The sequence below is a fragment of the Alligator mississippiensis genome, chromosome 4 (genome assembly GCF_030867095.1).
Source record: "Alligator mississippiensis isolate rAllMis1 chromosome 4, rAllMis1, whole genome shotgun sequence".
NCBI lineage: Eukaryota > Metazoa > Chordata > Crocodylia > Alligatoridae > Alligator > Alligator mississippiensis.
Genome location: NC_081827.1, coordinates 164,578,176 through 164,814,374, shown reverse-complemented (window position 1 = coordinate 164,814,374; position 236,199 = coordinate 164,578,176). Strand labels below are relative to the sequence as shown.

Below are 236,199 nucleotides of genomic sequence, written 5' to 3'. Positions count from 1 at the left end.
TAATGAAGTTCAAGCCAAGGCAAGAGCCACTGCAAACCAAGGCCCCACCTACCAGATAGGAGGTGCTGCCTTAGAAAGCAGGGACTCAGAAGAAGGGCCTAGGCATCATCATAGATCATCACCTCAACACAAGCTCTCAAAACAGTGTTACAGCCAATGTGATACTTGGGTACATAAAAAGGGAAGCATCGTGAAGATGGGAAGTGATTCTCCCTCCCTGCACAAGTACTAGGATGCTGTGCACCCTTCCAGTGTCCACAGGTCAAGAAGGAGATAGGGATACTGGAACAAGTTGCAAGGAAGGTCACAAAAATGACTTGACAATGTGAGACTTAAGGTGTGAAACTTATTCATCTTATTGAAGGGAAAGTTGAGAAGTGACTGACTCCCTGAGCACAGCCCCTTCTACATGGAAAAGAGTTCTGAGTGGTGACTTTTCAATGTTGCTGACAAGACATAAAACACATGCTACCAATGGCTGGAATTTAAACTTAGGCAAAGCCAATCTTGAAATATGATGCAGTTTCCTAGCTGAGAGGGTTATTACATTCTAGAACAGCTTACTAGGGAAGATGGTAGCACTCCTTATCACCTGGAGTCTTTAAACGAAATGAGATCTCTCTTTAAAAGATACTGGGAGAAATTCTTCAGCTGGTGGGGGAATGCAGGTGTAGGCTGGAAGGTCCTTCCTGTCCCTAGAGTCTCTAAATCAGAGTGAAATGCTTTGATCTAAGGCAGTTCTTTCAGGTTGATGCAAGGGCCTTAACTGAGAGTTATGACTAGTGGTATGCAGGAAGTCAGGTAAAAAGATCTGCTGTTCCCTCCTGCCTTTGCACTTATGAAACTCATGGAAGGGAAAAAGCAGGAGGCTTGGTCTTGCGCTAGTTCTCCTAGGCATCCAGCCACATCCTAGCTCCATAACCACTCCCTCATCAACTTAGTTTCCCTTGTCTAAAGCTGTGTGGGGGAAAGAGGGGCTCAATTCCTGTAAAAGCTAGTAGGAACAGAGGGTGTTCAGCTCTTCTGTCCCTGAATAGCCATCTTCAGCTCAGGGCTTTCAGACCTTCTGCAAAGCCCACTGCAATCACTCAGGGTTATTGACTCCATCAAAGACTTTAAGTTCATTGCCATACTTAAGAATATCCCCTATGGGGACTGACTCAATGCTGGCTAAACCTAAATTTTATATTACTATTACTGTCTAGGATCTCATCATCATGGTCCAGACCCTATGGCATTAGATACTGTACAAGCGGAACAAAGAGTTTGGTACAGACCCTATGGTATTAGTTATTGTACAAGCAAAACAAAGAGTGCTGTCCAAAAGATAACAGATTGGCTCAGCTGGAGGCAGACATAGAAACAGTGAGCCAATCCTAGTCTGGGGCTGGGCAGGGGTCACTCAAGGACCAACATTTTTGTAGGCATCTCAGCAAAGGTGCATTTCCAGGAGGGTTTTGGAAGAGGAGGATCAGACAGTTTATGGAAGTTTACAGGGATCGATAGATGCTGGCAGGGTGGGGACAAGCTGGGAAGAGCCTTGAAAATGAAGGCAAGGAGATTATGCTGGATGCAGTAGGGAAGGGGAAGCCCACAGAAGGAGGCAAAGAGCAGGATGAGCTGGGTAAAGCAAAAAGTTAGTAAAATCTTAGCAGCGGCACTGGCAAGACACTGGACCAGGCCAGAGAAAAGGACATTGCAGTAATGAAGTCAGATGATCCATCTTCAGCAGAGAGTTGTGGCTGTCACATGACTGCTTTCCTAACAGAGAGACTCCCAGGGCTGCCAGCTAAATCCCCAGAGACACAAGACTTCCTATCACCTCTTGCTTTCCCTGAGTAGATGGAGGTAGGGAGGAAACAAATTGGCAACTCACCAGCTGCAGTGAGCTGGTAGCGTGGGACTCTTTCCAATTTGTCCTGTTCCAACCTAAGCTCCATCAAAGTGAAACAAGAACAGGAACCCTGCCCACTCTGCCAGGGCTAATTTCTGACTCAACTTCCCATGCCACCGGGTAGTGTAGTGAAGTGCTACACCATCCACAACCATTAAATTCAGTCAATCAAACAGAAGGATATCTGAATTTGGACGTAGCAAAACATTTAAGATGCTGAACAGGAAGCAGGTCTGTGTGTCCAACAGGGTCTGGTTCCCCCAGACAAATGCAGGCACTGTATGCAGACACCACAAGTGATTTTGTGCTCTACTCTACTGCACCCCGACAACAAGGTGATACCCAAAACAGTTGCTTGCTAAGGACCAAAGCAAGCCCCTGTAACAGGTTAAATCCTGCACTGAGGTCTCTGGAATTAAAACAGGACTCTCATGCATTTGCCTTGTCTAGAATGATAGCTCTGCAGCCTCAGTCAGAGATCACATATGGAATCAGTATCTCCAAACCCAACATTCAGCCCCTGCCTGAGTCATGGCTCAGGCATCATGAGTAGGCCCTGATTGAAATCACAGACCCAGCTCATGGCATGGCGGCTCCTTCAGTTTTGGTGTTCTCCTCACGCCCCCGCCTTCCCCCTCCCCGTTGATTGGCAGAGGGCCCCATCAGCCCAGCTGCTTGCTCCTGATGGCCAGGAGGTGAAAACCACAGTTTTAAATAAGGCACGGTTTTTGCCTCCCATCCCATCAGCAGCAAGCACCAGGAGCTGGGCCCATGATTTAAACCAGGCCCTAATTACAAAATTCGTTTTGAAAATGAAATCAATCATGGTTTCTTTTGGATTTGACATCTGATTTTGACCCTTCAGCCTGCCCACAGGGTGCAGTTTCAAGCCTCTCTCCCCATCCTGAAAGGGCCACAGGTTCTGGTCTGGGGTGGCTGCTTCATTTTATGTTTTTTAAATGAGACAGGATTTTTCCTCTGTTCATTTGCAGCTGGAACTAAACCTTTAAGAAAAGCGGCAAAATCTTAAGGACTCCTACCATGACAGTTGAACCCTCAACCCCTCTATGACCACTTTCCTCCTGGGGTATTCCAGTGTTTTCATGCGTGTAGAGTCAGGATTGTTAAGCACATTTTTACAGATGGGGAAACTGAGGCACATGACTGCAATGAGTATTTTAACCTGTGGGCTCTTCGAGGCAAGCCCTACCCATGCTTTCATCCCGTAACCCAGAGGTTCTCAACCTTTCAAGAGTCCAAGTGTTCCTTGGAAAATGCCAGCTCTTCATTCATTTTTGACTATAGAAAAAGAAATGGAGTGATTTTTCTGTTGGAAAGAACTCAGAAGGAACACATCAGGTCAGAATGGTTTTGACATTATGGATTCCTATTGGAAATCTCTGGATTTATCTTGGGAATGATGGTGGCACACCTAACAGTGCTAACCTTGCATGGCACCCTGTGGCACCCTTGAAAGTATTTCAAGGCACCCCAGACCAACCAATGGAACTCATTGCTGCCAATGCCTGGCATGACTGACAGCCCCTTAGGTTCCCCACTCTAGGTTTGGGATCTGATGCTTTTCGAAAAGCTAAAAGCACCTGTGAGAAAAGACACTCCAGCAGCATCTCCACCACAACTGATCCTGGCTTCAAAGGACAACTAGCGAGCAAGGCTGAGGCAGTGGAGAGGCTCACCCCTCCACAGGCTGGAAAAGTTAGCAGATGTAACAACACCAAACAGAAGCTGATGGCAACCAGATGACAGACAGAAGAGCTGGAAGATGCCTGGAACAGTATGCAAGCCTAAATCCCACTCAAAATTTCAAGAGAAGCTTGCCTTGACGTATATTCAACAAAAGGAAAGAAGGTTTCCCCCCTCACCCTGGGAAGCCAGAGAGCTTTCCCATATTGCTAAATCCTTGCATAAAACTTCCTGTCCACTGGCTTCACAGAAAGGGGTGGTGGGGGGGACCTCCCCTGTCATTTATCTCTGGAATTATTCAACAACTCTCAGCTGAGTCAAGAGCTTAGCTAAGCCCAGCCCCAACTGATTTCTAAACAAACTCAACACAGATCCCATTCACAATCTCTATTTCACTGCCCCAAGGCCCACCTGTGGACATAGGCCCACCATAGGACATAGGCCTCTGTGTAGATAATTACAAATTCCAAGCGGGCATTGTCAGATAAGAGCTTGCAAACCTTTTTGTTTGTAGCTTCACCTACATTAAGACAGAGAGGGTTGTTTGATCACTTAATCACAAGCCAGACAATTTCTCTCATCTTCCTATACTCAGCCTCATACTTCCTAGAGCCTGTCCTCCCATCTGGATCCGAAGGACTGTCCATCTCTGGTAGTCACCACTTCCCTCAGGAGCTGGCTTCAAGTCATTTGTCAAATTCACTGTTTAAAACCAGTGCACTCGTTCTAAAAATCCGACTATGCCTGGCTTCAGCTCCCAGCCACTTGTTCCTGGTTTGGCTCCTCCACTAGCTTAAAGAACCCAACATACCTAAGGCTTCCTTTCCATGATGTCACTTGAACACTAATTGAGTCCTCATGTCTGGTTTTTGCAAGGAGCTCTCTCTATTCGGGTTAAGTCTCCTGCTGTTAAAGCATTTTTTCATGCCCTGAAAGCATGACATCCCATGAGTGCAGACTGGTTCCAATACTACTTAGGTAGGGTCTCTGTTAAAACCCAACACACTCTTTCTCCCTGTCCTCCCCAAAACACAGGGCTCCAGACAAAAGAGCAAGGAGATTTTAGGGGAAGTATGATCACAAGGTGAGGGTACAGGTATATGGAACAAGACTTCTGGGTTCTGTTCCTGCATCTGCCAATGAGCAGAGAAGTCTTCTTGCCTCTGATGCACCTTGGAAGATCTCTAGCTTCTGCTGTCAGGGGGGTGATGACCATTGTGCTTACCATGTGTAAATTTAGGCAGGGTGCTGCTTCATCATAAGCAGCTGGGGAGATGGGAAAATGGAGGTACAGATAAGTGCAACTTGTCTGAGGTTAGACAAGGAACAGACATCTGTGCTGATATGAGCACTTGGGGCTCCCAGCAGCATGGGCTGAATTCTGGCTGCAGTACAGAAGTCATAGGGCAAGCATCTTGGAAAATGGCAACCTAGTCTAAGTCCTGTTACTTCCCAGTCCGCTGTTGCCACACCTGGATTTGGCCTCCCATCTAAGCAGCTGTGATCTACTCCTCTGTTCCACTGAATGTCTGAGCTTCTTGGCTAACCAGGCTCCCAGGGCTGCAGAGTACCTCTCATACCCAGGAAATAGAAAGAGAAGACTCCAGAAACCCAGCAGGCAGCGCCTGACTTCAGGGTGGTGTCCAGCCCTGCCCTGCCTCATGATCCCACAGCATTGGGATGGCAGCTTCCTCTCTCACATCCTTTGCCATGATATACCAACTTCAGTTTCTAGAAAGCATCTGGGGGTTTCCCTTCTGTTTGCAGCAGCTGAAGAAAAAAAAGGGCACTGAACAGAAGCAGCAGGCTTTCCACCGATGCCAAAGCAGTGCCTGGCTTGTAGCCAGACAGAGTTGTAAAACATCTTCTATTCGTGGCTGGCTTCCTGTCCAGACCTCACCCTACAGCTGGCTGTCTCAAGTGCCACCACTAATTCTCTCCCAAAGCAGCAGGGTCCCAGATGGAGGACAAGGGTCACAATATAATGCTCCCAGCTGACACAAGGAAAGCGTCCCTCTCCTCCTCAAGGCAGCATCAATGCATTGCCTTCAGCTGGAGCATGAATGAGAGCCCCTCATGGATTATTCCTGACTATGGGCTTCAATACTACAATGCCCTGAGCTGGTATAAGCAGAAGGGGCCCCATGGGATGCTCCTGCATTTGATCCAACCATGCCATCCTTGGCTGATGCTAAGTCTTGGGACTACAACATGCTAGTGTCCCCCAGCATAGCTGCAAAAGATTCCTTTGGTGCAACTCTGAAGTCAGGGATTGGGGGTAGAATGGGCAGTGCCTCACTAAGACTCCTCTTCCTTTGGCAGTGGGTCATTGTTGAATATGGGCATCAGCATAGTGACCCTAGCTGTCTACCAAGTCCCCCCCATCCTGCAAGCTGGTACTTTGCCAGGTGATCATGATGGAGTCACTTATCTGTATCTCAGCTTTGCCTTGCGAGTGACCCAAATTGTATTTCTCAGACACACAAATCAGGCTGTCACTCAGCTGCTTTAATTAAACCCTGACACTGAGGAATGCTGATTTGGGCAACGTGGAAGGCAGAAATAATTCTGTGGGGAAAAAAAAAATCACCCCTTGCTGCATTCAGTTTCACACATTGCAGTTTTCCCACCCGATTGCAACATTTACACTGTCAGCCTCCCACAAAGTCCATTCAGTGTGGGTCAGTACATAAAGGGCGTGGACAGATGAAACAATTATATCACTTTGAAGTGGAAGTAGGATTTACTAAAGTTCATGTGAACCCATTAACTAATCCATCTGCCCACACTGTCCTGAGGTATAGGACAGGGAAAGCTAAACCACAATAATTAACCCACCACTTCATCTGGGGTAAATCATGGTGGTCTAGCATCATATCCTGAAGAACAGAAGCAGATACACAATACAGTTATAGTGGATTAGCTGGTGCATGCTTATAAGCAGCGATTTCCCCTCACCCTAATATTTAAAGTGGTGTAACAGCTGCAAGACTGGCTAATGTGCAAGAGGAAGTGCTTGTCTCGATTTCATTTAATGAAACTTACAAAATAAACCTTCAGTCTTCCTTAACCAAAGCAAGCTGGAGTTCAAGAAAGGCATCCTGCTTGCCCAGCTGATATCACTGTCACTGACACTTTTAGTTTCCATTATGCCATGTCATGAGACAGACTGGCAAGTGGGAGACTCCAGCCCAATGCAAATTCCTCTTTCACTGCTGCTTTTGGACATGGCAGGCTTACAATGACAACCACACTGGTCATCTCAAAGCACTTTCTGAAGGAGGCACATCTTAGTATCCCACCTGTGCCAATGGGGAAACAAGGATCCGTGACTTGTCCAAGGTCACCTAGCAGGCCATTGTCAGAGTCAGGAATACAACCCAGCTCTCCTTAATGCCACTCCACTGCTCCTGCCATTAGAAAAATCCCTGATGTGACGCAAGGGACTGTGCAGCAGACACCTACCAACACAAGGGAGGCTCTTCAGGCATTGGACACAGGCCACATAGCAGATGTTTGTGAGCCACTTGCCCCACCCAGATTTCCAAAGGTTAGCACAGACCATGACTGGTGACAGCCCCAGGAAATCCTCTGAGATACAGCAGGACCACAGGATTGTTGGCCATAAGCCCTAGAAAATACCCTGTTCATGGCAGGTAGCACCAGGTGCCCTGCCTGGCTCTCAGAACCTCAGAGAGAGCAGGAGGCTGGAAAGCCAGGAGTCCTAGGGATGGTGGACATGTGAATTCCCCACTTGTAGCTCGACTTAATCTCCATAAAAAGAAGACGTGTTACACCTAGCAATCAGCAGTTGTCATGGGAGGGCTCTGGGTCTGATCCCATGTTACTTGGTGTGTTGCCTGCCACCTCATGAGGACATGCCCTGCAATATGTGATACCAAAACTGGCATCACTGGTATAATGCCAGGAACTCTTGCATCCAATTCAGCAATACTACATGGTACTTTTTTCCCCCAAGTTTGGCTGTGATCTTTTACTAGAGAAAAACCACTCTCGTCCCACTTGGGGCAATTAATCTGGGCAGAAATAACTCCAACCCCAGACTGGCAAAAAGCTAGTCACTGGACCCAGGGGACAACACCCTGCTTTACCATTAGCCTGAGCATGGGAAGAAGGCTCCTTCAAGGAATGCAAATGGCCCTCAGTTCCAAAACCACTGCAACCCCCAATGCCAGCATTAGAGCAGACTCTGTTCTCTTCCCTATTCCCACTATTGGGGTATTTTCAGCAATGGTTCATTCTTATGATTCCCAGAATGACAAAAGTTTTCCACTTCCCCAAATACATGTTGGACTCACATCCTGTGACACTACTGCAACCCTCCCAGCCCCAACTCTTAGCACTAGGTGGAGGAAGAGCATCCCAAGAAGGAAATCAAGAGATTCTCCATCTTTTATGGCATCATGAGAAAGGGGTTTCCCTTTTACATGTGCCTCTGTCCTCCTAACTTTCCAATGGACTCTCCAACCCCACAGCAAACATGAGAAAAGTTTAGAGAATAGAAAGACATCTTATTAATACATCCAAACACACCCCAGCCCCACAGATGTGGCAAGTGTGTTTTCTCTTCCTGTAAACCTTTTCTAGCGTTATGGCCTGAGTAGTTTCAAATCCCTAAGTGATGGTCCCACATCCAATGGAAAGATGATCCCAGGCCATTGATCTCATTGTTTGGAAGCAACGGATGATGCGTCTTTGATTGTGTTTATGCTGGCAGCTCAGGAAAGGAAGTCTTATATGCATAAACAGAAGAGGTGATGAAGAGTTAACCAAGTCACTCATTCCCCCTTTCTCCCTCCCTCTCCTTCCCCTTATCAGAGTTTACAGGAATCCTTTTCTCCAAATCCAGCCCCTTCCTGTAAGGCAAATCCTGCTGCCTATTAGGAAAAAGCTAATGGCATGGCCTCGACTGCTGGCCTGCACACCTCAGCAGAGTGCTGACACAGCAAAGCTAGAATCTCTTCCAAAGCGGGGCAAATATTTACTAAAATAGCTGCAGGGCTGGAAGCAGGAGCAGTCACAAATGTATTTCTCCTGTGTCCTATTTGCTTTGCAGTTAAGGATGGGTCAAAAGGAGGATGCCAAGCAGGGTAACCCAGGAAGCTACCAGCCTTAGGGGAGCAGTCACTGCCAATGGCCAAGACCAGAGACTTCCTTCCAGGGAAGTCATAAAAGCCCATAATGCACCTGCCTCATGACAGGAGAGTTGCTTATTCATGCCAGGCCCCAGACGGGAAGGCAAGACCCTCAAAAAATGTTCCTCTGACACTCAGAATGCTTTACTGAGTCAGTCACCTCTAATTGCCTCCAGCAGAGCGCCACGTTGGTCACACATTGCCCAAGAGGAGTGCTCTGTTACTCTTGTGCCCTAAATTAACAGCTCCTCCAGGGCCGTTCCCTTAGCATTCCTAACGCCCCCATCACCATAGGCCCCATGCATGAGCGCATCCTTATTGCGCGCACGTCACATGTCAATGATCTCAATCATCCTTCTATTGCACAGCTCATTTCTCCCCTCTTCCTCAGAAACGTCAGCTGGCTGCAATCTTGCCTAACAAGCCAGATTGTCCCAAGCCACTTGAAAGCAGCCACTCATGATTTATGGCCCTCACCAAATGCCCCTTCCTTTCCAAAAATGACTCTGGGGTGAGCCACTGCAAGTTCCAGAATGATGTTCCATCAGGGCTGGGCCTGTTATCGCTGCTATTTTTATCAGCTTGGCAAAGTTGAAGCACAACAGTCTTCCCTTGTTGCTATACACAGTGCAGCTGGCTTAGCTGGACACAGCACCCCTCAGTTTTTTTCTTATCTTGCTTTGTCAGTCACATACCCTTCTACCTGGATGCAATACCTTTTTTCCCTTGCCCCCCCCTCCCCAAATCTGCACAGTGACTCTTGGGTGGAGAAAGAACCCCAACACAGCCAAGCTGGAAGGAAATGCTAAGCTAAGAGGACATTGTGCTTTCTTGCTTAGTCCCACAGGAAGCCAGAGAACACCTCCAGGAAGTTCTCGGCCAACCCTGCCAAGAGGTCAAATCATAATCCTACTAAGTGGATGGCAAGATGCCTGCTGACTTCAAGGGGAGCATGATCGCAAGAACAGCCACGTTGTTTCCCATGCACAGCCCACCCCTCATGTTCAAAGCGGGAGAGCCTCTTGCAAATTGGAAAAGACTCTGGGCAAGCTGCCTGCTCATTAGGATGTGCTGGAACAGCTTGATAATGAAAGCCAGGAAACAGCGCAGATTGATTAGAAGCCCCTTGATTTCCACTTCCTTGAGGTACCAATTCCAGGTTGAGGATTTTAACTTCCCATTCAGGATTCAAGTCAGGGGAATGCAATGTTTCAGGGTGCACTGGGCTCAACCACAGCTCACTACCCGAGTCAGATCAATGCGTGATTCACATGAAATGTCCAACTAGGAATCCCAATGGAGGTTTCCAGGCAGGAACCCTCCATACATTATCTTGAACGGCATCACTAGGAAATGAGTCTGCCATCTAGGGACACTGCCTGCTCACAGCCAAAAAACCCCAGAGATGACTATAAACAGAAAAGGGGCTCTAACGCAAGGGCTAAGGTAGGAAGTTGTTTTCTTTTGCAGCTTAACCAGAAACCCACAGCTGCTGGGAACAATTCAACCATTGTGGTAGATCCAAGCAGAGATCAGTGAGGATTCCCTAGTAGCAGTGCCACTGCCTCTGTGCTAAAAGGCAAAGCCTGGTCTACTTCACTTTAAAGCAGAGCCATACAACTGGCAGCCTATACGCTGCAGAGGTTTAATCTATGACACCCCCCCACCCCGGCTCTTGTTCTGAATACTGTTCATTACTCCTGCTGCTGCCACCAGGATCTCTGGGCTTCCCCTCCCTCTTCCAAGGTCTGCTTCCTGCCCCCACTACTGTATCAGGAAAGGTGAGAAAAGCAAGGTGTTGAAAGGAGAAAGAAATAGCAATTGAAAGTTGTGGATATTGTTCTTTTGTTTTTCTCCTGGGCCTACCAGCTCCTTCATCTAGTGAGACAGAAGAGAAATATTATAGAAAGAGACCTGCTCCCAAGGATTTATTTTAGGTTTATTCTCAAAGAAAATAATTCCACCCTGGAAAAGGATCAATAAACAAGTACAAAAAGTCATAGTCCATGAGGGACATCAAATGTTGTCAAAAATACAGCTGCAGGAAGGGAAGTGGAAGTGAATGAACTTCAACCTTGGAAGATGCATGGTCAGCTTTTGTACTAAAATAACCCCCCTCGCTGTCACAGGCATTGCATGGGATACATCACCGTGAAGCACGGGCATGGATTCAAACTCCGCTTGCGTCACATGACAAAAACAACTTTTTCATCTCTGCCCAGGCTTTCATGAGGGCCTGTCCACTGCAGGGATACCCAACCTGGTCAATAGTGCCTGCTCAAAAGAGGAGTAGGACAGGAATTAGCATGAACTGCAGCAGGTCTGGCTTGAAGGGTGCCAGTAGAACTGGGTGGGGAAAGCTGATACAGCAACTACCTGACTTCAAAGCATTTGCAGTGTACCTCAAGCACTAAAACCTCATCTCAGTCCTCTCATGACAAAAAGTACCCCACTGCCTTTGGCACATTCCTTGTGCATTTTTCTTCCCTCTGGGCTGTTCCTGCTTCTTTGATCAAAAAAAGAGAGATAGAATCAAGTTAACAAGATGGCTCCATCCAGAATTGTATCCTCCTCCTCTTTGTGCAATTCTTGCCCCTCTGAGAGATGCAAGGCTGGACAACAATAAAAGAGGGGAGCACAGATTACAGTCACTGGAATGTTGTGCCAGCCCAACACTGGCAGCTGTAGCATCCGACTCTAGAAATCCCTGGAAACTCCCAAGCCAGACAAGGACAACCCCAGATAAAGATGTAAGAGGTCACATTTCTCACCCCTTATTGTTTCCTAGTAAAAAAATAGTTAAACTACTATATCAATTTAACAATACAATTTTAGAAACTCCTTGCACTCTGCTCTGTAGACTGTGGCACACAGTGCCTTCATGAAAGCAGAAGATGTATGGTTGCTCTTTAGATGAGATTTAAGTGATTACAGCAAGTTGTCTGTTTCAGAGCACCAGCTTGTGGACAAAGCTGACAGAGATGCACCTGCAGGACGGTACAGAGCCATTCTTTACATCTGTTTACCATATACAGGCCATTTTGCTTATCAGGCATCCAAAGGACTTCAGCCACCAATAGCAAGTGCTGAAACGTACTAGCTACTGGAACCCCAGGGAAAGCACTATTCTTTTGAGATGCTATCTTGGCACAAATACTATTAAGAAACAAATCCTGTTAAAAAGTTCACAACCGTCCATGCTTCATGGTAAAAAACAGCAACTGGATTATAAAAAAAGTATTAGAAATTATCCAAGCAGCAAGATCAGATAAGATTGTCTCAGTCTTGCAGTGTTTGGTGTCAGGAGACGATAGAGAACAGCAAACCAGCCCATGCTGTATATAATGGCATCTCTAACATGCCCAGTGCTGAAGGAAGTAGCCGCCAGAGACACCACAGCTTCTCTTGGGAACCAAGGCACTTCTGGGAGTCCACCGGTGATGGAGCGTCTGCACCCACTGCAAATGACTCCCCCCACACCCAGCATGGAGAATCAATGGGATCCACGTTGCCAGGGGTAATCCAGGAGCAGCTTTCACTGGATCTCCCGTGGCTTCTGTCCCGCCTTCTCATCCCCAGCACTGCAGAAGGGAAAGCTGTGTTCACAAGGCAGCAATGGCCTTTGCAGCAACACGGCGGCCGAGGGGCAAGCTGAGATCTGTGATAGCCAGGACAATTTTGGGACTGGACATGGTGGACACTTTCACCAGCTCTGATACCTGCCCAGAGAAAGAGAGGGGGACGAGAATAATTGATGACCAAAGGTGGTGGCAGAGGTGCCTAAACCAGGCACTCCAAGTAGTCCCCATGCAAGAGGTACCACCCATGTAGGCCAACTGAGCTAGGTTTAATGGGGGGCGGGGGGGCAGTAGTTCTGTCACTCTAGATTGAAATACAGGAATCTGGGCTAGCATATAAGCTTGCTGCAACTCCTGTAGCAGAAGGCAACTCATGGGGCTGTCCCCATACAAAGATGTGGGTCCCCTGGGTGCTGGTAGATCACACAACTGAGGTGCTTGTAAATATCGTCACTACCAGTTCGCCCCTCTCTTGAGACCTCCATCAGAGGATCTCAAAACACTTGGTCACCTTTGATGTACTGAGTGCCCAACCGCCTGCAAGGCTAATATTAACTACACTGCACAAGGGAGAAAGCAGGGCATGGGCACCTAGTGAAACTGCTCTAAGATCACACAGCGAGGCAGCAGCAGAGCTGGGAACAGATCTCCAGATGTAGCCCCAACTTTAATCCACTCAGTCATTTTCACCTTTGGGAAACCCAGTTGTTAGGATAAGTGATGCTCCAGCACTGTGACCTTCTGGGTACAGGCTGTGAACCATGGTAATGGACAGAGAACTGGCCCCACTGCATTAAATAAAATGAAGAGTCCCCAAACACTCAAGTCACTTGCCAGTACTGCCCCTTCTCCTGCCTTGTGAGCCCTTCCTTAATCTTAGTAATTAATTATAGGCCTGATTCAACTTCACAGGGTGTCCTGCAGACCACCAAACTGGGACCATGAGAGAGAACACCTTCCAGAGCTAAGAGGCCTCCTCCAACACCAACCTTGGCACCAACCCTTGGGAGTCCCCCACTGGCCCATTTCTGGGCACACATGCATGCACGTCTTGCATGTGGGATCTGGAAGAGAGACTTCACCACAGGTACAGAGACTCACCATTGTGAAGGGCATGAACTGAAGAATGCTCCCTCGACTGCCCTGCTCCAGGCAGTCCACACACTCCTCCATGAACCACTGGACAAATTGGGTGTGCGTGCCAGCTGTCTTTGCTCCCAGGATGGAGGAGATCAGGAGGAAGAGGTTTGCTATTGAGGAAGGAGGATAAATGTGGATGTTTGTAGCCACAGGATGGCACCTAAACAGCATGAGCTTTGTACAAAGGAAATTCTCAGTTCATTAGGCCTCTTCCCAGGGACATGCCCACTGTTCCCAAGCCAGGGGGTCCCTGAAGGCCGAGGTCTGCTCCCAGTGGGCTCATGGCAAGTGAGGCAGGGAGGATCTGAGCAAGCCAGCCACATCCTTTTATAGGAGTTGAGCTGAACAATGCAACAAGGCACAGAACCAGGACCAATAAGTTCCAGTCTTATGCTGCTGTATAATCCCACTTGGAGGGGGAACAGCTCTCCCTTGCAATTACCTAGGACTCTGTTGAGAGGGTCCCTCATGCTGACAGTGTGAAGCTGGGAGGCAGATAGTGAGCTGCTCATGGAACGATCTGCTGGGGAAGAGAAGAAAGACAAGCTCCTGGTCAGGACAACGCCTGGAGCCAAATCAGTCCCATCCACAGTTGCTCTCTGCTCTGACATTTGAACAGTATCACCCCACTCAGGAGGATGAAGAAACAAGGACATCCTTCCAGAGCTATACATCTTCTCTAACATGATCCAAGCTAAAACATTCCTATTACTTTTGGAGATATGGTCCATTGGACAAAACAGGGAAGGGATGTTTACAGCAAGAGCCACAGCTGTCCCTACATGCAAGCTGTTCAGGGAACCTCTGAACCGGATGTCCATGTGAATTGGATTTGCCACTTGAATCCTTTTCAGCACTGCCGTAGGATAGAAATTGCTTTTGCCACTGCCTTTGCAATTCAGAGTCTCAGGCCCACCCAAGCATGTGTATGTTGGCGAATAGCCTCTGCATCTATCACTCTAATTTTAATGCTGGCGGGTACATAACTGCTCACTATTTTTTGCAGTTAAATATTACTGTGCATCACAGAGATTTAGGCATTCTATAATTGGACTGACAATACCCCTGCTGGTCTCTGGATGCATCATTGTGCCTTCCTGTTGTACAAGGCAGTCTCTTCTCGTGCCTTCTGCAACAGGTAAGGCTTAGCGATGTTTGTTACAGACCAATCTATCCATCCCCATTTTCCCAAGAAAGCCATGTTTGGCATTAATTTTACTAACAGTCCTAAAGTGACACTTGGCAAAACCATGGGCAGGGTAATGCACATTCAAGATTTAACAGAGCCCTTTGCATCAGAGCACTTCATACAACTGAAGTCATAGACATGATATTCTTATGCTTCACATTGCCAGCCACTAAAACATAGCCAGCTGAGATAGAGCGCAGCAAATGTTAAACAGCTGCACAGCAATACTGCAGCAGCACTGCAAGGAATAAAGTTATATTGTTTCAGTGTTGTTATCAGGGTAGAAGAGATGTTTTTTAGGGAAGGTGAAGCCAGAATTAAAATGTGACAGACTTCATTGTTAACACTGCAACTTAGAAGAAACGGAGCAGTAAATCTTTACAGCCAGAGGTGAGGACCTCAGGTTTCTCTCTCAGTAAAGGTAAGCAGTACTGACTTGGGTCAGTACTGGACCAGTAGCAAGGCATCATCTCCTGGGTCATTAACTTCCATTTCCACAGCCACTTTAGTTTCTTTGGCTGCCCCCATTTGTATGCTGAGCGCATTTAGCTCCTGAAACAAGACAGGAACCCCCTTCCACTGTAGTGAGAATGTCAGTAAAGATTATTTTCACATGCATATTGCTCAGGCAGGATTTCCCAGCTGTTGTTCCACCACCACAAACAAAACACAAAAAAAATCCTATATTTCATTACAAAAGGAAGATAAAGGTGAAACTGTCATGTTTCAAAAAAAAAAAAAAAAAAAAAAAGAGATAAAGAAATAAGGGGAAAACCATAAGCAAGGCTACACATGCTTCACGAGCAACACAGTCAACAAAAACCACAGGTTTAAAGACATGTCGGAAACAAGCTAGCCAAGAAATTGATGGGCTGAGGAGTTAGAAAAGAATGTGCATGGGACATCTCTGATTCATTTCAGATGGATCCGAAATAACATATTTTTGAACTGCAACATCTTGTTGCTACATTTCATGCCCACCAATCGGAAGAAAGCCAAGGACCTAGCGTCGTATTTCCTGTTGGAGCTGTCGCAACCATTATTCATCCATATACTAGAAGCACTGAAGTGTTACATTAGAGATGACCTAAAAAGGGTCCCTGGAAATTAATTTAGTTTTGCTTCGGTCTTATACAAAATGGTAAATCTGAAATTCCACATTGATTTTTTTTCCTCCTAAGTCATTCCCAGAATGTAGACTCTTGTCTACCCTACTCTTGCTGAAGGATTCACAGGAGTTCTCAGATGCACACTGAAAGCTCACCTGTCCTTTACAGCAGGATGGCCAACCTGCAACACGAATGCCATAAGTGACATGGGCAGCCTCTGTGTGTGGCCCACAGCAGACCAGGAGGCAGCATGGAAAACAAAGTGGCAGGTAGGGCAGGGAGCAGAAAGGAAATCAGCAAATTGGGCAGACAGCACAGGGCAGGAATCAAAAACCAGAGTAGCAGATCAGCCAGGGGAAGGGGACCAGACTGGCATTCAGGCAGAATGTGGGGCTAATTTGTGGCAAACTTGCCAAAAACATTGGTCCTCACTACCTTACATAAAGGGCAAAATGGATAATGCTTTACCTTGCTTTTGAGTGTCTGCTGAATATTGGCGTAAAAAGAGGTTTAAAACAAACAGAATGACTTTATTAGAGATCTCTTTCCCCTCAGGTATTTCATGCACTGTAGAGAAACACACAAATGCCCCACCTTCTGGGCTTTGAGTAAAAGAGGCAAAATGCATTCTCAGGAGATCTATAAAGCTGTCCTAAATGCTGTATCACTGTGCAACTCCCAAGCAGGTGATGCAGTTTATCCAAATAGTGAGTTTGGGTTTCCTTCAATTCACTTCCTAAAACATTGTGCTATATTTACTGCATACTGTTAAATAACTATGTTCTACCCTAGATAGAGGTGGCTGCATTTCAGTGCTGGGCACAGCACCTGCTATATATAAACAAAGAAACCCAATGGATTTTGGCTACTTACAGTATTTTCTCACATAGAATATGCATTTTTTTCCAACGTTCAGCTGCTAGAATTGGGGTGCATATTATCAGAAACAGAACACAGTAATAACAGTATAGGCTCTGCTGGGTGAGGGGTGGGAGAAAAGCCAAAGCAACACTGCAGTGCTGAACCTGGACCTACCTACTGCTAGCTGGTTAATGAAAGATTTTTTTTTTTTTCCAATTCTGACTTTCAAAAACAAGGTGCATATCTTATTGTTGGAGGGGGTATGGTATGTGGGAAGATGGTAATTCTATGCAATATCAGTGAACCTTTACAGCTGTAAAGATTAGGGATAAGACTAGCACTGTGCATTGATGTAGCAATTTGCATATGTGCTTAATAAATATGACGTTATTAACGTTATTGTAATGAGGTAAGTCAGTATTAATATCCTCAGACTAGAGTTGTAGGAGGACTGCTAAGCAGAAGCAGAAGCAAAGGGCTGTGGCTTTGGCCAGGCCACATCAGAACCCAGTCCTCCAATTTCCTGCACTTCTATATTAGCTGTGAGACCCTGCCTCCAGAAAGCCATGTCCATGATCATACTTACTAGGACTGGACAGAATGTTGGCATCTTCCTCGTTGGAACTCAGCAGGCGCATGAGTTTGGATGGCTGTGTATCATCCAACGGGAAAAGGCTAATGTAATCCTGAAGGGGCAGAAACACAAGGAGTCATCCTCAACCGCATCATTTTGCATGGAGGAGTGGAGTGCAGAGTAGCACCAGGAAATACAAGGTAAGTTTCAGATATCAGCCCTGCCAGCCCCTGGGGGTCAGTGCAGCAAAACTGAATGGTATAAAGCATGTGGTGTGTGTTCAGGTAGAAGCTGAACATGCAGCTCACAGGGGACAGGTGGGTTCTGAGTCTGCCCAGCACAGGTTCTTCACAGCTGTTATTTTATAATCCCCACAGAAGGAAAATGAGATCAAGGAAAGACAAATAAGGTCAAGAGATCAAGCCCCACCCAGCACTAGCTTCTGGTGGCAGAGGTCCCAGGAACCCCAAATGGCTGATTCTCATGAGAAAGCTCTTTGAAGCCACTGGTTTTTCAACCCACCCCAAGCAGCTGCTTAATATTGGTTTTACCTTATGCATATTATGCATGTGATACATGATATATACCCACAACCCAGGGCCCAGTTACACACACACACGCACACACACACAGCCTCCTACCTCAATATCCTCACGGTGCCTCTTTTTCTGCCTGGCTGATGCCTGCCCCCTGTTGTGGGAGGAATATGAGCTCAGGGCACACCAGACAGAGAGCCTAGAATTGGAATTATAGGAAAGGAAAGCAGGGTGAGCTTTTGGAGTGCTGGCTCCCTGGATTCAGTACCCTTCCCCATCTGACTTTCACTGCAGAAGGCCAGTAGAGGGTGTTCAAGATGACATGGGCTATGTCAACAGGCGATTAATTATACAGGGGGAGGCAGCACATACTTCCTAACCAGAAACAGAAGCTTATCACTCCCTCCACCTGTGTCTCTACCTGCCAAGCTTCAAGTGCACAAGATTCAGGACACTTCTCCTGCCTGTTCTAGCATCTAGAACGTGGGATTGGGAGTCCAGACTCCTCGTTCTCCTTGCTTTAGGAGAGTGGTCTAGTGGCCAAGGCAAGGTTGATGGACAAGAGTCAGAACACTTGGGCTTTATTACTGTGTACAGGGGAGTGATCCAGTGTTTAGAGCACAGGTATGGACAACAGTACTTTTGAGTCCCATTCCCAGGCATGCTACTGATTTGCTTGGAGAGTCCGGATCGCTTTCGCTCCCATCTCTACAGACAGCTCACAATGCACACTTCCCTTCTGAATGGCAACAGGACAAGCCTTTCAAGATTCACCCTGCATGATTACCACCAGCTGGGGATCTCTTACTTGGCAAGAGCCTTGCCGGGCGGGTCCATCAGCATGTGCCACTTGGAGGAGTCTGTAAGCAGGTTGGGCAGGATGTGGCCCAGCAGAGTTAATGTCAGCTGCTGCATGTCCAGGCAGAAGACGGAGTACAGCAGTTCCACAGCCCGCAGCGTGTGCTCCTTACGGGTTTCCTTCAGCAGCTCCTAAGAAAGGTGGTGGCAAGGGCAAGTCAAGGACTGGCAGCCCCTATTGCTATCCCCAGACACCTTTGGCCCCCAAAATGCTGGCACTCCTGTACATTACATCAGCTGCTACATACACTTAAGAGAAAGCCAGGACTCCTGGATACTATTCCCAGGTCAGTGAGGGAGTGTGACCTAACAGCATCACCAAGAGCAGTGAGTCTCAACCAAAGTGCTGCAAGATCCTTAAGGATACCACAGAATGCTGCATATTATTAGCACTGTTAGGTGTGCAAACACCTCCACACAATTCAAAGGATAGACCCAGAGATTTCCAATAGGAATCCATAGTGTCACAGCCATTCTGAGCTGGTGTAGTCTCTCTCAGTTCTTTGCAACAGAAGAATTGCTCTATTCTTCTTCTGTAGTCAAAAAATCAGTGAAAGCATAGAGCTGACATTTTTCAAGAGTGCCCCAAGTCCCCCAAAAGTGGGGAACCACTGAAATAAGAGCCTCGGGAGTCCTGGGTTCTATTCCCAGCTTTACTTTTGACTGGGCATGTGGCTCAAGGCAAATCCTTTCACACACATCCGCTCTCTATCCATGCCTCAGTTTCCCCACTTGTAAGCATGTCACCATTCTATACACCCCAGCCCTGGCACAATGAGCCTACTCCCTATCCCCCTGCCCAGACTTCATCCCATACCTTGACTAGGTTGTTGCAGAACCAGTAGACTCCCCCCATATGCAGCAGTGTGTCAAATATGTGAATGGAGCTGCTGTCCACCCAGCCCTTCTCCAGCACCTTGGTAAAGACACCTGTCAGGACCTCCTTGATGGGCTTCTTAGGGGGCAGAAGGTTCCAGTAGGGAATGGTGTCCATGCCCGTGGAGGGGAATTTGATCTGTGTGGCGGTCTGCTGCAGGACGTCTGCACACATGTGCTCCAGAATAGAGCTCATTATCACCACACTGCAAGGCAGAGACAGAGAGGAGCTGAGCAATGACAGACAGAGAGAATGGGGCTGAGATTTAAAAGCCACAGGAGTTAGAGAAGAACACAAGGGTCTAACTCCCACACCATGAACTGCACTGCAATGGAGAGACCGGCTCAGAGTCACCTCCCTTTCCATATCCCCTCCTGTTCACCCTTCATGGACCCACGCCCACTCATCTTCTGCTTCAGGTGTCCATGCAACACTTCTGTAGCAACTACAGTCTTTACATGCATGGAAACAATGACACCTCTCTGGTTGCAGCAGCTGCAAGTAAGAAGCAGCAGCCAGTCATATGAGAGCTAGCAGTGCTCTGAAATCCATTTAGAGAACAGGCAACACAGAGGAGGCAGGGGCATGTGCTTTCAGAAGTTTTTTCTAACATTTTAGAACTAGTTGGGAAACTTCACAGAGCCAGCACAGCAGAAGCTCACCATGCTCCCATCCCCACTCAGCACATGATCACTCCCTAAAGTTTACTCAGCAGAGCTTTGTCTAGGCAGGTGTTAAATGTCCTGAAGCCTGAGCGCTTCCTCCCCGAGTGATGACACCATTGCCCAACAACACATCACCCTGCCATGCTGTGCCCTGGCCCCCGCCCTGCTCACCGCTCATTGTAAAACTGAAGTGTGTTCTCGCTGTACAGGGGTGTAGCAAGCTGTCGGATCATCTGCAGTGACTTCTCCCTCTCATCCAAGCCCAGCATCCGAACATGGGCCACCAGCCAAGCCACTGCACACACGGCCATGCTGCACACCTTCCCCTTGATGTTATCAGTGATCTTCTAAGAGCAGGACACATGGAGATTCAGCACCGGACACGAGTACAGTGCCATCCCCATCTCATTTCAGACAAGCCATGTCCCTTCATGCTGCTGAGGAGTCCTGCCATTATGGAACCACAACCACCCCTAGTGTGGCTCAGTGTAACTCCACTGAAATGGATGGGAGTCAATCTGGCCCTCAAGGTCTGATCCAAACCAAACTGACATCCATGAAGAGATGTCTATTGGCATCACTGGCTTTATGCCAACCTCTGGGGCCAATTGCTGGGAGGAAGCAGTCACTCTGAGCACTGTTACAGTGCCCTCCCTCCACAAGCCTCAGAGCACTTTGAAGGCGGGGGTCATTATTCAGGCTCTATAGATGAGGAACCTGAGGAATGAAGATAGGCAGCAGCTACCCAAAGTCTTGAGACAAATCACAGAGGCAAATCGCAAAGAAGGGCTTCCAAGTGTCTTAACTTGACCCCTTCTATGCATCTCCCAAAAGCGTGGATGTTGGTTAGTTTCCACTGCAAGCCTCAAAGGACTCCTTATGCTCAGGCAACTTTCACAAGGAAAGGCTGGAGGTGACTGAGTGGAATGTAAAAGATACCTCTAACCATGAGATGCTTGGGGAGATTTTATAAAACCACAGAGCTGGTAACATGAACCTGGACCCAACCAGACAGGATGAGAGAGGTCATCTAGACTCTGTCCTAACCAGGAGAGTTCACAACCACCTCCTACCTGGCTGGCACTAGAGAGAGAAGCTCCTGTGGAAGACTGATACAAGCTGTGACACACAGATTGTGCCTCCAGTGAGCTATTAACACTCCCAACATGAGTGCTGTATTCTAGGTTATTTTAGCCTTGATAAGAGATGCTGGATTAACAACTCTTGAAGCAGACTTGCTTGTCTAACAGACAGGCAACCTGTGACCACCACCATGCCCCCACCCTAACCTGGAGGCAGCAGTAAGGAGGGAATTTGGCTCCTGGGGCTGATTTGTGTCCCAGTCTCTCTACTGAGGCTGCCATGGAAGGTAAGAGAGATCAGAGATACAAATACCTCTAATCTACTCCAGCTAGGGAAGAGGTCTGCTGAACACACAAGGGAAAGTATCAAAGCAACACTTACCTGAATCGACTCAAAAGTGAGGACTCCATTCTCCCAGGCATTGAGGATCTCCAGGATGGCAGCCGAGATGCTCAAACAGGCCTCATGCCATTTCATCTGCCTGCCCAGGAGAGAAAGAAACTTGGCTTAATGTCAAAGTCAAGACCTAATACTAGCTCAAAACAATCCTTCTATCTAAGTCCTCAGGCCCGCACTGTTCAATCTCTTTATTAGCGACTTGGACGAGGGGGTGAAAAACATCCTGTTCAAATTTGCTGACGACACCAAGAGTTGGGGCGAGGTGGGCATGCTAGAAGGGAGGGACAGGATACAGCTGGACCTGGACAGGTTACAGGGGTGGACAAATGAGAATAGGATGGGATTCAATACTGACAAGTGCAGGGTACTACACTTGGGCAGTAAGAACCAGCAGCATACCAATAGGCTGGGGAACTCCCTTCTCGAAAGCACAGTGGCAGAAAGAGATCTTGGAGTCATTATTGATTCCAAAATGAACATGGAACGCCAACGTGAGGATGCAGTCAGTAAGGCCAACCGCACCTTGTGATGCATCCGCAGATGCATCACAAGCAGGGCCAAGGAGGTGATCCTCCCCCTCTATGCGACAGTGGTCAGGCCACAGTTGCGGTACTGTGTCCAGTTCTGGGCACCACACTTTAGGAGATATGTGCCCAGCATCAAGAGGGTCCAGAGGAGGGTCACTTGCATAGTCAGGGGGCAGCAGGGCAGACCCTATGAGGAGAGGCTACGGGACCTGAACCTGTTCAGCCTTGACAAGAGAAGGCTGAGGGGGGACCTGGTGGCTGTCTATAAACTTACCGGGGGGACCAGAGGGGAATGGGAGAGAGCCTGTTCACCCAAGCAGCTCCCAGAGTAACAAGGAATAACAGCCATAAGTTGTTTGAGAGTAGGTTCGGGCTGGACATTAGAAGGCACTACTTCACAGTCAGGGTGGCTAGGATCTGGAACCAACTTCCAAGGGAAGTGGTGCTGGCTCCTACCTTGGGGGTCTTTAAGAGGAGGCTTGACAATTACCTATCTGGGGTCATACGAGCCCAGTATTCTATCCTACCCAGGGCAGGGGGTCGAACTTGATGATCTACTTAGGTCCCTTCTGACCCTACACCTACCTACCTACCGCAAGTCAAGTGCTCATAGCACAATGGTCCATCTGGGACGTAGCTGAGCTGATGCATGTGCCCCCTGCTGGCTACCAGCTCTGGATTCTAGTAGCTGTCTGACAGCGGAAGGGATTAAAGGCATGGTAGGTTTGTGCCTGACAGGCTAGCCAAAGTAGATATACAGTAAAAATTATCTGGCATTTTACTAACCAGAATACTCTATTAACCAGAATTTCCAGTGCTGGGATTGAATCTCCAAAGAGGCGGTAAATTATGTACAGTACAGTAGTGTAAATAATTTTAGTTATAAGCGTTACAAGTTTAGTTATAAGTGTAGTGTGAAGTGTACTGTACTTTAAAGTTACATGTAGTACACTAGTGACAGCGCATGGCATACACCTATACCACTTAAGTGTACTGTACATCACTGTCTCAGGTTTTCTCTTCACTCCAGTGCTGCTTTACTACTACTTCATTAGTGAGTACCTGTATACTATTTGATTCTTTATACAGTATGTTATACTGTAATGTACTGCATACTAATTCTTTGAAAATTTACACTACAAGTATGGCACTGTATTCCTTGATAGTATAAAACTCTCAGATAACCAGAATTTTTAGATACCCCCCCCCCCCCCCATATGCCGGATAACAGAGCTTTTACTGTATACAGATATCTATCTATATTACACACACGCATGCATACATGGAGAGAGAGAAAACACATGCAAGTAAGCAAGTTAACCTGTTCTGTTGGCAAGGTAGCCAAGTCCTGGCTGGCTTGCACTACAGGCACAAGTGGTACTGTGTTCATTTCATGGAATCATTAAAAATTAGGATTGGAAGGGACCTCAGGAGGTCATCTAGTCCAGTCCCGTGCTCAAAGTAGGACCATCCCCAACAAGATCATTCCAGCCTGGTCTTTGTAGAACTGGGCCTTAGATACCTCCAAGACTTGGAGACTCCACCATCTCTAGGTAACCCATTCCAGTGCTTCACCACCTCCCTAATGAGAAATTTTTTCCTAATATCCAATCTAAACCTCCGTTGCTGCAACTTGAACTTCCATTTCAATGGAATAAAGTTGTCTAGAGAGCCAACCATGCAGTGACACCACAATTAATCGCATCGTTCAGGGCTTAAACCTAAGCCTAAACCTTTGCCTACTCAGTCCCAGTCATGAGCCATACTTTTACTAAAATAATTAATAACTTCCTATTAAAGACCGAGAAACTAAAGGACTTTTTCCATTCTCAGTTGAAGCATTTGAACTGTAAAGGACTAGGGCAGGTTCTTATTCCAACAGTATCCCTAAGCCGACCCTTCCCTTTAGCTGTACAGGTTTATTTTGCTGGGGAAAAGTCTCTGACAACCATCTATGGTATTCAGGAGAGTATTAACTGTTTTGCTGGAGGAAGTAGTTAGTCAAGATCCTCTGGGGTTGCTTGTCATTGAAATGGTTGTTGAAGTCCAAGCCCCATTTTCTTGAAGATACAAGAGGACAAACACATCCTCAGAGGAAAAGTGGCAGGGCAAAGATGGAAAATGCAGGTTCTGCCTCAGATGCCAACTCTCACTTGCAACCTCACTGCTCCAGGCCCATGGGTCCAGCACCCCTGAGATATGGCAAACTCAAACCAACATTGGATTACTGAGGGGATTGTTTCTCACCACCTCACAGGCCAGGGCTCCCAGCAGTGTTGTTTAAGTGATGGTCCTGGCCAAGCCCAATTTTTGAAGAGTCAGTGAGAGAGGAAATGAAGCAGGGAAGGAAAATAGCAGCAGAAATCTGAGCCTCATGTTCCAGCTGGTATTCAGAATCCAGTAAAAGCTGGTGGATGCGGGGATGCCACGTGAACGCTTCAACAGAACCTGGTGTGCTCAGAGTATCTCCCAGAACAGGATGATAAAGGCCTGGCAGCGCCATGGTGACCCCCAGGATGGAGCATGGGCAGCAGGAATAGCAGGAAAGTCTCTGGCCCATCTGAACCTCCCCTGGGTATTCTCTCACTTTATTTTTAATGCCCCCAAAAGGCAATGCTGGGTGGAACAGTCTGTCCCCTCGTTATTTCATTCACTGATTAGGGCTAGAATCCAAGACACCACTCTGGTCCATTCATTTCTTAAGATTACAGGAAAGCAAGACCAGAAGGGACCACATGGGGACATCTTGTCCAACCCCCTTGCTCAGTGCAGAATCATCACAGCCAGGTGTTTGTCTAACCTTCTCCTGAAAATTTCCAGGGATGCAGATTCCACCACTTCTCCAGGTAGCCTGTTCCAATACTTGACATCCTCCTAGTCAGAGTTCTTCCTGCTCTCCAACCTAAAATTTCCTCTCCTGCAGTTGGAAGCCACTGCTCCCAAGTCCTGTCCCTTACAGCCACAGTGGGGGTGGTGGGGAGGGTGGAAATCGGTCTCCACCCTCTTTATAACCACCCTTTAGGTATCTGACGACTTATCAAATCTTCCTTCAGTTGTCTTTTCTCCAGTCTCCTTTGTTTACAAGCCATAATCTTGACACAGCCCTTGGCTGGTATTCAGGGCTCTTCTATTTGGGTTCACTCAACCTCTCACTCTCTTGAGCAATTTTTCCTACCAGCAACCTGGACCTTCGTTACCCCAATAGTCTGTACTACACAGCAGAGCTGCTATGTCACCACCCCCCACCCAGCAGAGCTACTTACACCAGCTTCATTTCTGAGGAGTTGTTCAGCAGAGCAACTAGAGACTCCACTTTTGTTGAGTCAGGCCGGAAGCAAGGATGATCTGGGTTGAGGATCTTGCCCTCCTCAGGCATGCACGTCTGCATCCAGGTCTCGAAGAATGGCACCTCACCAGTGGGGCTGGACTCTGAGAGGATCACCTAGCAACAAATACAAGCCAGCAGACTCTTCAGAAACCTGCCCCACGGAGCAGATAGCCTGACACCCAACCCAAGCACCCCCCAACACACGCACCACCTAACAGCCAGAGGAGGCTCACAACTGAGACAAGAGCAGCCCCTAGTGGCCAAAGTGGCTAACACCAGGGGACTATTCCAGATGGAAAGGCTATTCCAAGTAGGTCATTATGCTCTCCCCAAAACGGGACTCAGAAAAGGCAGAAGATTCCCATGCCAACAGCATAGTAAACAGATGATATGCTCCACCCTGGAGTTATCTATATTTCAGCAGCAGGGTGGAACTATAGCTCAGAGGTTTCTAAAAATCACATGGGGCTCTCTATGGATGAAGAAGGCTATCATCACCATGATCCAGTACATCTACGCTGAACCGGGGTTCTCAACCTGTAAGTTTTCCAGGGTGAGCACTAAGTACTCATGGGCTCAGCGCTCACCAAGACCTCTCTAGGGGGCATGACTCCCCTGCAATCCACACACTCAAGAATCACAGGTATGGGTGGTGGTGGCCCCGGTAGTTTTTCACCTGAGGTTCTTCTCCCAAAGCACTCCTAAGCACAGGACTTCTTGGCCCCACGAAAGGGATTACGCTTGGGCTCGCAGGAGCTGAGATGCTGTGTCATGCCAGACTCCTGGCGTGGGTGAGCCAGTGTGTGGAATTTCCACATGGTCATACCTAGCTGCAAACATGCAGCCTCTACACTCCTTTCTGTGCAGTCATCAGGATTCAACCTGGTGTGCTGGGGCAGCGCCCTACAAACTCACCAGTGAGTTAGCAAATTGAGGGAAGAGAGAAGTGCATGACCACAAATCACATCATAGGTCAATGAGCAATGAAAATACAGTTGGGTATAGCTGGTCCTGCCTTTGGGCAGGGAGCTGGACCAGATCTGGGCACCCCACTTCAAGAGGGATGTGGACAACATTGAGAGGGTCCAGAGGAGGGCCACCTGCATGATCCAGGGACAGCAGGGCAGACCCTACAATGAGAGGCTACAGGACCTGAACCTGTTCAGCCTTCACAAGAGAAGGCTGAGGGGGGACTTGGTGACCGTCTATAAACTCACTAGGGGGGACCAGAAGGGTTTGGGGGAAACTTTGTTTCCCCTAGCGCCCCCCGGGATAACAAGGAATAACAGCCACAAGTTGTTGGAGAGTAGGTTTAGATTGGACATCCATAAGAACTACTTCACAGTTAGGGCGGCTAGGATCTGGAACCAACTTCCAAGGGAAGTGGTGCTGGCTCCTACCCTGGGGGTCTTTAAGAAGCAGCTTGATGCCTACCTGGCTGGGGTCATTTGAGCCCAGTTTTCCTCCTGCCCAGGCAGGGGGTCGACCCTGAAGATCTACAAGGTCCCTTCCGACCCTACTTCTATGATTCTATGATAAGTGCTTGAGGCCCCTTCCCACCCTGTTTTCTATGATTCTGCCCAAAACGCACAGTTGGTTGCAACATAGCTCAGAGATCTCCAAGCACTGCACAGAAGTGAATTAATCAGAGCTGCAAGGATGAGTCATGCTACACCAAAGATGTATTTCACTTGCCAATCCATATGCCCCTTTCAATATTCCCTTGGCACACGTCTGGGCACGTGTGATGAGGTGAGTGGTTTGTGAAAGGAAGCTGAACCCTTCAGGTGTGCACACTGAATCCCTCAGGTATGGATGCAGGGAGACATTTACGAGGCATCAGTGGCACCAGCTTCTTAGTGATTTTCTTGGTACCTGTGCTCCGTTTGTTAGCTGTCCTGAGCTCAAGGGAGCTGGGGTCACCCTCACACATCATCAGGATTCATGACTGAATTCTAAGAGGGTTGGTTTATTTCCTGTTCAAACCCTGAGCAATCTGAAAATGCCTCCCTTAAAACTGTTTTTCTCATTGACCGAGTTCTGTCCAAGGTGAAATGTTTTCAGACTGTTTAAAAAAAAAAAAGTTTGTCAGGAAGTTCCTTCAGGTCTACAATACAACTATGGTGGGTGAGTAACAAAGACACCCAAACCCAACCAGCCAATAGCCAATGCACAGCTCAGAGACCAGGTCCTGGCTAATACCTTAACCCCTGAGCTGTTCTGGGGTCTGGGGTGGCTGACCTCTCTCCCATTTTATCTGAACTTTTTCCAAAGGTCTCAGGTTCATTCTGCATCTGAATGAGAACAAATTTCAAAGCCTCAGAAATATCTCCCAAAATGGAATTGATCTCCAACCAATCCTATGAGTTGCATGAGTGTGGACATGTTACACCAGGGGTGGGCAAAATGTGGCCCGCCAGGCCATTCTATCCAGCCTATGAGGCCCCTAAAAAATTTATATTTAGCTGCCCCCGGCTGCCTGTCATGCAGCCCTTGATGGCTTGCCAAAACTCAGTAAGCGGCCCTCCGCCCAAAATAATTGCCTGCCCCTGTGTTACACACTAGTGCTCCCAGACAGGCAACTTTAAGCATCAATCCCTGCTTATGTAGTATTGCAGGAGCCAGAGAGATAAGAAAAGATTTAGCAGATTATTCGGCCCGTCTCACTGAAAGGTATGCATGCCGAGCATAGCATGAGGAAGGCCACTGCAAGGGTCAGCTTTGCATGGAGTAGGAGGGAATCGTCCTTCCCATCTGTAATATCTGTGATTCTACACGGAGTTGTACCCAATGACCAAAGTCCAGTGTGGAAGGCTAAGACATGCAACTGGAAAGGGAACTAACAGCTTAAACCACAGCTGCTGATTTTTGTAGGTTGATAGATTTTAAAGCCAAAAGAAACAGCTCTGAATGCCTACCTCATTCCTGTGTTCCACAGGCCCTGGGTGTTCACTCAGATTTCTGGAGTAGAAGGAAGTACTCTGTCCAACCAAATATTTAGGTAACCTTACACTTGGGATGACCCACCTACAGACTTGACACCACAGCCTAATTGTCAAAGGGTACAAAACCCTGAGAGCTGAAATCCAGGTTTTCATCACTTGTAGGAGAGGAATCAGTGTCAGTTGCCACACAAAAGGGAGTCCCCATAGTCCCTCACACTTCTTGGCCTTTTGGCTTGGAAATGAAAAAGTGGGTTTTTAAAACTAACCAGATAAAATTCCACGCACAAGATATTCCAATCACAGGGAAGCATTACATGAAATTCTCAAGAGCGAGTTAGACAGATATTGCTTAGTCAGGGATGATCCTGCCCTGAGCAGGAAGCTGGAGTAGATGACCCTCAGGTCCCTTCGAGTCCTACTCTCCTATGATACAAATGAAGAAGGATGGGCATCAAACCCACACCTCCAGAGCACAAACTTCTGTTGCCAGAGTGAAGACATGCCCCCTTCCTTAACTCAAAGCTGTAGCATACTCAATAGCATCTCTGTGATCTGGCCACTAGAGGAGGGCAGAGAGCCAGCATAATAGCCTGGATCATGGTCTGAGCTCATGTTCCCTCAGTCAGGATCTCTATCTAGATTCCACAGGATCAGGCTTCCTGGTAATCTGACATGTCCCCTCCCATCTTCTACCCCCACAGCGCACTCAAGAGATAAGAACGGAACAGCAATCTACCTCAGAGCCGTAGGTCTGCGCGACATGGCACAGCATGAGGAAGGAGATGTCGAACAGCAGGGCCCGGACTGAGGCCGCCTTGGCTGGGGAAGGAGAAGCACAGCCATTACCCTGGCACCAAGGCAAGTTTTTAGAAGAGAGGGAGGCATCTGTGATCACTGCTGGAGCTAGAACATCCCGTTTTGTTACAAGAGGTGCTTTCTAACCCTGGCTCACGCAGTGCCTTCTCCCTCAAGGGCTATTGTTCAGGACTCAGAACCCAATGGAATGCTATCAAGTGACCGTTCCTCAATCCCACCACATCAGAACATGCTGTCATGCTCAAGGCAGTGCCAACACAGCTCAGCTCCCCTACATGTCAGACCCACCCAAGTGACCAAGATATCAATAGCCTGATGGCCACAAAACCCTTCCTTAAGTCACACACCCTCCTCAAAAACTCTTACCCCAACACCTCCCCATGGCACTACTATGCTACCAGGCAGATAAAACTTCCTTTCCTCCAATGGAAGGTCAGCGCATTGAACATATTTAATCATATGCAAATACATTCAGAATCCTTATCTTGGTTTCTGTACTCAGACATCATCCCTTCCAAAGTAGGAGGCACTATAGGGCATTGACAGCAAGCTAATCTCCCTTCTGGAGCCCCAGGGATTTGGGGTAGGGGAAAGAAGGGGTCATTCTTTCCCCCAAAGCACACCCACCCCCTGAACAGTGTAAATCAGTTGGGGGGCAAAGGTGGGGGCTGCACCAGAGCATGCACGTGCTCAGTGAGAGGATAAAGAGCCCTAGTGAGCACTGCAACCTGCTGCCTTGAATCAATGCCCCCTTGTGCAGGGATCCTATGCTGGCAGTGCCTGGTACAGTGCTCCCTATTGTTATGGTACAGTAGACAGAGTTCTGTGTTAACTCCATCATAGCCAGTACATTCAATCTAAGGGCCTGGGCACAGGGCCCAACACCTGGTATGAAGAGACTGTATGGTTCATACTGTAACTTAACACACAGGCAGACTTACAGCCTTCTCCGCTTATGTGCTTCGTGAATTCATTCAGCCTAAAGAGAAGCAGGGAAAGAAGCAATAAAGCATTAGATGCAGCAGATTTGGCCTCTGCTGCTAATGAAACTGAAGCCCCTTTTCATTCCCATAGCAGGGAGACAGGCAGGGCAAACTACCCAGGAACAGTGCCCCATACCAAAAATCTCAACTCCTGCTTGCCAGGGCAGCTGGGTGCCAGGAAGCTAGTCAGACCTTTGATCCACTTTCCAAACAGGGCTAGTATCTAACTTGCCAGTTCTGACCAACTCCTTTCTCTCAGCTGTCTCGATGGGCATGCCCCCTTCTGAAGACAGAAGGAGCAGGGGAAGCTTGTTGCTAAGGCACTGGGCTATGACTCAAGTGATCTGGGTTTGGTGCCCAGCTCTGCTAACACCCCCTCTGTACAACCTTGGGAAAGGCACTTCTCTCCAGATCTCCTTTCTCCACTGCAGAAACAGAGATGGCAACATTTGCCTTTGTCTCATCCATTTAGATACATGGGATAAGAGTGGGCACACAGACAATTACCATGAGCATCTGATAAGCAGCAAGTCCCCGCCTACTGTTAGCTCATGCTAGTTAGTCTTTGTCCACCCCCTAAATAGGCAGAGGGTGAGAGGGGAAAATGAAGGCTCAGAAAGGGGAGACTGTCTCAAGGATACACAGTAAGTTAACAACAAAGCTGGGAATGGAACCCAGCAGCTCAGGTTCCCTAATCTCCCACCCCCCTGGACCACCCTGTCCCTTGACCCGGCTTAGTAAGAGCTACTACATCAACTAGCTTCTTAAACAGAACCACCACCACCACCAATGCCCAGCACCACCCTGCAGTTCTAACCAGCTGTAGCTATCCTTAATGCACAGATCAGAACAGTGCTCCTGTACTGCATCAACCACCTTGCTGGTCATGCTCTCCTCTTGTGGCACATGAAGGCTTTTTAATCACGTCTTCTGGGGCTGTGATGTGTGAAAGTGAGAGTGGACACCCCTTCTGGCCAACAGTTTGCCTAAGAAAGTAGGGGGCAGGACTTGATGGCCAAAACGCCCTGCCCAGTCCTGTGTTCCTATATCTTAGAATTGCTCCCCATCCTGCCACCTAGGGAGAGCATGTTACTGACCCAGTGCCTGCATTCATTTATGCTACAGTGGCAGGGCAGGTTGATTCTGTGCCTGGGTGGTATGTTTCCATCCCAAGATGAAAATGAAAGCTCCATAAAGGGATCTGAGCTTTCTGCAATGCCATCCATTTCCAGAGGCTGATGAAAAGCAGCAATTAAAAGCGTGTTCCCAAAGCCCTGTGGGGGGCTGCATTCCCACTGCCAGCTGAGGCAGATGTGCAGTCAGAGCCTACTGTGCCACTCTTCCCCAGAGCATACAAGGAACATACAGAAAACTGATCCAGCTCTGAAAACATCTCCTGGATGTCTAAAGCCACCTGCTTCCCCCTTCCTTTGGCTCACAGAGAAGTGAAGTCAATGGAACACACATGCCACACCGCTTGCCTGGGCAAACCTGCTTCCATCAATGACCCCTAGAGGACATCATCTCTGCAGACTCACTTGATGAATTTTCGAGCAAAAGATTTCAGTTTCCCTGTTGCTGCTGCCGCAGCCAACAACAGATCCAGGCTCTTCCCAGACAGCATGTGGCCCAAGACCCCTAGCAACCCCTCAGGAGATTTGGAGTGATCTGCATCCATGGTCTAGCAAATAAAAAAGAAAGTAGGGAGAAAGCAAATCAATGTAACATAGCATGATCAAGTAGCTTTGAACCTCTAGACACAAATGGAGCTTCCTGAATGGCTGGTGATGATGTCACAAGGAGGTCTGTCATGATCCAAACAGGCCTAGCCCTGATCTACATAAAAAATAGAGAATGGTTACAGTAGCTCAGCCACCACCCAAGAACAGCTGTAATTACCCATAAGCCACCACTTGCAGAGGCTTAAGTGAGACTGATGGAACAAAATGTACTACTGCTTCAGAAGCACAGGTAAAGCTGCTGCCATAACAATGCATCTACTTGAAGGAACTTGGAGAAAGGCAAGCAAAATGCTCCCTAGATACAGGGCTGATTCATACAGCTAATCCAGATCTGGATGTTTTAATATGCTGCACAGGGGCAGCAATTCCAGGTGCAGTTAATGGGATGGCTCAATCTGTGGAAAAGCCGCTCAAGTCTTTCAGCTGAATAGAAACAAACAGGGTGGCAGTCAATAACAGAACATGGGGCTGGATACTGACTGCGGCTGCTGCTCAGCCCATCCCCAAGACTAACTAGAAGCAGTTCCCTTCCCACAACAGCCAGGGAGAACCTGGAGTGTTAACAACCACTGACTGGGTTGCAAGATCTGACAGCAGAAGGTGATCAGATGATGACAGGGTCTCAGAGAGCTGGGAACACTGAACAGCAGGTCATTTACCTTCAGGATGTTGGTGACAGTGGGCTCGGCTCTGAGGATGAGCCCTGGGTTGGGCTGGATGTTGGCGTTCTCTGCTGATTTCAAACGGGGGGCATGCTCCCGGTCAGCCGTCCTGACATTTCACATCCAAGTAAGAGCGGGAGTCAGAGAGTGGAAACCTCCACACCTTCCCCCCCTCCTCAGAGGACTGAGCAGCACCTGCTCTTTACACAACCCCCCATTAGCCTGCAATCACCCATACCCTAAAGAAAGTGTGCCTTTATCCTAAGAAGGTCAGGATGTAAACACAGCCCTCCACCCCACCGCCTCACAGAGGGCAGTCAAACCAGCCATGCTTCCTATGCAGAGGTTCCAGTAGATTGGAACAGAAGACTGTGCGCAAGATACCAAGAAGACCCTGTCCCATACCCATGACCCCCTCAGTGCCCTCTTCACATATCAGCAAAGGCCTGCCTACTCAGCCTAGACTGCTTGGCTCTCCAGGGATGTCTACAGCGTGTCCCGAGTGAGACTAGGCACACTGCTGAGAAATAAGGTTCACCGACTGTATGCAAGTTCGGTCTCAATTTGTAAACTACAGGCTGGTGTGGCTCTAGTAGTATGCCCCAGCAACATGCTCAGCCTTCCTGACTTGAGGACCCAAGCACAGTGGTGGGGTGCAATCAGGGGTCATGTCAATCTCTGCAAATTTGTAAGCCAGGGTGCAGGCAGAGTGGACATGGTTTATCTGGACCATGGTGTAGACATGGTGAACATGGTGTAGACATCCCCCACCTTGCTCCTCCTCCATCATCAGCACCTTCTTCAGGGTTCTGTTGACTAGGCAGATCATACCTGGCTCTTTAGCTCAGAGCTGACAGGACACAGTCCTTTACCTCGGGAAATGAATGATAACAAGGGCAGGCTGCTATCAACATTCCCTGGGCTACCAAGAATTTTATATGGGGATTCCAAGACCAGCAAAGCTGAGGACCTACCTCTTGGCAGTCAGATTGGTCATGTTGGTCTCTGACAGCAGTCCCTGTTTGCTACATTCTTGAAGGAGCAGACTGGTACAGTCACAGCTGGAATTGGGAGAGAAAGAAATGGGGATAAGAGGGATAAAAGCAGGAGTGTTAACACCACAGATAAGCATGCGCACACACGCACACACTCCCCCAGCACTGCAATTACCCCTTGAGCTGTCAACAGGGCAGGAGGGGGTAGTAATTAAACCAGAAAATGAAGTCAGGACTCCTGGGTTCACTTTCTGATTTCATAAGGCCCTCTCTGTGATTCTGGGCAAGTTACTTCTGTTGAATGGAATTGACAATATCTACCTATGTACTTTCGAAAGAGGCTACAAGGTTGTTTGTAAAGGGTTGGGGAAGTAACTACAGAAACGAAGAGCATCATTAGCATGTGACTCAACCAAAGCTTGGTATTAAACACTTGCTGCTGACCTGAAGAGCAAGAGGAAATGAGGCATGCAAAATTTGGGGCGAGAAAAGCTATCATCCCCAGCTCATCAACCATGAGCAAGAACTATGTCAGAAGGTACCAAACACCTGTTTGAGAGGGAAGAACAAAACCAAACACCTGTTACCATGCACATACAGCTGTGTTAGTTGTTCTGCCATAGATCCAGGCGTGTAGAACCCAGTGATTGAAAATACACCAGGATCCAATTTTTAATATAAAATGTTATGAAGGGAAGAAAAAACAAATCTTCAGGCTGGTTTATTCATTATGAGCTGTTTGTGTCTTCCAGCATGTGGAACATGGTGTTATGACCACACCACAGCAGCACAACAGTTCTCAAGGGAGTCCATTCATTCCCCGCAACAGGTAGGAGAATGGATGGTACTGTACAAGGAGTGGAACAGTTGTGGCTTTCCACAGGTCCTGGTGCCTACCCTGTAATCAGGCCTGAACACCACAACGGGCACAGTGCAGGAAAGAAATCTTACTTGCATCGCTGATCCGCTTTGTCTAGCAGAGGGGTGAGTTTCAACAGGAACTCAAAGGCACAGTTCACGTCCTCTGTGAAATCCTGAAACCACACAAGAGGCAGGTGCTCAATCAAACTTTATTTCACTAGGCACAAGAAGTTCTTTCAAAGCCACTCAGAAACCGGGACTCAAGCCTTCCCACTCAGCTACACAATGGCAAGGGATTTCATGCTGCCAAGTCAAAGTCATACTAGCCAGGCAGTACCAACAGTAGCAAAGGAACCAATTATCTTCCAAGCACCTGGGGAAGGCTGTGCAGAGAAAACCTGATAGTCAAAGATGCCAGCCTCCAAATGACATCCCAGCACAGTATGAAAGTGCCCCCCAACACCATCAGGAGCTAAAGGGGGCCTGGCCTTGACCTCCATGCATTTAAAAGTGCATTACAAGCAGAAAGTCACTGCTGGGTTTGAATTCTGCTGCGGATATCGCTGTCGTTCTCTCCCCAGCAAAGAGAAAAAACACACCATAATAATAAAAAAGTGCTGTCATAAATAATAATTCATGGGAGCAACCTGCTACATGCCATGCACAGAGGCTGCCCATGCCACTTGTGGCACAAGTGCTGCATGTCAGCCACCCTGTCTTAGCCTGAGCCAACTAGAGCTTGGGGACACGTTGGGGAGGATCAGGGACCACAGGTCCCTTCTCTGTGTCAGTTACCTGCTACATTTCATAGATTCATAGATGCTAGGATCAGGAGGGACCTTAATGGATCATAGAGTCCGACCCCCTGCCAGTGGCAGGAAAAGGTGCTAGGGTCATGTGACCCCAGCCAGGTGCTTGTCCAGTTTCCTTTCGAAGACCCCCCAAGGTAGGAGAGAGCACCACCTTCCTTAGAAGCTCATTACAGATTCTGACAACCCTAACTGTGAAGAAGTTCATTCTGATGTCCAACCAAATCTACTCTCTATCAGCTTGTGGCTGTTGTTACCAGAGCACCCCTTGGAATAAGCAAAAACAACGGCTACAATCTGATAGAGAGTAGATTTAGGTTGGACATCAGAAAGAACTTCTTCATGGTTAGGGTTGCCAGAATCTGGAATGGGCTTCCAAGGGAGATGGTGCTCTCTACCACCACCTTGCTTGGGACAGGCCCTGATCCTGTCCAGATTTACACCTCTTTCAGGTTACGCATGCCCACAGACCCTAATGAGAGTACTTGTGTGTGCAAAGTGAGGCAGGCATCAACATATCTGCAGGATCAAGGCCTATATTTGCAAAATGTCCAGTAGGCTAAAGCCCCAAACTGGCTGACCTCTCAGGGCTTCACCCTTCCCTGACCAAGCACCTACACTGTAAGCTCTTTGGGACAGTGATCGTCTGCTCCATGGTGCTTGTACAGCACCAACCACAATGGGGCCCAATCTCAACTAGCCCCTAGGCACTACCATAATAAACAGCTGCCACAGCACACCGCAGGTCATACCAACCATGATCTCCACTTACCTTCTCTCCTTGGGGATATTTCTTTAGTTTAACCAGAACTTGAGGGATCTGGAGGGAACAGAAAAGTTTTCTAAATTTACACCTAGCCAGGAGGAAAGGATCCCAGGTACCACAACTCCAATTTGTGCAACACAACAGGGGCCCACACAAGTCAAGGGAGAAAGCACCTGCATTGAAAAGGCTGCCACACATGTTCACAGCTATGATCTATCCACCCCAGGATCCTGCCTCTGACAATGCCCTACTGTCAGCTGGTCCAGAGGAAGGTGCAAGGAAACCCTCTAGAGGGCACTTACAGCACTGCACTTCAGAAGTTTCTTCCTAGCCCATCTCTTCTTAGAAGCTGGCATAGGTCCTGAAGCAGGAGGGCCTGTTCACTGACATCAGGACACAGATTCACTCCATATCTTTCAGTTGTGATGGAGATGGCCAGGGATGAAGCATGCAGGGGGTGAATGCGAAGCCTAATTTGTTCAACCTGTTCTGGGAAAGCTAGCTGGCCTCACAAGTGTTTACCAAGAACTGGACATGAGCTGGGGGGAGGGAACTCAGGGCCATCTGCTACCAGTCACAGTGGTGAGGAGGAAAGACAGATATGACCATGTAACCTTTTGGGCAGGACACGTCAGATGCAAAAAAGGACAAACCTGAGTGCTTGATATGATACTTAACTCTCCAGGACTCAGGGGCCTTTGAGGTCCCTCCAAACCCTGTAAGTCTCAACAGCAAAATTACTTAGCCTGCAGACAACACACAGCAAGCATTTTTCCCCTCACAGGGAGACAACATTCAGCCCATTTTACAGATGGGTAAACTGAAGCACTGAGAGGGGGAGGCTATCCAGCTCACTTGGCAATTTTGGTGGAAGCACTGAGAACAGAATCAAGATCTTCGGACCCTCAGGCCTGCACTTGAACCCCTTCACCCATCCTTTTCCCATACCAGTACAAGGAACACAAAGACCCAGGGAAAAAAACATGAGGCATAGGGAAAGTGCAACATGACCCCTAGGATCACTTCCTGCCTGCACTGCTGAACCACTCCTTGGCTGGGTAATTAAACAAGGTCCTCCCTGCCCAGACCTATATGAAGTCAAGCCAGTGTCATATGACACAAAGATATTCTTCACTAGGCCAGAACCAATCGCTCTTCCATCCCACCATAACCCCCCACAGCAAAAAACAAAGTAAGATGAAAGCTGTTCTGCAAAACAAAGTGGGGCTGGACTTAAAAGCAGCCCCAGACAGCAAAATTGATGTTCAGCTGGTTGTGTCAAGGGAGGCTGCCTGTGGGCTCAGCCTGAGACTGCCATCTAACACACTCTGTACAGATGGGGCATGAAAAGCACCTCGAGGGATGCACAGTGGGAGAGGAAAAATAATTGCTCTGCCAAGCTTAGGCACACAGCAGGGTCCTGGAGGAAGCAGGCGATGACAGACTCCGGGTTTTAACCTGAACCTGCGCCTGGCTGACAGCTCTCAGCAAGGGTGTTGGGATAGAGGGTTACCTTAAGGAAGGTGAAAGCTGTCCATTTCAGCTCTTCTGTCCCCTCAGGGGACTCTATCAGGCCCACAAAGCAGGCTTTCCAGATCTCCAGCACAAAGAGAGGTGAGGGAATACGCTACAAAGGAAAAAATCTCAGTCATGGAGTGTCTAGTGCATGTGACCCACACCTAATAAATGTACTACAACATGGGTCATCATCAGCAAGGAACGCATCAACCTCTCAATTTAAAATACAGTTACAGAAGTAAACCCATTTACTGAAAGTAAGGGTAGAAACATATCGTATTTGTGCTGCTACAATTTTTACAGAAGTAGCAATGTCAAGCAAATAGACATCCCTACTTTTGTCATGCCTTTTGTCATGCCACAAAAGGTACTAATAAATTGTCAGACAAGGTTCCTTGGGTGAATTTGATATCTTTTATTAGACCAACCCAAATAGTTGGAGAAAAGTTATTAAGCAACCTTTCAGGTTCAAAAACCCTTTGTCAGGCTAAGGAAGTGTCAGCAGTTGGAGTGTGCTCTTCCTTCCATCCAGGAAGTCCTGCACTGGTCCATGCCTCACACAGAGACACGAGTCAAGCTGAGTCCCAGGGTGAGAGAAACAGGTGGGAGCGAGGTGATCCACGACACCCCATGCTTCCATGCGGAGATCCGCACTGACTGCCCCAGCTTAAAGTACAGAACAGCATAGATCTCAGTGCAGGATTGCATGGGAGTTGGGGAATCCTTGGCACCTCATGCCTCCTAGCCAGGACCCACATTGCTCGAGGCAGAGGCACGGGTCAGCATGTGAAGGATCCTCATGTGAAGGCACAGGGCACTGGGGGTTCCCCAGCTCCAGTGCCAGGACTCACGCTGACCCATGCCTCATGCAGAGGCATGGGTCAGCACAGGACCTGATTCAGGGCAGCAAGAAACCCAGGGAATCCCCAGGCAAGAGGAACACAATGCCCCTTGTCCCACATCAGGCAGGGGATCCAATGCAGGACAAGAGGTGATGTGCATGTCATCTAATAAAGCAGATCAGTGGAGACAGGACATGTCCCACTACAACTGATCCATTTCAGTTAATCTGTTTCTACCCTAAGAGCAAACCCCCAAAACCTTTCTGGACCTGATGCAGCCCCAGTGGGAATTCCCAGGTCTATGGGAAAGTTGTGCAAGGACGTAATTTCCCTGCATTTCTGAGCATAGTTATGAGGCAGCATTGGCCTTGCTACCTCTTCATGGAAGCTGGCCACAGAAGGAAAGTGACTTGCCCAAAGTTACACTCAGGCTCAGTGCCAGAAGCTCTTGGTTTACCAAGCCATGCCAAGCAGCACAGCAAGGTCACAGGCTGCTGTCTACTGTACCTGCATCCTCTTCACCATCATCAGCTGCTCCACCAGAGGCTGAGTCTCTCCTGTGAGGTTCATGGTCCCCTCAAGCAGCACCACAGCATGGATGGTGGGGAAGCCAGTTTTGTTCAGCTGGTCTGAGTGGGCTGAGAGCATGGTGGGGATGCTGCACAAGAATAATGGGGGCACAGGATCAGAGGATTGGAAGGACAAGGAGAGATGTTGAGGCATTACAGGAAAGTATCTGCCACCCTTGACCTGAGTCATTAGACTCTAACTAACCCCAACACCACTGCAGTGTCTGAGTCAGGATGGCCTAGGACACTGGCAATAGCCTTTGGCTTGTGAGGTTCTGGCTGAGCCACAGAACTATAACCTCCTGGGCACTAGTCTGTTTCCAAGGGTTTGCTGCCATGGAGGATATTATTGCAGAATATGAAAAGATTTGGATTCATAGCATTATTGCTCCTGCTCTCAACTTTCCCATGCAGACAAGACCCATGAGAGAGGGCAGGTGCTGCTATGGGGTAGCAGAAGTCTATAGCTGCCAGCCACTGGAAGGGGTAGTGGCTACTTGGGACACCCCTAGAACAAGCCCCACCTAGCACTGTATATTTTGCCCTCCAAAGCCAAGAGCCTTTCTTTCTCCCCTCAACCTACCAGCTCCCAAACACTACATCAAGTCATCAACCAAATGTAGGGTGGGGCAGAGCTAGGCCAGGAAGCCAGTGGGCACAGAAGATGCCTGGAACTGTTCAGAAGGCTTTCTGGCCATCAGTGCAGGCAGGAAGGCAATCTGGAAGAGTTAGAGCAGAATACCCCTGTAGGAGCAGGGAGCTGTTCTGGGGTGCACCAATGCCAACATCTCATTGGTGCAAGGGTATTCTCAGAGCTAACTCCTGCTGTCTCAGCCAACAGGAAGATCACAGAAAAGGAAGCTCTAATGGAGAAGGGACATGGACAGACACCAGTTTTTATCTCCCCATGCACATGGAAAACGAAACCATTGGGCTACCTCTTGATTAGGGAGATGCATTCATCTGCCTGGCTCTGGAGCTGGGGGCTGCTGAGGTTGTTCAGATTCTCCCCCAGTTTGACTAGGGATTGCTCCACCGTGCTCCATGATGCTGGATAGAGAAAGAGAGGAGACCTTTCAATGTTAAGATACCAAAGGAGAATCCCTGAAGGTTTGCATTAGGGCAAGGTCAAAGAGGTATCTGTTGGGACATCCTAACTCAAGACACGATTCTTCCAGGAGCTCCAGAGAGGTAGTCAAGTCCACCTGGGTTTCAGCAGGAACTGAGCACCTTAGCAAATCCCAGTCAAAATCTGCATTGCGACAAAGCAGTTAAAGAGCTGTTTGGCCATGCACAGCCCCCTGCTGAGGTGCCTCAAGGAGGGCTGCAAAGGAAGGGAGCTCTTAGTCAGTGTTGTCACCAGTCTGCAGGAGTCATTTTGCAAGGAACAGCTCACCCAGCCTTAATGCCAACACCATTCATCTTCCAAGGGCAGTGCAGACAGGAGGGGAGCTGTACAGCGTGGGCAGCAGGAAGCCAGGGAGTAGGTGGTTACAGTGATTGAGATGGAAAGCGAATGGGTGTTTGAGCTACAGGGACAGAGAAGGCAAGATCATGCCAGCAGGGAGGAAGCAGAGACAGGAGGGTTTGGGCAGGCAAGCGAAAGCAGAGGGGCTGGGGAGGGAAAGATCCCCTAATCGCAGGCTTCAGTGACAGAGAACAGTGAAGTCAGAAAGCAGTGATGAAGGAAAGAGAAGCAGAGGAGGCCACGAGCATAGCACAAGTTGAAACAAGGGGCAGGACCAATGGGGGTCACAGCCACATGACATACATGTCTCCTCAAGCTTGGCAATGTGGATCAGGGCCCGGTTCTTCATGCTGTCCAGGATCTTCTCCAGCCGCTCCAGGCACATCTTAAGCTGGTTCTCAGCAGCTGCTTGGTCCAACATCTCTTTGAACTTCTCCGTGTAGAAGGCTGCACAGCGCAGCAGCCAGTTGAGAGCACTCATGAGGGCCCGGCATAAGCCAATGCACTCCTCTGCTTTGCCGTGACAGCTAAGAAAAAAACACAAGAAACAAAATAGGCTTTGTATGTCTCATTATCAGGCCTCCCTCTTTATCCACCTGGCCAGGCCTTAGAGGGTCCTCATCACTCCTTATCAGTGCATTTATCCTTAAAGTTCGCATATGAGGCAGGGAGGGCTGAACCACAGGTCACAAGGGAACTCGTGACAGGCTGGGAAATTGAACCAGGACCCCTAATCCCAGCCCTAAGGACCATCCTCTCTTCCAGGCTCCTCCTATTCACTTCAACTGAAACATGGCTGAAATTGATCAGATTTTTTTTTTTTTTTTATCATTTCTTTCACCCTTCAGCTTGTTTGCTGCTCCATCATGCTTAGAACATCCAGCACATCTGAAAAATCTCACCCCGCAGGCTCCTCCCAGCCCTTCTGGTTTCTTAATTAAAAGAGAAACTTTTCAAGCCCCCAATCAAATTATCTTGCTAAAAGTGATCAGCACTGATCACCACCCTGTCAAGAAGTGAACATGCTCTCCCACTGCAGTACAAATCTTTTGGTCCCAGAAGTTTAGATCAAATTAAAGAGAAAATCAAATTCACCAGGGATTGGATTAAGTGGCAGGCTTTGTATTTGGCCGGTGGTAGCTGCTTGTCAACATCTGTGACAAATTAATATTCACTGCTCCAATTCTATTTGATTAAACAGAAGGGCTTCCATACTCTCCTTCCTACCTCCCAGCTCACTCCCCTGTAGGCTTTATACTCAACAATTGTGCCTGCTACTTTAAAAGGGGTTCTTCTGTGCTTTAAGGTGAGATGCAGGACATTGGGGTATTTTACAAACTGTTTAGCGCCCAACACACCATCAGCCCTTCCCCCCTTATTGCACCCAGCATCCTAATAAACACCTCCTGAATAGCAATAAAACATAATGACTCCAGGCTACGTGGCTCTGGTCTAAGACAAGAATAGCATGGAGTGCTGTAGGCCAGGGCTGTAAAATACAGAGCAGGGTGTGCCCACTCCTGGACCAGCAAAGCAAAGGATACTGCAGGTAAAGGACTGAGGCCCTCAGGCTTCCAGGCTTATGCCCAACTCTTGCTATTGAATTCAAGAAGAAATCTTTCCTTGATGACAGGTTATCCCATTACTATAAACTGCTTGGTTTCCCACATACTCTTATAAAGCGGGCATTGGTCCCAGTCACGGCTGGGATACTAAGCTCCACAGACCACTAATTTGATTCAATCTGGCACCATCTATGTGCCCTGTATGTTCAGCCCTTTTTGGGGGAGTCCATTAAGGGGCACAGGCACAGCTGAGGGAGATAACCTCCTGATTCTCCTGTACTCAATACTTCCAACTCAGCAGCACCATTGATCTTTCCCAATGAAGCCAACCCTACCAGCTCCTAGCCATCAAGAACCAAGTGAGGTACAATAGAACACTGTACCTGAGCCGATCACAGAACATGTCCATAATCTCCAGCAGTGACTGCACACAGAGATCTCGGGAGAAGTCATCGAACTATGACACAGGGACAAAGAGTGATTTTAAAATCAAGTGCAGTGAACACAAATATCAGGTGTTTTTTAAAAACAGACCCATATGAAACCTGTGTAAACTGCTGTGGGCTAGGGAGGCCACTGCTTACATGACTTGTACAGGCAGCTAGTTCAACAACACAGGTATGGAACAGGTCAGCGTTTCTCAATGGATGGGTCAGGACCTCCAGCAGGGTCACAAAAGACCAGGGTCACAAGAGGGTTGCAACATACTGGAAACTTTATGACAATCAAAGCCAAAACAATCCTCTTTGTGTATCCCTCCCTTTAAAGGCCAAGTGTTCCCAGTCAGCTTCTCAAAACCCAAGACTACTGACTATTGGATATATATTTTACTCTTATATTCAGGATAAATGGATGAGGGATGTAAGACTGACTGACTGAGCAAGAGGCTGCAAACCTACAGTGTGGACACACTGACCAAGTCTATCCCCACAGCTACCTCCAGTCTTTCATAATTGCCACATCTCTGGTCCCCACACCTCAGAAAGGATATAAAAGAACTAGAAAAGGTACAGAGAAGGGCAAAAAAGATAATTAGTGATAGTATGGGGCTTCCACATGAGGACAAATTAAAGAGGTTAAGCCTATTCAGTTTAGAAAAGGGATGCTTGAAGTAGGACATGATAAGGGTTTACAAAATACCAAGTGGTGAAAAGAAAATAAATAGGGGATTTATTATTTACTCTCTTAGAATACAAGAACTAGGGGTCACAAAAAGAAACTACTAGGTATTAAGTTTGAAACAAACAAAAGGAAGTACTTTTTCACACAGCATGTCATTTAAGTGTGGAACTTATTGCCACCAGAGGTCGTGGAAGCTGACCATTTAGCCAGATTCAAAAACGGATTGGACACATTCCTGGAGGAAGAGGGGCATCAGTAGCTATTGAGCATGGGAGTTAGGGGTATAGCCTTAAAATCAGAACTTCCTGGACCTTCTATGCTGGAGGATGCAAGACAGAGGAACAATGGAAAAAACTCTGGTCATACCCAGTTCACTCTCCCTTTCAGCATCTGCTCTCTGCCACAAAGTGACAAAGTATACTGGGCAAGACGGACCTACAGTCTGACCCATTACATGGCAGTTCTTATGTTCTCGTGCCACGGCTCACACACATCACCCCAGCACTGCAACATTCTTCCCAGCATAAACAAATAAAAACAACCCTAGCCAGATTGACAGCCAGGCTTTTTGCTCAGCAGCTCCAGTGGTTCAGTGGGAGGTGCTGGGTGTCTACTGTTCGTAAAAATCTGTTCCTTCAAGTGGGACACTCCATTTCAATTACACCAACTAAGATACAAGCCTTGGTTTCTATCTATGACACTGTGTTTATGTGGAGGGTTGCCCGCATCCCTAGGAGCTCTGTAGACCATGAGAGACATGAGTTAGCATGTGGCCTTAAGTCCTAACACATGAGTAACAGGCCTGCTAGGCTTTTAAATCTGTCACAGCAGAATACAGAGAGAAAATTTCTTTAAGAGTATGCAAGGAGGTCTCTTTCCATTGGTGGCAAAAAGCTCATTCTCCATAAACGAGAAGGGAAATGCAAGCCCACTTGATCACTGCTGACTCAGCAAACAATGTCATTTTCCACTTGGCCTATATCTGGCAGGAGTCACAGGGACAGAAATAGTTACACAGATTGTGAGTAAAATGAAAGACAGCATCTGTCAAGACGTACCTTGCTGATGGCTGTCAGGACAGTAGAGTAAGACACCATCTAAAAATGACACAAAAACCAGAATAAAAACATTAGCAAAAAACATTTTTCACTGCAATTCATGTTGCCAAGGAACAGCAAGGTCATTTAATGGCCAAGTTAGTTGTCATTTAAAATGGGTCTCAGGCACTGACCTGGCACAAATTTAAACAGACATTTTTAGGTGATCGCTGATTTGTTTTACACCAACTTTACATCAAACATCATTGAGTAACAAGCTAAAGAAATGAAGGATTGATAGCGGCTGAGGATTTCTCTAGAGGGCAAGGGCTCTCTAACCTCTCCTGTATATGCACCTCAGCTTCAATTACACATTTTTTAAAGGAACTTTTTGGCTTTGGGCATAAACAATACAAAGGAACCCTCTGCTGTCATCCCCTCACAGAGGAGAGAGGTGTGACAGGACAATCAGAGGAGCTGCAGACAGAAAATCCTGAGTTCTGATCCTGCAGTTCTGGAAATGTCACTTAACCTTTGAGTCTTGGTTTCCTTAGGGTAAGACCCTTAATTTGGGGTTAGGAGAATTAATTCAGTAGTGCCTAAAATCTGCTCTGGAGACAAACTCTGAAGCTAAGCAGTATTGTTACCTGGGAACTGATGGCATATTTCAGGTAAGACAAGATCAGTGGGTTGGGTGATGGGCCGATCATGGCCTGTTCGAGAAGAGCTTCTGCAATGAAATAACAAGGACTGTGAGCTTCCAGTTCAGCAAACACACACTTGCTTGCTTTCAATATCCTCCCACAGGCCGAAAAAGGCAAGGAAAATCTTGTTGATGGTGAAAATTTAGCATGAAACCTCCTTGAAATTAACCAAATCCCAAATTTTTCCATTCCCAGTAGCGTATGGTAGTAAATAATTTAGGTGTAAAGCATCCTGCTGCTAACTCAGTTCTCACAGAGACTCATTGGCTAAAATGGACCCTAGTATGTTAAAGTTGCTTTTGTCTTCCCAGTCCCTAGCCCAAGACAGAAAGCCAGTGATTCCAGGGACAATCAGGCTGCTTTACCTGAGTGACTTCAACTACAGGTACTTTGGGGTTGAACTCTGCAGGACAGGCAAGCATCCCTGACACTGAAAAAGTTCATGCACTTTTGGCGCACACTCTCCCTTGGCTGTCCGCCAGAGCCTTGCTTTGGCAAGCTTGAGGGCACAGCGTGCAGTATATGTCCTATCTGCTCAGTCAAGCCGTTAATTGACCGTTAGAACCACAGCAACGGAGCACGGGAACAGCCTCATGAAGGCAGCCCCCTATGCCGCAGCATGTCCTTTAATTAGTTTAAGGCACCCGAACACCAGAGGTGGACACTGCCATTAGGGACTCAGTAAATAAGCACAGCCACCACTTCCTCAGAAGGAAGCCACTTCAAGGGACGGCACCAGCTCCAATCTCCAGACAGCAATAAGTGACAAGGCCGCGAACTACAATGGCTCCTGACTCAAAGCATTGTGGTTTTTGCTCAGCTATGCCTGGTACCAGGAGCTGGAGGAATTTTTTAGCTCACCCCAAAAAAGAAGTGCCAGCAATAACTTTTCTCCTTCCTGTCCCAATCTCACTGAGGAGATGCTCCTTCCAGTCCAGCCTAGCACTGGTACCCAGTGGCACACACTGCTACAGCTCTGCTAGGCAGTGGAACTAGGCTGACACCTGGCTGCCAATCTTTATTTTTCCCCTTTATTGTTTGGTTTTAAAAGCCATATCTGAACTTAAAGGGACCGTGTCTAAGACTAATATAAGTGATAGCTTGTAAAGGAAATCTGCATTAAAACAAGGGTGATTATTGTGGCTATTCCAAATGACAAGCAAGCCCTCTCTATGCTCCCCCAATCCCAGAATTACTTCCATTAGGGCAGCCTGTTCAGACTTTCCTATCAAGACCAACCCCCCACTCTACTAACACAGAGAAGGAAACGGTCCTTACCCTGTTCAGACTAAATAGACAAGCAATTGCGGAGGCAGGGAGGAAAGAGGCACAGAGAAGGGAAGGGGCTTCCCAAAAAATCACACAGCAGGTCAGTGGCAGAGCTGGGATTAGACTCAGTCTTTTGAGTGCCTTCGCCACTGCTTTTTTTCCTTTCACTTTAAAAAAATCACACTCCCCTATCTCCTTGCTAGTCATGCCATTCAGTTTGGTCCTCTCAATTCATGATAGGCAACTGCTGTTTCTTCAACACCATCCAACTTCTATAGACTGGTAGTTCTTAACCTTTTAAGGTTCAAGGCTACAAGACATCCCTCAGAAAATGCCAGCTCTTTGTTTTCACTCATTTCTTGACTATGGTAAAAATAATAGAGCATTTTTTGTGTTTGCAAAGAACTCAGAAATACCACAACAGGTCAGAATAGTGTTAACCCTGTCGATTCCTATTTCAAATCTCTGGTTTTATATTGTGGATCATGTTTGTACACTAACATTGCTAAAATAGTGTGGCAACCTGCGGCACCCTTAAAATGATCTCAAGTACTCCAGGGTGCTGTGGCACGCTGGTTGAGAATCATGACTATACGGAAACCAGGACTACACAGATCAGTTATGATGACAAGGGACCAGAAGCTGCAAATCCAAGTACCTAAAGTTTAAGCTGTTACATCCAAACTTTGCCAACTAAACACAAATGGCCTGATCTCCAAAGGCTTCAATACTCACAGCTCCCTCTGAAAGCAAAGGGAGCAGGCAGCTTCTCTGTCAATGCCTCAGTTTGGATACGAAAGCCTAAATTTAGGCAACTGGATTTGAAAATATTAACCATCGTGCCCAATCTGTGTTGAATGCTTTACAGAGAAATGGGGGCCTGCATAATATTAATAAAAGCTTATCTAAGAGGCTAAAATGCAGACAAAGGAGTGGAGGCAGGAAACAAGCCCGCAAAGAGGAGTAGAAGCCTGGAATGAGGAATGTACAATGTGTGGGAGTGGCAAGGAGATAAAGCATATATCACAGTACAACTTGGCATAGAAACGAATTGTAGCACAATTATATCTAAAGGGATCCCATCACAGCAGCTGTTACTCTGGGTTATGGACGTGTAACCTGTGTATTCTTTTGTATAGCAAGATCCAGTTCACACACAACTTGAAAGGTCTGTTACCCACAGCTGAGCAGAAGCATTCAATAGTGACCCTGGACTTGGTGGAAGCACTAAATGACATATTTCTGCACCTTTGTTTATAAACATCCCATTTCAAGTCACTAGGATTGTGAAGAAAACTTTCGAAAAAGTAGTTGATGCTGTTTATTTGCTAAAGCCTGCAGTCTGTGCCAGTGCCTCTCAGAAAAACAGGACTCTGGTCAGTTTTGATTGCAAAAATTTGTCCCCTAAGAAAGATTTTAGCAAACCAAGAAAAGGAATTATACCTAAGAGAGACAGGGAGATATTGTAGCAAAGGAACACATTCTCCACGTCAGGGAAGGGATGGAATAGCAGATGTATTACTTCCCAACTGGGTCTTGCATCTGCTGTGGAAATCCAAGGAAAAAAGAGTGGAAATGGCTTTCCATCCCAGCAAGCAAGCCAGGTGAGGCTTCAAATTTAACAGCACACACCCTCTAAATAGAAGCTGATATTACAGAAGTGTCACACTTCAGAAACACCCAAGCATGGCACCACAGTAAAAATCCTAGGACCCTCACACTTCCCAGCAGGGGCAAACTGGACTTCTCATTGATGCATTGCCCTCAGGACCTGGCTGTTGCTTTCAAAATCCTGATTTTATTCTAGCCTCTGATGAGAAGGAATAATCCTCCCACTGTTAAGTGTCCAATCAGTTCCAGGGGTCCTATATTAATGCATCAATAAAGAATTTTTGAAAGCAAGTGAAAACAGGTATCAAGTGAAAAAGAACCCCCACCCCCTCCACTGGAGAAAGAAAAGACCAAGGCGATTAAATTGGTATGGAGGGAAGATAGGATTTCAGGATACAGGAGATCATGATACAGGAGATCCAACCATCAGAACAACAAGGATGCTCTATTTCAGTCTTAATGTCGGTTTAAATAGGGATTTTTACCCTTTAAAAACCTCCCCTTCAAATCAGTCCAGGACCAAGTGCTTTATATTTATTTATATAAATCTTCCCAATGCATGCTTATAGGAGAAAACCTAGCAACAAGTTACTATAATTGGCATAAGAGCCTGGCAAATCTTTAGCTATGTATACTCAAGTAGGCAACAACATTTGGCAGGATTTGTGGCAGCCCCCTTTCTTGAATAGAGATGCAGAAAATAAATGCTAATAACATCTGTGGGTTAGAAGATGCTCCCATTAAAAAAAACCCCAAAAATGTCATTTTTATATAGCACTTTTCATCCTTGGGTGTGTTATCCCATTGTATAGCTAGGCATCAGATGGGGAAGCAACAGGCCAAAGTCACGTAGGTAACCAAGAGCTGGTTACTTAGAACTACAGTGCTCCATCCACTAACCTACCCCGACTCCCTTGACATCTGTAATAGCTCAGGTGTTATTGCAGTGAGTAATCACGAGACAGCTCTCCCATCCTACAAAGATTTAAACGCTTAATTTTTAGCATATCACTGAATTCAGCAGGGCTTAGCACATGTATAAGTCTTTTCAGGACTAGAGCTTTAAGATATACCTACGTTTCAACTGAATGCCAGCTATATACCCAGGCTAAAATGAAAGCTATTTAGTTTGGGCAACAGTAGCAAAGATTTGGCAGCCTGCGTTTGTAGCAACAGAAACATACCCCTGGCATCTCTGGCGGGGTTATATCTGAGCAGCTTTCTTGCCTGTGTATCCACATCCTCACAGCTACCCAAGGGAGCATAGGTATGCCTACACCTGCTGCAACCCCACCTTTGCTGGGAAAAGCAAGCACATCCTCCATTTCCAAAGGATGCTGCCGGACAGTTTTGCAGTTCTGATAAAGCTGTGGGAGAGATAACTAGGAATATGTTACAACTGCGTAATTTGCTTTCCTTCACCATGCATCCACCTCGCTTGGAAGCGCGCAAGTACCACAGACAAACATTTGTACCTACACACAAGCTAAATCCTGACCTGCCAGGTTAAGTATGTCCCACGTGGCTCCTTTAGGGAAAAATTTCTTCATATTGATAGCCCACTGGTAATCGCTCCACCGTTCCTTCCAGGCCTGAAGAATGGCCTGCTTCAGATTGACAACCTTCATCCTTCAGGTCTGAAAGCAAGAGGGGGAAAGGTTTGGCAGCATCATCAGAGCAGGCATTTTTCACCATCCCACTTGGGGCCCCCCAGGGAAAGACATCACCCCTGCACCTCTCCCAGGGCGCATGCATGAGCTCCTACATTATTATTCATGCCACCAGCACCACTTACAAGGGGGCAGCGCTGGCTGGTCCAAGTGCTGAGCTGAGAGGCTTGAGTCCCACTCCCAAGCTGAGGGAGGAAGGACAGGCTCCAGGGGTGAGAATTGGGAGTGGGGGAGACTCGGAGCTGTGAAGCCAGGGTCCCTAGGAACTACTTCCAGCCACCGGGAACAGGCAGGGCCTGGCGCTCAAGGCAGTGACCGGCCCGAACTCCTGGGTCTCTTCACCCCCCGGGGAGGAAGCAGGCTCCTGCCAGGCGATATCTCTTCCCAGCCCGAGGCGGGGGGAGGAAAGGGGGCCACCCTCCTCCCTCCGCAGTCGGATGCCAGGAGGACCCCTCACCTGCGAGCCCCCCAGCAGCGCAGCACAGAGAAAACACCTCCTGCGGGCCCTGGACTACGCCATCTTAGCACCTACCAACAAGACCTCCCCTGATTGGCCGGAAGAACGCTCGAGCGCCGCTGAGCCTCCTTGGAGTTGTGGTTCTTGGGGGGTCGGAGCCTGGCAGACCCCAATGCAGGCAGCCGGGCTGTCTCTGCCAGCGGGGGAAGTGGGCGGTGCGGACGTTGGCTGGGGAAAACTCGGCAGGGATTTAATTTTTTCGCCAAAATCCCCGCAGAGTTAGAAATCCGTGGCATGAGTGACTGGTGCCTCCTGAATCTGAGGGGGCACCCGCAGAAGCCACCAACCCTGTCGGGGGGCACCAGCCCTACCGACAGTATCAGTGTTGGCCGTCAGGGGGGCACCGGCCCCATCAGAGGGGGGGCACGTGCACCCCTGACCAGCCGCCTATGATGTGTGGCACCAGAAAGCTTGCCCCTCCTTCCTGGCTGGGCAGCGGGGCCTAGGAAAGCTCCCTGCTGTCACCCAGCTCTGCCACCACCCCCTGCAGTGCTGCCAGAGGTATGGTAATTATCATATTTGTACCATAATTTCAACCCTTGTAGGGATGTGTGACTGATAACAGTGAAGCATTCCAAACGTACTATAATTTTTGAGGCAGCTCATTGATGCAGCACATGTAAAACCCAACTCAACATCAGAGAGTCCAAGCCAACTTCTGGACTTGCTGTCAGCACCTCCTAATGACTGCTTGCTTTGAAATAAAGAAATGCTCCAACTTCAACAACCCAGTGCTTCCTCACTCACTGGCAAGTTATAGTGAGCAATATGAAGTAAATAAGTTTTATTTGCATTTTTTTTCAGTGTAAAATCATTTTTCTGCAAAGACAATAGTTTTGAGCTTCCAATACAATCATTTCATATTTAAGACCTGGCAACGCTGACCTTCAGACACAAATGTTGCCAGGTGGAAGGATGGGTTGATGCAGCTTGTAGAGGGGGTATAGCTCAGTGGTAGAGTATCTGACTGCAGAACAAGATGCCTTGGCTCAAACCCAGGTGCCCTCTTTGGGTTCAGTACTCAGGCCAGTGCTTTTTTTTCAACACATTCATTTGGATTCAGGTATTAAAAGCAAACTGACAAAGTTCACTGATGACACCAAACTATGGGGGAGTGTGGTCACTATGGGGGAGTGCTCACTACAGGCTGACTTGTACAGGCTTGTGAGGTGGGTGGACCTCAACCTGATGATGTTTAATACAGAAAAATGTTAAGTGCTCCAGCTGGGGAGAAATAATCCACAACACACTTACAAGCAGTGCTACGCTTGCCAGCACCACAACTGAACGAGACCTAGGTGTCGTGATAGACAACAAAATGAACATGAGCCACCAATGCAGTGCTGTAGCTGGCAGAGCCAATCAAACACTGGCATGCCTCTACCAAAGCATCTCGAGTAAAGCTAAGGATGTCATCCTCCTGCTCTACTTGGCCTTGGTGAGACCACAGCTGGAGTACTGCAACCAGTTCTGGGCACCACACTTCAGGAAGGATGTGGAGAAGCTTGAGAGAGTCCAAAGGAGGGCCACATGCATGATTAGAGGCCTAGAGGGCAGGTCATATGAGGAGAGGCTGAAAGACTTGGGACTGTTCAGCCTGGAAAAGAGAAGACTCAGAGGGGACTTGGTGGCAGCCTATAAATATATTAGGGGTACATCAGGGCCTGAGGGAGCATCTGTTCACCAAGGCATTTCAGGGGAGGACAAGAAACAATGGGCATAAACTGATTGAAGACCACTTCAGGCAGTATGTAAGGAAGAACTTCTTTATAAGTTGAGTGCCAAGGGTTTGGAACAGGCTCCCCGCCAAAGGTGGTACAGTCACCCACCCTGGCAATCTTCAAAAAGCACCTTGACACCCATCTTGCTGGGTCATCTGACCCCAGCAGTCTTTCCTGCCCAAGTGCAGGGGGATTGGACCCAGTGATCTGTAAGTTCCCTTCTGGTCCCTAACATCTATGAAACTATGAAACCAGGGGTGCTTGAGCCCCAGCTCACAGGCCAAATCCAGGGTACAGAGCTGTGCCACCTGGCTTCACCATGGGTCAGAGAATTTGGTGGTGAGAGAATGGTGCCAGATCCAGCACTGCCCAGGCCATTGCCATGCCGTGGGATCCATGCTAGGCCTGCCCGCCACCAGTCTGGAATAGGTCAAGCTGCTTCCAGTCCCTGTGTCCCCGCCCTCGTGCATGTCCAGATTGGAGCCAGCTTGGAGCCTGGCCCTGATCCACGTGTCTGGATCACGGCCAGGCTGCTCCCTGCCAGCCTGTACATCCAGATTTGGGCCAAATCATTCATTCCCCACCCCCTTGGGTGATCAGATCAGGGTCAGGCTGCACACCATACTTGGCCAGCCCTGCATGCAGGATCTAGCCCACCATCCGAATGTGGCCCACAGACAGACCTGGCACTGACCATCTGGCTTGCAGAGCAAAAAAGTTGGCCACCACTGTTATAGACTAATGATTCTCACCCAAGGTGCTGGGGTACCCTGAGGTGTCACAAGATCTTTTGAGGGGTGCTGCAAGGTGTTAAGAGACAAGACAGGTGTGAGGAGACATGTGCAGGTTCAGGCTGGTCCCTGCCTGACCACTGCCCTGCCTCCACTGCCTGTCGCCTCAGCAAGGAAGTAGTGCCACCATTGAGACATTCATTTTTGAAACAGGGTGCTGCTCAGCTCACAAAAGTTATGGAGAGGGCCTTGAGTAAAGCTAGGGTGCCTTAGGAAAAATGAGGGGTGCCACACATCTAAAAAGGTTAAGAGCCACTGTTCTAGACTAACCAAAGTAGATATAGATATAATACATGCTTTTGAGGGCTGCTGCTCACTTCATCAGCTGCTGATGAAACTTCAGCTCACAAAGGTTTGTGCAATAGATAAATAGATTGATTGATGGATGAGTCTACTTTAGTTAGTCTAGAACAGTGATTTGTAACCAGAGTCCTGGGGCACCCTGGAGTGCCATCAGATCCTTTGAAGAGTGCCAGAGGAAATGTAAGGCGATTAGGGAAGTGTGAAGAGATAAGCAGATCAGGGCAGGCTCAGGCTTTTCCTGATTGGTGGCCCCCCTGTCCCCACTGCAAGGAGGTAAGCCCTGTAATAAATAAATTAGCTTTTGAAATGGGGCACCCCTCAATTCACAGAAGTTATGGAGGGTGCCTTGAGTCTAAAAGGGTGAGAACTACTGGTCTATACGATTTTTTTTTTAAGAATTTTTTTGTGTTCCAAGCCAAATCAGCCAAATCAAGTCCAAATCCGTGAGTCAGTTCAGAACTATAAGTGGCCCTACAACCAGCAAACATCCTTCACCCCCACCAGGGGCTTTAGCTACTACTGGTATATAAGGTACAAATATACCCTGCCTTCAACTTACAAGAGAACAGGGCTGAATCCTGAGATGGGTGGGTGTGGGATGGGGAGGGGTCACAGCCAGAGAGGCTGGGACTCTGCTTCTTCTAAGAAACAGTCAGCTTCTATGGCTCAGTAATATCTTCTTTATTGATTCATGGTTCTGCCAGCCACACACCAAGCTCTTTCCAAATGTCCAGGAAGCTGTTCCTGTTCTCAGGAGCTCACCGCTAGAAGAGCCTGTGAGCTTCCCAATTGATCTTCCAATCAGCAATTGTCAGAGCATGGCCCACTGGGAGCTGGCCAGATACTGGTAACAGCTTTGCATGTTGTAGTATGTGGCTACATGTTTCTAAGTGTGATGTGGGCTGAGCATATAGTCCTGACTCCCTCAACTCCTTCTCCTTTCCTTTCCAATTGTTAGGCCCCTTTAAAAGATGCTTAAATATGTGTAATAAGTCCCTAGATGTAGCTTTCCCCCAGCAAACAATCACTATAGCAACCACAGGGATGAGATATCATTGGGGTATAGGAGGGAAGGTGAGGGGCAGGACAAGGGGTAGCAAAAAGGTGGGGTGGGGGGAAGGCAGGGAAGGGTGGGAAGGAATGTTTGTGAGCCTTTTTTGTGAGATAAATTGGAAAAGGTTAATTGCAGTGTTCTCTTGTATAGTCACTGTATTTGCAGTAGGACTTACAGCACACAGAGAGGTAGAAATCTTTAGTTCTCAAGGACAAGTGGCAGGCTTTTCAAAGAAGAGCACCGCCTTCTCAACCTGGTGCACAGATCTCTGTGCCAAGCCCTCTGGCTGGAGGAGGCCATCAGAAGGGGGGAGACCTGGCAGATGTTTGGGGATTGTCTTGGTTCCCTTCCCTGTCTCAAGGGAATGCAGACGTGCTGAGCGGGGCGTGCTCTGCCACCAAGAAAAGCAGGAGACGAATATTTGTGCAAAACTCCATATTGACTCAGTCACATGCTGGAACCTGCTGTCTCTGTGGGTCTCACCAACCGATCATGACACAGCACTGCATTCTGGGACCCCTTCTTCTGTAGCTCTATGCTAAAGGCAGGGTTGCATTTGGCAACCTCTGCAGTGAAGACCTAGCCCAAGCCACTCTCTTAGTGAGCTACTCACAACTCTGAGTGCCTTACAGTCTGACCATTCCCAGCTTCTGGATTCCCTTTACTCTGCATAACTGATTCTCCTATGAAGGTGCTACCCACAGTGATTCTAGGTGGGAGAGGTATTTCAGTGCAAGGGTGGCGGATCAGTCAGGAGAGTGAACTGGGAGTTGAGAGAGCTTCCCAGCTCTGCTTGTGGGCAAATCAGCATCCTCTGTGTTCCTGTGCAGTAACTTTGTCATTGGTGCTCAAAGTGCAGCCCCCAGGCCAAATCCAGCTCTCAGAGATGAGCCATCCAGCCCACAGGGGCTCCTAGATATTTGGAGGTAGGGGAGCAGTGGCAGCATTAATTGCCACAGCTCTGGGAGCTCCGTGGCAATTAATGCTGCCAACGCTCCCCTTCCACTGAATGTCTGGACCTGTGGGGAGCCTCATAGGCTGGCTGATGTGGTCCTACGTGCAAGATCAGACAAGTGCATGGAGCCAGTCCACGGCTGGACCCAGTGCATAGGGTCTGACCAGGTGCATGTCCCCGGACCTGGCACATGAAGTTAATTTGCCCACTGGATCCAGTTTGTGAAGTCAGCCCGTACATTGGATTTCACCCAGGAATTGGTTGCACCCTAGTCATATAACCTATGTGGTGGAAAATGTGACCACTGCTGGGTTAGACTATAAGCTCTTTGGGGCAGGGACTGCCTCTTGCAACATGTATGTGCAGCACCTACCAATAACAAGTTATACTTCGTAAATAATAACAGTGACTAAGCCAGGAGCCCTGGGCTCCTGGTTTCTAGCCTGTGATTGTCTCATGGCCACAACTAACTTGTGTTGTCTCAGTTTCCTAGTGTTTAGACATGGAGAACAATACCTCTCATGTGGGGTGGGGTTTGTCCCATGGCATGGCCACAGGTCCCAGAAAACCCTTTATTAAAGGAGCTGGAAGGAGGCCAGGAGCCAGACACATGCCTTCCATGTGTTGTGGCCACTCAGGATTCCATGGTAGATCCCAACCCTGCCCATGGACAAAGCCCCAGGACAGCATGCTCCATCTAGAAGATACTCAGCTCTGGTTATTAACAATGTAGGGGGGCATGACACACACCTGGGTCACTCTGATGTAGTCCAAGAGAGGGCAGCAGTCTTGCTCTCCCTCAGATATGCAGAGACACATAGACAAGTATGTCGCAGTGCAATTATTAGTCTTCCAAAGGCAAAGACTCCATGCTAGTGTAAGAGTGCAGCCATACCTGCAAGATTCAGGACCCCTCTAGACATCCCTGGAGCAAGCAGGCCAGAACTCCACACTGGTGCCACACTCATTGCAGTGACCTTGTCCATTCTCAACACAGTGATGGGCATGTCCACTCTGGCATGCTCCCAAGTGGTGCAGCTGAGTGTCTGTGCATCTGAAGCTGCTGGCAGGGTGGATGCTCTGGGCTTGCAGCAAGAAGCTGTTCCTGCCATCCATCTTTCCTCATATGAGTCCCCCTCTCCTCCCCCGCCTAAGCCAGTTTTGCTGTTGTGTCACCATCTTCCCCCATGGAAGCATGCAGTTCCCCACCATAAACCCAGTGTCTCCTCGTCACATGTCCACTGCTCGCAGCGGATAACTGCACCGTTCGCCATCTGCCTGGAAAATTGGGAAGTGACTCGGAAGCAATCCTGAAGGAGGAGCTGAGTCCCTGACAGCATTAACCCAGCAAGCTTCCAGCTTCACGCAGGGACTCCACACTTCCTGTGCTACAGACATGTTCTGGACCAAACCGAGCTCCTGGTGACCTGTGTATGGCCCCCCACTGGCTGCTAGGGTGTCACTGCCAGTGCAGAGTTCTGGCCACCTGCTCTGGGATTCTCAAGATGGTCCCTGCATTCAAAGTCACCAAATAGTCTGTGCTTCCCTCATGGTCTGGGCAACTTGCCCAGGGTTTCAAGATGAAGCCAAAAAGCAGATTGGGCCCAGCTCAAAATCAGGCCCAAGCTGTGGGCACAAGGCCTTTGCACCTGAGTTGACAGCAAAGAGGTGCTGGATATCCAGGGCCCCTGTTGGCACCAGTGCAGTTTGTGGGCAGCATCAGGCTACGCCAGTTGGTAATGACTGCTGAAGCCAACCACGTCTGACCTCGCTCCAAGTTTTGCAGTAGGGCCAGTGGACTTCACCGCAGGCTGGGAGCCAGGAATCCTGGATTCTACCCTTGGTTATGCTAATGACTTGCTATGTGACCTTGGGCAAATCTTCCATCTTCTGTGACCTGCAGTTTCTCCATCTGTATGAGGATAGTAACAATGTGGAGCCATCATGCCCCTCTCTACAATGCTAGCAGTCCAGGGTGAAAGGCAGTGTGGGCAATACCACGCATTGCACTGAACTGAGTGGTGCAATCTGTGTCACCGCTGCCCCCTGCTGGATGGAATCACACACAGATCAGCTGTGTGTCAGAAGTCTTTTACTCCTGGTGGAGAATCCTCTTTAATTCAAGTGCAAGGGGCCTGGGTTTTTCAGTGCAGAAGAAGCTGAGCTCTATTGCCTCCTCTTCCAGCATCCCAGTGGTGGTACAATAGAGAGCCACCCCGGTAGCATTTCGCTGTCTGAAAGCTGCCGTCTGCCTCTCTGCTTGGTCCTTTCTCTCTGTTGTGGCTGTGGAATCTGTTGTTCTTTTCATTTTCAGCTGTAGGGAACAGATGGCAGCAGCTTAGAGTGAGGATCAGCCCCAGCCTAGTGCAGAAACCCAGTGTGTTACCAAGTCTCTCTCTTCCCCTCCAGGCCCTCAACTTGCTGCCTGTGGGCTCCTCTCTCTAGCTGCTGGGCCAGTCAGAGCTAGAGCGGTGCTGCCCATCTTACAGACCCTATTTCAGCTTTGAATAATCTTACTATTTATGTGGTGCCAGAACTCAAAAACCTGATCAGCTCCATGCTGGGCCATGGACTGCACAGACAGTTGTGTCCTGCGGATACGGGAAGGGGGAACCAGAGCACAGAGGGATGAGGAGACTTGCCCATGGTCATTCAGAGTGTCTGTGGTATGACTGGAAGTGGGACCTCATTATCCTGATCCTAGCTGCTCCTGTTGTTAACTACCCCAGTAGAAGCCAGTGCCTACCTCAATGCAGGACACTGAGAGACATTCCTGTACCTTTGAAAGAAAACTGTGATTCTTTGGGATGCCTCCTTCATGGCACCCACCACACACAGGCCTTTCCTAGGGCCTGATTGGTCCAGCCTGCTCCCAGTACCCCTCACCATCTCCCTGCTCATCTTATATGCAGGAAAACTGAGGCCCAGAGTGGGAGAAAGACTCATTCAATCTCCCATTTTGATTTTACCAACAGAGCTATGCATAGAACCCAGGAGTCCTGGCCCCCCATTCAGCATCCTAGTGCTTGACCATGGTGTTGTACTAGTACAGCTCATACTAGGACTCCATTTCTCATCAAAGTGCTAGCAGGGACACGGTGAATCTGAGGCTCAGACCTCTGCCAGGGGGTGGAGCCTTCCCCAGCAGCCTCCCCAGGGAGACTTGGTGCGACTGACCTTGGGGCCATGGTGGCAGGGCTGGTGCAGGGGGAAGCACTCTCTGTCCCTGCAACAAGAAGAAGGTGCCAGTCTCTAGGGCTGTTGGTTTCCCCTCTACACCTTCCCCCCAAAGGAAAAGACTAAGCAACAGTGGAAAATAGGGGGCTCCTATGGGCTCAGGGCCTGATCCTTGTTTTGGTGACAAGTGAAGGCCACCTTCCTCCATGGCCTCTGACTGGGTCTTCAGCTCACCTGGAGGAGCAGCTGCAGCCTCCAAGGTGGCTGAAGAGCAGAAAGGACTCAGGGCTGAGCTCTGCAGCCCCCTAGTCAGTACTCCACAGCAACAGGCCCCTGCCCTGGATCAGCTCCCAGCCAGTGGGCTGGGGAGCCATCACAGACTGGTGGGGAGGGGAGAAGGGCCAGGAGCTGGCTGGATTATAAACAAGCCCCCTCTGCAGGATGTAAAGTGCTCTGGTGAGAGTCACAGCCCTGCAGGATCCAGGCCACCGGAGCCGCTGTGCAGATGTTGCACATGCAGGAGGCTGAGGAAGTATGTGCAACCATTTCCAGCACTGGAAGGAAGACATGGGGGGCCGGGGCGGGAGGGCAATGCTACCCATGCCATTGTCCACCCTGCCAACAATATGGGGCTGTTTGTAGCCAGGGCATTCCCTGCTGTGGCCAGCAGGGGGTGCTGTGTACTGGGCTCAGGCCTGGCAGGGTATGGTGGCATGGGCCCCTGGCACCCCATCCCTTCCCATCCTCCACCTCCTCCCTCCTGCCAAGGGCTCTGCTCTGAGGCAGGCACTTGTTTATTGTTCCCCCCTTCTTGTTCCTGAAGAGGCAGTTGAAGGCTTGGGGAGGTGGGGGAGGAATGGGGGCTCTGGAGCGGCAGCAGCTGTCAGCTGAGCTGGCGCCAGTCCAGCAGCACTCTGTGGGGGCCATTCAACAGGCCGGGAAGCTGCTTTGGCTTCCTACCCTCGTGCCACGGCACCGACGGCCCCGCTCTGCCCGGAAGGTGCTGGTTGCTCCTGGTGATGCTGCAACCCACAGGCCCTGCATTCCAGGGTGCCACTCACTTACCGCGGGCTTGCTCCATGAGTCCACACACATCCCCATCCTGGGCACACAAGAGGAACCCTTTCCTCTCAAGCAGCCCCCAAGTCAACTTGTTGCTCATGCAAAGGAGTATTCATGTCTTCTTAGCACAGATCCCTGCCCCAAAATCCTCCACAGCTCTTCTTGTGCATCTTAGGCAAGCCCAGCCAAATGCAGCAGAGACAGCCATCCCCTGTGCATGGCTAGAAGGCAACTGCTCCACTCTCAGAAGCAGAAGTGCTCAGGTGCCCCTGGGGCCAGCCCCCTGCCATCTTCTCTGCCTGGACAGGAAGGTTGTGGGGGTGAAAGGGCATTCCCCTCCCAGTGACACCAGCTGCTTGGCTCTCTGTAGCACAGCTTCAGTTTTGCCTTTAGGACCTGTGGGATAAGTGAGAGGCACCACAGGAAACTTGCCCAGGCTTTGCCAACATCCCAGCAGCAGGAAGCTAGAGGCAAGAGAGGGAGGAGGTTGTCTTGGCTGCATGGGGGAGACCCTTAACAATGGCATGAGAAGCTGAAGTAAAACGGGAGGAAGGTCAGAATAAATGCCAGGGGTTTGTGAGGTGATCCCTTTCCCCCACTCAGACCCTAGCTCCCTTCTGGCTTCAAGCATAGCTAGAGTGAGGATCCAATAGAGGGAATCTGGATGCCTTGCCCTTTGTGTGGATAGGAACAAGAGAAGATCTCCAAGCACTATGCAGAGCAGGGAGTGGTGCTACAGTGCTTCTGGTGAGCAAACAGAGACATGAAGCCAGCCTGGGACTCACCCAAAGCCTCAGAGTAACGCTCCAAACATCCCTTAGCATCATGCCAGAACACTAAAGAACCTGGAATTCTGTCCTGGCCAACCACGCTCAGAGCTGGGAAATCCACTGGGGAGACAGCCAGCAATGCTATCACCCAGGAAGGATAGGGGCCGAGCCGCAGTGATCCGGCCGTCTGTCTGACCCATCAGCGCATTGGCTCAGAGCCAGGCCAGAGCATTTGCAGCCTGTGAAACAGCCCCAGCTCCAAACCACAGGAGACGGTGGGGTCAGCAACTTGGGAACAGCTGGCTAACGTCAAGAGTGTTCCGCAGAGTCAGCAAACAAACAGCTGGACACGGGGGAGCCCTGCCAGCCCGGGCCATGCAACAGGGGTGTTGAATATTTGGTTAGTTACAACATCGGCATCAGATACAAGTACAGAGGCACTGAATGCACCCAGGGGCCCTTGGCTCTGCACTGGGAACAGCCTGGAGCCTTCTGGTCCTCAGGTGGGAAGCAGAAGGCAACCTCCATCATGCCCAAAGGTTTGCCAGGCTGCAGAGGAACAAGCTGGATTCTCTGTGGGGCCCTTCCAGGGAGAGGGACCCAATCTGATCTGCCTTGGGGAGGAAAAGGGTAGTATCCCACCTATGAACTCCCTCCTAAGAGCTGGCTGCAGCCTAGGGACAGCTTTGACTGGACCCTACTGCTGCCAGTGAGGGGAAAACCCAGGGACCCCAGGCTGAAGCACACAGCCCTTCCTGCCTGGGTTCAAATTCCCCAAAAGCTGAGTCCCCCTTCTCAGCCTGACTGACCCCTTGTGACCCCTTAGCAGCTGGACTCTGAACAGGCCTCTCTTTGCTGAGGCCCTGTTATCTGTGGGCAGCAAGGTCCCCGTGAGATCCTGTCAGTGAGAGGAAGGATTCAGTCAGACCCAGGCTATTTCCACCCAGCCCTGAGGAGGCTGCAGAGCAGAGGGGCTCCTGCAGACATGTCCAGGCTCAGAGCCAGGCCCCGGATTTAATCAGAAGTATCTCTGCCTCCACCCCCATGCTGCAGCTCGCTGCAGTGGCCTGTCACTTGCAGGGCACTCTGGGGCCCTGCGAGATGGAATCTGACCCAGGAAGGGACACTGTTATGTAGCTCAGTAGTACAGACTCTGCCAGTACCTTCTCATTCTGCCCAGATTGAGTGCCTGCCAGGGCCCAGGTCCCAGTTATACCCCAGTTTATTCCCCAGGCCACTGTGGCTTCTCACACCCCCTAACTTAGCTCTGCTCTGTGGGGCTGTTGCACAGTATTGAATGGTCTCCTCCAGCAGCTGAGAAATTGCACTGTGCTCCCAGATCATGGCATCCCAGCCTTTCCCAGAGGACACTCCCACAGGGGCCTGATGACAGATTCCTGATGCTGCAGGGCTGCCCTGGTCAGTGGTGTGTAGGGGTGCTGGAGATCCCTCCCTCTCTGGTCCCTTTGCAATGACCCTGCCCCTGGGGCATATGAACCAGCCCTGGTTCCATGAGGGGGACCCCACCCTGCTCCCTTCCCTTGTCCCCATGGGAAGCACTGAGAGCCCTTCTGCTTTTTGCCTATGTAGCCTGATGGGGTCTCCCACCAGGCCCCAAGCTAGAGTGGGCAGCCTCAGAGTGCCCAACCAGGTCAGCTGAGGAGAAGCAGGGAGAGTCTGGGAGCACACTCCTCCTGCAGCCTACGTGCAGAGAAGGGACGGCACATCCGCTATGGCCAACTGCAGAGTGTTAAATATTTAGCATCTCTGCTTCAGCAGAGTGGGGAGACCTGGGCTTTTGCTAGGAGGCAGAGGGATCAGGCCCTGGCTGAGCCAGGAAGAAGATGGAGCTGGGCAGGGGACAGCCAAGCTTGGTAGGAAGAAGCAGCATTGGACTAACAAACCCATAGCGAGTTCTGGGAACCTGTGAGTCTCACTGGGCCCATCCCACTGCAGGCAGACAGAATGAGGGAGGAGGTTGGTGGGTCTACCTCCTTCCCCAGGGTCAGCATGTCGGAGCCCATTCCCTAGAGGGGACATTGCCCAACACACAAAATGACTTCCCTGCCAGCTTCCAGTGAGTACCCCAGAGCTCCAGAAAGGGGCCTAGATTGGGAGAGAAGGGCAGTGGCAGAGCTGAAGGGAGTGCACCAGGGTTAGGGTAGCAAGGGAGTGAGGTGGGTAGCAGAGGAGCCCAGGACTGGGCTAGTGGGGGATGCAGGTCTGGATTCAGTCTCAGCAGAACTGTGTCCAGTGTCCCTCAGTCCCAGTTATGGCCTTCCCCCTCTCTACCCCCATGTAGCTCTGCTGTCCTTCTGTGAAAGGTGAACACACTGCTTGGCTGCAGTGCCAGCCTCACCCAGGCTGTTTGTACCACAACTTATGTCCCCAGGACTGGGGGACAGTGAAGGCTGCTTCACTCTTCACTTAGGTAGCCATGGCACTGAATGTCATGGGGCACAGTGATGTGGACTCCACAGACCATGCTCACCACACACAGGGATGGGCACTCAGGACTTCTGGCTTCTACTCCTGGCACTGGCGGGGAAGCAGGGGGAGGAAGAAATGACTGGGACTCAGACAATGTGGGTTCCAAGCCTGGCTCTGACACTGACCTTGGTATGATCATGCATGAGCCCTCACTTTCCCCTTCTGAAGGGTGTTGGCTGACCCTGCCTGCCCCCCTGAGGTGTCACAGGGTGGGTGAACAGGCCCTTGCCATTGTGCTTTGCTCAGTGTACCACCCTGCTTTACCCATTTCTGACTCTGGGGGAGGAAAAAGCCCTGATGTTTCCCCAATGGAGATAAGAAAACTGAGGCAGAAAGCCCCACCCCCAGCAGCAGATTTGGAAATAGAACCCAGGAGTCCTGGCTCCTAGCCACCCACCCTCGCTCCTCTGACTTTAACCCACTTAGACTCACTCCCCTTCAAGAACAAGGGCCAGTCCTGAGCACATCCCCTTCTATCCAAATCTGGGGGAAGCCTCTGGTTGGTGTCTGGGGGTGGTTCAGGGTAGCACATGAATGGATTCAGCAGGAGGGCAGGCACCAGCCTAGCTCTTTGGGACTTCTGGTTCACATGAGCTCAGCCATCAAGTCCTCCAGTCCCCTAGCAAGTAGGAGATGCACCCCGCAGCCCTTTGGCAAGAAGAGGCTCCCCTCTGGCAGGGAAGGGCTCAGAGAGTAGATGGTCCTAGGCAGCGTAGGGGGCGGGGAGGCCTGAGCCCACCGCAGGTTGGGAAGGGCCGGTGATGCCTGCGCTATCCAGGGTGCTGAAAGGTGTGTCGCCAGCAGGAGGCACCTCCCTCCCAGTCATGCCCAGAGCAGGCCACAGAGCCCATCCCTGCCCCTCTATGCTGCCCAGAGCCTCAAAGCCTGCTCACCCCCTGGACCTGGGCCTGCCTGGTTGGGGGCATGACTGGCTATGAGAGCAGTGAGGTCTGGGGACCTGGTACCCAAGGATGGGGCTGCCCATGCACTCTAGAGGAAAGGTGTCACTCCAGTGTCAGTCCCTAGCATTGATCCCCACCTCTGTCCTCATCTCTCAGCCACAGAGGGGCTCCTTTGCCCCCACCCTGCAGCCTCAGAGGGCTCTGGGGAGTGGAGCCAGGCTGCACTGGGATGAGAGAGCATCATGGGGCAACCAGAAGGGGGCACTGCCCATAGACTAAACAGGGCACTTGGCCACTGCTGTGGATAGGAAGTGTAGAACTGGGTGTCCATTATGTGCTCTAGGCCAGCAGGGGCCAAGGTTTCTTGGCAGCCATACCACAAGTCAAACCCTGCGCACTCCCTAAGGGTCACTCTGGTCCTCTTTCCTGACAGATCTGCTGCTCTGCTTTCTGTTCCCTGCCCTATTTGCCACTGTGCTCCCTGACCCCATCCCAATCTGCTGCCTGCCACACACAGAGGCTGCCTTGCCACTTGTGGCATACGTGCCACCAGCTGGCCACCAGTGATCTAGGCCTTTCAGTTCCTCTCCCCATACAGGGGGATATTGGCCCTGGTCTCCTGGCCAGATCCCACTATTGAACACCTTCTTCCCAGCCTCCATGGGGCATCACTGGAGACAGGTGTCTCCTTTAGTTCCTGATGTTTGAGGCAGCTGTTAATGGCTGCCATGTTCCACCCCAAAGCTGCCCCAAATGCCCACTCAGCAGTGGATGCAGCAGCCTCCAGAGCACCCCAACTGCGCTCCTGGCCCCACATGGCCATGGCAGAGAGGAGGCTAAGGGTGCTGGGGGCTGGTGTGTCACAGCCCACCCTGGCTTAATTGCAGGAACACAGTCACATCCTCCTGAAGAAGGAGGTCACACAGTGTCTCGTCTCCCAGGATGCTGAGGTGCTAGCCCTGCTGAGACACTGCTCAGTTTGGGTTCTCATTCTGCTGCCAAGAGATGGGGCTATACTCTCCAGAACTTGATCAGAGTCATAGGCACATGGAAGCTTCCAGCTGCAGGGGGGCTTGTGGCACTGCCAGCCCCTGGTGCCCACCCTCCCCAGGCTTGTGCTCTGCCATGCTCTGCAGAGACCATTCAGGCCTGATCCACCTCACCCCAGTACAGCCAGAGTTCTCCCAACACACCCAGCTCTGCCAGTGACCCACAGCCCCCTGCTGTCCCAGTTCTGAGCTCCACCACACCTCACAGCTCTGCTAGTTCCCATCTGTCCCAACCCCCAGCCCTCCTGTTTTTCCCACCTTGCACACATGCACGCACATGTGCAGAATCATACACAGGTGCCAAACTGTGAGCCATTTCAGCTTCACAACACAATCATGCACCCCTATGTGTGGCTCATCCTTCCCTTGGAGCTGGCGCTGGGAGCTAGGCTGAGCCATAGGTAATGAGTGGCCTGGCCCTCCACTGCTCCCTGCTGACATGCTGTGGGAGGCCATTAATGTGCTGACCCAGGGAAGTCCTCACCAGCTCACAGAACCTGTTTCTTCCTGCATCATGAGGAGATGGGATTAATGGGACCTGATCCATCTCCCTGTCACAGGGTGTAGGACCCGGGGAGCATGGGAAGTTAAAACACATGGGTGGATGGGGCAGAGGGCAGGAGAATGAGCCCTTCAGGGGGAATTTAAATCCATAGACCCCTTGCAAATGGCTCCAGGAGCTGCTGGGATGTAAAGTAGAGAGCAGGGACTCCATCCTACTGCTGAGAGCTTAGGATCCATGTGTGGGCAACAGGGCAAAGGGAAGCCTTTGATGCAGTTGGGAGCATAGAAGTCCCAGGGCAGGGTGACCCAGCGGCACTGCCTGTCTGCATCCTGCTATGAGCTCAACTCATTCCAAGACCACTAAGACCTTATCCAGCAAGAAGACAGCCCCAGCCCCCTTGAGGCAGGAGGAAGGGGACCAATCCTCTCACCAGACTTAGACATGGAAGCACAGAGAAGGGCAGGGCCCTGTCCAAGGTCACCCAGGCAGCAGCCAGGGTCTTTGTCTATCCCAGCCAAGCTGGGATACATAGGCCTTGGAAGGAGCTGACAGGCCAGGTGCAGGGAAGGAGAGCAGGTATGAGTATGCACATGGACAAGCATGTGTGGCATAAGCACAGGGCTTTGCACAGGGGCATAGCAGCGCTGAGCCAAGGCAGCCAGTTGTGCTCCAGGCCCATGTCTGGCTCTTCCTGCCCAGCCTTCAGGGGCGGTGGGGCTGCAGTCCTGGTGCCTGACCCTGGGTGTTGATTTCAGAACATGGCCCTGCAGGAAGTTCTTTAGAGGCAGCTTCAGCCTGGCATCCCTGGGTCTGTGCAGTGGTGCACTGGATGGAGGGAGGGTGGTATGTGCAGGGCTACCAGGGTTCAAGCTTATGCCCAACATCTCTGTCCCAGAGAGGGAGCTGGTGCTGCGCTCCCCAGCACAGGGCCTGTCTCTGCCACTCACTCATGCCTGGCTGCTCAGGTGGAAGGACTTGCTGCACTGGGCACACAGCAGCATGGAGCATCACAGGGGCTGCCCACCTGCTTGGTACCAAAGCCCAACCTCACTTTGGCAACCATCTGCCCAGGCACCTGATGGGGATAAGGAAGGGATCATGGGAGGACAATCTGGATGGTGTGTTTTGGGAGTCCACAAGCCTGTGGGCTAACAATCAGCCCCTGCCCATCACAAAGAAAGCAGAGAAATAGTGGCAGACCTGATCCCTGCTTCACAGACCCCGGGATGGCTCCTCAGCCCTCCCAGGCCATGGTTATGCCCTTCCACATGCCAGAAACCCCTGCCTCAGACTATTGAAGGGGCTTCTGCTTTTGGGGACCAGACAGCTACCCATCTTCTAGACCAGGATGCATGTTCTAGAGCTGAGTTCATATTCTAGATGGGGGAGCATATAGGATTCCCCCAGGATCCAGAGCATGGTCATATTATAGATCAGGGAAAGAAGTGAGTCTTCTGGAGCAGGAGGTCCCCATGCAGTCAAACCTGCACAGAGCAACAGAGTCTCTGAGAAATGGAGGGCAGGACTGAGGTCAAATCTGGGATCTGGGGGGAGGTGGCAGTGTGCAGGGGAGTCCCCATAGTGCTGCAGGCAGTGGGGTGCAGGTGGAGGTGGTGGCCCCATGGAGCATCCCATAGGGTGGCAGAGAACCAGCTGGTAGCAAGCAGGGAACTGCCAGGCCAGAGGTAGCAGGCCAGGTGTCCTCTGGGCACAGTTGGGTGGGTGCCCTCTGCGGGGAAGACTAGGGATCCCAGAGCATGGCTGCAGGGCTGGCATGGCAGGAAGGTGTGCTCAAAGCCAGCCCAGGGTCCCAGGCCAGGCCAGGCTGGGTCACTCTGCCCCAGCACAGCACCCAGGCCAAGTTACTGGAATCCTAGCTGGATGGATGAAGACCAGCTGGAGCATGACCAGCCTGGGAAAAGCCAAGGAGTCAAAGCTGCTCTTTGCTGCTTCCTGGGCCCTGACAGATACTGGTGTCACCTGCTCTGGCCAGGCAGCAGCTTTGTCCATGTGTCCATCCCACCCCTGACTGCCATTTTAAAGGGGGAGATGCACATTTGGAGGCAATGCTCCCTTTGGGGATCCCATCTTTGCTTTCAGAGCCCTAAAGGGCCCCCAGAAGCCATTTCTATCCCCTGACCTGAATTCATGGCCAAATCGTCCTTCTTGCTAGCTGTCTGCTGTGTTCAGAAGGAATGGATAAAAGACCAGCAAGGGGCCTGTGGGGCAGAAATGAGAGTCACTGGCAGAGCTGGGGACATAGGGCTAGCCTGGGCTAGGAGGGGGGGTTGGGTCAAAATTGAAGGACACCAGCAGAACTGTGTAAGGAGGACTCCCATCTCCCTAAAATTCTCAGATGCCCCTTGCCTCCTCCTCTCAGTACCAACCTGTGGGGGACCCTGGCCCCCAACAGACAGTCAGTGACAACTTCCTGTGCTGAGACGGGCTAAGGTTAGCCAGAGGGCTTGAGATTATTCAAGACCAGAGAAACCAGAAACAGGAGCAAGCAGTGACCCAAAAATCACCTTGGACTCAGGCCGCATTGACTCTCCAGGTCCCTGTGACTCAGAAGGACAACATCTCAACCACCCCATCATTGCTGCATGATCACCAGGAACCCAACAGGGCCAGCTGGCAATTAAACCCCAGTCCCTTTCCGTGGGAAGGGGAAACACGCATGCAATTGGCTTTCCAATGGGGCCTCAACCCCATCCCAGCACTGAGGAGAAATAACAAAGGCCACTTAATTCCCAGTGTTAATTATTCATCTAGGCCATGCAGGCAGCCACAAATCCCCCGATTACAGCACCGGGATTAAGTGGATTTGGGTGCTGCCAGTCAGGGGCGTGGAAGTGTCTCTGGGAGTGGGGAATCGGCAGCAAGTGAGAAGCCTGCCTGAGGTTGGGGAGGGGGAGCCAGTGGTTATTAATGAGGAAGGATTTCCTGTGACCAGGCCATGCACGGAGCACTTGTCATGTCTGGCAGCTGCTGGCTTGTGGGGCTGGGGGAGCTGTAATCAGACACTCAGCCCTTCCTGACACTGGGTTGTGGGTTCAAATCCAGCCTGAAGGGGGTGGAAAGGGGGCTTGCCAGTGGCTGTAAGTGGTGGTCAAGGCCTGGTACTTAGGCCCGTACCATGGCTGTGGATAGCAAGCTTCTCTCCACACTGTGTAAGCTGAAGCCCTACTGCCTCAGTAACTTGGCCCATCAAGGTGGGACTGAGCCTGTGGCATGGATGGAGGCAGCTAGCAAGTCTTAGCCTGGCTTGCAAGGAGGGGAGTGGGCTACTTGCAGCAGGGCACTGCAGAGGACTCTCAGGAGCTTGGAGCCCATTCCCTGGCAGTGTTGCACGGGGAAGCTATGAGTGTAAAGTACTTTGCAAAGGGCAGCAAGAGCAGTCACTTCTGGGAGCTCAACTCCCAGCACGCAACCCAAGCAGCCCATGCCACATGCTCCTGCCCCACTTTGTGCCCATGTATGTTTTCAACTCAGTGCCCAGCCTGCCAGAATGAATCATGCTCAGGCTGCCACTGCAGGAGAGGGCCGCATCTTCCTTACCACTGCATAATGGCAAAGGCTGCCCTGAGACTGTGCTTCCCAAATGGGCCTGGGATGGAAGCAAGCTAGGTTGGTCTAAGCCAGGCTCAGAGAAATGCACAAGGCAGCACAGTTCACTGAGGGGAGCCAGGCACTGGCAGAGCTGTGGGGGGAGCCCAGGGCTGGGTTAGCAGGGGGCTGTGAGTTGGGACTGAGGGGAAAAGCTGGGGAAAGGATGTTCAGGAGTTGCTGGAAGAGCTGCAGGTAAGACCCTAGGACTGGGATAACATGGGTCAGGACTGACAGGAATTAGCAGAACTGTGGGAGGCAGCCTAGAGTTCTGCATGTCAGGACTGAGGGGTGCTGGAACAGGGGCACAGACTACAGCAGAAACAGTTCCTTGTGGGTTGTTGGGGGTGGGAGAGGCTGGTCCTCTCTCCAAGTGCCCCGCCTCTTGCCTGGGAATGGAGCTGGCTGAGCCATGGCTGCAGAAACCGTGGCGTGGGGGCTGCTTCATACTCGGGGAAGCCGGACGGAGCTGCAGCCAACTTCCCCACTCTAGGGATAAGCCTTGGCAGAGAGCCCTGGCCCAGCTGCATCCCGGTCCCCCATGGCAGGCAGAACAGAGGACTCAAAGGGGGGGGCTCTTCCCAGCCTCCTAAAGCCATAGGTCATCTGGTCCCACACACTTCATGGAAGCTGGAGTTGGTAGGTGCAGCAGTACTGCAGGGGTTAATGATCTTGCCAAGGGAGGGATGCTGGGATTGGGCCTGGGGGTCTGGGCATGGGAACTATGACTTCAGGGGAGGGGCAGAGATACCCAGTATTGGGTTTTCCCCGTGCTGGCCCTGAGCAGCAGGTGGCATGAGCTCTCTTTCCCCAGGTTGCTGGTGGCTGCTGGCAGCTCTGGGATGTTCCCCTTGGCACAAGGGCACTGAATGTCAGTGCCAAGCCTGGCAGAACTTCCCCCATCAGATCTCCAACTAGCTGAGCGGGAGAGTGATCCTGTGCACCCAGGCTATGTGGGGGAGCTCCCGCACTGGGAGGCTTCTCGAGGGACCAGCAGCAATGAGGAAGGCTGCCTGTTCCCAGAGGTGGGGGCTCCAATGTTGTTAAAAGACAGTAGGGCATCTACATCACTACCATTCATCACCACAGACCAGCAGGCCCTGCTCCCTGTGGGTAGAACCCAGGAGTCCTGGCTTTCATAACCCCCACACACTCCCATTCCCTGACCCTACTGTAAACTATCCTGTCCCTGGATGTGCTGGTTCCTGTTCAGAGGAGACTTGGGGGGAAGGGGTCCTTACAGCTGGTGGGGGCAGGGGAGAGTATATAAGCTGTTCCCACCAGCCTGTCTCTCCAGGGACTGCCGGGAAGTGCTGGCTGTGGGTATTTTATTGGGTGTGAATGATTTTATTCCCATGATGAGTTCCCAGAAGGAAGCCAGAGGCACAGGAGGTCCTGCCCCCGAGATGGGGGGGCTGCTCACCCCCACAGCCACAGCCCATTTCTGTGGGGTTGCCCTGTGCCCCTGGCTCAATGCCAACATCTCAATACTGTCCTGGGGCACCTTCTGGTCCCCAGGTGGGCAAACAGATGCACAGGAATGGGTTCGCAGCAAGTCAGTCACAGCCAGGAGAAAACCCTGGAGTCCTGGCTCCCAGACTGCTAGACCTTTCCTGTTCCTCACACACAGGATGTTGTATGGTCCCAGCCATACTCCAGCAGCTTCAGCCTTTGGCAGCCCATGTCCCAACCATTGCACAATGTCCAGAGCACACCAGGACAGAGGAGCTGCTTCCCCCAGGCAGGCACCCTGAGCCGGGGCCATTAGAACCACTGTCCCAAGTACAGCACCCCCACCCCATGCATCCAGCCACTCCATGCTGCCATACACAGCATTGCTGCCCCAGGGAGGAGCTGCAGGGCTCAGGGGCAAGAGGCCACTGGGGTGAAGCTGAAGGAAGGGACCAGCTGGGCACCCATTCCCCCACACAGAAGGAAACCCCTCACCTCTGCTACTGCTATACCCCCAGTCTCTAACCCAGATGCACTATTAGCTAAGCCTATCCCTGCCCCAGAACAACCAGGGGGACTGAGGTCCAGGGAGGGCATGTGCCAGGGACTGCAGGGCAGGAATTGAACCCAAGAGTCCTGTCACTGAGAGGCAACAGCATTGCCTTACCAGGAGACTGATCCCTGCCAGCACTGCTCTGCAGCCTGTCGGACAGCTGCTCTGCCTCACCCTAGGCATGGCTGCATTTCACCCCTGGGAGAATGTCCCCAGGGTGTTTGGTCCTGGTTGGTCATAGAGGGCACTACAGAAAGTCCACATTTTTACTCCAGCAAGGCTCCTTGCTCTTCCCAGGTGTTGGGGGGGGGGCAGGAATAGGTGGGGGGGGGCATTCACCAGCCAGGCTTCTGCCTGGGCTGTGACAGCTTCTCCTTGCAGTGGAGGAGAATGCCGGAGGGACTTGGTGGCGACACATCTCTCTCCAAGATGCACTCGCCCGGAACAAGCTCATTAAAATTCATCCTGCGACTCGGCATCCACGGGGCTGGCTATATATAGTCCAGGCCCCACTGGAGCGGACGGCAAGGCTGGGGCGGATGGTGCTGCAGGAAGCTGGGAAGGCAAGGCTAGGGCTTAGGATCTCAGTCACTGGCTTCATATCCCTCTGTGGGATCTATGGCCGGAGGGGGGGCTGTCCCATCTCACACCTGACCACAGCCTCATGCTTTCTCAGCTCCAGGCTCCCTACCCCCAGCTCTGCTGGTGCCCCTCAGTCCCGACCCCTGGTCTCCGTGCTTTCCACTGCTATTCCCCTGGAGAGTGGTCCATCAGGGTCAGATGCAAGGTCAGCCTAGGGCCTGCCCAACCAGATAAAATGTGGGGTCTGTAGGCCCAAAGGGCCCCAGAAGTAGCCTTAGGTGGGATTCAGCTGTGGCCTTGAGTGTCAGCCCTCAGGCTTCAGGGCAGGCACTGCAGGGCATAACTGAGGTCAGGAAAGAACTCATGCTGCCACCCCAGCCCTTGTTTTCTCCTTCCTCAGAAGCAGTTGGTGTTGGTGAGGAATGAGAGGTGACAGAGGAGTGATGGTGGGGAGCTGGGAGCCAGGACTCCTGGGTTCCATTCTAAGCTCTGGGAGGAGAGTGAGGCGGGGAGGGAAACCCAGTGGGTTAGAGCCCGGAGAAGAGGCACCAAGTGTCACAGGCTCCATCTCTATTTCTGCACCCTCAACCCTGTGCCCCTGCAGTCAAATTTTCCTCTCTCACCCTGGGGGTCATGATCTTGTCCCACCTCTGAGTTAGGGGTGAAGCCCACCAGTGTATGTAAACCCCTTGGGGACCCTTGGCTGTTGGGGCTGGGGCTCTGCTGACTGAGCCATGGAAGCAAAGCAGGACAGGGCAGGGCAGGGCAGGATGGACTGAGGAGCCCTGGGGACACTGCAACACTCAACTCCCCTGCCTTTTGCTGAGCAGGCCCCTGGTGGGAGGTGGGGGAGGGGGTTAACCAGGATGAGCTCAGCCCTGGCGGGTCCCTTATCATGGCCAGACGGGGTTTGCAGTGGGAAGGGCTGCCTCAGACGCTGCTTATTTGCAGAGGATAAAGTGTACAGTACAGAGAGGGCTCCTGGGGCAGGGGGGCTGCCGGGGGGAAGAGGGGGGGGGCAGCTTCTCAGCCTCACACCCACCCGCCACGCTGGCTCTTTGCATGCAGTGCAAGGAAAGGGCCTGGGGGCGGGGCAGCCAGGGCCCCTGATCAGGGGGAAGAGGCTACGTGGCCAAAGGGGAGTAAGCTCATCCTTACTGCCCCTGGGTAGCACCCCTTGATACTCCCCTCCACCAATCTGTGCCCTGATCCGGGTGGGGACTTCTCAGACCAGCCAGTAGGGGGCAGCACTCTCTGTCCAGAGCCAGACAAGAGTGAGGACTAGGCATCCACCCCTTAGGGAGCACAGTACCCAAGTCCCCACCCCATCCCTCCCTCCTCCTTCTGTGGGGTGGGCACTGTAGGTGGGGATGCCCAGGCCAGACTGGTCTGGTCCAGAGAGCAGGCAGGGACAGGGCTGTTAGGCACTCGTTGCCCTCCCCATCATGTAATGGGGACCCCAGAGCTGCATTGCTGCATGCAGAGCACTGCCTTCATGAAAACCAATGCCATGGGCAGCTGCACCAGTGCATGCTTGCCCTTTAAGGGGAGGCATTCTGGGCTTGCAGTCCCCAGGGGCCAAAGGGAGAACAAGGTTTGTTGGGAGGGAAGAGCAGGTGCAAAAGCCATGCTCCTGTAGTGCTGGAGGGGAGCGTGTGTTATGGCTGCTGATTGGGTGCTGCATGGGCTGGGGGGGTCTTAGGTCTCTATGATGGGTGCTACAGGAGAGGCTGTGTCCCAGCACAACCTCCGTGTCACCCCAACACCAGACCTTCCTCCTCCTACCCCCTCATGCTTGAGAGCTGATGTCTCAGTAGGCCTGCAGGTGCCTGGCACTGCTGTAAGGTGGGGCTGGAGGGTCAATTCCTGTTAGTGATTTTAAGCTCAATTTCCCCCAGACAGAGTTGAGTGACTGTGGTTCCCACATCCCCTGCTCAGTGTCTCCCCAGCCAGGCATGTGGAAGAGGGCTTTGCAGAATAGGAGCAGGGGTGCTGATCCTGACTTAGACCCCATACTACTTCAGCCCCGGACTCACCCCAACACAGCTCTGTCAGTATCACTCCAACCTGAGCTGCAGGTCACTCTTCCAGCCCTAGCCATCAGCCTGGCTTTTATTTTTAACCATTGGCCAAGTAGTCATTGGAGACAAAATAAAAGAAATTTCTGGAGACCCAGCAAACTTGTTGCATGGCACATGTGGCACTGGCCAAGCCTGGAGCACCATAGTATACTTCCCCTCACACTCAGACCCCTTCTTCCCTCTCCTTTCTGGGTACAACTCTTCCCCTCCCCCAGTGCTTGCAGGAAGGATTGTGCAGATCAGCTTTTCTCATCTGCATGACCCTGCCATGCCTCTCTGCCCGCAGACAGCAGGGCCTATCTTTCCCTGGCCTGAGAGGCTTTGAACACCTTTCCTGTCTGACCCTCGCCACCCCAAACAGATCAGAGCCACGTGTAACAGTCCAATGCAGCAAGGGAAGGGATAGGGGGGCCTGTGTTTGGCAGAAGCCACAGTGGTAGTTTTGGAAAGGAAAAATAGAATTGGCTGGGATTTAGCCAGAAAGCCTAGATTCCCATCCCATGTGATCTCACATGGAAGAAGTACAGAACCCCTCTAGTGCCAGTGGGTTAGGAGCAAAGCACTGCAACTCAGCTGAGCCCTAACCCTGTAACAGACTCAGCCTGGCATGAGGCAGCTGCCTGTCCAGAATGGACCCATCTACCAGCCAGCCCCAAAGCAGAGCAGCTGGCAGGCAGGAGGCACCCCGATACCTCTGACTCTGTGCAGTCGCCCCCACCCTCACAGAGCCTGTGCACAACCCTGTAGGCGGGGAGGGAATCCATGTCTCCACTAGAACCTGGGGATTGTCATTGCTCCCCTGTGAGATCACTGCGCTCCCTGGAGCAGCCTCAAAGTGCTCGGCTCTAATCCCGGCCTCTCCTCCTGGCGCACGGTATCACTGACTGATTTATGTGCGGGCGTGTTTGTGTGCGAGTGCGTGGGCACATCTGTGCGTGTGAAAACAGAGATGCGCCCCTGTGCAGCTCTCACAGTGTGGGCGTGTCGGCACACATGCCTGCCTTCTGCTTGTGTGCAACTTGGACTCTGCATGTGTACTCCATGCCTCTATCCCTCTGTCATGCCTCTGTGTGTGTGTGTGTGTGTATTCATACACATGTATGAGCTGTGTGTCAAACACTCCTGTCAGTCCCTGTCCAGTTCCAACCTGTTCCTCATTTCTGATCCACCCTTGGATTTTCTCTGTTCAAACATAGGCCAAAGCCTTCTGTGTTACCCCACCATAGATCTAGCATGGATCCAAAAAGACTCTGGATTTACTGTGAGGTGACTGCAAGCAGATTCTGGCCGTCTCTTTCTCTGCACTCATTGTGGGCACCTCTGGCCACCTTGCCCTTGCTATCTCCACGAAGCCCTCTATGCCTTTCCATTTCACCAACAAACCTGAGGGCAGCAGAAGGAGAAGCTCTTAGCCAGTGTGAGGGAGCTCAGTGGTGGTTAAGGATAACAAGGCTCTGGGCCTGCCTATATGAGAAAATCCTGTGGAATCTCACAGGGAGGAAGCAGCCTGGGCTAGACAGCCACGTCAGAGGGTCCTACAGAAGCAAGCCTGACAACCCATACAACAAAATCCTTTCTGTGACATTTATTGATCCCTTTACTTTGCACCACTCTTGCTCTGCATGGCAGGGCTAGAAAATATTGGGAGGCTGACAGAAAGCGACCCCCTTTGCATTCAGCTCCTTAAATGTGTCTCTGGAATGGAAACGACAGCTAGAGATGATTAGGAAGAAACAGACTCCTGCCTACCTTGCCCCTGGGCCCTTACGGCTGAGGGCAAGTGAAACTTGGGGGCACCTGAACCCCAAGCCTCTGGGCTTGGGCCTGCACATAGGATGCCTGCCAAAGGATATGGAAACATCTGAAGCCCCAGGTGGGGTGGAGGATGTTTGCCGGTAGCAGGGCCACTTACGGTTCTTGACTGACTCATGGATTTGGAATTGATATAGCTGATTTGGATTGAAACACAAAAAAATTCTCTTAAAAAAAAAGAATAGGAAGAAACATACCTGAACTGGAGCATGGATGGGGCTGTCCAGAGCAATGGGCCAGCTCTGTCCTTCTCTTCCCTGGGGACAATGACTGAGACCTTCCTGTAAAGAGGTTTCTGCCATAGAAGGTGCTACTGAGGATTAATAATGATTAACCCCTAACTTCCGATTTTCAGAGAGCTTTGCAAATATTAGCTGGTCCTGGCCAGGCCCTGGGAAGTGTAATAAACCTGGGTTCAAGCAGCATCTGCACTCTGGAGGTGATAGAGCATCTGGCCTCACCACTGGGGCCTCTTACTTTCTAAGAGGCCAGGCATTCACTGGGGAGTCAACAGACAACTTCCTCCCAACCACAAAGCAGGATGGGGCCTTCTCACTAGTAAAAACAATTTGGTCTTCAGTAGTGCACAAGGTGACCCATATAAGGCTGGCTTCCAAGGAGAACTGTTTACCCACTCCAGTCCCCGTGCTGGGGCTAAGGTGGCTGAATGGACCTCACAGAAAGTCTTGGCATGGCAACGACCGTGCATTGGTGGCCAATTCCAGGAGAGGTCACCAGCTCATGGAAGAGCTTCTCTCTCTCTGCCTTTCTAGCTTTGGGCTGACCATCAGTTAGAGGGAAACTAAGGTTATGTGCCAACCAGCCCCGGAAGGGAGCACAACGCACTTCTTCCCTGTCTTCTAAACCTTGGTGGATGTATTTGAGATGATGGTGCCAGTGTCAAGGGGGAGCTGGTCTCTCCCCTCCAGAAAGCCAGCGTGGCCTTTGTCAGGTATGCAAGTGGAAGAAAGCAACAGAGTGGGGTCAAGCTCCCCACCCAAGTACAGCCATCTGAGGCTGCTTTGCTGGCTACCCTCCTATGCAGGTGTGAGACTCAGATGGCTGTGCAGGGGCCACATCTAGCAGCTGGAGAGGTTCAGGTTGTGACAAGGCATGAGGGAGACCTGCAGGTCCAAGGAGGCTTGAAACAATGAAGGCTCGGCATATGGTTCAACCAGACAATACACTGGTATCAAAGGTGCTCTTAGGTGGCACCCTGGAGGAGGGGAAGGGAGACAGTGTGGTTGCATAAGCAAGGGCACCCTACAGGCGTGTTTGGAGGGGAGGTACAGCAACAGCATGCCCTCCAGCAGGGAAAATCCCTCTGGCGGATGCTGCATCAGCCACACTCCCATGCACAGGGCACAGGCGTGGGCGAACTGGGAGGCCACCTTGGGCCCGGACAGAAAGGGGACCTGAAAATGGTAATTTTATTCTTATTATGATCATCATTATCTCTGGCGAAGGGGGACCGACACTAAAAGTTGGCCCTGGGGCCACCAGGAGTCAAGGCAGGGTGCTGCCCATGCACAAGGGGCAGCGGGATATTTGGGCCAAGATGCTTGCAGCGCCTAGGCCCACCCGAGCTCTGCCGCAGCCCACTGGCCCCCCTCCCCAGCCACCACTTGCCCCGCCACGAGGGCCTTCCTGGCAAAGCAGCAGGGCAGGGGAGGGGGCAAGGCCACGCAGCGGAGCAGCTCGCCCAGACAGCCGCCAGAGGGCGGCTAGAGCAGCTTTGGGGAAACTGAGGCAGAGGTGGAATGGGAGTGGGGGGGAGTCGGGGAGGCGAGGCAGAGCCCGGGCGTCCCGAGGGCAGGCGAGGGGGAGGCAGGCGCGCGCGGGCCGGAGGGCAGCGGCAGCGAGGCGGCCGGCCTGCAGGGAGCAGGCTTTAGCCGGCGAAGGGGCTGGTGCTCTCACGGCAGGAACCCGGCGGGCGGGAGGAGGAGCCTGGCTGGGCTGCTCTCCCTGCGCTGCGCCCCGAGCCCATTCCCCGCTCCAGTGACACGCAGGGAAGAGCCCAGCCCGGCTCGGCCCGGCCCAGGATTTACAAGCCCGGCCCGACCCCCGCCGCCCCGGGCCCCGTCCAGCCCGCGGGGGCTGCCCGGCCACACGGAGGGCGCAGCCCGGCCAAGGTAGGGCCCGGCCCGGCCGCGCGCGTGGAGGGGCAGCGGGGGTGTCCGCGGGGCCGTGCCGTGCCGTGCACGGGGCAGGGTGCGTGCCCCCCGGGGTCGCACTGCAGCTCCCGGCGCCCCCCAGCTGTAGCCCGGGGCTGCCCCCCGCCCCCAGCTGCTGCCCCGCAGCCCCTCTCCCCACCCCCTGGCGGAGGGGCCCGTCTCGCCCGGCCTGGAGTGCCAGCCGCCCCTGCCTCCGCACAGCTGGCCCTGTCAGCGCCAGGCTGCAGCCTGGGAGGGGAAAAGAGAGGCGATTTATTTTCCCTTTCCCCCTCCCAACCCCCCCAGCTGGATTGTGTTCCTCTGCCCCACACGGGGTGTCCCCCCCACCCCCCTCCCTCCCTCCCTCCCTCCCTCTCCAGCCACCCCCTGGTCTCTCCAGCTCCAGGCATTTTCCCATCCCAACCCCCCTCCTTACACTGGCATTAACCTATATTTTTTCCTCCCTCTCCTGCAAATGGAGAGAGCGAGGGAGAGCACGAAGGCGAGCTGGCCTGCAGGCGAGGCACAGACAGACCCCCCCCCCCCCCCCCCCCCCCCCCCCCAGCCAGACAGCCTGCTCCTTTTAAAGCCTCAGTTTGTTTACTGTGCTTCCAGCTCGCCTGGCCAAAGTGCCAACCTTGGCCTGGGCTACCACCGCCAAGGGGGATCGGAGCAGCACTCCTGGGCTATTTCGGATTGTTTTCCCACCCCCAACACACACACAGAGCAAATCTCCTTTAATCTGCGCTGGAATTATGGCAACACTTACTCTAATTGCAAGCTGGGGAAGGAGCTGTGTGTAGCGCTGCAGTGGCTCTGCGTGGCAGATTGGGGGGTCTGGGGCCTGCCAGCCCTTGAGATTCTTCCTTGCAATCCCTCCTGTCTGTGTAATCCCGGGCAGGGGGCTGGGGTTTGGGGTTCTTTTGGAGAGGAGCTGCAAGGCACTGGGAGTCTGTGGGGTGCTGCTCCGGGGGCGGGGGGTGGTTCCAAAAGCGGGGTGGGAAGGGTTAGCTGAGTGGGGAGGAGGGGGAAATATGGGTAAATATTTTCTTAAAAAATAGGGACATTTGGCATGTGGCTGGCTGATCACAAGTCAGGGGGGCTCTAGGGGGTGCCGCGCGGCGCTTAGCTGTGTTGGCACAGCCCTTTTCCGGTTGGGCTGGACAGCTTTAACTTCCAGCATGCAGCTTTGGTGGCAGAAAGGGGTGGGGGCTTGCAGAGCTCTTTATCCTTCCTCCCGTCCATCCCCACTCCGTCCCCTCCTGGCATGGTAGGGCACGGACCCTGATGTGGGAGGAAGGGGAACAGGGAGTAGGCTGGGTTGGAAGGACCCCTTCCAATGGGGTTCCCCTCCCCAAGAGAGGGAGGCTCCAGACGGGCGGCGTGGGCGCAGCAGCGACTGCCATGGTGTCCGTGGCTGAGGCTGTGTGAACGAGAGTGACAGGAGTGACAGCCATGGGCAGCCCGCTCCAAAGGCAAAGGGGCAGGGAGGGAGCAGGCTGGGAGCATGATTCTGCTGGGGGTGCCTGAATGCTAAGGGCCAGGTAGAAAGTCGGGCTTTTGCATTTGTTACATCCCCCCAGCCTGGCGTTGTGAAATGTCACTCACTCAAAATGCCTGGCCACATTGGACTGACATTCCCCTGCGGCTGTGGCTGTCCTGTGCGTCCTGGATGTGTTAGCCTTGGTAGGGGGGATTCTGGAGACGACTGGGTGGGACATGCTGGGGCCAGAGCTGCGCACTCGGCCTGTCCCCACCCCTCTCTGCACACTTGGCAGACAGCAGCAGGAGTGCATGTCATTTCTGTGCAGGGAGGTTTTGTTGTTGTGGGTGTTTGGAGGGGGGGGGAGTGACCTCTGACCTCGCACTGTCCCTCCAGCTTGCAAATCGTTCCCATGTGGTTCAGTGCAAGAAGAGGGGTGTGGCACTGCCACCTTCCGACCTGGCAACTCCAGGCTGTCTGGCAGCTTTTTCAGGGCATCTGAGTGCCTGGTGGTTGGAGGGGGCTTGTAGCAGGGTGAGTGGGTGAGGTAAGGACAGGTATGTAGCTAGGAAGAATCAGCCTTGCGTGTGGCCTGGGGCAGGGTCAGAGCACTGGCTGCTGGGGTCACCAGGACAGCGGTTTGTGCCTGTCACTCCATGGGCCGTTCTGTGAGCTCTCTGCTCTGTGGCCTGTGTCCCCTGCCATGGGTTTCTCGGCTTTCCCATCACCGCATACAAAATTAATGGTCACGTTAGATCTGATCTATTTCCGAAACGGAGCCAGCTTTCCCGTCTGGCTGAGGCTGCCTCCCGCCGTGGGGGGGGGGACTTGGCAGGGGGCGTGTTTCTGCCTTGTTCTGTTGCTGGGAGGAGGCCATGGTAAAGGAGTGCTGCTTGTTTATAGCAGCACGTAAGTGCCCTGTCGTGCTGGGCGTTGCATGGACCCTGACAGCGCCTGCCCCAGAGAGGTTGCATTGCACCTAGATGGAGTCAACAGGCCTGTTTCAGAAATGGGAAGGCAGTGGCATGCAGATGAAGTGACTTGCTCAAGGTCAGGCAAGGCATCTGTGGCAATGCTGGGGGTTGAATTCAGATCTCCTGGGTCCCGGCCCCAGGAGTTAGCCACAGTGTGGCAGGGCTCCTGTTAACCCTGGGCTCTGTTGGGTGGGGTAGGGGGCGGGGAGGCTGTGCATATCACAGCTCTGGTACTTAGAGACCATGAAAGGCCCTGCCAGGACTCAGCCTCCAGCCCCTTGCATCAGGACTGACAGCTGCTGTTCAAATGGGCCCTCAAGCTAGGCCAGGGGCCATCCAGCTTTACCGCAAGAGGCCCCATGTTGGAAGCTCCCCTCGTGTGTGAAGCCTAAGCATGAGCAGTGTGTGAGAGCCGGGATTTCCAAGTGCACATTGGTGTTTGTATCCTGCCTGCCTACAATAGGCATACGCAAGAGCACCTGCACGCCTGTCAGTGCTTGTGGACATGTGTACCCCCTGCATGCTCCTAGAAAGGGTTTTTTGAGGGATCCTGCGCAGAGCTTTTCTTAGATACCCAAAATGAAACAGAGTCACCATGCAGCAAGCGCTCATGGTGATGGCCCCATGCAGTAGCACAGTTTGCGCTGCCTGGGGTGCCCCTGGCAGCAATGTTGCTGGCCCTCAGATGCTGTTGTTGCCAGGCCCCCCCATATGACACTGAGCCCTGCAGTTGCGCAAGCAGAGCCCCACATGGCAGTCCTGGGCCATGGGGTGCAGAGCAGTGTGGTGGGACAGCCACTTGGCAAACCTTGCATTGACTTTTCTGACCTACCCGCTATGACCTTGGGCTGTGCCCACACCAGAAGTTGCCCTCTCTAGGGCTGGCAGCCACTCCACAGCTCCTCCCCTGCCTTACACCCTTGTGTAGGCCTGAGGCAGGCAATGGGAAATGGGCTTTCCCTACCACCTTCCCTGAGGCCAGCTGGGAGAGGAGGGGGTGGTACCCCTGCCTGAGGCCTTGGGGAGCTGTAGGGGGAGGAGATCGGTGGACTCCCTGCTCTGTCACATTGCATCATGGGGTGGGGGCAGCACTGGGCCAGGGGAGCTGCTGGGATTTTGCTTCCTTCCCTTCTGGGAAGCTGAGCACAGACATGCCCCTGCACTAGGCCCTGGTTGAACCAGTTTGGAGGAGCTGGGGAGCGGTTCCTTGGATTTTTAATATTTCCTCTGCCCGGGGGTCCATGCAGGGTGGGGAGCTCATCAGGAGCTGGCAGCTGGCTTAATGGCTTATTTTTTTCCCCTTGGCAAAAGTCCCTGCCCTCAACAAATGGACGGCATGTGGCTGCATGTGCCCAATCCATGCAAACCCATACCCCTTCCCATGCAGCCAGCGACTCCTGCCCCCTGCATTCATGCCCCCACACTTGTGCACTGGAGAGACCATGCCCCTCTGTGCACAGGTGTGGGTGTACAACATGTATGTTCCCAGCCATGCACCCACACACTCAGTGTCCTTCCAGCACATGCACCCGGTGCCCCAGACAGCTGTCTGTGCATGCACCCACAAACATGGCGAGCTGCAGAGGAGCACACAGCAAAAAGCCGCCGAGTCAGGCAGGAGCAGAGTTGCAAGCTCAGTTCCACAGCTTGACTTCCCCCCCCCCAACCTCTCCCCCACCCTCTGTGCAGCAGTGTGTGACCTTTACACAGGATAATCGTCTCAGCCCCATACGTGGAGCTGCAGAGCAGGGGGCCCCCTGAGGGCACACAGGCAGCGAGGCACCCATCCCAGGCTGGCACCGCCCTCTGACACCTTTGTGTGGAGGTGGGGGGAGCTCCAGAGGAAGGATCACATTTAGGCAGGCATGTAAGAGCAGGAGGGCTGGGTGGGCCCCAAAGCCAAGGGCCAGGGGTGCCCCAGTTCCCAGCCTCCCTCCCCCACACCTTGCATGCATATGCATGGGATGGGCAGGCTAGGCCCCTCCACCTGGGTTGGGCGCTTGCTGCCAGAAGCTGGTAGGAGCTGCTTGAATGTGGGTCGCCACCCTCTTGGGAAGTGTTTGGTCTGAAAAAACCCATGCGAGCCTGAGGCTGTCTCAGCAGCTGGGGGGTGGAGCCTTAGCATACATATATTTTAAAGACACCCCCTCATAGTACTGGAGAAATACCCTCCCCCCCCCCACACACACACCCCACCATGCCTTTTCCTGGAGTCTGGGCTTGCTTTGCACTAGCTGCAAGGAGAGTCTAGGAGCAGAGCTCAGGCCCCCACAAGGAAAGCAGGAGCAGCATGGCTCTGTACTGCTCCATTCCACTCCCACCATGAAGGACCGTGAGCTGGGATCCCTCCAGAGCCTTTTGAATCTTGTCTAGCCCAAGCTTCTGCATGTTGCTCTGGAGCAGCAGGATGTAGGTAGGAGGGGAGCATTGGCTAATGGCTAGAGCAGGGGAGGCGGAGCCCGGATGCCTGGGTTTTCTCTGTCTGGCTCTGGGGAAGGTTGTGGTTCGGGCACAGGGCTGAGCCCGGACTCCTAGGTTCCAAGAAGTGTTTCCTAGTCCGGCAGACAGCTGGGAGCTGAGAGACCTGGGTTCACTTCCCAGCCCTGCTGGCCAAGTCCCTTCCCAGCCCCGTAATGGGCATGACATTGGCAGGCTGCTGAGCAGCTGTTTGTCGAGCGCATGTTGCTCTGGAAGGAAGGTGCTGGCCAAGGGCAGAGCCTTATTGTGACCAAGGGAGTTCCAGGGAGGAGCAAAGCTGGGAACCTGTTGAATTAGATGTCCTGCCCCCCCCTGCAGTCCCCCCTCCTTTGCAGTGCTCCGGTGCAGTACACAGTGTGCAGCCGGCACGTATGCAGACACCCCAGGCTCCTTCGCTCCTCCTGTGTCTTGCGACTTCCTGCCAGGGCCCTGCCGCCAGCTGCGTGCATGTATGCTTGTGAGCGCCTCCTGGGTGTGCTCCCTGCCTCCAGCCAGGGCAGCCTGACCCTTGCCCCCTTCCCAAATCAGCGGCAGAGGGTCCCAAGGAAGCAAGGAGAAGTGGGGCAGAGTTCATGCTGGCTGAGCTGAAGGAGCTGAGTAGCATTCACAGGCAAGCTTGCACCACCCTTTCCCCCCCAAACCCCATCCTCTGATCCTGGAGGGAGCAGGAATGGGGGGAAAGGCCCCAGCCCATGCATGAGTTCTTTAGGAGACATCAGCTGAAGCGCACGCGGGGAGCTTGGCTGGCTGGCCAGGGCATAAAGGCTTGATTCAGGCGGGAGCGAGAGGTAAAGCTCCCAGCTCCCTGCAGTTTGAATTTAGAGGAACTGCCTTCTGCCACTAGGGCAGGACCTATAGGGCATCCTCAGGGAGCCAGCCCATGCCAGGTGCTCCTTCAAAGGGGTACAGGAACACACTCTCCAGGGAAAGTTGCAGGGAAGGATTAATGCAGTGCCCCGATAGTGACCCTCCAGGCTTGCTCCACAGACAGCTGCCCCTCTTCCCATAACCTCTGGCTGCCTGGGAGTGCAGGGGTCTTGGCTGCATTTGACAAATGAGAGAGGCCTGATGCCATGGTGGTGGGCACAGTTGGAAAGCCAAAGCTAGCGCCTTGGTGGTTTGCCCAGCAAGGTGGGGGCAAAGTTAGAAACAGCCCTCCCCCACCCCCCCAAACCACAGTGAGACCAGAACCCAGGCATCCGCCCACATAGACACGACCCCTCTAGCCTAGTGGGTGACTGCAGTCCTTTTGGAGACTGTTAGGGTATTGGGGATGGAACAAATGCTGGCATTTTGGTGCAAGGTGGCATTTTTCTGCCCCATATCTTTCCACAGCTGAGGAGGAAAAAAGTCCCCTTCAGGGTCACAGTTGGCACAGGTGAAAATATTTAATGAAGTATTTTGGGTGTGAATTGGAAGCAGGCCCCAACTCAGCTGTCAGGAGAGGAAGGCTGGTGCGTCTGTCCCTGCCCCACCACGCTCCTTGGGGCAGTGTCTGGGTAAGGCTCCTGCACGCACATGCGCACACACATATGCACATGTGCATGCGCGCACACACATACACACACTTCCTGAGGAGGTTTAGCAAGTTTATTTGGGCTCTGTGGCTCACTCGACACATGGCATTCCCAACTGGGGCAAGGGGGTGCCAGCAAGACTGAGCCTCAGGTGCCTCAGTATACCTTAGCTATCAAAGCTGAGGGGGACAGGCTGGCAGCCAGTACAACAGGTGTTAGGTAAGGGGAATGAGACACTGTCACAGCAGAGTAGGGGGCACAGCGGCTCTGGAGCCCTTGATGTTAGGCCTCAAACTGCTCCAGGCCCAAGCCTGAGTGCTGGGCTGCGGCATGCTGGGGCTTTGGGACCCCCTGCCTTGGCTGGGCAGAGGACAGAAGCCATGGGGCTGCTTGGGCAGGCAGTTGCTGCACCAGCCTGGCAGCAGGCCAGGGAGCCCCAGGGATTCCCCAGGAGAGCCTCAATTGGAAGCACCTGCTGTGTTGCGGCCCCAAATTGGGAGGCCACCTTCCCGTCAGCCCTCAGGGGATATGCTGCCCACGCTCCCCTGGGCACAGTGCCCACATGTTGCTCCCCATCCACCCACCCTTGCTGCAACTCTGGGATTCCCCTTCTCATACTCTGCCACAGGGAGGCAGAGAACTACTGTCCCTAGATGGGGCAAGAGGTGAGAGGAGCCCCATCTGCCCCCTTTACACAGCAGCCAGGCTGGCATAAAGGCTTGCATTGGCTTCATTCTTTCAGAGCTGGTGCCTGCTCTACAAAGTTGGGGGCACTCTGAGCATCTCCTGGTTCCCGAAGTTGTGGGGTGAGGTTGGGCCAAGGCCCTGTGTGATGGCAGCTATTGAGTCCCTGCTAGTTGGGGCTGCTTTGGGCAGGGTTGCTTAGCATGGGGGCTGAGGAGAGGGGGCCTCATCCCAGCCAATAAGGATTCTGGCAGGATCTGGAAGCCACTTGAGGTGGGAATCCTAGATGCCCATTGGTTAGATGCCTTCTCAGCCAATTAGTCAGGGAGGCATCTGAGAACCATGGAAGGATCCCAGCCTCCAGGCACTAGGAGCCCCTGCAGCTGGGATGAGCCCAGGCAGCTGAGTTTAGACTCGAATGGGAGTGTTCCCAGGGCTGGTGCTGAGCTCTGGGTTTTGCTTTGGTTGCGCTGCATCGTATCTAAAGGCCCTGCCGCCCCCAACACCCTGCCAACATGGCACCCTTGTAAGCACCCCTGAGCTCCTTCCTCAAAAGTTTTGCATAGTTTTGGTTATTAAAGCCATTTCCCCTCCACTACAGTCACACTCCCAGCCTCTTTAGATCTCTTGCCTGCCCATCTGTCCAGTTATTGGGAAATGGTAGCGATCAGCTTTGCTTCTCCTGCTGCTGTCTCTTTGTCGAATAGAAACCGCAAGCTGGCACTGGGAGCTACCTCCCCCGAAGTACCTTTTTTTTTCCTCCTCTCCTTACCTTGCACACTGAGTGGTGGAGCAGAGGTCCTGGCTGCATTTAACCTCCAGGCCATGGCAGCCTGAGATGCAGGTTTCCTTTCCTTTACACAGGTGGGTAAATGTCCCTGCCCTTGCCTGGCTTTAATGCACACCATGCTCCTGAGGTGCTGCATGGAGACTGCCCAAGCTCCCTCACTTTCAAGGCTTACAAGAGCAGCCCAGAAGCTATCAGAAACCTAGAAAATAGCCTGTGCTGGTCATTTTCAGGGGTGTTAATAGCTGCACTGTGTACTTGGAGGAGGGCTGTCCAACTGAGGGCTTGTCAGGACCCAGTTTGTGGCCTGCAGGCCATATACAACCCATGGGCCCCAATGTTGGTGTCTCCTGCTGTTTGGTGACAGAGGGGGAGATGGACCCAGGGGTCCACGTGCTGCAAGTGCAGCCCAATAGTTGGGGAGGGGAGAGGTCATGGGGGGCTACACCTGCAGTGTACAGCCTGTGCGATGCACAGCTCAAGGACCACATGCCATTGCCACCTGCAGCCCCCAGCCACACCAAAGTTGGACTGCCCTCCCTTAGAGCACTGTTTAATGTTGTGCGTTTAGTGGCCCTGACACTTGACTAGCTCCTCTCATAGCTCAAGGCTTGCAGTGGTCAGTTTTGGGGCCTGCTGTTAGCAGCTTTGGAAGTAAGGGCATGTGGCAGCTGCAGCACTGACTGGCTGTCACTTTCAAGGCTTCTAATAGCAGTCCTTTGACAGCTGCTGGCCCTCTGCCGTTTCTGGGGCAGTTCAAGGGAGCACAGTTAAGTCACAGAGTGGGCAGTGATTGACACAGAGCTAAAGCAGTTGACCACCTGATAGGCAGGTGACTGGGGTTTGTGACAGTGGGGGTGAGAGGTGCCCAGCTGGGTTGGGTAGCACCCAGTGATGCACTTAAGTCCAGTTCTGTGTTTCTCCAGCATATATAGAAGTGGGGCACACCACATTAGGCAGGCTGTTCTTAGAAACACTTTGGGTGTTGAGCCCAAAGTCTGCCCTCATCTGCATGCACGAGGGTTAGACATGCCGCTAGGGGAAGGTGCGTTTCACAACAGTGGTGCAAGGCAGGGGGGCTTGCGGCTCATCTGTTGTTGTGAAATTCAAGGTGGGGGAGTTCACGTGACTGTTCTCCCCCACCCACCCCAGATGAAACTGGCAGCCTGTCGCCATCCACATGAATGTTAAAACTCCCCGTAGCATGTTTTCGTAAAGCTGGGGTTTGCTCCCAGTCAGAGTTTCTCCTCTCGCTGGTGACAGCACTTGGTGCTTCCTGTCTGAGCTTGGACATGTTTTGCAACTCCCCGGTGAGGTGGGGAAACTGAGGCAATGAGACAGGAAAGGGCCTCCAGGCAGTAAAGCAAACTACTCTCAGAGTTTGGAATAGAAGCCTGGAACCCAGCACCCCCTAACAACCACCAGATCATGTTGCCCCTCCCCAGGTTTGCCTTCTGTGGTTCTTGGTCACTGGATGCAACCCAGCATGTTGCGTGTGGCTGTCATTCCTCACCCTGGAAATGGCTGCATCACAGCAGCACTGTGTGCATGTTTAGCACAGTGAGAGATGCCTGTGCATGAGGCTTGGTTTATGGTACATGAAATATTAAGGTTTTAATAATCATTATAGATTGAAATGAAAAAATCACTCCCCGTGCACACTTTTCCAGCTGTCCTCCTGGGGCTTCCCGAACCAGCCGGCTCCCGGCTGATTAGCAGAGTTCCCTTTGACTCCACACGCCCAACAATGAGCTGTTTATAACTGTCTCAAAATCAAAGTCCCAGAGCAGGAAAAAAAAAAAGGTTTGTAGAAAAGTTATTTTTCCTGTTTTTCTGGGCGTGGGAAGGAGGTTTGTGTCCGAAGCTGAATCTCACCAGCTACAAGGAAGCAGGAGACCTGTGCAGCTGGAGTGTGTTGGTGGAGGGGGGGTGTATGTTTGATGGTATTCATGTTGCCTATTCTATCCCCACCACCTGCCTTCATGTTGCATTTGATGTCATGGTTGCTGGGGGGGGGGTCCTCTTGGTAGATTTTAATGCCCTGTTTGCTTGTTGAAACTCTGCACTGAGGTGCAGGGTTTGAAAGCAGGTGTTCAAGCTGAGGGGTTTGCTACCCAAACTGAAAGGAGCCTGGCAGCCCATCCTAACCCATCCCCTCCACACCCACACCTCCCCCCCACCTCCCCACCCCCACCCCTGCCACCCCCCCCATCTAGGTCAGCCATTCTGTTGACCCAGCAGCCCACCAGCTAAGTCTGCAGCTGGTCTTGCTTGTACCATGAGATCCTTGGAACAAGAGGAAAACCCCCAGCACAGCCCTTGAGTGTCAGACCCTACCAGGGGAAGCCCCCCGCCTGGCCCGGCAGGCTGGTCTGTCTTGCAGTGGGATGTGTTCCCAGCATGTTGAGTTGATTGCACAATCGTTTGTCCTGTTGCCATGTGAATCCAGCCCTGATGTTGTGCATGGATCCCCTGGCTTCCTGAGGAATGGTGGGCTGCAGCTCTTCACCCACTATGGCAGGGCAACCCCAGCCCAGGTTCACACAGGCTGCAGCAGGGTGGGGTGAATGTTTCCATGACCTGGTGTCTTTTCTGTGCCATTGGGCCAGGCTGGTTCCCTGGTCTCTATTATGTCATACACATGGCATCCTCTTTCCAAACCAGAGCAGCTCACAGGCAGCACAGCTGCTGTCCTCAAATGCTTAGGATTCCAGCTGCATTCAGTAATGCTGGCTTTGCAGGGCCATACACTCGTGCACACCTAAGGGGCCACTCGTGCATGTCCAGATGGTGCACATGAGTGTGTACATGTGCCTGCAGCTTGGGGTCATGCCCACCCAAAGGGATGAATAGCTTTTCCTTATAGGCTTGCTCAGAGCCACGCCCACTTATGCTCTTGCTGACTGCCCAGGCACAACTAGTCGCAGACACGTGTGCAGGTCCATGAACATGCACATGGCTACATACTTGCAGGCATGTCTGCAAGATGCACAGGTGAATGCATCTGCCACCCACAGGTCACACATCTGCCCAGGCTCCCACATAGTGCTCATCCCCAGTCCCACATTCTGTCCTGCCCCTCCTTGCCAGATGTTGACAGTGTTGCTTAATCAGCTTGCAAGGTCCCTGCCAGCTGCAAGCATCCGCCAGGCTGTGGCTCCCACCTCTCCTGATTAAATCATCCCTAAACAGGAATGAGTTCCAAGGCAGCCAGCTGGCACTGCTTCCCATCCATCTCCCTCTGGTGCCTCTGTGCTGGACCTTGGAGTCATGGTATGGCCAATCTGTGCCATCTGTGGCAGCACCATCCTCTCCTGTGGATGATACAAAGCCCTGCTGTGGGGAGGGAAGTTTCTGGTGCTTTGGCATCATTACCTGTCAGGATCCCGCTCAGAGATGCTGTGCTTGAGGGATGGTACCATTGCCTCACCACCCCCAGCCTCCCACCTTGCAGGATATGTGCGTCTTCCTGTCCATGCCTCTGGGTGCCCATTGCCAAACACAGCATGGGAGTTGGCAGGAGCAAGTCTGAGCTGCCCCTGGTACAGCCAGTTTGCCTCTTGTAATCACCCCAGTTGTTCACCTGCACTGAAGCACCTTATGGCCGCACCTGGGCTCAGCTGCCCTGTTTGACCCAGTTACTGCCTCTCAGCTGGGAGCCTCTGAGGATCTGGCAAAGGCAGTGCTGCCCAGCCTTTGGCCCTGCAGGCTGGATGAATGGCACAGGGCTGGTGTGCAGACTGGATCCCATGTGACATCTGTGTATAGATAGGGTTGGTGTCTGCATGCTGGGATGTGGCCATGCACTGGCTGGCCCCATGTGCCTAGATCTGGCCCTATGCACATGCTAGACAGGCCCCACATGCCAGTGTAATCTAGCACTCAGGACCATTTTATCTGGCTTGCTGATCTCCCCACAGGTCCAGAAGTATGGCAGCAGGGGAGTGGTAATTAATGCTGCCTCCGCTTCCCCACCACCAAATTTTCAGACCCTTTGGGGAATCATGCCAGCTGGATGACATGGCTCTGTGGTCTGGATCTGGCTCTGGTGCTGGCGGTTGAGCTTCCATGGGGTAAGGGGTTCCCAACCCACTGGCAGGCTGGTAGGGGGCAGCCTCTTTCCTCCAGCAGGATGGGGGTCCATAGGGTACAGTGACTCCCTTCCCCACAGGTTTCAGGGTCTGAACACTGCACAGCTGGGTCTCAGAACTGCTGAGGGGGGTGAGCTGGAACTGCAGAGTGCTTAGCACAGAGGAACTATGGATTGGTTCACTTCTGGCCTTCCTATGTCCTGCCTGGCCCCAGTGCCCTGCCCGAATCTCCTGGGGAGCCTGCCCACCCACAATGTGCTGTCCTCTGCTCCCCCAAAACTCCTTTTGCAGTGGATACTGTGGGTCCCTCCTCTGTGAAGCAGACAGTGGGGGGCCCCCCTGTTCAGCCTGGCCTGGGAGCTGTATGTACCCTTGGCACCTCGTAGCCTCTGCATCAGGAGAGCTCATTTTCCAGCCTGTTAACTGCACCGGGTGGGCTCCTGTGCTGACACGGCGCTAGCCAGAGCCCTGGCCCTGCAGCTCAGCTCCCCAGGGGCCTCCTGCTTGTAGCTAGCTGCAGAGAAGCCAGGAGAGCTACAAGCGTGGGGGGGGGGAGGGGAGGTGGTCACAAGGCAGATGTCCTGACCCTGCTAGGCACAGAGCCTGGAGCCTATGCCCTTGGCTTTGGAGACAGCTCCAGTGCCAGGCTGGGAAGGGTGCCCATTGCTTGCAGGTGGGTGTGGCCTCTGGGTAGGCGGGACATAATTGCCCGCCTCTGTATGTGCATGGTGTGTGCCTGATGCTAGGCCAGCAGAATGAGGCTGAAGAGGATGCAGTTTCCATGTAGGATGGCACTGCCAGTTTCCCCTCTACTGATGGGGCAACAAGGCGGATCCCAGTAGGTTCTGTGTGTCTGGACAGGCCCCAGGCCTGTGCCAGCTGCTTGCTGAATACATGGCTGTGCTATTGCAGCATTCTGGGGCTCTGTGTACCCAGGGCTATTGCCTGCTACAGGCTTAGAGCCCAGCACCCAGGGAAGGGGATATGTCCTGGGTGGACTAAACCACTTGAAAGGCAGTAATGGCCACACACCCACTCTGGGTGGGGAGGCAGCTGGGCTCACCTGAGAGGAGGCTGGAGAGTGATATGGGGTGAAGGAACTGGCTGTGGTAGGAGAGGGCTGGGTCTCGCACCACAGTAGCTGGAGCTGTAAGAGGTCCATCACAGCCTGCATGTGCCCACAACCAGCCATCCCAATCTGTAACCAGGCCTTCCCCCATCCCTAAACCCTGGCCATGGACTCCCTCTCCCCTTCCACCGCTTATCTCTACTAATGCCCCTCAGGCCCTTGTGCTATTAATATCTCCAGTTTACTGCTAGCAGAAACAGATGCATGTACTTACATGCATACATGGCTGCTGGGGTGATGCTCTCCTGTCCCCCTAAATCCACTACACCCCCCCCCTCCAGTAGCTGCTCTTTAGCTTCTGTCTTCAGCACATAGTCTCCTGCCCCAATGGTGAGTCTAGAAGTGCTCTCTGCCCCATGTGACATCCCCAAGGGTGACCCCACTCTAGCACATGCCCCAATGGGCTCCTGCCTGGCCCTGGACTTTGCTCACAGGTTATTTTGCAAATCCCATCTTGTTCTGCCCAACTCAGCAGTAAACCCTCACCTGCCTTCAGGGATGGGGCAGTGAGGGGAAGGCAGCTGGAGGAGTGGCTGAGGGGCTGGCTGGCAGAGAGAGATGAAAAAAGACTTAGCATTTCCCTTCTGCTGGGGCTACTGTGAGTCCAAGCCAGATCTTATCCTTGCTGAGCTTATGCAAAGAAACGAGTTCATCAGATTTCAGCACCTAGCTGCAGACAGGGTGGCCAGCACAAAAATGCCCCCATGATGGGCACCAACGTCCCCCTCCCCTCCCACTGGCAGAGCAGCCTGGCATAGAGTTGGGCCACAGAGTGCAACTGGGGCACAGAGACAGTGTGAGGGGGGTGGCAGCCCTGCTCTGTCCATGCTTCCCCTGCTCATGGGAGCCAGCTGCTGTGTCCCACTTGCCACCTCAGAGCCCCTCTGGAGTCCCAGCTGGCGCAAGCCAAGCAGGCTGTCAATGGGAATCTGCATATGTATTTGAGGCGGGGGGCATTGGGCACGTGCAGCTGTGTCTCAGCCTATGTGCAGGCAGCTGCCAGGGAAATGGGGCTCCCAAGAGGACTTAGCCCCAAGTGGGAAAATGCAGCAAGGAGGAGGTTGCAGCCACTCCCCCCTTGGCTGCTGGCAGCATGTGCGCATGGACCCTGGCTATGACCTGTGGTGCTGTAAGGTAGCCAGGCCTGAAGGGGTGCTCCATTCCCCAAGCAGCTGGCAGCAGTGCGTGTGTTGGAACCCACTCTCTTACTGGGCCTGGGAGGTAGGCAGCTTGCAGAGCTCCCCTTCCTTGCTGCCTGCCTGCCTTGGGAATCACCTTGGCTTCATAGACCATCCCCAGCCTGTGCCTTTGGGCACCTCCAGGGCCAGCTTACCAGTGGGAGGGGGTAGTGGACATGCCTGAGGGCTGAGGTGGTAGAGTTTGGGGCAGGACAAATGCTGCTGCTTTATATTCTGTGGTTCCTTATCCTCCAGCCCTGCCACTGCTCTTCCTTCCTGACCCACAGCCCCCTGCTGTCCCAGCCCTAGGCTCCCATCAGCTAGACTGGTACTTCTCATGCCTGTCTTGCAGCCTCCCTTTCCCATGGACCTGCCTCTGCCTGGCTTTACCAGGGTGAGGAGATACATGGGGTTGTTAAGCTGAGACTTGACCAATTCGTTTCACTTGTGGCCTAATTTAGGATTGGAATCCAGGCCTCTGCAGGGGACAAGCTGGGATGGCATTCTTGTTTCCCCGGCTCTGCGGGCTTGGACCCACGCACCTGAGCACAAGTGGGAGCTGTGGACGGCTGTGCCAGTCCACAGGCCATAGCGGGTGTCTGAGTCACTGAGAAGAGGCAGCCTGATGGGGCCATAGGGGACACGGGCAGGGGCTGCTGTAGTTTGCCATCCTTCAGTCACCTGCAGGGACTGCCTCAAAGGAGCAGGGTGGGCTCCACTTCATGAGGAGCCTGGTATGAGCCCCTGTGGGTCAGGTCTTGAGGCACATGGAGCTTCTGCTGTCCCTCAGCCCCAGCCCTGGGAGAGTTTGGGCTGGGCCCCTTCCTGAACTACAGCATCCAGACTGGAGTCCCAGACTGAGACACTCCCCCCTGGGCTCAGAGCTGCCCTCAGCTTGGGTCCCTCCCTGGCCTGAAGCTGGGTCCATGTCCCTGTGAAGCTGAGTCCTGCCCAGACCAAGCTCCCTGTTCTTCCCCATGGTTGTCTTCAGCATTTTAATGCAGCAGTTGCAGGCTTCATTCTGCGCCTCTAGAGAGAAGAGCCCCTGTCCTTCTGTTTGGGCTGGGTAGAGAGGGGAGTCCCCATCCATCTGTCTGTCTGGGCCAGTAAGGAGAGGGGAACCCCTCCCTGCCCCTCTTTCTGGGCCAGTGGGGAACCCCTGTCCATCCATCTGTCTAGGTTGGGAGGGCTCAGTGGTCACCCATGGCCCTCTGATGCCACATCAGCACCAAACAAACCTGGCTGGCATTGGAGCCCTGTGCGGAAATGACACTGAGCCAGTGCCCTGGAGGCCCCGGTCCTGGCCCCCTGAGCCTGCTGTGCCCCCTCCCCACACAGCCCCATGGCCATCTCTGGGCTGGTCAGATGAGAGGATACAGATGCCCACTTGTGTAGATGTTCACATGCGTATTCATGCACCCAGGACAGGCCCTGCTCTTGCTTCAGTGTGCTGCTGGCCAGCTCCCCTCTCCTGCTGCCTGTGAGCATGTGCTGAGGTGTGGGAGGGGGTTGCCCCCCAGGAGGCTCAGAGTTGGTGTACATATGTCCTGGTGAGGTATGGTGTGGGTGAGTGTGTGCACCCTGGGGGCAGGGTGATGGGGAGGAGGGTGGGGTCTGCATGCCCCTGTCCCTGCATGTCAGCTGGTGTATATGTTCTGAGGGCTGTCTGAACTGGGTGAGGAATGGGGTTCACCATCCATCCATCTGTGTAGGTTGGAAGGGGTGAAAGGAACCCTGGTCTATCTGTCCATCTGTGCTGGTGGGGACAGGGGAGCCCCCACCCATCTGCCTGGGCTTGTGGAAGGAGAGGGGAGCCCCTGTCTGTCTGGGCTGGGTGGAGGGGGGTCCCCAGTGTTGCATGGGCCCTAACTGGCCAGTTTACCCAGTGCAGCCAGCATGGGCTAAGTGGTGTCTGCACTGCCAAGCCTGGGAGCATGTAGGCCCAACAAGGGAGAGATGGTTGGGGGAGGGGGGTGGCCCTTTGAACAAGGTCAGGGGTAAGGGGGCTGAGGCAGAGGGGGGTGTATGGGAGGCCAGTGGCTCTTGCACCAGCTGCTGGTTGAGATAGTCACGGTGGGGCTGTGGTACAGGCATTGCCCCTTGGTGCATGCGTGCACTGGCTGTGTACTCCCCCTCCCTGCGCCAGGCAGCCTGCAGACCTTATCTCAGCTCCACTGTGATGCTGGAGCCGCCACCCGCCGCCCGGCTGGTTTTTCCTGCTTGGGCAGCTTCTCAGAAGCCTAATGGGCGGGTGGGAGGCAGGGAGGGGGCTGGTGTGTATGTCTGGGGGGGGCAGCAAGAGAGACGGGCTGTGCCTGGGCAGGGTGCCAGCTGCAGTGGGAGATGAACCCAGGCAGCCAGATGACCTGGATGGAAGGAGGGGGATTTACTCATTGGTGCAGATTGGCATAGCAGGGCCAGGGCTGGATGCAAGTGTGGTTCCCCCACCACTGCCACCCAAGCTGGGCTAAGACTCCCTGGCACATGGCACCTCCCTGCCCCCTCCTGCGGACACTCTGCCATCATCAATATTGCAGCAAGATCCCGGGGGAGTTTAATAGGCCGTTAATTAGCTGTGGATCTTAGCGGGGCTTAGGGCTGGCTTCAGCCCTTAAGCTCTCCTAATTTGTGATGATTCATGGACAGGGTGGCTCCAGGAACCTGGCAGGGCCCTTTGCACCCATATCACTGCTCCCAAGGCTGGACCAGCCACATCCTCCACCTGGTGCCAAGGCACTGGTCCCATGGAGCTGTGGTTCTGCTGGGGCACTCCCCCCCTCCCCTCCCCCACCCCCGCATGCTGGAGCTGTACTCTAGGGCACTCTGGGCACTTTTCACAGAGCAGGCTGGCATTGGGCTAATGGAGTAAGAGGGGCAAGTCACACCAAACTAGGAGTGGAACCCAGAAGTCCTGACATTCCCTTCCTGCTCCTTCATGCTAATCACTTACCTTGCTTGCCTCCTAGGGCTGGGAATTAAAACCTGGTGCCCCCACCCTGGGCTCCGCTCTCTTCATGCACAAGTGAAACGTGTCCTCTCCCAACCCCAGCTCTTCTCTTCCCAGTGCCCAGACTCACAGGGTTTCCCCAGCCTGGCTTGGCCTGACAGCTTGCTCTCCAGGGAATTGGGGGGGGGGGGGGGGGGGGCGTCAGCTTCCCAGCCTGTTAGCCTCTAGCAGGCATGCTACAGCAAACATGCAAGTGATGGCTGTGCCGGAGAATGGGGGCCTGGCAGCCCCCAACCCAGACGCAGGGGTGCTTGAAGTAGTGCCTTCCTGAGCAGACTTTGCTGTGTGCCCTTGAGTTACATCCATGCTTTGAACCCACATGGGGGAAAGAGCCATGGGGTAGTTTCCATGGTGCCAGCTTCAGCAGTGGGTGCGTGGCTCCGCCGGCAACCCAGGGTACACGATTAGGCAGGGGGCTGGGTGATTCTGTTCAGGGGAGCATGTAGGAGGCATGGGGGGTCTGGGTATCATGGAGAGTGGCACTGGAGGAGATGGGGGGCTAGGTGGGGCATGAGGCTCAACAGGGAGTTGATGCTGGGAGAGGTAGCTGGGGGTTCTCATCTCCCTTCCTTAGCTCATCTGCCTAGGTTTGTGCCCTCTTTGGGGCTGCCCACAGGGCCAGCAGGGAGCAGGGGTTACCTAGGCTCCATCCATGACAGCCCCACTGGCTTGCCAGCTACCTTTGCTCATGTCACACAGGCCTGGGAATCCCAAGTCCTTGGTGTCCAGCTGGAGACACCCATGGCTTCAAGCTGGTACAGGCAGCTCTGGGCAGCCCCTGCTGATGCCTACCCTGGAGCTCCAGATGGGCATTCATTGTAACACTCTGCCTGGGCTGTATCTGGCTTTGAACTGTGGAACAGGCCCCAGCTGTATCCTGAGAGTGCATGTCCACAGCATGGCTAGAACCTGTTGGGTAGGCGACACAAAGGCCTGCAGGAGGGAACGGGTTAGAACAAGCCCTGCTTTCCACTGCCTCTACCTGCTTCTGCCTCGGTTTCCCTGCAGCATAAGATGAATGCTGTGAAGGGGCAAGGAGTCCTGTCTAAGGGTGATTCCTCCCTCTGCACTCCAGCACATAAAGACAGAGGAACCAAAGCCCTGAGGAGCACACCAGAGCCCAGTGATCTGAGCACAGACCTGGGAGCCAGGACTCCTGGATTCCTTTTGCTGCTGTTCATGTGTAGGAGAGGGTCTGTGTCCTGACCCCTGCTTATCACTGAACCTGTGATTTGGGACCTTCCCAACCTGAGCCTGCCAACCTGATGGCCAGCGTGTTCTGTGCCATGCTCCACAGCTGCAGAGGAGCAGCCCGTACACAGCTGGGGGTCCCCTGTTCCTGGGCTCCTCAAACAAGCAGCTCGCATGAGACTCCCCATGTGCTGGCTGGAATCTACCCCCTTCTCGCCCTGTGAAGGACACAGATCCTGTGTGTGTCCTTGGCTTTCTGCCAGTGCCTATACTTGGAAGTGTTCGTGTGTGCCGTTCCCATATGGAACAAACATTTGCTGCAGCCCCCTGCCGTATTTACACTGGGAAGTATATAGGGGCTGGAGCACAGCAAAGACCCGGCCTGGAGCGGAGAGCGGTTGGCTGGTGTGCAGCTGGAAAGGAGACTGGTTCCAGCTCGGGGACTGAGCTGAGAGGTGCCTTTAGGGGCCGCTGTGCTGGGCCCCATAGGCTGCCATGTGAGCAGGGGGGCTGCATGACCCCCAGTTACTGAGTTCTGCAGGGACTCATAATTGGGTCTTCCTTGCTGCCCTTGAGTCATGGAAGCAATGTTAGGTCCTCACAGAGTGGGGGGAGCCAGGACAATAGCCTGCCCCCAAGATCTTACAGAACAGTAGCAGAGGCAGGAATAAATCTCAGGAGTCCAGACTTCCAGGTGCCGCCCCCCCGCCCCCCCCCCCCCCGGCGCTATACTTTAGTGCTAGAGTCCTAGCTCCCTTACTCGAACCACTAGGTGCACAGCCAGGCCCTATAGACAGCACCTTGTCTTAGTGGACATCTGTGTTGAGGTGAACCCACTCTCCTGGCCTTGAGGAGCCAGTCACTGCCATCTGCATTACACACCCACCTCAGCTCACGCTGCTGCGCATGCAGAAACTTGCACACTGCCTCCCTTGTGTGCTGCTGCCAGCCTTGTTCACCATTCTACACTTGTGCACTCGCTGTCATGCCCTCACACTCCTGGACCCGTTCTTGTGCTCTCACACCCATCCTCTCACACATGCTGTCCTGCCGAGCCCTAGGAGGGCCCCTGAGGTGTGTGGGGGCTGTGAGGACACTGGAGTGGCAATGCAGAGGTCGGGGTGGCCAAGTGTTCCTCCATAGACCTACCCCAGGGTAGGGGTGAGAGCTCTGGCAGAGCAGCTACAAGCTGGGGCAGGGAATAGTTGGGTATCACAGCCCCACTGTGGTTAGGACACCCTGGCTTTCACGCTGGTCAGGGGCCTAGTTACACAGATCTGTACTGGCGCAGAAGGAAAGAGCACCAGGGGTGGGGAGTGCCAGGCTGGCAGCCTCTAGGGCACCGGGAGGAGAGTTAGGTCAGGAGGGAGCCCAGGCCAGGGGATTGAATCCATTTCTAGGAGGTAGTGGTGCAAGGTGGGGATGTAGGGCTGGTGTGGGGGAGCTGAAGTGGCTTCTGGGCACCGGGGAGTATGGGCTGAGTGGGGAGGAGGCCCCAGCGCAGGTCTGCGTGCAAAGAGTTAACGGGCCCCCTGTGCATGAGCAGCTCTGCTCAGGATCTGCCTGGGGCAGGGCCGTGCCAGCAACTGACTCAGCCTGATTGAGCAATGCTGTTGGGAGCCGTTGCATTGCATTGGGGGGGTGGGGGCAGTGCTGGGCTGGGGGTCTGTGGCCCAGGGGCTCTTCCAGGCATGGGGCATGGGCTGAGCCATGTGGCTCCACTCACCCTCTTCTCCAGCCAGGTTGAGGGGCTCCTTAAGGGGCTGTCTTGTTCCCTATGCGCCCACAGACGTTCAGGAGGGAACCTGCAGTGCTGGCATGTCTGAGGGGGGCGGGGAAACCATGGCAAAGCCCCAGCTGGGTTACTGCAAGCTGCAGAGCAGGAGGGCTGGGGGGTTACAGCTTAGTGCGGGGTTGTTAAACACATGGCCCACAGGCTGGATCTGCCCCATGTAGCCACAGGATTTGGCATGTGGGTCTCTGGATAGACCCCACAGGCCCTACGTGGGCTGGATCATGTGGCAGAGGGTGCTGGTCCTGATTGGCCCTGTGACCCTTGTCTGGTCCTATGAGGCTGGATGAGTTTGACCCCCAAGTCTGGTGGATTGCGTCAGGGCAGAGACTGAGGGTCAGGACACCTGGGTTCTATTCTTGGCTCTACCGCTGGGTAAAAAGCCTTTTCCCACTGTGCCTTGGTTTCCCCACACTTAGCACAGAGCTGGTCGTCCCCACCCCCACCAACTCTCTTAGGAAGCAAGGAACATCCCTGTCTTCATGGAGCCCAGGAGTTCCAGCCTCCCCTGCTCCAACCACTAGACACCACTCCCCTTCCAGAAGCAGAAAGAGAACCCAGGAGTCCTGTCAGTCAGTCCTTCCCCAGCCCACGGGACCCCCATGCTTTGAGCTGGGGGTGCTGTGGGACTCTGGGGAGCCAATGGGACCCCCAACCCAGGGGTTCCTGGTGTTCTGCCCCTCCCCCTACGCCCCTGCCTGGCGGTAGCGCAGCCAACACAGGGCCCTGCTGCCAGGGAATGGATTTTTCCAGCTCCTAAACAAGCCGTGGCAGAGCTCCAGGAGCCAGGGCCGTGGGCGGGACCTGCACCGCAGCTCCGACTGCACCACCAGCATCAGGGCCTTGGGAGGGGTGGCGGGGTGGGAGTGCATGCAACCAGCCCAGGCTGGGACTCCATGTCCAGCCCAGTGTCCCCTGACCCCAGCCCCACTTCCCCAGCTGCTAGGACCCTGGCCCCAGCCAAGTCCCCTTACACCCAGCCAGTGCCCTGGCATTCTGTGCCTGAGCCAGGCAGTGATCATCCTGCCCCCATCCCTGGGCCTGGTAACCCCCATCTCCAGGCAGTCCAGCCAGCTGCTTGCTCCTCCATCACCTAGCACACCCTACTGGCAGGACCTGTACTGAGCCTTCCTACCCCCACCATGATCCTGCACTCAAGCTAACAAGAGCCCTACTGATGACCTTCAAGCCCGTGTCCTCAACTCCACCCAGACCCCTGTCCCCAACCCGTGGGGCTCCCTGCTATCCTTTTTGTGGATTAGCCAGGGTCAGTCCTGCCTTGAGCAGGGGACAGAACTAGATGACCTCACGGGGTCCCTTCCAGCCCTACTTCCCTATGATCCTATGATCTTTAGCACAATTCCCTTATGCACCTGGGGGCCAGCCCACACAGCCCCACAGCTGCCCCTCAGCCCCTCTCTGCAGGGACTTCATGCACTGTCAGTCAGAGCACCACAGCCCTGTCCCATGGCACATCTGGGACTTCACATACAGCTCTGGTGACACACAGTGCCCTTGAACTAGCCATCTGGCTGCCATGCCAGCTCCTAGCCTGTGCCCGAGCCCTAAAATTCACCCTGCAGCACTCGTTGCTGTTACAGAGCTAAGTGTTGCATCCCCCAGCCCTGCAGGGCTCTGCTGACATCCCCCCCATCCCAGCCTGCACCCCCACCATCCCAGCCCTGGGCTCCCTCCATGGTCTGCTGATGCCCTGCCATCCTCAGCCACAGCCCTACTTCTGCCAGCCCCGCTCTGGTCTTCCCCCAGTTCCTCCCATTCCCTTCCCACCCCCAAGCTCCCACATTCCTGCTTTTTCATTAGCTCCTCTCCATAAGTCACTTTCAGTCCCCACCTCTTTCCTCTGGGCTACATAACAGGAGCAGCCTCTGTGCCCTTAGTGGAGTGGGGAAGGCAGCAGATGCTGGCTCAAGAGCAGCAGGGCCCAGGCCTGGGGCTGTGCAGGATACTGCTAGTAGGTGGCACTAATGGACACCGGCACATGGGAAGGAGATTGAGTGGGGGCTGGGGGCTCCAGTTGGCATCAGCTTAGCACTTGCCCCATGGAAAGGTGGAGTTGTTGCATCCGGTGGGCTGTATGTGATGGGAGCTCATACATTTGGGCCTAGAACAGGGGTCAGAAACATTTTTGGGCAGAGTGCCAAAAACACCTGCACCTTCAACTTGTAAGATGTTGGCATGCCAGGGCGGATGGCAGGGGAACCACAAGGGGCCAAGTTGTTGTTGCTGTGTAGGCCCGGCCCCTCCCCTGCCATCCACCCAGAGTCACATATGCCAAGCAAAATGCCGTTGAGTGCCACACTGGCACCTATGTTGGGTTTGCCTACCCCTGGCCTAGAGCCTGTTGTCTGGGCCAGAAGCGCTCAAAATGGAGTAGATGCTACAAACTGCCCACCCCTTCCAAGAGCTGTAGCCTCTGCCCAAGTCCCTGGCACCTGGGGTGGGCTCCCCTTGACCCTGTTGTTCTGGTTCCCCGCTGTGCTGAGGAAGTGAGGGAAGCAGCTGGGTTGGCATGAAACCCGTTTCTACCTGCTGCTGCCTGAGGAAAAAAGGGTTAAAAGCCACCCCCCCACACCTGCAATGGAGGGGCATGGGAAGGGCATAACTTTAGGGTGCTGTCCTGGAGCCCACTGGGGAACAGGCATGGACCCTGGCATCAGGACACTTGGGTTCCCTCGCAGTTTCCCACAAGTTTGGTGACCTGGACTCTGCTTTGTGCTAGGAGGGGCTGGGGCCAAATTTGCTGGATGCCCTGAGACCCACTTTGTTGAAGGGCAAAGCATGTGTGTTTTGGACTGCAGGTGCCCTTGAGAGCACAATGGGGACTGAGCCCTCTTCTGTGGGTTTAGCCTCAGTCACCCTCTCTTGACTTTTCTAGGGACTCTCTGCTTTCTGTAGGGATTTCTTGGTTTCACTCCCTTATGCCTTATAAGTTCTCCTTGAGGATTATACTGTCTCTCACCACCCACCCATTAACTCATGGCCCTGCCCGCTAGAGGGGCAGGGGGTAAAGAAGTCCCTGACCCCTGAGCAGGTGGGGGGGAGGGCATTGCTGTGGGTTGGGCAGGGGGTGGTATGGGAGGAGCCTTCCCTCTCACCCCCACCAGTAGCCCATGTGCCATGGCAGGGCCTTGCAGAGCTTGCAGTAACAAGCCCATCTCCCTGCATCGTGTCCTTCACTCCCATGGCTCTGTACCAGCAAGCCGTGGGCACCTCAGAGTGCTCGGGGTACAGCCTCCCTGGCTGTGGCCTGCTCTGGGGCAGGGCCCACAGGATCACACCAGTGGACTAGCACCAGAGTGGGGGCATGGAACAGGATAATGGGAATCCCCTTGGCTGGAGCCTGTTCAGGATGCCAGAGTTTGTGCCCTGGTTCCCAGGGAAGAGATCATGGAAGCTTTCAGCATGAGCTGGGGGGGGGCACCTCTGTGTTAGAGATTTGGCCTGTTCAGCCCTGACCAGAGAGCTAAGCACCACATCTTGCCCCATGCAGCACAGCGCCCCCTAGCACAGTGCTAGGGACCCCACCATAAGCAGAGAGCACATGAGCGTGCTGAGATCCTAGGGGCCAGCCCTTGCCCCCAGCAGCGAGACACTGACACTCCCAGCAGCACTTGGGGCACCCCAGCAGCTTCCTCCTTCAGTTCTGTCACCCCCAGGCATCCCCACCGTCACTGGCTCCTTTGAGAACAGGGGCCCCACTGGGATGCTGAAGTTGGGAAGTGGGGACCCCCTCGCCCTGCTTCCCTGCTGCCTCCCCTCTGTGCTTCACTGCGTGGTTGTTGCCGTGCTATAAATCTGTACAAGGAATCTCTCCTTCGGCCAAGACAAACTTGACCTACTTTCCCATTTGTCCCTGCACTTAGATGGCAGCTTTCGGCAGAGGCCGCTGGCGAGCCGACCCAGCCCGGTGCCCAGAGCCCCGCTGTGCGTCTAGGGTGGGAGATAGCTGCATGACTGCTCCTGGGACCACAGGCCCTGCCTGGCAGGGAACAGTGCCTGGTCCCTCTAGGCTGATGGGCCGTTTAGCTCTGCCCCAGCCAGACACCAGCAAGGGAAGCACAGTTCTTCCCACAATCTGGTGACCTACAGGATGAACCCAGTGATGCCAGCCACTGCCTGGGCAGCCGTGCAGTGTGTATGCATGCAGTGTCCTGGGGCGAGGCAAGGTGTACAGCCCAGCACACCCTTCATGGATGCCCCTGCCTATGCCCACTGTGTGGCCTAGCTGATCATGGCAGGGCTGACCTGCTCTGGATGATGCCTCTGTCACCTCCAGCATCCATGTCATGGTCTCTCAGGGTCTGGGTGCCCTGAGCAGGGGCCTGGCACGGAGTAGAATAGTCCTGGAGCTGTGTCCTGCGTGGTAGGGCAGGGCATTTATTTGTAGCATTGTTCCTGGGTAGGATTATCTGGGTATGCTGGCACATTTTGTGAGGCAGGAGACAGGAAAGAGCCTGCAAAGAACATGGGTGAGGGCAGGGGTCTTGCATGGAGTGGGGGAGGTGTGACAGGGGCCTGGAGGAGGGAAGGCCTGCTGGGTTCCTTCCTGCTCAGGTTGGCGTGAGGGTCTCTGTGGGAGAGGATGGTCGTGGGAGGAAGCTCTGTGCTGGTCCACTGCTGCTCTAATCACTTGTAAAGAACCCTGCACATGCAGTCCATGGTACAGAGCACTGCCCCTTCTGCCATGGCATGAGCACAGGGTGCATCAGGCAGGTTGGGGCAGGATGGCAGGGGACTGTGAGGCAGATCCAGCTCCCAGCTCTGTGGGTGAGTAGCTAGTGACCCACCTGGAAGCTGGGCAGGGGTTGGGTGTGGAGGGGTTTCAGCCTCCAGCAGCCCTTGGCACCGTTGGGGTGCACTGCTGGGACCTGCATATCATGGGCATTTTGGCCCTGGCCATGTCCCTCTCCTGGCAGACTAACCTGGGGCCCTGGGACCAGGACACCCTTTGACATCCCCCCCATCCTTTAGGAGGGCTTTGTGGGGCTGGAACAGAACACAGTGCACCCTGGAAGCATCATCTGGAGCAGTGGGCCTCAACTTCTTTTGCACCAGGACCATGTAAACATAGATGGCCAGTCCCGACCCAGTAAATAGTTTAAGTAGAAACAACTGCCTGGCCCTGTCAATGCCCTTCACTCCAAACCTGGTGCCCCCTGCCCCAAGCCCCCCAGCCCCCCCAGTGTGTGGGGCAGAGGGGTCCCAAACAGCCCCTTGCAGTCTAGGACTCTGATAGCCTGCAACAGAAAATCCACCATTTCCCATGATTTTCTCTTTTAAAGGAGAATCCACTTTTAAAGTTTGTTTGTAACCCTTTTATATATTCTTGCGACCCACTTTTGGATTGCGACCCATGGGTTGGGAAACATTGATCTAGAGCCTCTTGGCCTGATCCCAGAGTGGCAGGCCTGTGGGGGGAGAGCAGGGAGGGGAGCCACCTTCCTGATATGTCTGGCCAGGACCTTGCCAGCTATCATGGACAGCTGTGGCCACCATGCCAAAGCAGGGCACTCACAGAAGGGCCTATGTGCCATCTAGGCACAGCTCCAGCCCCCTCTGTCTGGAGCTTAGCCACACTCCTGCTGGGGATCCTCCACAGGGATCTCAGGTCATCCCCAGTGGGTGGAGGCCACTTCCCAGACCACCCACCTGCACCCTGCCCTGGGCTGGTGTCCCTGTTGCACTCAGAAGTCTCTCAGACAGCCCATTAGGTGGGAGCAGTGGTGGGTAGGGATCCTAGGGGTGCCTCTTTTGTGGGGGGAGCTCCTGGGCAGGAGAATCCAGCATTCATACCCAGGCCAGCCTGGTGAGCTTGTGGTGGGCAGCAGGAAGGCCTGGGCAGCTGAGCTCCTGCTCCTGGGAGGCTCAGAGGCTCCAGCTAGTGGCATCCAGCCCTGCGGAGATGAGCCCAGGCCACAGCCGACGGGAGGAGGGGCAAGCTGTCCTGTTAGTGTCTGAATGCTCCCAGCGTCCTTCGGCTGGTTTGGCACAGGCCACCACCTCCTCCGCTAATAAAATGCCTGTCCAGCACCCTGCCTCCCCACCTCAGCCTCCCCCCACCTTGGCCTGACTGTGGAGCGATTGAAGCAGGGATTAGTGCCCTGGCACCGGCGCCCGGAGCTGTTTGCTCAGCACCACGCCCGCTGCCAAGAGCTCATTCATTAACGAGCAAACAAATCTTTGTGCTGCACAAATCACTTTCCTATGGACTTCTTCATTCACAGCACATCCCATGCTGCCCAGTACCCAGCGCGGCTCAGCCAGGAGGGGGCACCAGACAACCAACTACCCTGGCACGGCCTGGGCATGGGGCCCTGACCTCCTGACCTCTCCTCACCCTGCACACCAGACACCTGGGTTCTAGGTGCAGCTTTACTTCCACATCTCTGTGCCTCAGTTTCCTCCTGTTTGCTTAGCACATCTGGGCATTACAAGGCTGGAGGAGGTCAGGAGATAGACAGCATCTGGGTTTTTGCCCTGGCAGGCAATGATGTGAGTTGGGCCTATAGGTGGTACTGAGCAGCCTGGTTAGCTATCTGGACCTCACTCACACCTCTTATCTATGAAGTGCCTCCCCCCGCTGGGCATTATTGACTGATTTTGCTGTTGATCTATTTTACAGGCAGGATCTTCAGGGTGGAAGAGTGAGACACAGCTGTTTCCAACCCAGTCTCAGCATCTTCTGCCACGGTGAGTTACTCTCTCTAGACTTTCCAAAAAGCCTGTGTGCTGCTAGGGTGTCCCCACAGGGCAGCACTAGGGGGCATCAGGGTGGCTTAATGTCTCCCTCTAGTGGTTGGTTCACAACCAGGGTTAAAAGCCTCCTGTTGTCACCAGCCCATTCAGCTGCTCCTTCAGCCCCAGTGCCAGAGAGGCCTGTTTCAGGAGTGGGAGGGGCTGGGATCCCATCCTTGCTGGCAGCCAATGTGTCCTTGAGCTCTTTACACAGGTGCCAGCGCTGCTAGCAACTGCCATGGCACAGGTTGTCCAGTTGTTGGGTAGCTCTTGGGAATAGGCCTTGGGGCCTTTTATCCCCTGGTCAGTGGATGAGTAGTTTATTTCCAGTCCTTACATGCAAGGTGAGTTTGGGCTTGGTCTCCACTCAGTTCCTGTTGTAAAGCCTGCCTCTGTGCCAACCTCCAAGCTTAGCACCTGGCTGGTGAATGCCCTGCACCATCCCTGCAGCCAGCCAGGGTGGCCATGTCAGCAAGGGAGCTTGCCCGGTCCTGCTAGGAGGACACGGACCCCCTCCTTCACTGAGGCAGTCAATCCAGTGCCAAGACCATCCCCCACTTCCAGGAGCCAGGCAGCTAGAGACTGGTGGAGGAGGGGGCAGAGACTCCATGATGGCAGCAGGTGAGGGGCAAGGGGATGATGCCCCCAGGTGTGGGCAGTGTTGTTCTGACTGGAACCATCTGAGCCCAGGAAAGATCAGGGTAACAGCTGTTGTGGGGGGATGTGCCAGTGGGAAGGGTCTCACTGCTTAGGACTGACTCCCAATCCCTCCCATGAGAGAAAGGGGCACTGAGGCCCATGCTGGCAGGAGTGAAGCATGGAGCAGAAATGAACCCTTGGCCCTCAGAGCAGGGGCACTCTCCCAGTGTGCTTTTTTCAAGCCATCTGGGATCAGGTCCAGCAAGGGGTGTAGACAACAGTGTGAGGGGTTCCTCTCTAGTGTGTGGCCCTGGGATCCTGGTAAAGAGCTCTAGCCAGGCATGGGGTGCCTGGCTCCTTCAGCTCCCCTGCCCCCTTGCTCCCCACCCTCAGAAGCCTATAGGATGTGGCTGAGCCCATGGTGCATGGCAGGACAGACTGGGGGGGGCTTGGTGGAGGTTAGTGTGGGGTGCTGGATCAGACTGGCCTGTGCCCAGAGTGGGCTGGCTGCAGCATGCACCCCTGGACCTGTGACCCCCTGCCCACTTCACAGTTTGACCCATGGAGGATCTCCAGCTGTGGGGCACCCTCTGCCTCAGCCTGCCCAGGGATCACCCCATAGGTCAGGGCCAGCCTGGACATAGTGCACCTGGCTGTGGCACCTCTTCCCCCTGCCACCCATCACACAGAGGCCCCTGCTGTCCAGGGGTTAACACAGCAGTCACACTAATGGAGGGGCTTTCACAACCTTCAGTGCTGGCTTGCATAATCTCCTCATGGCAACTGCTTTGGCCTCCCAGCTCCCTTCACACCACAGCTAGGGCCCTCTTGTTCCCTTGGGGACCCAAGTCTCTTTACAACCAGCTCCTCAGGCACTTGTGAAGCCTGTCACAGAGGGCACTGCACCAGGCTGGCCTTGCACTGGCATGTTCCCTTGCCAGCATAGGGTGATGCAGGCCTGGGCAGGCCAATGGCAACGCCACTGGCCCCTGTGCATGGAGCAAGGCCTTAAGCACATAGCTGCGGCAGGGGTCCTTCTCTGCTTATATGCCAGATATCTGTCCCCACCTGCCTTTTGCCCTGCAGCAGGGATGCCCCAAGAGCATCTGAGCTGAGAACCTGCACCAAACACCAAACTTGTCTCGACCAGAGCCCCCAGGCTGGCCTTGAACCTGTGCCCCTGAGAGTGGAGGGTGGGGCGATACTTTGAGCATGAGGTCACCAGCCTTCCCTAGCTGTGTTTCTCCCATGCTGCATGGAGTGACTCAGGTGCATGTGCCTGTGAGAGGAAGGGGGCAACAAGGACTCTCCCCCACTGTTAGCCAGGGGTGGGATTAGGGCCATTTTCCCCATAGGGGCTGCAGCTGGGCTTCCAGAAGAGGCAGGAAACTGGGCACAAAGAGGGTAAGAAGGGTCAGCTCTGGGACAGCAGGGACCTGTGGAGGGCTGTGGGGATGAAGGGTTCTACAAGTTGGCTGGACCCATTGGTCCTGATGTGGGGACAGGCCTGGCTGATAGGTGTGATGGAGAAGCATCCCAATGTCTCTCTGTTTCCATACTCTCCTGGCCGCTTCTCTCTCCCCAGCTCCTCAGAAGGTTTCTCTCCCTTTTAGCTTCAATAGACAAATTCTGCCCTTCCCAGTATACATTTCCATCGGACTCAGTGTGGCACAAGGCCTGCCCTGCATAATGTCCCAGCCTCCCCCTGTCCCCTTTCTCTCCAGCCTTGGGGCCACTAGTGTCCCTAGAGCCAGCTCTGCCCCCTGGCCTCGTGGGGCAGGATGTGGGGCTGGAAAGCCACCCCATGGCCCATCACCAGAGGCCAGGATGCCCCTCAGGCCTGGCCACAGGTGCGGGGATTAATTGTCCTGGGAGATGCATCAACAAAGCAGAGCCCTGCTATTTCAGCTGCTCCACCAGCCACGCCTGGAAGGGGAGGAGGGGGCAGATAGGACCTTCTGTCCCCCAGACCCTCTTGTGACCCTAGCATTGGTCTAGGGTCTAGCCCCCATGTCCTCTCCTACACCATTCGGGGTTTCCTGCCCCGAGCTCTGGCTTTCAGGAGGGACATGGGCAGTGTAGGGCTGTGCGCCCCACCCCACCCCACCCTACTGGAGCAGACCAGGCTAATCCTGTGCAGAGCCCCTCAATCGAGTTAGGGCTTCTCCTGCCAGGTGTTTGGGGTGGGGGGCAGTGTTTGCAGCCACCACTCCCTCCCTGCAGAGCTGGCGGGAGCTGGTTTTGCAAGACTAGTGTGGGGTTCCATCCTCTCTCTCCCTACCATGCAGCTCCCAGCGCAGTAAATCATGCTGCGTCTCCAGGCTGGGGCCTGCATTCCTCATGCCCTGCCCCAGGCAGCCACCCTTCTGTGTTGCTGTGGGCTTGGGAGATGGATGCCGTGCCCCACCCCAGAAGTGGTTGCATTTGGGTCCCAGGTGAGCGAACCCTCTGCAGCGTTGCTGTGTGGCTACCATGCCCCACCCCAGAGCTGGTCACATTTGGGTACTGGATGAGCAAACTCTGCCCATCGTGGCTGTGTGGCTGTTGTCCAGCTGCCATGTTCCACACCAGAGGTGGCTGCATGTCAATGCTGGGGTGAGTTCATCGTGGTATATTTACAGAGCCAGCCCTGGTTTCCTCAGTTCCCCTACTCTGTCACCAGCGTTGCCCCCTTGCCTTTTGAGTTCACTAGTGATTCCCCTCCTCTGACAGTCCCCCCCAGCTCCCTTGCTCTCTCTCTGTCTCTCTCTCCCTCTCACAAGGAATGGTGGGGGGTGGGAGCAACTTCTGTTTCAGCCTGGCACCCAGCCAGCCTCCAGGGATGCCTCTGGGATCCGTGCTGGCTCAGGGAGCGAGTCGGCTTTCCCCATCGACACTGGATAGCACTGATCAAATAGCTTTTCTCCAGGGGCCCATGTGCCCAGTGCCCAGCCCAGGTCCCAGGCTGCAGTGGGAGATTTCTATTTATGGGAGGGCTGTGGAGCCTAACCGTTAGAGTGGGATTGGAGGAGGTGGGAGGGAGGGACAGGGAGTCAGGTCTCTCCGGGGTTTTGTTCCCAGCTCTGCTGCCGACCTGTACACGACCTTGGTAAGCCCTGTCTGTCTCTGCCTCGCTTTTCCATCCCTGTCTTTAGTCTTGGGAGACCAGGGCTGCCTCTTCCTCAGTGTCTGTGCAGTGTCTGGTGCTATGGGTTCCCAGCCAACACCACTACTGTAATACACCTAGTAGCAATCCAAGCTTTGTAGGCCCAAAGGGATGCAGCCAGGCATTCCCACCCACTTGCCCACTGCCTGTTCTGGGGCACAAAGGGTTACACGGCACATCGGGCTCCATCAAAGAAAGCATTCCTTGTCCAGGGGAGGTTGTTCTCCTCTTTGCCCAGTCCCACGGCTTCTAAAATTAAACCCTCATTGGTCACTGTGGGGCCTGGCTCTACCCAGGTGCTTGGTGCCAGGGGGCCCTGCCAGCTCCTCCACCTGGCTCCCACACAGTAACTCAATACAAAGCAACCAGGGCCGCCCAGTCCCACTCGTCGGTGGGCTGGCTGCCCCTGCTGCCAGGCGGATCTGTGCCTTCGCAGCCAGCATCCAAGGCAGGCCCTATCTGCTTAAACCCTGCCTGGCCCTGCTCAAGGCCTGGGCCCTGGCAGCGGGTGGCTGGACACATTGGACTGGGTTATAGCTGCCTCAGTCAGAGATTGCTGTGTTAGGCAGAGGGAGCAGAGCTGCCAGCAGGGAGACCCATCACTGGAAGGGGGCAGAGTTCAGAGAGGTGGTGGTGCCCAAGGTGATGGTAGCATCTAGCAAGGTCCACAGCCTCCTGGGTGTTGTACACAGCACACACACACAGAGGCTGCACACGTGTGTGTGTATCCAGAGCCATGGACCATCCAAGCCCCTGTGAGCTTAGAATTAAACGTGGGTCGTCAGACTTCTGGGTTCTGTCCTCCACTCTCCATGTTCAATGCTGGATAGGCCGTAGTCTCTCTTGGTTTCCTGGCCTGCATGACCAGACTGGGCCTCCCCATCTCAATCAGGGAATAATTGTGCTGTGCACTGTGCTCAGTGGAGGGCACTAAGGACAGGCAGAGGGATCCAGACAGGACCTGCAGACTTACATGCTCCCTGGCCTGTGGCTGTGCCAACATGATAGGGAGGGGGCTGCCAGTGCATTATGAGTGGCCCTCAACAACTGGCTGTCATTAACTAGCCAGGGGATGCTCAACTCCTGGCCTGCAGACCAGATCTAGCCCCCAGCACCGTGTCATCCAGCCCGAGGCTGTGGCTCTGCATGCTATTGAGTGCAGAGCTCAATCCCAGCACGCAGGGCTGGGCAGAGGCAATGCAGCATCCTGTGGTCTCAATCCCCACCTGTGAGGCAGGACAGGCAGTGCAGGGCCCCACAGCCCCGATCATAGCACATGGGGCCAAGCAGAGGGTACATGGGGCTCCAAGGCCCTGATCCTGGCACACGGGGCCAGACAGAGGCTGCGTAGGTCCCCTATCCTGACACCCAAGGTCCAATCCAGCCTGCAGACTGGCCCCTCACCACTCATTTTGCCCATGTGGCCAAAAGTTTGAGCACCACCAAAGTATCCTTGCTGGCTGTGGAGTCTGGCTCCTCACCTTCCCGCCCCGCCCTGCCCCTCCACAAGCAGAGGGACCTTTGAGGTTTTTCTCCTCACTGCCTGCCCTATGCTGCTGTTGTGTGACTCCTGCCCAGCTGCTGTGCTCCCCCCTGCCCCATAGCAATGCTGCATGGCTGCTACCTAGCCACGCCACACTCCACCTCAGGTGGCTGCAGCAGTTCAGGGAGTGAAGCAATCCCTATGCTCAGGAACAATCCTTCAGGGTGAGGTCGCATTGGCATGACATGGAGGGATCTTCTCCACGTGGATTCTGGGGGAGAGGGGAGGGGCTGTGCCCTGCAGCCCACCCACCCGCCACAGGGTGATGGTGATCAGGCAGGGGTCTGGCTTGTGCAAGCTGGCAAGCCAAGGCACAGTGTGTCTCCAAGTGATGGCACCATTCATTCCTGCTGAGTCACTGCTCCAAAACCGGGGAGACCAGTAGCAAGACACGTCAGCATCCCAGTGAGAGTGAGTTTGCAGAGCACCCTCACCCTGCAGAGTTTGCAGGGCCTGTCTCAGAAGGCCTATTACTCACCAGGGCAGCGATGTCTGCTGGGTTCATTTGGAGTTCCTGGAGCTTCTCAATACCTGGCCCTCCTCCAAGGGGAACAAGGAATGGGGAAAAAGGAAGAGACAGGCTGCATTTCCCATCCCCTTGCATGATTTTCAGCCCTGGGGTTGGGGAAAGTGCAGGGGCTGTAAGTCTCACCTGAAGTCCATTAGGAAAAGCAGAGTCATCCTATGCTGCAGTCCCTGGCAGGGGTGCCAGCCCCCACCCTCTTGCTGGGCTCTTATGACAAGCAAGGAACACCACTGAGTTCAGCCAAGCTGCCAGTACTGCTCTGGATTTCCCTAAGGACCCCTGGGACAAAGGTGCGCCCATTGCAGGGGTGAAATTTGCAGGGGCTGCAGGAGGCTGTGGCAGTACTGGTTCGGGGGAGACCAGAGCAGATGCCCAGCTGATCCCAGGGCTTTGGGCAGCTCTTAGTCCAACATGTTTCAGGGAGAGGGGCTGAGAGTCAGAACTCCTGGGTTCTTTTCCCATCTCTGACACCATGTGACCACAAGCCAGTCACCACCACCCTACGCCTCTGGTTCCCCATCTGAATGATGGCTTGTGAGGTCCAGTGAACTCTTTCCAGCCAGCTGCTTTAAGATCCTTGGGCCACTTCGCAGATTCCTGCCTACCCTCTGCCTGGACCTGTCAGCTTCCACAGGCCCCGTCCAGCCACTGGCTACTCCTGTGCCACGTCCCCTCAGTGACACTGCCTCTATAGCCTAGTCCCTAACACTGCCAGCTCCAGCTGTGGTGCCCCAGTCTGCTCCCTGCAGTTAACTGTGGTGCCCATGCTGCTCCCTGGCTTAGCTGCTGCTCTGTGGGCATATGGGTTTAAATGCAGGAATTTGTGGGTTTCCCTGAAAAGCGTTAGAGGAGTCTCTTCAAGGGGGATTCAGGTCCCCATGCTGCATTTGCCCCCATGGGTAGCTGATGCCTGCCATTCCTGCATCATGTGTCATGTCCACACCTATTTGATCTCTCACCCCCTCTGCTCAATCTGGAGCATGTGCAAGGGTTGTTGTGTAGATGGCCATGCTGTTACGTGTCTCCAGCACAGCAGGCCAGTCTCAGGAGTGCACCTCATGTTCAGGGTTAGGGAGGTCTCTGGAGGGCCCAAGGGAATTGACTCCAGTGTCTGGGACCAGCCAGGCTCCACCTTCCATGGGAGCGAGCTTGGTCCTTGCTGTGGAGAAGGCTTCTGAGCCAATGGATTGAACAGAGTTAAGCCCAGACCATTGCTGCTGTCCTGGCCTCAGTGTTCACCTCAGCTGCATCCGAACATGGGTGTGGGGATGCCCTAGGTGCACACTCAGCCTGGGCTGCAAGGTGCCCCAGGGTGGGCAGAGCAAGGCTGTCTGAATACACTAACCCCCTCAGCACCTGCTGGGATTGGCAGGAAGGAAGAGAGGGGGTGGGCTGGCATCTGTGTTTGGCAAACAGACATGTGTCCACACCTGCTAACCTGCTTGTGTGCATACAAATACACTTCCCTGCTGGAGTGGCACAGATGCACACCCATGCATGCTTTCTCTATGTCAAGGGTGCTCAACCCCCAGCCTATGGATCTCCCCACAAGTCAGGAAATTTGGTGGCAATTAACACTACCATCTCTCCCCCGTTGCCAAACTTCCAAGCCCTGCACAGTAGGGCTGTGCGAGGCTTCGGACCGTCTTCAGATCCAGAGAGGCTTTGGACACTTCGGCGTCTGAAGCAGCATGTCCGGATCGAAGCACTGGCTTCGTTAGCCTTTCTGAAGCGGTCCGGAGCTTCTGAACTGCTTCGGAAAAGCTTCAAAGCTGCTTTGGAGATCTGGCCATAGGGTATAATGGGGAATCAATGAAATAGCTATAACTTTGTTGTTTTTTGTCTGATTTGGATGAAACTTTCAGGGGTGGTAGCCTTTGCTAAGAGCATGAAGCCTGCCCAGTTTAAAGAAGATCAGTGCAGGGGTTTGGGGGGAACTGCACCCCAAATTCTTAAAAGCAAAACTCATGTTATGTCTATGTGTTACATCACAGGAGAGTGAAACTGCAGGGATGGTAGCCCCTGATGAGGCCACAAAGCCTGCCATGTTTCAGGAAGATAGGTGCAGAGGTTTGTGGGGAACTGCACCTCAAGCTGCTGACAGGCAAAACTCATGACATAGATGACCCTGTGTGCGTTAAGGTGCAGCGGGCTGAAAACTGCAGGGGTGCTGGGCCCTGCTGTGGCCACAAAGCCTGCCAGCTGTCAAGGAGATAGGTGCAGGGGGAGTCTGGCTTCTAGAGCCCTGCACTTCTGGCTGCTGACAGGCAAAACTCGTGACATGGGTGACCGTGTGTGTGTTAAGGCGCAGTGGGGTGAAAGCTGCAGGCCTTCTAGCCCCTGCTGAGGCCACAAAGCCTGCCAGCTATCAAGCAGATTGGTGCAGGGGGGTTCTGGGGCCCTGTACCCCTAGCTGCTGACAGACAAAACTCGTGACATGGGTACTTGTGCAACTGACTGTGTCTGTCTTGGGGCAGTTGATTGTCTGTATTGATTCTTTCCTCTCCTTAGTCTGTGGTTTTGTAGGCGTTAATCCATGCTCGTTATGTAGTAGCTAGGTACTGTGTATGAGCTGGTCCCTGAGTGAATCATGATTAGGGTTATTGATATACACTCAAGAGATCCCAGGTAGCGGGTCATGCCCCACTGCTACAGAGGAAGGCAAAAACCCTCAGTCTGTACTCATCTGATTGTGGGGTAAAATTCCTTCCTGACCCCAAATATGGCAATTGGTGTGACCCGGGGTGGAAGGGGAAGACCCTCTAGCCAGGAACCTCTGGCTTTAAGTCCCAACAGCAGCAGCAGCACACTCCACTCAAAATCCCCAGGCTTGGCTGCAGCCAACACCCAATGGCTCTGAGGAAGGCTTAAAAACACAGGCTGATTGGGCAGTACCAGGTCCATCTATGGGCATTGGCTGCCGTGGTTCCCCTGATTTACACAGGTTAGGGTGTTATGTCTTGTGTTGTCAGGGTTGCATTTGACACGAGGGTGTTAGTTAACCCTTGCATGCACAGAACCCCTGGAGTCAGCATTGTTGCCTTAGTTGTCCAGATAGGGAGACTGAGGCATGGGGAAAGATTTGATTGAATTCACTCACCAGGCCAGTGGCCACACGGGGAACAGAACCCAGGTGTCCTGACTTCCAGCCATGTCTTCCCTAACCAAGTTCTCATTTCACTCCCAGAGCCGGGGATGGCACCCAGGAGGCCTGGCTTTCTCACAGCCCCTGGGCAGCTGCCAACAGTTGGAGAACTGGGAAGCTATTGGCCTCAGGATTGAGTGGGCCATGCCCTATCCTCTTTGCTCATTTCCAGCTTATTGGGCTGCCCCTGTCCTCCTGGCAGAGTTCACTGTGGGGCATCCATCGGCACCCTTCCTCTCAGGCTATAGAGATACGTCATCTTCCTCTGGGGGGGTGGGGGTGCTGAGAAGCTGCCCAGCCCTGGCTGCTTCCCAGGGAATTCCCCTGGGCAAGGCCATGTCCTTAGGCCACCCCATCCTGCCTGGGCCCTGGGGAGCATACAGCACAGGAGAGGCCAGGAGAGGTCAGCCTTGCAGGGAGGCACTGTGCCACGGGGTGCCCTAGCCACAGCAGATGCTTCCCCTGCCGTGGCTGCTTCATTCCTCTTTGAATGATCGTGCTCATCTGGGAAGCTGTGCTATGCTCCTGGGAGCAAGGGTGGCCCAGATTGACCGGGGTCCAGCAGCAGAGACAGAACATGCTGGGATCTGCTTGCCCAAGGAGGTGTATACCCTGGGGTGCCTGGATCATGCCAGCCCCAAACTCTCCTCAACCTGTCAGTCCTCCAGGCTGCACTGCAAGTCACCTATGTTCTGTGCTGCCTCTGGTAGGCCCAGTGACGGAGCTGCCCCCCTGCTCCAGACCAACAAGGATGAGTCCTCAGGGAGGATTTGTTATGTAGCAAGGAAGAGCAGAATGTTCCCTTTCCCTCGGGGCTCCTGGCTGACATTTCCTGGGCTGGTGACTACAGCAGGGGCCTGGGATCCAGGACTTCTGAGTTCTCTTCCTGGCTTGATGGGCAAGTCCCTTCCCCACTCTGTGCCTTGCTTTCCCATCTGGCCAGGGTGGGAGGCAAGCCCTGGCCATGACCCTGAGGCAGTGCTACTTTCTCTTCCTTCCTGCCTGCCCTGGTTTCCTGTTCCTTCAGCCCAGAGCCAGGTGACCCACTGGTGGGTGCTTCTCTTTCCCAGTGTTGGCTCTCTTGCTTCTGTCTTTTTGTTAGAGTGAGAGGTTTGGACACGAGGTCCCTGTATGTCCCAGAAACTCCCCCACACACCTCTCCTTTTCCTTTGGGCTCCAGGCCACCAGCTTTATGGCCTGTTCTGCTCTGGGTCTCTGCCAGGGCTTCCAATGGTAGGGGGTGTCTGGGGCATAGTTGGGGGTGCAGGCACCTGCAAACTGAGCTGAGACTTGCCAGGCTTATCACACACATGGGACTGGAGAGGCAGGCAAGGGAACTGGGCAGGGCCTGATCAGACCTGGAAGCCTAAAGTGTCCATGCCCCAGCCCCTGTAGCCCCCTGGTTGTGCTGTGCTGCTGGATGTGGGAGCCCAGGGGCTGGGGATTTACCAGGACTCTGCGAATTAGCACAGTGTTTCCCCCGGCTCTGGACAGATCATGCTTCCTTGCACACGCCCCCTCTGTCCCACTTACCCACAGAACCTCCTGTCCCCTGACTTTCCAAGGGAAAGGCTGCCCCTTACCCCATTTGAATGGTGAAGCCCATCCCAGCTGTTCCCAGTGTCCCTGCCATGCTCCTGCATTTTAGTATTGGTGGGCCAGTCAGAGGCACATTGCATGCAGCAGTCACGTGGAACACCCCCCCACCCATGTGTGCACACACCCGCACTCTTGCTAACATGCACACATGTGCATCCTCTCACCTAAGTGTGCCCAGGTACCCTATACCTTGCTGCAGAGAGCCTTGTGCTGTGTGGGGAGAGCCTCCCAGCGGATCTCTGCCCAGTCTGGCACATGGCCCCGCTCCTTCTTGCGAACAAACCCACTCTGGGTCTTACACCAGCTCCTTGCACCCTCATGCAAACTCCCACATGCCTCTGCCTGCTCACACTCATCCATGTACCTACGTGTGCTTGTGCAAGTCTTGCAATCAGCAGTACAAGCTGAGCCAGAGATGAACCTACTGATCACATGCTGTCTCCCCTGCCCAGTAGTTCTACCCAGGCCCCGCTGCCTATCGCCCTGGGGGTGGGGGCACAAATCTGGGGTGCTCCATCTCAAACCCCCTCCAACCAGACATCCCACTTTGTCCCAGCAGGGCTGGCAGGCACAGAGCAGAGTGACTTGTGTCCTGGCCACTTCTCCATTGTGCCATCGCAAGGCAGGGAACACTTCTGAGCCTCTTGTCCTCAGCTCACCCCTGGAGCGCGCGATTGTTCCCACACGTGTGGTATGTGCAGAGCCATCACGCACCGTGCAGAGACCCCTGCCATGCCTAAGCCCCGCCAGGGGTCACCCGAGGACACAGCCCATTCTCTCTCCCCACCCCCACCCCCCGCATCCCCTATACTTCCTGCCTCTGGGGGGCCCCGCGGGGACCCCGCGTCGCCACAACCCTTTGATGCGCTCGCTTAGCTTGGCCCTGTGCCAGGGCTTTTGCAGAAATCCTTAAGTTTGAGGGGGGGCCTGGACAGGGAGGGAGAGGGGGGTGCACAGGGAAGGGGGAGGAGCCGTGCCCTGCGCCAGGCTATGAGGAGGGAGCCCAGCTGCTTCCTAACCTCGAGGTAACCTCAGTTGCTTTCCAGCACACCAAGGAGAAGGGAAAGGAGAGGCACCCGGCTCAGACCCACCAGCCCCAGCAAAGGGCGGAGGCAGCAGTTTGGGGGGCAGTTGGTTCTGCCCTGTCCTATTTATATGTTAAATGGGGTCGTGTCAGTCCAAGGGGAAGAGGGTTGGATGGACTTGTTGGAGCTCCCGTCCTTAACATTGTGGCTCTGTGGCTGCTTCCTGCCCCAAGGGTGACCCACAGCCCCACTTCCCCCCCACCTCTTTAATGAAGGGACTTGGCCTCATGCAGGCCAGAGGGGAGTCAGTGGGCCTGCATGTGGCACAAATGCCTCTCTCCGGGAGTTGTCCACAGCTCTCTGCTCACAGGAGGACATGGGCTGAGGGCCTGTAGAGCCTGCCCTGCTGTCCCTACAGAGCAGGACAGGGGCCCTGGTAGGGGTTGGGAGTGGGGGGCAGCCCTGAGAGGCAAGAGCCCCAACACAGCTCAGTGCCTGGGAGCCTTCCACCACTTCTGAGCAGGAAAATGGTCCCCTCCTGAGGTGGAGGGGTCTTCCTCTGTCCCTACAGCCCCCATTTCAAGGCTGTGCCTGCTCTGTTTGTTTCCATAGGGCTTGTTGCGCAGGCTGGGCCCAGAGGGATCGGTGCCCCTTTCCATCGGCTGCTCCTGCCCCCCGGGATGCTCTGTGCCAGCTGGCGCTGAGGCGGGCACCATGGGGAGTGCATTGTAACTCCTCCCCATCCCACCGTCCCCCCAAATCCCAGACCCGCGTCTGCCGTGGCGACCGCGGCGCGAAGCAGCTGGGGGCGGAGCCCACCTCGGTCTCTCCTGATTGGTCCTGGATGGAATTGCGGTGAATGGAACAGAAGCCCAGCACCCTGGACTCGCAGTCGGAGCCAGAGGACACCCGGTAAGAGCTGTGGGGAGCCCCTGCCCAGCCCGTCAGAAACCCCCTTCCTGTGCCTTCTGCACCCTTACGGCCCAGGGCAGCCCTGCAATCATGATTTGGCCTGGTCTAAGATGTCAGTCTTTGGAAGAGATAACAACCTACTATTGCTGCTTGTCCAGTTTGCATGGAAGAAACCCTGTGCTGTGGGTGGGTTGGTTCCAGGTTTGAATGTTACTGGTGCCTCGTGGCAGAGTTGAGCTCACCTGTCTTTCATGATGATTTCCATCTGGGAGATTTCCATGACCAATGTTGAATTTGCATCTGGGGGAGCTGGTAGCTTCGGGTTGGGGTGTGTTGAAAGTGTGATCTCTTGGGGGTGTGGCTGACTCAGCTCACAGTGGGGAGAGAGGCAGTCTGTTCCATGCCCATTGCTCTGGGGGTACCATACTGGCTACTTGCTGTGCCTTGTTTTTTTGGGCTTGGGGGACTCTAAATGGAGGGCTGTTAATGTGTTCTGTGTGCAGTTCAGCAGTGGCTGTCACTCCTAGGCAGGGCTGCCTCAGGGAGAGTGGGTTGTGTGAGCACATGCCAGAGCTTGAGTGTGCATGGACCATGAGCATATACGATCATGAACACATGTACAAGGGAGCATGAACACATGTGTGAGAAGGCTCATGTGAAAGATTTCTCCAGTTCTGTGTGGTGGCAGGCTAGAATTGGGTCTGGAGAGATGTGAGATGCCAGTCCTGCCCATTGCCAATGTGCCAACCAGACCTATTTCCCACTCTGTCCATCCAGGCAGGGCTGGGGTGAACAGGAGGGAGAGCAGGATGATAATGACCCCATTCTTTGACCCTGGCAGGGCCTGAGCCCTACTGGGTTGAGGGGTATGGCAGGTGTCCCTTGCAGGCAGACAGGCAGTCGGCCCCCACTGCTGCTCCTGCCGTGGCCGTGTGTTTGCACAGCCTCTCACTCCCAGAGTTTCCTGGCATCAGGCTGTGGCACAGGTGCCTGCCCCATGCCTGGCACCGGAATTTAGCCAGCCATGCCTGGGGTGGCATCCAGGCAGCCAGAGGGAAGGGTGGGATAGAAAGCCCCTCCTGTGAGATCATGGTGCCTTGAAGGAAAATCCATACACCATGGGTACATGTGGAGGGCAGGGGGGTGTCTGCCTTGGGGTCCTTTCTCTACCTCACTCCCTAAGCAGCCCAGCCGGGCATCTCCCACACCTCTGGCACTGCAGTGGGTCCGGGGTACTGAGCCCAGGCCATCAGGGGGGCAGAATAGGGAGACAGCTCCCAGGGGCTGGGCCATAGCAAGGTCAGCCCTAGGTACAGCATACCTCAGCCAAAGGCAGTGGCATGTTGGTGCCTGTTGCCCTGCTGGGGAACCCAGTAGAGGGTGCTGGTGGGGGTACTCAGTAAGGGTGTCAAGTTGTGTGGGATTAACATGCTGCAGAGAACTAGGTGAGGGGCCCTGTTGGGGGCACCAGGGTGCAGGAAGCAGGATAGGTGGGTGCAGGGGGGCACTGTGCCACAGGGAGTGACAGCAGGGAGCTCAGTAGGGGGCACTGTGCTTCAAGAGCAGCGCATTGTGCTAGCAGAGGGTGTTTGGTAGGGGGCACTGCTATGGAGTGCTCTGGAAGGGGAGGACTTTGGTTCAGTGGGAAAGGCAGGGGCTTTATAGGGGTGCTGTAGGGCAGAGGCAGGGCACAGGGGCTGCATGGGGCACTGCTCTGCAGGGCTGTGCCAGCTGTGAGCAGGGCTGCAAACCTGAGGTGCTCTGCCCCCTTGTGGTCAGTCAAGACCTCTGAGAAATCTCCCCAGGAGTCGGGCATTAAAACCCCATCCCCTGGGCAGATTCCCTGAATGCCTCCCTTTTCTACAGTTTCCACTGGAGACGGGCTCCTCCATCCCCTCCCATCCTAAAGTGACTGCTCAAGGGTGTTACTGTGTGACCCCAGAACAGCCACTGTGCCCCACCCCAGGGCCTGCTGTATCAGTGGGGTGTTGGAGAAGGCAATTCCTGGGCCCAAAGATCTTTGGAGCAGTAACTGCTTCAAACCCCCTCTGCCTCAGCCTAAAGGCCACAGGTTCAAATCCTCCTTAGTCCCTATGAATGGGCAGATAGTGTGCCATAGAGCCCAGGGCATGGAGTGGGCTTGGGGTGCAGGAGAGGGGAGTGACAACCCTGTACCCCAGTCCTTGGGCAATTTCCCCCAGCCCCTGCCCCTGTTAGCCAGCAGCTGAACCCTCCCAAGATGGAGCAAATGGCAGCAGGGTCCCCCCACCCCCATATACCCTGGTTTGGTTCCCCAACCACCTTGTAGTACCTGAAGGTGGAATCACTTGTGTGTGTTATCATTTCACTTGTGTGTGTTATCATCTTGTGTGTGTCCTATCATCAGTAGGACTTTCCTGGGGTACAGGGTTCAGGAACATTTGCTATGTCTTTTGATCAGTACCCCCTGGGAGCCCATGTGTGGGGTGTACTCCCAAGGGGCCCAGCAATTTGCCTGGGGGAAGGATGCATTTGTGCAAGGGGGTGTGTTTGCAAGCATGCCATGGTGTGTGGGCGGGTAAGGGCGTGCAAGCTGGCTCACGTGCCCCATGTTGTTCAGGTTGTACTTTCAATTTTGCTGCTCAGTGGCCCACTTGCTCTCATCAGGCTGCTCTTTGAAGTCTTGGCTCTGAAGGGCTGGCAGGAAGGCCTGAAAAAACAGACGTGTGTGTGTGTGTGTGTGTGTGTGTGTGTGTGTGTGTGTGTGCGCGCACACACATATGTACATCCAGCCTCCTCAGCATCACGTGAATTCACAGTGCAGAACTGCAGCAACCCGCCCTTCCTTAACCGCTGAAGGAAAGAAAGATGCACACACCACACCTGCAGGTGTGCACCAGAGACATGCATGGACACCCACAGACATATATATGCTTGCCCCCATAATCACAGCCTTGTGCACAGACACGCATATGCATGAACTGTAGCTCGTGGTCTCTGCTCATGGCTGTCATCAAGTGCCTCCATATCCTCCAGCCTGAGGCACTGTCCTCCTCTCTACCCCCATCACCTCTTGTGCCACTGTGGCAGGGTCCCTGCAGTGTGGGGAGGGACCCTCTGGTTCAAGAGGCCTGTCGGAAAGGAAGTTCCCAGCTTTGCTGGTGCCATAACGCTCCCCACTCCCAGTGTTCCCTGCCATGGGAAACAGCAGTGGCCAGGGTCATCCTACAGAGGGGAAGCTGAGGCAGGGAGGAGGGAGGGCCTCACTGCCGGCCCATGCTAGGTTGCAGAAGCTGAGAGCTGAACCCAGGTGTCCTGGTTCCAGCTTGCAGGCAGGAGACACGCACCTGTGATTTGTGCACCTGGCCACCAGGTGGCAGTGCTGCTTCATGGAAACCCAGCACAGGGGCACTCACCTGGGGGAGGAAAGGGAGTCCTTATGTGGAGGAGGGGGGCATGCAGCAGGTGCATGCCCCCCTGGGTCACCCTTAGGCTGGCAGGGGACCCAGGCCACTCCCAAAGGGCTGGGAGAGCAAGGCTGGGGCAGTCTAGGAGGTGAGGAATGGGGGCAGGAGGTCCTGGGATTTCCTTACACCTGTATTGCTCCAAGTTTTTTCCTGTGAGAGCCAGCGTGGAGTGGGGAATCTACTAACCATCCCACAAGGCTTGGGCCCTGGGAGCAGAGAGGATGTGGCAGCAAAGGATCTTGGTGTGTAGGGCATGAGCTGTGCTGGCCCCCTGCTGCCAGGGCACAGCTAGGACACAGCCTGAGGACACACAGCGTGGGAGTCCCTTCCCCACTGCACCTCAGTCACAAGCCTGCCAGACAGGCACATGAAGAGGACTGCACGCAGGGTGCACAGTGCATGGATCCACATGCACCACAGACACCTTCACAGCCCTCACACTGATGCATGCAGAGCACAGACACACACGTGTGGACACACGTATCACAGACACACACACACAGCCCTTATGCAGAGGTACCTAGATGGATCCACACACACACCACAGACAGGCACAGAAACCCATGCACCCCAAACACACACACAGCCCTTGTGCAGACATGCATACAGACACGTGCGCATGACGGACACACAGCTGTCATGCAGATATGCTCACACACGTGTATACACTCAGCCCTTGTGCAGGCACTCGCACACCACAGCACACTCTTATACACACGCACGCACACATACACCTCTCACACAGAGGCACACACACACACACAGAGCCCTTACACAGATGCACACGTGCATACTCCAGAGTTCTTACCTTGACACACCCCACACTCCTGTGCACATACTGGTACATCTTACAGACCCACCACACATGGCACCTCACATAGCCCACCTCACTAAATACTGTCTGGAGAGCTGCCTTCACCTGAGAGCAGAACATACCCATGGCAGCCACCACAGTTCAAGGCCCCCTCACATACAGTGCCTTAACTTCCTCAGCACAGCCTCGTGGCCCAGATGACCCTAAACTCAACCATAGACTGCAGACGTGCCAGCCTGACTCCCCATCCACCCCTCCCTGGCTCACCCAGCCCCTGGGGTGAAGCAATAGGAGAAGATTTTCCAGTTTGGGGCTGGCTGGGTAACGGCTGACGTGCCGACTGTGGCTTGGGGTAGGGGCTGGGTCTGGGGTGCTGACGTCCCAAGAAGTGCCCCAGCTTTGACCTTTTGTTCCCACTGTTTTGCCGGCAGGATGGTTCCTGCTGCGTGCACTGTTTCCGTCAGCTCCCCGCCAGCCCCGGGGCTGGGGGGTGGGGCTGGGGACTCGATGGCACTGGAATAGGAGGGTCCTGTGTCCAGGAGGGTAGGACCAGCTTCCCACATGGTCTCCCTGGCTCCTGCAGCCATGGGTCTCTCTGCTAAGGCTGCAGACCAGGGGCTGTTCATGCTGTGGGGCTCTGGCTCCTGTTAGCCAGGCCTCCTGGCAGCCCGAGGCAGGGTAGGCTAGATTGGGTCCAGCTTCACCCAGCCAGGCTGTTCCCAGCTGGGGGCCTCTCTGCTCCCACCTCTGGGCCCTGACACTGGTCCCAGCTGAGCCTGCTCTGTCCTGGGTGTCTCTGACCTAGTCATGCCAGGTTGGGGTTCCATGCCGGGAATCTCTGCCCTGCGCCATCCCAGGAGCTCTGAGCTGGGCACTCCAGCCTCACAGCCGCGGCCCCTTCCCCATGCTCCTGCTTACCTCACTGTTAAGCTCATGCAATTGCATGTTCACACTCACACTTGTTCACTTGCACATTTGCATCCTCTTGCACGCGCTCAGTGCTCATGCTGTCATGCTTGTCTGCATATGCCCTTGCCATACGTTTTTGCACCGGGGTGCCTCATGCTCATTTGAATACTCACTTCTGGCATACTCACGCTCTTTCATGCTCACTTGGGGATCAGCTCCACAGACTTGTCACTGTCCATCTCTCCCTGTGGCCTGCATGTCTGGGCTGTGTGTCTTGCTTGCCCATGGGACTGGCATATGGGAAGGGTGCCCTCCTGGCTGGGCAGGTGCCAGTGTGTCTGACTGGCAGTGGCACCTGACAGTTGCTTCCTCGTGCTGCCCAGCCTGAAGAGGCTCAGGCACCTCTCACTGTGGCTTTGTCTGGAGGAGAAGCAGTGGACCCTGTGGCTTATTGCTGCCCTGAGCGCTCACTGGGGACAAGGAAAGAAGCACGGACTTAGGAGGGCCCTACAGAGGCCAGGCCCCTGCCCTCACCAACACCCAGGGCTCCTGGGTTTTGTCAGCTGCTCTGGGAGGGGTGTGGTGTCTAGTGGGTTGAGAAAGAGTTGGACACCCGGACTTCTGGGTTCTTTCAGCACCTCTGGGAGGGGTGTGGTATCTAGTGCATTGGACTCCTGGGTTTTCTCCTGGCTCTTGCCCTGCCTTGCTGGGTGACCTTGAGTGATCTCCATATGCTCAGATGCCCTGGGATCAAGCTGTTTCTCTCTCTGGTAGCAATATGCCCTGTTTAGAAACCCCCTCCCCCCAGTATGACCTCTGGAGCTCCCCACAAGGGCCCCGTGCCCCTGTCCACCCCGGCCCAGCTGGTAAACAGCCTGCATAAACACAGCCAGCCTCTATTTTGGGCAGATTCCCCAGGGGCTCACGTGCCCACAGGGAGGGACCCGGGGTTGGCAGGGCCCTGGTGGTGGGGGTGACCCTGGGGTCTGGACCCTGCCTCAGGGAGCTCCTCTGGGGTGGATATAGGTCCAGGCAGGGCATAGGCTGCCCAGGCTGCTCTCCCCGCAGGAGGGTGCTCAATACTGTCTGTGCCCATCGCTCCATGCTGCTCTCCCCAGGCTTGGGGGCTCTGTGCTGTGCAGAGGGCTGGTGGGCTGGGGAGCCCCTCCACACCACACGTACTCTGCGCTGGGCACAGCCTGTCCCCGCACTGCGGCGCTGGCTGAGCAGCCAAGGTTCAGGTGGAGTCGGCCCTGCTGGCAGGCAGCCAGGCTGTGTGGAGCCTCAGCGCCCCTTGGCCTTGTGCCCAGGAGCTGTCTGGGACAGCAAGTGCTGTCAGCACCAGACATGGTGGGGGAGGAAGGCGGGGGGCTCCCCTGCTCCCACATCATCTCCAGGATGACAACAGACTGCTCAGGTCAGGAGCCCCTGGCTGGGCATCTGTGCAGGCCCCCAGAGCCCTGGAAAGGGGTGGGGGGGCTGCTGGGCCTGGCATGACTGGGTTTCTGTAGGGTCCATAGGGAAGGCTGGTGGGATTGTGAGGGTTTGGGGGAAGTTTCCACTGTAGCCGTTGGTGTGTTATTGTAGGGTCTCCTGGAATGGCTGGTTTGCTGTTGGCGGTTCTCTGGGAGGGGCTGCCCCATTGGAAAAATGAGGATGTTTACTGGATTGGTTCTGATATGGACGATGCCAGAAATGACTGGAAACATCTGGCTAGAGGCTGAGGCCCTCCTCCTCCTTTCCCCCAGCCCTGGCAGTGTTCGCCCAGCCTGGCAGGTGCAGGCAGCAGTGGGCAGGACAAGGAGCGAAGAGAGCTGTACTGGCTCGGCCCCCACATGAGGCAGTGGGCAGGAGGAAGCCATAAGTTGCAGGCAGATGAGCTGAGGTGTGGTAGCTGGGGCCTGGCTTCTGTCAGGGGGCAGACAGCTGCCTCTTCCCCAGCCCTCCCCTCCCTGAGCTGCTCCAGCTTCGCACTTGTCTCTGACTCTGGCCAGGCCTTGGGGTTTCCCAGCACAGCATCCCACCTGCTGAGACTCTTCCTGGGGATGCCAGGGCCATTGAGCTAGTGTTGCATCCATCACAGCTATCACCAAGCCAAGGCCAGCTGCCAACGCAGGGCCTGTACCAAGAGGCCAGGGAGGTACTTTGCAAGCAGGGCCCTAATGGAGGTGGATTTGATATGCAGCACCTGCTGGACCCCTTGGTCCTGACACAGCAGGACCCACTGCCCCCATCACCCTCCACAATGTGTCTGTCCTGCCATGGCTCTTGTGTAAGCACAGCTGAGCTGGTGTCTTCAGTCTGGATCCTGCCAGCCCTAGGCTTCTGGCACCCCCTCCTCCTAACTCTGCCTTCCCTCCTTCCCAGCTCTTCCAGTGCCCCTGGATCCCGCCCCGCCTAGCTCCGCTCTGCAGCGCCCTGGCTCCCCAGCTCCCTGCACTAAATTCCCTTGCATGAAGACCATGGAGTGGCAGACAAACCAGCTGACCGTTTCCAGCCAGCCTCACCAATAGGGTCTTGCTGTGCAAATGAGGTGCAGATCTCGGTGCGCTGATTGGGCCGAGCTCCTCTGATGTCATGTTCCAGCCAAAGCCAAAAGGACATTTTGTCTTTGAGAGTTATTGAGCACAGCCTCTGCACGGCGCCCGGGGCTCCCCTCCCTTCTGTTGCACAGAAAGGGGGATCCCCCTGGCCAACCAGCCAACCATTGCGGATGGCACTGCCATTCTGCGTAGCCCACAACTGGCAAGGGGCTTCCCAGTTCAGGGCTGGGAGTTGTCTGGTGCCTGTTCTGATCTGTGGTCATGACACAAGCAGCCTTGCTGCAGCAGAATCCCTCCAGGCAGAGCGGGTTTGTGTCCCTGGGTGCAGCCAGGACACTGCTGTTTCCCATTGTGCTGCAGTAATGAGCTGCCACACGCACCAGACCCAGGGTCAGGGGTTACGCATGTGTGCACAGACACAGGCACACTTATGTATGCATACGGCATGGTGTGGCCGGACAGAGGTCAGGAACTGGTCTAGTTTGCAAATGTACATGTGTGTGCACACACAAACTGCCCTGCCAGCCCTAAGGTCAGGGATAGGTACATCACACACATGCACATGCATACACATGTCTGCCAGCTCCAAGGTCAGGAGTTATGCATGTTTGCACATGGACAGACACACAAACCCATGGCTCTACTGACCCAGAGGTCAAGGATCTCTCTCTCTCTCTCTCCTCTCACTCTCCACCTCAACACATCTTTTCCACCAATGAGGTCAAGGATCTCTCTCTCTCTCTCTCACACACACGCGCGCACACACACACACACACACACACACACACACTTACATGCTCACGCACATATACTGTCTCTGCCAGCCAGAGCTCAGGCTGTGGATCCAGCTGGGGGATGTTCTTGTTGCTTCGTATCACAGTGCCACCTTGTGGGTTGCTCAGTGCTCTTCCCGCTCCCCTGGGAACTCCTTGTGGCATGTGTTGGCACGTGTGGCTGTGCCTTCTGAGTTGTCCAGGCCCCCAGGACCAGGAGCAGCACCGTCCCCCAAACAGATGAGGAATCTCCCACCCGCACCCAGCTGCTGTGACCCAGGACTCAGCGAGTTCTGTGCTGATATGGCGGTAGGGCCCAGGGATCCTCAGCCTCAGGGTTGCCACCCCCGTGCTGCTGCCCACAACATGTACCCATCCATCCATCCATCCATCCATCTGTCTAGCTTCTTTCTGTCCTTCACTCTGCTGCTTTATGTCTGTCATGCGAGTGCTTTGTGTCACTGTCAAGTGATGATCACCTAAGAACATAAGAACCTGGTGTCTGCATGTCCTACCTTATCCATCTACCCCTGCATTGTCTGTCCTGCCTTATCCATCCACCCCTGCAGACATCTGTCCATACATGCCTGTCTGTCCCCCTACATGTCTGTCTGTCTGGGAGCCAGCATCTCCATCCATCTCCTCATCTACCCATCTTCATCTCCATGTCTGTCTGTTCTCATGGGCCTTGTCTGGATCTCACTAGGGGTCAGGCTCACTCTGAGATGGTGCTCTGGGGTCCTGTCACTGGCTCAATCTATCTCTGGTTGTGTGTTCTCATGGCAGGGAGTGGTAGCTGGGGAAGTAGCCACTAAGCCAAGCAGCACATGGCCTGGCAGTGGCATTAGGGGGATAGCCACAGGACTGAGAATGGGGCAGCAGGGAGATGGAGGCCCAAGCTGTGTGGGGGGACTGGGTGTGTGCATCGGGACCTGCTCCCAACCCAGCTGCCCCAGCCCTCCAAACCCCCTTATCTCCCCTGTTCCTTCCAGATAACAGGTCACAGGACAGCTCCCTCCTCACTCCCAGCCTCTTAAAAGGAGCCTGGCGGGCTGGACCCAGCAGCTAGGGGAGCTGGAGAGCACAAAACATGTGGCCTCCTCAGGGCCTCTGTCTCCCCATCTGTCGAGCAGGGATAAGGAGACCAGCCCGCCTGCCCAGGCACGGTGCTCCCTGGGCCAGGGCGCCTGTGGGGAGCTCTTCCAGGTGGAGCAGGTGGGGGGAAGGCAAGGGTTTCTCTTGGGTGGATGGGGTGGGGGTGTGGAGGGAGGCTTGGGAGCTGTGGGTCATGGCAGGGTGGGTGGAGGCACAGAGACCATCACTGCAGTCGATAACCAGTGCCCCCCATTGTCTCCCCTGCAGGTGGCCGGATGGGAAACGCAAAAGAAAGAGCAGCCAATGTTCGGTGAAGAGCAGCATGTCAGGTACTGACCCCTCTGGACCACCCCTAGGGCAGCCTGTCCCTACTCCCCCACCCCAGCCTAGGCAGCTGGAGCCCCCTGCAGCCTCTACCTTGTGTGCCCATCTGGTGGGTCAAACAGCTGCTTCCTAGGCTTCAGGGCCAGCCCCAGAGGTGGGGGGCAGCAGGATCCTACCAAGGCTCAGCACCCAGTCCTCAAGCTAGTGGGAGCAACAGACTGGTTCCCCCAGGGGCAGGGGAGGGGCTGGATCCCATCCTCATCCCCCCGCCAGCCCCTCCCTGCAAGTCCTGGGACTCTCAGCAGGAGGTTGAGCAGGGTCAGCTGAGGGTATCGGCTCTGGCAAGAGGGAGCATGGAACTCTGCAAGCCCTAGATAATGGTGGAAAGTGTTGTTCCCCAAGGCTGGGGCAGAGCCTGCTCCCAGTGCTGGTGCTGACAGCGCTCCCTGCTGCTGTAGTGGGGGTGACAAGGGGCACATTGTGGGGGTACGGAGGCTTGTCCAGAGCTAGAGTGAGGGCTCCAGGAACCATCCTCTGCTGGGTCCCTCCATTGGGGATGCCAGGAGAAGCCAACATAGACCATCTCCCTCATGGAGTCCTGGCCTCCCTGAACCAGCACATGTGTAGTTGGGGCTGGACCCTGGGGTAACACTGGGTGGGGCAGATAAGCAACGCAGTGTCCCAGCTGGCCTGACATCTGCTTCCAGTTGCCACAGCCCCCATCCCCCACCAACACTGTCCCCATGTGCAGGCCAGTGCTTGAGTCCACAGCACCTTGCGTGCACACACACACATACAGGCTCCTGAGAACACCCACCTGGACACGCATGCATGCGTGGGTACCTGCTATAGTCATGCTCCCAGGAGATGCAGGCAGGGCAGGTGTCCATTACATACCCCCTTAGGGCAGAAGTGGCTGCCCTGGGGGTCTCACATGGGCAGGTTTATGGGGATAGGGGAGGTAGGTTCTGTCTTGTTCCCTGATATCCACGGTACAGATGAGAGTAGAACCCAGGAGTCCTGGCTCCCAGGCCTCCTGCTTTAACCAGGAGCACTCCCCCGCTCCCCTCCCTGGCCAGAGGCAGAGCCCAGAGCCTGTGCTGGCTGAAAGCAGGGTTTCTGGTTCACAGGAGGTTTAGTTTTTTTTTAATGGCTCCAATCCAAATTGGACCAAAATCAACATTTTTTTAGAATTTCCAGCAAACCGGAAGCTCTCTGGACCCTGCAGCTGTTTGCTGAAATTACCCTTCTCCTCAGTTTTGCTGCTAACAGCAGCAGCAAGGCTGACAAGAATGCCTGGGCTGGCAAGGGAGGGGAGACTGCTGGCTTAAAGCAGGGAGGGGGGGCTGGGTGCCAGGACGCCTGGGTTGTCTCCCCAGCTCTGGGAGGCAGGTGGAGCCTGCTGGATTAGAGATGCAGAGGCGGGGTAGGATTCCTGGGTTCTCTCCCCAGCTCCGTCACTGGCTTTCTCTGCCTCTTCAGTGGCTGCCTCAGTTTCCCCAATGAGGGGCACAAGGGACAGGCACAGCCTTTCTGGGACTCCCCTTGGGCTGAGCAGCACCAACTCGCCCTCCCCCACCAGCGAGGTCACCCCAAGGCCATGGGGGTGGGTGGGGCCAGCTCTTCCCAAACCCAGACAAAAGCAGTGACAGTGGGGCATTGTCAGGAGGCCCTGGCCTGGTGAGCAAGGGGACAGGCCCCCCTGCCACCAACAGAGCCGGGAAGGCAGGTCACGTGAGCTGAGCAGACAAAGGCGGCACTGGGTAGGGGTGGGCTCATCTGCGCCCCCCTCCCAGTATAATGAGGCCTTTCTTTATTGGGAAGGAGGGAGGGGAAACATTCAGGGCTGGGGCCCTTCTGCACCAACAGCCCTGACCTCCCTCTCTAAATTGCCTTTCAGAAAAAACAGTGGGCCTGGCTGCGGGGTGGGGGGAGAGGACAGACCTGGTCCCCTCCCCCCCCCGCCCCCCTAGCTCTGAAGGGTCTGGGGCTGAAGAAACCTATTTACATCCCCCCAACCCCCCTTTCCTTTAACCCCTTCAGTGTCTAGCTTCTCCCACTGTGTCTAGCATGTGGGAGGGGCGTAGCTCCCCCCCACACACACACAGATGGGGCAGTGTCAGGGCCAACCCCAGGATTTTGGGGCCTCCTGTGGATCCAGGAAGCCCTGCGGGGCACTGTGGAGTGATCCCTTGGGGGTACAGAGGGGCCAGGGCCTCCGCAGGACAGTAGGCACAGCCCATCTCCTCTCTGTACCTCAGTTTCTCCTCTTCCCTGCAGGCCTGGGAGCTCTCCAGTGTGTCCTGCTCTCTGACTGTGCACCTACCGCCAACCCACCAGCCTAGCTGGCTCTCTTTACAATGGCTGTCCTGACACCTTCTGCAGCCCCATTCCTTCCAGGTCAACCAGGTCCAGCTGCAAAGGGCTTGGTTTCTTGGGAGGCACAGCCCCACTGCAAAGCCCTCTGAGTCTGGCATGGGCCATGGGTGCCTGAGTCAGCTTTAAACCTCTCCCAAGTGACGTTTACCAAGTAGAAGGCAGGCTATCTTTGCACTGGCTTTAAGGCCTCCACCCATGGGGCAGCCAGTGCTGGGAGACAAGGTGGGGGTCAAGTCTCTGCCCTGCCACAGACTCCCTGGTGCCCTGAGTCAAGTCCCTTTGCCTCCTGGGCTCACAGCTACATGACTGCAGGGTGAGGGCAGGAAGGAAGCGGCCCTGGCACCAGCCCAGCCTGGCTGTGCATCAGGCCTCTCCCCTCCTTGGAGCCATGAGGAGCCTCTCTCAATGCACATGGTACAGAGCTGCTTTGCCTGTTGCCCAGGGAACCGTGCGTGGTTGGATTTCATGCAGTTGTGCGTTTGCGGTGACGCCTGTCGGCAGCTCCTCGTTCTTGCTGCTGTCATTCATGAAGGCCTCCTGCAGTGCAGGCCGGTGGGTCTCTGTCCCTGTTTCTGCCTCTTCATCCTGTTGTGCAGAGTCCAAGCAGGGGGGATATGTGCACTGTGGGGTGTTCACACAGAGCTGGCCCTGGCTTTCATCTGCCCCGTGAAGGAATCAACCTTTCAGTAGTGACTCTGGAGGGAGGAGTGTCACCCTGACTTGCCTGCAACTAGCGCAAGGCCTCTGTACCTTTTGGGGTAGTGGGGGATTGGGATAATGGCAGGGCACAGAGTGGGGCTCCTGCTACTGGCTGGCTGTACTGTTATGTGGGCATAGGCAGCACTCAGCAGCCAGCTCTGGGTGTCGGGAACAAGGCTTCTAACCCTAACCCTAATCCTAAAGTGGGCCTAAAGTTTGTGCTCCAGTTGCGTCTCTTACAGTGTATACGCTGGGCCCATCCTGCCCCTGAGACCCCCCTGCCCTGTCTTGTCTGGGCAAAGCAGGATCACTGTCCCCTGTTCCCACCAGTAACTCATGCGTACACATGTGCATAGCGGTGTGCATATTGACATGTTTGGAAAAGTGCCTTAATGCGTATTTGCATAGACCCGATGATCTGCAAGGTCCCTTCCAGCCCCTAACAATCTACGAATCTGTGAATGCTCCCACATGCATGTGCTTGCACCCACATGCATATATGCATGCTTGGGTGCCCAGCTGGCCATGTGCCCTCCAGGTGGTGGTGCCTCCCCATTCCTCTGGGGCTGGGCCTGGCTGTTGTGGCCCCAGTGTTCTGACCTCCAGACTCTGTCTCCTCCCCAGGGTACATCCCTAGTTACCTGGACAAAGATGAACAATGTGTTGTGTGCGGTGACAAAGCTACAGGGTACCACTACCGCTGTATCACCTGTGAAGGCTGCAAGGTAAGGCATGGGCACAACCTGGCAAAAGGTGCAGCCTCTCATAGACCCATGGGGCATAGGGCTTGCAGAGCAAGAGAGGAGGGAGGTGCCTTTTTAGTGAGAATACAGCCAGGCTCAGCAGCCTTCAGCCTGGTCAGTGCATGAAGGGGTCTCCAGGTAGCACCTATAGTGGAAGGATGCTGTGCCCTTAGTGCTGTTTGCAATCCGCCAGTGCAGTGCTAGGGGTGCTGTACTGCATAGAACAGGAGCTCTGTAGGGGCCCCTGCCCCCTCTTAGTCACTGCTGACTCCAGTGCCACAGCATGGTGCAGAAGGGAGGTGTGCCATCATCACTCAAGGCAGACCAGGGATCTCTCTTCACTTCTGCCCTAAATCATTAGGTAGGCATTGCTCTGCAGCCCTCAAGCAGCCTCTATGCTGCATCCCAAAAGCAGCTGCATGTCATTGCTGGAAGAGCAATTGCCCCCTAGTTTTAGCCCAGGGCTATATGTGGGGCTTTTTTGCCATGAGGCCTGATCAGGGACCATGCTGGAGGCCTCCTCCAGGCCTGCTTTTAGCACTGGCTTCTCTATTCAAGCTACTGACAGCACCAGGTGTGAGATGCCTGGCGTGACCCCACCATGGGGCACAAGGGCAGGGGCTTCCCAACTGGAATGAAAGATGGCCAGGACACCTGGGTTCCATTCCCAATTTGCTGCATGACCTTGGTTGCTAGGGATTGTGGGATGGGTTTTCTTGTCTCAGTCAAGCAGGAGGTGCCCTGTAGATGGGCACTGAGGTCTCCATGTGCCTCTTGCTCTTAGCCTGCCATTAGGACTCACCTAGCATTAGGCTAGGTCACAGGGAGCTCCTGCATCAAGGAGGTAAGATCAGGGCAAGAGCCTGGTCAGAGATGGAGCCTTTCCAGCTTCTGAGGATTTTCCACCCTGAGCCTAGTCCTGGGGGCAGGGGGCAGCTTGTGTCTCTTGTGCAGCACTCATCTGCAGCCCCATCTCCTGGGAGTGACTGAAGAAAATTCTTCTCCCTCCCTGCTCCCCTTCCCTAAAAGCCATCATTCAGGTTCAGGAGCAGCAGTGAGGGAAGTGGGGGAGGCAGGGGGTGGGAAACAGAAAGCCTCCTTCCCTCCCTCACAAACAGCTGGGGAATTCACCAGGTGCCCCGCAAGGGGCGTCTGTGTCCAAAGTCGGGATGGGGAGCAGGAGTCGCACAGCTTGGCCAGGGTGTCTGTCTGTGCATACATGCCAAAACCAAGACAGATGGATTTTGTCAGGGATGCTGATGCCTGATGAGTGACCAGGACCTGCACAGCTACTTCCAGCACTAGATCTCAATAGACACTGGTGCATGAGTTTGGCTGACAGCTAGGGCAGTGTTTGGCTCCTTGCATATGTACAGGAGGCACTTGATCAATCCATGTAGGCACAAACCAGGGCTGGGTGGGGGCAGGTAGGTGCGAGGGTTGGTTGGAAAATCATTGGCAAAACTTAGGGCAACTTGGTAAAGCTGTTTTCAGCAACCAAAGACATTCACCCAAACCTCCAAACAGCTCCTAACCAGTCCTGACAAACGCACAGACCTCCATGTCTTTTCCTCTCTCTCCCCCTTTTCCTATCATGCTATTCCCACTCTGTCAGTAGGCTCCTAGTCTAGAGAGATCTGGATGGTTTAGTTAGAGCAGTATGCTGTGACGTAGCGATTCTGTGTTCTGCCCCTAGCCCTGGCAGCACTGTGTGTCAGTTAACAAGAAGTCACCAGCCCTTTGCATCCCCCTTCCTTCCTTGCCAGGTCTGGATGCTGGGCAAGGTTCCTCAGGGATTCTAGAGGTCATTGGTATTTGCCCCAAAGGTCAGAACATTGCTCCTCACCCTGAGCACAGGATCTGTCTCCCTCGGCCAGAGCTGGGCAGTGGTGACCCTTGTTTACTTGCCCTCCCAAGGAGGCAGCGGAGGATGTGGCTGGGCGCAAACACATACAGTACAGCCCTCTCCCACCCAGCACTGCCTCTGTCTGGAACAGGATTGCCAGAGCTCAGAGTCCAGCAGCTCTCACAATACATGGATGCCTCCTCCCCCCCCACTCCCCACCCTCCCCCCAGAACAAGGGGTGGACAGTGGTGTGGCCAAGGACAGCATGCTCTGCAGAGGACTCTGCCTGAGTGTTGGGCCAACCGAGCAGGAGGCTCACTGGGACCTGTCTCGCTTCCCACAGGGCTTTTTCCGACGGACCATCCAGAAGAACCTGCACCCCACCTACTCCTGCAAATATGATGGCTGCTGCATCATCGACAAGATCACCCGCAACCAGTGCCAGCTGTGCCGCTTCAAGAAGTGCATCTCTGTGGGCATGGCCATGGACTGTAAGGGCCTCAGGGTGGCTTCAACACCTACTCACTGGATCCTGTCATATCTCAGTCTGCCGCACTCTAGAGACCTCTAGGATCATGCCTCTGTTACCTGTGTGGGCATGGGCATATGAATGAATGGGGAAGGAGGGAGTGGGCATGGGTGGAGAGGGCTGTATGGGGCAACAAGGATTGAATGCATGGAGGACACTTATGGAGAAGGGTGGGGGGATGAGGGGAGGGCAGTGTCAGAGGCTGCAGGGGTTATGTTCTGTGACTTCTACAGCACAGGAAGGAGCAGAGCTCCCCACACCTGATGGCACCATCTCCAGTCTCTAGCATGGATGTTCTCAGGCCCCCTTGCTGCTCCCACCTAGCAGTATTCCACTTAGAACTAGGCCCCATAGGTGACACCAGCTCCTGGAGGGGCTAACCCAGCCTGAGATACCTTGTCCTGGTGGGTTGGAACCTGTCCTGTCCACAGGTCACATGCTGTGGTGCCTTGTCCAATCACTGATGCTTCTGTGTGCTGCCAAATTCTGGGTGCAGGGAGCCACAGCCACCACATGTATTCATGCCCCTTCTCTGCCTCTGCCATCCCCAGTGGTGTTGGATGACTCCAAGAGGGTAGCCAAGAGGAAGCTGATTGAGGAGAACCGGGAGCGGCGGCGCAAGGAGGAGATGATCAAGTCCCTGCAGCACCGCCCGGAGCCCAGTGCCGAGGAGTGGGAGCTGATCCACGTAGTGACTGAGGCGCATCGCAGCACCAATGCCCAGGGCAGCCACTGGAAACAGAAACGGAAATTCCTGGTGAGGGCACAACTCCCACTCACCTGATGCGGACCCACACCCAGGCCACAAGCTGCACTTCTTCATTGCACACGTGTGCAGGGTTGCTCATGTACATACCTTCACCCACTCTGCAAACCCCTTCCCCTGTCACACGTGCATGCCCTTGCCCATCGTGCAAGGCCTGCTAATACACCTGTTGTTACGTGTGTGCAAGTGTACTTGGCTCTCCCTGCAGTGTGGAGCCATTGCTGGCAGTAGCTGAGGGTTACTTTTGTCCTTTTCCTTTGCTCTGTCACTGGGGCAAATCTGTGAGTTCATTCAGGTGTCAAATGCGTGTGGATTAGCATCTGCAGCTGTTGCATTCAACTCCCCTTCCACTGAGGCAGTGCTGTCCTGCTCCCATGGGGTGTCAGAGCCACAATACCAGGGTGATAGAAATTTGGGGTCCTCATCCATGGACAGTAGACTGTAGACCTCACGACTCCTCCCTGCTTCTGTGACCCTTTCCCATGCCCCACCATCACAGGGATGGGACTGCTTAGGGATTCAGGGCACCCTTGGTCCACCTTGCATTCAGGCCAGTGAGGAGGGAGGGGCTTTATGACAGCTGCTACAAACTGGACCAAGTCCCAGAAACTGTATTTCATTCATGGGCCACCAAAGCACTCCTGGGCTGTGGCTGCCTTCTGGCCCTGCTGTCCCATTCTGGATTCGAACCCATGACTTTAAGGCTAAAGACATGGAGTCCCAGTCCCAGCTCATGGGTGTCTTGGAGAATCTTAGGGGTGGAAGAGAACACCTCCTTGTGGCAGGAAGTGGGAAAGGACCCAGGCACACAAACACTGCAGTCCTACCAGACGTGTACACTGCGCCAGCCATTAGCCTGGGGTTCAGGACCTGGGGAGAAGATGCAGCATGGTCACAGGAGTGGAAGCCAGGTCTCCCGGATTCTCTTCCCAGTAATGGAAGGGACATGGAATCTAGTGGTTAGAGCAGGGGACGGAGCTGGGACTCCTGGGTTCCATTCCCAGCTCTGTTGCTGTGCTCAGTGAGGATTTAGCTGGGGATCACAGCATGAGGGTCTGCACTGAACCCTGATGTACTGGGAATAGTGGGAGAAGACACAAATCCCCACCCCCCCACCACTGAAAGGAAGAAGCCTCCAGCCCCATGCCATCACCCCAGGGAAGGACTTGCCACTGTTGCAGCTAACAACCCCTGCCCCACCCTGCTGCTGCCTTGAAGCTTGTGAAGGGTTAAATCTCCTAGTGCCTGGTGAATGAATGGGACAGCTGCACTGTGTCCCCCCCATCCCTCCCCCCAGCAGATGGGCCGGAAGGGAAGGAAGTCTCCCCTGGTCTCCCTCATGTGGCTGGGGCTTGGCTAGGGAAGGAGCTCCCCCTCCTGGTTGCAGCTCTTGGGTGTCCCTGGAGCCCAAGGGAAGCCTGTGAATTGAGCTTCACTGTTGGCAAGGTGGAGCAGGGGGATGCAGGAAAGGGATACCAGGACTACTGAGTTCTTTTCCCAGCTCTGCAAGGGGAAAAGGGTCTAGTGGTTGCACCAGGGGACTGGGAGTCAGGATGCTTGGCTTTCTCCCTGGCTCTGGAAGGGGAAAGGGGTAGAGTCAGGACACCTGGGTTCTCTTCCCAGATCAGCTGCTTATTGGGTGTATGACAGATGAATTCTCCCCAACTCAGCCTCTACTCAGGGGTGTAATCAAAGTCTCCTCCTGTGTCTCTTTCACCTCCCCTCTCCCTAATCCTGGCATACACCCACCACAAGGGAGGTTTCTCTTGGATAGATGGAGCTGGGGGTGTGGAGATGGCCTTATCCCCCTCAGTCCTCTCCCAGGGACTGTTGAGGCCTGTTTCTCTTCCCTAAAAGGCTTGGAGGGGGGACAGGCTGGGAAGAGGGTCCCAGCCAGCAGTCAGGTGCGTGGCTGGCAGGCCGCTAACATGCAGTGCTATCCTTCCCTGCAGCCTGAAGACATTGGCCAGTCTCCCATGGCTTCAATGCCTGATGGGGACAAGGTCGACCTGGAAGCATTCAGCGAGTTTACAAAAATCATCACCCCGGCCATCACCCGCGTGGTGGACTTTGCCAAAAAACTGCCCATGTTTGCGGAGGTAGGAGAGGGGTGGAGAGCACAGTTGGGGATGGGGGGTTGGAAGAGGGGCTTGTGGGAAGGTGAGAAGGGTCTTGATAGAAGGGATAGAGTGAGGGGTTGGGAAGAGGGTTGGAAGGAGCGGACAAATGGAAGGAGACAGCGGGGGAGAGGCAGGGCCTTGGGTCAGGAAAAGAGGATGTCTGCCCCCCCCACATCTGACCCTCCTATGTGCCTTGTGCGCAGCTGCCTTGTGAAGACCAGATCATCCTGCTGAAGGGCTGCTGTATGGAGATCATGTCCCTGAGAGCAGCAGTGCGCTACGACCCTGAAAGCGAGACTCTGACGCTGAGCGGCGAGATGGCCGTCAAGCGGGAGCAGCTGAAGAATGGTGGGCTGGGTGTGGTGTCAGACGCCATCTTTGACCTGGGCAAGTCGCTCTCTGCCTTCAACCTGGACGACACTGAAGTTGCGCTTCTCCAGGCAGTGTTGCTCATGTCCTCAGGTAACAGCCGGCCCTTTACCACCTCCCCCACCGCACCCAACCTGCGCCCACCTGCACCCTGCTGCTGCAGGGTAGGGGCAGATATTCTCAACATGCACCTGGCCAGACACTAGTGTGGCTCCTGCAGCTGGGTGGTTCCTCCCTATCCTTTATAATGGTTCAGCTGAAGCTTGAGATGGCAGCCTGGACCTCAGCTCTGGCCCCTGGCTCCCCCCAGTGCCCTCTGTGAAAGATGCATCAACTCAGTGCCTAAAAGGAGGGTAAAGCACCTACTATTGGTACCATAAGAACATAGAACATTTACTGAGTCAGACCATAGATCCATTTTGCCCAGGATCCTGTGTCACTCAGTGGCAGAGAGCAGATGCTGAAAGGGAGAGTGACCAGGGTTTTTTCTACTGTTCCTCTCTCAGTTGCAGCCTCTAGGGTTTAAGGTCTAGGAAATTCTGATTCAGAGGCTATATCCCTAGCTCCCATGCTCAATAGCTACTGATGCCCCTTTCCTCCCAAAATTTATCCAATCCCTTTCAAAATCTGGCTAAACTATCAGCTTCCACAATCTCTTGTGACAATGGGTTCCACACTTGAATGACACACAGTGTGAAAAACAATTTCTTTTTGTTAGTTTTAAACTTACTACCTACTTGTTTCATTTTGGCACCCTTAGTTCTTGTCTTGTGAGAGAGAGTAAATAATAAATTCCCAATTACTTTCTCTTCGCTATTGACTATTTTGTAAATCACTGTCATGTCCCTCCCTCAAGCATCTCTTTTCTAAACTGAACAGGCCTGGCCTCTGTAGTCTCTCCTCATATGGAAGCTCCTCCATACCACTAATCATTCTTTTTGCCCTTCTGTGGACATTCTCTAGTTCTTTTGTATCCTTTTTGAGGTGTGGGGACTAGAAATGGGCAGAGTATTCAAGGGGTGGATGCACTATGGTTTAATAAAGGGGCATGATGATACTTTCAATTTTGTTTGCAGTTCCCTTCATAACAACTCCTAACATTTTTTTTTTGCCTTTTTGATGGCTGCTGAGCACTAAGCTGATGTTTTTAGCAAACTGTCCATAATGGCTCCTAGATCTCTTCCCCATTATAGTGCCAGCCAAGGGAGTGCTCCCTTTGCTCTAGAGTCAGGGTCTGGGTTATGGGGGAAAAAGCCCCTGGGTGCAACATGCATGAGGCTCTGCCAGTGGCCACGTATAAGCATGTGCCACACTGGGAGCCTACCCAGTGCTTGGGCCCACAGCACAACCCAAGCAAGAGACAGATGGACATAGATACTGGTGGGAGGGAGCAGCGTGGGTGTTCATAGGGAATGAGGGGCTGCTGGGAGTCCAGACGCCCATTACATGTTGCCACATGGCCCACACCTGATGCCTGTCCATCCCTCCTCAGACCGCACCGGGCTGCTCTGCATCGACAAGATTGAGAAAAGCCAAGAGACATACCTGCTGGCGTTTGAACACTACATCAACTATCGCAAACACAACATTCCCCACTTCTGGCCCAAGCTGCTGATGAAGGTGACCGACTTGCGCATGATTGGTGCCTGCCACGCCAGCCGCTTCCTGCACATGAAGGTGGAGTGCCCCACTGAGCTTTTCCCACCCCTCTTCCTCGAGGTCTTCGAGGATCAGGAAGTCTAGGGCAGACGGGGAGGGGGAAGGGTGAGAGCAGGGGGCGGGGCTAGGACTTGGGCAAGAGCCCCGCCCTGGCACCTCCTGGACACATTTTAATTTGTTCATTTGTTTTGTTGGGTTTTTTTTTTTCCTAATATCGCGCGTGGGCGTCAGCGAGCAGCGCAACAGGCACCCTGCCGGGGGGCAGGGCCGCTGCCGTTTCTCAATGGGGGTGGGGGGGTGGGATTGGGGGAGGAGAGGGGCTAAAACTTGTATCACACGTGGCTTTAGACCACACAAAACTTGGGCTGGGGGGTGGGGGGAGGGTGTAGGCATTGGATCGGAGGAGAAGGGGAAAGAAATCGCAACCTGGATGCCACTTCCTGTCAACCCCTCTATTCTGGGGGGGATGGCAGGGGTGGAAAAATAGCCCCGATTTCAACCCAATTGCAGGAAAAATATGTCCCTGCCCCCCCCTCCCTCCACACATGTGGCATTCTCCGTCCTGTCGTCTCCCTGGCACTGGGCTCAGCTGATACCTCGTGGCTTCCCCTGAAGGAACCTCTCTCGTTGCAAGGACTTTGTTCATTGTTTTTGTTTGCACAGGACAGTCCCAGACGACAGAGGGTTTCCTTTGATTATTTTCTCTTAGCATTTTTTTCTTCTTCTTTTGTTCCTTATTTTTTTTAGCATTTATTCCCTCCCTGAGAGGCTAAAATATGAACTAACTGCACTTTGAAAAGAGAAAAGCTATTAAATTATTAGTGGGGGATGTTCCTGGACGCGGGGGGGTCACAGAGCCGAGTGTGAACGCCAAATGCACTTTTTTTAGGAAAAGAGGGAGCGTCCAGTGGGCAGTGGATAGGGTCATTTCAGGGGGGCGCCTTGATGGCCCATGGGGGCGGGGGGTTTCATCGCACTGCAGGGCTTGGAGCCAGAGTGCCAGCCAACCCCAGTGCTAGGGCTGCAAGGTCTGACTGCTGGAGAATGCCCATCCTTTCCCCGTTCCTCACCCCCCCACCACACCGGAGAATCAGGACTCTGAGGTGGGGCTGGCAGTTTCCTTGGGGGACTTCTCCCCACAAACTCTCCGCTTTGGCCCATCTACCTCTTGGGCTAGATGGGGTGGGCAGGGCTGCCCTGAAACCCCAGTGCCCCCCCTCTGCATCCCATGCACCTGTGTCTCCCCTTGCAATGTCTCTCCTCCGCCAAAGGCCGTGGTTCTGAGATGGTTTCCCAAAGGTGAATCAACCATGGGGGAGGGGTGGGGGGCTCTGGAGCAGGTGCCCTTGAGGTTGGTAATTATCAATTGAAACCATTTTGCAGCAGATAACTGGGTTCTCAGCTAAGCAAAGCAAAATGCAGGGAGTTTCAATATTTTGTCAAGGCATCAAACACCCAGCAAACATGGTCTGTTGATTTAAGGGGCAGTGTCCTGGTGCCACCTTGGGGTTGTAGTTTGGGCACCTAAGCTCCCATTCTCTATAGGATGGGCCTCCTGCCCTGACTACATCTCCCATGATGCACCACAGGCAGAGACTCCTCTGATGGAGAGAGGATGATACATCCTGGGAGTTGTAGTCTGGCAAGAGAGCCAAGCCCATAGAGAATGGGATCTGTAGGCCCCTGGACTCCCACTCCCATGAACCACAGCAGCACCCTTCAGAGTTGAACTGCTTCTGTTTTTAAAACGGTGCCGAAATGTTGGACTTCTCCCAAACCGAACACAGCATGGCCCAACCAGAGGAGTGTGCCAAGCTCCACCCTGCCAGAGTTTCTGTCCCACTGCCTGCTGCTCCTTGTCTCTGAGGACAGGGCCCATCATCCCTAGACCAATCCACGAGTGTGCCCCATGGCATTTGCCTCAGAGAAGTCCTCACTTCTACAGCCCACCCGGGAGGGGCCAGGTGCTGAGCCCCACCTACGCCACTCCCCATGGGGGCTGCAGTTTTCCACAGAGCAGACCCCTTTTCTCACCCCCCACTGCACTTATACTGCCACCCAGTCTGTTCTGTATATACCTATAGGGCACTATATACCATCCCCCAGCTATATCATGCCAGTGTGTAGCTCACAGTCTCTGCTCAGCTGGCCACCTTAACGCCTTGATTCTCTGCAACTCAGGGGAGCAGTGGAGAGAGGAACGTGGGGGCAGGAGTGGGGGGTGAAAAGCCCTCCCAAATGGCACTTACTAGACACAGGGAGTTGGGCTGGGAGGGGTTTACAGAGCCCTTTGGGGCAGTGAGGAGGGGACAGATTGAGCAGGGCTGCAGGAGGGAGCACCATTGTAACCAGTGAGGTGTGGAGGGGTTCATGGTCTGCCCCTGACATCCTGACCCTATGTGCTGTCCTAGCCCCCTGCAGCATCCTGCCCACTGGGCAGCCATTCCCCAGGAAGGGCTGTGTGCTCTCATTGCCCTTGGCCTGCCCTGGGGCTCCCCTGCACCCCAGCCCTGATCTCCCCCACCCCTGTGCCTTCCATGCTGGGAGATGCATGGCTACAGGAGAAACATCACCAAACGCAGCTCCCACAGCCCAGCTGGGGTCTGTCCGTCTGTCTGTCCTCAGCCACCCCACAGGCTGCTTTCCCATCTGTCTTTTGTTTTCTTGTTTGCCTCGTCTTACCTGAGAAGGGAGGATCAGGGTGGGGGTGTGAGGGAGCAAGGGAGGGGAAAGGAGGATTTCAAAGGATTTAAAAACAAACAAGCAGATCCCGCATCTCTGTTAGGATTTCCCAGTGTGTCAGGCTCCTTGACTTTTCACACTAGCCATGTTCACATGTGTAAAGCCACTGCCGTCACTTTCCTTGCTTGTGGTCATGGGCACTGACTGGTAGCAATGCTTCAAGTTCCCTCCACCCCAGCCTTCCTTTGCAGGATGCCCTGTCTCTTTTTCTGTCCATTGATCCATTAGCAAAGCCCCAGCCAATACCTACATACATACATATATGTGCACATGCATGTGTGTGTGTACATACATGTGTCTGTGTATATGGAAATATCCATGGGGGGGTTAGCTCTTAATCCCCCCTCCCCCCCGAGATGGCATAGGAAGGGGAGTGAGGGCTTTTGGTTATGAATTTTTGTTTTCTTACCTCAGTCAAGAGGCTGGCAGTGGGAGGAGGGTGGGGAGACACACGGCTGCAGGGATTGGCTTCTGAATGTACCATTTAAAGCTCAAGATCAGGCAAGCCAAGCCAGACAAGGGATTAGAAAGCCGTGATGATTTTATATAAGTTATTAAAAACATTTTTTACGGGTCAGTTAAAAACAGTGCTTTTCTTGGCTTGGACTGGAGCTTTCAATTCACTGTCTCCCCAAGAGCACTGGTTGGGAACACAGCTGAGGTGGGAAAGATAGACTGTGGATAGCTTAGTGGCAATCAGAGCCATGACTGTAGCTGGATACTGGCTGAAGCCTTGCCTGTATCATGGTAGTCGGCTGACTGAAGTGAGCAGCAGCAGCTAAGGAGACATTGATGGCACAGAAAGGGGAGTGAGGGCTTTTGAAAGCTCTCCAGTGTTAGCCTGCATCAGTATTCATGCAACCTAGACCCGTGAAGTAATGTTACTGCAAGCTGGTGGGTACAGAGCTGCACTCACAAGAAATTCCCACCCAGTGTCATCACCCAGAACTCAAATGATCTGTGTCCTCTGGAAAATGAAGCCCCAAACACGGAAACCTGACCATTCCTCAGCATTGCCAGCTCCTGCATTACCTAGCAGTTCAGGGAAAGTCCCAGCTCCCAGAGTCACCTAAAGAAGATGGAATCATTTCCAAAAGGAAGGGGCTTTCTTGATCTTCTTGCTGCAGAGAAAAGCTTGCCAGCAGGATGGGAGAATCCCCTTGAGGGGCTCAAAACAGAAAGCCAATGAAATTGGATGCTAATTCGATTATTAAACATGAAAACAAAAAAAGCCCTCCTGATTGCTGGAGGCCTGGGCTGGCAGTGCTGCAGCAAATGCTGTCGTGTTTCCCTCCTCTCCAGTGCTTTCATCTGTGCTGCAGTATCATCAGGGGCTGGATCCTGGGAGTGTCACTAGTGCCTGCTGTCATACTTTCAGCTGTTATCAGCCAATACTGGAGGATTTTCTTTAAATAAGGGAAGGGGCAAAAAATGGGAATAGCTGTGGCTCTTTGTGGTGTCAAAAGCCCAAGCTCAAGGGCAGTTTGGAAATGAAGCCTTGTGTCCTAGCTCCCACTTCTGGCACTAGGGGTGATTAGGAAAGCCAAGACCACTTTTGCTACCCCAACCCACCCACATCCCCCAGGTTAAAACAGGCATCAGACAGTCCTGCTTTGAAGCAACACTATAGGTATTCACCAGCATCAGCTGCAGCAATGCTGTGGCCAATTAACTGGGCAAGGGGAAAGATCAGTTCTGAGAAATGGGATGTCTAATGCACTTACACCCCACCTCTTTGCAAACACATGCACCCTCCTCACCCACACACACACATACATGCACAGTGCAGGCTAGAAGGCGGGGTACTGCTCCAAGTTCCTGGCCAACCCATGCTTCTTTGGGTGTGATGCTTTGCAGCTGCTGGGTCTAGGCAGGAGCCAGGCTCCTGGAAGAAAATGCAGGTAGGGGGTGGGTGATGGGGGTGGGGGTGGGAGAAGGGAGTGCACTTCATCTGCTTTGCAATATTGGTGCAAAAATGTCTTAAGCTCTTAGAGAACCCGTGCAAGCTCTGATGAGATCCCAACTTAATGCTCCCGTCTTCAGCATGTTTTTGAGACTCCACTGAGCAGCTTTTCTTAGAAATGCGGTAACTCGAGCAGGGTTTGGGGTGGTCTTTCCCTGCTTCCCCCCCTCAGCCCTTTGCTCTTGCCCCCTTGTTGGTTTGGGCTCTGGGAAGGCATGGAGGGGACCCGGAGCTGAGCATGTGTGTATGTCATGCATTAGAGCTAGGTCACCAGGTAATGTCAGTGCCAGCCAGGTGAATGGGTAAGTGGCACGGCCTTCAGCTGAATCCAATGCATAACACTAATGACCGGAGCTGGACAGGCTAGTGGTTGCCCAGGCAGGGGGTCTGAGGCAGGCTGTACATTTCACCCTCTGGCATGAGTCATTCCATCCTGCCCCGACTTCTCCCCCCACCCCCCTAGCAGGAGGACGGGGCTCCCTGTGTGAAGCCATCTGCACAGTCCAGGCCTGCCTGCCCCTGTCCAACACCGTGCCTGAAGCCTATGCTGTGGAGTGTCTGCAGCCTGGTTCTCTGGGGCAGGGGTGGGGGAGCCCTTGTCACCAATGCTCAGGGAAGTAGTATCCACACCCTGATAGATTCCCATGGGAGTCCAGGGAGAGAGCAGGGTCCCAGCCAGGCTTGGCTCCCACAGCCATTCCACTGCATACTTGTGTGCATATGTGGAAGTGGTTCTTGCATTATTTTGTATTTGTGTGTGTCTGTGTACACGTGTGAGTGCAGTAGTCTGGCTTCATATGTGTGTGCATGTTGGTGTGTGCATTTTGTGAATGCATACAAGTGTGAGTGCATGTGTTTGGCTTTGTGTGTGTGCGTTCACTGCATACATGTATGAATGTACATGTGTGCCTGTGTGCACCCAAGTGTGTTATGATGTCTGCATACATATGCAAATGCCTTAAGTTTGGCTTTGCTTGTGGGCATAAACCTGTGGGTGTGTGAGAGAAAGAGAAAAAAAGAGAGAGTGATTGCATTAATTTAGTTATGTGCAAATGTGCCTGTGACTAGGTGTGTCTGCATGCATTCGTACACATGCATATGTACATGTATGGGCCCATATATATGATGATGTGCACATACGTGTGAGTGCATTAGTTTGGCTTGCATATGTGGGTGTATATGTATATGCAGGTATTAGTCTGCATTGTGTGTCTGTGAGTACATTTGTGTGTGTATGCCCCTGTGCATCACTCTGTCTGCCTCTATGACCTGATTTGCCCTTGCTGCCCAGACATTTCCTCCCTTCTCCCCAAAGCTTTCCTGGCTGCTGACTTGGTTCTGTGACCCAAACACTCCACACTCAGCTAGCCCCCTCCAGTTGCTGTCCAGGGCCCACTCCCTCACCCTGCTTCTTGGGGTTTCCCTGCACAAGGCCTTAACACTGTTCCTGAACCAGCCAACAGGGGTGCCACTGAGCTATGAACCCTGGGCCAACCCTTCTGTATATTGTACCTGTATAATTAGCCATGTACGTAGTTGTATCACCTAGGCTGAGGTGAACCTGCCCCAAGAGAAAGCAGGGACCCAGACTGTGAACAACCATAGAGTGGTGGCCAGCAGCCAACCCCAGAGCCAGGGGCCCTTCTATCCTCCCCATTGCTATTGGACACTAGAATAGAGTACACTGGGCCGATCCCAGTAAAAGTCCATTGCTGGTATCCCGGGTCTCCCACCCAGCACTACTTGCTCTCTCTGGGCTGTGGCAGAGTCCCCTGAGTAAAGGAGCAGTGGGGTGGGGGGGGGGGGGGAGGGGGGTGATCTATCTGTATTGAAGTGGGGAGCCTTGGCTGTGGAAGTATTAAGAGCACGCGTGTCTGAATGTGTAGACAGGAGTGCCTGAGGATAGTGTGCGTGTATGTCTGTGTCTGTCTAGGATGTGTGTGTGTTTATGCACAACCCCCTATGCACACACAGCCAGGCCCTTTGCCCTGTCAGGGATTGCAGTATGGCTGCACCAGGGTCTCAGGGTCCCCCAGCCCACACACACATACACAGGCTTGCTCTCTCTCTCGCTTTCTCTCTCTATATATCTCTTTCTTGCACTTCCTCTCTCCCTCATCCCTGCTCCCTGGGTAGCTGGTAGAGCCCCCCCCTTCCCCAGGGCCTGAGGTTAATGCTGGCCTTGTACACTGCTTGTGCCCTGCCTGGCTGGCTAGGATGGCTCCATGCCCGTGGGCCAGAACATCTGGCTTTGGAGGCCCAACTGGGACCCAACACAGGCGGCACGGCCATGGCAACAGCTGGGTCCACCCCACCCACTCAGAAAGGGACCCGTCCCCAAGGGCTGCCCGGTGCCCAGGTGGCCCATGGCAGAGGCAGGAGCAGTGCTGTAGGAGAAGGGCCCCATTGCCAGGCCCAAAGGGGTTAAACAAGTGCTTTGGGCATGAAGTATCTTAGCATGGGCATGAGAGCTGGGCCACGCGGGGGTGCAGGTTGTGGCTGTGAGGCCTTGATGAGGGGTTGCTTGGGAGATGAGGGACAGCAGACCAAGGGGCAGATGGCACATGTGTGGGGAGGAAGGGGACAGCCAGGTGGGGAAAGGGGAGCTACACTGAGGTGGGCCCCAAGGCCTAAGAAACACCAGACCCCTCATTCCCCACAGCCCCCATTATAAAGCGGGCAGTCTGCAGGCATCTTCTGACAACTCACTCACCTCCCCCTGACAGTGTCCCCATGTGTGACCTCCCACATTGGTCTCTGGCTTGAGGGAGGGGGGTCTGTACACAGTAGGTAAAGAGGCAGCATTTGTGTTGCTGAAATGTGCCCCATGGGAGCTTGTTTGTATGTAACTTGCTTCCCTGCTCTCCCCCCCCCACCCCCCCCCACCCCTGGGCTGACTAGGTTGACTCATGGTGGGGATGCAGTGCCAGCCGCCATACACACACATTCACACACACCTGCCACCTAGCACCCAGCCCTGCAGCGCATGCTCATGGCAGAGGGAGCCGTGCCACCCCAACCCCTGCCCTGGACAGCCGCAGCTGTGGGGGGGCAGCTCTATGTCTTATCCGTTGGTCTCTCCGTTGGTGTCGCACGTCCAGTGTTGCTCTCCCTGGCCCCAGCCCACTGAAGAGGGCCCATCCCTCCCCCAACTGCCCCCCGCCCCCATGCTGCCAGCCTGGAATGGGTGCACTGTGCCCTCCTGCAGCTTTGCCCAGCAGGGAGGGAGCAGGCAGGATGCAGCACTAAACCCCCCAGGTCATCAGTGCTTGGGTGCCCCATGGGAGGGTGGGGTAACCCCACTGAGTGCCCTTTCTGTGGCTTCTGGCTCCCCTGCCTGAGACCCCCCACCCCTACCCCAACTCCTCCGTCTCAGTATTCAGTCGCCAAGCACATACCTCATAGCTCCTGGAGATGGTACCTATCCTCCCTCCCTTCTCCCCCACTGCTTCCTCCCCCTCCCAGCCTGGCACATGGGGCAGGTAGGGGGGGGCGTAGTTTGTCCCTCAGGTGCAGCTTCAAACCCAGCCAGTCTCTAGAGAATGCAATCTCGCTTGGATTAGAGGGGAGGGGACACAGCGGGGGGTAGGGGGGAGAGACCCATTCCTCCCATACCCCATGTACTATGCATCGTGGCCCCTGCCCCAGCGTTGGGGATGTGGGGGGGAAGGGCGGGGCATGGCAGGGAGTTACTGAATGTATGTCGGTGTTTGGGTCTCCGTGCATTTCGGAGGTGGGGGAGGTGGAGGGGCAATGGAAGGGGGGGCACCCACCAGAGCCTCGGGTGGTAAGACCACCCTCTCCCCCCTTGCCCTTCCCCCCACCCACCTGCCCTCCCCTACCCCGTGGGAGGGAGGGGGGCCAGGAGGCCGAGAGCTGCTGATGTACATGACAATCACAGTGTCTGTGACGTGCGATTTTAAACCCTTTGTGTTTTTGGTCAGGATTTTAAAGAAAGATATTTTTATGGTAATTGTTGCTGGTCTATTTTACTATATATTTATGTAATAAATATATGATGAAAAAAACAAACCCACCCACACAGCCCAGCTGGCACCTGGCCTCTGCTTTCTGTCTGTCTGTCTGGTCACCAGGTTCTGTGTGTACCCCTTGTGGGTGGCACGTGGCTGGGGGAGTAAGGGGGGGCACGACAGAGGGTCCTTGTGCCCTGGCTTTTGTGGCACTGCCCAAGTCAAATTTGGGCATGGATGCTTGAGGGTGGAAAGGTCCACACCTGGTAAGGAGCCGAGGTCCGTGGTGCATCCTGGGAGTAGCAGAGCTGGCCTTGTGCTGCTGGAACAGCTTTGGTAGTCCTTGGCTGCACTGGGGGCAGCCGCAGGAAGCAGGGGGTGCCAGGGTGGACTGTGTGTCCTACAGGGCACAGGCAGCGCTAGGGAAATCGAGCAGCCCTTCCTCCTTTCTGCAGGAAGCAGTGATGGATTGGCAGCTGGGGGGCAGCAAGCCCTTCCCAATCCACTCCCCTCCAGCATCAATTTACCACACACTGGTGATGGGAGGCCAGGCTGAGTCCATGGACACTCTCGCCCTCTGAGTTGGAGCAGGAGATGCTGCTTGGACAACCCCTTGCCCCCCCGTCACTCCTGGCAACATGCCACTTGCAGAGGCTGAGCCAGTATTGAGGGTATGAGTGACTCCTGCCTGGGGATGGCAGGGTGACCATCGCCCACACCTCTGCAGCTGCTGGAGCAACATGTGGGCTTTGTGCCACTGGAGACTGGAACACACTAGGGTCCTCTTTGGGCTGAAGGTGCCAGAGCTCTGCAAAGTGAGTCCTGGCTCAGCATGATGGGGAGATAGGCAGGATTAGCAAAGCAGCTGGGGACAGAGCCCCACAGTCCACCCAGCTCTGAATGTCAGCACCCCCACCCCCATGACTTCATAGTGCCACCCTGCTCCCCTCCAACAACAGACATGAGAACCCAGGTGTCCAGACTGTCAGCCCCTCTGCTTCAACAGACCAGGTGAGCATTGCGTGCAATGGCAGATGGCCAAATCCTCAAGGGACTGCGGCACAGGGGAGGGCCAGAGGTGATCTTTGATCCCTGGATGTGGGGCTGGAAGTAGGGTGGCCACGGTTGCTCAGGAAGGAGCTGTCCAGGCAGAGGCATTGCTTTAAATATATTATTCCCTGCGGGGCTCCAGGCCTCCACAGGGCAGCGGCGTGAGATCCACAACTCCCATATACACAGGTCATATTTACAGAAGGACCCTCGGCCCAGGGAGGGAGGGTGGGGAGGGGGCGCGGGGGTCCGTGTCCTCGAGGAGTAGTCAGTTTAGTTGTGGTATAAATAGTCTGGCTGGTGTCCCTCAGGGGCTGGGGGGAGGGCAGGGGCCCTACTGGGCATCAATGCGAAAGGAGAGCAACTTCTCAGAGTGCAGGTTGTTGAGGGTGCGCAGGTCAGGCAGCTTGAGCAGCAGCTTGGTGAAACGCGATGTCTCTGTGGGGCGGTTCTTCAGAATCAGGGCACGCAGGGCACGGATCAGTGTCTCCTGCAGCTGCTCCACCAGCGCCGTGTCCTCCATGCCGGAGCGGTCTATGGGGAGGGGGATGGACAGGCCGTGAGTTGGGCAGAGAGCACAAGCAGCCCACAGCCCAACCGTGCCACGCTGGACCCCTGCGCTGTCCCCACCTCCTTGATCTCATGGCAGATCCCTGCAACAGACTCCCAACTCCTTGGTCTCACAGCACATCCCTGAACTGGATCCCGAACTTTCCATTCCACTCAGAGCTGTTTTAATATCCCCGTGCCTCCCTACTCCTTTCCCCACCATTGGATCCCTAGCAGTCGTGATCCCCCTCTGCCAGTTTTCCCTACTCCACCAGACCCAGGAAGCTGCTTCCTCACAGGGCACTTGCTACCCACCAGCAGAGACAAGCACAACAGCAGTGAAGAGGCCCAGCTCCTCATCGGTGAGCTCCAGGGCGCTGAGCTTCTCGCTGAACTCAAACATGGAGTTGAGCAGGTCACCCATGCCCATGCCCCACAGCTCCTCCAGGCTGTACTTTGTCCGGCTCATGAAGGTCACCGTTTGCTCCTTCACGTTGAACAGCGAGGCAAAACGCACCATCAGCACCTGGTACCAGGAACATGACAGTTGTGATGCTCTGGGGCAGCCTCTGGGCCCACCTGCCCCCCTGCCTCTCTGCAGCCAAGGGGTTCCCTGCCAGAAGAGGCAGCCAGCCCAAGGGGGTGTGGAGTGGCAGATCCACAAACCAGCCCTCTTGAAAGGGTGAGCACCAGCTGCTGGTGGATGGACCCACACATCTGGTGAGCCTGGGTAGAAAGCGGGGACCCGACTAAGTGACTGCTCCCAACAGAAAAAGCAAGTCCTGGGCACAGCTGCTGGCCAGGTGAGCAGGAGGGGGAGCCATGAGGGCCTCTATTAGGGGACCTGTGGGGCTGCCCCGTCCTCCAAAAGGGCTAGATCCCATAGGTCTCTATAAAGAGGGGCTTGTGCAGGGGAAGGGAGGCTGTGCCTATCCCCCACATCTGTAGGTGTATCTGTCCCCCACTCTCCATCAGTACCCAGAATATCTACTTTAAAAGAGGCTCTAAGACCAGTTCCTTCACTATGAACTCCTCCCACAGCTGCCCCACTAACGACCCCAGAGGCCACAAAGTCAAGGGCAGTTCTTGCAGCCTCTGCCAGGGGAGCCTACCTCGAAGGTGCCGGCTTTGAGGAGGGCGACTTGGTCATGCTGCGACAGATCCTGGAAGCCTGGGATGTGCTTGGCAAACTCCACCACCTCCCGGACGGCGGGTGTGAAGCTGAGGGAGAAATCTTCCCAGATCTCCTGCACTGTGCGGCCACTCCGGCCAGGTGGGTGCATGTTCATGGGGCAAGCCTGCAGTAAGAAGGGAGAGGGGGAGACCAGGACAGGAGTGTCAGTTACAGGCCAAAGTGCAATGAGATGAGTCACCCACTACAGCCAGTGCCAGGGGAGGGTGGCAGCTGCCCTGTCCCCCACAGCTCTTAAACTGATCCTGGCAAAAGGCTGCTCCCATTCAGCATGGGCAAGGTTGGGCTTTGCACAGAGAAATCAGAATGTCACCCAGACCCTTGGGACATGATGGGGTGGGGGCCAAAAGACCCATCTCTATCCCTGCCTTCATGGCCCCTTGGGTTATCCAAACCCAGGAGAAATGTGACCCCAATCAGATCTAACCTACAACCTCCTATGGTGACCAGCCTGCTCACTTTCACTTTCTGGCTGTTGGTTTCGCTCCAGGCCACTGGCTGGGAACCAACTAGGCTTGGGAACCTTTGGGGACCATCAGAGGAATCTCGCCATCAGATCTTTCAGTTTCCAACACTGTTAAAAGGCCCCTGATCTTGGCTGAACCCCTACTCCCCTGCCTGCCAGCCCCCACCTTGTGGAGATCAGCACTGCAGAGCCACAGACAGGACTGTCCGTGCCCGCCTGGCGTCAGAGACAAGGCGATTACTGGGGATTAGAGAAGCTAAATATACTCCTGGGGTCAGCGGCTCAGGGGCACTTGTCCCAGTTGGGCTCCCCACTGTGGGGCACTGGGACTCACCGGCAGGATGTCCTTGGTGCCTCTCTGCCACCGGCTGCCCTGGCCGGCCAGCGTCTCGGCCTCCTGGGCAGAGGAGGGGTAGGCGGAAGGGCAGAGGCGATGCCCATTCATGTTGTTCTGGTGGCAAGCACTGGGGGTGCTGGCATGCCAGGTGGAGAAACGAGGGGTGTCGGGGTGGGGTAGGTTGTTGTTGTCGTGGCGATAGAGACCACTGGCGTGGTACCCATTGGAGCAACGGTCGTTCTCCCGGTTGAGGGCATCATTGTCCCAGGCAGGGACCGGAGCTGTCCCCAGCTTGTCATGAGCGTAAACGAAGATTTCCTTGTGTGCCTTAGCCACCTGCGATATGACGTCCTCCATTGCGTCCCCGGGGCTGGGGGAGCGTGGGGGCGTCAGCTGCTGTGGGAACTGGGAGAAGCAGGGCTGCGGCGGCAGCAGCTGCTGCTGCTGGGGGGAGGCGGGGAGCTGCGGCTGGGGCTGATGGCAGGGCAGGGGGTTGGTGGGCTGGGGGTGCCCTGCAGGGGAGCCATCGGGCAGGCACTGCCCGCTCAGTTGGTTGTTGGCCATGTTGTTCATGGCACTCTGCATCTCTGCCAGCATTCGCTGCTTCTCGCGCTTGGGGATGCGCCCAAAGCGCACAGCTGCAGAGAGAAAATGGCAGGCATTAGCATCAGACATGAGGCAGAGCACAGATAGGGAGCCCCAATTCTCCCCTCAACACAAGCAGGCACCCCCATCCTGCAGAAGCTCTGCTCAGCAACCCAGAAGCCTCCCTGTAAGTCCTTTGATTTCCTCTCCCCTGAACTGACTTGCTGCCATCAAGGCACGGCCCAGCCTACAGGTCAGATCACAGGGCAGGGAGCCATGACCTCTAACCCCAGCTCTGAAACCAATTCCCCATAGTGGCCACTTGGCCCTTCCTCACCCCTGCCAGGTAGAATGGAGGGAACTATACAGACCTCCTCCCTTTCACCCTGGGTCCTTTGGCAGCACCCAGCTCCAAGGGCCCAGACCCTGACTGCCACCTCCAGACACTACCCTACCAATAAATGAAGTGGGAAAAACTTGGCATCCCAGGCAGGGTCTCCCCTTCACCTGCCCCCCCTCCCTCCACATGCCAGACTGGGCCTCACCGTCACGGGACATGCCGACCAGGAGACACTTCTTGAAGCGGCACTGCTGACACCGGTTCCGGTTGATCCGGACAATGGAGCAGTTCTCATTCTTCAGGCACTTCTTGTACTGGATGTTCTGCTGGATGCTGCGGCGGAAGAAACCCTGGAATGGAGAGCACAGGGCAGAGGAGGGGTGAGTTGCAGGGGCCAATGCTGTGATCTCTAACAGTGATGGAGGCCACAAGTGGGAACAGGCTGGGAGGCACAGCTCCAACCCCACACTGGAGCCCTAGGCTTCTAGTGTCTCGTGCCCCCAGTGCTGCCCCCCAGATCCATCACAGGGTGGCCACCCAACTTTACTCTTGGGAACCCCTCAATCCACCTCCCCTAGCCCACCAGGAACAAACTTATGACAAACAAGCTATGCAAGAAAGCAGGTGGCCTACAGTTCTCCATCAGTAACAGGTTCTAGCCACATCCTCATCCTCCCCTTGACTCAGGAAAAATAACCAGCTGAGGCTGAACATCTTTCAGGTCTGGCCCCTGCCTCAACAGTGAAGTTCCCCAGAACAGTGCAGCTGTTTGCAAGCAACACAGGAGCCTGGAGGGGAGAGAATCCTCCCTCCACTGTTGTAATATGAGGCCCAAATCATTCTGGGATAAAGCAGCCACTTGATCCTGGCAGTCAAACTTGGCTTGTTTTTGCAATCCCTGCCCAAGACGGTGGGAGGGATGAACCAACGTGACAGGAAATTTTGAAGAGAAAGATTTTCCCAGAGTCCAGCTGGAAGGGCTTTGGGTGCATCCCTGCTACTTCTCCAGTGCTCCTGCAGGGGGTGCTCTCACACCCACTGGCAGGGGATCGTGCCTAACCAAGATGCTAGAAGGATCCTGATTCTCGTCCATATGAAGCTGAGCTGAACCCCAGAAGTGCCCCTCTTTGCTCCCAACTGCACTCAGAGCTTTGCAGGTGCTGCCTACGCCATGTCTCCCTCTCTGCCCTGCCCTGTCCTTTACCTTGCAGCCCTCACAGGCATGGACCCCATAGTGGAACCCGGAGGCAACATCTCCGCACACTTTGCAAAGCAGGACCATCCCGTTCAGCTCTGCCAAGGGAGAGAGACACCCAGGTTAGATCCCATCTCCGTGCACCAGCCCCTGGGAAGGGTGGTAAGCCAATCTGTGGGTTGGGGGGTGGAGCTCCTTCCCTGAAAGTGCCCACAGGGGTTGCCTGGCCATCTGTGTCCCCACCCCACCTTGTAGGAAGGAGGAAGTTGTGGGCTTTAGGATCCCCCACAGGCAGCTCCATACTGGGCAGGCCACCAAAGCCATGGGGCAAGAGCAGAAACCTGGCTGATCTGATGGAAAGGAGCTGAGTTCTGGCCCTGGGTGAAGAGCACCAAAGCACCCCAGTGCCCACCCCAGGAAGACCCCTCTGTACTTCCAGCCCTGCACTCACTTGTGATGCTGCTGGTGGTCTTGCTAGGAGAGATGCGCCTGCCATCATCCATGGCAACCTGCAGGCCCCCAGGGGAGGTCCCAGAAGAGCCATACGAGGAAGAGGAGGACGAGGAGGATGAGGAAGGGGAACCATCCTCCCGGGAGCCCAGCACTCCCCCGCCATACGGCCTTGTGTCCTGGATCAGGGAGCCAGTCGGCGAGGGTGGGAAGTAGGAGGGGAAAGCCTGCGAGCCACACTGGAAGCTGCCGTTGGAGCTGTCACTGCACAGGGAGACAGGACTGGTACGGCTGGGAGAGGAGCCACTGGAGCCCACATAGCTGATCACACCACCTGTGAGAGAATCAGAGAGGGTCTGGGTTAGAGACCAGGGAACGGTGCCCCATCACAGTACAGAGCCCTCCAACCCCCCCAGTCACAGAGCATGAAAGGAAGACCACATGGTTCGGGATGAGTGGGGAATGGGACACAAGGTGCTGCCCTGTAGGGGGCACTGGCTCTAGTAAGGCCAAACAGCAGGAGGCAGGTGGGCTGGGCGGGTATGGGAAGCACCCAGGCAGACCTCCCCTCTACTGGGTCCCAAGGTGGGGGCACTGGCTGGTTCCGGGGTCAGGGGACAGGCATGCAAGGCCCTTCCCCTCTAGGGGGCGCCAACTCCAATCTAACACAGCCATAACCAAACCCCTTCCCACCAACAGCTGTTTGGTGAGCCACCTAGGGCATGAGTTGGGGGTCTCAATCCAGCCCCACAGGACAGGTAACTGCATCCCAATATCCCTTCTTGTACACATGGGTGGGTCCCCCCTGGTTCACTGGATGCAAGGAGTGAAAGGCTCAACACTCGTCCTGTCTCTCATGCCCCCCCATACATACATGCACATGCATGTAGTAAGCCTATGCATGCACCCCTGCCCATTCCTCTGTGAACACATGCACACACCCCTGGCATATATGCGTGCTAATCCCATGCATGCACACACACATGCCCTGCACACGCTTGCCCCCCCGGTTCACTGGGTGCAAGGAGTGAAAGGCTCCCAGCCATTAGACCCAAGAGGGGCTCCCAGTGGGCAGTGCTCAGGCTCCCTGGCACATTGGGAGCCATTTCCACTGCCCCCCTCCACCCTGGATCTCAGCTCCTCAGGGCTGTGCTCCCACCAGGAGTACAATCCCTCAGGGCAGCAATTCACCCAACCCAGCCCTTGACAGATCTCAGCACCAGGCACAGGCATGAGTGAATTCAACCTCACAACCCCTGCCAGGTTGGCATCACCCCTCCATCCTCTCAGAGAGAGGGGCTCAGCCCCATGAGGGCACCTACAGCAGGGAGCTGTGGATAAACCCAGTGGCCATGCCCCCTCTCCCTCACTGCCCTGCTTGGCACTCAGGTGGCTGGGAGTAAACTCTGTAGCCCCAGAGCTGGGTAAGCTGAGAGCTAACTTAACTGGGGGGGGGGGGAAATGACCAGCCCTATCCATTAGGTCTGAGCTCCGGTGCTCAGATAAGGGGCATGACAGGACTCGAGGGACCCTACTCTGCTGCAGCTCCTTCCTAGGCTGTGGCTCACCAGCCAGTCAAGAGTTAAAATCCAACCTCAGTGACATTCCCCCCAGCCCAAGGCTGGCACTCCGTGTGCTGATCCTTGGTGCAAGGAACAACTCCCCTGAGGTTCAGCCTGAAACATCCTTGGGCTACATCTCCCCCTCCCTGCCCCCCTCTGCACTGCAGTGCAGTGGCAGCTGCTGCTGCTGCGGAGCACCGCACAGGTACAGCAAACCCAGCGTTAGCATTCCAGCCGCGCCAAGGACAGGCAGGACGCGGTGGAGGGCGGGGGTGGTATGGGGAAGGCATCTCCTCTCCATTTCCCTCACCCCTGCCACAGGCAGACACACCGGGAGGGGTACGGTCATAATGAACTTCTACAACCAGTGAAATTAGACAGCAGTACGGAGAGGGCTGGGGAGTGGGTGTGTGGGCAAGGGGGTCGGGGCACACACACATATAGGGACATGTGCTCTGTGTGTGAACAGAAGGGTGCACGTGTGTCTCATGAGCTGGGTGCAAGCATGTGCATGCAAAGCTCCACACAGGGGGTCAACAGATGTGCACACACATGCCTGCACGCAGTAGGGGCCAAGCATGTGCACGGCATGTCTGTGTGCATGCATGGGATTAGCACGCATATATGCCAGGGGGATGTGCATGTGTTCACAAAGGAATGGACAGAGGTGCATGCATAGGCTTGCTGCATATATGTGCACGTATGTATGGGGGGGGGCATGAGAGACAGGACGAGTGTGCTGTGTGTGAAAGCTGTGCATGTGAGTGCCAGGGGGTGCATGTGTTCCTCAGATTACCCATGTTCCCCAGCACCATATTCCTACACAGACTGCAAAGATCTGCAGAGTTCCCCCAGTCCCTTCAAGGGAATGGGGTTTGCAAGCCCCAATGGGGATGTGCAATCTCATGCATTTACAAAAGCTCTAACGCCCCTCTCTTTCCCCCTTGGGGTTTGAAAGGCAGACATCCCACAGTCCCAGGTGCCCCCAGAGGTAGCCAGCCCTGGAGAGCATCCCACAGCCCCATCTGCTTCTGGCTCTGAGGAACAGAGCTCACCAAGGATCTGGAGGCCAATACACAGGATGGGAGCCAGGAGCCCCATCCTGGAAAGCTGGTGCTTGACCAAAGCACCTTTGTTTATCCAAGGGATGGGAGCGGCTGTCATGCTCAGCAGCACTGCAGGGGGAAGGTAGACTCCTAGGGGGATCTGGGGTCACTCAGGCCACTGCAGAGGGAAAACAAGAACCAGAAGGCAGTTGGGACTTCCATTGCCTTGCGCATGGCAAGTAGCAAGGGCGGTGGAGAGCCAGGAGCCTAGAGCACAAACACCAGCCGCATCCCAAAGTGGATGACAAAACGCAGCGGAGAGCACATGTGCGGGCTCTGCTGACACAGGGGCCAGTTGCTACTAATTGCTCCAACACGCCTAGGGCTTGGCACACCCTGATCACAGCCGCTGGTGACCCAGAAACATGGCCAGGCCTTGTGACTGGGTCAGTGACCGATGCTGGCGACTCATCCATGCTAGGTCACCAGCCGCCTGCACGTGCCGCGGCAGAGCCAGGAATGATAATACAGGGAGGTCACTAAGAAACTGCTCACGGGGACTGGTTACAGCCATGCTCAGGAAATGCCTCCCTCCCTCACTGCTGTTGCACGTTGGGGAGAGGAATGTGTGTAGATTTCAGTGTAGCATCAGGGCCAGATCCAAAGCTGGGCTGGTGCAAATCAGTGTGAAAGCTGCACTGATTCACTAGTCAGGGACCCAGCCCAGCTCTAGGGAGCAAAGCCAGCTTTGGCAGTGGGCTTACAAGAAAACACAGCCCCTGTCCCAACAATGTAAATGGAGGGGGTGCCCCTACACCTTTCAGCTCAGAGAAGTTTTTTTGGAAGCAGCTCAAGGGGGAAATCAAGCAGCTGCTCTGATTGATTCAGTGAGAACAGCAATGCAGCACTGAACAGGGAATGCAGGAGAATGACAAGAAGCCAGCTCTTAACTGGGCTGAAAGTCATTGGCACAGGGCTAGGGGCTGGCAGGGGGTTGGGTTAGTGGAAGGAAATGGCAAGAGAAAACAAAGTTTTATTTTTTAAACACAGAGTTTTCAGGAGGGGTTGAATGAGTCAGAGGGCAGGGCAGGGCAGGGCGGGTGTGGGGCTCCAGGAAGGGAATCCCAGCAAAGCCAGAGGCTCTAGCAAATATGTAAGGAAATAGGATGCAAACTCAGCTCCTCCAGCCTCTGTCCCTGCCCACACGCCCTCAGCGCAGGCTGCTCTCAACTGCAGCGTCAGCTTTGGTGCATTTGTTTCCTTGTCTTTAAATAGCCCAGGCTGGGAAGCAGATCTCAGCAAACAGGCCACAGGAACTGTGCCCCTCCAGCCCACTCCCCTTCAGCCTGTGGGGAGGGGGGAGCTGTGAAGGCTGGTGCCTTCCCCAGGAAGTGCCTCTGAGGCACAAGGGTGTGTACGAGGACCTGAACAGGGACCCTCAAAATCTCCACACCCAGCTGGCAGACAAGGAACAGACATGACTTCCCACGACACCCATCTCCCCGAGATGAGTCAGGAGCATCTGGACACGTGGCCAGAACAGCTATAGCACACGAGCTCTGAGCCAGGCCATGTGTCACTCGGCCCACAGGGCATGTCTAGCAGATGCCCCTGACACAAGCCAGCCTACAATGGGGCAACACTGGGGGCGGGGGAGCCTGCTTGGTCACTCCACTACGTGTCCCATGACAGTCGGGGTGGACAAGGGTTATTAAGCCACTGGGGCATCCACTTGGGGGCATAACTTCCATCCATCTGTATCACAGGGAGACACTGCCGCCTTGGACCAGTTCCAGGGAGCATACAATACTGGAACACGATGTGGGGTCCTGGCCCGAGCTCTGCCCCTGTGACCTTGGGCAAAACACAGAGGGCCGCACACTTGTGTGGGTGTCTCTGGGCCAAGCTCTCATTGAGGGTAAAGGGAGATGGGTGCCTAAACCCCTTGGCCACCCAGCCCCCTGGGAGCCTGAAGACTTTGGTCACCAAGCCTCTGGGAGCCTAAACCCCTTGGCCACCAAGCCCCCCTCGAAGGCTTAAACCCCTTGGGTGTCCATTCTTCTCCAGGTGCCTAAACCTCTTGACCTTCCAGCCCCCTTTGTACCTAACCCCCCTGCCGCCACCCCTAGGTGCCTAAACCCGTTGGGCACCCAGCAGCTAGTCCCCGTCCCCCCCCCCCCCCCGCCCTGGGGATCAGGCCAGTTACTGCCCGAGGCAGAGGGTCTGCGGGCGCACTGAAGCACCTTACAGGCCCCCAGCTCCGAAACACGCACCCCCGTGGGGATCCCGCAGGCGCCCCAAGCCCCGGGGCAGCCCCGGCCCCGTGCTTGCCGGAGCCCCGCGCCGTGCGATTGTCCCCGAGGGGAATCCCGGCCACGGCGCCCGCACCCGCCCAGCTCAGGCGGCCGCACGTCCCACCTCCACGTGTTCCGGCCGCACGTGGCTACTCCTCCCGGGGCCGCCCATCACGCTTTGCCCCGCCCCCGGCTCCCCATTGGCTGCACAGCCCCCCCCGCGTCACCTGCGCCCCACCCCTCCAACGGCCCCGTTATGCAGTCACCGCCCTCTTTCAGCCCCCTGCCCATTGGGGGCGAGGGGAGCGCGGCGGCGTCCCCGCTTCCGGGTGGAACGTCACTGGAGCCCGGCGGGGCGGGGCCTGAGGGGGAGCGATGATGTAATGGGGGGCCGGCGACCAATGGGAGGGGGTGGGGCGGGGCCGCGAGGAAAACAAACCCTGCACGTGGCAGCGCCAGGGAGGGGGACACGTGAGCCAGGAAGGAGCCCGGGGCAGGAAGCAGGGGCGGGGAGAGGGGGGCGGAGGGCGCCCCCGGGGGGACCTGGAGTCCCTGCGGCAGCGTGACAAGGGGTGGCGCGGGCGACCCCGGGGGAGCACAGTCCCCGTCCCCCACCGGGGCTCCCTTCCCTCCAGCCTGTCTCCCTGCAGGGAGGGGGCGGCAGTGAGTACAGCCCCCCGGTCCCCAAGGTGCAGCCAAGGGCAGCGCGGAGCACCCGGGGGCGGCAGGCAGAGCTGCAGCCCGCATTGGAGGGGGCACGCGGCGGAGATCGGGGGGTCCCGGGTGGGCACGGGGGTGCCAGCCGCCCCGCTCGGCAGTTACCTGTGTTGTTGTTAGTGTCCGTGGCTGCCATCCTTCAGCGGCCCGCTCGCATTCAAGCCCAGCTGGCGGAGGGGGGCAGCGGAGGCTGCGGCGAGCTCCCGCTCGGAGCACCTGGCCGGGGGCAGGTAGAGCCCGGCGCTGCTGTGCAACCCTTGCACTGGCGGGGAGGATGCCCGCGATCCTCGCTTGGCACCTAATCAGAGCCCGGCGGGGGGCGGTGGCTGCTGGCAGGGGCTGAGCCGGTGCATGCAGCAGACGGGAGCCCTGTGCGGCGCTGCCTCTCTCCGCTCTGCAATCCTGGACTGTGCCAGGGCTCTCCAGCGGCAGCCTCTTTGCTTGGGTCTTGCTGCAGCTGCGCAGTCTCCAGCACGCGGCTCGGGAGCATCCACCATGTGATTCCCAGGGAGAGCCTCGTGCCCCAGTGACACACTTTCTGCAAGCACCCGGCTCACGGACAGGCGAGCCAAGGCGCTTGCCCAGCCCGCTGCCTGGTGGGACTTGTAGTTCCCTGGGCATTGCCCTCAATCCCTTGTCTGTGTGGCTGGAGCATGTGAATTCCTGCTGAGTGACTTTGCTTCTGCTGCTGCTTCCCGTGAGGGATCAAAAGAGACTGAGGCTTAAAACAAAAAAACAACCCCCCCCCCCAAAAAAGAAAACAAAAAACCGACCCAAGCCCTGGAAAACGTGATGGCTTAACGTGATGTTAGAGCCCTGTGTTTGCAAAGCTCCAGCAGGCTGCAAAGCAGTGTTTGCAAAGGGCAAGGTGCTTTCAAGAACGAGGTGTGTTTGTGCAGGAGGGAGAACAGTCACATGCTGGGGTGGAAAGCACCCCTCCCCGCCCCCCTTTTGTAGCTGCATCTCCCTTGTTGAAATATAGGACAGCTCTCTATTGCAATCCGAAGCCCCCTCTGCTGTAGGAAATTCAGAAGCAGGGGGAGGGGGTGGGGGGAAACCAGAGACTCTGAAACTGGAGCAGTCGGGTGTCACAAAAGGAAACCGCAAAGGAAAGGTGGCAGGTCGGGTGGCGGTTGCCCCCTTTTGCCATCACAGGGCTTGCTCACGAGGCCACTGGAACGGCAGCTGCTTTTTGCCTTGTTCAGTACAACATTTGCCAAACAAGGGTGCCCCAGTTTTGTAATCTGTCCGCTGCTGGAGTGAGGGGGTGAGCTGCGCAGCAGTTACGCTGGGTGCCAGGTAGCAGTGCCAAGCCAGAGCTGCTGCAATCCATATTATTCAGGTCAAACGGTAGTAGCAGCTCTGCCGCTGCTTCTCTCCCGCTCCTTGGGGGCGGGGTGGAGTTTGCAAGGGAATGAGTTTGGGGAACAAGGTGCTGGTGCGGTGGTGATGGAAGATGCCTATTTTGGACCTTGGCAATCATGAGCAAACCAGCTCTTTTGATAGATTCCTTTGGGTCACTAGCAGAGAGGTAGCTGCTCCTCTATCCCCTCGTCTAAGGGGGGGATGTCCCTAGCAGGTCTAGGGGGTATATGTGAGCACATGCCACCTACCCACGCCTGCACCAAATGAGCTCACAGTGAGGAGGCCAATCCAGGGATGCCTGCAGCAGCCCCACTCGCAGATCCAGGAGAGGGATTCATTTGCTAGTTTGTTGTGTGCAAGCATGAGCAGGCAGGAGTGGTGTGCAGTGCTCTGAGTGCGCTGCCCTGCATGCTTCAGTCTGTCCCAGGCTGGAGTTCCACAGTTCTCCTTAGAGTACACCCTATAGTACCATAACCTGAGCATGATGAAGGTCAATTCATCCCACCCAGAAGCAATTTGGAAAGGGTTAATGAAAAGCCTCATTATCCTTCCTCCCCCCCCCCCCACCTCTTCCAGCTGGAGTCAAGCTGCCAGCTGCTATAAAAGACTTGCAGTCCAGGTAGAATAGTGATGGGGAGGGTGGTTAATGCTGGTAATTTACTGTAGTGGAAGGAGTAGTAGGGAGACAGATTGCTAAGTAGGACAGGTAAGGTGCAGCTTAGGGAGCTGGGGAAGGACTTGGCAGAAACAAGCCTTTGCTGCTGAATCTTAGATCCCTGGGCAGGAGCCTAGAGGATGGGATGAGCCTGGGTTCCTCCACCTTTTCTTCCTAACAGTGATGGTCTTAGAGGTAAATGTCCTGGGGACCTGTGAGCCCCAAACTGGGCATGTGGCCTTTGGGACTTTGGGCTATGTGTCTAAGTTTCCTTTCTGATGAGAGGGTGAGACCTTGAGTTGTATACCTGGCAAGGGGCATGGGTAACATGGGCTTCAGGGGTGGTGTCTTGGGGGCTGTGAGAGCCTTTGGCACTAAGTTTCTGCTGTTCTTACTCTGAAGGTTAGACTGTAGTACTTTCTCAGGGGGTTGCTGACCAGCTATGGCCAGTTGGGAGGCAGCCTTTGTCAAAGCAAAAGCTCCTCTCCTAGGCAATGGAAGCCAATTGCTTAAAGTAGATGGTGTTAAACCCTTCTCTTTATGTGCATGTTGGGCTTCCCAAGAGTATTCTGTTCTCTACTGTCAATTATAGGGATGTAACTTGAAATGGGCCCTGTCCCTCAAATGTGTATGGTTCTTGGGTTGTTTCTTTGTCTGGGAGCTCTGTTAGGTTCCTGAGCTGTGGGCCTATAGGTACTGGAAGCAGCAACCTCAACCAATATGTTGAGTACTGTCCTTTTAGCCAGGACTTCACAGATGCTTAGTGTGACATCCTCTGCCCTCCTTGCCTGTTTTCCTGGACAGGTGTGTTGATCTAATATGCTCTAGGGAAGTGGAGGCCAGCCTTCTGGGCAGGTGTACCCCAAGTTAAACCCCACACCCACCCTGACTACTGTGTCCTTATCTTCTATGTTCCAGACAGAAGCTTCTCTTGCCACCTGTGGTACACAATGCTACTTGTTGACCACCCTGATCTACTGTTTAAAGTCTACTTTAGCTGCAAAGCAACCCTAGTGTCCTACCCCAATGACCAGGCCACCATGCAGTATTCTAGCCATTACTGAGCTGCTCCAAATGCAGCATCCCTTAAGACTGAGTGAGGGAGTTCTGATGGACTCCATTCACCCACAGCTTGACTAGCAAATGTCTTCCTCAAGAATGGAGGAAGGCTATTGTTCCAGTTAGGGAATTGGAATACTAGAAAAAAATACCTTGTTTCACTCTTCAGCATGCCTGTGGCCCCAGTATGGGCTGTGAGTACCCCGTGCTTTTAATGCATTTATCTTTGCAAGCCCCTGGGACAAGGCTGTGCTATTGTTTCCATTTTACAGATGAGAAAACTGAGGCACAGGTGGATAACTTGCCTAGGAAGTGTGGTAGGGAACAGAGGTATCTGAGCTTCTTAAGTTCTAAGGTTGTGGCATAACTGGTACTATACTGCTGCCTCTTGTGGATTCTGAACCATTAAAAGTGCTCTAGTGACCATAATGGTACGTGCAGGAGCAGAACTAACCTTTTTTGCAAGCTGAGGCTCCTTCTAGAGTTGCTGAACCTTCTAGGACGCATCCCAGATGCAGCCAGCCATGCCCTGCACATGCTGGATCAGCTCAGCTAGCCCTGTAAAGGAGCCTGATCTGCAAGGGTAGCTCTTCCAAATTAATACTTGGGAACTGGATGGCAGCCATTAGCACAGGAAAGGTTTCAATCACATCTCTTAGCTGAAGATCACCTGTACTGGCTTTCTGGGAATGCTGGCAGGGAGGGGCCATGTTTCCCAAATCAGCACGTGAGATGCATTTTTGGGGCGTAGCAAACTCATGTCTCATTGGATCTAGCTTGTCACGTCCTCCAGGAGCTTGGCTGCGGAGTCAGGAGTTTTCACCTGCAGCCCAGTTCCTGCCAAGATATAGATGGTGATTCACAGCAATGCATCATAGAGGTGAGAGGGTTCAGGTTCAGAGGAGCAGGCAAGGGTTGCATCAGCTCTGGAGCTGGGACTCTTTAAGGACAGTTGACTTTACTATGTTTGCTCCCATCCTGGAATTCATCTAATGCTAAACTTGGCTAGAAAACCCAAAATAAGAGCTGGCATTAGTTGGGCAATGTTAACACCTCATCCATCCCCCCACCTCCCCTTGTGTATCATCGTTCTGTAATTTTCACAGTATAAGGAATACCAGTACTCAGTGGAGTATTTTGAACTCTTTGGTTAGGAAACTGTACATCTTAAAACTTGATATTGTGCCCTCCCCTCCACCCCCTTTTTATTTTAATTGGAAACTCTAGCCAGCTTGAAGAACAGTGCAGAGCTGGCATCCATGCTTGCATCAAAATCTTCCCCACCCTCCTCCTGCCTGCACTATATTTTCTTGGCATATTGCCTACCTGCTGGTGAGTTTGTGGGTTTTTTTTCAAGCACTCCTAAGGCACTGAACAGACTTCCCTGGGAGTTTAGAGACAAGGTCATGAGTAGACAAGGTCATGAGTGACTGGCAACCTAACTTGCTCCAAATGCCAACCTCTGCTGTGCCCTTCAGAATAGGTAGCAGGGGCCTATGGAATGCCTCTACCTCCCCCCCCCCCCCCCCCCCCCCCCCCCATCCTGGGCTTGTTTTTGTCTGGCACCAGCCCCCTCCCCTTTGCTGATGGGGAAGCCTCGCCTATGCCCCTTTTTTGACCAGGCAACATAGTGCCATACTGCAATTGGTGTGACATGTAGAGGCAGGAATTCTAAATATCTAATCCGTAATGAAAGCCAGTCTATCCCTGAGAAACTAAACATATAAATGCCACTGTTTGTGTAGGTCCTTTGTAAGCTATGCAGTGGACTGCAGCACACCCTTAGCTAGTGCTGGGAGGGGGAGCATGGGATAGCATTCCTTTGGGTCTTCCTGAGTTGCCTGCTAGCTGCTGCTTTACCCGTTGCAGTCCACAGAGCACAAGATAATGGGTCTGGCAGAGCCCAGCTTACTTGACCTCCTCCAGCCAATCCTGCATCCAGCCAACTTAGGACATGCCTGCGCTTTGAAATTCAGGACGCACAAATTTGAGATTCCTAATGGCTCTCAATTAGCTCCCTTTCTCCTCTACACACACGTTCCAGAGCCACTATAATTAGTCATGACTAAGCTAGTCATTTTCAATTCAGAAAACAAAACCGCACGCACAACTGCAGCAATTCATTCTAACTGGGGATCCCTGCTTGGAATCTGACCTGGTGAAATGCAACAGTGTCTGCATTCTAGGGCCTGATTGGGTATCTCTGAGTCACTCATATCTGTCTTTTTTTTTTTTTTTCCATCCCCCCAGGGGGTTTACTGGTGTAAGATTTACACATGAGTAAGGGTTAGCATGACCTGAAGCTACGGTTAGATTAATGCTGCAAACCTTGTTGAACTGACTCGGAGAGAAGTAAGGCTGGAAGGGACCTCCAAAAGTCATCTAGTGAAGTCCAACCTTAGTCTACAACTTCCCCAGGCAGTTATTCTACTGCCTCACTTCTAACAATGAAGAAGTTTTTCCTGATATCCATAAGTCAGTTCATGGCTTGGCATCTTGGTTTCTCTCATCAATGTGATCAGCTCCTGCTGACTTCAGGAGGTTTCCCAGGGCTCCACACCTATATGATGGACTTGAGAAATGACCTCCAGCCAACAGTAGGTTAATACAGCAAAACTGGACCATCATGGCTACAAAATTACTCCAACACTGCCTTAATAAGGCAAAATAAGAGAAACATGAATGAGTCAAATTCATCCTAGCAGTCACCCCAGGGATGAACTGGGTCTGGGATAGGAGTTGTTTAAGTGCTTATCAAGAAGGTCTTCCCCTGAAACATCTGGTTCTGACCAGGTAGGATGCTGGGCTAGCTGACTTCTGGTCTGATTCATTCTGGTAATGACCCTGTTCCATGTTTCTCCTGATGTAAAGGAGCAGAGTCATGCCAGTTCACCAATTCACCCCAACTGAGGATGTGCCCTGTTGTATTCTCAAGATCCTGCCCCAGGAAAGTGTATCTTAGACTGTGTATTCTAAGCCTACTGCTTCTCTCTCTCTCTCTCACGTTGGTCAATTCATTAATTTTTTTTTATGTAGGACCTCAACAAAAGCCAGGTTTTGTTTTCTGGAGCCTGAGACTGCTGCAGAACCAATTTAGCAAACTTCATCTGGGCACATGTTGAATCATAAGACCTGGTTATGATTCCCAGGGCACAGGCAACTCATCAGAGCTCTTATTTGAAAAATAATTCTAGTGAGTAGCAATTTCTACTGCTTTTGTGTTATTATCTAAAAACATTTGACAGGTGCTTTCTACTCTGGAATGGGGATAAGGAGAGAGATGTGTTGGAGCAAAAGCATTTGCTCCCTTTAATTATTTGGATGGAAGCCACCATAAGGATTCAAACTATCACAAAGCACATGGGTATTTTGGAGCAGGAAATGTACTATAATTCTACTCCATAGTTATACAGCACCTAGTACTGTGGAGTCCTGGTTCACCATTGTGGCTCCTGTACTGCATGTAATAAAAAGGCAGTAAGTAGCATGATGCTCTGGAGTGCTCCAGAGCAGAGGAATAGATATAGAGGATCTCTTCTCCAGTCCTGCTTTTACCTTCTAGAGAAACAGCTATTTCCTGCCCTGGTCTGAGTTGAGTCTCAGCATTCCCAAGAAAAGCTCTGGAAATGACCCAGATCAACCCATAGAGCTGTCCACTGCCCTTTGAGTCTCAGCAACGCTACTGGTCAGCTGCGAAGCCCACAGAAGTCTCTGAGATTCTTGCTACTGATTCCAGAAAGTACTCGCCATCAAGACTGACTTAGGCAAGTGTCTTTTTTTCTTCAGCATCATAACACAGTGAGGTAGCTACTGGCATCCCAAGCCAACCCCATACTGCTTCTGGACTCAAATGTGTTCAAGGAGTACACCACTTGTTCACTCTCGGAGTCTTCTACACGTGCCCAGACTCATTCCTGAGAGAGAGTTTGTGAAGCTGGTTCTGCAGAAGCTGTCTCAGACTCTAGGAAGCTAAACATGGCTTTTGCTGCCTCCATCCACCCCAAAGCTGCTCCCTGATTTCTGTGCCATGCACCAACATGATCAGATCTGCATATCAGTGCTGTTTCCCTTCTTATGCGGGAACAGCAGAAGCCTGCTGGGCCCTGATCCTTAACCAAGGTATCCAGGCAGCACAGCAAGCAAATAAAATATGTCCTATAGAACTGTGTGTGGCCTGTCTCTTATGGACTTGAAGTGTTGTTTTTTTTCTAGTACACAATTACCCACCACATAGCAGGAAGTAGGTTTCTGTTCAGGGCATGCACAAACATCTAGCTCTTAGTGAAAATGAAACTATGAGATATCAGAAAAGCCTTCACAAAGTTTAGAGGCCAAGGAGTCTAGTTTTACCTGGAACTGATCCCTCTGTTTCATTTTACCCTCTGAGTCTTCCAAAAAAAGCACTTGGATGCACTAAAAACCTCTCCCCATCTGTTGTTCCCACAGCCACAATATTCAGCCTGGCAGAGCAACTGAAAATCACACGGATCCAAACATGCAGCTTAAAAATAGACCTGAAAGTCCTTCTGCATTTACTGATTGAAGGGGAGGCTCTGGTCACTGCTGCTCATCAGAGAGTGTGGCAGTAAGTCTCCACGCCCTCTTTGTCCCAGTTCATCTACATGTGCCATGCTGCAGTGCCACGTGACTTGGCACTCGCATTCCCAGCTAATGCCTGTGTGTGAGCAAGTATTTATTTTTGCTTCCAGGCAAGCCAGATTCTTTACCTTATTATACCTTTTCCAGGAAAGAGCTGCATTTTCATTGAGGCTCGGCTGTTACCCAAGCTGTATCATGTCTGGAGGTTCAGTCAGTTGATGTTGCAGGACAAACAGCATTTGCCCTATTCCAGTTTTGTCCTTAGTCCTGCAGAAACTTCATGTATGTAAGTAACCCCCTGATACCAGCTAGGCTGCTTGCAAGGAGCTCTTGCACACAACAGAGGTTACAAGCTTGTTCCAAAAAACAGTGTAGAGTTTACATGATTAATTAGGGGGCCTGACTCCCCCAAGGTCTTCCCATGGCAGTCACCCCACTAGATCCAAGGGGCTGACTCTTGAGAGTAATTCTTCATCACGTGAGCAAGGGTTTAGAATACGAGCCTGGGAGGCAGGACAGATGGGCTCTACTCATGGTCTGTCACTTGCCTGGGGCAAGTAATCTCACTGCCCTGCTTCCATTTCCCCATCTGTATGGTGGGACTGGTGCAGCCCTGCTTTGTAAAGCACCTCAAGATGTGCAGAGGAAAGATTGAGGTTCTTAATATGACTTTTAAATTATATTAAGGTTTCATTCTTATTTGTAGCACAGGTCTGCAGGGTCAGCCTGTGAGAACATTGCACTTCATAAATTAAATCCATGATATAAATAGTCACCATCCCCACCCCCTACTTTTATACTGTATGAAAAAAATAAAAGTGTTTTTTTTCCCCCCCCTCAAAGCCTGAAGCTGTCTGGTAAGGGGAACTTTAACTACGAAACTTCCCCAGTGCTGAAGTGGCTGTAAGAAACAACAATACGGAGGACTTGCTGTTGAATGTGTTAAACCACATGTGTTAAACCACCTGGTATGTAGCATTATCCCCTGGTGAAACTGAGATCCAGAAAAGGGTTGTGTCAAAACCATATACCAATGGTTCTCAATCTTGTTAGGTTCATGGTACCCCTCAGAAAATGCCAGCATTTAGTATTTTGTTTTTTGACTACAGAAAAACAATAGGTTCTTCTGTAGCAAAGAATGCAGAAAGGCCACAACAGGTCAGAATGTTTTAAACGCAATGGATTCCTATTTGAAATCTCTGGAAATACGATCTTGTGATCTCATGAAGGCATGAGAGCTCATGTTGATCATGAAACTCAATCTCATGAAAACATGTTCTTGTGAATCGTGTCTGCACGCCTAACAGTGCTAACATTGTGTGGTACCTTGTGGCACCCTTGAAAGGATTTCAAGGCACCCTAAGATGGCATGGCACCTGGTTGAGAATCAGTGCCATACACCTTCATTGCCATAAATGTGGGAACAGAACCCAGGAGTCCTGGTTCCCAGCTCTGAGCACAAATCCAAGTTGGTCTGCTGTCCCCAACGGAGCCAGGATCATTAGATCAGGATGGGAAGATGGCCTCAGGCCTCTATTACACCATCATTCCAAGGCAGGGGTGGGCAAAATGCAGCCCGCAGGCCAGATCTGTCCCACCAGGCCATTCTATCTGGCCTGAGGGACCCCTAAAAAATTAAGAAAATTAATATTTATCTACCTCCGGCTGCCTGTCATGCAGCCCTTGATGGCTTGCCAAAACTCAGTAAGCAGCCCTCCGTCCGAAATAATTGCCCATCCCTGTTCCAAGGGAATGCCCAACAAGGGAAAGTCCTGTGGTTTTTCCATCAGTGAATTGCTTTCTACCTTAACTGTCCCCTGATGTTTGATCTATCCTCTCCTTGAACCCCTGTGGTGCCCTGCTTTGAATGGGCAGGTTGGAAGAGGCAGAACATAGCCTCTTCTAAGTCATAGCATTCTTCTTTATGGAGGAAATAGCATTTCACTGCAAGTCCACCTGAGATCCCAGCTGTGGGTTTCCTTCTGTCCAGATGCTCCCTGTGGATTGGTAATTTCCAAAGTCACTGGGATCTCCTAAGGAACAAGAATCAGACAGTGGCATTTGCTTGACACAGAAGCAGATGTCCAGCCATGACCTCTGCTACCTGCTGAGAGTTTTTATCTGAAAGGGGAGTGCCACTAATACTGCAGGGGGAATGAAGCATTCATGATACCAGGTATGCTGCTCCCATCCCACTGACTGTTTGCCTCTTTCTCTTTGTCAGGAGAACATGGCAGGGCAGAGCCAGTGAACTGATCCCTCCTGCACAGCCTGCAGAAAGGGGAAATCCAAGCCTGCCAGCTCTAGAGCAAGGCTGTCACAGCAAGGAGAGGCTGGCTCTGGGCTCTTTCTGCTATGCAGCATCCAGAGCCATGGCAAATAGGGCTGGATTGCTGGAGCCGCCCTTCCCCTATCAGGTAAACACAATGTTGGCATACGGATGCACAAGTGTCTGACTTGCCAGCTTTTCATTGCAGCAGTGGTTTGCATTAAGACTCAGGGCACCTCTTGGAAAATGCCAGCTCTTAGCTTTCACTCTGTTTTCTTCAACCAGGGAAAATACTAGAGCAGTTCTTGCATTGCAGGGAACTTGGAGCACAGAGGCCAGAATGTTTGTGAGACAGCTTTCCGACAGGAGTCCACGGTTCATCTTGTGAACCCTGTGCTGGTGTTTGCACACCTCACTGCGGTAATATTGCACGGCACCCCAGGGTGAGATGGCGTCCTAGTTGAGAATCACAAAGTACAGCATGCAGAGTGGGGAACGCTAGAACAATCTTGCTGCAAAAAACTCAGAAAGCCCATGGCAGGCAGGAATGTGGGTTCCTATTTGACACCTCTGGGTTTGTCTCCTGAATTCTGTAGGGCGTGCATGCCCCAATTGAGAATCACGGACATGTCTCAGTTACTAACAGAGGACTGGTTTACCCTGGGGTCCAGCATCTGGGGCTTGCATCAAAATGGATGTCGGGGGAGAAGGGCAGGTGTTTAAGGGTGGGGAGAAGGGCAGGTGTTTACGGGTGGGGGGGACGGCAGGTGTTTAAAAGGGCAGGTGTTTGCAGGTGGGGGGAGGGCAGGTGTTTGCAGATGTGGGGGAGAGGGCAGCTGTTTACAGTGGCAGCTTGAACAGTCGTTAAGTCCCGGATTTCTGGGGGAGGGGGCGTTGCACGGGTGCCTGGCCGGTGCCGGGCAGTCCCTCCAGCCTGCCTGTGCCCGCGGCCAGCGCCGGGTCCTGAGGTGACCGCGAGGGTCCCCGCTCTAGCCGCAGAGGGCGGGGCCGCCGGCGGGGAGGGGGCGCCCCGTGCTGCTCCGCAGCTCCCGCCCGGCCCTGGCCGCGCTGCTGGGCGGGCGCCAGCCTCCCCCTCGCTCCCTCCCTCCGCTGCGCCCACGCCGCCCGCAGCTCATGGCAGCCCCTCGTGACGGGGAGCAGCCCGGGCCGCGTGCAGCCCCTTACATAAGAGCGGGGCTGGACTGGGGGGGGGGCAGCGCGGCCGGAGTCACCTTGGCCGGGCAGCGGCTGTGCGGCGCGGGCAGCCCCTCGTCCGCGGCTGCCCCCCATACCCTGCCCACGCCGCATTGCGGGAGCTGCGGGGCCCGGAGGGGGGTGTGGGTCGGCCGCCTGCTCCTCCTAACCTACTGTCCGCCTGCCGTGGGAGCCGGCCCGCCTTTCTCCCGCACCCGGACCTGGCACAGGGGCTGCTCCCAGCGCGCTGCGGGGGGTCGGGACCTGGCTGGGAATCACCCCCCCCCCCCTTGCCTCAGGGGGCCTGGGATGGGGGGGAAGGGAGGTTGGGGGCCCCCACCCCCAAGGGGTCTCCTCCCTGTCTCAGGCTGTGAGCAGGGAGAGGGCTGAGCTGTGGGATCATAGGAAATAAAGGTCGGGAGGGCATCTAGCCCCTCCCTCCTCAAAACAGTCCAAGCCCCAACTAGATCATCCCAGGCAAGGCTTTGTCTGCTCGGGTCCTAGAGAAGCAAGGCCCCAAGGGACCTCCAGAGGTCATCTAGTCCCATCTGCTGCCTGAGGCAGGACCAGCCATATCCAAACCATTCCTTACAAACCAGAATCACAGAAAATGAGGGTTGGAGGGGACTTCAGGAGGGCATCCGGTCCAGCCCCCTGCTCAAAGCAGGACCATCCCCAACTAGATCATCCCAGCCAAGGCTTTGTGTAGCCTAGTCTTAAAAACCTCCAAGGATGGAGGTTCCACAACCTCTCTGGGTAACTTATGTTCTACCACCCCCCTCATGAGAATTTTTTTTCCTAATATCTAACCTAAACCTCCCTTTCTGCAACTTGAGACCATTGCTCCTTGTTCTGTCATCTGCCACCACCGAGAACATCTGCTCCATCCTCATTTGAACCCCCCTTCAGGTAGTTGAAGGCTGCTATCAAATCCCCCCTCAGTCTTTTCTTCTCTTAGCATCAACCCTGACAGCCTCCACGGATGAAGACTCCACAACCTCTCTAGGTAGCCTGTTCCAGTGTTTCACTACCCTCCGACCATGAGAGTTTTTCCTCATCTTGAACCTCAACTCCCTTGCTGCAGCTTGAGACCACTGCACCTTGTTCTGCTTTCTGCCACCACCGAGAACAGCCTGACTCCATCTTCTTTGTAGCCATGCTTCCAGTAGTTGAAGGCTGTTCCTGGGTATCGCTCCCCAGTAGGTTGCTGTGTTAGTTAGGCTGAAGTAAGGGAAGATTTGCACCTTCTAGGTAAACTGAATCAAGAGGTGCGTAGGAAGCTTTTGTGAGCCCTGGCATGCTTCATGGGGAGGCAGCGAGATCAGATCTGTGCAGATCCCTTCGCAGTACCCAGCAACATATGTGAGTTCGTACTACACAGTTTGTGCTCTACAGCTCTGATGTAGTTAGTCTAGAAGGTGCAAGCCTGCCCTGCCTTCTGTCTCTATCCACCCAGTTTATTCCCTCCCTTGATCTGTTTCTAACTTCTCCCTGCAAGAACTGATGTGGTTTGGCTACTAGGTTAGACAATGGATTTGTATAGGATAATTTGCATAGGGCTTATCCTGCCTCAGGCAGGGAATTGGACTGTAGATGACCTCTGGAGGTCCCTTCTAGCCCTACTTCTGTGATTCTGAGACAGGATCTAGGCAGTGACTTTGAGGAGGGAAAGAAGCCAGGCTTCTCTTCCCGCTTTGCAGGTTACTAGACCCATGGGTTTGGTTCTGCAACATTCCCTCCCTCATATTTGTATGGGCTTGGCTCTGCTGGGAGATTTGAACCATAGTAAGTATTGGCAAGCTACTAGTGGACGGTTGCTACAAAAGCAAGGTGCCTCAAGGACAAGGCATATCAGGGTGAGGTAGTTTGGGGGCTGGAGAAGGGTGCTCGCACGAGGAGCTGGCAGTGGGAAGCCTCACCTGGTGTTACCACACAGGTGTAGAAGAACAGGCCCTTATCTGCTGTCATCATGCACCTTCTGCAGGTATTCACATGAGTGCACAGGAGCTACAAAAAGTTACCAGATTGGAGCAATGCTAGTGTCCTGCACCCACCCACTTGTGCTGACTAGACTAGAGCAAATGTTTGCACCACATGCTGGTCAAGTTGACACATTATGGAGTTTTTCAAGCTGTACTTAAGATACATTAGGGCTTATCTGTTTTAGGAGGGGGAAATGGTAAATATTAGTCATATTTGTCTCCTTGAATCCTGTTTGTAAGTGCCCCCTTGGGAAGCTCAAGACGTGTGGGGTGAGTGCCCAGGGCCTGCATGGGGATCTTGGCCATCTCATGGACAGGCTCATGTCCAGCATTAGGGCTCTCAAGGACAAGGTCCCAGGCACTGCTGTGGAAGGGGGCTCAGTTGCAGCTCCTGGCTTCCCATGGGTATTAAAAATGGCACATTTAGGGGATGTCATTCTATACATTTCTATTCTCTTGATTCTCTTTTGGTTCTGCTTGGGGATTTACCCATAATGCTATTTGTTCTGTGAATGGTTCTGATCTGTGCTGTCGACAATCTGTACAGTTGTAGGCATTTGTTTGTAAAGCCCTGAGCCCCTGGAGTCATGAGAATGCAGGAAGATCTTGACTTTCAGTTAAAAAAAAGACACAAAAGGTAAGTTTCTAACCCTTGCAGCTGTGGCAAAAAGTTTGCCTTCCCCCCTTGCCCCCACACCCACACCATGCCCCCAAACCATCAGGCAAATAAGCAGAACTTCCCCATTCATTACTTCAAGGGCATCTCATGTTTCCATTCTGTACGCAAGCAACTGCCTCCCTAAGCTGGTGTGTGGAGCCCTGGTTCCCTTCAGATCCCTGCTATGAATGGGCCTGTGCCCTGGGGCCAACAGATGGTTGCTGGGGTGGGAGACCTGGCTATTTCTCCAACCCACAGCTATGCATGTTTCTCTGGTTTCCCTCCCCTGCACTGGATTATTCCAGTTTGCAGACTCTCGGGGACAGATGGTATCTTTTGCATTGCTGCAGTGGGACTCCGACTCTCTATGGGGCTTTTGCTGCTATCAGAGCATGTGCTATGCGTTTGGTAGCTGGAGCCTGGAAAGGAAGGTGATGGGCATGATGCAGGCCTGGCTTTCCACAGTGCTTGGTCCTCTGTGTATCCCTGACCTGCTGGGCATTTCTGAGACCCTCTGTCAGCGCCCTAGATGTTACACTAGGTTGAATTTGGACCCATGTTTATCCCCCTTGAAGCCCTCGGTGTGGTTCTAGCTGGTGACTGATCCTTCTCTTCTTCTTGCACTTGATCTGTTTGGCTGGGATTGGGCCCTGCCTCACACGTGCAGGGAATTTACATGGGGCTACAGGGAGCCAGCACACTTCCCACACGCCCCCTCCCTGATGGCTGTTTTGTTGTTGTCCTAACTTTTCTCTCCTCAAGCTTATGGATCGGATAAGGTCAGAGCAGCCCCGTCCGTGCTGGCCAGGATGCCTGCATGGGCTTGTGGGAGCTGCCTCTGCTGCGCCAGCCCAGCCTAAGGCTTGCTTTTGCCTTGCCAGCCCATGTGAGGCTGTGCCCAGCCCTCCCTTGCTCCCTCCGCCTGGTGTTTTCAGCCTTCTTCCTCCCAGAGAGCTGTTTGTAGCGTCTGCATCACGTGGGCCCTGCATGTGAGCACTGCTCCATTTTTAGCCACCACCACTTCCCTGAAAAACATCCCTGCTGCACAGACATGTGCCGGCTGGGAGTGGAGGCTGGGCACGTGGGTTTGCAGAGCTGGGCGCTGTGTGTGTACTTGCTGGCCACAGGAAATTCCTGTTACAGAGCAAAACATTTTTGTGTGTGCGTGGAGGGGGGAGGAAGGAGGTCTTTAAATAAGGCTTGACTCGGTGAACCGTGTTGGAGAAGGAGCCCTGCCGCTTGCTGCAATGGCAAGGTCTCTTGGCCGACACAGCAGCGTAGGCTCCAAGGGAAAGGGGGGAGCGAAGGGGGAACTTGGCAAGGGCAGTTGGGATGCAGAGGGATTGCGGTACAGCCGAGCTGGGAGCTCTCCTGCTGCAGCATAAGATAAATACCTCCATGGCACCCTATGAGGCTGTGGGCTACTACCTCGTGAAGAGCATAAAAGCCACCCTGATCGCTGGAGTCAGGGGGGCTGTGGGTCACCCCCCCCCCCCCCCCGAAAGTGGTTCCAGGACCTTGTGCTTGTTCTGTTAATATTCAATCTACTGCATGTGGCTACTGTCATGTGTTTACCAGGGTTATGTTGTGCTCTGTGAGTGTGTGTGCGCGCCCATGCTCATGTGCACTTCCAGACCCAGTAAAAGTCAGTCCCTGCCCCAAAGGTCTCACAGTCCAGATAGACCAGCAGAAACAAACAGCTAATTGCTCCTTTATTACTCTCCTAATTACCTGTTGTTGTTACTGGGAATAGCCCCCATCTACATCTGGCTTGCTCCTAACCCAGCAGGCCAGCAAGTACATTATGCGCTCCATCCCCAGCCCCTGATCCAGGTTTCCCAAAGTGTCCTGGTCAGTGGGGGAGCAGTACGAAAATCTGGGTCATCATCTCAGTATGTAAGAATCTGGGCCCCAAATGAGTCTGGCCTTGGAGTCTCCCAGGGAGGACTTCCTTTGCTTGTGCTGCTCTTATTCAGATGTTATTTTTTTTTCCTTCTTTGCATTTTCCAGTGTAAAAACAGTGAATTTTGTGCTGGTTTGACTTGGTTATCTTGGAAACTGAAGGCTATATAGTCCCTGGAGCAGGTATGGCACAGGGACTGCAGGGCAGGCAGCTTCTGTGTGCCCCTCCCTGCCTGTTCCTAGAACTCTGATGTAGAGGCTGTTGGGCTGTGGAGGCTGCTGCTTACTGGTCTGGGGCTTGAGAGGGGTTGTGCAAGGTGGGCACAGCTCTACCAGGCTGTGAGACCAACAAACCCACCGCAGCTATGACCAGACACCCTGTAGCCATAGTACCTGGACACAATGGCTGTGGCCTTGACTTGAACTAGCTGCCAAGAGGTGAGGCATATCTGTCTCATAGCACTCAGGCAGGTATCTAGGTATACCCTCTTCTACTCAATTCCTTCCCTAAGCATTAACCAGAAGTCAGGAGTCCTGGCTCCCAGCCCTGTGCTTTAACTACCCTCCCCCATACTGTGTTTCCACTACAGCATCCTTTCCATGACCACAGCTGAACACAACCAGCTTCTTGTTCTGCTGTAGCCCACCGAGAACTCACCTAATTCTGCACGTTGGTTGTACCAAGCCCTGCTTCATCCCCTTGCCTGCTCCCTGGCCCTGCATGGATGGAGCATGCAGGGCGCAGAGCTCTGCAGACAGTATGTTGAGGAGACACCAGCAACTGAGAACTCAGCAGCCTAAAAGCCCTTCTGGGGTTGGCAGTGGATGGCCAACACGTGAGTTTTACTGAGAGACTCCCCAGGGCAGGAATTGATTATTTAATAACATTATTTCCCCATCTGCTCAAGCAGGGCCTGTCCTGACAAGCCGGCTTCCTTAGCACAGCTGGAAGCTTTTACAAGCCCAAGTGACTCATGAAGCCTAAGCTGGGAGCTCAGACAGGGCAGAGACAGCATAGGAGCATAGATTCAAGCACGTGGCACGCCAAAGCATTGTGACACTCTCTGATACCTTCCCCCCTAAAAGGAAGTGTGGGGCTGAGAGGAAAACCCAGCAGGGCAGATTCACCTCTGAGCCGGTCAGTTGTGACAGATGGATTATTGCTTTAGGCTGTGCTCTTAGGCTGGGTGCAGAGTGCTTCCTGCTGGCCATGGTTCTCTGGTGCAGTTGGGGCCCCACAGCACAGTCTGTGACAATTTTTCCACCCCCTCACTTCCAAGACCAGAGGTGGAGGTGGGGGAGAGGGCATTTGGGAATCAGTTTTAACCTAACACACTCCTACAGGGACCCCAGTTGTGGGCCAGGTGTTTCCCAGCCAATCTCCTGGACTGTTTCTAGAAACCCTTCCCTGACCTTGCACCTGTGCCAGCCCTCATACACAGCCCAACCTGGCATCTGCCTTGCCTGGGTAAAAATGACCCCAAGGGGAGAAAGTGGGAGACCCCTTGAGTTCAGTGCATCCAGCACCTCCCACACTGGAGCCAGCCTGCAGGATAACCTGGGCTGCTGCAGCTGAGCTTTGGAGCCACCGAGTGGCCAAGTGTTGTAACTACTGCTCGACTGACTCCAGGGACCAGCAGGAGCTTTTCCTACCACTGCTGCCACTGGGTTTGCTGATGGGTGCGGTAAGCATCATGGAGCAAGGGGGACTTCTTGGTCTACAAACTCCTCTGAGGCCCCTGCATGCCAGAGGCCTCCCTTCCCTCCATCCTCCTGAGTTCCCAAAGCAGAGGTGTCCCCATCACTTTCCCCCAGGAGCTGTACCCACATTCTGGTCTTCTCCAGCATGGAACCACATCCCGGATTCCAGCACTAGCCCACCCTGCCCTTCTCCCCACTAGTTTCAGACCCCAGTGGTGACAGGATGGTGCCATAAGGGCCAGGGCTGTACAAAATGCACCAGGTGCAGGACCCAGGGACTGTGGAAGGGAAGGGAGACTTGGAGTTTCAGTACAAGCTGGGGGGGGGCCAGGCTGTAGTCCCAGCCCTGAGCAGGTCAAGGCATCTTTTCATAGCTGAGTTTCCCCACTCTGCAAACTGACTGGCCCTGTGTGGAGGTGAGGAGGGTTAGAGAGGAAATGGTCACAAAAGACACACTGATCCTGCAGTGGGCAGCTCTGAAAAGGGCTGTGTTTTGGAGGGGCCAAATGCCTGCAGCTTCCATTGACTTTCAGGGATGTATATGTGCTCACCCCCCTGAACTGGCATCTAAGCATCCTGATTCTCTGCCCTGCTGTTGAACAAAGCAACTAGAAACTTCTGCCATCTTGCTCTGGACACATTTGATGCTCACCTTGCACAAGGGTCACATGTTGGTGAATCTGGCTTAAGAGATCATAGCTCAGTTCCTGGCTGGCATGGACTCTGTTACCTCTGGGCCTCAGTTTCCATTTGTAAAATACTTTCCAACCTGTCTCTTTAAAGTGGAAGCTCTTAGGGATAGGAGACTATGTTGTGTGTGACCTCTGTAGGCCATATGTATGGCCCAGTAAGGCCACAACAGAACTGGGTGCTATGATTGTGCTAAAAACTGGAAATGCTGTCTTAGATGGAGGCCTAGTAGTTGGTTTGGGAAGAGTGCCATTCTACCTGGCTGGGTTGTGCTTGGAGGTGACATCAGCAATTTTGTCACAAAGAGTTTTGGTGGCTTGTTACATGGAAACCCTCTTGGCTCAGTAGTTTTCAGCCCTTGTAGACTCATGCCCCTCCCCCCTCAAAGTGCCAGCTTTTCATTTTTACTTAATTTTTTACTACAGAAAAATAGTAGAGCAGTTCTTTTGTTGTAAAATCTCAGAAAGCCCCCAGCAGGGCAGAATGGTTTTAACACTGCGAATTCCTATTTTAAATGTATGGGTTTATCTTGTAAATCATGTGTACCTGCTTAAGAGTGCTATCATTGTGTGGCACTTTGCTGTACCCCTGAAAGGAGCTCAAGATCCCAGGATGCCACCATACCCTGGTTGAGAATTATTACTTTGGCTAAAAGGTTCCCTGTTGGCAGGGTAACACTTGATCCCATTTATTTGCAATAATGGGTGGGTTATGGGATAGAGTCACTAGAGTTTAAGACCATTTTGGTTGCTGGGTCTGACCTCCTGAACAGCCCAGGCCAAAGCAATGCTCCCAGTAATTCCTGCATCAAGACCAAAGCTCTTCTATCACAAGTAGTGTGTCTTTTAGGATGAAACATCCAGTCAGTCCTGATCTAGAGATCCCAAGGAACATAGAACCTCCCCCATCCCTGTATGTGTCATTCCAATGGTTAATTCTGCTCACAGCCTGCAATGGGAAATACATTTGTAGTCTGAATATCTCCAACCTCAGCTTCCAGCCCCAGGATCCTTTGGTCCTTTTCTGCTCAAGTAAAAACCCTCTAGAGCAGTGCAGAACACCTGTAAACTGTTGCTGCCTACCCCTGGAGTATTTGATGCTGCCCTTGCATGTGGTGCAGGACCCTGGTGAATCAGGTCTGCAAGAAACAGGTTTGGTTTCCATCTCTGTGACCTATTTCCAGTGTGATCTTGGACAAGATGCTGAATCTCTCTGGGCCCCAGCCCCCTCAGAAACACAGCCTTGGATTTCTTTTCCCATGAACATGCTGGTAGAGAGTGATCAGATCACCTCTTGGCCTCCTCTGCTGTTGTCTTCTCCTCATGTCCTATCCTCTGCCATAAACTAAATAGAGGTTAGTCTGTCACACCAGGTGGGTTTTGCAGACCTCAGATAATCCCCGTACTCATCACAGAGCCTTTTCCTACTGTCCACATCCTCTTCAAAGTTGGGATCCTATGATGGACACAGTATTCGGGAATGTGCTGGCTAAGGTTGTGTACCTGTGGAAATCAGTGTGTTGTCCAATATACAGAAAGTATTTTGAATAATTGCTTTTGCTGGGGCCAGTTCTCTATTGACTTTGGTGCTACCCCAGAAGAGTGCAACCTATTGTCACTAAAGTGGATCTCTGCATGCGGTGCATTATATGAAGGCATCTCCCACAAAGTAGGATAGTTTAGGCCAGTCCAACTTGTTCTGGCTCATTTACCTTTGGTGCTGCTGGTTCAAGTCTTTACAGCAGGAGAAGTGGACCTTGTGGCTTGTTAGTGTCCTGAGTGTAATGAGTTGTCAGGTCTTACTCCAGCATGTCCATGTCCCTGTTGGTGGCCAACAGCTGTCATGATCAAAGACTTGCAAGGCAAGCCATATGAGGAAAGGGTGAGGGACCTGGGCTTCTTTAGCCTAAAGAAGGGAGTGTTGAGAGGGGACTTTATAGCGGCTTACCACTATATCAGAGGAGTGCATCAGGAGCTTGGTGAGCAACTGTTCACTAGGGCACCCCCAAAGAAGACCAGGACCAATGGATACAAAATCCTGGAAGGCTGCTTCAGGCTTAATACCAGGAAAAATTCCTTCATGGTCAGAGTGTCCAGACTGTGGAATAAACTCCCTCCAGAGGTGGTGCAGTCACCTAACCTGGAGGTTTTCAAGAGGAGACAAGACAGTCACCTTGCTGGGGTCACCTGACCCCAGTTATCTTTCCTGCTTTGTGCAGGGGGGGCTGGACACGATGATCTGTGAGGTCCTTTCCAGCCCCTAACAATTTATGAATCTATGAATCCCTGGAGGTTGAATTGTTTTCTAAGCCCTGGAAGGGAAGGAGGGGGGTTCTCTCTAGGTCAGAGTTGAAGCCTGTTGTCAAGGAGGGGAGGGAATAGAGCCTGTGTTTTTCCTGTCCAGGAGTTAAACAGACCCTATGAGTGTATAGGATTCCCTGGCAGCAGGGTGACAAGGTGTCATACCATAGCCATGAAACTTGTGTACCCTATAGTGGGGCTGTGCACTTCTGCAAAGGGGCTGTTGCCCTTTATGTTGAAGAATAACAGTGACTGCTGTCAGGCCAGCCCTCCACCATTCTTTCCTCCAAACCTTCCAGTCAGCAGGGAAGAAGGGGACAACTCTGGATTCACCCAGGAGCTGAACGCAACCTACTTTTGCACAGATACCCCCCTGCCTCTCCGGCAAGTTGATGCAAAGGCTGGTAGGTGCAGGCTGGTACAGAGCCACAGCTAGGGACCGAGCAGAGAAGGAGCAAATGGCCTCAGCAGTGCTCTCTCTCTCTCTCTCTCTCCTGGGACTGGCCTTGACTTTGCTTGTTATATAATCTGTCCCCAGCCAATTAGGGAGCCTTGTTTGCCTGAGATCCTTGGACCCCTACTCCCTCCCTCCCCCATCCCTTTTGATGCCTGATGGGTTCTGGGATTTTTATTTCCCTCCCTGTGTTTCCTGCGTCATCCCGGAGGGAGGGGGGGGAGTGAAGGCAGGAAGAGATCCATGGCCCTGCAGAGCCTCCGCCTGGGGAGGCTCAGAAGATGAAACAAAACAATGTCACACGGTGCAGCAAGAGCTGCTGGGAGCCGCAGGAAGGAGGGGTCAGGGAAATGCCAGGGCATGGCAGGCACACAGAGCTTGGCGCTGATCTCAGAGGAGCTCTGTTCTGCCTCTGTGCAGCGCTGCAGGGCTGGGGCCCATGGCAGAGACCCTGAGGCACTGTCACAATATGTATTAGATGACTGTTGTAAAGCAGGAGCCAAGTCTTTCCTTGCAAAGGATAGCGGGGCTGACTGCTGCTTTGTAACAGGGCAGGAAGTTCATGTTGCTCCAAGGTGTTGCATTGATGGTCCTGGGGGCTGAGGTGTCCTTGTGTCCCCAGGGTAGGGACAGTGCAGACTATGGCTGCGTAAACTCCCCCCTCCACGTATAAAGGCCTAGGACAGACTCTCTGTTTAGGGCCCTGGTTCTCAAAGTTTTTAGACTCAAGGCTCCCTTCAGAAGGGGCCAGCTCTTAGCTTTTGTGCTTTTTGTGATCTTTCAGTCGCTCTTTTTTTTTTTTTTTACTAGAGAAAAAATAATAGAGCAATTCTTTTGTGGCAGAGAACCCAGAAACACTCTGGCCTGCTGTGGGCTATTTGGAATCCTATTTGAAATCTCTGGGTTTATTGTGAATCCTGTGTAGGCAGGCCTTTGCACACCTGACAGTGCTAATATTGTATGGCACCCTGCAGCACCCTTAAAAGCATCTCAAGGCACCCCAGTGTGATGTGGCACCCTTCATAGAATCATAGAAGTAGGGTAGGAAGGGACCTTGTAGATCTTCAAGTCCGACCCCATGCCTGGGCAGGAGGAAAACGGCTCAAATGACCCCAGCCAGGTAGGCATCAAGCCGCTTCTTAAAGACTCCCAGGGTAGGAGCCTGCACCACTTCCCTTGGAAGTTGGTTCCAGATCCTAGCCGCCCTGACTGTGAAGTAGTTCTTACAGATGTCTAATCTAAACCTACTCTCCAACAACTTGTGGCTGTTGTTCCTTGTTATCCCGGGGGGCGCTAGGGGAAACAAGGTCTCCCTCAAGCCCTTCTGGTCCCCCCTAGTGAGTTTATAGACGGTCACCAGGTCCCCCCTCAGCCTTCTCTTGTGAAGGCTGAACAGGTTCAGGTCCCGTAGCCTCTCATTGTAGGGTCTGCCCTGCTGTCCCCGGATCATGCGGGTGGTCCTCCTCTGGACCCTCTCAATGTTGTCCACATCCCTTTTGAAGTGGGGTGCCCAGAACTGGACACAGTACTCCAGCTGCGGCCTGACCAGTGTCACACACAGGGGGAAGATCACCTCCTTGGACCTACTTGAGATGCACCTGTGGATGCACAATAAGGTCTGGTTAGCCTTGCCGACCGTGACCTCGCATTGTCGGCCCATGTTCATCTTGGAGTCAGCGATGACTCCAAGATCCCTTTCTGCCTCCATGCTCTCAAGAAGGGAGTTTCCCATCTTATAAGTGTGCTGCTGGTTACTACTGCCCAAGTGCAGCACCCTGCGCTTGTCAGTATCGAAACGCATCCTGTTTTTGTTAGCCCACCCTTGCAACCTATCCAGGTCTTTCTGCAGTCTTTCCCTCTCTGCTAACGTGCTCACCTCACCCCAAATTTTGGTATCATCAGCAAATTTGAAAAGGTTGCTTTTCACCCCGTCATCCAAATCGCTGATAAAGAAATCGAACAGTGCGGGCCCAAGGACCGAGCCCTGGGGGACTCCACTGCCCACTTCCCCCCAGGTCGAATATGACCCGTCCACCACCACCCTCTGAGTACAACCCTTCAGCCAATTAGCAATCCATATGACTGTGTAGGCATCAATGCCACAGTCACCTAGTTTTTTAATGAGGATGGCGTGGTCGACTGTGTCAAAGGCCTGAAATCCAGAAAGACTACATCCACGGCAACACCTGCATCCAATGCTTTTGTGACCTGATCCTAAAAGGCAATCAGGTTGGTCTGACATGACCTGCCCCTAATGAAACCGTGCTGGTTGCCCTTGAACATCATCCCCGATGCTGGCCCATCACAGATGTGCTCCTTGATGATCTTCTCAAAGAGTTTCCCCAGGATTGAGGTAAGACTGACGGGCCTATAGTTGCCCGGGTCCTCCCTCCTCCCTTTCTTAAAGATGGGGACCACATTGGCTATCCTCCAATCATCTGGCACCTGGCCCAAGCACCACGAGCACTTGTAAAGCCGTGCCAAGGGCCCAGCAATAACCCCTGCTAGCTCCCTTAACACCCTGGCGTGGAGAGCATCTGGACCTGCTGATTTGAACACGTCCAGCCCCTCCAGAAGCACTCTAACCCGGTCCTCCTCAACCTTAGGTCTTGAGGCGTTCCCTTCGAGTTCGTTGTGAACCCTTGTTGTGAATCACTGGTCAAGGGACATCATCCTGTCTCTGGCTCATGATAGCCTCTCTGCTCTGAGTAGCAAGCAAGAGGGGTGACCATGTGCAGTGATACAGACCCTTTGGCATGGGACTGGGATTCACCAAACTAATTTTATATAGGCCCCTACGCAGCAACAGCTTCATAGCCCCTGGAAATCAAAGATTTCATATTCTCCTAGAACCATGTTGCTGTCCATTTACCACCAGCTGCTTTTATTACTTACCCCTTATGCTTAGACCAAGGATACAATTATATTCTAGAGAAGGTGAAATGAAACAGTCAAGCGACTGCTTGCTTGCTTGATTTTGAAGGAATTGGTGAAGCTGATGTCCTGAGATGCAAAGAATTAATATTGATGCTTGGATGGTGCTGTTAGTTGCAAGACTGCTGGGTGCTCCTGTGACACAGGTGAATATTCATTTAATTTTTTACAGATGTGGAAAATGAGGCACACCGAGGGGAAGTGACTCGTCCAACTACTCACAAGCAAATCAGTAACCGAGCTCAGGAGGGAACCCCAGAGTTCTGGCTCCCAGCCCTGCGCTCAGACTGATTCTCTTGATTACAAAAACACCTGATCTCAGAAGTCTGTCAGGGTTGTTTCCCCCCACACCTATTTTTTAATGTAAATCTGTTGTTCTGCGTGCCCGAATCACTGTTGTTCGGTGGATTAGACCTCTTCCACTCCTGCTCTGCATCCTACAGCATACGGTTCTATCCATGATGATCTGTCCTCATCAGAGCTGAGGGTCCTGGTGACTGTAGGTTTGTTTCAGATCAGGATTGTGGTCCAGAGCCTTTCAGGGCTAAGTATTCTCGATTCCCATTGGCTTCAGTTGCCACAGGGATGCTCAGTCTCCTCCTCAATTCTGTTGTTGCCGTTGTGATTTTTTTATTTGTATTTATTGTATTTTCTTTCCTTTCAAGAAGAGAGAAACCACTGCTTGAAATGAGGCAAAAAGCCTACACTTACATACACCCCATCCCCCACAGCTAAGAGGCTGGAGCAATTGTTTAGGCTCGCCCTGTAGCCTGTTGCCCTCTTTATGCGTGTACCATCTTGTGGGATTAGACTGGCTAGGGAAGCAGCAGATGTGTATTAATGAGCAAGCTCTTGATCAGGAGCACACACTCCAGTGCTTGCTAGTTTGGTGCAGGGGCTTGTCAGAAAGCCTTGATTCATCTAGATGGTGATCCTGTTGGGTAGGATCAGGCCCTGCTCCAGAGTGTGCCTGTGGCTAAAACCCCTATCTGATGATTCAGAGTAAGGTGACTGCTTCATAGCATGGCTTACTTATATCATGGCCAAGCCTTGAGACCCAGCTGAGATCTAGCCTTCATTGCACATGTTGATATCATGAGGGACTGTCCTTTCCTCAGCTGTCTTGTAAACGAAGGAAATGAATATTCCCATTTTGTGGACCGAAAACTGAGGTGTGGAGATTTTCCAGCAAAGGGAGACAGGACTCCATATCCTGGTGCCATGCCTTAATTGTAAAGCCACCTCTCTCCACTCCTTCCTGACTTTTAATGTCATCAGCTTTAATCCCTGAAGCCTGAGAGTTGCTTACCTGAATAGGCAGTTATGGATCTCAGTTGAGGGATGTGATCAAGGTATCGAAAGAACATCCGGCTTGCTTGTTGTCAGCCAAAGCAGTATAGGCCTCTGAATCATGTTGGCATTTACTCACGGTTATTAATGCAGTATTTATAGTGGGGTATAGCTTGCACTTCAAATATACCTAGCAATGTATGGTCCCAGACTTGAAGAGATCCCAGCATAACTGAGAGGAACCCAGAAGAGACTGAAGGCTGCAGGCTGCCACAACTTACAGCACAGAGATATGGGAGCAGGGTGGTGTTAGCTTAGTCTTAGTGTCTGAGCGACATGGGATAGGCTTATCGAACTACATGGCTTTTTGCTTCCTGTAGTCTTGGAGGAAGCTCTGGAGGTAGTTTGAGGATACATCAAGATTCAGTGGCAATGGCATGGAGCAGGCCAGCCTCTCTCTAATGTATTTTAACAATCCTCACAGCAGCAGGACATTGGCTGCCATAGTCCCTTTGCTTTAACTGTAGCAGGTAAGGGTGTTACGCTTTGTGGTTGTGTCAGGGTTGATCATATAGATTTATGAATAGGTTGGGCAACATGTTTGGATAGGGATGATCCTGCCTGTGGCAGGAAAGTTGCACTAGATCACCTCTGGAGGTTCCTTCCAGCCCTACTCCTCTATGATTCTGTGATCCCTCATCCCCCACTGTCCATAGGGCTGCTCTGAAGTGATTCAGTGTGCCCAAACTTGATATGAATAGGCATTAAGGCATTCAGCACTTTGCAGGATGTGACCCTTAAGCCCTAATTCTGAGCTGTGCTTTTTATGAGGCATAATCCAGTGGTGGGGAAAGGTAATTCTGAGTTACCTTTGTACCGCACAAAATCTGAGCTCGGCCAGGGGCTGCTGTAACACAGCCCCATGTTGGCCATGTTACCAGGCAAGAATAGCTGGAGCATATGGCATTTGGACAAACCTCCTTTTTTCACTGTGCCTTCTGACTGGACCCAGCCATTTTCCTGGCATGCCCCTCTACCAGTGCTGCAAAGCACTATTTTGGAGCTCCAGGGCTACCCACACAACCCCGCTGCACAGCAGAGCTATTCCTTGGGGCCAGTTTAACTGGCTTTGCAACCCATGCATGCCCGCTGAGCTGGTGCACAGGTGACACAGCAGACTTCAGAATCAAAGTCAATTATTTTATTACCTGGACTCGCCCTGCTGGCTGTGAGATTGCCACCAGGAAATGGCTGCCTCCTTTTCTAATGTGGCAGCCAATACTTTCCAACACCAAGCTCCCGCTCCTTGAAGCAGAAGCTTAGTGTTGGAAGGTGGGGGAATAACAAAGCTGATTGATTTCAGAAACACATTAATCCTGATTTGACTTGTCTCTGGCAACCTTCTCTACTCTAGGTCTGCAACCAAGGCAGTGTAGATGCAGTGTCACTGCTTTTAGATCAGGGGTGGCCAATGTGTGGCTTGAGTGCCATGAGAGGCATGGGCAGCCTCTGTGTAGCATGTGGTAGATGAGGGAGGGAGCAGGGAGCATAGGGGTAGATAGGGCAGGGAGAAGAAAGCGAAGTAGCAGATTGGGCAGGGAGCACAGGGCAGGGAGCAGAAAGCAGAGCAGCAGATCAGGCAGGGGAAGGGGATTAGAATAGCCCTGCACCCTTCCGGAGTGCCAGTTTTGTGCCATGCCTGCCCAAAAGGTTGGCTCCCACTATTCTGGATAAATCCTTTGAGACCCAGATCCTCTTGGGTCCAAGACCTGGTGGGTGGCACCATTTGGAAGGAGAGCTGCAATAGGAAACCCTGCAGTCTGGGTGCTGCAGTTCTCCCTAGCTCCTGAGCATTTTGTTTGAGCTCCAGATAAAATTTGCTAGAAGTGGTTCAAGTCAAGACACCCCTGTTTGGAGCTGGTAACAGGTCTTGGTGCACTGGTCAGTACAAGATAGGCCTGGTTCCCTGCATCTAAGGACTGCATTTTCCTTGCATGACTCAGGTGGTAAAGCCAGCTACATTTATAATGGGATCCCAACTGAAGAGGCTTAGGAGGTTCTGTGGCACTTGGGAGGTGGTGGTGGTTTGTACTGAGGGTTGATAGTTTGTACTGGTGGAGAGGGGAGTGGGGTTGCAGATTTAGTCTAGAGTGGGGTGTCCACTGAGAGGTAGTAAACAGGACATGGAAGAAAAAGTTGGGGGTAGGGATTGAGGAGAATGTAGTGAGTACCAAAACTTCCATTTAGAAAGGGAGAGGAGCAGGCCTGGCAGGGGGTGGGAAATGCATGGTCACTCAGGTAACAGATAGGTTATGGGGGGCTGAGGTGGGACAGGGAGAAGCACAGAGATTTAAAACATGCAGGAAAAGTCACGGGTGGGACAGGAAAGCAGGGGAGAACCCTTACAGACACCCCCACGGTTCATTAGTGTTCTCCCACCCCAGCCTGGAGCATGGTGTTGAACTGTGTTTTGACCTACCTTGAACCACAGCATAAAAATCACGCCCATTAGCTGCTTGCCGCTAAGATCACCTCTGGCTTATTAGATTGGCAGACAGTGGTGCTGGAGTGAAGGGGACTGTCTAAGTGTGTGGTGGCTGTTCCCAGAAGGGTTGTGGGTTCAGACTCTTGGGGAGTCATTCTATCTGCCAAGGGGCTCGCGGGTTGGCACTTGTGTTAAAAGGATTAGTGATTTGGGGGCTCAGCAAACAGCTCCAGTTACAGAGACAATACATACTGGCTCAGAGGGAGAAGAGGGTGTTTTGCACTGTCCCCTCCCTCCTTGGGCGAATTCAGGAGCAATGCTGCTAAGATCCTCATCTTTGACTTGAAGGGTGGAGGTTCAGGTGAAGGAAGAAAGCAGTGTCTGGCTTCCGGACTTGATGCTGCAAGATGTAGAGCAGTTCCTGAAAGAGGGTTGAGCATCTGCAGCTCAGTTTAGCAGGATCAGGCCCTCATATAAGTGTTGTTAGTTGTTTAACACTTTCCATTTCTGTTCCTATCAGGGAGGCTGCCCAGCCCTGCTCAAGTCAGCTGGAAAACACCTGGCACAGAACCCATCTTCCAGGCTTGATCCTATACCTCAGTTGCATCTGATGCCCTCAGCCTGCATGGAGCCTCACCCGCTTATGTAAGCATCACTGCAGGATTGAGCCTTAAAATCTTCCCGCCATTAATCCTACCTATACAGGTTTGCTTTGTGTGAAATAATGGGTGGTTGAGCACTGCAGTCAGAGCATCTTGCAGTGGCACATATTGTACAAGGTATGCAACAATTTTGCATAATACCCCCCGCCCCCCAGAATTGAGTCATTACAATGCACTTGGCAAATGCAAACTACTGAAATGGAACAATAACCAGGCGATGGAGGAAAAGAGCTCAACAGGAGATCTGTTTGTTATAACTGTGCATTCGATTTATTTTCTAGGCTCTTCAGCCACGATGCCTGCCGACTGTGTTGTTCCACTAAACAGATTCCAGAGCCACAACCATTTTCCTCAAGCTTTTGATCACTTCCTTTGGGTTTGGTTTTTATTTTGTTGTGATCCTTTAACCATTGATGGCAATTATTGTACCTTAAGGTTTTGGGGTGTTTTTGCAGTGGGAAAGCACTTTGCAAACAAGAGTCTGGTTCTCACATACAAACCAAACCTTTTTTGGAGACTTCTAGAACCTGAGACAAGCCACAGCTGCAGAACAGCATAATTGTTAATGAGCTAAGAAGGGTAAACTACTAAAAGGAACAGATCCGTAAAGGAGGAGCAAAATTTGCTGGAGTCACAAGCAGATTTTGTATGGTAGGGGCTGGCAACTTTTTACAAACTTTTCCCAGGATGGAACAATCTGGTTCTGGTCAAATGCAGGCTGAGTGGCTTTGGCAACGTGTCAATAGCAGAGGGCTTCCCCAGCTCCCACTGGAGCCAGGCAGCTGGAAGCTTCTGCTTCTTCTCCCAACCCCTCACTCCTTGGCCATGGGGCAAGCAGTTTCCAGCTGGTGGGGATCTATGCCAGGGCCAGGCACCTGCAAACCGCGTCCATGCTGCTGCCACTTCTCCCTGCTCCCTCTCCCCATTCCATCCCCTTGCTGCAGCATGGCCACAGCTGGAAGCTGTCCAGCCCCAATGCAACTCCCCACCTGCTAGAAACTGCACTTATGCCACAACTGGAGGGGGTAGAAGTGGTAGCAGTGCAGAGGCTGCCTGGCCCTGGCACAGTTCCCCATGCGTTGGAAGCTGTGCCTGGACCCTAACCAGGGCATTGTGGGGGGATGCTGAGAGAAGCAGTGGCAGTGTGGAAGCAGCTCCCAGCTTCTCGGCTCTGGCACAAATGCAGGGGAAGCCCCTGCTGCTGGCACATCCCCGAAGCCACCCAGCCCATGTTGGACTGGGGCTGAGAGGTTGGGGAGAAGTGGCAGAGGTGCAGGCACAGCTAGAAGCTTTCCCAGTCTTGGTACAGCTCCTTCCTGTCTGGCCCCAGTATAGGTGTATGGTCACGGACACAGGGCAAAGCCCTCCAACTCAGCAGGCCACATCCAGCAACTTCTTGGGGTGGATCAGGCCACATGTTATTAACCCCTGTGCTATGGTGTATTTCAGGATCTATGGCAGCTAGGAGCACAAAGTGTTAATAAGATCAGGAAGTCTGTATTTCAGACCTGACGTAGTGGAGAGTTGGTTTACTGCGCATAGGCAGGTAATGTGCAAGCTTTCCCCCTGCCCAGCTCTTACATTGTACCTCCATCTGACCTGACAATTCCCTCTTGTGTTACAGGCCTGGGCCTCTCTGCAGCAGAGGATGCTAATCGGGCTGAAATGTGGGGGATTTTTCTGGCACGCGGTATTCTAGGAATGAGCCAGCCTGCCCCTTTCCTCTGAATGTGACCTCATGCCAGTTCTAGATGCAAAACACACATCTGCAGAAGGGTCTGGCCAGTGCATTAGCCAGTGGCATGTTTTTGCCTCTGTTCTCCCGTATCATATAGGAGATCACCAATTTCTCTTCTCTGGTGATATGTATTTTGAATGTGTGGGGGAGAGGGTACCACACTCTCCTTAAAAGTCCTAAATAAGACTGTTATCTGTTTCTCTTTATTGCAGCTTGCATAGGTCTGGAAAGCTGTGTTTCTTTGTGACACCTGACTGGCAAAAGCTCTGATCTTGGATATATGGGATTCCTTGTCTAGCAGAGCGGTGTTTAAGGGTAAAGGTACTGCAAGATGGTAACACCTTATGCCCAGCTTATACGAGATGGACCTTAAAACATCCCATGTGGAACAGGCTTTGCCTTGGGTGTCTGTGCCAAAGCACCCCCTCCTCTCCTGCTCTTGCGTCACGTGCCAGTTGGCTTCTGCCCAGAGACAATGGTGTTTTGCTGGCTCTGTGCAGAGACAGGCTGCAAAGTGCTTTGGGATCCCTTTAGCATGAAAGTCACAAAAGGAATGTAAAGTGCTGTTGTTAGTGATGAGGGGCCTGCTGCTCTGAGGGCTGTAGGCTGAGGGCAAGCTAACTTGGGCCCAATAGGGAACTTCTGTTAGAAGGAGCCTTGGGCAAACAGCTCTTCAGCAAGGTGGCAGGGAGCTCCCTGTTGGGCTAGGCCAGGCCCAAAGCCAGTGAAAGGAAGAGCAGGAAAGGGAGCCCTCCTTGCTCAGGCCAGGGGCTGCACGATGGGGCACTGGTCCCTGCTGCCCCCAGTGCCAGGGCCTCAGCTTCAACCAGAAGAGCAGGTGCCCCCAAACGACCCTGCTCCTTCCTTGACTGCCATTAGACCGGCTTGGTGGCCCCTGCCCAGACTCCTATCCTGCTCCCTGCCTGTCATCTGCCCCCCTCAGGCTTCCCCTCCTGCCACGTGCTCCCCCCCTACCCTCAGGGGATCCCTTCCCCTGCCACTGCGCCCCCTCCCCTGAAGCACCCCCACCCGCCGTGCCCTCGCCCCTTCCCGAGGCGCCCCCTCCCCTGGGGTGCCCCTACCCCCGCGCGCCCCCTCCCCCTCTCCCTCTCCCTCTCCTTCCCCTCAGCCCTCGCTGTACCGGCGCATGCGCCCGGGGCCCGGGGGGTGTGTGCTGGGCAGCGCGGTGCGGCTCGGTTCGGCTCGGTGCGGTGCAGGCGGGCGGGCAGCTGCGGCGGGGGTGGGGGTAGAGCCAGGTGCGAGGGGAGCAGAGGGGAGCCCGGCCCGGCGGAGCCGATCCCTGCCCGCGCCCCGGCCCCCGCCTCCGCCAGCGCCGGAGGGAAAATGGAGGCGTCGAGCGGGCGCTGAGAGGGGCCGGGGCTAGGGCCAGGCCGCGGCCGCCCCGCCCCGCCCCGCCCGGCCTGGCCCGGCCCGGCCCCGGCGTGCGGGCAGGGGCAGGGGGATCGGGATGGCGATGGGGCTGGGGCAGGGGCGGGCGCTGGGCCCGGCGGCCCGCTAGCCCCGCCGCATGGACTGCGCCGTCCGCCCGGCCCCGCGCGCCCGGCCCCCGCCCGCCCATGGCGCCGCCGGGCGGTGGCGGTAGCGGTAGCGGCGGGGGCCCGGAGCCGCAGCGGGCCGGGGCCGGGCCCGGGGCCGGGCGCTGAGGCCGCCCCACCATGAGCATGCGGTCCACCGTGTTCAAGGCGGCGGCGGCGCTGAGCGCGGAGCGGCCGGACTACGAGCGGCCGGCGCTGGCGCTGGAGCCGGGCCCCGCCGACGCGGACGAGGAGCCGGAGGCCGAGGGCGCCCCCCCACCCGGCCGCAAGCCGAAGGAGCCTCCCCCGCCGCCGCCGCCGGGGGGGGCGCACAAGGCCCGCGGCGGCGGGATCCCGGCGGCGGCGGGTGCGCCGGGGCAGGAGGAGAGCTGGGGCGGGCTGGTGCCGCTGCCCTGCCCGCCGGCCGGCAGCAAGCAGGCGGGCGTGGGGGATGCCGGCAGCGGCCGGCCCAAGGCCCAGGCCGTGTTGCCCGGGCACAGCGCCTCGCAGGTGGCCGCCAAGGACAAGGGCTGCGCGGCTGCCCCCGCCCCGCCGGCCCCGGCCCCGGAGCCGGGCCCGCTGCTCCTGCTGCAGCCCCCGCCGCCGCCGCCCCCGGCAGCGCCCGCTGCCGCCGCCGCCTCGGACGGCAAGTGGAAGAGCAGTGCGCGGAAGAGCGCCATGGGCGCCGGCGGGGGCTCGGGCCAGGCCGCCTGCCTCAAGCAGATCCTCCTGCTCCAGCTCGACCTCATCGAGCAGCAGCAGCAGCAGCTGCAGGCCAAGGAGAAGGAGATCGAGGAGCTCAAGGCCGAGAGGGACACGGTACGTCAGGGGTTAAAAGCCGGGGGGGGGGGCACAAGGCCAAGAGGGGCACGGCACGCAAGGGGTTAAGGGCCTGGGAGGGGCCTCCAAGCCGAGACGGACACGGCACACACAGGGTTAAAGTCTCTTTGTGGTGGTGGGGGGAAATCAAGGCTCATGGGAAGTGGCACCCAAGGACTTAAAGGTCTCTGTATGTGGGGGGGTGAGGGGTTAAAAGCATGTGTGGGGGGAGGACTCAAGGCTGAGGGGGAAATGGTACCCAAGGAGTTAAAAGCGGGGTGGGGGGCAGGAGGGTATGGCACCCAAGAGGTTAAAGTCTCTGGGTGGGGGAAGGATATGGCACACAAGGGGTTAAAAACACGTGTGTGGTGGGGGGGCTCAAGGCTGAGGGAAATGGCAACCAAGGAGTTAAGTGGGAGGTGAGCAGGAGGACATAGTACTCAAGGGGTTAAAAGCCTCTGTGGGGGCAAGGGGTTAAAAGCTTGGGAGGGGACTAAAGGCTGAGAGGGAATGGCACCCAAGGAGTTAAAAGCATGGGGGGGAGGAGATGGCACAAGGGGTTAAAAGCGGGGGCTCAAGGCCAAGAGGGGCACAGGGACATACACAAAGGGTTAAAAGCATTAGGACCGTCAAGGTTAAAGGAGTAGTGGGCTGGAGGGAGGGTGGGCAGACAACAGGGCACAGCCCCCAAGGGTTAATGGGTTGGGGAGGGTGGGATCTGAAGGGTTAATAGGTGAGGGGCAGGGAAGGAAGAGGTTAATGGGGAGGAGAAGCCATGGGGCAGGGCAGGGGGGCGTTCATCAAGCTGAGAAGGCCACCAGGGGAAGGGGAGGCAGCAAGGGAGGAGTTGGTAGGTGCCAAGGTGATGGCACAAAGGGGGTTGGGGGCCATCACAGTGCTGGGGAAGCTAAGAGGTTAATACACGTGGCCCCACCTCCTGCCCCCACCCCTGGGAAGGGGGCAGAAGAGAGATTCAGTTGGTGCCTGAAGTGAGATCCTGTTGCCATAGGGCTGAGGTGGGCAGAGGGAGGAGGAGGGGGGCCTGGGCACCAAAGGGTTAACTAGCTATGGGGCTCCTTAAGTTGAAGTGGGAGGCTGGAGGACACAAAGAGTTACCTTAAAGGGGCCATGCATGCATGTGGGGCTTGGGAAGAAGCTGGAGGAAGGAGGCAGCATAAGTCAAACAAGTGTTGGCTGGCAGGGTCCAGGCCAGGCAGGGAACTGCCCTTTTAAAACCCTGCCGTTTTTTTTTTATTATTATTATTAACCAGTACAGATTTAGAATAAGCCCTCCCTTCCCTTAGCAGGGCTTCTTATTTTTCTCCCTTGGCTTGCTCCTCTCTAGGGAGAGTCAAGTCCCTTCTCCCCTCCCGCTCTCTCTTTCCTGCCCCCTCCCTTTTTTTTGTAAGGAAAGCAGCGTCCATTCCTCCCTTTAAAATATTTCGCCCACATTATGGCAGTGTACATGCACAACAACCTGTCCCAGATCCAAACTAAGCTGCCGCCACAACTTTGACCCTCCGTATGGCTAGGAGCCAATAAACCCGGCCCAGTTTCAGACTTTGCTAGTGCAGGACTTGCTCCCTCCTATAAAGATGGACCTCTGTAAGGGCTGGCTCATTCTGAAGAAGACATGTTCTTCTCCCATCCCCCAAGCTGAGTTATAGGTGTTCCTGGGATCCAGGAAAAGATTTTTTTTTTTTGGTGAGGAGTGACAACTAGACCAGAACCTGTTAGGCTTAGTGCTTCTATTTACAGAGGAAAAGCGGTCCCTTCCTGAGCAGATTTCTCCATACTATAAGGCAGGCCCATGTGGTCCTTTAAATTGTCACAAAAGTGACTGCCCCCATGATTTGGTCCATAATCTGCATGCCTGTAGCAACCTAAAATAAGTGTCTTCTCAGCTTCTGTAGTTCCCACATGCAGGAAAGTTGTGTTTTTTTGGCCAAATCTTCAAGGGCTGGGGATGAGAATAAATAACCCCTCACTTCTCTTGACTCTCAGAGGAAATGGCATGAGGCAGCAGGCAGTATTTTACTGGCCTAGTCTGACTGCAAGGTTGGATAGGATCTGAGGCACAAGTCAGGTCAAAACATGTCCTGGTGGTGAGTTGTATAAAGCCAACCAGTATGAAGGTAGCAGCTGCTGTAGTGCAGGGAAAGGTGTGATGAAGTTTCAGCATATCACATGTTCCTGTTAGAGCTTTTTTTTTTTTTTTTTTTTTTTTTTTTTAAGGAAATAGAACATACACACACACGCACCACGTGTACAAGCCTATGAGTCAAACAGACATAAGAGCTTTTGAGACTGTGAAGGCTGGCACTCAAGTTCCTCTCTCTGACTGCAGATGTCTAACCAATACCTGAGGCTATGTCCATTCTGGGTTTCTGTATGTGGGCAAAACAGAGGTGAATGAGGCAACAGATTCACTGGTGTCCCCATTTGAGGCTGTTTAAAGCTGGGTATAATTGGTTTCCTGGCTGGTATTGTCTATATAAATGGATTCCAAGAGCTGGATGAAGACTAAGGGTGAGATTGTCAAAAGTGCACAAGTGATATAAGAATGCAGGCTGTGGTGGAAGTTAGTTGGATTTGGGTGCTCTTGAAAAACCCACCCTAACATTAAGGTGAGTGTATGGAATGTATTGTAAATATGTATATCAATCTGAGCTTTTCTTTTTTTTAATTGAAATTGCATCTGAGCTTGCTTAAACTCCACTAACAATTACACTGCTTTTTCTGAATTTGGAGATGAGTTTGAGAGCACCTAAATTGCCACCATTTCAGTCCGGTGGCAAGACATGCAGCTGTTTGCTTCCCTGCCTGGATCTTCAAATAGTAGCTTTGGTGGAAGTGGTGCGCTAGGTACAACAGCAGGTGAATGCCTTGCTGAATGCCGAATACAGAAATGCCTCTGAGAACCTGTCCCTGTTTTACAGTTTAAGATGCCCAGACTCCACATGGTTAAGCATAAATGGTAAAATTGTCAAACTTTCCTGGAGTCCATCGAAAATCACTTGGACTTTGGGTGTTTTTGAAAATGTTGCCCTTAAACACACCTTTGCAGAATTCAAGTGTCTCATTGTTTCTTCTGTCCTTCATGTTTAAGCTTTCTCTCAATCTCTCCATTAGGAGGGTTGTTTAATTATGAAAACCACATTTGTGCAGTGCCTTGATGAGGTCTGGAGCATCCCTTGATTATTTAATGCAGCCTAAGACTATATAGCTGTTACTCTAAAGTGAAAGGTATGGTTATAGGATTCTGCTGAGAATTTGGGAGGTAAATGTTTAGGTTGTCTCCCTTAAAACCTGCATTGAGCAAACTATGGGTGCCCAAGCTGAAATAAAATGCTGCAACAAAGTCTCTTTGTAGCTTACACCAGAACATGTCATGGGAAGGTGATGGAATAAAGGTTGTGGACCTTGATGCATAGATGTACATATGGGTCAGGTGTGAGGAACAAGGGTTATGGTGTCTCTTTAATCAAGCAAGGTTTTGGTTTAGGTCTCTGAATGAATGCTGGCCAAAGCATAAGTGTTGCCATTACTATTTCAGCTCCTGGCTCGAATTGAGCGCATGGAAAGGAGGATGCAGCTGGTGAAGAAAGATAACGAGAGAGAGAAACACAGGATTTTTCAAGGGTATGAAACAGAAGAGAAGGCTGAGTCGGAAGCATCTGACAGATTACAGATTGAGTGCCAGCAGGATCTCCTGGAGACTTCCCAGACCCTGCCTCCCAAACACTTCTCGTATGGAAGAAATGGAAAGGGACATAAAAGGTATGGAGTTGCTTCACTACCTTGCTTGTAATGCATCAGTGGGGGTGTACATGCATCTTCTGTCAATCACTTCACCTGGAGAACAGGCAACATAGCAACTGTTAACTCCATGCCAAGTCTCCCACACCATTTGATGACTCCTGCCAGAATCTTGGGAGCTTCTTAGCTGAGAGAAACATTCAGATAACAAATACAAAGCATTTTCTATATTATGTAATGAAAAAAGGGACATGCCAGGTCTTACGAATAAGGGGTAATTTAATACAGCTCACTTTTGGCTTTGCCCTTCTTAGTTATGTGACTGTTCCTAATTTGAAATAAAAGGCATCCTTGAAATAAAAGGCATCTAGAGCCATCATTCTTGGTTTTCACTGGCTTAGGAGCAACATGAGCAGCATTAATCAAAGAGCCACAACAGTTTGTACCCCAAGGTGAATTTTTGTTGCTTAGTTTGTAATAGTGCTGGAACTATTTGCATCCCTATGGGGGAATGTACTTGTGCTATGATAGTGTGTGTGTTGCATTATTCATGATTACAGGAAAGGTGGCTCCAACACATGTGGAGGAGATAGGGGTGTAACATTGTCTAAAAAGAGCCAGAGGTGATAAGTTTAAAAGTCACTTGAGGGTCAGGAGTTACAATCTGACTATTGCTAACTAAAGAAATAGGGTAGGGAATGAATCTGTTTCCATCACTGAGCGATTTGCCTACCTTTTGTCCAAGAGGCTTATGGCTTTGGTGACACATTAGGTGTAGATGGGAATGCAGCAGTAAGGTGCACTTTCCTTTTATTAAAAGGACACTGGCAATTTGAAAATACTAGTTCTCTCCAAAAAACCTATCTGCTGTTAGGTAACACTCTTGTCAGCTTGTGCTCTGTATTTGACAGGATAAGTTCCCATATTGTCTTGATTAGTGTCACTACCTGTCTTGGACGCTGAGGTGATCATCACATTCTCTTCTAGAACCTGTAGGTTCTTATACTTATCACTGGGAGCCAAGCACTTGGGTTGGGAGGGGAGCAGAAGCACGTTACATAGGAGGTCAGTGGCAGAGCTGGGAATGGAAACTCTTCTGACTACCAGTCTCATGGCCTCACGCTTAAACTACACTGCCTGTCATCACTCACACGTTGTTCTTAAGGGAGCTGTCAGTCATGTTCCTGAGGCCATGGAAGTAGGTGTATTGTCTAATAGCATCAGCAACAGCAACAAATGACTGAAGGAGCAGGAGGATGTGATAGAAGGAGAAATGTATGTGTCCTTGCTCTAAATGCCAAAGGAAGTGGGAAAACCCCTTACAAACTTTTTTTGAAAGAACTGCTCTTTGCAAGTGGAACTATCAAAGACAGATTAGTGAACTTCACAAAAATTTGGAACTATCCTTTAATGTTCATCTGGCAGTGAATTTTTATAACTGTTGCTATCTCCTCTTCTCCAGTTATCCAAGTCCCTGGAGTCTAGATTGGTTTCCTTTTGTTCATTTGTTTGTCACCTCATTGAGGTTGGGATGTTTTTAATTAAAATAAGAAATTGTTTATGTGGTGGTTGTTCCATGCCCAGAATTCTTTGCGTGTGTGGAGCTGCTTTAGACATGAAAGTATATTACTGCAGCACACCCTACAAAGGGATATCCTTAAAAGAGGACTTGCAGTTCCAGTTGATGTAGCGAGCAACTGTGGGTTGAGAGTGGTAGCCTAGGGAACACGATGCATTAGTCTTCTGAAAAGTGCTTCTTGTTCATTTACCCACCAGTCCCCTTCTGGTACCCTGCCTGTCTGCACTGCTGACCTTTCTCCCTCTTTTAACAGGAAGTCGGCATTTGGAAGTGCAGAGAGGAAAACTCCAGTTAAAAAGCTGGTGACTGAATTTTCAAAAGTCAAAAGCAAAACTTTGAAGCACTCTCCAATGAAAGAGGAGTCAAGTAGCTCTTTACCTGAAACTGTTTGCAAACGTGAACTGAGGAGCCAAGAGACTCCAGAAAAAACCCGATCTCTAGTGGACACTCCACTAAAACCATCCACCCCCTTGCGAGGTCCCAGTGCCCATCCCAAGGATAAAAGTTTTTCCAGCGATATAGAAGATCTGCCATACCTCTCAACCACAGAAATGTATTTGTGTCGTTGGCATCAGCCTCCCCCATCACCATTGCCGTTACGAGAGCCCTCCCCAAAGAAGGAGGAGACTGTAGCAAGTAAGCTATAAAGAACATGCTCATAGCCAGGTAGTGGTCAGTTTGACGCATCCTTGTGTGCTTGGTATTAAAGGCAGAGTCTTGGCAACAATAAGCGAGTAGTGGCAACAAAAGTCCTCATCTACTGGACAGATGCTCTGCTGGCATGGAAGTATGTGGAATTGCCACAGAGATTCCCTGCACCATTCCCTGAATACTGGTGATATCTGCGAATAACAGAATGCCAGGCATGGAAAAAAATCAAAAGCCACAGGTGGCTACTGCAAGACAGTGGCACGCTTTTGCAGAATATTTACATATAAGGCTGCGACTTTTGTTGTGTTAATTATCTGTGGCAGGCTATAGCAAAAGCGGTGTTCATAGAAAAGCTACCCAACTTGCTTGGTGCAGACTTACAATACCTCTACAATAATTTACCAAGTGATATCCTGGTTGGGGAAGCATGGTCACATGGGAGGTATAGTTTGGAGGGTTGGTGCCCCATCTTTTCTACAGGTGAACATGCCTAGCTGAACTATGTTTCCCATGATTCTATGCATTCTCTCTGAGTGGCAGGTGTCTCCTAAAGCTCATGGAGTTTCTGTGACCAAATTGTAGCCTTACTTGCATGTAATCTTGTGAAGGCAAAATAATAGGAATATAACTTGCCTCTCTGAGTATTTCTACATACATTTATATCTAAATCTTCAGATCTTGGCTGCTTCATGAGATAGATGTGTAAAGGGGACTTCATTTTGCCTGCATTAGGAATTCCCCATTTTTAAAAATGTATGGTGGTAGCAAAAACAGAAGTGCTTGAGGACACAAGGCACTGATGACTGCTTGCATCTTACTGGCCATGTTTTTTTAGGCCTTTTATGAGGACCTCTAGACTAGGGATTGGCAATCTATGGCCCATGAGCTGGATCTAGCCTGTGAAGTTTGAATCTGGCCTTTGGTGGATGGGGAGACAGGCAGCACACAGTGGTGGGGGCCACAAAAGGGCTGTCCCCAGATTCTTCTGCCTGCTCTGTGCTGTTTATCCTGGTTGAGTCCTCTGCCACATTCCACCTCTCATCTCTGCAGCCCCAGCCCTACCTGCTTTCTACTGTTGCCACTGAACTTGCCCCTCATCATGGCTATGGGCTGTGAGAATGTGACACTTGATGATGACCATAAGCAGAGGCTGCTGGGTGGGGGGGAGCCTGCATGAGAGCAGAGTTGAGTGGCAGCAGGGGATTGGCAGCCTCAGGTTGTGAGTGTTGCAAGATGTGGCCAGCTGTTCATAAAGGTTGCCAGGCCCTTGGGGGCCAACCTTTTTTGCAGGCATGCCACAGATTGGCCCCACTCCCTTCCTGAGTGCCAGTCCAGTCCCCTTCCCCCTGTCCCATCTGCTGGTCTGCTCTCTATCCTATGCTGCCTGTCCTATCTGCTGCTCTGCTTTCTGCTTCCTGCCTTATTTGCTATTGTGCTGCTAGCTCCTCCCTGATCTGTGTGCCACACACAGGCTGCTGCTGCCTGTGCCACAGTTTGGGTACCCCTGTTCTAGACACTAAGACACCAGAAGCCAAAAGCTGTAGGAGCCTTGTCTCGTCTGTTCCTCCTCCCACCCCACCATCAGCTCCACCATTATGGCTGGTGGTGGAGCTGAATCTGTGGTAGGAACCTTTTTTGTAGAAAAGGCCAGTGTACAGACAGATTGTGACCTCTGACTTTGTCCAAGGTGAACTCCACTCCTTTCCATCCTGCCCTGGATACATGCATGTAAAAGGTCTTGCCTTAGCAGGTAACTCATTTGTAATAGCTGGGCTGCCAAAAGGAACCTCTGGGTGCAGAAAATAATCTACAAATCCCAAAGTGAATTCTTACATGCCTACCTTACTTCTGCAGAAGATGACTAAAAAGCTACTCAGCTGGGGTGGCTTTGACAGGGGGTTTGAACTAGATGGCTTCCTGAGGGCCCCATCCTATCCTTTTCTCATGTGATTTGAACTGCCCAGAGATGCTTCACCTGCTGCTTAGCAGAAGGACCTAATGTGATACAACCCTTGCATGCTTCACTCTGATAGGTGACACATGTACAGGGCTGTCTTCAGAAATAGGCTATTCTGCTCAGCAAAGCATAGTAGCATAATGATGGGTGGTGATTGAGGCACAAACCTCAGGTATTTTGTTTGGGGAGGGGGAGGGGGAACAACTGGAATGGAGCTAGAGAGGTGCCTTATCCTTCTCCCTCCATCTCTCTGCACCTCCCCTAGAGTGGCTTTGGCTCTAGCAGCAGGGAAGATAGAAGTAGCAGCAGTGCACAGTGTGGGAGCAGCAGTCGGTGGTTTGCTGTTGCTGGGGGAGATGTCACCTCTTTTTTTTGCTGCTGAAAGCTGGTGTATTTTATTGGCTGCTTGACACATTGGCAGCAAAAATAGGAGGTGACATCATTCCCAGCAACAGCAAACCACCAGCCACTGCTCCTGCAGCATGCACCACTGCCACCCATGGTGTAGTACTGTCCTGTTACATCTCTGGCAAGGTATATGGATAGCAAGGCTTAAACTAGGGTAATTAGAGCAGGCAGCTACCCTGTTTTTTGGATGGGGAAGTTTTGTTTTAATGTTAACTCCTTAATTCACCACATGCTTGCCGCTCAGTTAATTCTGAGCTCTAGCAGGTTTTCCTTCATCCTAGGTGACGTCTCAGCAGTATGCCCTTTGGAAGGGAAAGGTGATCTGTTACTAGAGCGAATATTTGCCCAGACTAGGTTAGTAAGTAAACCAGGAAGTCTAGCTCAGGATTGGCAGTGACAACAGCTTGGGATCAGACATGCCAGTTTCTGTGGCATCTTCCCCTTCTCTCGTATTACACTAGGAAATAACCAAACGATTGCTAGCTTTGAAGTGACCTTGGAGATCTGAGAAGTGAAAGCTCAGCTTTAAGTTCTATGCTTTTAGCTGTCTCTGCAGTAGTGATTTGAATGAAGCAGGTTCATTGTGGTATATTCTGAGCTTGATTGTTTACATGGTTATTACATATCCGGTCAAATGAAATTGTCAAGCAGCTTCCGATTCATTGTTGAGAAATGTTGTTTCTTACTGAGTTGTTGCTGATATGACTTCCCCCCTCAGAGTTGCAGATGAGTCCTTAAAAATCTGGATGACTTGCCAAAGAGATCTAGCAGGAGAAAGGCTTGCTCTAGGGCTTAAAACTCTACCATGACTTGTTCTTGTCTGATAGTTATGGTGTTCATGTAAATATCCCACAGAATCACTTGAAGCTGAAAACTATTGCCTTTCTAGAATGAGCTATGAATACTAGCGTTGAGATCCATTATTAAATGTGACCCGTGACAATCTACATTGGGAACTGCTCATACCATGGCATAAATACCTTGCCAGTAAACAAGTTGAAAATCCTTTTTCCCCCATTTTCCTATCCACCAGGTTTGGAGTCCAGGTACTGCAGTTCCCTAGCAACAACAGCTCCTAGCAGCAAATTAATAGTAAAAGAATCCTGATTTGTTAAGAGCGAAGGAAGTCTTTGCAAATGACTTTCTTTAATGAGCAAAGGGATATGTTTTGAGATTAGCCACTGGTTTTTTTTGCATACTCTAGTATGTAGGGAAACTGAGAAGTGTGTGTGTGTGTGTGCGCAAAACAGGAGCCTGTATCGAGGCAAGCTGCACGTCTAGGGCATTTATACATGTGCTCCAGGGTGCGGGGGAACACTTTAATTAAAGTGATTGTGAGAGCTGTGTTATGTGTATTCAGCGTCCTGCATTTCAAAATAGCGGTGGGGGGCACTTTAACTAAAGCTCCTTGAATGAGCTTTAGTTCAAGCGCCCCTGCTACCATTTTGAAACATGGGGCCACTGAATACACATGACGCAGAAGCTGCTTGAGTGTGCTAACGAGCATGCTCCAGCAGACTCGTTTCATTGAGTCTGCTTTCACCAGGGCACCCAAGGGGAAAACCAGGAGTAATGGCTGCAAACTTCTGGAAGATCGATTCAGGCTCAACATTAAGAAAAACTTCTTCGCAGTCAGGGTGTCCAGACTGTGGAATAAGCTCCCTCCAGTGGTGGTGCAATCACCTACCCTGCTTCAAGAGGAGACTAGACAGTCACCTTGCTGGGGTCACCTGACCCCCAGTTATATTTCCAGCTTGGTGCAGGGGGCTGGACCCAATGATCTTCCGAGGTCCCTTCCAGCCTTAAAATCTATGAATTTACGAGTCTGCTCCAATGTGTGCAAATTAGCACGTGTGGGAGCAGCAGTCTGTCACATGTATAGGTGCCCCTAGTTCTGAATCTTGCCTTCATGGATTATTTTAGTCCATGATCAGTTTGATTCAGGTTTTATCTCGGTTGGGATTTTAACGTATAGAATATGATCCTAAATTGTGCTTACCATTGTCCAGTCAGAGCTTGTGTATTGCACTGAACTGAGATCTGTTTAATTCAATCTTTAGAATTCAGTTTTAAGAGAAACCAAGCTGTTCCCAATCCCTGCATCGTTGATACTCTGGCATGTTATGCTCTGAGTAATTCTCATTTTGCAAGCCTGTCATATGTATTTTATGTATATTGCCAGCCAAGGTTTCTTCTGGTTATCTCAAGGAAACATTTAATGAAACAGTTTTCATTTTTAGTAGATTGATTGGGCATTTTGTTGCTTTTTGCAAAGGAAACCCCTTTCATAAGGTAGAAGACTTTGGGGTGTAAGTGGTTATAAGGGGAACTGGAAATTGGGACTCTTGGGTTGAAATTCTGGCATGTGTTAGACATGAGGTCAAACTGGATAACCTGAGGATTTCTTTCAACTGTAATGTTCAGGTTTTTTTTCATAGATTAACCTCATTTTTTGTTATGCTTCTCAGTTCCTTCTTGGAGGGACCATGTTGTAGAGCCCTTGAGAGACCCAAACCCTTCAGATCTCTTGGAGGTATGTGATTAATAAATGGCTTTGTATTTGTTCTCTTCCATCTCCTTCATGCATGTGCGCATATATACATGTACAGCTTAGATATAATAAAAACAGATATTTTGCCATTGGTCCAGTTTCCTGGTTTTAAAGTAAGAGCTTAAACAAGTTTGTGTCTTGTGGAGTTTCTTATTGCTCTAGGGAGGCATTGGGTATGTATGACCAATGTGGAAATACTAGGTTTTGTTGCTGGACTAAGAGTCCCTTTATTCTTTCCAGCTTCATAGCAAACAGCAGCAACCTGTCAGAACTTTTATTTGATGGCTACTGAACTGTTTGAGCAAATACATGCTTTAGTTTTACAACAAGGTGTGGCTGTGGAGAGTTGACTCACCAGTTTCAACACAGAGCTTTTATTTTTATTTGGATTTTGATGTTCATGTTGCAATTACTCTGTCAGCCATCCCTGTGTTAAAGGGAAAACAGACTGCAGCAGGTGAAGGAATGCATTCTGGACTGCTGGGCAGGAGAGCACTAACCACCTCTGTTCTCTTTGCAGAATCTAGATGACAGTGTATTTTCCAAAAGGCACGCAAAACTGGAGCTGGATGAGAAGAGGAGGAAAAGGTGAGGGCAACAATTCATCCCTTAAACAACATGTGCTCTTCTCTCCTGCTCCATGTGCTGAATGCTGCAATTATAGGTGTTATGGTCTCTGAACCTGCAGAACCTTTTAAGGAGTTGCTGAAACTTCTTCAGAATCCATTGTGTTTGCACACACTAAGGATGGATTCTGAACAGTAAAAGCTTAGGTGGGCTAAGGGCTTTCTGTTCTAGTTCTTCATTTGCTTTTTTTTTAAAAGCCTCTCCTTCCTTCTCTTCAGCCCATCGAGGGTGAGGAGAGGAATACAAAAAATGATATGGAGTCTGCAAAACATGCTTGAATGTGTGACTCAAAAGTTCCAATTTAGTTTTATTATAGAGAAGTTTGATAGCAGTTTGCTAAGGCATGTAGTTAAGTTCTCCAGTGCTTGGAGTTTTGAAAGTGCAAAAAGACTGCACTTCGTTCTAGGTCATCCACAAGCAGTTAAGTTGGGTGAAATGTCCTGGCCAGTTAGACAAGATCCCAGGCTGGATGATCATAACGCCTTCATGAGCTTTTGTTGTGTTCCAAATGATAGCCTAGAAGCAACAGAGGATTGTAGAAGCTGGCTATGACTTAGTGTTAGATGACTTGCTACTGTAGGGTTATGGTTAGAATATACAAGGAAACCAGCTAAGTCCTTTGTTTTTCTTCTTCATTCATGCACTAGGAATAGTGTCAGCAAGAAGCTTGTGTGGCACTGAGATTGACAAGAACTTGTACTCCGTTTTGGTGGGGGGCAGTGATCAGAATGCTGGCTAGTTACTTCCCAGTAACTGAGTGGGTGTTTAGTTTACAGTCTTTATCAAATTAGAGCAGAACTATTTTAAGTTTGAATGACCATGCTTCTTAGAGATTACTCCACTTTCTTTGTGTCATCTGTCCAGGGTGGATTTGATTTAAATCAAATCAATTTAAATCCTAATTTAAATCACTGGTCAGGAAGCCACAATTTAATCATTGTTTTCTACAAAAAGTGCATTCCTGTTGTTTGATATACTTTATTCATTTAACTTTTTGAAACTGTACTTTTAGAGAGTGGTAAGGGCTTGACTCTGTACCCAAATTTACAGAGACAGAGGGCTGATGGGTCGGTAATCAGGTCTGTTATCTCTCATCTCCATATACTGCTGTTAAAAGGATGTTATCTCTGGAGAGAGAGATCCACAGTTTTGCAGAGATGCTTAGTGGGATCTTCTAGACTGAGCACTGAGTCCCATTGGGTAGAGTGGTTTTCTTTAATCTTTACTAATCTATAGAGGAGCCTCTGGGAACCGCATAAGATTGGGCCCCTAATATAGTCTATGGCGTGTTGTGACCTATTTATAAAATGTTTCTAAAAAGGTTACATGAATATATTGTCTCAAATACCATATAATTAGAAGTTATGATCTAAATTATAATCTTTAAATCTGTTGAGTCTTTTCATGGTGATATCTTTGAGCTTTAACACATCTTAAATTGAAATGATCTTTATATGTGTTTATTTTTTTAAAACTATCTTAATAAAAAATAAAAATATATGAGTAAATAAAAAAATCCAGTGTAAATTAAAAAAAAAAATCATTGGGTTTTATCCACCCTGCATCTGTCCTGTGAAAATAAAAGCAAAACTATTAGAGTTTGGGACTGGGGAATTGAGAGCTAGGACTCCTGAATTGTTGCAGGCCCTGCCACTGACCTTATATGACCTTCAGCAAGTCACTCATCCACTTTATGCCTCCAGTTCACTGTATTGTAAAATGGTCCTCCTGACCTGGCCTATCCCCTAGGCATATCATTTGGCCTAATCAGGAAAAGTCTGTAGAGTCTTTTGAGATCCTTGAATAGGTGGTAGCACAGAGCTGAATAAAGTTTCTTAACTGCCTGGGTTTTATCTTTCAGATGGGATATCCAGAGGATCAGGGAACAAAGAATTCTACAGCGACTGCAGCTCAGAATGTATAAAAGGAAAGGAATTCAGGAATCTGAGCCTGAAGTTACCTCATTTTTCCCTGAGCCAGATGATGGTGAGTTCCTCATCAAACATGAATAGGGAGAGTGTGCTGTAAATCGGCTGGTCTCTACTTATATCCTAATTGTCCACGTAGATAAGCGTGCGGCTTAATAACCTTCTTTTATTGTATCCTTCTCATAACAGTGGAAAGCTTGCTGATTACCCCCTACTTGCCTGTTGTAGCATTTGGCCGACCATTACCAAAACTAACCCCACAGTAAGTATTTTCCCTTTTGTAAAACTTAGATGTACCTCCTCTGAAAGCACAAGATGAACTCCCCTTCCAGATTCATCTAGAAATGATGTTCAGTAGAACCCAGCAGCCACTGAGTCCTGACTGAGCTTTCAAAGAGTGTCCAGGCTGGTCAGCAGCTCAGTATTTTCCTGTCCAATCGTTCAGTTAGTGTATTAGGTAAGGGGTATGGGGCACAAAATGGCACCCCTGTGACTGAATGTTTAAATGTGGTGCTGCCAGTCCAGGAGTGCAGTGGCTATAGCTCCTTTTTGTGCTTGCCTGTCCCCCTAGTGGCTACCCTAGGATAGCATTGGAGATGGAGGACATGCCATTCCTATGAAAAGGAGTGAAATTTATGCTGGAGGGAATGGGGCCAGAAGGAAGCTTTGGAAAATGCCCCCTTTTCCAGAGCAGTTCTGATCACCATGTCCCTTCCTCTGGCAAGTTTATTTCTTCCTACACTGGTGCCTGATAGCATAAAATAGAAAAACAAGAAAACAAAAAACCCATATGGCTGCAGGACATTTTATAGCAAATGTGAAGTAATTCTGTGTTGGGGGATATTGAAATTACAGCTGCTTTTGGCCTTGGGGCTAGAGCTCTTAGCATTAAATATGTCGAAGGACAGTTCTGTTAGGTTTTTCTTACCTTTGACCAATGCTCTTTTTGTGGGAGTTACACCCTGTAGAAAATCAGCTCTATCATCTCCTTGAAAACACAGCCTATCTAGTTTTGTACTGAACGTTTTTTTTTTTGCTTTTTTTGGGTTGCGGACTAAGGCCCTTTATCTTGTCTGACAGAAACTTTGAGCTGCCCTGGCTGGATGAACGAAGCCGTTGTCGGCTGGATACGCAAAAGAAGCAGACGCCTCACCGAACGTGCAGAAAATAACTGCGTGGACAAGAGAGCTTTGCATTGCAATGGGTGTAGCAGGCCATTTGTAACAAGTGGCCAGGAACTTTATATGTTGTTCAGTCACATGACTCTTTGCCCTCATGTATATTCTTGTTTGCTGATTCCTACCCCCTATGCCTCTCCTTCTGGTTTTTTTGTTTTGCTTTCATTCTACAAAAAAACTCTTTACCTAGCTAATTAACTGTGGCTTTATTCTTTTAGTTTGTTTGTTCTCTCTTTCCTTGGTAGCAAGCTCTCAAGCTTTTACGCTGAAGCAGTAAGGCTGGAAGCTCAAGTGGCATCTTTTTGCTGCTTGTGAAAGCTTTTTTTCTAGCTGCTGTGGCCACTACCGTTTTGTAAGAGGCCTTGTGAAGGTAGGTGAGCCTAAAAAACAAAACAGAAGGCCTGGCTTGACAGCTGGCCCACCTGTAAGTTCTCCTCATGGTCATTGCCTACCTGTTGGCTCAGCAAGTGGTGCCCATTACTCCTGCAGCTGCCTTTTTTTTATGACATACAGCTTGGAAGCTTAAGGTTTTAGAGTGAAGGGAACTCATAAGCCCAAATCTTGCATGGTGAGAACTTGCAGATGGGGACCAACCTTAAGGTACAGCAGGCCAAGTTAGGCCAATTCCCTTCACACTGTCACTCCAAAACAAAAACCAGTCTGAGGAAAGTTGGCTTGGTTGCAACTTCCTCTTGCCTGACAGATCAGGCTTCTATTATTGTGCCTGTGTTGTGCGCTTTTTTTTTTTTTTTTTTGCTGCTGTTCTCTTTGTTTTGCGGGGAGGGGAGAGCATAAAACCAACTTCATTAATGCCCATTAATCCTGAGGGAAGATGGCAGATCATCATAAACAACCTGTACCACTGCGACGGTGTGGCTGGACTAAGAACTGTGTCGCACTGCTGCCATGAGACACACAGTTAGTTACCTTTGTCAAAAATCGGTTAGCATATTCCTTAGTGAGACCCTCCTAGCTGGGTTACCAGTGTGAAAATGCTTCTACAGACTTTTTTGCCAGCAAATGTCATTTTTTTTCTATATAAGAGGGTTGGGGCTGGGGGTTTGTAAGCCTTTTTTGTGAAAATAGAATTCTATACGCACAATTTCGGTTCATTTTTATTTAAATGTTTAAGGACAGCGCTGCCTGGCAATTTGTGTATTTTGTAAGAAGCTTGGATTGGCTAGAGACAACTAGAATGGTGCCTATGCTTTAGCTGTAGTGATTCCCTTCCTTTATGAAACCAGCCTTCGTTGCTGTTTTTTACACTAATGGATGATGCCAAAAGCTCCTAGTCTGAGTAACTCTCTTACTGAAGTCCTGATTTATTACTGTTTGTTGTAATTACAAAGACAGAGTTCTTTCATGGCCTTTCAGGCTTCAAAGTGAACTAGAGTCCATGTAGATGGGGTGAGTGAGCAACGGATTCTTTGGATTTGAAAGACCATGTTCCCCCTACTCTTTTGCTGCACTTACCTGTCTGATTGAGAGTTGCAGTGGTACCTCTGCAGGGCGTGTGGCTGGGGGAAGGGTCCAGGGAGGAGTTTTAGTATAAGGGTGAAAATGTTAACTTTGTATTGAAGATGTTAGCAGGCCACAGAAGTTGACCCACTTGAATGATTCCTTTTGAGTGTTGTGTAAAGACAGTGATCTTCTTTTTCCTGCTTGGCACAAACAACTTGATAAACAATAGAGAAACACAAAAGGCATTGCTTTTTTTCTTCCCCCCACCTCCCCCAACCCCCCATATCTGGGGTATCATTATGCAATGTGGAAGAGAGGCTGAATCTGTAACTTAACACAGTTGCGTTTTTATACTGAAGTTGAGGCAGTCATGGAGTCTGGAAGAGAGGCTAAAACACCTTTAGAGGGGAAAATCTCTTGTGAGGTATGGGCTCTGGTGCTACAGAGGTTGCATAAATAGGGCTATACACTGCATCCTTTTTTTTTTCCTTTTAATAAGGCTGTTCTTGAGTGTCCTGCTTTTAGCATGATAGCATGTGTCCTCAATGGATTCCTGTGCAATTAGGAGCCAAAATGTAAAACAGGCAAATACTAGCTGGAGCCCTGCCCTGCCCTGTGTGCTGCCCCCCCCCTCCCCCTTTTCCTTGATGACGTCCATTTTTCAGGTCTGCATTGAGCAGGTTTTGTATTCTGGTTATACTTTGCCTTAGTGGCTTTTTTCAGGGGGCAAAACACCTTTTTGAATTCCAGTGACAGTCAGCTCTGATTTGCTAGTCTTGAACTGGCCTTACTTCCCAGTGCAAAGCCATTTTGAAACTCTTCATCATCATGCCATTTAGACAGGCAACCAGGCTTTGTAACAGTCCTTTTTACTAATATATTGGCTTTTCATCAGCAAAAGGGAGGGGTGGGGATGGGCCAGAAGTAGGCTTTGGGGTGGGGGAGTACAAAACAAAACTTGCAGTTGAGTGTTAGTGTGGAAAGATAGTCTTATTTCTCCCAATATGGGGTACAACACTGTGAAATTCAATCCTCAACAGAAAGCCCTGCAATTTCCCTCCTAGAACTATTCTTTGGTTTAAAACCTTGCTTTTTTTTTTAATTCAAGTTTTAAACTAGTGTCAGAAAACTTAAAAACCTTTTAAAAATTAAAATTAAAAGCTTGTCTTTACTCTTCAGCCTTGTTTTATGGCCATTTGACACATGGTTGTCTGTTGTAATGCATACTTTTGATACCATTTCTAATGTGTAAAATGGTTGTCTTGTAAATATCTTATAAAAAGTTCAATTTGTAAATAAAAACTATTGTGGCTGTTAATTTTTTTTTGAATTTCTGCTTCAGTTTGTTAGATTTAACAGTGTTAATGGGGAGTATTAAACAATTCTGCTTGTATGTTTAAAGAATTGAAACCAATTTTTTTACAATAAAATAGAAAAAATATAAATCTGGTGATTGCCTTTTTCTTCATGTATATAATTCAAGACTTGTTACAGAAGCAAAGACATTTCTGAAGCTTGTAACACTATTCCCAAAGCGGCAAACATGCATGAGGCAGACAGCTGTACTTTTCTATTGGGGGTGAGAAGGTATCTTAACCTAGCATGTGTTGAAAGGCAGATTGTCTCAAACCCTTATTTTGGCTTGCTATTTTTCTTGCCTTTTGTGTAGGGAGAAAAATTAAGAACATTTCTAAAATTAGTCTGCAGTCCACAACCAGTTTTCTTTAAAAGACAACAAATATTTAAGAAACAGAAAATGTTTCCTGAAACTGTTTTTATTTCAGTTTAACTTCCAAGCTTTCCTGGGGCCTGCTTTGTCTCTAACCACTGTTATCTAGATGGTTTGTCAATGTATGCCTGCATATCCTAGCATATTGTTTCACATACAATTTATCAAGCCTATGACATGCATTCTTTTTTCTTCTTTTACACAGTTTAAGCAAGGGACATGTGAAAAGGCAGAGAGATGCTGCTGCTGGTTGATAACAGCTGTTCAGGGGCTGCTCTTCCTGCACTTAAATGCTGAATGTGGCAAGAGATAAAGACCTATTGTTGAAGAGGTGGAGGATTACCTGGATTTACGAGGAGGGAAACAAGTGTGTTCAGAAGATAATGTCACAGGAACAGTGTCATCAGTGTGGCTTGTTTGGAGTTACCCTGGCACCTAAACTATAGCTTCACTATACCTGTTCAGGCCTCTCTTTACTGGAGACTGAGGAAGATAGCTACCATGGCCCCCACTACTGGCCCAAAGTTGCCATGTCTGTGGGAACTGCAGGTACTCTTTTTCTGGCTGAAAATTATAGGCCAGGAAAGCAAAAAAATGAGTAGTAATATTCTAGGCAACTGTTGATCTTCTAGATCATGGTGTTTGCATAAGAGATCTAGTTAGGTGTGTGATGAATCTACTTGTGCCCAATTTGAGAACAACACAGCTTGTTACAAGTTTCACAGATCCACGTGTTGTCTGAGTTAGAGTCCAGGTTTATAGCACACTGCGTCCTTTCTTGCTTTGCTTCCATCCTCTGGATCAAAGTGACTTTATGTTGTGCTGCACCCAGTGCCAGATGTTCCCTCGAGATTGGACAGGATTCTGCACGCTTCTCCCAGCTTTCTGCATTAACGTTGAATGACTTCATAGCATTTTTGCACACCGGGTACTGCCATAGAGGGCAACCCTGCTTTCTAGAGCCATCTTGAATCTCACAGTACAAAATATTCCTGGGGATATAGTCTCCTCCCATTCTCCTGACATGGCTGACTCATCGCAACCTTCTCTTCTTGATAGTGGTTTCTAAGTGTGTCAGTCCTATGCACTCCAGCACCTCTGTGTTTGGTATTTTGTCTTCCCACTTTATTTTCAGGATCTTATGTAAGCATCTCATATGGAAACTGTTCAGTCTCTTGATGTGCCTAGCATATGTAGTCTGTTTCTGAACCATAAAGCAGAGATGACAAGTATGCAAGCCTTGTAGATTCGCAGCTTCACCTTAGATGACATTTTGCTGTTACTCCACACACATTTCTGTAATAGGCCAAAATTCTTAGCTGCTTTTCTGATTCTGTTCAGTCTGAAGGTCAAAATTCCTGTTGGTTGTAGAACCCAAGTAACAAAAGCTGTCGATGACGCCAAGAGATTTACCCCCCAGAGTTATATTAGGTATTAATTCTTCCCCGGCTTTGGTACATGACGATAGGTTTTGTGAGACTAATTGTCTCAACCTGAAGCTCCTGCATGACTCAGAAAATCTGCCCAAGAGATTTTTGCAGGGAAGATTCACTGTAGGCAACCAAGGCTGCATCATCCACAAACAGGAAATCTCTTAAGAAATAGCTCTTTCACCTTGGTTTTTGCTCTACACCTTACATGTTGAACAAGCCTCTAGTCTGGTTCAAAGATAAATGTCATCATCACTGTCCTTGAATGCATGAAGAAACAGGAATGAAAAGTAGATGTTAAAGAACATGGGGGCTAAAACAGCCATTTCACCCTGTTGTTGACGTCAAAGGTGTGTGATTCTGTTTTCATACGCTACAGTTGCCTTCATACCTTGATGTAAAGAACAAATGATGTTCAACAGCTTAGGGGAACAACCTAGTTTCTTCAGAACAGTAAAAAGGCCCTGTCTGTTGACTGTTATCGAAGACCTTTGTTGGGGAGATGAAAGCTATGTACAGTGGTAGTTGTTTTTCTCTACACGTGTCCTGCAGTTGCTTGACTGAAAATATTGTTATCAATGGTGGAGTGAAAACTGCACTGACTTTCAGGTTATTATTTCACCTAGAGACAGCAGTTTGGGTACCATAATGTCAGTGACTTTTCTGAGGATGTTCAACAGGGAAATACCTCTGTAATTGTGACAGCTGCTTCTATCTCCCTTGTTTTTGTTTAACTGCAAACTGAGCAGCCTTGAAATCTTGCGGTAATAATACATTATAATTACAACCTAGAAAGTCACCGAGGAACTGATATGGGAAATATTTCTGGTAGAATGAACCCCCAGAAAGATTTTTCCCAGCAAGAACAGGGGTGTGCCTGTGCCACTACTGGGGGGGTGGCTGGGTGCCCCCCCCGTGTTTGCTGAGCGGGAGCCAAGAACCAGGGACCCCTGTTAGGAGACAAGTCCTCCCGGGGACAGCGAAGTAGGCTGATGACGTCATTCAGCTGGAGTGTGATGGCATCATACCCCGCCTCTTCCTGAGCCCCTGATGTAAAAGGCCACGTGGGCACGTCGGGGCGGGTTTCCGGTTTCTCCCTATTGCGGGGGTGACCAGAGTCTGGCCGCAAAGGGCCCTGGGATAGCGTAGGCCGGAAGCCGTTGAGCTGCAGTTTCCAAGCCTCGTCCCCTTCCCCGCGCAGGCGCAGGAGGGGGGGGGCGTGGTCGCGGTGCACGCCGGGAGCGGGAGTCCGCGGGCCTACCCGTCTGCCCCCGCGCGCGCCCGCGGCGCCAGGCAGGCTGCCCGCAAGATGGCGGACAGGCGGCGGCAGCGCGCCTCGCAGGACAGCGAGGACGACTCCGACTCGGCGGCGTCCGACAGCGCCGACTCGGCGGGCAGCGCCGCCCGCTCCGCCTCCCCCTGCCCGCTGCACCGCGCCGCCCCCGGCCCTAGCCCCGGCCCCGGGCCCGGCCCCCCCGCGGCCCGCACCCGGGGGGCCGACAGCGCGGCCGGCGCCGCCAACAGCCCGCCCGAGTCCGAGTGTGTGAGTGAGGCGGCGGGGGGGTGGTCACCGCGGGGGGACTCGGAGCTGTCGGGGGCGCTGAGCCGAGCACGGCATCGCCGCAGGCGTCAAGATGGTGCCAGCCCCGACCCCGCCTAGGCAGGGGGCCCAGACCAGGCCTGCACGTCCCTGCTAGCCGACAGCAAGCTCGAATCAGCCCCCACTGTCCCACGGGAAGAGGTGTTCTTCTTCATGCCTCTTGAGTTGAGCAGGTTTATTTTGCAGCAGACCCCAGCCCTTTGCAGACGAGCCCCTTGGCATTGAGCCATAGAAAACTCTTCCTGGAAGGGACCTTGGGAGACATCTAGTCCAGCCCCCTGCTCAGAGCAGGACCAGCCCCACCTAGATCATCCCAGCCAAGGCTTTGTCTACCCAGATCTTTAAAAGCCTTGGGTTGGTGTCTTCTCTTCTTCCGTCTGGCATCAATGTGCAGATCCATTAGCGGCTGTCTGGTGTTATCACTCGATGTGCAGATTCCATTTACCCATCTGAGAATTTATAAAGATTGTAACTTTCGGTTAAGTGCTGTGCTGGTTGTTGGATACTTCCTTCACACAGGGTGTTTTTTTTTCCTAGTGTTGCACCCTGGGTCTTATGCAGCGTTTAGATGATGGTTTGGATAGGGGTGATCCTGCCTCAGGCAGGGTGTGGGAGGAGATCAGCATTTCTCAAACAAACTGCAAAAAAGGACTCTCCTTTAAAGGAGAAAAACGTGGGAAACAGTGGCTTTTCCTTTGCAGGGTGGCAGAGGTCTGGGCTGCTTGGGGTCCCCCATGCCCCACACATTGGGGGGGGTAGCAGGCAGTGGGTGCGGAGTGAGGGGCACTGTTTTGGGACTGACCATCAATGTTTACAAATCAGTCCTGGTGCAAAGACGGTTGAGAACCACTGGACTAAATGACCTCTGGCGATCCCTTCCAGCCTTACTTTTCTATTACCATGAATGAATATGTACCTGGAAAATATCCAGATTAATAGTTTGCCCCAGAACAGTGTGGTTTATTCAAATTAAATCATTGTCCCACCTCTTTTTTGATGGGAGTCAGATCTCAGACTAATCAGTCCCAGATTAAATTGATGTATGGCTTGAATGGTGATTAACTCAATTAGCCCCGGGTGACCTCAGGAAAAAATACCACCTCAATTCTTCACAGGTACTTAGGGTGGAATGATGGTCCTGTAGGATCCCAGAGTAAAAGGCTTTGTTCTAGGGGAAATCCAAAGTGTTTTTATCTTAAGATTTGTGTCTAGCATTTGCTGTGGTATGCTCCAGACTGTCTGCAGGCACCAAAGAAATGACTAAACCCTGGTTATTAAACAGGTAGGGAGGAACTAACAGGTCACAGGAGCCCAGTGACCCTTTTTGCATATCTCCATTATAGCAGATTATGGTCAGAATAATTATTGGGCTAACTAGAAAGTAGAGCTACAGATGATCCTTTTTTTAGTCACACCCTTACTGCTGTGGCAACAAGAATCTGTATGTGCAAGTTGCTCAGGAGGTGGCCTGGGGCTGGCCTTCTAATTTAATAACTTCAGCTTGATTAGGTTACTGCTGTTTTAACATTCTGTAGCAAGTGAGTAAGTCTTCATCAGAGCATCAAGACAATAGATCAGATGCTAAATATATTGCTTAACCCTTAATTCATGATTTAAAAATTGTGAAACAGTTGGGACTGGTGGGATTGATTTGGTCAGAAATCAATGCCAAACAAAATAGCATTGAAATTAAATCTTGTGACTTCAAAGCCCCTGTCAGCCCCATGAATCCCAAGTTGTTTGATAGGTTTCAGGGGCCACGAGGCTTAGCTATAAACACCTCTTCTGCCTTTCTTGAGCTTTCAGTGGACCTGCTAGTTCTTCTGGCTTTTTGCTTTTGACACACTTGCCGTTTCTTATTTGTGATTGTGGTATCTTTTCCTGGCTGAGGCCAGTGGTAAAATAGGTAGGGGTGGGGCTTGTGCTTCTCTTCCCCTTTTCCAGTAGAATGTGATGGGCTCCTTTGGGATGGTGCTATGCTCCGACCTCTCCAGGCCAGCTGTCCTTCCTGTGCAACTGAGAGCCTTGTACTACCACTGCACTTTGCTAGTCCACCGCATTTTAATAGTTCTTGTTTCAAGTATCTCTTCTGTTGTCAGGGCTGCTGATGTGCCTGGTTTTTACTTCATTATGCAGGCAGTTTTTATTTTCAGTACAAACCTATTTTTATTTAATTCCATAGTCTGATACTCTTTCTTCCCTGCACTTTGCCTCTGGTCTGAATTTCTCCAGTTCTGTCCCTTCCTGTGCTAGATGCAAAGTTACACTTCTATTATTGACCTCTGCAGCAGAGGTGTCTCTCAGCTGCATGCTTCTCTGTATCAGTTGGCTTTTCCACAGCTCCCAGTTTTTAAATAATCCTCCATATCATTTTCTGAACAGGTGGTCTATATTGATTAAGGGAGTCCATCCTTTCTGTCTGTAGAGGCAAATTCCTCCTCTTTACAGAATTTTTTTTAATGTATTGGGGAGTTGAAGCTCCCTTAGTGTTGTAAGTGTTTGGGGGATTAATACTGTACAGTCATAGATTTATGTGTTTTTCTTACTGATCTGAATTTAGCTTTCTGTATACCTTTCTTATGCCTCCCTTTTCGAAGGTGCTGACCTGTACCATGAGCACAAGTTTCTCTCTACCACTAGCTGGATATTTACCTAGTTGTCTTGCAGGATCATGTCCAATAAGCAAGACCGCAAACAGTTCCCACGGTCATGATATTCCCAATAACGTGTTTGTTTTTCTCCCCCTCTGTCGATAGGAAAGTGAAGATGGCATCGAAGGAGATGGTGAGTAACAAGTGTCTTTGATCTGGGAGGGCAGGGAGGAGAAAAAGGAAAGTATAGGATGTATTAATTTTGAAAAAATAAGCCATTCTCAAAGACTTGTTGTCTTTGTGTCTCCTGCAGTAAGTCAAGATTAACATGGTGTCCAGGCTTGCTAGGTCCTATTGCTGTGCTCTTCTTTTCAGTGTCTGCCTTCTGGGAAAAATCTCTCAAACACTTTAATTTTAGAGGTTTATATCTTGATTCTAAGATTACTCATAGTCCAGTGGTTTTTTGCATCAATGATTTCCTGGTTGTCTTGGACATTGGCAGACTGACAGGAGTGCTCTTGAGCTGTACAGAAGTAATACATACTGGATGTGTTCCCTGCTTGTGCTCAGTGAGTCTGAGGGGAAGCTGTGCATAGATCTGTGATCTCACTTTCCTGTCATCATGGAAGCCAGTCCCCTTGAATCTGAAGAATGAGCTGCCTACACAGAGGGAATGACTACATGGACTACTGCACCATGTTACTGCCAAGGCACAGAGAAAATTAATTTGGGGGAAGAGCAAGGTGCCTTGACATCTTTCAAGGGTGCTGCCAAGCGCAATGCAGTTTATGCACTGTTAGACTTGCAAACATGATTTACAAGGTAAACCCAGAGACTTCCAAGAGGAATCCATAGCATTAAAAACGTTTTGCCCTATTGTGGTCTTTGCAAGGAACTCAAAACAGAAGAATTGTCTATCATTATTTTTCTGTAGTCTGAAAATGAGTGAAAACTTAGAACGGGCATTTTCTGAAGTGTGCCTCAAGTTGATTGAAGGATAGCTCGCATCCAAAAATGTTGAGACTTGCTGCTCTAGTGTTTCAGTTATATCAGCATCTTAAATGTTGACTTATAACAGCAATGGGCAAATATATCATGCAGGAGGGATTTCTAAAGCTGATCTTGCTACTTGGATGCAGTTTATGATGATGGCTTATGCCTTCAGCAGGGAGATGGTATAAGGGCTAGTTGCGTGATTTTGTGGCTTGACTGCTTAATGTGTGTATACAGTAGACACCTGACTTTTCTAAGTGTCCCAGCTCCAAAATGACTCTTTCCTGCAGTGTGTGTCATTATCTGACAGCTTTAATGCCAAACTTCTGTTTTCTCTCCTGTAGCTGTTCTCTCAGACTATGAAAGTGCAGAGGACTCAGAGGTGAGTGGATTATTTATTGTAACATTTTAAATGTTAAAATGTTTATCCAGTGACACTTTGATGAAAAATAAGTAGTCATGGGAGCAGGCACCAGAGTCCAAGACTCCCCCTCTCAGGGGAGTGTCTTTGCTGGACTATAGTCAGTTCCATCTTGTTTTTCTGTCTCTTTCTGCTCTTATGCATATTGCATCTTTTGCTACACGGTGGTTCAGGCTGGTTAAGGCCACTTGCTGTGTGTCTGAGCCCTTCACACTGAGGAGAGCCTAGAATCCAAGCCTCTTGTTTCCTTGCTAGGAACTCCTGAATTTAGCCGATTATAAATGGGCACTGCCACTTACTCCTCTGCCTGCACTTTTGAATGCAGTGCTGCAGCAGCCATACCTTGTGCTGAGCCGAGTATGTCAGTGCTTATTAGGTGTGGTTTGAGCATTCATACCAGACCAAGACCCTCAGGAGACTTAGACATAGGATTGCTGAGTTTGTGAATTCCAAACTAGTTTGGGTGCTGAAATGCGTGACTCGGTGGCAGTGCTTCTGAGCGCATGCAGTAGCAGGGTGTTAGGTGTTTAAGTAAATTTATTGGCAAAATATCTTTAGATGCCAAGGAGACCTCTCTGGCATCAAAACTGTTAGGTGGGTTTTTTGCAGATCGCTGACTCAGGCTTAGATGCCTTCACTGAGCCCAAATTGCACATTAGACACCAAAGGAAGCTTACCAGGAGCTCTGATGTTTGCAGTGCTATTTGCTAATGCATTTCCCCTCTTTACTGAGGTGTTAGGAAGTGCTTCAGATTTCATAGAAATCTTTCTCATGAAAATCAGTTATTTTAAAACAAATGCATTGTGGATGAAGAGGAGAGATCGGTCAGAGAAAAGTGACAGTGGTGAAGCCAGTGCAAGATATCATTACATTCATGTATTGGTGTCCACAGAACAATCAGGATCTGGATCCCAGTGTATAAAGTCAGTGTGGAGGGCAAGGGGGATCTAAAATCATCTTCCCCTCATCTTAGAATGCCCTCTCCGATCTTACTCTACCCAGTTACATGTAGGGTTTTTATAGACTCCATAAGGATAGCCCAGGACAATTGTTCTTACCCTTCCAACATGCGCACATAAATGTATTGTCCCTACTGTGTACCAAAACAGAAGAGCATTTGTTTGACTTTCAGCAGTGTTACTCGCATAGCCTGGCACTCCTGTATGGCACTGTTCTTCTACTGTACCTAAAAATAATGCAAAGTCTGTGTTCTCCCAAACATAAATAAAAGGAGCCAGCATTCGACATGTAAACATGCAGTACTGAAAGGGAAAAATAGAAGTCTTTTTGTTAATCGTTCAAGGCTATTTTTAGTGTTAGTTCTAATCTGTGCAAGACTTGCAGTCTTTTGGAGGGTGAAATGAGGTCAGACTCCTGTTAGCAGAGTGCTTGGAGTGAGTCAGCCAAGTAGTTCCAGGAAACTTGAAAACACAGCCCTAGCTAAACTAGCCATCAGTGAGGGAAGGTAGGATGGTCCATGTGAGGAATGGAGCCTTTTGGTAGGAACCACCTCACTTACTAGATTATTCTGTGGTGCTATACAGATTGCTCCCCTGAAGTGAGATCAGAGGCTCTGCTTGCATGTGGGGGTTTTTTTACACTTACTTTGTGTTCCAGAGACTTAAATTCAGTGATGTAATACTTCTTTTGATATGCAGAGAGAAAGGTATTAGTCTAGTCTTTGTTCTCTTTGTAGCAGTAGGTTGGAAAGGACCTTGTACAACTATCTAGTCCAACCCAATGCCTTGGGGCTGGTTCAGTTGTGAAAGTCAGCTGTCATTAAGAACAGAAAGAGGTGCTGAATGGGGCCTGACTCCAGGTGTAGGACTATCTGCTGTAATTTACTGGGGAGTCTGCCAAGCCCATGTGTTGTCTTATCTCAATGATTGGAGGTTTGTTGCAGGCTGAGGAAGAGGATTACAGTGAGGAGGAAAGCTCAAAAGTGGAACTGAAGCAGGACGGCAATGATTCTAGTGAGTCCACTGCAAAAGCAGAGAAAGGGGAAGAGAAACCCGATTCCAAAGGCACTGTGACTGGCGAGAGACAAAGTGGGGATGGGCAGGTAGATTTCCAATGTGTGCTGTATGGTTTCTGGGGTGGGAGGGAGGGTCATGGCTGGTTTTACATGGAAGTGGGGCTGCAGTGTAAAGAGCTCTCTTTTTGATAGGAGAGCACTGAACCGATTGAGAATAAAGTTGGGAAAAAGGTCCCTAAGCACCTGGATGATGATGAGGATCGGAAGAATCCAGCTTACATCCCTCGCAAAGGGCTGTTCTTTGAGCATGATCTCCGAGGACAGACCCAGGAAGAGGAAGTGAGGTGTGTAATAATTGTTTAAAGCTTTCCCTGGAAAGAGAGGCAAACCCAAGCCACCATATAAAGCGCAACAGCTTTTGCTTCTATGTTAAATGCTTGGGAAATTTTGTAAGACAGGGAGGTTGTAGCCCTATGCTGGCCCTTTGGCTGGCAGTAAATGTTCTGTCATGTTCCAGGTGTTCTTTAGGCAGCAGGGACTGGTGATGCTACAGAAATACAAGCTGAGCCTTATGCCACTAAACTGTAGCCCTTCTTGGTGATAAAAAGGAGCAATAGTAATAGTTTTCCCTTAGGAAGATGTCTGTCTTAGCTGGACTGGGAGGCCAGAGGCTGTTAGAGCTTTTAGAAGTCCTGGATGTTGTTGGCATGGAGGAAGAGGGAGCAGTTATGCAGCCTCCCATGCACATCCCTTCCTAGAAGCAAGCAGCCTGAGTTTGCAGTCTGTGCTCTTTGGAGCTGCCTTGCTGTTCCCCCTACTCTATACGCTTGGCACTGCAAAGACTTGCTGGTTCTCTTTGTTTTGCTGTTCCAGGCCTAAAGGTCGCCAGAGAAAATTATGGAAAGACGAGGGCCGCTGGGAACATGACAAATTCCGGGAAGATGAGCAAGCTCCAAAGACCAGGCAGGAGCTGATAGCACTCTATGGCTATGACATCAGGTCTGCTCACAACCCAGATGACATCAAGCCAAGGAGGATGCGCAAGCCAAGGTGAGCATCCAGAGCTCCAGGGAGTCCAACCCAAATGTGCCTTGCATACAGGAGACAAACTTCAGCCCCCTTATTCCTCCCCACAAGGCCATAGGTGTTCAGCATCCAACTGGGAAGGCATGTTGACTTAAAACAATGATGGGTGTGGGGTCCTTCTTGAAAGTTTGTGTTGAGGACCAGGGTCCTAGCCATCACAGTCTGGATGCTGGGTCTCAGGGTGGCAAATACTTTGGCACTGTAGTCTCTGTTAATATTTGGGAGCAGAAGTGTTGGACCCTGGAGGAATCTGCCGCCAAGATACAGTAATGAATGTTATTTTAGTGCGTTGTCTTTGGGTAATGGTGTTGGGGTGTGTAGGGGGAGGGGCTTTCTTCTTGAAACCAGAAAGGTAACCCATGTGGTGGTGGTGGATCTCTTAGGGATGTGGTGTAGAGACCTATTGCTGATCCTTTGCATCCTTTGCCTTTAAGGTTTGGGAGCCCTCCACAGCGAGAGCCAAATTGGTCCCACGAGAGGCAAAACAAGCCTCCAAGGTACCAGGGCTCCGACAATACCCCGGCACCACCACGAACATTCATCAGCCGAAGTTCTGCAGGCACAGGGAGGATGCCCCCACCCAGGACCTATCCAAGGTCAGGTGGCTACAAAGAGAATCGCCCTAGCTATCGAGCTGCAGAAGCAAATGGCCAGCATCACTCTCGAAACAGTGAGCAGGCTAAACATGAAAGCAGCTACCGGTCAAAGCGTGTGGAACAAGCCCCAGCAAGAGAACCCTCACCCGAGGCTGAGGTTGCAACTGATCACAACAGCCCTGTTAAGAAGGAGGAGATTGTTTTGGAAAGCCAGACCACAACAACAGATGCTGTCCAGCCACCCCCAGATAGACCCATTGAAAAGAAGTCTTATTCTCGGGCAAGAAGGACCAGGAATAAAGCTGGAGAGACAGGAAAGCTGGCTGATGAAGTGCCCCCTCCGGAGGGGCTGATGCTCGTGTCTCCAAAACCTGTGCAGGTAGAGACACCCCCACCACCAGCAAAGACCGGAAGCTGGGAGACCCCAGTAGAATCCAGCATGGATGGACTTGAACAAGAAATGACACAGTTGAATCTAACTGAGCAGAACTGGACCCCAGGGCAGCCTCAGTTTATACAACCTCGGGAACTTAGGAGTAAGTGCTTGCCATCTGTTAGTTTTGCTTTGATACTTTTTCCCAGCCAAGTTCAGTTTAATTGTAAAAGGGTCTGGTAGTTAATCAGAGCTAGAGGCATAGCTTAAATGTCTACACAGCAGCTTTATACCACCTTGACTGACTGCAGTTGTGGGTTTAAATCTTAGTGAAATCTACTCTGAAGGGTCTGGTGAGTTCCACACAATTTTAATATCATGTGCTGTCTTTCAGAAGCCATTTGCAATCCAAATCTCTCTGCTCTCCTTTGGGTAGTGGGTCCTGTGCCCTGACATAAGAATAAGAATTTGGTATGAATCTCCCCACAACTTCCTGTTTGCTGGCCTCCCCCTTAAAGGCTTCATTTCTCTGGTGCTTGTATAGACACTCTCTTGTTTGCAGATGGTGTGAAGTCACTTAGGTTAATAGTGGAAGGACTATGAAAAACTCCAAACAGATGGATACTAAGTGGACAATCTGATGGGGGAAAGCTAATGTGTAAAATTAATATTTGTCTGCACAAATCTCACCTGTTGTATGAGCTGCTGAGTCCTGAATTTGCAGTATTGTGTGGAAGGAATAAAGGGTCATACCAGGTGATCTGTTCAACACGCAGCAGTTGTTAAGATCATGCCCCACTTGAGTTCATTAAGCAGACAAGATAGGGAATTGTTGAGGTGGTGAGCAGTGGTGGCACTCTTCTTCGAGAAATCTATATTCTTGTTTTACTTGTGTAGTGCAGTGTTTCCCAACCTTTTCCAGCCCCAGGCACACTTAGATTAATAAAAACTTTCTGTGGCACGCCTGTTAAGGCATTTCCCATCCTCATACCTGGCGTAGTGCATTGACATGGCAAAATTGTGCAGCACACCTGTTCATTTCTGATGGTGCACTTTTGTTCCGTGGCACACTGGTGTAATGAACATCACGGCAGTCCTTGAAAGGGTTGTGCAGATGACTAGAGTGGATTAGGTAGGATTTTTGTATAACAAAGGTTGTTTTTGGTTTTTCCTAGGGAGTTACTGAGCCTAGAAAGAAACGGCAAGTAATAGGTCAGGTAATTGAGGACTAGGAAGGGTTTAGCCTTTAGTGAGAACCTATCATTCCCTCTCTTTCCCTGTCTAGCCAGACAAACAGGAACTTCTTTGTGCAGTGTGTGATTAACCTGTGGCACTCACTGCTGCATCAAGAGAGTTGGCTGTGGGAGCTGGGCTTAGGGGAAGGGCATGGGTAATGAATGTCTTGACTAATAATAGTGCTGAACTGTTTGTAAACTAATATAATCAGGATAATCCCATCTCCTGCTGTAGGGCATAAATAACCTGCTGAGGGGAGGAAGGAAATTTCCTCCTTTTATCAGCAGCATTGCACAATCAACTCCATGGAGCCTACTTAGCAACCAAGATTTGGCTGCTGCTAGACTCTAATGGAGTCTGCTGAGGCATAGCAAATCCTGCACCTTTTGTGTTGGGCCTAGTGGTACAGATTGCTTCTCCTGTTCTCTGAAGTAGAATCTGGCAGGATTGAAGTAATAACATGCATAGCTTCTCTGCATAGATATTACAGTGAGTTAAAAGGGGACGAAGATTTATGACAGGACGGTAACTGCTCATGTGCCCACTCTTATCCCAAGGTAGGTGGAAACCAAGCTGCAGTAGCTTAGTCTACTTTTTAGTGAGAGCTAAAACGCGCTGGATTACCTTTGATTTACCAGGGGATAAGGTCATTCACATGCACAATTACTGCAGAACAACTGGTAATGTGTAATACATTTGTTGGTACATACCCTATGTCAGGTAAGATATACCAATATAATTACACTAGTGTGACTGATAAAAGCTTTCTTATGTAGAAGAGCCATAGTCTGAATTGTAGTCTCAGGAGAACTGGCTTCTTATATGCTAGTAAAATTGGATTTCGAACATTCTCAGAACAAAAACACTTAAACTTGACAGACATCAGCAGGGTTAATCTGTACTATATTAGCTCTGTGTGTGTGCGCTGCAGCAAAAAATAAGGCAACAGTCCCTTTCTTGAAAAGCATATGCACTAAATTTTCCATGAGATATGTCTGGACTGTGAATGGGTGAGTGGGAGTACCATGTGGGCAATAAGGCCTGTGCACGTTTCAGTAGCTCTTTTCTCATTGGTAGCATGTGTCCATTACCTTGGTGTTGCCTCTCTCTTTTTCCCAGTGAAGACAGCAGGAGTTCGACTAGGTGAAGGGATTCTGGGCAGTCATTCCATACAATTGCTCTTCCTCCTCCCTCCCCCCCCCCCCCCCCAGGTTTACACACACACTCATGTACATGCACACTTTATAACGTAAACTCTCCCCAATCTAGGATTTACGTAGCTCACTTCCTCCCTAAGTGTCTGGCAGTGAAGTTTTAAATATAGAGTGTAACCTCTGCCAGTTGACTGAAAACTGATGTCAAGTGCTATGATGAAGGTTCTGCTTTGTTGTGTTCAGCTGGAGTTGCAAGGCTCCACGTGGGCACAGCTTAGTATGTGCCAAACTCGGCCCTGTCCTCTTCCTATTCCAGCACAGTCGGAGCTTAGATTTGGGAGCAGTTGAAGTTTTGATGTATTGGAAGAATCTTGTAGACTTGGTTTGTTTTGTACAGATTATATAAGAAGTTACATTCCAGAATTTCTTTAAGCTACATTTCTAACAACAGTAGAAATGATCCTTTGGTGTTTAAGATGTGTTTTTTAATTTGTCTTGACAGTTTGCAAACATTATCTCGTCCAATGTATGATGTGTAGGTTTAAAAACGGTTTTCCTTATCAGTGCTCCTTGTAATGGATCCATTTTCACTGCTCTCTGCAAGCAGCATGTCAGCCCATCACATTACAATAACTCATCCAAAACACTGACATTTTCTGTAGCAGAACTTGCTAGAAGTGGGAAGATTACTTATAGCTATGCTTTTGACATGTGAGCTTGTTAGTTGTCAAAAACAAGAAGAAGCCATAGTAACCACTGTGTCTCTTTCTTTAGGTATTCCTAATCATATGCACATGGGGACTGGACCACCACCTCAGTTTAACAGGATGGAGGAAATGGTAAAGCAGAGAATCTTGTGTACTCTGCGCATTTTTTATTTTGAACAACTTAAAATCCAGGCATCTATTGGGTTCTGTGTTTAATGATTACAACCTGCCTGGAGCACTTCAGCATTTAGCCTTTTACCTGCGTAGAAGTGTTCACCATTTCGCTGCTCAGCCAGGGAGATTGGGTGGGAGATTAAAACCCAAGAGAAAGATTCCTTTCTAGCACTCTGAATATCGCCAATGTCTTTGGACTCTTTCAGGCAGTGCAGGGGAGTCGTGCAAAGCGTTATTCATCCCAGCGTCAGAGACCCCCAGTTCCAGAGCCTGCACCCCCCATGCACATCAGCATCGTGGAAGGGCATTATTATGATCCACGTGAGTGTTCCCAGTGGCTCGTGTCCCTTTCCCTTACCAGTTCAGCTTGCTCAGAAATAGGCGGAAGGGTGGTGGGATCTCTCTTGCTACTGAAGAAGCTGCTGTCTTTCCAGGAAGTGTAAGTGTGTAGTGTTCTCATGGAACTGTAAATTGAGTCTTTCACCTTTACTTGAACTTTCTCTTTTAGAAAGGGATGCAGACGGTAAGAATTAGATCCATTTTATAGATGGTTAAAATTTCAAAACTTAATATAAAGGGCTTTTCTTGAAATCATTCTTGCATATCGCCGACATGTTTAAACCCTACACTACTTCTATGTAAAGCATGGACCACAGGGACTGGAAGGGGCATCCTGCTTCACCAGCTCTAGTGTCCTGCTATCGCCAGTAACCACCTTCTAATTTCCAGCCTATATTTATTTGGTGTTCCCTTCTGCCTTCTGCAGCCTGCTGCAGGCAAGCATTGCTGTAGATCAGGGGTTTGGTAACATATGCCTTGTAGAGTTCCTGGGTCCAACCTGTGGAGATAGAGGGCTTTGCCTGCGCCATGCTGGAGCTATACTTATGCCACTACAAGTGCCCTCAGCACCCCCTGCCCTTCCCCTGGCTACAGCTTGGGCACAACTTTCAGCCCTTGAGGACCTATGCCAGGCAAATCTCAGTGTTTTGGGCATTAGATACGGAAGTGTAAGTTTAGTGTGTTCCTGTGCAGTTAGGAAATAGTGGCCAACTCTTCCTCTGCAGGAACGATCGAGGTCATGGGCTTCTATTGGCACATGCTTTCTTGGCATACATATTCCTGCATAACTTGTACAACTTTGTCCAGATGATAGGACAGTAACTTGGCCTCTGTAATCAAGATGACTCTAGTTTCAGTAGAATAAGCTAACCAACCTTTATCTTTTCAAACTGTCTTCTCTTGCAGTACAATTCCAGGGACCAATCTACACCCACAGCGAGAACCCTGCCCCATTGCCCCCCCAGGGTATGATTGTACAGCCCGAAATGCATCTCCCCCATCCAGGTAAAACCTCCAGCTCCCAACTTCCTGTCCTCGCAAGTAAACTTGTTACGAGAACATTTATGCCAGGGGTGGGCAAAATGCGGCCTGCAGGCCGGCTGTGGCCCACCAGGCCATTCTATCCAGCCCATGGGGCCCCTGAGAAATTAAAAAAAATAATATTCATCTGCCCCTGGCTGCCTGTTATGCGGCCCTCAATGGCTTGCCAAAACTCAGTAAGCAACCCTCCATCTAAAATAATTGCCCGACCCTGATTTATGCAGTAGAATCTGCATACTTGGTGGGGTTAGGTTCCTTACTGTCTCTGCCAAGATAAGAGTTTGCAAAAAACTGGGTATAAAGAGCTCCAGCAAACAGCTGTGTAAGACCACTAAAGTGCTCCAGCTGTTTGCTGTGAATTTTAGTTCATAGGGTTCTGCTTCTCTGATTGACTGCATAGGGCTACCGGTGAGCTCATGATCAATGGAGAAGTGGTGCCCTTAAAAGTAAAACTCATAGCAAAGAGCTGAATGGCTCACCATTAGCAATTTAATTAATTTAGCAATTTGTTGCAAACAAGCAGGCTGTGAACCACCTGATACAAATGATCCAGGTTCTATACCGACCCTGTTGTACATTTGACAAAGGTCCATTCTAAGCTGATTATTGGGAGCCAACAGCTCTTGAAGTTTTACTCTAGCTCTGATGCATACTTTCTTTGTGGCTGTAGGCAGGTCGTTTAACCTCTCTGCCTGTTTTTCCCATCTGTACAATGGGCAAGGCTTACAATCGGGGCAAGTCAATATTTCATTGTAATGTCTTTTGAAAATGGGAACTTAAATAGTTTGACAAAGCCACATATCCATTTGTTAGCATAAGTCAGGGTTGCTCACTGCATGTTATCGTACATTCCTTTCTAGAATATATGTACTCTGTAGGCTTCCTTTGTTAAAGACCTATTTCATTCTAGAAATAGTCAGGCACCAAGGCCAATGCAGGTCTGAGCGCTCTGGAGCAGATGTTTGGAATGCCTGGCTAGAAATTAGCTAACCAAGCAACCAGGAAAGTATTTTTCTTGTTTTAATGGGAAGTTTGAACCTGCTGGTTACTGTCCATATCAGTGGAAATCCTTGGACAGTTTCCAGTGAGTGAGTGAAACAGCTGCCTCCTAGCCTTACCCTTTGTAGATTAATGGTTCCTCCCTTATGGACATTATTAGGGGACTGTCTAACTTCTTCTAAAGTGGTCTTTGGTTGCTTCTGGAAAAAACTGTGTCCCTGGGGATACAGCCTACATTCTACAATTGTTAGATAAAGCTTCCTCTCCCAAACACTGAAGGAGTTAATCTGTTCTGGTTGCCCGGCAAGACATTTTTAGCAAAACACTCTCCCTGTTTGCTATCAGCACTTTGTGTTAAAGTGATGAAGGTGGGGGTGGCACCAGGCCAGAGGTGTGGGTCTGTTTTGGCATCTGAAAGTTCCCAGCCTTTTCCTTGTGTGTGATGTCCTTACATGTGGATTTTCATTTCCAGGTTTACATCCACATCAGACTCCAGCACCTATGGGGAACCCTGGCTTATACCCTCCACCTGTCTCCATGCCTCCTGGGCAGCCCCCACCACAGCAGCTACTTGCACCCACCTATTTCTCCCCTCCTGGGGTCATGAATTTTGGGAATCCTAGCTACCCCTACCCCCCAGGAGCACTCCCGCCACCTCCTCCTCCCCATCTGTATCCCAACACCCAGGTAAGATGGCTCCAATGTCATTGAGTTGTCTTTAACAGGACTTTTGTAAAACACAAAGCATTGGGATTTTATGCTGGGTGAGTCTGTCTGTTATACATGGTATAATTCCTGCTTTTTCCCAGGTGTGGGGATTGTTTCCTATGTAGCACACAACTCAGACATCCAGAAATCCATGTTCTACTTTATGCTTTCTACTCAGTTTGCTTAACAAAAGGAGACTGATCTGATCTTTCTGGTTTGCATTTGCTGGGACTGGAATTTGAATTTTATGCATCTACTACCTGTCTAATGTGACTCCAATACTTAGGTTATGTACTAATGCAAGGGAAGAAGCAGAGTGAGTTTGACTAAAAGCTCTTTACACAGGCAGATCTCTTCCTGATCCAAACTAAGCCAACTACAGCAGGATTCTGAGTTTGCTGAATGTACTGCCTTCCTGTTGTTAAGCCAAGGTAGTAGGCTGAATGCAGGCTGGCTGCTGGTGGTACCTTTTGTGGCCTTGGGAGCGTGGGAACCCACTCCACAGCGAGATGGCAGCTCACAAGCCATTTACAGACCAAATAAATGTTTGTCCATAAACAGTAGTAAATGTTTGTGTCTACATGGCCATGAGCCAAACAGGTTGTTTTTCTTTAACTACCAGGTACATATGGCCACCCCTGAAATCCTTCATCCATGATGCCTGTTAGCTTTGAGGTCCTGTCCTACAGGGAGCCCTAGTGACTTCCTGGGACATCTTAGTAATGACAAGCTGTGGCAAGACAGGACCTGCCATCACTGAGGCTGGCTTGTAAATGGCACAAGGGTGACACTCCATGGCAAGATAAAAGGGTTGCAGGTTCTTAGCCCAGTCTGGGTGTTTTGATGTTTGCCATCTGGGTGAAGGCAGAAGAGTTTGATTTTATTGTTAGTCCATCTTTGGGGGCAAGTTTTGCACTCCAAGACACCTGGAAACAGTGGTTTCATGGGGAATTATCAGCCACCTTGTGTGCACAAAACAAAAGTTAAAGGGGAAACGCATGGTCCATGGAAAACCCTGAAGGACATAGTGACCCATTTGAAATAACTAAGATCTGTGAATCTAGCCAGTGTAGGTTGATGTAATCAGATGACTACCTACCATCATTGATGGATGCTACCAGAGTTGTCTTGGTAAAGTTATTGCAGTGAAATGCAGCCCTTTAGGTAACACTTCCTCAAGTATTTGCAGAAGCCAGTCAGCTTAGCAACTGAGTCCATCATACAAAGCACATTAAAACTGTGGCTGTTTTGTGGGGTGGTTCTGCTCCTCTTTGGCTTTAAACAACATAATTTTATTTTAAAGACAGTTTTACAGCTTAAAGAAGGCCAAGCAAAATGGCTAACACTATCTGAATAGGTGCAGTAGATGTATCCCATTAACAAGAACTGATCTTTCTATCCTTTGGGGAATGCAGGCCCAGTCTCAAGTATATGGAGGGGTTACCTACTACAACACTGTCCAGCAGCAGGTACAGCCAAAACCTTCTCCACCGCGAAGAACATCACAGCCTGTGACCATCAAACCCCCACCCCCTGAGGTACTGTTCCCTCGGCCTTGTTTTGCTGTGTGAGACTGTGTGGCATTTTACCTTTGTGTGAGAGTTCTGTTCCCCCCTCCCCACACAAAAAAATGTGTTGTGTTTCGAGGAAATCTTAACTTGCCTAATCTTTTGACATGTCCCAAACTCCAGCTTCTCGTTGCAGGTTGTAAGCAGGGCTCCAGTTAATTTGAGTTTCTAAATACTTTAAATCTAAACCCACGTAAAAAGTAAGTCCAAAGTTGACTCTTATTTCCTTTCTTTGTTTAGAAAAAGACACCTAATGTAGGAAAGGCACCTGATGTAGGAAGTTGTGATTTTTCTCTTGCTGAAGCCTCAGCAGTGTAAAAGTTAAAGGGGCAAATTTAAAAGTTCATACAGAGAGATGATGAAAACCATTTCTCTGCTTGGGAGATAGGGACTGTGTGTAGAGGGGTGTGTGTGTGTATCCTGGCTTCCTTTTTTTTTAAATAATCTTTTGCACAGGAGTATAGTGAGCCTGAATCACAGCATGCCTGAAACCAAGGGCATCTGCTGTTTCACTTTCCCCTCTGTCAGTCGGAAGGCAACATGCTTTAGAGAAGTGGTGGCCAACCTGCAGCATGGGTGCCACAAGTGGCAAGGGCAGCCTCTTTGTGGCATATTGCAGATAAGGGTAGGAATAGGGAGCACAGTGGCAGATAGGGCAAGGAGCAGGGAGCACAGGGAAAGAAGTAGAGCAGAAGATCAGGCAGGGGAAGAACATTAGAGTGGCACTTCAGGGAGGGTATGGGGCTAATTCATGGCACCCCTGCTGTGAAGATTGGCTTCCACTGATTTAGAGTAAAGGACTGGGAGTTGAGACACCTGTGTTCAATTCCTAGCATTACACTCATTGTGGGACTATGGGAAGTCACTTCTCTGGGTACTTGTTTATCCCATCTGCACAATGAGAGTATGCATCTTTGTAAAGTGCATTTAAAGGGCCTGGCATTGTCCAGTAGCATTGGAAAAATCTAGGTCCCCCATGCCTAGGGTTTATGCTAATGTAACACATTATGATTATACTAACATAAACCAGAAGCAGACAAGCAACAATGCTGCCTGGTGTGGATCTGTGGTAGACCTGGGCCGGGAGTTATCCATGGAAAAATCTGGGTGAAAACTAGACTCCTGAAAGTTGCACTGCTGTTAGTGTCATGTGTCTGCTTCTGTCCTGGGATAGCCATTTGCTTGCTGGAAGCAGGTTATTACTGGGTCCTAGTGGTGAAGAATAGTAATACTGCTATTGTTGCAGCTATCTTAGGAGAAGGGATCATCTTTCCACACCAGCATTGGTGTCACTTTCATTGGCGTGAAAAACAGATGCAATGCAAGTGCGCGTGTCAGGGCCCTTAGTCCCCTTACCACTGCATAAACAGAGTGTGGCTTAAAGTGAGATCCTGTGAAGTAGAAGGGGCACAATAGCAGCTGACTGTGATGGCAGAGCTGCAGCAGGGGATGATGGGAGGAGGATGGTGGCCACTTTCCACCGCCCTGGTGCAGAGAGTGTTTCTTTGAACCACCTCAGCGCTTGCCCTGTACCCAGTGCACAGAACTTGACTGGCACAGGCAGCCCACTAACCCCACCCTTCATGTCTTCCCCCTCCAGGACAGCAAAAGTGAAAAATCAAAAGAAAGGAGCAATACGTAGGGACGTCTGCCTGGCAAGTCCCAGCGCCAAAATTGGCACCACCAGCAAGCAGGAAGCTCCTCCTTGGAGACGGCCCCTTTCCCTGTGTGTAGGTGAGGCCAACGGGCTGCCACCCGCTGCGTCAGTATTGTGTTGGGGGCCAGGCACCCTTCACTTCCTGGTGCCCTCCTGCAAAACAAATCTCTTGCTGCTGCTGCTGCTGCTCTCTTCCACCACCTTTACTGGGGCATGGAGGTCATTGAACATGAGGGTCAGTCACTGCTCATGAGTTCTTGCCACTTCCCCTTTTTACTACACAGCTGGATATCCAGCTACACTGACTTCTGAGTTCCCAACTGGCCCTTTCTTTTAAGCTGATCTGGTTTTTTTTTTGGTTTTTTTTTTGGTTTGTTTTTTTGAGTATTGTAATCTCTGTTTGCCCAGATTGCTGGGAATGTAACCACCGCCCCAAGGAGCTACCTACTAAGTTACTACTTGTTTTCCTTTCTCTCTCTTTCTCTTTCTCTCTCTCATTAATGAGTTTATTCCATCATTGTTTAAGCATAGCTGTTCAAGAAAGGGCTGCTGAGTATCAGGAGTCTGTCAGGAATGTGCTGGCTGTTCACTTGCTACTGAATTAGAAGCTTCTGGTTTGTTTTTGGAGCAAGCCCTGTCAGTCATTGTGTTGTGGGCAGTTTCTCTTGTCTAAGTGTGTGCCAGCTCTCAACTTGGAAGCAGTGTGGATCAGGGCAGGGCTGGAGCCCACTCGTGCTGCACCTTGCATCCCAGAGAGGAGGGGGAAGGGAAGAGGTAGGGGTAGGGAAATCCTTCTGCCTTGTAGATTTTTCACAGGCAGCCCTGCACCCCTTGGGCTTTCCCCAGAGCCATCTTCTCACTCACAGGCTGCTCTCCCTTTAGCCTTGTGCTGAGAGACTGGCCAGACAGGCTCAGCCAGCATACAGTTTGCATTCAGCACTTGGGTGTTGTTCCTGCATACATGGAAGATGATGCGATTTGCCAGTTTTAATGTGTCCACTTTGCGAGCCTGGAGCACGCTGCAATCCGCTGGGAGGAATGCTCTTCATGTGTGCATCCTCTAACTCCCCCACAGCCTTGCACCCTGCTTGAGGATTCTCGAGCCAAGCTTGTATGGCCATTGATACCTCAGCACTGTGGTTGCTGGGCCAGCTCGGCTGGCTTGCCATGCACCGCAGTGTTTTTGTGCTGCAGTGATTTGTTGCCTCGCTGCAGTACAGATCCTGCAGGGATTTCAGCACGCGATAGCAGCTGGGCTTAGCTCAGCATCAGCCTCTCGGCCATTTGCAAATTGCATTAGGGCAACTTGGCATGGAAGTTGCTGCAGCCTGCTCTCCCTGAGCCATGGGCTGAGGCAGCATGTGGAAGTGCCAGAAATGACACAAGTGAGACTGTCACTATGTTAGAGCAAGCAGATGTTTGGGCAGCAAACTCCCACCTGGGAGAGAGGGCGAGTGCTTTGGGCACTTACTTGCCTGCTTTCTGGTTGAGACCTTGTTGTGCCTGCCTGGCTTTCTCCCCAACTCCCTTTTTCTTTCCTACTGTCTGTAACTTGATCTTTTGTACTTAATTTCAGATAAGTCGAATGGTATTTTAAAACAAAAGACCCTTTTCTGTTTTACATGTAACTGTTTTCTCTGCCTTAAGGCTAAAAATGTATCGTTTAACATATCGGTCGTGTGACTGAACTTCTAGACCTAACAACACTGTGATGGCTGTTCTGTTCTGTTTATTTTTGTTCCTGTTCTTTAGGAGTGCACATTTGTAACCAACAGTGTAATGACTTGGTGGAGATGAGAATATGTTTTAGGAAGTAACTAGCACTGTGTCTCTTTCCTTCCTGTCCGGTGCAGAGGGGCAGGTTCTATGAGGTGACCAGCCAGGTAGAACCAGGATTTTGATCCATAGCCCCCATGGCCAAAAAATGAGGGGGTTTGACTTGAAGCACTGCTGGAAAAACAGCTCCTCTTCCTACCATTAGCTCCAGCTCTCCTCACCCCACACACTGGCTTCCTCTCCACACAGAATATTTATTGCTTTTGGTGATCTGGCCTAGTCTTCTCCTTTAAGAGATTGTGCCTTTGCACCTTTGTGCCCTGCATTACAGAGCTTGACAGAATGAAGTGCAAACAGTCACCACCTGCCTTGCAGTTCAGTGTTACAGCAAGGGGTTACAGAAGGGATTGTCATAGTGCCATGGAAGGAACAACTGCTGTGTGGGCAACTTGGGAGTGCACAGCCTACGCATATGAGAGCACCCTTCCTCCCAGTGCTGTTCCTTATCTAGAGCATCTTGGGATAGGCAGAGGTGGTAGCTGGCCCCATACTTCTCTTCAGTCATGCTGAGTGAGAGGCACATGCTGTGCCTGCAGGCACCACAGACCCAGCACAGCAGATGGGATGGTCAGCAGAGGGCAGCTCTTCAAAGCAGTGCCTGTCATTATGGGTGTGTTATTGCTGCCAGCAGACCAATCCAGGGCAAGGCCTGGATCACTTATAAAGAAGGGGTCTTGTGGTCTAATGGGGACTCCAAGCTGGATCCTCCTGTCCCCATCCTGCAGCCTGTTTGTCTAGTCCTTTTGCCACTGATTTGTCTTGCCTTCATGCACATGAACGTTTAAGAATCCTCAGCTGTAGACTACAGGGAGGTAAATGTCCCATGTGGGCAAATCACAGAGACACCTAAAAATATACCTGCTTGAGAAGAGCAGGCCATGCCCTCTCCTTGAGTCTCATTGGGAGAGTGGTGACCCTGGAGTGTGCTGTGGGGTTGTCATGATGTTGTGCTGGAGGGTTTCTTTTGGAGAATCACTGCCGTGCCCCCCTTCCCCTACCCCCCCTCTGCCAAATCTAGGGGGAGCAGAAGGAGCGTTGTCCTTGTGCCACAGCAGGAACCCTGCTGTCAGTTCAAATTGCAAAGGGGTTTCCCTGCATCCTCAGCCATTGTATGGCAGGTTCCATTTGTCTGGAAGCTCCTTGACTGACCCGACCACAGGCTGGGATCAAGGCAGGGTTTGATGCACTGTCTCCATTAGCCTGCTGTGCCCACGCTGGGGAGCAGTTGGCTTTGGAACTTGCCCAGAGCAACTGAAAAGCTTTGGACATGAGGGAGGTGAGAGGGCCAGATTTAATCCCTTTCTCTGTGGAGTGTATTGACTTGTCTGGCATAGAGGTTCCCAGATGCTGACCCATAGGAAGACTTGGGGGCTGTGGGTCTACCCCAGGCACTTGCCAAGGTGGTGACTAGCCACTAGAAGCATGTTCTTTGCTCATAGCTGGAGGGGTGGGGTGGGGAGGTATCCACAAGGCACCCCGGGACAAGATATTTCAGCCCTCCCTTGACCTTGAAAACCAAGGTATCTATGAAGGCTCTGGGAAGGACAGGCATGAGAGTCCTCCCAGTGCAATGCTCCCGCACAAGTTGCGGTGTGGTGTTCTTGCAGCCATCCAGCAGGTGCCAGCACAGGATCTACAGCCCCAGCAGCTTGGGAAGCAGTTTCTTGCTCCAGCAGTGTCCTCAAGAGCTAGCTGGCTGCCTCCATGACCTGGTTTCCTTGTGCCTGGGCTGCGCAAGTAGTTTTAGCACCTGCCTTCGTCATGTTTTCAAGGAACTGATAATATCCACAGGCCTGTGGCACTGGAGAGTTTACCTGCTGCCTGCATGTGACACCAGGGCAGCTCCTGTGGCCTCTGTACACTCCATGGTAACCTGCAGCTGGTAGCCAGAGTGCAGAGGAGCAGGCAGTGCACATCACTGCAAGGGAACAGCTTTTGGCTGACCCTAGCATTGATTACCCTTGATCTCCACTGGGGGGGGTGTATGGCCAGCCTGGGGGAGGGGCTCCTTGCACCATCCCCCCCTTGGGAAGCGCCCATGCTGCTGTGCTGCCTGAGGTGTGTGGTGCCAGAAGTTGTGTGGCACTGCAAAGGGCTGGTGAACACTGCCCTGCTGGCTGGAGGGGGCCTTGGCATGAGCTTCTGAGCCATCAGCATCATGTGGGCTGTGGAAGCCAGGAGGGGGCAGGCTCTGCCCTTCTCAGGTGTTTGCCTACCTGCAGGCACCTCAGCCTTTCCTTCACAAACACCAGCCCCTTGGGTGTCAACAGGGCTGCTGCTGCTGGGACCTCGCAGAAATGACTTCCAGGGCCTTCTGTGTCTCATCCTCTTAAGCTGAGAGGAAGGGAGGTGTCAGTGAGGCAGAGACAATCCTATGGCAAAAGGAGCTGGGTCAGGGAGTGGCAGGATGGTGTCTACAGCTCCCAGGTGTCAGGACCAGGGGCTCCCACCCTGTTAGACACAATTCTCAGCCTGGGTGCTGTATCAGCAATGCAATTGCTGCAAATGGAGTGAAACTGCCCTATATGTCTTAGCCCTTCCTAATCCAGTGGGGCACAAGGCAGAAGCATGTGGCTTATCTGATCCTTTCTGCTCTTGATTGTCCACACTGTTCCTGGAAGCAGAGGCAAACGGGGCTGGTGGGACTATACCGCACCTCTGTTCCTGGCAGGAATTTGCAGGGTTGGATGCTCCTGGCTTCCTTAGGTTTATCAGTGAACCTGAATGCAGCCAGGAGAACATGCCTCTGCTCCAGCCGTTCATGTTCTGGCTCTGTATGAGGCTCGTGGTTCCCATGGTGGTGCCCAGTTGAGAAGCACTGAGTTATGCCAAGGCAACACAACAGCATTTCTCAAATGGGATGCCACCAAATGCAAAAAGCTCAGTGGGGAGCACTCTGAATCTAACCATTGCATTGGACTCTACTGCCCCAATCCAGGCACAGAACCCCGGGGTCCTGAACACCAATCTTACTATATCCCAACCTTTTACCACCCTTCCAAATGCTGGAACGTGGTCCTTTCAGCCACTGTTGCTGCTCCCCAAGGCTGCACTGCCCTTTAAGATACCTTCTGTCAAGTCAGTGGTGTGGAAGCAACTGCTCCTAGCATGGTCAGGTGGGGGCAGCGTGGGCATGGGTGGCACAAGAGGTTCTAGAGGACAGTGACAACACTAGGGCAGCACAGGCCTAGGATTGCACATACATGCAGGGCTCTGGTCCCTTCAGCACCTTTCTGAATCTCTTCTGGAGCCAAGCTCTTGCCTGAGCTTGCAGCTGTGGATCTGCGAGTAGAACCCAGGAGTCGTGCCCACCCCATATTGGATCCTGGCCACCCTGCTCCTCTACAGCATTGGGATCTTTTTTCATCCAGTGGACCTGCTGGTAAGTGACCTGGGCAGACCCAACTCTTCCGCAGCAGGCAATGGCCTGGGGTGTGAAAGCATCAAAACCCCTCAGCTCTCAGCTGTACCACAGGCTGCTTGCTGGCTCACAGCAGGTAGGTTCTGACACCCTCCCCAAGGCTGGCACAATGTCGCTGCTGTGAGTAGAGCCTGGCTGTATGCTTCTGGTGGCTCTGGCCCAAGAAGATGCTGCAGAAGATGAGGCAGCAAAGGAGTGTTGTAGTCTGAGAATGAAGCCAACAGCTTCCTGTAGCAAACCCAGCGTGTAGTGGGAATACTCTCCTACCCCTGCAGCTGCTCCACTCCACTTGCGTGTGCTGTGCTGGCAGTGTGGGGTCCCAGCTCAGTTCAGAGCACTTGTGCTGGACCCTGCCTAAGCTCCCCAAGCAACTTGCACTGTGCTTTGATATAGGGTGAGAAGGGGAACTGAGGCACAGAAGTAGCAGTGCCAGAGGTGGCCCCCAGAGCTCCTGATCTGCAGGCCCTGACTGCCAGCTGCCCTCTGTGCAGCCTCCCTTGGGCATGTATTGCCATTTTGTTCACTCCTTGGTTACTGCCTTCTAAGGGAAGCTCAGTGTTGCTTGGGGCTCTCTTAAACCCTGCCTAGGGGAAAACCCATTTTGTCAGGGGTAGGCCTCACATGTGGGCCTTACTGAATGTCTGCGGTGGAAGACGGCAGATGATTTGCTCTCGGCCAGAACAGGCCTAAAGGCCTCTGTCATCTGCCTTGGCTGTGACAGGTGACACTGGACATGGGTGTACCTGTTGGTGCATGCCTGCTCTGCACAGACATGCTGTGCTGGGGTGGGGGGGTGCTCTGGGAGGCAGGGTTTAGGTTGCAGGGGAGATCCTCCTAGCTATGGCTTTGGCAGGAAAGTGGTGTCCAGGGGTTAGAGCGGGGGGGAGGGAATCTGGGTTCTGCTATCAGTTCTTTGAGGGCGGCAAGGGTTACAGAAATGGGGATAGGGGAGGCCAGGACCCCTGGGATCTATTGCCATCTCTGGGAGGTGGTGGAGTCTTGGGTTCTAGTGCACTGCCACTGACTTACTGTGTGACCATGGACAAGTCTCTTCCCCTTTCTGTACCTCAGTTTCCCCCCTGTAAGATCTTTGGTGCAGGGACTATCCTTTTTGTACAGCCCCTAGCACCATAGGGTCCTGGTCTGTGGCAGGCGTCCTACATGCTACCACAGCACAGAAATAACACCAGCTTAGCAGAACAGGTAAACTTCCCTTTGTGTTTCTATCTCTGCAGCGTGAAAATGGGTTAAAATTCTAGCTGGAACTGAATTTTTTTTTTTTTCTCCCTTGAATGCCTGTAATTTTTCACTCCCACACAAGGTCTGTTTTGAACAGTACCTCCCAGGCTTCACACTCAGCCCCCCCGCTCCCTGCTCGCTCCTGCTTTTCACACAAAGAGAGAGAATTGAAAATTTCTTTCAAGCACAAATGAAATGCAGGACTTGGGAGGGAAGAACCTGTTCCAGTTTCCAGCTCTTGAGGAGAAGTACCAGCAAATTAATTATCCTAATGGCTGGCTTTGACACATCTTCAACCTGAGATCTCCAAGCACCTTGCAGTACCTACGCACACGTATACACACACACGTACGCACACGGCAAGGATCTTTGAACCTGTCAAGCTCTGAACTGGGGGCTGGAGCAGTGTATCTTGTTCCGTGAGCCTTGAGCAGGAGTGTGACCTAGGGCTGAGAGCAGGGTCCCCAGGGGGTCAGGGCTCCTGGATTCTATTTCTCTGCTACAACCTCTCGTCCTGTGACCTTGGGCAAGTCACTTTCCCTATCTATTTCCCTGCCCGTGGAAAAACAGGTCTTGAGCTCGGCTCGGACCTGTGCGATGCAACATGGCCCTCCAACCAGCAGACCATATGTGTGCCCCAGAGGATGGATGGTTTTGGAGCTAAAAGCCTAGGACACAAGATGCCCAGGGCTCCATCCTCACCTGAGCTACTGCCCTGATTTGCAGCATCAGGCAAGTTATTTCCCCATTTCTGCCTCAGGTTCCCCTCCCCTTCTCTGTTATACATGTTTCTAGGAACTGAGGCCTGTCCCTTAGCATGTGCCTGCACAGCGATGCTTTGGCTGGGGGGCCTCCAGGCACTGCCACTGCCACACTATTATTAATTCTGTCTTC

At 52.3% G+C, this 236,199-nt stretch overlaps 5 protein-coding genes, 2 long non-coding RNA genes and 1 other non-coding gene across 20 annotated transcripts; 4 read left to right on the top strand and 4 right to left on the bottom strand.

The window, feature by feature from the left end:
- Window positions 1–10,672: 10,672 nt before the first annotated feature.
- MED24 (mediator complex subunit 24) lies at window positions 10,673–49,997 on the bottom strand. 6 transcript variants are annotated; one of them, XM_019482513.2, is made up of 26 exons: window positions 49,890–49,997; window positions 49,261–49,399; window positions 44,826–44,908; window positions 44,200–44,238; window positions 42,403–42,476; window positions 40,758–40,981; window positions 39,925–40,036; window positions 38,925–39,075; window positions 37,571–37,684; window positions 36,064–36,111; window positions 34,573–34,655; window positions 33,601–33,687; window positions 32,624–32,735; window positions 31,761–31,903; window positions 30,181–30,218; window positions 29,160–29,242; window positions 25,414–25,592; window positions 21,606–21,705; window positions 20,313–20,488; window positions 19,417–19,681; window positions 18,550–18,731; window positions 17,847–17,940; window positions 17,218–17,317; window positions 13,915–13,995; window positions 13,434–13,582; window positions 10,673–12,335 (listed from the first exon to the last, which is right to left on the bottom strand). In XM_019482513.2, the coding sequence occupies exons 2-26, from the start codon at window positions 49,388–49,390 to the stop codon at window positions 12,324–12,326; spliced, it is 2,859 nt and encodes a 952-aa protein (XP_019338058.1). In that variant the 5' UTR covers window positions 49,391–49,399; window positions 49,890–49,997; the 3' UTR covers window positions 10,673–12,323. The 6 variants fall into 6 exon arrangements, with proteins under 6 accessions (XP_019338058.1, XP_059582953.1, XP_019338057.1 ...); XM_059726970.1 differs by having other exon boundaries at window positions 10,673–12,473; window positions 19,516–19,681; XM_019482512.2 differs by having other exon boundaries at window positions 10,673–12,473; window positions 20,313–20,485.
- LOC132250454 (small nucleolar RNA SNORD124) lies at window positions 29,657–29,764 on the bottom strand. The gene has a single exon (XR_009462194.1). It is a non-coding gene; the product is annotated as a small nucleolar RNA SNORD124 (small nucleolar RNA).
- A 5,843-nt stretch (window positions 49,998–55,840) lies between the features above and the next one.
- On the bottom strand, window positions 55,841–78,142 carry LOC109281964 (uncharacterized). The gene is made up of 2 exons (XR_002088795.2): window positions 77,737–78,142; window positions 55,841–57,087 (listed from the first exon to the last, which is right to left on the bottom strand). It is a non-coding gene; the product is annotated as an uncharacterized LOC109281964 (long non-coding RNA).
- Window positions 76,761–137,771, top strand: THRA (thyroid hormone receptor alpha). 5 transcript variants are annotated; one of them, XM_059725468.1, is made up of 10 exons: window positions 76,925–76,946; window positions 103,922–103,989; window positions 116,269–116,568; window positions 126,416–126,477; window positions 130,175–130,275; window positions 132,483–132,630; window positions 133,220–133,425; window positions 135,387–135,533; window positions 135,758–136,016; window positions 137,416–137,771. In XM_059725468.1, exons 3-10 carry the CDS (start codon window positions 116,516–116,518, stop codon window positions 137,664–137,666), a joined length of 1,227 nt encoding a protein of 408 aa, XP_059581451.1. In that variant the 5' UTR covers window positions 76,925–76,946; window positions 103,922–103,989; window positions 116,269–116,515; the 3' UTR covers window positions 137,667–137,771.
- Window positions 137,772–147,413: 9,642 nt separating this feature from the next.
- Window positions 147,414–158,463, bottom strand: NR1D1 (nuclear receptor subfamily 1 group D member 1). Of its 2 annotated transcripts, XM_006270787.4 has the most exons (8): window positions 158,147–158,460; window positions 152,424–152,756; window positions 151,982–152,070; window positions 150,983–151,127; window positions 149,850–150,490; window positions 148,970–149,155; window positions 148,173–148,383; window positions 147,414–147,842 (listed from the first exon to the last, which is right to left on the bottom strand). In XM_006270787.4, exons 1-8 carry the CDS (start codon window positions 158,175–158,177, stop codon window positions 147,643–147,645), a joined length of 1,836 nt encoding a protein of 611 aa, XP_006270849.1. In that variant the 5' UTR covers window positions 158,178–158,460; the 3' UTR covers window positions 147,414–147,642. The 2 variants fall into 2 exon arrangements, with proteins under 2 accessions (XP_006270849.1, XP_059582956.1); XM_059726973.1 differs by lacking the exon at window positions 148,173–148,383 and having other exon boundaries at window positions 147,701–147,842; window positions 158,147–158,463.
- Window positions 158,464–158,840: 377 nt separating this feature from the next.
- Window positions 158,841–166,498, top strand: LOC102562190 (uncharacterized). Its single transcript, XR_002086898.2, has 4 exons — window positions 158,841–160,256; window positions 164,157–164,313; window positions 164,683–165,705; window positions 165,867–166,498. It is a non-coding gene; the product is annotated as an uncharacterized LOC102562190 (long non-coding RNA).
- A 22,691-nt stretch (window positions 166,499–189,189) lies between these two features.
- Window positions 189,190–207,876, top strand: MSL1 (MSL complex subunit 1). The gene is made up of 8 exons (XM_006270784.4): window positions 189,190–190,332; window positions 193,889–194,112; window positions 195,924–196,306; window positions 201,155–201,219; window positions 201,758–201,825; window positions 203,726–203,850; window positions 203,982–204,054; window positions 204,873–207,876. Exons 1-8 carry the CDS (start codon window positions 189,655–189,657, stop codon window positions 204,961–204,963), a joined length of 1,707 nt encoding a protein of 568 aa, XP_006270846.2. The 5' UTR covers window positions 189,190–189,654; the 3' UTR covers window positions 204,964–207,876.
- Window positions 207,877–210,875: 2,999 nt separating this feature from the next.
- On the top strand, window positions 210,876–230,629 carry CASC3 (CASC3 exon junction complex subunit). 3 transcript variants are annotated; one of them, XM_059726972.1, is made up of 14 exons: window positions 210,877–211,133; window positions 213,947–213,974; window positions 215,119–215,156; window positions 217,100–217,258; window positions 217,364–217,515; window positions 218,045–218,221; window positions 218,692–219,389; window positions 222,391–222,455; window positions 222,704–222,818; window positions 223,743–223,841; window positions 225,349–225,563; window positions 227,000–227,122; window positions 227,289–227,352; window positions 228,753–230,629. In XM_059726972.1, the coding sequence occupies exons 1-13, from the start codon at window positions 210,900–210,902 to the stop codon at window positions 227,322–227,324; spliced, it is 2,139 nt and encodes a 712-aa protein (XP_059582955.1). In that variant the 5' UTR covers window positions 210,877–210,899; the 3' UTR covers window positions 227,325–227,352; window positions 228,753–230,629. The 3 variants fall into 3 exon arrangements, with proteins under 3 accessions (XP_059582954.1, XP_059582955.1, XP_019332507.2); XM_019476962.2 differs by having other exon boundaries at window positions 227,276–227,352; XM_059726971.1 differs by lacking the exon at window positions 227,289–227,352 and having other exon boundaries at window positions 210,876–211,133.
- Window positions 230,630–236,199: the final 5,570 nt, after the last annotated feature.

Coding starts and splice junctions, on each gene's coding strand:
- NR1D1 (XM_006270787.4), bottom strand. CDS start 158,177: ATGGCAGCCACGGACACTAACAACAACACAG. Junction 152,071..152,423: donor GACCACCAGCAGCATCACAA/GTGAGTGCAGGG, acceptor CTCCCTTGGCAG/AGCTGAACGGGATGGTCCTG. Junction 151,128..151,981: donor ATGCCTGTGAGGGCTGCAAG/GTAAAGGACAGG, acceptor TCTCCATTCCAG/GGTTTCTTCCGCCGCAGCAT.
- THRA (XM_019499803.2), top strand. CDS start 126,144: ATGTGGCCTCCTCAGGGCCTCTGTCTCCCCATCTGTCGAGCAGGGATA. Junction 126,260..126,415: donor CCTGTGGGGAGCTCTTCCAG/GTGGAGCAGGTG, acceptor TCTCCCCTGCAG/GTGGCCGGATGGGAAACGCA. Junction 126,478..130,174: donor GGTGAAGAGCAGCATGTCAG/GTACTGACCCCT, acceptor TCTCCTCCCCAG/GGTACATCCCTAGTTACCTG.
- CASC3 (XM_059726971.1), top strand. CDS start 210,900: ATGGCGGACAGGCGGCGGCAGCGCGCCTCGCAGGACAGCGAGGACGAC. Junction 213,975..215,118: donor AGATGGCATCGAAGGAGATG/GTGAGTAACAAG, acceptor TCTCTCCTGTAG/CTGTTCTCTCAGACTATGAA. Junction 215,157..217,099: donor AAAGTGCAGAGGACTCAGAG/GTGAGTGGATTA, acceptor GGTTTGTTGCAG/GCTGAGGAAGAGGATTACAG.
- MED24 (XM_006270789.4), bottom strand. CDS start 49,390: ATGAAGGTTGTCAATCTGAAGCAGGCCATTCTTCAGGCCTGGAAGGAA. Junction 40,037..40,757: donor TGCCAAGCTTGAGGAGACAT/GTATGTCATGTG, acceptor TTCTCTATCCAG/CATCATGGAGCACGGTGGAG. Junction 17,318..17,846: donor GGCACCGTGAGGATATTGAG/GTAGGAGGCTGT, acceptor CTGCCCCTTCAG/GATTACATTAGCCTTTTCCC.
- MSL1 (XM_006270784.4), top strand. CDS start 189,655: ATGAGCATGCGGTCCACCGTGTTCAAGGCGGCGGCGGCGCTGAGCGCG. Junction 194,113..195,923: donor AATGGAAAGGGACATAAAAG/GTATGGAGTTGC, acceptor CTCTTTTAACAG/GAAGTCGGCATTTGGAAGTG. Junction 204,055..204,872: donor TTACCAAAACTAACCCCACA/GTAAGTATTTTC, acceptor CTTGTCTGACAG/AAACTTTGAGCTGCCCTGGC.